Raw genomic sequence first — 288,358 nt, 5'->3', positions numbered from 1 at the left:
CCTCCCCCACTCATCAAAATGGTCACTGTCTTGATCTCATCTTCTCCTCCACCCTCTAGTTTCCTTGCCTCTGATCTTCCCCGCTCTGATCACCATCTTATAACTTTCACACTTAAATCTCCTCCCTCCCAGTCCCGTCCTATCTTATCTAATTTATCTAGGAATCTTCACGATATTGACCCTTCATCTCTATCCTCCCATGTTTCTAACCTCCTCTCTACTGTGGCACCATTCACGTCTGTCAACGAGGCTGTTTCTTCTTACAACAATACTCTATCCTCTGCCTTAGACACTCGTGCACCTTTGATGACCCGCCCTGTAAGGCGTACAAAACCCCAACCTTGGCTGACTTCTAATATCCGCTACCTACGTTCCTGTACCCGCTCCGCTAAACACCTCTGGCGGAAATCTCGGGCCCTTGCTGATTTCTTACACTAAGTTCATGCTGACCTCCTTCCAATCTGCTCTTTTACGCGCCAAACAGGATTATTATATCCAACTGACCAACTCTCTTGGCTCTAACCCTCAACTTCTCTTCACTTTACAACATCCGTAAAATCCGCCCCTTTCTTTCTGAGCACTCTACCAAAACCCTCATCCACACCCTTGTCATCTCTCGTTTAGACTACTGCAATCTGCTTCTTGCTGGCCTCCCACTTAGTCACCTCTCTCCTCTCCAATCGGTTCAAAACTCTGCTGCCCGTCTCGTCTTCCGCCAGGGTCGCTTTACTCATACTACCCCTCTCCTCAAGTCACTTCACTGGCTCCCTATCCATTTTCGCATCCTGTTCAAACTTCTTCTACTAACCTATAAATGTACTCACTCTGCTGCTCCCCAGTATCTCTCCACACTCGTCCTTCCCTACACCCCTTCCCGTGCACTCCGCTCCATGGATAAATCCTTCTTATCTGTTCCCTTCTCCACTACTGCCAACTCCAGACTTCGCGCCTTCTGTCTCGCTGCACCCTACGCCTGGAATAAACTTCCTGAGCCCCTACGTCTTGCCCCATCCTTGGCCACCTTTAAATCTAGACTGAAAGCCCACCTATTTAACATTGCTTTTGACTCGTAACCACTTGTAACCACTCACCTCCACCTACCCTCCTCTCCTCCTTCCTGTACACATTAATTGATTTGATTTGCTTTTTTTTTTGTCTATTAGAATGTAAGCTCTTTGAGCAGGGGCTGTCTTTCTTCTATGTTTGTGCAGCACTGCGTACGCCTTGCAGCGCTATAGAAATGCTAAATAGTAGTAGTAGTAGTAGTAGTACTTTTGGTTGACCTGTGGATATAGTTGGTTGTCTTTTGTTTCTTGTTTTATAAAGACCACATCAATGTCCATAATAGAAGTGAACACTTTTTAAAGGGGGTCTTTTATTAAGCTGCGGTAGCGTTTTTAGCTCAAGGTAGAAATCAGCTGCTGGTAAATGCTGAGATGCCCATCATATTCCCATAGGCGTCTCAGCATTCACTGGCAGCTGATTTCGACCATGAGCTAAAAACGCTACCGTGGCTTAGATAAAGACCCTCTCCCCCTCCTCCAAAGTTTTCTAAACAATACTTCTATACATTTTAATTAAATTAGAAACAGTCCAAATTTGTTTAATTATATTTGTGGGCAAAAAAACAAAAAAAGGCAAAGATCTGCCACAGAAATAACAAACCAAAAGAAAAAAAGCAGATCAAAAAAGAAAAAAAAAATAGAACAAGAGGGTAACAGAAGAAGTGGTTTATTACAAGGTTACCTGATCTGCTTTTTTTCTTTTGGTTTATTATATTTGTGGGGTCATCATATATGAGGCTATGAAACTTTTCATGTGATTCACAAGTTCCATTATCAGCCTTCTATATTTCTAATCATCAGCCCCTTTTGTGATAGACTTTATACTATGTGCATATCCCAACTTCATGGAACAATTCAAATGACAGCAAATTCAGAAACACAATGTTCTGTTTGTTACTTATTTAATCATTGGTCCTGTTAATAACACTCCACAAAAGCAAAACAATAATGCAATCATGTTTTGAGTGGATGACCTGCATTGGGGTGTCACACTGATCTATTTTTTATGTAGCCTTTTCTTCATAACTCACTAATCTTTAACCCAGTGATTTTATGGGTTTATTATTATTATTATAATCACCAGTTTCCATATAGTGACAAGAGAAATCACAAATCAAGGTCACAAGGAAAATTTCAGTCAACCACAAAAAAAAAACAGGTATAAATGTGTGATGTACTCCATGTATAATACATGTATTTTATAAAGTATATACAGGTGGGACTTTAGCCATTTTCAAAATAGAAAAATGTCTCCTTTTTTTTTTTTAATGGCTATTTGCTAGACGTTTTTGTGCTCTTTGCATTTATCTTTTTGGTCCATTTTTGAAAAGTCCAAGTGAAAGATGCACAAAATCAAGTCATTGGGATATAAGAGGAACTAGTATTCTTAGTAGGCTGGCCATGCAGACATCCCAGGAGAGCAATGGGACACCCCTGCAGTGGACTTCAAATAAATGCTCCCAGGTACACATCTCACCATTGCTTCCTTGTTTATTCTGCTGAGTCCTCCAAAATCCACCCAAAACCCACTACTCCTAACTTTATATCACTGCAATAGCCCGTAAGGATGGAGGAGGCACCTATATGTGAGTACAGTGGGTTTCTGTTAAGTTTTGGAGGGCTCACAGTTTTCACCACAAGTGTAACAAGCAGGGGGAGGTATGGGTCTGGGTCCACCTGTCTGCAGTGCACTGCACTCACCACTGGACTTCTCCAGGGACCTGCATGGTGCTCTAATGGATCTGAGTATAACATCTGAGGCAGGCATAGAGGCTGGTAAGCAATGTTTTTAATCACATTTTTGGGGCTGGGAGAGAGTCATTGACTACTTGGAGAGTAAGGGGAGGTCAACCCTGACTCCCTCCATTGGTCATCATAAGTTCCATTATCAGCCTTCTATATTTCTAATCATCAGCCCCTTTTGTGATAGACTTTATACTATGTGCATATCCCAACTTCATGGAGCAATTCAAATGACAGCAAATTCAGAAACACAATGTTCTGTTTGTTACTTATTTAATCGTTGGTCCTGTTAATAACACTCCACAAAAGCAAAACACTAATGCAATCATGTTTTGAGTGGATGACCTGCATTGGGGTGTCACACTGATCTATTTTTTATGTAGCCTTTTCTTCATAGTGTAAATGCTCACTCCTATATCTTGATGCAGAAATGCTGACTTATGCTAGTATTCTAGTAATTACCATTATAGCATTCGTGCATAGCACACGATAGTTTAGACCCTAGAATAAGAATAGCCATACTGGGTCAGACCAATGGTCCATCTAGCCCAGTATCCTACTTCCAGCAATGGACAATCCAGATCACAAGTACCTGGCAAAACCCAATTAGTAGCACCATTCCATGCTTCCAGTCTTAGGGCAAGCAGTGCATTTTATCATTCCAGACTGGGTGTATTGAGTATTGGCATAGGGAGATCATGGGATGTGCATAGTGTTTTTCCATATAGGCCCCCTTTAAGAGGCTTCCTGGGAGCATCAGACCATGCATTAACAGCCCAAAGCTCATGGGGAGGAAAGATAATACCAGTTCAAAAGTGGTGTTTTCTTTCTATGAATAGCAAACCTTGCAAGTTAAATGCAACCTATGTTATGAATTTTGTTTATTAATGATCTGATGTGCATGCATTTGCATTTTGCATCTCACTACTACTTAACATGCATTGTGCTAAAAAAATCATGCATTGAGAGCAAATAATGCAACTTTTAGCTAAAGAATGTATGTTGTTCCCTTACCGTTAGTAACTGGCATTGTATATGCTGAAAAACAGTATGACGTTCTCTGTATTGCAAATGTATATATAGTAAACTGTAAATCCTGGGACCAGTAGCTTGAGCAGAAAATCATATGGAAAGCAATATCGTTCTGCATTATTCAGATCAAGACAAAGAACAGCAAGATTGTTAAGGCTGCTTGAAATTGCCATTACACTAAAAGTAGAATCCCGGTGATCAACTGAAATGCATACCCAGCAGATAGAAGTATTAACATAATCTGATATAGATAAAGAATCTTCTTTCTTATCTGTCTAAAAAAAAAAACCCCAACATATTCAGTTCATGTAGGAACATTATAATATCTGCGAAGCCATAACTAAAACAAAAAGTTAATTACATTGGGACTTTTTGTGAATATTAAGCAGACCAGAAAACAGTTTAATTTGAATAAGTTAAATTTTTTAAATTATTTACATGCGTGAAGAGGTTCCTCTATATAATATTCTGCTACCAAGAAGAATTCATTATTCACTTATTAGTAGAAATTCTAGACCTCACCACACATGGTAGTGTGTTACTCTTCTGTAATAATTTCATATGAACCAAAAAAGCCTTGGAAGGTTATAGTGGAATGTATTCTTCGCATTTGTTGTTGTGTTTAAAAATATAAGAAAAAAAATCAATCTGCTTTGATCAGGGCATCTGTCTGTCACTGAAACAGTCCAAACTATGTTGCTATGCTGGAGTGAAAAATGGTTTGATAAACCATTTACCTTTAGTTTTCTAATTTGAAATATAGCATAAATGATTACTACAGGTTTTAGTCAACTAGGAGCACTATGATAATATATCTCAAAGAGGAATGGACATTTATTTGAAAAATATGGTAAAAAACATGAATCAGGGGAGTTTCTGTTTGTTTCATCTAAATCAACTGAATGGGCAGACCTTTTTCTGTCCTAACTTTATCTGGGCACTTACTGCCCGATCTTCAAATGAAAATGGACGCTAAAATGGCACTTAAGTGGCTCTCCGGCGCTATTCAGTGCTAGATATAACCGGCTATCCGCTAATGTTTAAACTGAGAGTGGCCAAGGAACCTATGGAACTTTGTGCTGTTCTAGGCAAAGTGTGGTCACAAAGCTTCAGTAACAAGTATAAACCATTCTCAAAAACTTTACCAGTAGACTCTACCAGTAGACTCTCAGTTCTTATTCCAAGCGTCCTTTAATGTAGTAATCATAGCAAACAAAAAAAAAATCAACTTACAATTCAGTTGCTTGGAAAGAATTGTTGCCTTCTACAAACAGAGTCCATCTCTAGCTACCTCGGATGCAAAGAGATAGACAGAACCTTAGCCCAGCTGAGAGGGAAAGCTGTAATACACAAAAGAGAATAAATGTGGTAAAGAATCTTGATGGAATCACAATAGATTAAGAGAGGGATCAGCCCCTAGAACAGGTGCTGATCACAAAAGTATGCTAGGAAGACTGGGCTCTCTTCTATAGTCCCCAGGTGACCCGAGAGGGCTGGCCCTGGCCCAGAATTAAGAGTCAATAGGGAGTGCCCACAGTATACAGGAGGAAGGGACAGGAGCTAAGAAGGAATCTTTCACAGGAAACTGCAAACTAAAGGGAAAGTAACCCTAGTACACAGTGCTATCTATACACAGACAATACAATTGAATATAGATAGTACTCATACTAATTATGCATAACAATGTACCCTGTTTCCATGAATATGGGGCAGAACAAACTTTGTAAGTCTATATGCATAAAGTTAGAGTATCAAAGAGGCTATTCTAACGTTTTCTGAGTAGTCATCCATGTTATCAGTTTGAATATCGCGGCTACCAAAATACCAGTAAGTGCCATGACTGCATTATGTTTGGTGCCGCTATCTGGTTGTCTGAATATCTGGGTATTAAAAGCCCACAGCAGATGGCTTTTAAGAGATGCTGACTGACAGGAAAAGGGGAGGGGATATTGATATGATAATCTTATCACATAATTCTTTATTTATTTTATGTATTGGTACTTATATCCCACTATCTGAATTCCAATATTCAATTCTTTGTAGCTTACATTTGAGAAAAAAGTAGAGTCACACAATTTAAAGAGCTGAATATATAACAATGTGAAGCAATAGAGGAGTTTACAGTAATATTACTCAAAGACACCAGTAGAAGAATCATTTTGGTGTAGAAACAATGATTCATTACAGTTAGTGTAGAAACTTCTTGAAAAGGAAAGCCTTTAGGAATGCCTTTCTTGATTTGACTTATTCCTAGCCCTAGTATTTAATAATAATCTTTAAAATTTACAACTGCCAAACAGAAAAAGAAACCAGTTTTTAAGGGGTCATTTTACTAAGGTGTGCTGAAAAATGGCCTGTGGTAGTGTAGACACGTGTTTTGGGCGTGCGCAGAATCATTTGTCAGCGCACCTGAAAAATGCCTTTTTGCCAAAAATGGAAGTGTGGCAAAATGAAAATTGCCACGCATTCATTTTGGGTCTGAGACCTTACCGCCAGCCATTGACCTAACGGTAAAGTCTCACGTGGAGGGGCATAATCGAACGGGGCGCCCAAGTTTTCCTGAGGGCGTCCTCGTAGGATGTCCCCGTGAAGGTGCGGGGAAACCCATATTATCGAAACAAGATGGGTGACCATCTTTCATTTTGATAATACGGTCGGGCTTACCCAAATCTCAACACTTAGGTCGACCTTAGAGATGGTCGACCTAAATGTTGAGATGGTCGACCTTAGAGATGGTCGTCCCCGGTTTCGGCGATAATGGAAACCGAGGACACCCATCTCAAAAACGACCAAATCCAACTCATTTGGTCATGGGAAGAGCCAGCATTCGTAGTGCACTGGTCCCCCTGACATGCCAGGACAGCAACCGGGCACCCTAGGGGGCACTGCAGTGGACTAACTGATGCACAAACTGAATGGAAAGAACCCTTCCCTTACCGATCCACTTAGCGATTTGGAAAGGAACGGGCATGCATGAAGGAAATCGCATGCAAATGAGCTGCTCGCTGTTAGCTCATTTGCACACGATTTCCTTCCTAAGGAGGGGAAGCCAGTGCAGAGCAGCCAAACATTATGCGTAGTTGCTCTGCGCATGCCAAATATGGCTTCATACACGTAGACAAGCTGGGTGTATCATAGCCATCTACAACCTTAAATAAATTGCCTTCTACAACCTTAAAAAAACACAAGTTCAGGTGAAAACGTCCAAGTGCTCATCAAGGACGCCTTTTTTTTTTTATTGGTGAAGGACGTCCAAGTGCTAGGCGCCTTTGCCCCATCCAAAATGTGGATGTTTCTGTGAGAAGGATGTACCATACCTTTGCTATGCTTCTGACACCCCCTTTATTTATTTAGATTTTGGATCACAAGTAGCAGCAGTGGTATTTGAACTGGCCACCTCTGGATTGTAACACCAGTGCTCTAACCACTAGGTCACTCCTCCACTCCGCTCCCTTGAAATTTGGCTGTCCCTGTTGGGGGGGGGGCAGTTTAGGACATCCAAAATGTTTGAAAGAAGGATGTCCATGCCTTCGCTATGCCTCCGCTGACATACACACACCTCCCCCCCCCCCCCCCCCAGGGACCTGCATACTGCTGCAGTGGACCTGAGTATGATATTTGAGGCTGGCGAAAAAGTTTTTAAAGTTATTTTTTCAGGGTGGGAGGGGGTTAGTCACCACTGGGGGAGTCAGGGGAGGTCATCCCCGATTCCCTCGGTGATCATCTGGTCAATTCAGGCACCTTATTGAGGCTTGGTCGTTAGAAAAAAATGGACCAAGTAAAGTCGGCCAAGTGCTCTTCAGGGACACCTTTCTTTTTTCCATTATCGCTCGAGGATGCCCATCTGTTAGGCATGCCCCAGTCCCGCCTTCGCTACACCTCCAATACCCCCCCCCCCCCATGAACTTTGGCCATCCTGCAACGGGAAGCAATTGGGGACACCCAAAATCGGCTTTCAATTATGCCGATTTGGGCGACCCTGAGAGAAGGACGCCCATCTCCCAATTTGTGTCGAAAGATGGGCGCCCTTCTCTTTCAAAAATAAGCCTGATAGTAACCAGGCGGTAATGACATGCATGCACCAAATGCCACTTGGCAAACGTAGCTGACGTGCGCCAGAAAATTAAAAGTATTTTTTGGGCGTGTGTAGCAGATGCGCACCAAAAATTAAATTACCGCAAGGGCCACTTGGTAGCCATGTGGTAACTCCATTTTGGTGCATATTGGGCACAAATAGACGCTTACGCGGCCTAGCAAAAGGGCCTCTAAATTTCTTCATGAGGCATCTGTGAATCTCTGTAATCCACTGCATGTTCTTTAAATTAAGCTTCTACTTCAGTCTATCTTCATATTTCAACAAAATACTTTTAAGTAAAAACATCTTAGCAATTGTTTGTCATACAAGTACAATTTATTTCACTGAAAAGCTGCACTGCACATGTCTGTGACCCCAAGAAGCCCAAAGCAACTGACCTGTAAATGAAGGTGACAGAATCAGAAAGTGTAGGTTGTTGACTTTCCTCCCATGGAGCTATAGTTGCAGGAGATTAATTTAGATGCTTTACAGTTGCAACTTGAACTTATAAACTCTATTTGCTGGTTCAGCTAGAGGATTTTAAATACACAATGATTAATTTCACCATATGTAAATTCCTTTAAATATTAATTACATGGATATTGAAAACAAAAAAGAACTCTAATTGACCATTGTCTACGTTTCCTCTTAAAAGGAACATTAAGGCCTTACTTACATAAATTATTTTGTAATTTTAATATGTCATACTATGCATTCAGTCCATTCCAGCAGTCAGGAAGAATATTGTGCAATTTCTACATAACCTTTCTTTCTCTTATCCAGTAAAGCATGGGTGTTTTCCTTAGGTATAACACATATTTTCTAATGACATAGCTGTCTTCCGTATCACTTAGTCTGTTGAAGATTTGTTTCAATCTCTGGGGACAGCTATTAATGCAATGCAATCTTATTACCATCAGTAGTGGCTGGTGATGGCACGACCTAGAGTATATATTTTTTTAATGGAACAATTTAGCTTTTGCCTTGATAGAGTCCAGCCAATAGTCAGAGGAGATGCTGGTGCTGGCAGCAGGGCAGCATATGGGGATTGCTGCCGCCTCCGACCTTTGAAAAAAAAAAAAAAAAAGAAGAAGAAGAAGGTAGGCTTGAGGAGGAGATTGGGAAAGGAAGGAAGGGAGATGCCAGACTGTGGCTGAAGGGGATGGAGGTTGCAGAGAGTGTATGGAAAGATGTTTGACTCGGGAGGGATGTGACACTGGGGAGGGGGGGACACCTCCTCATCCCTGCCTCAGACAACAGATTGCCTTGGGCCGCCCCTGCCAAGGATGAAGTACTTTTGTGCATGAAAAAGAGAGTGGGACCTGGAGGGTTATCATTTCCTGTTTATTTGGTATACCTCTCAAGGGTGCACCATCCAAGTGGTTTACAATATAAGGCAAACATAACAGAAAATAAGGTATGAAGGCTGAAATATTGTATCTGGTGATGTTAAAGTGGCCAGGTAGAAAAGGCATCAGCAAAAGCCAGAAGGATTCTTGGCTGCATAGGAAGAACAATAGCTAGCAGAAAAAAGGAGGTGATAGTGCCCCTCTATGAATCTCTAGTCCAACCTCGTATTGGAGTACTGCGTACAGTTCTGGAGACTGCACTGTCTAAAAGATACAAACATGATAGAGTCAGTCCAAAGTGTGACTATTAAAATGGTCAGTGGTCTTCATCATAAAGGGTCCATTTTACAAAAGCATGGAGGGGTATTTTCAAGAGGACGTGAGAGACAGAATAGAGACGTCCAGCTCATAACGTCCAAAACAGACGTCCATCTCTTGTATTTTCCAACATAAAATATGTGAGATGGATCTTCATGTGCTGAGGACATCCAGCATGAACAGCCATTTTACAAACTGGAACATCCAACATATGAATAGCAAAAAAGAAGGGACAAGGATGTCTGTTTGGCAGCATTCAGAGAAAACAGGCCTTACAGACATCCTTGCAGAGCAGAGGGGCAACCTAGTGGTTAATGCAGTGGACAAGGGACCCAGGTTCAAATCCCACTTTAACTTCCTTATTTTGTAACTGCCTTCCAGGAACAGGTAAATACTTTCTGTACCTGAATGTCCACCACTTTAGTAGGCTTTAGGCTTGCAGGTGGCTTATATATTTAGGTGCAGTAGGTATTTTTCTGTTTCTGGAGGGCTCACAATAAAAAAGAAAGTTAAAGTAGAATTTGAACCTGGGTCCCATGGTTTAAATTCCACTGCACTAACCACTAAGCTATTCATATATACATAGTACATAAGTATTGTCATACTGGGACAGACCGAAGGTCCATCAAGCCCAGCTTCCTGTTTCCAACAGTGGCCAATCCAGGTCACAAGTACCTGGCAAGATCCCCCAAAAAGTACAGTACATTTTATACTGCTTATCCTAGAAATACTGTCAAACAAAGTGGCTGATCTCTACTTATACTATGAACAATATCAAATTGATCAGAGATAGAGCTTCTGTTTAGAGTAATGCCCGCTGCTGTGATATGTGCTCGAATAGCCACTACTAATGGAGGAGGAGTCTCATAAACTTACATCTGATTTCACTTCACCAAACGGTGAGTCTTAGCTTTCGTGTATATTTATAATCATCGACTCGCCTTCCTCCTCCCTGCTATCTAGTGACTAGAGGAGGAGGAAGGCGAGTCGATGATTATAAATATACACGAAAGCTAAGACTCACCGTTTGGTGAAGTGAAATCAGCTGTGTAAATTTATGAGACTCCTTCTCCATTAGTAGTGGCTATTCGAGCACATATCACAGCAGCGGGCATTACTCTAAACAGAAGTCTACTTCCGATCAATTTGATATCCTAGAAATAAGCAGTGGATTTTCCCCAAGTCTATTTTAATAATGGTCTATGGACGTTTCCTTTAGGAAGCCATCCAACCCTTTTTTAAACTCTGCTAAGCTAAGTGCTTTTACTATATTCTCTTGCAACAAATTCCAGAGTATAATTACATATTGTGTGATGAAAAAACCTCTCTGATTTGTTTAAAATTTACTACTTTGTAGCTTCATTGCGTGCCCCCTAGTCCTAATATTTTTGGAAAGAGTAAACGATTGTTGCTGTGCTATGCTATAAACACCTACAATACCTGAGGCTGTCATAGAAATTAGTATCTCTTTTCAGTTTCATTTTCAGGGGAGAGGGAGGTGGACAGCAACCACTGGGAGATTAAGGAGGTGTAATGCCACCTCCAGTGGCCAGCTGTTCAATCAAAGCACCTTCTGTACCCTGGATGTTGCTGAAACAGGTCTTAAGGTAGGATGTCCTTCTTTTTAGGCTCAGATTTTCTTCTTATTCAGTAATTGCTGTTGGATGGCATGATTTTGGGCCCTCCTTAGTCCTGCCCAAAAGACGCCTACAGCACACCCCCTTGCTATTTGGATGTACTGCAGTATTGGACGTCCCTTTTCTGCCTTTGTAAAGTTTTCAAGCACAATTTTTTTTAAATAGAAATGACTATAGAAGCTTATAAACTAATTTTATAAAATATGTTTTAAATCTCATAAATTTATTTGTATATATAAATTGTGCTCATTCCTGCATCAGACTGGTAGATAAATTCCATCATTGCACAATTCAGTAATTAATGTAATAGAAAAGCTTTTTAAAATGTCACTTAGCTGTATACAATTTCCTCTGTTCTAAGTTGTGTGTCAATATTCCTCAATCACAGTCCGTGTGTAGTTCTATGTACAATTCTGGAGACCATACCTTTAAAAGGATATAAACAGGATGAAGTCAGTCCAGAAGGTAGCTACTAAAATGGTCAGTGGTCTCCATAATAAAGTGTATGGGGACAGACTTATAGACCTCAATATGTATACTTTGGAAGAAGGATGAGAGACAAGAGATAGGATAGTGCCATTTAAATATCTATGTGGCATAACAGCACAGGAGGAGAATCTCTTTAAACTGAAAGGAAACTCTAGAATGAGAGGGCATATGATAAAGTTAAAAGGAGATAGACTCAGAAGTAATCTAAGAAAAAACTTCTTTAGGGTGGTGGATGCATGGAAGAGCCTCTTGGTGATGGTGGTGGAGATGAGGACTGCTGGGATGAAGAATCAGCAAGGCCAAAGCAAAACCCAATAAGGTTATCATGTAGATATCTGCCGCAGGGTCATATCTGTCCTACCAAAGGGAAGCCAAATGACGTATGACTTAGGTATGTAGGCATAAGATGATGGTGGTTATTTTAGAAGCTCTATTCTTGTTTTGGGCATCTGAAAACTGACATTTAGATGTCTATATTGCATGGACGTCCAAATCCCAGTTTTACAAAGGCAAGATACTGCAGTAGAATCATATGGTAAGGGGGCAAAACTAGGAAGGGCCCAAAATATGGATGTCCAACTTTGATCACAGAAGCAGAAGAGATATCCAAGTCTAAAAAGTATTTTGACCTGCTACTTGGTCACATCCAGTTTACAGAAAGGTGCTCTATTTGAGCAGGTGTCCCAGTGGTTCCTGGTGGATATCCAGACTTTGGAACCACTAGATTAAGGCATGACACCCAGTGGTTGCTGTCCCCTTCCCTTTCCCCTGAATGTGAAACTGGGATACCAGGCTCTATATCAGCTTCAGGAATTAATGACATTCTTAGCAAAGTAGCATACAGATCTGACCAGTAGCCTAATGGTTCCTGTAGTAGACTGTGAACCAAAAGACCCAGTTTCAAATGCCACTCCTTTTTTTAAATTTGTGAGCCCTCCAGAGACTGTACCTGAATATACAAGACACTTGCAAGCTTGAAGGCTATTGAAGTGGTGTATATTCATGTACAGTTACATTGTTCTGTTCCTAGAGGGCTCATAATTTAAAAATAATTTCACAAACAACTGAAGTGGGATTTAAATGTGAGTCACCCGAATCTCAGCCCACTGCTCTAACCATTAGACTACTCATTGCTCTACATATTATAAGATGTGTGTTCCTATGGTGCCACACAGGCATCCATGTTCCTTGTTTTCTCTGTTTATAATTCCGACATTTCAGTTTGTAAAATGGATGTTCATGCTGGATGTTTCCAGTACTTGGATATTCATCTCACTTGTATTTTAGAACAGGCTGTTCTCTGTTCTAAAATACATATGAGATGGACGTCTATTTGTGATGCTCTGACATGAATGTCCATATTCTGAGTTTAAGATCCTTTCTAAAATGCCCCTCCACATATTTTAAACTATTTGAATAATATATTCTCCCTGATGATTTTCATTTGTGTGAGCCTTCCTTTTATTGAGTCTCAGCACAAATATAGTAGCATAAAACTTATGTTTTACTAGCAGAAAACCAGTGTCAACCAAAAAGTAACATAAGTCAGCCAATCAAAGGATTTCTCTGTGAAGTCTGATAATAAGAAGGCTTGCTTGAAGGGTAGATGCAGGATATTATACTCAATTCTTTAGCATCCTTTTGTGATAGTCACATCCAGGATAGTTGGGTTAAGGCAGTTTCAGTTTGAAATACAAGTACCAGAAGGCATTGCAGGCAAGGAGCCAGGGGGTGAGATGAAGAACCCGGACTGGACTCCTAGCTGCAATCGGGGAAGACATGGGTGTAAGCTGGCAGGATGTGTAGAGTGGCTGCCACTAGGGGGAAAGAGAGATAGGAAACCCTGTGCAGGAGCTCAAGTCTAATGCTTAACTCAGCTGGTATGGGTGTGGGGGAAGCTAGTGGAAGGAGAATGATTTGTTGTGAGAGCAGAAGCCAGGGATTGATTAGGCAGGTGGGAAGGAGTCCCAGAGAGAGTTCAGTTCAGGAGGAGAGAAGCAGTTGCAGGCTGAAAAATCCTTGGGCAAGAGAGGTCCCTGAAGTATTGTATTTACCAGTGAAGCTGATGCAGGGAAAATCCCTTGGGTATGAGAAGTCACTAAAGTATTGAACCCTCTTGAAGGTAAAGGCTGCTTTGTGATTTAACTGGGATGATGAACTAAATGAACTGTTTGTCTTGGGAATTGAACTACTGTTTACTGTGCACTGGATAAAGAGCCCAGACTGAAGCCGACTCTGAGCCTGTATTGAATCCTGGTAGGTGCTGGAAGCCTACTGCTTAAAGGGGACTATTTGCCACACACTTTCAGGTGGCTTACAGGTGCTTAAGATTAAAGGTGAATGTTGCTGTTGGAACTATGTATCAGGCCTACTAGAAACCTGCATGGAATAAAAGCCTTAAGATTGAAGTTGCTGGTGGACATTTGTTTCTTGATTGTACTGGGAGCGCTCTCCCCCTGGTGACATATTCACAAGGTTCCCAAAGCACTTGGCTGCACTAAACATACTTCAGCAAAGTGCAGAATCACAACTTTAAGGCAGTGTTTACTCCCTGTGAACATGTTGGCTTTTAAGGATAACTAATAAAGAAGAATTTTTATTTCAAAACATTGAGAAAGCAAGAAGCATCATAGAATTTCTCATATATATTCAAGTACCATTATTGATTGCTGTGTTTGGCTGCCATTAATAACATTTTGAGAGAGTACAGATGTCTCCTGAGATTTAAATAATAGAATTACCATATTGTAATAAAATGTTCAGTTTCAATGTTGTGCTTTAATTAAACTGATATTGTTTTCTTAAATTAGATTAAAATCTGGTTTGCTGTCTGCAGTATAGTAGCTGGGTTCCCTAAAATTATATTGAACTGAAACAGAAAACCATTCACCAAACATCCACTGCTCATCAGGGCTAGATTTTGTTTTTATTTTGGTCTTATCTGTTTACACATCTTACCTAGGTCAAGAATTGAATTAGTCACTATCAGTGTTTAAAATGTGATTGTCCCAGAGGGCTTACACTTGCCTTTATAAGCAAATTTGATGTAAAGAAAGGGGAGTGAACAGTATACTTGGTTGTTGCCATTGGGAAGCAAAGTACAAGGAAACAGCACCAAAGAGAAATAAAAAGAAACAAAATGGAATAACATTTAATAAATTAATAGAATTATAAAATCAAAACTAAAGTCACATAGAGGGGCATTTTCGATATGACATCTAAGTCTGACTTTAGACGTTTTGTAAAAAACGTCCAAAATCTGAATAGGAAAGATGTTCATTTTCAAAAAAGAAAAATGTCTTATCTTTTGTTTTCAAAAATACTGTTTCTAACAAGGTTTTGTGCTTTGGATGTTTTGTTTTTTGGTCCATTAAAAAAAAAAAAACATCCAAGTGCAAAACGCACAAAATCAAGTCATTAGGATGTAGGAGAGGAGCCAGCATTTTTAGTAGACTTGTCCCCCTGACATCCCAGAAAAGCAATAGGGCACCCTAGGGGCACTGTAGTGCACTTCATAAAATGCTCCCAGGTTCACATCTCACCATTGGTCCCTTACCTTGTCTGCTAAACCCACCCAAACCTCACTACCCCCAACTGTACACCACTACCATAACCCTTATGGGTAAAGGGGGCACCTATATGTGGGTACAGTGGGTTTCTGGTGAGTTTTGGAGAGCTCACAGTTTCCTCCACAAGTGTAACAGGTAGGTAGACCCAGGCTCCTACCTCCCCCTATCTGTAGTGCACAGCACCACTACTAGACTACTCCAGGGACCTGCAAGCTGTTCTAATGGACCCGAGTATAAAATCTGAGGCTGGCAAATAATGTTTTAAATCACATTTTTTGGGGAGGGGGTTAATGACCACTGGGGGAGTAAGGGGAGGTCATCCCTGATTCTCTCCAATGGTCATCTGGTCATTTAGGACACCTTTTTGTACCTTATTAGTTATGAAAACAGGTCTAGCTCAAAACATCTTATTTTTAGTCCTGGACGATTTTGTTTTGTTGTATTATAGCTGAAAGATGTCCAAGTCATAGGAATGCCCAAGTTCCGCCTTCAATACATCCCTCACACACCCCCTTGAGATTTAGATGTCCTTCTGATGGACTTCAGAGAGAAACATCTAAAAAGAGATTTAGAAAATACTGATTTGGACGTTTCTGTGAGATAAGCGTCCAAATGCTGATTTATGCCACTTTTTGGACATTTTTCTCTTTTGAAAATGAGCTCAATAATCACAAAACTAAACCTGACATGGTCCTGTTTCGCCTAGAGGGCTGCATCTAGGGTTTTAAATGACATACACAGTTGTGGGTGGGAGTTTGTGTGTGTGTTTCTGACAGTTTTGTGCCCTGTATATAATTTCTTTCTAATATTCTGCTAGTTTGAAAACAAAAATTAAATCAAATGTAATAATTTATCTAGGTATTAGATCAGGGCTTCCCAAATGGTAGGCCACAACCCCAAATGCTGCATTTGGGATTGTAACCCATCCTAGAAGTACATAGTGATGCCCCTCAGCGGGATTGGAGAGGACGCTGCAGCTGCGACCACTGACTGAAAAAGGTTGGTAAGCACTACATTAGATTTTACTGGCAAAATATGCTTTAAATGTTTCAACATTGGTCTTGACATCCAGGTTCAAATCCCACTGCTGCTTCTTGTGATCTTGGGCAAGTCATTTAACCCTCCATTGCCTCAGTTACAAACTTAAATTGTGAGCCCTCAAGGGTGCTCCAGTATTCCATAAGTGGTGCAGTGTCTGACTGATACAACTTGTATGTTCGATGATATGAGTTTTTGCTAATTGTTTTCTTATCCCTACATATTGAAGTTGACATGGGCATTGAATGATATAGATGACTTGCAATGTGGTGCATCAGAGGGATACTTTAGAGTATAAGTTCATATTTTGGGCCCTCCCTAGTCCTGCCCAAAACACTCCCAGATCATACCTCCTTGCCATATGGATGTACTGCCATGTTAGATGTCCATATCTTGCATTTGTAAAATTGGGATTTGATCGCCCATGCAATATGGACTTCTAGATGCCAGTTTTCAGACATCCAAGACAAGAATAGAGCTTCTAAAATAACCACCACGGTTTACTCACAGGTTTATGTTAAAATGTTAAATGACCATAGGCTAAAAAAAATATTCAGCATGAGTTTCAGTGCCTAGTCCTCAAGTCTTTCACTATCAGTACACCACAGGCTTTTGTCCTCCTGAGATGACTCATTCTTTCATTGGTGGCTACTTGAATTAAAACATATTTATTTGTGAAGCGGGAACATTTTGTCAGCTCAGATTAAGATTCTATTTTGTCATCTTTAACAGGGTCAAGCAGAAGACACCTATGTACAGGTGAAAATATGAAAAGGGATTGGAATCTATACAATTTTATTATGCTGTAATTCAAAACTGAATTTAATCTGGCTATTCTTCCCTTTCCATAAATGCACTTTGAATACAAAAAGATCTGTACATAATTTATATATATCTTAAATGTGGACTTCCGGTGACGTCATGAGCTAGGGAGCAGCGTGCTGTCGAAGCTCTGAGACCCCTGACTCCACTAAAATTTAAATCTTGCATAAATAAAACCTACAGAACGACTTCACTGTATGGAAAAATACTACAAAGTGCTTCCGAAAGACATGGCTCAAAAATCCGCGAAAAAAGACAAACTTAAAACAGGCAGCGGGGATACCAAGATGGCGGAGGAACCCGCGATTATGGGACCTGCGTTTACTGAAAATCAACTTCTGCAGCTTACCCAGGCGATCACGAAAGCATGGGAGCCGAAATGGGAAGCGCTGAATACCAAAATAGAAGCTTACCAAACTACATTAGACGGGATGGGAATCCGGGTAGGAGATTTGGAGGCCAGAATTTCAGCCATTGAAGATGATACACGTGGATTTAGCCCAGATATTATAAACCTGCGACGCCAGCTCGCAGATCAAAGAAACTTGTTGGATGACTTTGAAAATCGAGCACGTCGAAATAATATACGGATTGTCGGGCTAGACGAGGCGCTCCCAGAAAGAAACCTTGACACGTGGCTGGAAACATGGCTCTCAAAAGAGTTAGCGATTACAGATACGATGGGACTGCTTATTGTGGAAAGAGCACACCGTGTGGGCCGCCGAACAGAGGATCGCCATAATAACCGCCCACGCGTGGTTGTCGCGAAAATACTAAATTATCGCCATAAATTAGAAATCCTTCAAGGATTCAAGCACAAAAGAGATACGCTGAAATACAATAAAAAAAATGTGTTGATTTTTCAAGACTTTTCTACTCTAGTTCAAGAGAAACGGAGGCAATATTATGCGATTTGTTCAACCTTGGTACTTAAGAAAATCCGCTTTGTATTGCAATACCCAGCTCAATTAAAAGTGCTCATACAGGACCAGTGGAAAATATTCCCTACAGTATCAGATGCGAAAAAATATCTCGTCGAAAATAACATCATTGATGCTATTTGAACATAAGTTTATTTCCATTGTGCAGAAGCGTTCTGTGGGAGTTACAATGTATAGAACCTTCAGAATAAGTGTATGTATGCATGTTTGGTTAATCTGTGGAGTTTGGGGTCTCTACTGTTCACTGAAGTCCTTATCTCAACACCTGACTAGTTTAGGTGGATGAGGAAGGGTATATGTGGGGTTGATGGGATAAGGGGATGGGAGGGGGGAAGGGGAAATAGATTGGGGGAAAATCTTTGGCAGATGGTCAGTAAGAAATGTTTATTTAGAAACTTATTAATAGAATATTTATGTGCACAGATTATGAGAAACCTGACAAATTACAATATGTGCTCAATGAACAAGGGGGTGCCTTTATATGGTGGTGATGGTGGGAATACTAATATTACTTTCATGGTATGCCAATTAGAATAATATCTTGGAATGTGGGGGGTATAATGTCCCCTATAAAGCGGAATAAAATCTTAACGGCCTTAAAAAGGTATAAGGCTGATATAGTTTGCCTTCAGGAAATGAGACTTAATGATGTGGAACACGCAAAGTTGCAAAGATCATGGGTGGGGGAATGCCATGCAGTAGCAGCCAAAGGGCGCCGAGGTGGAGTGGTGGTATTAATCCGAAAAGGACTAGCATGTAAAATATCGGTAGTGGAGAAAGGGAAACATGGGCGTACCCTCCTTTTAAAGGTATGGATGCAGGGCACTGAATTTTTGTTAGTGGGGGTATATGGCCCAAATGAATATGACCCAGGGTTTTTCAGATCGCTAGAAAATAGTTGTATCCAACATAAAATAAATAAATTGTTAGTATTGGGTGACTTTAATTTAGTATCTAATCCAAGAGAAGATACCTCAAATCCCACTTCATCACATTATTTAGGACAGAGGGCGAAAGGATTGAAAATGTTCACAAAAGTTCTAAACCTAGTAGATACCTGGAGAGTGATGCATCCTGGGGAAAAAGATTACACACATAGATCCAGGGCACATGGCACCTTAGCAAGGTTAGATTACATATTCATAGAAAGATCTATGTTTTCCCAGGTAAAGGCAGCCCATATAGGACCGGAAGAAATATCAGACCATGCATCAGTGTGGCTAGATCTCGAGATTACGGGCGGGGGTGCTGGAGGAACAGGATGACGATACCCAGCATATTTACATAACGACCCCCTGTTTCAGAAATACTTAGCAAATAAGTGGGGTGATTACGCCATTAATAATAAGGAACATGCACAAACAGACCCATCTTTATTTTGGTCTGCCTCGAAAGCAGTCTTGAGAGGTGACCTCATAGCCTATTGTAATATTAGGAGAAAACGGCGGGTGGCAAACATTCTGCGCCTAGAAAAACAGCTAGCGAAAGCTAAGAGAATATATGCACATAAACACACATTAACTGCTTTAGAGAATATGAAAGCAATCCAAATAACTCTAAACACTTTATTGCATGAAAATGAGACCAGGTCCTCGATCTACTATAAATATAAATTGCAACGTTTTGGTAATAAAACAGGGAGGTTATTAACTAGAGTTATCAAAAATTGGGGTGCACCTCAGGCAGTGACTGCGTTAAAGGATGATACAGGTAAAATTATAGTCACACAAAATGAAATTGGGCAGGCTTTTACTAATCATTTCACCTCACTTTACTCGGCCAGTGCTCCACCAGAACCAAGTTTGGTACACAAATACTTAGATAAGGCGGGGCTCACAAAGTTGACGAGTGAAGAATTGACTGTGCTAAATGCACCACTGACCCTGGGAGAACTGCAACAGGCGATTAAGAAACTTAAATTACGCAAGGCACCAGGACCCGATGGGTATTCCGGGGAATATTACAAAAGCTTGCCCCTGGAAGCACAACTGGCATTACTAGAATATTTTGAGGAGGTGATAGAGAGGAGGGGCTTCCCCCGTTATGCCAACTCAGCTTTAATTACATTAATACCTAAACCGGGAAGACCGCATAATAGAGCAGAAGATTTCCGACCAATATCTCTGTTGAACGTAGACACAAAACTGTTGGCAGGAAAACTGGCGGAAAGACTTGCAAAATATTTGCCCAAATTAATTGGAATGGAGCAAGTAGGCTTTGTTCGAAATAGGCAAGTCACGCATAATGTACGCCGCCTATTATTGGCGATGGCATCCAGCCAAGAGGGGGAGATCCCATCAGTAATAGTGAGTCTAGATGCAGATAAAGCATTTGACAGGGTAGGGTGGGAATACTTATTTCATACTATGGAAGCTATGGGAATTACAGGCTGGTTTCTGTGGGCGACTCAGGCTCTTTACTACAAGCCAGGAGCACAAGTGTTGGTTAATGGATTGCGAGGGAAAGAGTTTGAGATTATGAGGGGTACTAGGCAAGGTTGCCCTCTTTCACCTTCCCTCTTTGTGATATCATTAGAACCACTCATACGTACACTCATGAAACAAAGAAACATTACAGGAATATTGGTGGCAGGACAGCAGGTGAAGGTACTGGCTTTCGCTGATGACTTGCTGTTGACTGTCACTGACCCACCTAGATCAATGCGAGTTCTGTTAACTGAAATAAATAGATATGGACAACTATCAGGTCTTAAGCTAAATATGTCTAAATCGTCAGCATTAGAGGTAGTTAAGGGAGATAACCAAGATTGGAAGAATAATTTTCCCCTTACTTGGGAGAAGAGATTTATTAAGTATTTGGGAATCCGCATTCCAGATCAGTTGTCACAGCTATATGAACTTAATTTACAAAAATTGCTTACAGACACAAAATTAAGTTTACAAACTTGGAGTGCACTCCCGGTATCGTTACTAGGGAGAATAGCATTATTTAATATGATTATAGCCCCCAGATGGATTTATTGTTTTCAAACTATACCACTGTATTTGAGAAGAAAAGATGAACAGATTTTGAATCAACAGCTACAGACATTTCTTTGGAAAGGGAAAAAGGCCCGTTTATCTGTTAATTCTTTAAGTATACCAGTGGAATATGGAGGGTTGGGACTCTTAAACCTCCGCTATCTTAATGTTGCTAGCGGAATGAGGCACATAAATGACTGGTATAGGAATACCAGTGATTACACAAATACAGCCCTAGAATTGAGCCTTACCCCGAAATTACATTTTAGCAATTACCTACACGCTACAGGCACACCCATGCCATATACCTTAAAATACTCTGGGATTATGACAACGGCTAGAGCAATATGGAGATGGGTGTGCCGATTACACCACTTTGATATAAAAGTGACACCATACTTACAAATTTGTGATAACTTTGCTTTTGTACCAGGTCAAATGTACTCTGTATTTCAAAAATGGAAACAAAAAGGAATAGTATATTTGTTACAAGTGGTGACTAGAGAAGGTCATATACGAACGTTTCCAGACTTGCAAAACGAATATACACTATTGGACAGTGATAAATTTTATTATGGACAGCTGAGCCACTATATCTCTACACTACCATGGACATCGATGACAGAAGATGTTCAAGAAGAACTCTCTTCAGCTTTTACCTTGGAGTCACAGCAGAGAGTACCGATGTCGTATCATCACAGACATATACGGGATACAACCCCAGAACTGGAATACCGCAGATTGGCACACTTGTGGACTGGGGATTTGCAAATAACAGTTTTGGAACAACAGCTGAAATCTCATGTTCTGCAGATAAGACGAGTCACAGATTTTGCGACCCACTGGGAATTACAATATAAAATAGCTCTACGCCTGTACATCCCACCAAAACGAGCATTTTACATGGGGTTATCGCCCAGGGGAGATTGTGTAAAATGTGGTGCCCCAGGAGCTACTCTAGGCCATATGTTTTGGACTTGCGTCGGTATACAGAAATTTTGGAAACAAATCATAGCCTGGGTCACCAAGATATGGAGACAAGCATGGCATTATGGCCCACTGTTGCTATTTGGACATCCAGACTTGGGGGTGTCCTCAAAAAAAAAAGGATATGCTGCATTTATACAGAGAGTAATAATTGTTGGTAAGCAAGCGATCCTTGCAGAGTGGCTATCCTATCAATACCCTACATGGCAGCAGTGGCATGCTCGTATGGTGTCCCTATTACGTATGGAGTGCATGTCTATAAGGGACTTGGAGTCAAGGATTGGAGTGAAATTCCAACAGCGTTGGAGTCCGTTTTGGGACTCAATGACATCTGCAGCACGCAGCCACATACTGAACTACTGACTAAACTGCTATGACTTAAAAGGAACGGGGGGGGGGGGGGGGGGGAGGGGGGGGAGAGGGGAGTTAGAATGGGAGGGAGAGGGGAGATAAAAGTTATCAAAAGGATAAAAGATAACCAAATTCAGATGTATAGTGAAAGCTGTCAATACAGATGTTCTTGTTACTAAAAGTTTAAGAGACAAGGCGATAGCATTCGCCCATAATATGTATAATCATATGATGAAAGTTTTGTCAAATACTTGGGTTTAAGTATATATGGAAGAATTGTGTAAAATGTGACGTCGATTATGACTGCCATCCAATAAAAATAGATTTAAACATATATCTTAAATGTAGTCAGTACAGAAGAAAAACTGTTCAAAATGTTCTTGAAACACATAAAAGTAATCTTGAGGGGCATAATCGAATGGCACCGGCCATCTATATGGCCGGCGCCGCAAAGAGCGGTCCCGAACCATATTATCGAAAAAGATGGCCGGCCATATTTCGTTTCGATAATACGGTTGGGGACGGCCAAATGTCAGAGATGGCCGGCATCGGTTTTCACTGATAATGGAAACCGATGCCGGCCATCTCAAACCCGGCCAAATCCAAGGCATTTGGTCATGGGAGGGGCCAGCATTTGTAGTGCACTGGTCCCCCTGACATGCCAGGACACCAACTGGGCACCCTAGGGGGCACTGCAGTGTACTTCAAAAATTGCTCCCAGGTGCATACCTCCCTTACCTTGTGTGCTGAGCCCCCCCCCCCCCAAATCCCCCCCAAACACACTCCCCACAACTGCACCACTACCATAGCCCTTAGGGATGAAGGGGGGCATCTACATGTGGGTACAGTGGGTTTGAGGGGGGGGGGGGTTGGAGGGCTCCCATTTACCACCACAAGTGTAACAGGTAGGGGAGATGGGCCTGTGTCCACCTGCCTGAAGTGCACTGCACCCACTAAAAACTGCTCCAGGGACCTGCATACTGCTGTCATGGACCTGGGTATGACATTTGAGGCTGGCATAGAGGCTGGCAAAAAAATGTTTTGTTTTTTTTTTGGGTGGGAGGGGGTTGGTGACCACTGGGGGAGTAAGGGGAGGTCATCCCTGCTTCCCTCCGGTGGTCATCTGGTCAGTTGGGGCACCTTTTTGAGGCTTGGTCCTAAAAATAAATGGACCAAGTGAAGCCGGCAAGGAAATGGGAGAGTCATGGGATAGGAAGTAGTATTCTGTTGTGGATTAAAAACTGGTTAAAAGTTAGAAAACGAGAGTAGGGTTAAATGGTCAGTATTCTCAATGCAGGAAGGTAGATAGTAGGGTTCCCCAGGGGTCTGTGCTGGAACCACTGCTTTTTAACATATTTATAAATGACCTAGAGATGGGAATAACAAGTGAGGTAATTAAATTTGCTGATAACACAAATGTATTCAAAGTTGTTAAATCGCAAGAGGATTGTGAAACATTACAAGAGGACCTTATGAGACTGGGAGATTGGGTATCCAAATGACAGAAGTTTAATGTGAGCAAGTGTAAAGTAATGCATGTGGGGAAGAGGAACCCAAACTACGGTTACGTGATGCAAGGTTCCACATTAGGAGTCACTGACCAGAAAGTAGGCTAACGTTGTGTTTTGAGAGGCCTGAGATCAGTGAGCATTACCAGCAAATCATCAGCATAAGGAAGTGATTTAATGTGAAAGTACAGTATCTCTAGATCTCTTCTCAGGGCACACAACAGGGCAAAAGGGTAAGCCTGCATTCCATGAATTAGCAAAGAGGCCTGTGGATTGCAATAGAGCATCTCTACGGCTTGATAAAACCAACCGCTAAAACCCATATGTTTGCAGAATCGAGAGCAAATAATTCCAGCCCAACTTATCGAATGCCTTCTCTGTTTCTAAACTCACCGCCAAAGAAGGTACCCAATTACTGTGACAATATGCCATGGCTAGCAATAATTTCCACATGTTGCACACAGTGGAAATTATTGTATGCCTGCAGCATACAAAACCTACCTGCTCTGGGCCCACCAATCTCTGAAGGATTTCACATAGGCAATCTGCCAACACTTTAGCAAGGAACCTCGCTTAACCACCTCAGTACAGTAGTTAGAGAGAGGTCCTAAAAACTGCAGTGGGAGTAGTTTGTAAAACTCGCTTGAAAACCCATCTGGGCCTGGGGATGAATGAAATTTGAGTGATTGATAGCCTTTTGCAATTCTTTAGCAGTGAGGTGCTTATTCAGTAGATGTGTTTCCTCCTCTGTGAGGCATAGTAACTCTATCTCGTCCAAAATGTCCTGCATCTCTAAAGGATCTGACACAGCCCCTTCTGTATACAGATGGGTAAAATAATTTGTTAAGATCTGCATTATCTGAGTGGGTTTATTACAACCATGCCCTGTCCCTTCTCACAGGGATATAGTAACATAGTAGATGACAGCAGAAAAAGACCTATACAGTCCATCCAGTCTGCCCAAGATAAACTCATATGTGTATACCTTACCTTGATTTGTACCTGTCTTTTTCAGGGCACAGACCGTATAAGTCTGCCCAGCAGTATTCCCCGCCTCCCAACCACCAGTCCCATCTCCCATCACCGGCTCTGGCACAGACTGTATAAGTCTGCCCTCCACTATCCACATCTCCCAACCACCAACCCCTCTTCCCCCTACCTGCTCTGCCACCCAATTTTAGCTAAGGTTCTGAGGATCCATATAATCATGCAAGATTCCATCCAGGTTTTAAGCACCTTTGCGAGTGACTTACCAGGTCTGTTGCCATGCCAGTAAAAGTGATATTTATGGAAAAGCAATGACCAAGTAATTCGTACATGGATCAAGGAATTTAAAGTAATCTGTATTGTATTTAATCCATATCTAGTGGCTTTTCATGGAGTGTGGGTATATGCTCGTTTAGCTTTACACAGCTGTGGTTCTAGCTGCAAGATACTGGCCGCTATTCTCTTGTTGTGAGCAGCAACAAAGGCAATAATGTCCCCCCCGGAGCACCACCTTGCCGTGGAACAAAACAAAGAAGGGTTGTCTAAATGTTCTTGATTAGTGTGAGTAAACAAATCCCAATTCTAGATTGGCGTACAGATAAGGGAGCAGCAGTGTCCAGGGGCTTCTAGTTCCATTCAAACCATAGCATGATCAGACACCTCCTCAGGGCCAATGGTCACAGATGCCATTAAAGAAAATAATGAACAAGCTACTAAAATATAATCAAGGCATGAGTAAGTACCATATGCCCTGGAGAGGTGGGTGTAGTCACGGTCACTAGGATGGATGGAGGGAGCACCAGGAATCCACCAGGCCAAGAACTAGCTTAAGATATATCATGACTTTACTGCCCGTTCCACCCATTTTGTATTGGATGTGTTAGAGTGATCCATGATTGGATCCAATACCTGAATAAAGTCTCCTAATATTACTAGGTTTCTAGATTGGTAAGGGAGACAATGTTCTGTTAATTGACAATAAAAGGTTTTAATCTTTGTCAATGGGGCCATATATTGCTAACAAGAACAGTTCCCGGCCCTGCAACCACAATTTAAGTACATAAGTATTGCCACACTGGGACAGACCAAAGGTCCATCAAGCCCAGCATTCTGTTTCCAACAGTGGCCAATCCAGGTCACAAATACCTGGCAAGATCCCAAAAAAGCTCAATACATTTTATGCTGCTTATCCCAGAAATAAGCAGTGGATTTTCCCCCAAGTCAATTTAATAACGGTCTATGGACTTTTCCTTTAAGAAGCCGTCCAGACCCTTTTAAAACTCCGCTAAGCTAATCGCCTTTACCACATTCTCTGGCAACAAATTCCAGAATTTAATTACACGTTGAGTGAAGAAATATTTTCTTTGATTCATATTAAATTTACTACATTGTAGCTTCATCGCATGTCCCCTAGTCCTAGTATTTTTGGAAAGAGTAAACAATTCATATCTACCCATTCCACTCCACTCATTATTTTATAGACCTCTAGCATATCTCCCCTCAGCCGTCTCTTCAGCCTTTCCTCATAGGGAAGTTGTCCCATCCCCTTTATCATTTTTGTTGCCCTTCTCTGTACCTTTTCTAATTCCACTATATCTTTTTTGAGATGTGGCGACCAGAATTGAACACGATATTCAAGGTGCGGTCGCACCATGGACCGATACAAAGGCATTATAATGGCCTCACTTTTGTTTTCCAGTCCTTTCCTAATAATACCTAACATTCTATTTGTTTTCTTATCCACTGCAGCACACTGAGTAGAGGATTGCAACGTACCATCAACAACGACGCCAAGATCCCTTTCTTGGTCCGTGACTCCTAACGTGTTCTTCTGTGTCTCAAGAAAGCAAGTTTGCTTTATAGGAAAGGCCTTTGTGCAATAAAATAGCAACCCCTCCCCCTCTTCTACCACCCAAAGAGGAATAGTGAACCTCCTCAACCCATTGTCTCTATAACTTTTGATGCTCCTGATCATTGAGGCGCGTCTCCTGCAAACACACATTATCTGCCTTATGGCGTTTCAGTGAAGATAATATTTTACTATGCTTTACAGGAGAGGTTATGCCACATACATTCCAAGTGCTAATGCAACTAGTGACTACATTCATGGGACCTGAAAGCGTAGGGGATCAAATATGAAAGAGTGGACCTCTCACATGAGGATGTACATGAGATGATGTTCAGTGCAAAAGTTGAACCCAACATGTTTCCATTATTGTCTCACATTCCAAATATCACAGGTGGCAACCCCACAAACATACCAAACCAGTATCTAAACCCATTTCACCTCCTCCCCTCCCAAGCCCACCCTTATCCAAAACCAAAACCTGAAAAACCCAAAGAAATACAGTATAAACCCACTCATCCTTCCCCATTCAAGGAGGAAAGAAAGAGATTCACTCTAAGGATGCAGGAAGCCTCACTCCACATATTAATGCATATGTTGTGTGAGGGAATAAGTATGTTATATACTATGACAATAACAATATGCAAAAACACTGGCCAGCTATCAATATGACAAAACAAATGCACATAAATCCTGCATTTGAATACAGTGACCAATCAATAAATCAAGCTATCATGTAGAAGGGACTTGCTTGTTCAGCTGTTGCATAAATTCCTGAGCTTTCTCAATCGAGGCATAAGATTTCCAGCAGCCTTGAAACAGCACTTTAAGTATAGCCAGGTAGAGCAGCATAAAACAAATGTCCTTAGCAGCTGATGTAGTATAGAGAGGATCCTGTAGAACCAAGGAGTAATCCTGAAAACGTTTAATCGGGGAGTCATCATAAAGAAGTGAGGTTTTTTTATGATAATTTTTAAATAATTCCGCTTTATGACAATAATTGCAAGTTCTCACCACCACTGCATGAGGCCACTATCTATTCTTAGGTGACTTACCCACACGATGCGTGCATTCCAGGACTAGCAGGCCATGATCCCCAGAGAGCACTAGTTCTTTTGTCAGCCGTTCTTCTAAAAGTGTAGGCAGAGCACTTCGGTAAATGCTCCGTTAGTGTGATAATTCGAATGTTATTCCAGCACGACCAGTTTTCTAGATCATCAAGCCGGTCTTCTTGTGCCAGACTATTTACTCAAGTTGCGTGACCTGTGATCCATTTTCAAGTGCAAACATTCTCTCTTCCAATTCTCCTGCTCGGAAGGAAAGAGATTCTAATAAAAAGTGATAACCCTCAATCTGTATAGAAAGTTGCTCTAATTCTGGTTCCAGTGCTCATTCTATTGTGGAGGTTAATTGAGCCAACTGGTCTGCTGTAAAACAGAAGGCAGGAACTGCTGCGGCATCCACCATCTTGTTCATGCTGCCTTTTCATTTTTTTTGTGAGCAGACTTCGCCCCTGTAGTAGTAATCTCGTGTGTTGCTTTCTCTAAAAATCTATCCATATAGTCTTCGTCGGTTCAGAAGATAGCCGGTGTGCTTGTAAAGGTCAATATCCCTCAAAAAATTTTAATTGTAAAGCAAGGCTCCCAGAACACTGAACAGACATGGCTGTTGTGCTCAGCGCTTCACGTGATCTCTAATGTGACTTATTTTTTTAAAAAAGTGATGGGATGAAATATTCATAGTTTTTTTTCTACAATAGGGACATCATGAACAATGTTTACAGCTAAGGTTAGTGGCAGAATAGAAAGTAAATGAAAAATATTCTTCTTGCCACTTGATGATAAATGATCAGGTTGTCAAAATCAGTGTGTTTAATAGTGAATAAGGTGCATGCCCAAACATAGAGCCAACACTGAGTAAATATTTTATTGTGTCCACAGAGGGAAAATTTGTATTGTCTTTGGCACCTCAGATCATTTTGAAATTTTGGTGCTTACTGTATGTGCCCAAGTTTAGTCAAATCAATTCTGATAGGTAGGTTGAGAGGTAGAATTAATGCTATTACTGGAGTTTCTTGTGATGCTTCCTCCTATGGGACCAATATAAGTTTTTCACATAATTGGGAAATGTATATATTTTTTAATCCTGGATATATTTTTTAGAACAGTCAAAATCTGAATTATTGTCCGGTTAAAAGCAGTTTGGTCAAATTGAGGTTTATATATGATATGAAGGTGTGGGAGGGCTACTGCACGAGTAGCATGAGACAAAATTGCACTACTGCCAGGCACTCCCAAGTGCCTGGCGGTAGTTCTGATTTTGGCATGCGCCATTTGCCACGGTAGAAAATACTTTTCTATTTTCTACCATGGGGGCATTCCTGGTGGTAATCAGCAGCTCAGCCACATTGGTGCACGCTACCAGATTGCCTCTGGGTTAGCGCGTGAGCCTTTACCGCCTAATAAATAGGAGGCCATAAGGGCTCACCTGGTAAAAGGCCAGGCTCTAATTTTGAACTTAGTGACTGGCCATTATTGCATTATTGCTGTAAATAGAAAATCGGCTTTTTTGCAGCCACACTAAGAGGTGACCGGAGCGCAGGGGAAAACCATGCACTACAGCTACCACTTGGCCACCTTTTAGCGTGCCTTCGTGAAAGGTCCCCTTAGATCGTGAGCTCACTAGGGACAAAATACCTGTATGAGATATAAACCACTTTGTACTATAGAAAGATGATCTATCAAATCCATTATCCTTTATCCTTTAAAATCTTGACTGCCCTTATTCTCAGCCCACTACTGTATAATTAAGTTAATCCTCCATTTCTGGACTAGTACTGAAATAGACATTCTTTTTCCTGGGATTTATTCCTCAAATGGATATTGGTAGGTTCTTCTGAATTATTTACTTTACAATTATAAGACATACTTAAATCAAAGTCTTTGAAATTTGTAAGTTCCATTAGGAGGAGCTCTTGCAGTATTTGGCCACTGATTGCATTCTGTTTTAGCTAGCATTTTATAAAGAGTAATAATTTTCCATTGGAAAGAAACAAGATTCTTGTGGATAGCAGGAGGAAGATTTTAAGTAAGGTTTTTTTTTTATACACAACTAACTTTCTACTGTAATGCTATTCACAGTGGCGTTCCTAGGGGGGCTGACGCCCGGGGCGGATTGCCGATGCACCCCGCCCCCCGGGTGCAGCACCCCCCGGCACAGCGTGACCCCCCCGGCGAAAGACACTCCCCCCCAGGCGCACGCCGCTGGGGGGGGTGCCGCGCGCCGGTCAGCTTCGTTCGTTTCCATGCTCCCTCTGCCCTGGAACAGGTTACTTCCTGTTCCGGGGCAGAGGGAGCATGGAAACGAACAAAGCTGGCCGGTGTGCGGCACCCCCCCAGCGGCGTGCACCCAGGGCGGACCGCCCTCACCGCCCCCCCCCCCCCCCTTGGTACGCCACTGGCTATTCAAACTGTCTTGATAACAAAATACATTATTTTAACAAAAGAATTGTGGGCCTGATTTACTAAGTTTTCTTTTCCTCAAAGGCAGACAATGGAAGAAAGGCTTCCGTAAATCAGACTTCCCTATGTTTGGTGTGAGGTTACTGAATTCTGCTAGAAGAAACTGTGTTTCACACAGAAGCTATACATCAATACATTACAGAAAATAAATCTAGAATGGAATAAAGGTTGTGGAAGCTTTTGTAGCAGGTTTAGTTTAGTTTATTTGAACATTTACTATACTACTCTTCACAAGAGGAATGTAACAGAGTGGTTTACAATATCATATGTATTTTGAAGCAGGGAGCACATAAATGGGAGAAGGCAACACAAGGAAGTGTAGCAAGGGTTCTGATACTGAGGTGGGGTACATTATGCTGGAAAATTTGAATAAGGGAAGAGAGGAAAGGTCATACTAGTCCATTCCCCCTCCTCACCCTTCATAAAAAAAGTGAGTCTTTAGGATTGAGCTTAGGATAAAATGATTCAGTAAGTAAATAAATCCACTGGGGGGGGTGTAAATTCCGTAATAGGTGAGCCAAGTAGTAAAATGTAGTATTACAGTTTTCCTTATAGTAACAGAGATTTCCACTAAGTAATCTTGCTGGGCTAGGAGATTTCACAAGGATTAAGTACATAAGTATTGCCATACTGAAGATCCATCAAGCCCAGCATCCTGTTTCCAACAGTGGTCAATCCAGGTTACAAGTACCTGGCAAGATCCTAAAACATAAAATACATTTTATGCTGCTTAAGCAGTGGATTTTCTCCAAGTCCATTTTAATAATGGCTTATGAACTTTTCTTTTAGGAAGCTATTCAAATCTTTTTTAAACCCCGCTAAGCTAACTGTTTTTGCTACATTCTCTGGCAATAAATTCCAGAGTTGAATTACATGTTGAGTGAAGAAATATATTTTCTCTGGTTTGTTTTAAATTTATTTTTTCACACACGATCTCTGCACACTGGGCACATTATATTTAGTTTGTTTAATATTCTTTTGGCTGTGCTTCGCACATGTTTTTCATTCACCTCTTTAGCTCTTTCATGTTAAAACACATGATTTTATATAGACCACACTCCATTTTCTTTTGCTGTACAAATATATTAAGCATAGTGAACAACTGATTAAGGAAACCGATATGTAGAAAAAGAAGAATGTGATCTATAAAAAAATCTTATCATTTGCCCCATTAAGGTGCCCTTTTACCGCAGAAGGTAAAAAAGCCCCCAGCACACATGGCCATGCGGTAAGTTAACTCTTACCGCATGGCCATGCAATGGGGAGCCCTTACCACCACTCATTGAGGTGGCAATATGGGCTTCCTCTCTAACCCTGCGGTACAGCCGGGTTACCGCCGTGCAAGCCATTTCTGGGGGTTTTCTTTTTCCCCTGGAAATGGCACATGTTCGGGGTAGGACTACCACCGGCAGCCACATTGGGCCAGCAGCAGTCCCAAAAAAGTGAGTGGTAAGCCTGCATTGAGCGTACCACCATGCTATAAAAGGGCCCCTAAATTATCTATCTCCAAAAAAAAAAAGAGAGAACAAAAAAAAAACCCTTCAAAAATGGAGAAAAAAAATTGCTAACTAAAAAAAAACCAGAGAAAAATAGCCAAACCCCACACAGTCTGTTTTAGTCATCACAAAACAAAAAATATCCACATCAAAGCCCAAAAGTTCCAACAAACACCACTGGTAGTTCATGACTTATATCAAAATAAAGTCCCAAAAGTAGTTACCTTGACTGAAGAGGTATCCTTTCCCAATTCCAGACCCTCAAATTGCTACTGTTCTACTGCATAAAGGAACTCTCTGCAAGTGCTGCAGTACATGAACAAGTTCCAGCTGTCCAAAACCCCGGCCACTTGTTTCGCGAATCCACTGCTTCAGGAGGTGGAACCCCTTTGGGGATAGACTGACATATTTGGTCAGACCATTGCTCTTTGAGGGCCCCTTTTACCAAGCTGTTTCAAACGGGGGCCTGCGCTGGCATTGGTGTGTGTTTTTCACATGCGTCAAGGCCCAATTTTAGCAAGCTATTAAAAGGTAGTCTTTCTTTTCTGCAGGAAATGGATGTGCGGCAAGTAAAGCAATTGCCATGCGGCCATTTCAGGTGGCAGTAGGGGCTCCTGCACTAACCCAGCGGTAACCAGCGCGCGGGGGTTGGGAAGTACTACCGGGCTGCTGCAGTATCTATTATTATAAAACATTGTTATTTTGTATTGTATTTGGATGTTTGTTACCCTTAAAATCTAATAAAATTTACATCAATCAAATCTCAATTTTATAAAGCCTATATATGAATGTTTAAAACTACAGTATGCCCATATGGCAAGGGGGTGTGGTCTGGGTGTGTTTTGAGCAGAACTAGGTTCAAAAATATGGACATCCATATGTAAACCTGGTACTTGGCATGTCCAGGTTACAGAAAGGTGCTTCAGTTGAGTAGTTCTCCATTGGAAGGAGTAAGAGAAATCACAGTAGGTATTTTTGGTGTCCCTGAAGCGCTCACAAGTAAAAAAAAAAGAAAAAAAAGAAAAACAATTCAAAAGAATTTGTAAAATGGATGTTCATTCCGGATGGAGCCAGCACTTGGATGTCCATTTCTTATGTAATTTAGAACAGGCTGTTTGTCAGTGGATCCTCTCATAAAATACATGAGATATGGATGTCCATATGTGACATACTGAATTGGATGTCCTTATTCTGAGTTGGATACCTTTTCTAAAATCTGCCTCTACGTGTCGTTGTAAAACAGGCTAAAAATGGGCACCTTCCTGTTCTATTAACCTAGGGCCTTGTTTACTAAGGTGCGCTAGCGTTTTTTGTGTGTGCTAAAAATTAGCACGCTCTAACTCTAGAGACACCTATAGGAATATATGGGTGTCTCTAGCATTAGAGCATGCTAATTTTTAGCACGTGCTAAAAATGCTAGTGCACCTACAGCACAGTTTAGTAAATAGGTCCCCCAGTGTTTTGGCATAAATTGTCCCCCTGTAAGATATAATGCATCTCAAAATAGCAAGAAAGACAGCAACCAGCTAATGGATCAACCCAAAGTCTGCTGGAGGATCTCTCTCACTTGGTGGATCTGTGTGATTCATTGACAGATTTCTGCAGATTTCTTCCAAAGCTCTGTGGCAAAGCACGGACCAATCCATTTTTCCTGCAGATCTTATAGAATAATCACAGCTTATTTATTACTTTTCTTAAAATCAAGCCAGGCTGTTTCACAAATACATAGCTATAAATAACAGCATAGTTAGTTGCAAGCAGACATCCTAATGCTTTTTAAAAAAAACTCCAAATAATGTGGGTAGACTTCATAAATAATTCATGCCATCAAACTGATTTTAACATAAGAACATAAGCGTTGGTATACTGGGACAGACCGAAGGTCCGTCAAGACCAGTATCCTGTTTCCAACAGTGGCCAATCCAGGTCACAAGTACCAGGCAAGATCCCAGAATGGTAAAACAGATTTTATGCTGCTTATCCTAGAAATAAGTAGTGGATTTTCCCAAGTCTATCTTAATAATGGCTTATGGATTTTTCTTTTAGAAATTATCCAAACCGTTTTAAACCTTGCTAAGCTAACTGCTTTTACCATATTTTCTGGCAACAAATTCCAGAGTTTAATTGCACATTGAGTGAAGAAATATTTTCTCTGGTTTGTTTTAAATCTACTACTTAGTAGCTTCTCAGCATGCCCCCTTGCCCTAGTATTTTTGGAAAGAGTAAACAAGCAATTCGCCTCTACCCATTCCACTCCACTCAGTATTTTATAGACCTCTATCTTATTTTCCTTCAGCCATATCTACTCCAAGCTAAAGATCCCTAGACGCTTTAGCCTTTCCTCATAGGGAAGTCAGCCCATCCCCTTTATCAATTTTGTCTCTGTACTTTTTCTAATTCATCTATATCTTTTTTGAGACCCGGTGACCAGAATTGCACATAGTATTTGAGGTGCGATCGCACCATAGAGCAATTGAAAGGCATTATAACATTCTCATTTTTTATTTCCATTCCTTTCCTAATAATTCTAACATACTATTTGCTTTCTTCTGCCGCTGAACACTGAGCAGAGGGGTTCATCGTATCATCAACGATAACACCTATATCCTTTTCCTGGGCAGTGATTCTTAATATGGAACCTTGCGTCGTGTAGCTATAGCTAATGTATATATATATATATATATATATATATATATATATATATATATATTATTTATTATTCTAGACTCACTATAGTTTTATAATTAAATCCTTTCAATAATGTGTATTTCGGGTTGATATTATACAGTTTGTCTAAGTTGTAATATCTTCTCTGGATATATTACTGCATGAGCCTGTTGTGAGACCTCATTCAGGGTACTGTATACAATTCTTGAGGCAAACATGAAATATAGTCTTATACCATTAGCTATCCAACTCTGAATATTCAAGTCTTTGGAGGCACCCAGGAGCTATCTGGATATGGCTGGTATTCAATACCTACCCATATAACTAGAGAATGACATGGGGACAACATTTGTCCACATCCCTGTGGACTCTGTCCCCATTTCCACCCCATTCCCACGGGCTCTGTCTTCATCTCCACGACATCCCCGCGGGCTCTGCCCCCATCCTTGCCAGTCCGTTTGGGGTCTGTCCTCATCTGCACAAGTATTGAACAATTTTATATTTATATCTTTTTATTAAAGTATAAAAAGGAATAATATTCCGTGCAACTGTTGTTTATAAATCATAAATAGAAAACAGTAATAACAATCAGCCACTATAATAATCCCTTCCTCCTCACCACCCTCTACTCTTCCAACCCCAGCAATAGCTGACTTCTACTACCCCAAGGAACCCTAATCCACCCTGTTAAAATGTCCAGGGTTACAAAATACAACCCACTCTGTATGCCCTAGTAGGGGAGGAATATGCCATATGAAACATTGTTATGATTTTTTAATCTGTAGATGAATAATAAGTCATCAACAATCTCGAGATTCAGTCTAGCTTTTCTGTCTTCACCAGTCCTACTCGCAATAGAAAATGTCCTGAACCCAAGATGGCCACCTGAGAGAGGGCACAGTGAAGCCTTGCTCTGTATCTCCCCATTACGATGGGAAAGAATCTTAAGGGGAAGCCCAGAGATTTTCCCTCTGAATCCCAGGTGAATTTTCCTTACTGTCAAGTTTCAACTGAGGAGGCTTTTGTTGTTGGTTTGCTGGTCAGCTGAACCATGAGAATCAGCAGCAATAGGAAATGCTGACGTTAGTCTCAGCCCAGATCAGCACTCTGCACCTCATCCTCCCGTTAGACCTGCATCCAAAATTCCAGTAGCGAACATAATCGGTGCAGATTCTATAACAATGTGTGTCATTTAATAAGCTTAACAAGTTAATGAGCTCTGAAAACAGCACTTAACAAGCAACAATGAGCACTAATTGGCACTGATTAAAATTTAGGTGCTTAGCTCCCGAAGCGTATTCTGTAGCGATGTGTGCTAAATGTCTGATGTGCTCAGGCAAAAAGGGGTGTGGCTATGGTCGTGGAAATGGGCATTTCATGGGCATTCCAAAATTTATATGTCTAGTTCTAGAATATGGCCCAGTGTACCTAAATCTACGTGCTGGGATTTATACCACGTTTTTGTTGGTGTAAATAGATGCATGTAGATTTAGGCACTGAAATATCTACTAAGAGTATTCTATGATTGGTGCCTAAATCTAGGCACCAATTATAGAATACACTTAGTTGGCACTGATTCCAGTGCCAATGTTTTAGGTGCCATATATAGAATCTCCCCCATAGTGTGTAATTTCAAAGGACTATGTCTAGGGGCCTTTTCCAGAGCATTCCTATGAGTTATGTGCATCATTATAGAATACGTCCAATCCTTGCCTAATTTAGGCACCGGCATTTACACCTGGTTTCAGCATCTGTAAATGCAGGTACCTTAAGTTAAGTGCAGATTAGGCACTTAGGTGCTATTCTATAAAGTGTGAATGCCCTTTATAGAATAGAACTCTGTACATAATTTTTATGGTGCAATTTACTGAATCTAGTCCAAAAAGTATAAAATTATGTGCCGCCTTGTTACCGCAAGGTTAATAAGGCGCTCAGTATATTTTTTTTCTTACTTAAAAACAGTGGCGTAGCAAGGGCGGGGCAGTGGGGGTGGGGCGGTCCACCCCGGGTGCACGCTGCTGGAGGGTGCAGAGAGCAGCCGCATGCCTGTTGGCTCCGCTGGTTCCCTTCTCCCTCTGCCCTGGAACAGGTTACTTCCTGTTCCGGGGCAGAGGGAGCAGGGAGCCAGTGGAGCCAACAGGCGCGCGGCTGCTCTCTGCACCCTCTAGCAGCCAAGAATGCACCCTGGGGGGGGGCTTGATGCACCGGGGAGAGGGGTGTAATTGCACCAGGAGGGGCGTCATGCTGCACCCTGGGGGGACGGACGCCGCTGCACCCATGGGGGGATGCGCAGTGACGATCCGCCCCGGGTGGCAGCTGACCTAGGAACGCAACTGCTTAAAAAACTGTGAGTTATCCGTAAATATTTTGAACTAGCTGTCTTTCATTTAGTGATATAGTCATTAATACTGCCATTACTGGACTATTGTAATTCCATCTACATTGGTTGCACAACAGCTCTAAAACTGAAACTGCAGAGGGTCCAAAATGCTGCAGTTAGTTACTTTCTTGGCAAATAAATATGATTCTATTTCCCTTCTTATGTTACCAGTGGAGGCCAGGTTATAGTTCAAGATTTTGGTTTTGACTTTTAAAGCTTTCTATGGAGATTCCCCAGGTTACTTAATTGATCATTTTGTTTTTAGAAATTATAGTGGAGTTACTAGAAATCTTTTTATGTTAGGATTCCCTACAGTTCGTAAAGTAAAAGCCATGCGTCCTTTACAGTCCTCACTAACCTATCAAGTAGCTTCTAATTCTCTTCCTTCTTTTCTTGAAAGTAAATACTTTTTTTCTTAATCCATAGATGTTAAATTTTGTTTCTGATGATTGTGACTATTTTGTACAACTATCTGGAGTATGCTCTTTTTCTTGTTGCTATCGACTTAGAACTTATTGGTTGTAGCAAGCAATAAGACCTTAATGTAATGTAATCTTTAAGTATATATAACAGGGTTTAAGCATTCAAAAGTCATTCAGACAATTGTCACCATTATGGGGACTCTGTCCTTTAGGATAGGGCATCTGTGATGCTATAATAGTGCTGCTATTTTAGGATGAAATATTTTCATTATCATCCATTAATATTTTAACCATACTTTGAATTAGCCTAGCTGCCTCCTCAGCAGAAGAGAACTTATCCAAATTAATTTTAAATTATTCATAGAATCAAGATGAAACTTCATTTAAGACATATTCAACTAGTTTATGCATTCAAAATATGTTACCCTCTCTTATCATAAACTTTCTTTTTAATTTTTGGCAAGCAAGTTGTAAGATATAAAAGCTAAACCATATTAAACTTCATGCACAAATTGTTTACACTTTGTATTGCAAAATTGGAAAATATACAGAATCAAATTACGCTAGTAACTCAAAGAAAAAACTAGAAAGACTTAAATATTGCAGTAATATTATAGTCAAAGAGTAAGACCATGAAACCAATATTCAGCAATATATAAGAAATGGAATTGAGAGGGGAACAAAACCGTTTCATGAGTTTAAGTAATGAAATAAAATTGTTCACTTTTATCAGATATGGCATTTAAGAATTCCAATATCTATCTATCTATCTATCTATCTATCTATCTATCTATCTATCTATCTATCTATCTATCTATCTATCTATAAAGAGAGAGAGAGAGAGAGAGAGAGATGACACTAATCAAATGTATTTATATGGGTAAAGGTGGGTTTACCTACATAAAAATGTTGGATTGAAATTCAAAAGTTAAGGTGACCATAAAAGTTCTTCGTCAGATCGGAAATAAGCAAATGTGCTAGCTGACAGTGTATATAAGTGAAAACATTCAAGCATTACTATGACAGTCTGACAGGGTAGGAGGATCTTTCACTTGCTCATCTTCCAATGTGGTATATATCATTCAGTGTAAAAAAATGTAACGAAGGATGCTATATTGGAGAAACAGGCCAGATGCTTAAGACAAGATTCAATTTACATAGACATCACATGAACAATACTGGTGCCAGTAGGGCTCCCACCCCTGTTGGTCAGCATTTTACAGGACCAGGACACTGTACCAGTGACTTCACAGTGAGAATCCTGAAAGGTAACTTTAAAACCATACAAGAACGTAAGACCTTTGAAGTCAGAATGATTGAATATTTTAACACCCAACAGAAAGGAATTAACAAGGATCTGGGGTTCCTAGCCCATTATAAACCATAAAGCTGTATGTCTCTGTTGATCACCCCACCCCTCACCTATCCACACCCATCCTGTTAGAATATCAATGATATGCTTTGATGTCCCCATGCATACCTCCTACCCACCCCCATCCTCCCACCCTGTCAGACTGTCATAGTAATGCTTGAATGTTTTTACTTATACACTGTCAGCTAGCACATTTGCTTATTTCCGATCTGACAAAGAAGGGCAACCTTCGAAAGCTAATCAAGAAATGTATTAAGTTATGTCCAATAAAAAAGGTATCATCTTATTTTCTTTTCCATGTTTTATTTTGTTTGATTTCTATTGATAACCTAATTCATTGTGGAAACCATTTTTTTCAAGATCAGTCTTTCGCACTTTTGCAATTCAATTTATGCAGGTATTAAGCGGAGTCTCTTAAGAAAACTGGAAACTGCACAAAACACGGCTGCCCACCTTATATATAGACCACCACGTTACGTTAAAGCATCTCCTCTTCTTAAGGGTCTACATTGGTTACCTATCAATGAAAGAATTTCATTTAAGCTCTGTGTTCTTGTTCAGATTCTTTATGGTACCTTACCATCTTACATGATAAGATGGTAAGATACCATAAAACTTAACCTACAAAACTATCCATAATGCTAATTTTTCTTACCAAAGTACTAAACTCTGGAACTCATTACCCAAGTATATCAGACACTCAGTCAATTATGTCATTTAGAAGTTTACTTAAAGTATTTTGATCTTTGTTTAGCTAATATGAAAATATTTTTTTTAGTTGTATTCTTGTATTAATATTAATTGTCTTGTAATGCTTCTTCTTAATTTGTTATGTAAGCCATGTTGAACCTGAGCTTTCTTGAGAAAACGTGGATTAGAAATGTCATAATAAATAAGTAAAATAAATAAATAATGCAAGGGCAGCTGTGGCATATGCATCTGTAGATAGCTCAAGGGCACCCATGTGCTCCTTTACCAGTGCATATAACACAGTTGCCCCAAAGCAACCCAGATTGTCAAATTAAGATGAAACCATGGCAATGGTGGGTTGCATCTTCCTACCCCCCCCCCCCCAACGCACAAGCACACTCCCTTTCTGATTCCCCTAACATACCTTATCATCTTGAGTGGACTCCAACCCTCCTATCTCCTAATTCTTTCACAATGTAACTGATTGGGGCCGGCACCTCTATGATCAATGTTGTTCTGTTGGGGTTTTTTTTGCCACTATGTCCAGCTTCCTTGCATCCAGCTTTTTGTCAGTTAGAACGGGAATATTCCAGGTGATCAAAACCTATTTGTTCTCTATAACATTTTGCATATACTTCCTGCAAATAATCTCTAGAATTTTATTTGTTAGCCATATAGTGGTCTTTACTTCTTTTAGAGGTTCTTGCATGGATTTCATCCACTCATTGGCAAGAATTACTGTCTGGTCCTCTGGAAGAAAAAGATGTGGTAGAAAACCTGTGAGAGAGTCAATGGGATTGTTAGATCTTCAAGGAATAAAAGGAGCACTCAGGGAAGAAAAGGCCGTACTGGAGAGAGACAGGGGTCCTTTTACTAAGCTGTGCAAAAAGTGTCTGGTGCTGCTGTCAGTGTGTGGGTTTCCTACACACTGCAGCTTCTTTTAGTGCAGCAGTAAAATGGCCACATTTTTTTTAATGGTCATGCACTACATCCCCATTATCACGTGGTCATTACTGCCAAGAGCCCTTACCACCACCTATTTAGAAGGTGGTATGGGCTCCCATGCTACACCCATGCTAATCGGGCAGCCTGCGGTAATGTGCCTGCACTACCTAAATAGCACAGGCTTGCCTACTTTCTGCCCCCCAGACATGCCTCCTGCTGTAAAAAAATTTTTTTAATATTTTTTTACCACAGGAGTAGCGCACACTGATGACCAAATTACTGCAGGATGTTTTAGTGCATCCCACAGTAGTGCCCTTTTACTGTGTGGTTGGTCCACGTTTGGCCCACCGTGCCTTAGTAAAAGGGCCTCTAAATGAATTATTTGCTACTATCTTTACTGCGGAAGATGTAAGGGAACTACCTGTCATAGAATAAAGAAGATGAAGCAACCCTACAGATGAATGTACAGCACAAAAAATTAGGGATGGTAGTAAAACATAAGAATAGCCATACTGGGTCAGACCAATGGTCCATCTAGCCCAGTATCCTGCTTTCAACAGTGGCTAATTCAAGTACCTGGCAGAAACCCAAATCGTGGCAAAATATGCTTCCCTCTTCCAATGAACACACTTATTGTAATTCCAAATTCATTTTTTACATTAATTGCAAGGCACACTTTTGAAATATGCAAGCAGAGGTATGTTTTCTCAGTCATTTATAGGCAACAAGAATTTGCTTGTACTGCCACAAGGTAGAGCCCTTTCCCATGGTGTTTTGACCTACTTTTTTAATATAGTACATAGCACCGCACATGTGCCAGACTTTCCCATGCTTTTTCACGTTGACAATAGTGACTGCTGATGTACCGCAAGATGATGTGCTTCTAATTTTTCTACTCCAGATTTATTTTGGGCTTTAGGATTTTTACGTTCATGGTGCATGTACATTTTGATCAATTATAGAAGATTTTAAACTACTGTTTTCAGCCATATAGGCTTGTTTACAAAGGAATACCCAACGTTCATATATTATATCTTTTACAAGCCGTTACATTTTATTTTTGCTGGTTCTATGATACTCACGATTGCCGGTTGATCAGCAGTTCCACACAGAGTTTTTTTGAAGACTGTACAACATTCCCACAGTGAGGACCTTGTCATCTTCTCTTATACAATCCTATCGCCAATATTATCATCAATATATTGACCTCTGAGGCAGGCCTTAGTGCCGAAACACGGCGGTGTCGAGTCATTTTTATGTTTATCAGAATTAAAATCTCATTGAATATCCTCCTTGAGTTCTCCTCACTTTTTTCTCCCATGCTCATGTTTGCGTGAGGGACTTTTTCTCCTCTTTTGTTTTGTCTATTTATATGGCGACACCACATTTTTTTCACAGGCATTCTTGATATTATTACAGGATGAGCACTGTTGGTTCTGAGCCGCACACGGTTTCTTTTTACTATTATTTTTGTTAACGTCTGTGATTCCATCTTGGCTTTCTACCTTTTGTTTCGGTATAGGTTTCAAATCTTTATTTTATTCTTTGCCATCAGCTGATAAACAAATAAGGCTAAGGTGCCTTTTAACAATGGGCTTGCTGAGCAACATTGGCTTACTGCGCGCCAATTCAGAACTACCACTGCCTCAGGAGCCCGGTAGTAGTTTTCACCCCCAGTGCATACCATTTCCAGTGCTGCAAAAATATTTTGTATTTTTGTAGCACCAGGGTTTACCCGGCAGTAATTGGGCAGCATCCTCTTACCTCTGGGTTAGTGCATGAGCCCTTACCATCACCTAAATAGGTGGTGGAAAGAGCTTAACCCGGAAATGGCCAAGCACCAATCCCTGTGATTAGCACAGGTCTATCTCCTTAAAAAAACAGCCTTTTACCCGCTGCGGTATAAAGGGGCCTCGGCACACATTAAAAACATGCGCCAATGCTACCACAGGCCCCCTTTTAATGCAGTTTGGTAAAAGGGGCCCTAAATATCCACATAATGTGGGTTTCTCCCTCTGGTTCTTGTGGGCTGCCGTGGTGTGACATATTGGGACCTGTTTACTATGGTGCACTAGCGTTTTCAGTACATGCTAAATGCTAGAGATGCCCATATATTCCTATGGGTGTCTCTAGCGCTAGCATGCACTAAATTTTAGTGCATGTGAAAAATGCTTTCACACCTTTAGTATGGCCTAGTAAACAGGGCCCTTGGTGTTAAATATATATATTTAATTTTTAGAATGACTGTAACACTGCTTTTGGAATGTTTGAAAGTCTGAGGACCTTTTTGACTAAATGATTACTTTTATATCTCTAGATCAGCAAGTATTCTCTGAATCTACTCTAGTTATATCACATCCTCTAAGTGGCATTAAGGCAGTGATCATCATTATTTTTTTTTTTAATTGCCTTAAATCTCTGAAGATAGGCCCGCTGATATTACCCATTACTGAAATTGTAACTATTTTATCCTTGCTTTTTGTAATATACTGTAGTGTTTCAGTAATATTAAAGTGGTAATCAGTGCTTTCCGAAATTCACTCAAGGCACTAAGGATATAGTTGCTGACATTTCTTATTTCTGCAACTGGAGCTATTTTGCTCTTTATTTTATGATACACTGACACAGCAGGATTTCTATAAGGGCAACTTTAATAATTCTTTTCTTCACAAGTGGTTGTTTAAAATATGCAATTATGACCTCTTTTATATGATATCATTCACTGGATTGGTTTTTATTTATTTATTTGAGACACTTATACCCCACATTATCCCAAGAATTCTCGAGTTCAATGTGGCTAACAATTGAGATTAAGTAGACAATAATGAGTAAATAACAATCACATTGCACTGTAATCAGTATTCGAAGTGTAAGCAGATAAGATTAAATACAGAGTACAATATTTGGATAAATTAAGAATATAGGGGTGCTTTTGCTAATCTGCAGGAACAAGGGCTTTGTGGTAATGGTAGAGGCCATTTTTCCCTCATGCTAGAGCCCTTTTTACCACAGCCGGTAAAATGCATCCCTCCCAAAGAAATGGAAATGCGATAAGAAAACTCTTACTGCGTGGCCATGCAGCAGGGAGCACATACAGCCACCCATCGTGATGATAAGGTCTCCCGCGGTAACCTAGTGGTAACCAGGCAGCGCACGGTGATGCCCGATTACCGCCAGGTTAGTGCCACACTAGAGAAAAAAACTCCAGCTGGAACTACTGGCGGTGGCCGCATTGGGCCAGCAGTAGTTCCGTTTTAGCGTGCGGTAAGCCCGCGTTGGGCTTACTGCCGCTTTGTAAAAGTCTCCCATAGTACATAAGAGATATGCAAGGTAACTGACAAGTTAATTAAGTCAGGAATTTGTAAATCTGCCTTTGGTGTAACCTTACATAGTACCGGAGAGGCTTTGAAGTCTCTGGTGAACAAATACAAGGTAATGTTATGATAGGATAGAGTTCATGTAGCACTGTCACATTAGGGAGTCGTACAACAGAAGAGTTGAGTAATGTCCATTATGTACTTGAGTTTTGTTGTGTAGCAGAGTTCAGGCATTTGTTGGGTCGGTAGGGTATGTCTTTTGGAACAGGTTAGTCTTCAGTGATTTCCGGAAGTTTAGGTAGTTGTACATCATTGTCAAGTCTTTTGGTAATGCATTCCATAATTACGTGCTTATGTAGGAGAAACTGGATGCGTAGATTGATTTGTATTTAAGACCTTTGCAGCTTGGGTAGTGAAGATTTAGAAATGTTCGTGTTGATTCGGATATGTTTCTGGTTGGTAAGTCGATCAGGTCTGTCATGTATCCTGGGGCTTCAATGTAGATGATTTTGAGGGGCATAATCGAATGACGCCGGCCATCTTTGGGGCCGGCTCCGCAAAGGGACAGTGCCAACCGTATTATTGAAAAAGATGGCCGGCAATCTTTTCTTTCGATAATATGGTTGGGGCCGGCTAAATCTCAACATTTAGGTCAAATGTTGAGATTGCCGGTTTTACAGATGGCCTGCTTCAAAAAAGTGGAAAAAATCCAAGTGCTCGTCAGGGACGTCCTTTTTTTTTGAGTGAAAGGATGTCCCTGATGTGCACTTTTTTGGACGGCCACCGGTGCTTTAACCACTTGGCCACAGCTCCACTTACTTGGATGTCCCTCCCCTTTGATTATGCCCCTTCAGGTCTCTCTCAGCCACTCACAGACAGCTAAATGCGCTGTGATTGGCTGAGAGAGACCCCTGTCTGTGATTGGCTGAGAGAGACCTGAAGGGGCATAATCAAAAGGGAGGGACACCCAAGTAAGTGGAGCTGTGGCCAAGTAGTTAAAGTACCGGTCTTGTAATCCAGAGGTGGCCAGTTCAAATTCCACTGGTACTACTGAAAAAGCCAAGCAAAAATAGTTTTGATTTAGGACGTCTCTGACGAGCACTTGGATTTTTTTTAAAAATATTTTTGGGTGGGAGAGGATTGGTGACCACTGGGGGAGTAAGGGGAGGTCATTCCTGATTCCCTCGGATGGTCAGTTGGTCAGTTGGGGCTCCTTTTTGAAGTTTGGTCGTGGAAAAAAAAGGGACCAAGTAAAGCCGGCGAAATGCTCGTCAAGACTGGCTTTTTTTCCCCATTATCGGGCGAAGCCGGCCATCTCGTGGACACGCCCCCTTGAAATTTTGCCGGCTCCGCGATGGAAAGCAGTTGAAGCCGGCCAAAATTGGCTTTCGATTATACCGATTTGGCTGGTTTCAGGAGATCGCCAGCCATCTTCCGATTTGTGTCGGAAGATGGCTGGTGATCACTTTCAAAAATGAGCTGGCTAGTGTCTTTGTGAACCAGGATGCAGATTTTGAAAGCAATACGCTCTTTGATTGGGAGCCAGTGTAGCTTTTTGCGGAGGGGTTTTGCGCTTTCAAATCGCGTTTTTCCAAATATAAGCCTAGCTGCCGTGTTTTGTGCGGTCTGAAGTTTCTTTAAGGTTTGTTCTTTGCATCCCGCATAGATTCCATTGCAGTAGTCTGCAAGGCTTAGTACCATTGATTGTATCAGAGTGTGAAATGTTTCCCTCGGGAAGAATTGTTTTAAGCGTTTGAGTTTCCACATTCATTTTCTTTGTTGTGGATGCCACTTGGCTCTCAAGTGTTAGCTTGCGGTCCATTTGTTACGCCGAGTATTTTCAGACTATCTGAGATAGGAAGGGTGTAGTCTGATGTGTCAGTTCTTGTGGGGTTGTCCACACTGTGTTGGGATGAGAGGATGAGGCAATGTGTTTTTTCTTTATTGAGTTTTTTTAGTTGAAATGCATTTGCCCATGAGTCCATGATGTTCAAGCTGAGATTGATCTCGTTTGTGATTTCTGTTAGTTTGGTTTTGTAAGGGATGTATATTATGACATCGTCTGCGTATATGAAAGGGTTGAGGCCTTGGTTGGATAAGTTCTTGGCTAGTGGGGTCATCATTAGGTTGAAGAGGATCGGTGATAGCGTTGATCCTTGTGGTACTCCTCAGTCTGCTTTCCACGGTGATGATATGCTGGAGTTTGATTTTACTTGATATATTCTTGTGGTTAGGAAGCCCTTGGTCCAGCTAAGTATGTTTCCACCAATCCTGAGTTTATCTAACAGTCTTATTAATATATTATGGTTTACCATGTTGAATGCACTAGACATGTCAAATTGGAGGAGAAGGATTTTTTTCCCTGTTGCTATTTCCTCTTTGAATTTGGATAGGAGGGTGAGTAGTACCGTTTCAGTGCTGTGCAGGGGGTGGAAACCTGACTGATTCGTGTAGTATTGAGAATTTGTTTATATAGTCTATAAGTTGTTTGGTTACCATGCTTTCCATCAGTTTAACTACTAGCGGGATCGATGCTACTGGACGATAGTTGGTGATTTCATTTGTTTTTTTCTTGGTATCTTTTGGTATCGGGGTGAGTAGGATACTGCCGGTTTCCTTGGGAAAGAGACCCTGTTGAAGCATGTAATTTAGGTGGGATGTGAGGTCTACTATGAATCGGTCAGGGGCAGATTTCAATAGGTAGCTCAGGCGGGTATCTAGCTATTAGTCATTACTCTGTACTGTTTGATAAACTGGTTCTACTAGGAGATAGAAATTTTTATCTGGAAAATGATGCTGACCAGATGGTCTGTTTCTTCAAAGATTTCCTGTTGTCGCTAAACATGCAGCTTTGTCCTATAAATACAGAATAGAGGTCATATGCTGGATTGTATAGCTTACTCTAGAGACAATGGTTTAGAGACATTGGTAGGAAATATATCTTGGGAACTTCTTATATGGACTGATCATTATCTCTCCACTTTTTATCTAAGAATTCCTGAAAATCTGGTAATTATTGAGAATGACTGGAAGAATAATAAGGAAATTATGTCCCATAGGTTTCCAGATAAAGATATTTTTGGAATGGGATCTTAACACAGTTAGAATCTACTCCTTCGAATGCTCAAGGGATGATTCAAGTATGGAATACTACTGTTTTTGGATTACTAGATAGGATAGCGCCTTTACATAGAAAATTAAAGAATACAAAATCTGATAATCCCTGGTACACTGAAATTTTGCAGGATTTGAAAAGGAAATGTAAAGTGATAAGACTGACAATTGAGAAAAACCAGAGAATATTGTTTGTATCAGGCTTGGAGGAATAGTATTTTGGATTATAAAAAAGGCAATAAAGGAAGCAAAGAGGGGCATTTTCGAATGAGGATGCCCGTCTCTAAGGGCGCCCATCTCTGAGGACATCCTCACTAAGGGGCGGGGCATCCCGTATTATCAAAACAAGATGGGTGTCCATCTTTTGTTTCGATAATACGGGCTAGGGACGCCCAAATCTCAACATCTAGGTCGACCTAAGAGATGGTCAACCTAAATGTTGAGATGGGCAACCTCGGTTTTCGCCGATAATGGAAACCGAGGATGCCCATCTCAAAAATGGTGAAATCCAAGGCATTTGGTCGTGGGAGGAGCCAGCATTCATAGTGCACTGGTCCCCCTCACATGCCAGGACACCAACTGGGCACTCTAGGGGGCACTGCAGTGGACTTAAATTGCTCCCAGGTGCATAGCTCCCTTACCTTGGGTGCAGAGCCCCCCAACCCCCCCCCCCCAAAAAAAAAAAACACTCCCCACAACTGTACACCACTACCATAGCCGGTGAAGGGGGGCACCTACATGTGGGTACAGTGGGTTTCTGGTGGGTCTTGAAGGGCTCACATTTACCACCACAAGTGTAACAGGTATGGGCCTGGGTCCGCCTGCCTGAAATGCACTGCAGTACCCACTAAAACCTTCTCCAGGGACCTGCATACTGCTGTGATGGAGCTGGGTATGACATTTGAGGTTGGCATAGAGGCTGGCAAAAAATGTTAAAAAAATTCTTTTTTGGGTGAGAGGGGGTTGGTGACCACTGGGGGAGTAAGGGGAGGTCACCCCCGATTCCTTCCAGTGGTCATCTGGTCAGTTTGGGCACCTTTTCAAGGCTTGGTCGTGAAAAAAAATGGACCAAGTAAAGTCAGCCAAATGTTCGTCAGGGATGCCCTTCTTTTTTCCATTATCAGTCTAGGACGCCCATCTCCTAAGCACGTCCCAGTCCCGCCTTTGCTACACTGCCGACACGCCCCTATGAACTTTGGTCGACCCCGCGACGGAAAGCAGTTGAGGGTGCCCAAAATCGGCTTTCGATAATGCCGATTTGGCCGACCTTGCGAGAAGGACGCCCATCTCCCGATTTGTGTCGGAAGATGGGCACCCTTCTCTTTCGAAAATGCCCCTGAAAAGATATGATTCTGAAAATGCTTCCAAAACACTGTTCAAAATGTATATTGAATTAACTAGTACTGATAGAACTAGAAATATTTCTGAAATATCTCAGCCTTCTGCAGATCAACTTGCTCATTTTTTTCAATCTAAGATTAACAACATTAGGGGTACTATTACTAAGGTGCGCTGAAAAATAACCTGCACTGGTGTAGACTCGTATATTGGACGCATGCAGGTACATTTTTCAGCGCACCTGCAAAAAAGGCTTTTTTTGCCGAAAATGGATGTGCGGCAAAATAAAAATCAGTGTGCATCCATTTTGGGCCTGAGACCTTACTGCTACCCATTGACTTAGCGATAAGATCTCATACGTTAACTGGGTGGTAATCGTCAGCACACGTACACTGCCGATTACCGCCTGGTTAACGCCATGCGGTAAAAAATAGAAATTATGTTCTGCCATGTGTATTGGATGCACATAGAAATTAGAATTACCACCATGGCACGCGGTAACTGGGCGGTGGTTCTAATTTGCTGTGCATTGTACGCGTCTAGGCACCTACGTGTCTTAGTAAAAGGGCCCCTTAGACAGTTATTTGAATTAAATAATATTAATGCTGATTTAGCACTTTTTGAACGACAGGTTAACCAGATAGTTGGTATACCAGCAGATATGGAATAAAGTTTTTCCTATTTCTTCTACTATGATATGAAAAATTCTGGGAAGGGTGGCCATGAAAGGAAGTCCTTTGGATATTTGTCCATCTTTTTATTTAAAGGAAATTCCTTCTCAAATCTTAGTATGACTTACTGCATTTATAAACAATGTGTTGCTGGAAGGTGTTTATCCTATTGAAATTACTTTGATTGCTCTTACTCTCATTCCTAAAAATTTAGAAGGAGATCTCACTCAAGTCAAAAATTTTAGACAAGTGGCGAATATTCCTTGGATACCAAAACCCCTTCAGTTTGTGGTGAACTATTAATTCTCATTTTTTTTAGAAGAATAATCTATGTATTTACATTCCTCACAGCATGGGTTTTGCCCGATGCATAGCACAGAGACAATGCTTACAGTGCTTATAACAGAAATAAAGTGATACAAAGCCTTGGGTAAGGAAACTGACCTATTGCAATTTGATATTTCCATGGTGTTTGACACTGTGGATCATGATTCACTGCTTTTTAGATTAAGTGAAATAGGTATTGTGGGATTAGTTTTTAAATATTTAATCCACTCTTGTCACCTCCATTTTAGCTATTTTCTCTTTTCCGGAATTGGTGATCACCATTACGGAACAATGTCATTGAGCCTGCAAATAGGTGGGAAAATGTGGGATATAAATGCTACAAATAAATAAATAAATGGTTTTCATTCTTCTTGGGAAATAGACAATATAGCATTTTGAAGAATGGTGTAGCATCTAAGGGTTGGAAGCCAAACTCCGGTGTTCCTCAAGGGCCCACATTGCCTCAACTTTTTAATTTTTACATGAGCCATTTGGAAGGTTATTTACAGTCTTTGAACATTTTTTCATTATTGTATGTGGATGACATTTTTGTTTTTGTGCCCTGTTCATGATTCTTTGGGGAATACTTTTTCATTACTAAGGCGTTATATATAAAAATAGTAGAAGGCTTCAGCTAACTTTTTAAAACTAAATACACAAAGGGGTCCTTTTACAAAGGCGCGTTCAAAAATGGCTTGCGGTACTGTAGACGCGTGTTTTGGGCGCGTGCAGAATCATTTTTCAGCGCACATGTAAATAATGACTTTTTAGTGTAACAAAGAGAGGGAACCAACTACAAAAAGACTAAACAAAAAAGAAGAGCACAAAGGGCCTTTAAAAACAGGAGGGAACACAGTTTTTTCATTAAAATAATCCTTTAATGGTAAATTTTGATTGAAGAGAGACCCGACACAGGCCGTGTGCATCAGGGGTCTGCATTAAACATATTACAATAAACAACAATTTATATAAATAAAAACACGTAAATAGGAACCAAAAATATCAATAAAAATAGATAACAGATCTAGATACATACATAAAATAGAATATTATGTGTTTCAGACTAATACCCATTCATTAACAAAAATATAAACACATATAAAAAAAATATATGTTTAACAAAAATGTTTTTGCCGAAAATGGATGTGTGGCAAAATGAAAATTGCCACACGTCCATTGTGGGTCTGAGACCTTACTGCCAGCCATTGACCTAGTGGTACGGTGTCATTTGGTAACCGGGCGGTAATGATCTACGTGCATAAAATGACAATTACCACCTGATTATCACCCACGCACCAGAAAATAAAAATATTTTCTGGCGCGCCTAGCGGGCACGCATCAAAAATGAAATCACCACAAGGGCCATGCAGTAGCCGGTTGTAACTCAATATTAACATGCGTTGGACGCGCATAGGCACCTACGCGGCTTAGTAAAAGGGCCTCTAAATAGGCAGAAGCAAAGTTAGGGCCCTGTTTACTAAGTTGTGCTAACTTTTTAGTGTATGCTAAAAATTAGCGTGCACTAATGCTAGAGACACCCATATGTAAGAGCACCTACAGCACGGCTTAGTAAACAGGATTAGCGTCAGTACACGTTTTTGACACACCAAGGCCTCCTTTTACTGCAATGGGTAAAAGGGTAGGTCTTTCTTTTTGGCAGGAAATGGTCGTGCGGCAATGGCTATTGTGGGGGAAGCCCTTACCGCCACCCATTGAGGTGACGGTAAGGGCTTCCACGCTAACCCACAGCACTGCCTAATTACCACAAGGTACACACTGACGCTACAAAAATAAATATTTTTGTAATGCCAGATATGATGGCATCAGGGGCATATCTGCGTGGGGCCACAGGGGCCTGGGCCCCCGCAGATTTCGCCCTGGACCCCCCTACCGCCGTTAACCCTCCCCCACCTACCGCCGTCAACCCTTTCCCCGACTACCGCCATCACCTACCCCCAAGGTCCGCTTCCTCCTGCCGGTTTTTAAAAATATTACTTCAGCTGGCGGGGGATCCCAACCCCCGCCAGCCCAGCCGAGGTCTTGCTGCAATGGAAGGGATGTCCAACTGGAAGGGATGCAGCTTTCAGAGCACGAGGATGAAGAACTCAAACAAGACCTCGGCTCGGCTGGAGGGGGTTGGGGTCCACCGCCAGCTGAAGTAATATTTTTAAAAACCGGCAGATGGAAGCGGACCTCTGGGGTAGGTGACGGCGGTAGGCGGGGAAAGGGTTGACGGCGGTAGGTGGGAGGGTTAACGGCGGTTGGGGGGCGGCAGCCGGGGGGGCTATAATGTGCCCCCTCATTCTAGCCCCTGCCCCCCCCTACTGCTGAACCTCAGATATGCCCCTGGATGGCATGCTGGGGGTGGGAAGTACCACCAGGCGGCTGTGGTTACCTGGCGGTACTTCATGTTTAGCGAATGGTAAGACTGCGTTTGGTTTACCACTGCTTTGTAAAAGGAGCCCTTAGTATGGTTTGGTGACCATCAGAAGGTCTCTTCTGAAATAAGAAATCTTTCCTCATGTACTTCTTTAATTTGATAATAAATCAAAAGTATTTGGAATAATTTTAGATTTTAAGATATTTTATGAACTCCAGTTTAATGCTTTAGTAAGAAAATTATTATTATTATTTTTTTGATCTAAAGAAATTGAGAGCAATTAAGCATCCTTAAGCCATGGTGGATGTCGAACAATAGCACAGGCAATTTTGCTTCCATTATTGGATTATTGTAATTCTTTATATTGCAGCATAAATAAACAACTAATCGACTCCAACTTCTACAGAATACAGTTGCTAGATTAATTTTTGGATTAGGCAGAGTTTGTGAAGTTAGCCCCCTGTTGAATAACTTACATTGGCTAAGATTTGAACCTCAAATTCAATTTAAAATACCTGTCTGGTCTATAAATGTGTTTATGGTGCTAATTCAGTTATGGTAGGAAACTTGCTTATATTCCCAAGTCATAAAGGGCATCTAAGGAGTAAACATCTCTCTCTATACCTTTTGTAAAAAAAAACATGTGATTGAAATCTGTTTGGGAACATATTTTTCCCTTCCAAGGCACAAAAATATGGCATAGTCTACCTACAACAGTTCACTTAAGTACTCCTTACAGTTCTTTTCATAAAGTCTTAAAAACATATTTGTTTATTTTCTAATGTTATGTTTTTTAAAAAATGACTTAGATGGATATGTCTTTCTAAGACAATCCATATTGCTTCTTCCTCTCCCTAAGTCCCCTGCATTTCAGCCACTTTAATATTGTTTTTCACATATAAAGCTACCCCCACACTTTTACGACTATTTCTATCTTTCCTAAATGGGGTATAGTCTGGTATGTTTGCATCCCATTCAAGGGAGTCATTGAACCACATCTCTGTCTTAGAAACAATATACCAGTCTGCCTTTAACATCAGGACTTGCAGATCATAAGCTTTGTTGCATAGATTGTGAACATTTGTGCATATAACTTTCCAGTTAAACATATTGCTAGCTTTTTAATATTGGCCCAAATGAGTTTCTAGTGTATGCAAATCTATCTTTAGCATATTCATTGTGAATATATAAAAACCTGACTAGCTGTAGGGTCCCCTAGTCAGGTTTGGAAAGCTATTACATAAGTGATGGTCCTTTTCTGGGTTGTGGGTTTGGAATGTAAGGTGGATCAGGGTAGGGAAGAGAAGGTTCTTAGGACATGCCTAAGAATACATTACTGTTGCTGATTGAATTAAAAAAGTTAAAGATAAGGCTATTGTGGCTCTAACGGCTTAAAATAATAGTTTTTCAAACGTGATTCCTTGGGGAAAATGATACATGCTGCAACAGCTCACCACTGCTAGTAAAATGCTAAAGCATCTTGGTAATGAGTTACTGGCATCTGCGAAACCCTTGATAGCATAATGGCTCCTTAATGTACTATATGTTTCAAGAGCCATTATCTTACTCTGGACATGTGTATATATTTTTTATGAGCTCTTTTATATATCCATTATTGCCATAGATAATGTTCCAAGAATGTTGGACAGGGAGCCAAAAGATAAGGGGGTCCATTAAAAAAAAAAATCAAATGTGCAGGAGTAAAAACTAGTGTGAAGGGACATTTTCGATATGGCGTCTAAATCCGATTTAGGATGTTTGGGGAAAAACATCCAAAAATCCAGTAGGGAACCTGACATTTTCAAAGCAGAAAAACATTAAACTTTTTGTTTCAAAAATGGCCATTTGCTAGATGCTTTTGTGCTCAGTTCATTTATCTTTTAGGTCCATTTCTGAAGAAAAAAAAAAAGTCAAAGGAAAAAAACGCACACAAACAAGCCATTGGGATATATGGGGGGGGGGGGGGGGCAGCATTCTTAGTAGACTGGCCACACAGACACCCTAACAGAGCAGTGGGGAACCCTAGTGGGCACTGCAGTGGACTTCACATGAAAGGTCCAAGGTACACATCTGACTATTAACCCTTATATTGTATGGGGAGCCCTCCAAACTCAGCAAAAACCTAGTGTACACCACTGTAATAGCCCTTATACCTGTAGGTGTCATATCTATGTAGGTATAGTAGGTTTTTGGTTGTGGTATACAAGTTAGAGTGGGTTATGATCCTGGGTCCCCTTCTCTACAGTCCACTGCACCAACCACTAGGCTACTCCAGGGACCTGTTTGCTACTCTAATAGGACTGGCTATAACATCTGAAGCTATCGTTGTGGCTGGTATGTACTGTTTCTTTCATATCTTTGGGAATACACCCGATCTGTGCCTAAGTTAGGTGCAGGTATTTAGACCTGTTTTTAGGTAGGCACATATTCTATAAAGTGCGTCTAACTTTAGGCATAGTTTATAGAATAGTGCTGTACGTGGTTTTTTGGTGCCGCTTTTTCAGGTACCATATATAGAATTTGGCCCATACTATGTACATCTTAAAACACAATGATAAGTTTAAAGCAAGTTTTATATAATTGAATAATACACAGACACAATTTTAGCTGAAAATATTTGAATCAATAATTGATGTAGCATCTAATGTCCTCAGTAACCAAATCCAGCAAAGCCTCAAATCAATAAATATATGTTAAGCATATCCCATGTGTTAAAATCTGGAAAGAGAAGATAAAGAAGGAGGAAAAGGGGAAAGAAGGAAAGGGCAGGTAAAAGGAAGCCACGTGGTAAGAAAAGGGAAAACATAAAATAATGGAAAATGGAAAAAAGAAAATAAATGGGGGATAGGGAGAGAGAGGAAAAAAGAGAGAAAAGGGAAGGGAAAAGGGAAAAAATAATAAACCAGTGAATCAGTAGAACAAAAGTCTGGATCACCAATTCAAGAAACTGATACACAAACCATGGTGGGTGAACAGTGGTTAAATTGTGAAAATGAGAAGTATAGAGAATTGTATGATGTGATACAAACGAACAGATGGAAATAAAGTGTAAAGCCAATGGTAAAAAACTTCACTTTTAAAAGTAAACTGGTGAGACAATCTACAAAGAACCATTAAATAAGACCAGAACCTTGGTGAGTTTGACAGAACTATTTCGTAACAAACTTAGGGCCCCTTTTACTAAGCAGCTGTAAGCCCAACACAGGCTTACTGCTTGGTAAACCTGAAGTATCACTGGGCTACCGCAGCAGCCTGGTGGTACTTCCCACCCCTAGCGCACCGTCATATCCAGTGCAACAAAAATATATGTATTTTTGGAGCGCTGGAGTATACCTGGCAGTAATTGGGCAGTGCCACTCATTGCCTGGTTACTGCTGGGTTAGTACAGGAGCATATACCACTACCTCAATGGGTATTGGTAAGGGCTCCCTCCCCCTCCATAATTGCTACGCGGCAAGTGCTTTACTTGCCGCATGGCCATTTCCTACAGGAAAGAGAGACTTCCCTTTTACCGGCTGTGGTAAAAAGGGGGTCTTGGTGTGCATGAAAAACACATGCCAATGCCAGCACAGGCCCCTTTTTGCCATAGCTTGGTAAAAGGGGCCCCAAGAGCCCCATTTACTAAGGTGCGCTAGTATTTTTAGCATGCGCCGACGCTAGAGACACCCATATATTCCTATGGGTGTCTCTAGCATTAGCACATGCTAATTTTTGGCATGCGTTAAAAATACTAACAGGCCTACAGCATGGCTTAGTAAACAGGGCCCTTTGCTCCAAATGTGTAGTGCTTCTAAGATGAGTCTGACACAGGTAATGTTGAAACACACTGCCCTTAAAACATGCAGTGTTCCCCAGTATGTTATAAAACTAACAACTCCATTTCACTGACAGGGTAAGAAAAGAAACATATAAAGATACTAATTGTGCCTGATAAAATATGAAGATGAACTAAAGTACTTACTCAGTGAAATGCTATACTGTAAGTTGTATTTCAGAAATGCACAACCTCATAGCACTGCAAAATAGCACATAAGATAATAAAAACTGAGAAAACCTGTCAGTGGTGGGGACAACAGAAGGAGAGGGAGGATACGTCTGTGAGTGGACATATGATATGGAATGAGTTTTTGGAAAATGATGCAAATACTATTAATACTCATTTTAAAAGGTTGTCTAAGAAATTTAGCAACTTAGACATTTGTCCTTATTAATCATCTGACATAGTGATTTGGCTGACAATCCCCCCATTTACTAAGCTGTGCTAGCGGCTGCCGCGTGGCAATGCCAACACAGCCCATTCAAAGTGAATGGGCTGTGTCGGCATTAGCACACGGCAGCAGCTAACGTGGCTTAGTAAACAAGAAGGAATGCTTATTAACTCTATTCTGAGTATTGGGAGTTACTCCCTTGATCTGGCATGTATTATGTTGACACCTATTCCTAAATCTAAGCCTGAGAATTATAGAACAGTTGCAACATACCATGGCTTGCTAAACTTATTGAATTTGTTGTGAATACTCAACTATGTGATTTGAGTAGATTTGATATTCTTCATATTTCATAACACGGTTTTAGACTATTACCGAAACTGCTGTAAATGGTAACAGAAATTAGGTTGGCTCTTGGTAAGGGAAAGCAAATGATTCTGGTACAATTTGATATTTCAGCCACTTTTGATGCAATGAATCATGTTCAATGTTGGGTAGGCTTAGTCAGATTGGAGTGAATGGGACTGTATTAAAGTGGTTTTTGCAGAGGAGTATCTACAGTGTAAGAGAGGATTCTACGGTATCCTCACAGTGGAATGCAGATTGCGGAGTTCCCCAGGGGTCACCATTATCACCCTCTTTGTTTCATATCTATTTGAGTATGATGGGAACTTTACTGTCTGCTTCGGGAGTATTGGTCTATTCATGTGGGTAAGAGGAACCCGAATTATAGCTACGTCTTGCAAGGTTCCGCGTTAGGAGTTACGGATCAAGAAAGGGATCTGGGTGTCGTCGTCGATGATACGCTGAAACCTTCTGCTCAGTGTGCTGCTGCGGCTAGGAAAGCGAATAGAATGTTGGGTGTTATTAGGAAGGGTATGGAGTCCAGGTGTGCGGATGTTATAATGCCGTTGTATCGCTCCATGGTGCGACCGCACCTGGAGTATTGTGTTCAGTACTGGTCTCCGTATCTCAAAAAAGATATAGTAGAATTGGAAAAGGTACAGCGAAGGGCGACGAAAATGATAGTGGGGATGGGACGACTTTCCTATGAAGAGAGGCTGAGAAGGCTAGGGCTTTTCAGCTTGGAGAAGAGACGGCTGAGGGGAGATATGATAGAAGTGTATAAAATAATGAGTGGAATGGATCGGGTGGATGTGAAGCGACTGTTCACGCTATCCAAAAATACTAGGACTAGAGGGCATGAGTTGAAGCTACAGTGTGGTAAATTTAAAACGAATCGGAGAAAATTTTTCTTCACCCAACGTGTAATTAGACTCTGGAATTCGTTGCCGGAGAACGTGGTACGGGCGGTTAGCTTGACGGAGTTTAAAAAGGGGTTAGATAGATTCCTAAAGGACAAGTCCATAGACCGCTATTAAATGGACTTGGAAAAATTCCGCATTTTTAGGTATAACTTGTCTGGAATGTTTTTACGTTTGGGGAGCGTGCCAGGTGCCCTTGACCTGGATTGGCCACTGTCGGAGACAGGATGCTGGGCTAGATGGACCTTTGGTCTTTCCCAGTATGGCACTACTTATGTACTTATGTACATATGCTGATGATATTTTTCTTTCATGTGAAGTTCGAGAAAAGTTTGAAGATAATATGATATTTTTGAAGGAGATTGTTATTAAACTGATAATTGGGCAAAGGTTAATTTTCTAAAATTGAATAGACTAAATACTAAGGTTGTCCGATTTTGAGATTATGAGAAGTTGCCAGTGAAGTGGTTGCAATTGGGAACAGGTGAGATATTAGTGATTTAAGATCATTCAAAATTGTTGGGAGTTATAATCAGTTCAGGTTTAATCTTTAAATTACAGGTAAAGACTTTATCTGAAAAAATCTTTTTCCAATTATGGCAGTTAAGAGCAACTTGCTCTAAGCTCTATCCAGAAAATTTTAGAACAGTGGTGCAGGCAGTTTTAATTCCATATTTGGATTATTGCAACTCGCTATTTGGGGGTCTAACTAAAATATTACTACAAAGATTGCAATTCTTGTAGAATATAGCTGCAAGATTGATTTATGGTTTGGGAAAATATGAAAGAGCATCCCCCTTATTAAAGAATTACATTGGCTTCCTGTGTATTCAAGATTACAATTTAAGATAGTTTGTATGATGTACAAATTGCTGTATGCTAATGGTTCTGGTAATTTGATTAATTATTTGGATTTCCATCATCTTTTTCTTTGGCTAGGTCAGAACATAGTTTGAAATTCAATTATCCATCTTCTAAAGATATTCGAAAGAAATCCATGCTAGAACTTTCCTTTTTATATCAGGGAGTGAAGCTTTGGAACAGATTGCCTTTGGAAATTTGGAGAATACCACAATATTATTCTTTTTGAAGAGTGCTAAAGTCATTTTTGTTTGATGAGAAAGATATTTTATAGTGATGATGAGGGTTGTATTTTTGCTTAAAGTTTATAGATGTTTTCTATTGTAATTCTCCTGGATGAAGGAATTCATGTCTGTAATATGCTTAGAATCTTTCTTTAATTTAGCGGAATATAACAATCACATAGTATAGCACAGTATAGCATAGCAAATCTAAAACTGAAAATAATAGCAACCTTGAATATAAAAAATGAGTATGCAAACTTACCACCGGTAGAACCACTGTATCCACACTAGCTGAGAAGTGCTAAATCAAAAAATGCTGCTCAGTGCTATGGCTAATCGCTTCATAAAGAGGCTATCCCAATAAATACATTTCTGACAGTTTGAAGAAAGCAAGACTACAATTTAGGGAATCCCTTTTAAAAAGCAGACCAGGGAAATCTAAACCAGACATTGTATGCACTTTGAAGTTTTCCCATCACGTAAGAGATATTCAATGAATGACCAAAAAACATCGGCATATTCTTGAAGCTCATGCCTGTTTTCAGAATTTTAAAAATGGTAATAGCCTATTCCTGACATAAAAATATTAGGGAACAACTTGTACCATCAGCGTTGCCAGAACACACACAGAAGGATAACACATTTACGGGACATTCAAATTGTGGATCCTGTTCAGTCTGTAAACATTGGTTGATGCTGTCTGAATTTATACATCCCATCACTAAACTGACTATAAAATTGAGACATTCTACGAATTGAAATTCTGAGCTGATGATTTACTGTATGTTATAGTATATCCCTGTGAGTTTCTGTATATGGGAAAAAAGAAAAGGATGGTGAAGAAAGAATTATTGAACACAGGAGTTGTATTGTGAGTAATGTACAAACAGCCCCTTTGCTGCACATTGGTGCTCTGCTAACCATTCAGTAGATGATTTATGTTTTTTTGTTATTAAGTCGATTCAGTTGAGTTGATGAGGAGAAGATTCATTTCTGTTACCTGAAGTTTTTATCTAAATACAGGAACCCCATGTGGATTGAATTCAGAACTTGATTTGAGGCCTTTTTTTTTTAAATAAGAATCTGGTACATTTTGCTGTGTTCATTCTTTGGACAGGCTCACTCCTACTCTCTTCCTTCTTTCTCTTTCATGCTCCTTCCTTTCCTTTGACTTTTTTCTTTTCCGTTTCATTGCCCAAAATACCTACTCAAATCCATCCCTATGGAAGCAGTAAACAGGTTACTCAATGATCTCAATAAGCTGTTAAAAACTAGCTCTCTTCCTCCTGATATGGGCAAAATTGTTCTCACCCCATTGTTGAAGAGATATGGGCTAGATGTAACATTGCCTGCAAACTACCGTCCAGTGGCAAGCACTATTGATAGGTGATTTCAACATGCTAGACATCAATTGTGCACAGTCATCTATAAGCAAAGAGATCATGGATTCTCTACATGAAGAATTGTTTCAGCAGTTGGTAATGGAACCAACGCAGGATGGAGCTATCCTAGACTTGGTGCTCACAAAAGGGGAAAATATTTCTGATGTTATGGTGGAAGATCATTTGGGATCTAGTGACCACTGAATGGTGTGGTTCAATATTAAGACAGAGGAGAGGGCTTATTCAAGATTAAATAGCATTGTGAGACTCAAAGTTGAAGGGGAGGAATATGTAGAAGCTGATAAGGATAAAGCTGAACTGCTTAACAATTATTTTGTTCTGTGTTCACAGATGAAAGGCTGGGGGTAGGACCACAGAAAAAAAATGCTAATGTTATGTATGGTAGACTGGGACTGATTTTCAGAAGACTTTGTTCGGGAGTTGCTGGCTAAACTAAAAGTAGACAAAGTGATGGGGCCTAATGGGATACATCCAAGGGTGCTTAGGAAACTCAGAGATGTTGCAGCACCATGTCTGACCTCTTCAATGCTTCTTTAGAGTCTGGAGTGGTTCCAGAGGACTGGAGAAGGGTGAATGTGGTCCCTCTGCACAAAAGTGGAAGTAAGGAGGAGGTTGGGAATTACAGACCTGTCATCTGACCTTGTTGGTGAGTAAACTAATGGAAACACTTCTAAAGCAAAGGATCGTGAGGTTTCTCGAGTAAAACGGACTGCAGGACCCGAGGCAGCATGGCTTCACTAAAGACAGGTCGTGTCAGACAAATCTGATTGATTTCTTTGACTGGGTGACCAAACCATTGGGCGCTAGATGTGGTGTACTTGGATTTTAGCAAAGCCTTTGACACAGTCCCACACAGGCGACTGATAGATAAACTGAGTGCCCTTGGTATGGGACCTAAAGTGACTGACTGGGTTAAAAACTGGTTAAGTGGAAGGAGACAGAGGGTAGTGGTAAATGGAGCTTGCTCTGAGGAAAGGGCTGTTATCAGTGGTGTACCATAGGGTTCGGTCCTTGGGCCGGCTCTTTTTAACATCTTCGTGATTGATATTGTGGAAGGACTGTCTGGTAAGGTTTGTCTCTTTGTGGATGATACCAAATTCTGTAATAGGGTGTGGATGGTATGGAGAAGGATCTAAGGAAGCGTGAAGAATGGTCCAATAACTGGCAACTAAGATTTAATGATAAGAAATGCAGGATCATGCACTTGGGGTACAAGAATCCAAGGGAATGGTACGTTATAGGAGGTGAAGTACTTCTGTGTATGAAAGAAGAGCAGGACTTGGGGGTGATTGTTCTGATGACCTTAAGGCAGCCAAACAGGTAGAAAATGCAACGGCCAAAGCCAGAAGGATGCTTGGGTGCATGAGCAAAGGGATGACCAGCAGGGAAAAAAAGGTGATAAATAGGATGGAGTCGGTCCAGAGAGCAGCTACAAAATTAGTAAGCAATCTCTGTCATAAAACGTATAGGGACAGGCTTAGGAACCTCAACATGTATGCGCTGTAAGAGGCAAGAAAGAGGGGATATGATAGAGACATTTAAATACCTCAGTGTTGTCAATATACAGGAGGTGAACCTTTTTCAAATGGAAAACTCTGGAATTAGGGGGGCATATGATGAAGTTGAGGAAACAGACTTTCTGAAAGGGTAGTGGATGCATGGAATGGCCTCCTGGTGGAGGTTGTGTAGACGAGGACTGTGTCAGAATTTAAGAAAGCATGCATACTGAGGATGGGTGGACTGAATGGGCCATTTGGCTCTTATCTGCTGTCATGTTTCTATGTCTCTATACCCATTTTTTAAATTCTATATTTATTAATTTTTAACAATCATAATATACACTTATGAGTGATAATGCACAAAACAAAATCATCAAAGTAATAATACATTCAATGCCTCAATAATTCTTTAAACTATCGTCCACATGTTTAGGTAATTGACACAAGAAAGAAAAATAATTTTTTAAATACTTAAACTTTTAAGCAATTTCACAAGATGAATTTAAATCAAACAAGCAGTTTAATTCCTGAGTGGCTTACTCTAATCTGCCATACAGTGTTACATATGTGACTAAACTTGTACATTGACCTCTTCTCTGCTTTTTAAGAAATCCTCCAACTGTTTAGAAATGTAGAGAACAACGACTCCAATTTGGATAAATTATTTGATAATTTGTTTATTGTTAAACTTCACTAATACCTATCCCCCTTTTCTTTTTCTTCAGCCTAATTTAGGTTTTGAGGTCTAAGTAAGCCAGACTGTATTGGATTGTAAGATTGAAATGATTTATGCTTGTTTAATTATTAAGGCTGTGTTTAACTTGACAGTTATTATACCTGTTAAAGTTTTGCAAATAATAATAAAAAATTATTAATAAATCAAACAAGCAGTTTAATTCCTGAGTGGCTTACTCTAATCTGCCATACAGTGTTACATATGTGACTAAACTTGTACATTGACCTCTTCTCTGCTTTTTAAGAAATCCTCCAACTGTTTAGGGTCAAAAAAATTGATATTGTTTAGACTGAAACTTTATTCTACATATACAGGGAAATCTCAGGAGAAAATCAGCACCAATTGCCATCACCCTAGGGTGTAATAATAAGAACATCCTGCGTCTCTTCTGCGTTTCCCTGGACAAGTTAGGAAAAACTAACTTTTGAACCCATAAACAGAGAATCCAGATGGCTCAAGGAAAGTTTGAGGACAGTGTTTCTATCAATTTCCAATGCAAATGTGACCAATAACGTGGTCCTTTGAGTTGTTACCTCAAGAGAAGACTCTAGGAACGCAGTGAGATTCATTGCACCTTGTACAGGTAAATTTTCTGATGTTTTCACATCCAGTTGAATATAATAAGCTTGTGTTATAGGTGGCAATGAATTCTCTGGCATTCCCAGAATCTCTATCAAATATTTTCTAACCATTTGAATTGGCACTACCAAGGGGGACCTAGGAAAATTTATAAACCGCAAAGTCAGTCTTTTAGATTGATTTTCTAAGTACTCCAGGCGTCTCAAAGTAAAGTTCTTGTCTTTAAAGTTTGTCCCACAAGTTCAAAATTTTGAGTTTTTTCTGATAGTCTCTTGACCTCAGAAGCTTGGAGTTCAGAAGTCTGTATCTGGTTCAATGCAGTCTCTAATAGAAGTTTAATTGTCTCCATATTTTTCAAAATTAAAGATTGTAAAACAGATTGGATCGTAGAAGTTAGGGCCCGTGGAGGGCTATAATCGAACGCGAACGCCTATCTCCATGGGCGTCTATGTCCGAAAACGGGTACATGAGAGGCGGGGCAGACCGTATTTTCGAAAAAATGGACGTTTTTCAGCTGGGCGTTTGTTATTTTTAGCGATAATGGAAACTAAAAACGCCCAGCTCAAAAACATCCTAATCCAAGCCATTTGGTTGTGGGAGGGGCCACGATTTGTAGTACACTCGCCCCCCTGACATGCCAGGGCACCCTAGAGGTCAGTGCGGTGGACTTCAGACAACGCTCCCACATGCATAGCTCCCTTACCACGGGTGCTGAGCACCCAACCCCTCTCCCCCAAAACCCACTACCCACAAATGTACAACACTACCATAGCTCTTAGGGGTGAAGGGAGCACCTACATGTGGGTACATTGGGTTTTGCAGGCCTCCCATTTACCAGCACAAGTGTTACAGGTAGGGGGGGATGGGCCTGGGTCCGCCTGGCTGAAGTGCACTGCGGTACCCACTAAAAGTGCTCCAGGGACCTGCATACACACAGGCCTCTAGGACTGGTTGCTGCTATATAACATTGGCACACCAGTTGACACCTGAAGACTAATCTCTCCAAAAACGTCCTTTATTGGAATAAGCACGTTTACTCACAGTTAACTGCAGATCAGAGGTTGTGCCCCACTGGCAACGAGTCTCCCTGGTACTGAGATGAGCAGTAGGTCAGAGCTGGCAGAATGCTGTACAATACCCTCTTTCAGCCACATTCAAGGGAAGAACTAAGTTCTGTAACGTGGGTAACACGTGAAAGGGATCTAAAACTGGCTTACAAAAATGGCTACTACCTCATGGACTACCGGAAACAAAACAGGGCACACTCTGACCCAGTAAGCAGGGGGAAAAGCACCATGGGAGTAGAGCCTACCAACTACCAACATCGTGAGCATTTGCCACAAGCTAGTGGAATCACGGAGCCCAATACCCTACACCCACCACAATGCATTGCTGATGTGACTCTGCAGTGCGCATAACAGAAAACGTGTCACACTCACCCGAGAGCCACATCAGTACCAGGGAAAGGCTGTCACAGGATAGAACACATTCTGCTGTCATAGAGGTGGGTACGGCATTTGAGGCTGGCATAGAGGCTGGAAAAAAGTTTGTAAGTGGTTTGTTTTGGTGGGAGGGTGTTAGTGACCACTGGGGGAGTCCGGGGAGGACATCCCTGATTCCCTCCAGTGGTCATCTGGTCAGTTGGGGCACTTTTTTGGGACCTGTTCGTGAAAAAAAGGGTCCAAAAAAAGTGACCCAAAATCGTGGTAAAAACGCCTTTTTAATGCCCAAAATCAGCTTTCGATTATACCGATTTGGGCGCCCACGGGAGAAAGATGCCCATCTCCCGATTTGGGTCGCAATATAGGCATTTTTCTCTTTCGATTATAAGCTGGACAGTGACTCTAAGGTCACTATGGCATTACCATTCCCACTGAAAAATCCGGAAGAGGGGCCTTGGAGACCTGCTCCAGGGTACTCACCGTTTTGGACAAAACGTGAGCAGCTGACAGTCCCGTTCCTCACTGCTGGTCGGCTCCAGTTGTCCTCTCAGGCTGGCTCCCTCCCCTTTCTCCATGTACTCCTTCGAAGGGCATGGCGTCAGGGCTCGCAGTCAGAGCTGCTGTTCCGGTTTGTGGGGGTGCCTCACATTCGAATGGGCTCAGGGAAGCCCCGTCTACACTGCCGTCTAGCATCAAAGCGCCAGCTCCAGCAGCAGGAGTAGACGCCAACTCAGGACCAAAAGAAACTCCAAACTGCTCCAGCGTCGGCTGGTGAAGCTGGGGCGTTCCACCTGGGACATGGGAAGCCTCCCGGACTCTGCCTCTCCTCTTCCCCATCGATGACGGGTAAGGCGCTCCCACCAAAGTTAGCTGGAACAATTTCAGAGCACGTTTGGTTAAGCTGTCATGTTTCTATGTCTCTATACCCATTTTTTAATTAAGTATTAGAAACAGCTCTCTTTATATCTGGAAACATTTTCTATATTACACTGTTCACAATTTGACTTCAGATCGTCACATAGTACAGAAACATTGCTGCTAGTTCTAACTACATATGTCAAACAACACCTATGCAAATGTGACCAAGTAATTCTTCTCCAGTTTGATATGTCAGCGGCATTCGATGCGGTAGACCACACATTGCTACTTGAACACCTGGACCAGATAAGAATAACAGGGACTGTAATCAAATGTTTCAGTGAATTCCTTCAAATTGAAGCTATTCTGTCAAGAAAAACAACCAACTTTTCAACTACTGGTCTCCTAACTGTGGGGTCCCTCAGGGATCTCACCTATCCTGTTCAATCTCTTTATGTCATCCCTTGCCTTAATATGCCTGGGACTTAATGAACTGCTATTATCCTATCCAGATGACATCCTACTTCTCTTACTAGTGACAGCATCAAACAAAGATACAACTCAGTCTGTAGTGAATGGCAATGCTGCTGTTAGCACAGGGGCTCTGACCAATAAACTGAAATTGAATGAGCAAAAAACCAAGGACATGTGGCTCCGAAATCAGGGAGTTGAAGTCCCATCATCAATGTAAGTACATAAGGATGCTGGGACAGACCGAAGGTCCATCAAGCCCAGTATCCTGTTTCCAACAGTGGCCAATCTAGGTCACAAGTACCTGGCAAGATCCCAAAACAGTACAATAATTTATGCTGCTTAGAAATAAGCAGTGGATTTTCCCCAAGTCCATTTTAATAATGGCTTATGGACTCTTCTTTTAGGAAGCTATCCAAACCTTTTTTAAACCCCACTAAGCTACTGCTTTTACTACATTCTCTGGCAGTAAATTCCAGAGTTTAATTATATATTGAGTGAAGAAATATTTTCTCCGCTTCGTTTTAAATGTACTACTTTGTAGCTTCATTGCGTGCCCCCTAGTCCTAGTATTTTTGGAAAGAGTAAATCACGTCCACCCGTTCCATTCCACTCATTATTTTATAGACCTCTATCATATCTCCCGCAGCCATCTCTCTCTTCTCCAAGCTGAAGAATCCTATCTTTGTCCAATGGTCAAAGCTTTACAGTCAAGTCTGAAACCAGAGTACTAGGGTCTTGCTTGATTCTTCACTTACCTTCTCTTCCCATATTAACCAGCTATGGAAGAAAACACTATTCAAAATGAGACAGTTACATCTAGTCAGATCATTCTTCAACCAAAAAGGCTTTGTACTACTAGTCCAAATGTTAGTCCTACCTCACTTGGATTACTGTAACGTTCTATTTCTTGGAATTAAGTGTCAATATCAGAAAAAAATGCAAATCATACAGAATACAGCTGCTAGGCTAATGTACAGACTGAATAGATATACTAGTGTTTCAACTCGTCTTAAACTGCACTGGCTTCCCATATCAGAAAGACTCGGGTTCAAACCTGCTTGTTTAGTTTTTCAAATCTTACAGGGTTTCACCTCTGAACTGCTGACTAAGACCGCTTTGCTGTTTGGTCCAGTCTAACAGTCTAGCATCACCGTTTCAAAAGACAACTCAAAATCAGAAGATTTTCTGCTTTCTATTCCCTGTATTTGGAGTTAAAATATGGAACTCTACCTATTGCCATCAGAACAGAAAACAGCTACCTTGGCTTCAGGAAGAGGCTAAAAACCTTTCTCCTCCCAAAGACTAGTTCATAGCAATCCATTGACTTCTACCTCCTAGTATCATCCATTATCCTTTCCTATAGTATTTTGGTCTCTTGCATTACACAAATGGTCTCTAATTGTTCTCATACATCACACAAACATTATCGGCTTTTGTCTCACTTAGAATGTAAACCGCACTGAACCCTGGAAAGGGGATATTAGCGGTATACAAAAATTGATTTGATTTTTCTTCTTTCCTTCGTTCCTATTTTCCTTCCTTGCCCCCTTTCCTTTCTGTTTCCCTCTTACACATCTTTTCTTTCTTCTCTATATCCTTTTTTTTCCTTTTTGTCTTCTTCTCCTATCTCCATCCCCCCTTTTTCTCCCTTCTCTCTCCTCCTTCTTCCCGCTCTCTCCTCTTTCCCTCTCCTTCTCCTCCATCTTTCCCCCCTTTTCACTTACCCTGTCCTGCTTTCCCTTCCCCTTCTCTCCCTTCCCTTCTCTTACCCTTTTGCTTGCCCCTCTTCCTTTTTTTCTTCCCTTTCCTTTTTCTTCCTTCCTCCTCTCCCCCTTTCCCCCCAGACCTTCCTTTCAGATATTACATATACCCACTTTTTCTTCACTAAATCTTTTTTTTTGTATTTCATATGGCTATTTAATCACCAGTTTTGTTCATTTGCAAATGATTTCATTTTATTCTTTATGCTTATTTCATTAACTCATATGGCAAGGCCAATAGATTCTCTTTATGTGTTGTTCATTATGGTTCTGTATTGTGGTATACATCATCCATTTCTTCTCCCCATTTTAGTTCCTGTTCCCCATTCTTTTTCTTTATTCTTGACATCATAGTTTCATTATGGTGCTCATTTTCAAAGCATATATACTTACAAAGTTACACAGTAACCTGTGCAATTTTGTAAGTCTATGTGCTTTGAAAATGAGCCTCATAGTAACATAGTAGATGACAGCAGATTAAGACCTGTATAGACCATCCAGTCTGCTCAACAAGGTAAACTCATTACATAAGGTACGTAATACCTGATCTTGATTTATCCTCTGATCTTGAATTATCCTTGCCACTTTCAGGGCATAGACTGTAGAAGTCTGCCCGACATGGTCCTTGTTCTAAATCTTCAGAAGTTGTCATCAAAGCCCATGAAAATCTCAACTCCAACCCTTCCAAATCTATTCATCCCAGCACTGGCTTTGCTTCCTAATTACCGGTGTTGCCACCTAATCCCGTTAAGCTTCTTTGGATCCATTCTTTCTAAACAGGATTCCTTTGTGTTTACCTCATGCATGTTTGAATTACATTACCATTTTCATCTCCATTATTCCTGAGTTGCCCCCCCTTCAACTTCAATTCATGGAAAAGGTTTGCTTGTAAATTAACACCTTTCAAATATTTGAATGGCGGTATCATATCACCCCTGTTTCTCCTTTTCTCCAAGATATACATGTTCAGGTCACCTAGTTTCTCCTCGTACGTCTTGCTACCAACCCCATCTTAGTCACTTTTCTTTGAACTGCTTCAAGTTTTTTTTACATCCTTATCAAGATAAGGCCTCCAAAGCTAAAAACAATACTCCAAGTGGAGACTCACCAATGACTTGTACAAGGGCATCAACACCTCCTTTCTTCTGCTGGTTATACCCCTATGCAGCCTAGCATCCTTCTGGCCATGGATACCACATTAGCTCATTGTTTCCTCACCTTAAGATCCTCAGACACCATCACCCCAAGGTCCCTCTCCTGAGCCAAGCTTACCAATCTCTCCCCTCCATAATTACTTCTTCTTATTTTTTTCTCCCTATTACACACTGTTGTCCTTCATGTCTTCCCGTCCCTTTCCCCCTTTCCCTTCCCCCTTTCTTCCCCTCTCCCTCTTGCCCCCTCTTCTTTCTCTTCTTCCCAGCCTTTCCTTTCAGATGTCACTTATGCACACATATCCTATTTGAAATCACTACTCTTACATTTGTAATATTTTCTTTATTTATTAGTATATTGTTATTTGTTCATCTGTATTTCATTGTTCATTTGCAGTCAATCTTTCATTCAAAAAATTATTTTAATACTAGTAAAAAAGGCCCGGTGCTAGCAAGGTTTTCCTTGGAGTGTATGTTTCAGAAAGAGCGTGTGTGAGAGATGGAGCGTGTGTGTCAGAGAGAGAATGTGCGAGAGAGAGAGTGTGTGAGAGACAGTGTTTGTGTTTCTGTGTGACACTTTGTGAGAGAGAGGGACAAAGACAGTGAGTGTGTGAGTGAGAGTGTATGTGGCAGACAGAGAATGAGTGACTGCGTGTGTGGTGTGAGGAACCCCCTCACCCCCTCCCTCTCCCCTGCCCCCTTGCAACCAGGCATGTGCAGCGACCCTCCTCTCCCCGTGTTCCCCCTGCAGCCACCCATGTCCAGCATCCCCCTGCAGCCACCCATGCCCATCAACCCTCCTCTCCCCCTGCTGCTTCCTTCCTGACTCCCCTGCTCCCCCTGCAGCCACCCATGTGGTCTCAGGCCCCCCCTCAGCATCCCTCCTGTCCCTCTGCAGGCACGCATGTGCAGCGTCCCTCCTCTCTCCCCTGTCCCCCCTGCAGCCAGCCATGTCCAGCTACCCTTCTGTCCCCCTGCCCCCCCTGCAGCTACCCATGTCCAGCAACCCTCCTCTCCTGTGCAGCCACCCATGTCTGAGGACACTCCTCTCCTTTTTCCTGTTCCTCCCCTGTGGCCAGCCATGTCCATCGACCCACCTGTCCTCTCTGATGACCACCAACCCTTCTGTCCCCCTGCCCGCCCTGCAGTGTCCGTCCTGTATCCCCTGTCCCCCTTGCAGGCACCCATGTGGTGTGTGGAGCCCCATCCCTATCTCCCTGTTCCCTGCCCCCCCTGCAGCCACCCATGTGCAGCGACCCTCCCCTTCCCTCCCCCTGCTTCCTTCCAGCCACCCATGTCCAGCGAGACCCCCTTTCCCGCCCCCCAGCCGGCGCAGCACCCAAAGAAAGCCCCTTGTCCCCCCCTTCGCGCATCACCCGACCCCCCCACCGTGGCACATCACCAAGCCCCTCCCCCCCTCATCAACCCTCTCGCTACCCTCAACCGCTAATACAAACTGTGTCTGGCGGCTGCTGCTTCTGCTATTCAGCAGCAGCAGCCCGTACATAAAGAAACCCCCCCAAAAAATCCTCCTAAAATGCACCACCGTTGAGAAGCATCGCACATTGGCTGAAGTCTCAGCATGCGCTCCTCCTCTCCCCTCTGACGTCTGGGCATTTCTCCGGGGTCTTCCGGCAGGGGCACTGACGTTGAGGGGAGAGGAGGAGCGGCTGCAGAGATGTCAGCCAATGTGAGATGGTTCTCCACTGAGGTGCGTTTTAGGAGGTTGTTTCTTTGTTTGCTTGTTTTCTTTATGTACGGGCTGCTGCTGCTGAATAGAAGCAGCAGCAGCCGCCGGACAGAGTTTGTATTAGCAGTCGCGGGTGGCGAGGCAGTCGATGTGGGGGGGGAGGGGCTTGGTGAAGCGGCAGGGAAGGGGTTGGGTGATGCGGCGAGGAGGGAAGGGGGGTAGGGGCTTTCTCATGCCTTGTTGCACAGGTTGTTGTGGCGATGCAGTGGGGGGGCACTTAGAGGTGCACCGTCGAGGCTGTTTGTGTGTGTGTGTGTGTGTGTGTGTGTTTGTGTGCTTGTGTATGTTTTTATGTGTGTGTGTTTATGTGTGTGTGTGTTTGTGTGTGTTTGTGTGTGTGTGTTTGTGTGTGTGTTTGTGTGTGTGTGTTTGTGTGTTTGTTTGTGTTTGTGTGTGTGTGTGTGTGTTTATGTGTGTTTGTGTGTGTGTGTTTGTGTGCGTTTATGTGTGTTTGTGTGTGTGTGTTTGTGTGTGTGTGTTTGTGTGTGTGTTTATGCGTGTGTGTTTGTGTGTTTATGTGTGTTTGTGTGTGTTTATGTATGTGTGTTTGTGTGTGTTTATGTGTGTGTGTGTGTTTGTGTGTTTGTGTGTGTGTGTGTGTTTGTGTGTGTTTCTGTATGTTTATGTGTGTGTGTTTGTGTGTATGTTTATGTGTGTGTGTGTGTGTGTTTATGTGTGTGTGTGTTTGTGTGTGTTTATGTGTGTGTGTGTTTATGTTTGTGTGTGTGTTTTTATGTGTGTGTGTGTTTGTGTGTGTGTTTATGTGTGTGTTTATGTTTGTGTGTGTGTTTATGTGTGTGTGTGCGTTTGTATGTGTGTTTATGTGTGTGTGTTTGTGTGTTTGTGTGTGTTTATGTTTGTTTGTGTGTGTGTGTTTATGTGTGTGTGTTTGTGTCTGTGTTTATGTGTGTGTGTGTTTGTGTGTGTGTGTGTTTGTGTCTGTGTGTGTGTTTGTGTGTGGGTGTGTGTGGGTGTGTTTATGTGTGTGTGTGGGTGTGTGTTGTGTGTGTGTGTGTTATGTGTGTGTGTGTTGTGTGTGTTATGTGTGTGTGTGTTATGTGTGTGTGTGTGTTTATGTGTGTGTGTGTGTGTGTGTGTGTGTTTGTGTGTGCTTATGTGTGTGTGTTTTTGCATGTGTGTGTGTTTGCATGTGTGTGTTTGCGTGTGTGTGTTTGTGTGTGTGCGTGTGTGTGTGCGTGTGTGTGCATTTGTGTGTGCTTATGTTTGTGTGTTTTTGCGTGTGTGTGCATTTGTGTGTGTGCTTATGTGTGTGTGTATTTGCGTGTGTGTGCTTATGTGTGTGTGTGTTTGTGTGTGTGTGTGTGCATTTGTGTGTGTGCTTATGTGTGTGTGTTTGCGTGTGTGTGCATTTGTGTGTGTGCTTATGTGTGTGTGTATTTGCGTGTGTGCTTATGTGTGTGTGTGTTTGCGTGTGTGTGCATGTGTATGTGTTTGCGTGTGTGTGTGTTTTTGTGTGTGTGTGTGTTTGCGTGTGTGTGTGTGTTTGTGTGTGTGTGTGTTTGCGTGTATTTGCATGTGTGTGCATTTGTGTGTGTGCTTATGTGTGTGTGTGTTTGCGTGTGTGTGCATGTGTATGTGTTTGCGTGTGTGTGTGTTTTTGTGTGTGTGTGTTTGTGTCTATTGTGTGTGTGTGTTTATATGTGTGTGTTTGCGTGTGTTTGCGTGTGTGTGTGTGTTTGTGTGTGTTTGCGTGTATGTGTGTGTTTGCATGTGTGTGTGTGTTTGCGTGTGTGTTTGTGTGTGTGTTTGTGTGTGTTTGTGTGTGCGTTTGTGTGTGTGTTTGCATTTGTGTGTGTGTTTATGTGTGTGTTTGCATTTGTGTTTGTGTGTTTGTGTGTTTGCGTTTGTGTTTGTGTGTGTGTTTATGTGTGTGTGTGTTTGCGTGTATGTGTGTGTGTGTTTGCATGTGTGTGTTTTTGTGTGTGTGTGTGTGTTTGTGTTTGTGTGTGTGTGTGTGTTTGCGTGTGTATGTGTTTGCATGTGTGTGTTTGCGTGTGTGTGTTTGTGTGTGTGCGTGTGTGTGTGCGTGTGTGTGCATTTGTGTGTGCTTATGTGTGTGTGTTTTTGCGTGTGTGTGCATTTGTGTGTGTGCTTATGTGTGTGTGTATTTGCGTGTGTGTGCTTATGTGTGTGTGTGTTTGTGTGTGTGTGTGTGCATTTGTGTGTGTGCTTATGTGTGTGTGTTTGCGTGTGTGTGCATTTGTGTGTGTGCTTATGTGTGTGTGTATTTGCGTGTGTGTGCTTATGTGTGTGTGTGTTTGCGTGTGTGTGCATTTGTGTGTGTGCTTATGTGTGTGTGTATTTGCGTGTGTGCTTATGTGTGTGTGTTTGCGTGTGTGTGCATGTGTATGTGTTTGCGTGTGTGTGTGTTTTTGTGTGTGTGTGTGTTTGCGTGTGTGTGTGTTTGCGTGTGTTTGTGTCTATATGTGTGTGTGTGTTTGTGTGTGTTTGCGTGTGTGTGTGTGTTTGTGTGTGTTTGCGTGTATGTGTGTGTTTGCATGCGTGTGTGTGTTTGCGTGTGTGTTTGTGTGTGTGTGTGTGTTTGTGTGGGTGTTTGTGTGTGCATTTGTGTGTGTGTTTGCATTTGTGTGTGTGTTTATGTGTGTGTTTGCATTTGTGTTTGTGTGTTTGCATTTGTGTTTGTGTGTGTGTTTATGTGTGTGTTTGCGTTTGTGTGTGTTTGCGTTTGTGTGTGTGTTTATGTGTGTGTTTGCATTTGTGTTTATGTGTGTGTTTGCGTTTGTGTTTATGTGTGTGTTTGCGTTTGTGTTTGTGTTTGTGTGTGTGTTTATGTGTGTGTTTGTGTTTGCGTTTGTGTTTGCGTTTGTGTGTGTGTTTATGTGTGTGTATGTGTGTGTTTGTGTGTGGGGGGGGTTGCGGGTGGGTTTTGTGGTCGTGTGGTTGGGGAGTTTGCAAGCAGTCTGTAGCGATTTCTAAGCAGGGGGAGTAGTACGGAAACACTCCACCTGCCTGGGTCGTTGTTTGTTGGAGGGGGTTGCCAGTTGGTAGGGGTGCCTTTATGGATCCCTTTACTCTCTGTGTTGCCCTCGAGGGTGGGGCAGAGAGACATGGTGAGTTGGATGGCTTCACCACCATGAACTTACGAACTGTTTAGGGATTTTGCAGATGGCTTCAGCAGGTTGTCTTCAGAATGTTGAGGTAGCGTTTTATGTACAGACTAGTAAAAAAGGCCCGTTTCTGACACAAATGAAACGGGCGCTAGCAAGGTTTTCCTCGGAGTGTGTATGTTTGGGAGAGTGTATGTGAGAGTGTCTGTTTGTGAGTCAGAGTGAAAGTGTGATTGTGTGAGAGAGAGCGTGAGTCTGGGTGTGAGTGTGTTTGTGAGAGAGTGTGTGTGTGAGAATGAGTGTGTGTGCAAGTGTGTATGTGAGACACAGTGTGAGTGAGAGTGTGTGTGTGTGGGCGAGAGAGAGAGTGTGTGTGAGACACAGATTCTCTGTTTGAGTGAGTGTATGAGACCAAGCGAGTGTGTGAGTGACTGTGTGGCACATAGAGAGTGAATGTGATACAGTGTGAGACAGAGTGTGTGAGAGTGAGAGTCAGAAAGACATTGTATATGAGAGAGAGAGTGTGAGCCGTGCCCTCCCAATCCATGGCCATCTGTCCCCTGCCCCCTCCATTCATCCTTTTCCAGCAATTCCCCTCTGTCCCTGAGCCCTGCCCTCCCAATCCATGGCCATCCATGTTTGTCTGTCACCTGCCCCCTCCATTCATCCCTATCCTGCATTTCCCCTCTCTGCCTGAGGCCTGCCCTGCAATCCATATCCATCCATGCCCATCTGTCCCCTCCATTCATCCCTATCCAGCAATTCCCCTCTCCCTGAGTCCTGCCCTTCCAATCCATGCCCATCCATGCTCATCTGTCACCTGGCCCCTCCATTTTTCCCTATCCAGCATTTCCCCTCTCTGCCTGAGGCCTGCTCTGCAATCCATATCCATCCATGCCCATCTGTCCCCTCCATTCATCCCTATCCAGCAATTCCCCTCTCCCTGAGTCCTGCCCTTCCAATCCATGCCCATCCATGCTCCTCTGTCACCTGGTCCCTCCATTTTTCCCTATCCAGCATTTCCCCTCTCTGCCTGAGGCCTGCTCTGCAATCCATATCCATCCATGCCCATCTGTCCCCTCCATTCATCCCTATCCAGCAATTCCCTCTCCCTGAGTCCTGCCCTTCCAATCCATGCCCATCCATGCTCATCTGTCACCTGGCCCCTCCATTTTTCCCTATCCAGCATTTCCCCTCTCTGCCTGAGGCCTGCTCTGCAATCCATATCCATCCATGCCCATCTGTCCCCTCCATTCATCCCTATCCAGCAATTCCCCTCTCCCTGAGTCCTGCCCTTCCAATCCATGCCCATCCATGCTCCTCTGTCACCTGGTCCCTCCATTTTTCCCTATCCAGCAATTTCCCTCTCTCCCTGAGTCCTGCCCTTCCAATCCATGCCCATCCATGCTCCTCTGTCCCCTGCCGCCTCCATTCATCCTTTTCCAGCAAGTCCCCTCTCGCCCTTCCATGTTCCCCCCCCCTTCGCATCCATGCTACGCTCTCTCCCATGTCCCAGCCTGGCCCGCCCTCTTCTCCCCCCCCCCTTCGCATCCATGCCCCCCCCTTCGCATCCATGCCCCCCCCCTTCGCATCCATGCATCCTGTTTTTTTTTTTTATTCTTTTTAACTTTACCTCCGTGGCGGTTCGTGCAGCGAAGCGTCAGGGAAGGAGGCGGCGCTCCCGACGTCTAGCTTTCCCTTCGCTGTGTTCCGCCTTGTTTTGAAGGCGGAACACAGCGAAGGGAAGGCTAGACGTCGGGAGCGCCGCCTCCTTCCCTGACGTTTCGCTTCCGGATTTGTTTGTTTTCTCGCGAGGGCGGGGCAGAGACGGCAGGCTGAACCCTTCAGCCTCAGCCTGGGAGTGACGTCAGATGGCTTCAAGGCTTCAGGCTTCAAGGCTTCAGGCTTCCGGCTTCAAGTTTCCGGCTTCACAGAACTGAGGCTTCGGGCTTCAAGTTTGTGGCTTCACAGAACGTGGCTTCAGAACGTTGAGGGTGCGTTTTATTATATTAGATGGGGCGTGGCTGAGGGCGGGTCTATGAGTGAGGTTGACTGGTCCTAGCCTATGAAGACTACAGGATTTTTGTGCTTCTCTGCCTTGGAGTGAGCTTCAGAACGTTCAAGGTGGGATTTATTAATATAGATAATCACTGCCCAGCATTGCTTTATGAGAATTTATTATTATCTGAAACACGGGTTTGATATTCTTGGTGTTTACTTGTATTAACTCATTAGACACGGCTTTTAATGATTTTTATTGTTATTCATATTCACTTTTTTTCTCCCATGGCTTGACGTCCTTTGTGGCTTCACGACATCATTATGACATTTCCCAACCTCTCAATATGTAACAAACTTTGTGCATGCGCAATGTTTTTGATTTAGTGTTTAACAGGCGGTATGGATACAGAGATTATACCAGTGGTAAATTTGCAGGCTCATTTTATATATTCAAAATCCATTTCCTTTCCCTATTTGCACTGAGGCACCAGGTCACCTTTTGTTCCACAATCCAAAATATTGTTTCTGAACTAAGAAAAAATGTGTTTGCAAATGTTCCTCCCCTAATCACCCACTTTGGCTATTTAATTCTACACCAATAACTACGCTAATTATTTTGTAATCTGTGGAAGGATTATCAAAAAATATTGATAAATCCCAAGACTACTATTTGACTTAACTTTTATTTCATTAGTCCTTCTTACCCCCAGAATTTTTCAAGATATCTTCTTGCAGTAGTTCTCAGGAGATTGTTAATATTTAGAAATATCAGTTTCTATTGTATGTTTACACAATTTCTCTCTTTGCATGACACATTAAATGCATCCCAGAGCTAAAACCCTACCCCTCTACCCACCCACCCCTAGAGTGACATGTCTTATATAACCTTCCTATCAACCCACTCATTACTTTACCTCACCCATTTCTATTCTTCTATCACCTTCTCCCACTACTCCAACCAGAGTTACACCTAATCACACTGACCACCCTTCAACATCTTCAGTCCTTCTATGACTGTTCTCTTGTGCTTGACTGCTTAAATATTTTAAATTTAAATGCTTTACTTGTTGTCTATTAGATTGTAAGCTCTTTGAGCAGGGACTGTCTTTCTTCTGTGTTTGTACAGCGCTGCGTACACTTTGTAGCGCTCTAGAAATGTTAAATAGTAGTAGTAGTATTAAAACGTTCTACAGGGCACAGAATAATATGAGAGGACATGTATGGAAAGCACCATTTGCATCATTGTATGTCTTCTGCAGCAGTTTTTGTAACCATGGTAACAGAAAGAAGGAGAACTGAATGTCTTACAGCAGACAAGAAAACTGGCTTATAGGAAGACCAATCTCTATGATTCAGATCCAGCAGTCAGGCGGAAGCTCACTAGTTAAGAGGAAGTTTTATAATAAGGGGGAAACCTTAAGCACCATCTAGCATCTACTTTGGAAAAATGGGTTAGAGAGGTGAAAGGCCTAGACCTCTCACAATCCTGTAGGAAAACTCATGTGCAGAAGTTTCTGAATCTTTTTTCTGTTTAAACGTTTAGAGGGGAAGCTATTAATGTGAGCAACTATTACATCAGGCTATTTTACCCACAAGTCAGGTTATTTTAACACAAGTTGGGTTATTTTAACACAAGTTGGGTTATTTAAACACAGGGGTGCCTTGCATAAAACAGGACCCTGTGCTGAAATAACCTGACTTAACAGCAGTGGCGAAGCCAGACAGCCAATTTTGGGTGGGCCTGAACCCAAAGTGGGCGGGCACAAAATTTTCTCTCTAACCCCCTCCCCCAGCATTTCCCAACTCAAAAGATAAATACTTTAGCTGATGAAGATCCCCAAGCTCTGTCATCTGAAAACTTCCACCAAAGATGACCAGACTTTACTTTTACCAAGCTTGGTCGGAAGCAACAACTCCTTGAGCCAACGATAGCGGCACCCCGTGCATGCTTAGTTGTCAGTGGCTCAAGGATGCTGCCCCCATCTGCCAAGCTCAGCAGAAGGGATTTCTGGCCACCTTCAGTGGAGGTCCTCAGCTAGCAGGGCTTGGGGATCCCCACCAGCTACAGCAAGGGTCAGGGCTGCTGTTAACCATGCTGGGGCCCAGGGCAGAAAATAAAGAAGCCCTCTCCTCTTTAATCTCCCCATCTGCCCTTACAGTCTCACACTGACAGACCATCACCAAATATAGAACAAGGGATTACAAATTAGAAATAAAAATATGTAGACAAAAATTGAACTGAGAACCTCAACATTTAGTGCAACACTGGAGAAATAAAAACAAAAATGCATTTCCTTTTCTACTGAACACAATAAAACTGAACATATTCCATTTAAAACATTCAAAATAAAATTATTTTTCTACCTTTTGTTGTCTGGACATTTTATTTTTCTATCATGTTGGTTTCAGTTTCTCCTTCCCACTTTCCCGTCGTCTTCTGCTAATTCTTCAAGCAACTGTTGTCCATTTGTCTTTTCTCTCCTCTCGTTCCATTTCCTCACTACAACTGCTTCTGAAATATTGATCTTTCCATTTTAGCTCTTTCCTTTCTGTTTTTTGTTTTTTTCTGCCTCTCTCCACTCAAATTTAACCCTCTTTCTAAACTTTTTCCTCCTTTTTACTTTTCAGATATCTCTCAAATTTTCATCTCCTTTCACCCACTAGCTCACCCATATCCAAACTCATTCCTTCCCAGCCTTCCATTCCCTTCCACCTTCAATCTACGCACCATTACCATATTTCTACCACCTGTAATCACTATCCTCTCATTCATTTCATTACCATCTCCCCTCTCTCTTTATTCTCTCTTCACTCTCATAGCCTGACATCTCCCTTTTACCCTCCCCCTCCCTCCATTGTCCTGCATTTCTCTCTCTTATCCATTGTCCAGCATATCTCCCTTCTGCCCCTGGATCCAATATCTCCCTCTTCCCCCTCTCTTGTGCAGCATCTCTCTTTCCCTTTGCTCCACCTCTACGTCCAACATCTCTCCCATATTGTCCACTATCTCTTTCTTTCTTTCTCTCTCTCTCCCTGCCTTAAGCCCCTGGTCTAACATCTTTTTCTCTCCCCTCCAGCCATGTTCAATATTTCCCTCTCTTATCTCTCACTCCCTTCCCTCCACTGTCATGTCCAACACTTTTTTCCTCTATCGTCCTTTGTCACTTCTCTGCAGCCTTTCCCTTCCTCTCCCCACCATAGCCATATCAAACAATTCTCCCTCTCTTTTCCTCCTGCATCTCTCCCTCCCCCATGTCAAACAATTATTTCTCCACCACACCATTTCACTCACTCACTCACTCGCTCTCTCCACCCCACCCCCTCTCACGGGGCAGGCCCAGGGCAAGGGCACTGATGCCCAACCAGTTTCTCCTCCTGGCCACTGCTGTAGTGTGGCGGCCTTGAGGAATTGCTGTAAGGCAGCTTTCATGCCCTTCCCTGCCTCTCTCTCCACCCCTGCGTCCCACCGCGCCTGCAACGAAAATGGTTGTCCTCCCCGCTGGCGCTACCTCGGCCCCTGCACGCTACCCTGCCACTGTCCCTGCCTGCATTCTTTTCTTCGATTGTCATGTCGCTGGCAGCGCTGCCATTCACTCAGGCAGCTCCGCTCCCCTCTGCCGCGTCCATCCGGCTTTCTGACGCACTTCCTGTTTATGTAGGGCCAGATGGACGTGGCAGAGGGGAGCGGAGCTGCCTGAGTGAATGGCAGCGCTGCCGGCGACGCGATGATCGAAGAAAAGAATGCAGGCAGGGACAGAGGCAGGATAGCGTGCAGGGGCCGAGGCAGTGCCGGCGCGCGGGGAGGACAACCATTTTTGTTGCAGCGTGCGACATGCGAGGGATGTTGGGTGGGCCTGGAGGGAAAGTGGGTGGGCCTGGGCCCGTCCAGGCCCACCCGTGGCTACGCCCCTGCTTAACAGTAGCTCACATTGATAACTTCCCCCCTTTATTTGGATGGAACAGAAACTCACTGGGCCTAATATTGAAAGCGATTTAAGCAGGCAGAAGACTCTCCTGCCTGCTTAAATTGCCTGCTGTTGCCCAACTGTTGACATTCAGTGGCACTAAAGTGGGGAGTGCAGCTGATTATCACCTCTGACCACCCCTCCAAAAAAAAAGTGGGTCGGTCATGGGTGGGTCAGGGGTCAGATCTGAGGAGGAGCAAGGGCGTATGTGGGCACCAGCAATATTCAGCTGAGGCCAGAAAAAGTTAAGCAGGTGAAATTAGGACAGCTAAAAAAGTTGTCCTAAATTCACCCGCTTATCTTATAAGGGCCCTGGCTGAATACTGGGCCAGGACCCACAGAAAACAAATTATTTTCCCCCTTCCCTTCCCCCTCACTGAGGGCTGTAGCCCACTTTCTGGCCCTTCCCAATGTGCAGCAGCAACCCCCAACAAAAGCCTGCCCACAGTCAGCATCCCCTTTTCATCCCAACCCCCCCTCCCAATCAGGATAAGACCCCCTGTGGCCTACCTGACCTTCCTGGTGGTCCAGTGGGGCAGGAGCAAACCCACTTCTGCCCTTAGCAGGAGCTTCCTCAAAATGGCTGCTAATGATCTTTAGTGGTACTTGCAGTACTGCAAGGCTGCTGCAAGAGGTCATAGCAGCCATTTTGAGGAAGCTGCTCCTAGCAGCAGGAGTGAGGGGGGTTCCCTTCTGCTCCCTATGTCTCACTGGACCACCAGTGAGGTCAGGGAAGCCCATGGGAGTTATTATCCTGACTGGGAAGTGGGGATGGAAGGGATGACCGGGGGGGGGGGGGGTCTTACAGACCCTCATTTAGCCCCCAATATTAGTATTGTTATTTTATTATTATTTTATTTATTTGGGTTTTTTTGGAGACAGTTTAGGGCTATTAGAGGGTATTTTGATGAATTGGCATTACAAACATTAATATATGCCCTCTTAACTTCTCGACTGGACATGAACAGAGTTGTGCACTGGAACTCAGGAACAGTTGCACAGTGGAACTCAGAAACAACTGCGGACTGGAACTCAGGAACAGCGCTAGGGCCAAGCAATTCACAGCAGAAGCGCAAGTGTTGTGAAGGCAATGCATGAGTGTCCCATGGTTCCTTATAAGGGCCCTCACTGATGATGTCATGGTCTCTGGTGCTAATTCAAACACTAGGTATTCTTTAAGTTCAGTTTCTCTTGTATCAAATATATGTAAATCAGAAACTATATTGACTCAAAATTAAAACAAACCAAACACCCAAAATAATAAATTAAATTAAATGATATGTGCTCAGTTTTTTTGGTGTGTATACACAGACTCAGGAATTGAGATGTTATAACACCTTTGCAGACATCATAGCACGCCCTGCCTCCTCCTAATAAAATTGTTGCTCAAAACTTTCTTCAGAACAAATTGATTATATAAATAAAGCTGTTACTTAGCTTAAGCAGTAGATATGATGTAATTGCTGTTGCTTCCTGGTCAATGTATTCCTTTTATAGTGCAAAAAAATCTTCAATCAAAACCATTAAACAAAACAAATTCCCAAGTTCCCTACATGGAACATGTTTCGCCAGTATAATGGCGTCTTCAGGGGAACAAAAAGTGCAGCTGCTTTGGAAGGAAACCACTCCAAATTGATCTCAATCCTGTGAAAAAACGCTCACACATGCGCAATATATAAAGCAGAGCCAGCAAAAAACAGCACTTTAAGACAATTTTTAACATAATGTACTGCCCATAAGCACCTTTAGTCACTGGTACACCTTCACATAATACATTTTTCTATATGAGCACCACCACACCTGCTCTCTTATGAGAAGAAGAGGAGAAATAAACCTTTTCCACCAAGCCCATTTATGCTTCTGATGTTCAGCATCTGTAAGCTTAGTTTCTTGGAGACAAGCAATGTCTGCTTTATAGTCACTGCTGGGCTCTACACTTCTCAGTGATCCGCCAGGACTCTGCCTCAAACACAGAGGAGCTCTCTGCCTCCTCTTCACCTTTCCCAAATGTTCATCAACACCAGGTTTCTTATAACCAAAGGCTTTATTAGTTGCCATTCAACATAATCTTCATGGCTTATTTCTTCTTTAACTCAAACATTTCTTCTTCAACTCAAACATAACAAAAGGCATTTACTCAGAGTCTTTTAATTAAACCCTTTCCAGACTTAAAGCAGTTCCTCAAACTTTCACAGTTTAAACAGCCAAATAAAAGCATTTACTTTTCCTTCTCAGAGTGTAGTGCAGCTGTCACCTTTTCAGCAGAGAGCTTCCCCAGTGCTTCCATCTCCCCCTTCCAGCTTTCCACCATTTCCAGCTCACTAACCTATAAATGTACTCACTCTGCTGCTCCCCAGTATCTCTCCACACTCGTCCTTCCCTACACCCCTTCCCATGCACTCCGCTCCATGGATAAATCCTTCTTATCTGTTCCCTTCTCCACTACTGCCAACTCCAGACTTTGCGCCTTCTGTCTCGCTGCACCCTATGCCTGTCTCGCTGCACCCTATGCCTGAGTCCCTACGTCTTGCCCCATCCTTGGCCACCTTTAAATCTAGACTGAAAGCCCACCTCTTTAACATTGCTTTTGACTCGTAACCACTTGTAACCACTCGCCTCCACCTACCCTCCTCTCTTCCTTCCCGTCCACATTAATTGATTTGATTTGCTTACTTTATTTATTTTTTGTCTATTAGATTGTAAGCTCTTTGAGCAGGGACTGTCTTTCTTCTATGTTTGTGCAGCACTGTGTATGCCTTGTAGCGCTATAGAAATGCTAAATAGTAGTAGTAGTAGTAGTAATTGTCTTAATAAAACTGCCTGAAAACCTTTCATACCTGGTTCAATTTCACAATCAACTCCTGGCTTCTCACTCTCCTGCCTAGAGTCCTTCCCCTGACTCTGCTTCCCTTCCTGCTTCAGTGCAATCTGGACTTTGTAGTTTCCTGCCTCCTCACAATGCGCGGCAGCTCCTAGAAAGCATGCTGCCGACTTCCTCACACCAGAGGAGGTTTGGGCCTCAGAGCTCTTTGATTGGCGGGGCTTGGGTATGCCCAGAAGCCATTCATGGTAGTACAGTTGGGGGAGATTGGGCCCAAAGTGCAGGGGCCCAGTCTCCCCATGCCAATGGGCCACGCCCCCCTTGGAGGCCGAGCCTGGGGAAGCTTGCCCCATCTTAGTGGGCCTGACTAGATTAGCAAAATATATAGAAGATAACACCTATCATAATTTGGATTTAAGAGCCAACACAGTACAGAATTATTACTGCTATCCTTGATGACAAAAATCAGAAATGCACTTAGTCAAGGCCGTTAATTGGTAGTTCTTCAGTTTGATATATCAGGAGCATTTGATATGTTTGATTATTCTCTCCTCTACTCTGGATACTCTTGCTCCTCCCATTCCCCATTCTGTAAGGTATACCAAACCCCAGGCTTGACTGACCTCTAGAATCCGCTACCTATATTCCTGTGCCTGATCTGCTGAATGCCTTTGGCTGAAATCCCGTGCCCATGATGACTTCATACATTTCAAATTCTTGCCGACCTCCTTCCTGTCTTCTCTTTCTCTTGCCAAACAGGATTGCTACCTCCACTTGACAAACTCTCTTGGCTCAAACCCTTGACATCTCATTGCCACACTGAACTCACTCCTCAAAGTGCCTTCACCTCCAACCCCTCCTTCACTTTCTCCCCAGACTATGGCTGAGTACTTTTATGATAAGGTTCACAAGATTAGCCTTGAGTTCTCAACCAATGCACCTCCACCTTTCCTTCCCTCAGTCCATTCTGTAAACCCTCCTTCAACCCATGCCTCCTTGTCTTCTTTTTCTGAAATCACTGAAGAGGAAACTGCATATTTTCTTTCCTCCTCCAAACTGACTACCTGTTCTTCTGATCCTATTGCCACCTATCTACTCAGCACAATATCTCCTACTGTTATACCTTATATCTGTCAGTCTTTCACTTTCCACTGCAACTTCTTGATGCCTTCAAACATGTCATAGTTACAAAACTCCTCAAAAAACCTTAATTGGACCCTACCTCCTCTTCCAGCTATCTCTCCATCTCCCTCCTCTCTTTCCTATCCAAGATACTTGAATGTGCTGTTCACCACCATTTCAAGCCATCCTTGATCCTCTTCAATCTGGTTTTTGCCCTCTTCATTCAACTGAAACAACCCTTGTTAAAGTCTCCAATGACATGTTCCTGGCCAGATCCAAAGGTCTCAATTCATAAGTACACAAGTGCCATGCTGGGACAGACCGAAAGTCCATCAAGCCCAGCATCTTGTTTCCAACAGTGGCCAATCTAGGTCACAAGTACCTGGCAAGATCACAAAACAGTACAATACATTTTATGCTGGTTATCCTAGAAATAAACAGTGGATTTTCCCCAAGTCCACAAGAAAAGTCCATAAGTCCATTTTAATAATGGCTTATGGACTTTTCTTGTAGGAAGCCATCCAAACCTTTTTTAAACCCCACTAAGCTAACTGCTTTTACTACATTCTCTGGCAATAAATTTCATAGTTTAATTACAAGTTGAATGAAGAAATATTTCTCCAATTCGTTTTAAATTTACTACTTTGTAGCTTCATTGCGTGCCCCCTAGTCCTAGGATTTTTGGAAAGAGTAAACAAACGATTCACATCTACCTGTTCCACTCTACTTATTATTTTATAGACCTCTATCATATCTCCCCTCAGCTGTCTCCTCTCCAAGCTGAAGAACCCTAGATGCTTCAGCCTTTCCTCATAGGGAAGTCGTCCCATCCCCTTTATGTTTTTTGTTGCCTTTCTCTGTACCTTTTCTAATTCCATTGTATCTTTTTTGAGATGCAGTGACTAGAATTGCACACAATATTTGAGGTGTGGTCGCACCATGGAGAGATACAAAGGCATTATAATGTTCTCATTTTTGTTTTCCATTACTTTCCTAATAATACATAACATTTTATTTGCTTTCTTAGCTTCCTCTGCACACTAAGCAGAGATTTTCAACATACATCAACGATGACGCCTAGATCCCTTTCCTGGTCGGTGAGTCCTATAATTTGGGTTCCTCTTTCCCACATGATTTACTTTGCACTTTCTTAAACTAAACGTCATCTGCCATTTGGATGCCCAGTCTCCCAGTCTCATAAGGTCCCCTTGTAATTTTTCACAATCCTCTTGCAATTTAACAACTTTGAATAACTTAGTGTCATCAGCAAATTTTAATTACCTCACTAATTTCTCTATCTGTAGATAATTTATAAATATGTTAAAAAGCAGCACAGACCCCTGGGGAACCCCATTATCTACCCTTCTCTATTGAAAATATTGACTATTTAACCCTATTCTCTGTTTTCTATCTTTTACCCAGTTTTTAATCCACAATAAAACACTACCTCCTATCCCATGACTCTCCAATTTCCTCTGGAGTCTTTCAGGAGGTACTTTGTCAAACGCCTTCTGAAAATCCAGGTAAACTGGCTCACCTTTATCCACATGTTTGTTCATCCCTTCAAAGAAATGTAGTACACATTAATTGATTTGATTTGCTTACTTTATTTTTGTCTATTAGATTGTAAGCTCTTTGAGCAGGGACTGTCTTTCTTCTATGTTTGTACAGTGCTGCGTACGCCTTGTAGTGCTATAAAAATGCTAAATAGTAGTAGTAGTAGTAGTAGATTGGTGAGGCAATATTCCCTTCAGTAAATCATGTTGGCTTTGTCTCATTAATCTTTGCTTTTGAATATGCTCTGTAATTTTGTTCTTTATAATAGTTTCTACCATTTTGCCCAGCACTGATGTCAGGCTCACCGGTCTATAATTTCCTGGATCACCTCTGGAACCTTTTTTAAACATTGGCATTACATTGGCCACCCTCCACTCTTCGGGTACCATGCTTGGTTTTAAAGATAAATTACATATTACTTACAATAGTTTTGCAAGTTCATTTTTCAATTCTATCAGTACTCTGGTAATACCATCTGGTCCAGGTGATTTACTGCTCTTTATGTCTTCCAGGTTTATAGAGATTTCACTCAGTTTCTCTGACTTGTCAGCTTTGAATAACATTTCTGGCACCGATATCTCTTCCAAATCTTCCTTGGTGAAGACTGAAGCAAATAATTCATTTATTTTGTCTTCTATGGCTTTGTCTTCCCTGAGTGCCCCCTTTACCACTCGATCATCTAGCGGTGCATTTTTTTTCTAGCAAAAAAGGTGCCAGTACTCAAATGGTGGGCCACCCTTCAGGGGTGGGAGTAATCACTGAGGGACCCATCCCACAATAGCCAGGCCCCCTGCAACCAGTCACAGAATCTATGACAAGGCAGAATTGGTGTGTAGAGCCTGAGCTCTTTCATTAAAACTTGGGGACCATGGGTCAATTTTAGCAGACAATGGAAAAGGTGTCGGTACTAATTCCTCTAAGTATCCCCTCAAAAAAGCCCTGGGTTTATATATTATATACAAGTATTTTATCTGTCCCTAGTGGGCTCGTCTAAGTTGTTTGTCTGTTATTTTTTTAATACCTGGGGCAATGGAGAGTTAAGTGTATTGCCCAGGGTTACAAGGAGCCACAATGGGAATCAAACCATTTCTCCTGATCTTGATGAAAGAATTACTTTAGAAATTCCTTTTAAAAACATGATATGCATTGAGAATAAGTTTTATGTATCCTTTAAACCCTGACAATTAAAGATTTTTCTGGGAGGGAAAAGGCTAGTGATACCATCAGTGCTTTTTTTGTGCCGGTACGCAACGGTACGGCGTACCGGCACCTTTTTTTGCCCCCCCCCCCCATCCGCTCCCCTGACCTCCCCCTCCAGCCATCCATGCCCATCCCACGATTCCGTTCGCTCCCCTGCCCCCCCTCCAGCCATGCCGTGATTCCCTTCGCTCCCCTGCCCCCACCAGCCATCCATCCCCACCCCACGATTCCGTTCGCTCCCCGCCCCCCTCCAGCCATGCCGTGATTCCCTTCGCTCCCCTGCCCCCACCAGCCATCCATCCCTACCCTGCGATTCCCTTCGCTCCCCTGCCCGGCATCTATACTCACTCTGCGATTCTCCTTGATCGCCTGCCTCCGTCGCAGCTGCCTGCCGTAGTGAAAGGCCGTCAGCCTTTCCTTCATTTCCTGTCAGTGTCCCGCCTTCTTCTGATGTCATTGCACGAGGGCGGGACACGACAGGAAATGAAGGGAAGGCTGACGGCCTTTCACTACGGCAGGCAGCTGCGACGGAGGCAGGGGATCAAGGAGAATCACAGAGTGGGTATAGATGCCGGGCAGGGGAGCGAAAGGAATCGCAGGGTGAGGATGGATGGCTGGTGGGGGCAGGGGAGCGAAGGGAATCACAGCATGGCTGGAGGGGGGCAGAGGAGTGAAGGGAATTGTGGGGTGGGTATGGATGGCTGGAGGGGGGGCAGGGGAGCCAAGGGAATCGCTGGGTGGGTATAGATGGCTGGAGGGGGGGACAGGGGAGCCAAGGGAATCGCTGGACATGGGTGGATGGAGGGGGGCAGGTGAGAGGAGGGTTGCAGGACATGGATGGAGGAGAGGGAAGAGTGAGAGATGAGGGGAAAGGAAGAGAGGAGAAAATCTGCACATAGATGAAGAAATAGGCAGAAGCTGGATCCACTGGACGGTGAAGTCTGCGGAGGACCCAGCTTTTACTTACGGATGTAGGACAAGAAATGAAGAAGAAAGGCGGAAAGTAAAGAAATAAATGGAAAGGAAGCCCTGGAAACGGAGTTAAGGGAACAGATAGAGAGCAGCAGAATCAGAGACTGGGACCAATATGGAAAGAAAAACAGTCACCAGACAACAAAGGTAGAAAAAATATTTTTATTTTCATTTTAGTATTTGAAATATGTCCAATTTGAGAACTTACATCTGCTCTCTTACTTTGCACTGGGTATACTGGAGCTGTAACAGCTTACAGAAATTATTTCGAATGAAAAAAATCATGTTATTTTTTTCGCCTATACTAGTATAATATTTTCAATGATATATTTTTATATGCGCCACAGCTGGTATAAGGGGTGTGGCTAATGTGGGTTTGGCTATCACAGGGGTGGAGCCATATGTGGTGACCCCGCCCATAATGAGTACCGGCACCTTTTTTTCTACAAAAAAAGCACTGGATACCATCCACTAGCAAGTAGTCAGGTCAGAACTGTAAAGGGTAAGGTTCTGTTTTATTACTTTCTTATGTGTCTTGTCTCCTGTATTGTGAGCTCTTAATCACAAAACTCTACCATGTGCTATATATTTTTCAACATGTTTTTAGAAGGTGATTAATTTCTTTGGTGTTGTTTATATATTTCCTTTTTACTTTCAAAACACAAACCTAAAAAAGTATTCACTTTAATGCTAGTAAAATTTGCATATCATTAACACTTGGCTATTAACACAAGTTAACGATTAATGTAAATGCACTTTAGTACATGTGGAGCGGCATTTGAGAAAGGACATTCAACTCAGAAAATGGACACCCAAGTGTGAATGTCACATATGAATATCCATTTCTCATGTATTAGAGAACAGGATCAGCCAACATACAACAGAGACACCATCCTGCTTATTTTCAAAAGAGAATGGCTCCCATCTTCCAACACAAATCGGGAGATAGGCGCCCTTCTCTCACGTGTGGCCAAATTGGCATAATCAAAAGCCAATTTTGGCCGCCCTCAACTGCAGTCCATCGCAGAAGCGGCCAAAGTTTAAGGGAGTGTGTCGGAGGCATAGCGAAGGCGGGACGGGGGCGTGGTTAACACATGGGCGCCCTCGGCCGATAATGGAAAAATGAAGGCCGGCCCTGACGAGCATTTGGCCGACTTTACTTGGTCCATTTATTTTCAGGACCAAGCCTCAAAAAGATGCCCAAACTGACCAGATGACCACCAGAGAGAATCGGGGATGACCTCCCCGTATTCCCTCAGTGGTCACCAACCCCCTACCAACCTAAAAAAAAATTAAAAACATTTTTTGCCAGGCTCTATGCCAGCCTCAAATGTCATACCTAGCTCCAGTATGCAGGTCCCTGGAGCAGTTTTAGTGGGTGCAGTGCACTTCAAGTAGGTGGACCCCGGCCCATCCCCCCCACCTGTTACACTTGTGGTTGTAAATGGGAGCCCTCCAAAACCCACCCGAAACCCACTGTACCCCCATGTATGTGCTCCCCTTCACCCATAAGTGCTATGGTAGTGGTGTACAGTTGTAGGGAGTGGGTTTGGTGGGGATTTGGGGGCTCAGCACCCAAGGGAAGGGAGCTATGTACCTGGGAGCAATTAATGAAGTCCACTGCAGTGCCCCCTAGGGTGCCTGGTTGGTGTCCTGGCCAGGGGCATATCTGAGGTTCGGCAGTAGGGGGGGCAGGGGCTAGAGTGGGGGGGGCACATTATAGTCCCCCTCGGCCGCCGCCCCCCCTACCGCCGTCAACCCTCTCCCGCCTACACCCATCAACCCTCCCCCTCCTACCGCCGTCACCTACCCCCGCCGAGGTCCGCTTCCTCCTGCCGATGCCTTTAAAAATATTACTTCAGCTGGCGGGGGACCCCAACCCCCGCCAGCCCAGCCAAGGTCCAATTTTAAGTTCTTCCTTGTGCTGTTGAAAGCTGCAGCCTGCATCCCTTCCAGTTTCGGACGGAGTCTGACGTCACAGCACGTTGATGTCCTGCACGTACAACGTGCTGTGACGTCAGACTCCGTCCGAAACTGGAAGGGATGCAGGCTGCAGCTTTCAACAGCACAAGGAAGAAGAACTTAAACAAGACCTTGGCTGGGCTGGCGGGGGTTGGGGTCCCCCGCCAGCTGAAGTAATATTTTTATAGGCACCGGCAGGAGGAAGCGAACCTCAGCAGGGGTAGGTGACGGCGGGGGAGGGTTGACGGCAGTAGGGGGGTCCAGGGCGAAATCTGCAGGGGCCCAGGCCCCTGTGGCCCCATGCAGATATGCCCCTTGTCCTGGTATTTGAGGGGGACCAGGGCACTACAAATCCTGGCTCCTTCCACGGCCAAATGGCTTGGATTTGGCCAGTTTTCCATTATCGGCAAAAACTGAGGCCAGCCATCTCTAAGTCCGGCGATCTCAACATCTAGGTTGACCATCCCTTCCCGGGGCAATCCCCAGAGATGGACGCCCTTAGAGATGGATGCCCCCATTCGATTATGCCCCTCCACGTTACCCAGTTCCAGCCTGGAGGTTTTGGGACAGCCCTGGATTTCTGACCACCCCATCCTAGTGCATTATGAGACCTGTAGCCCTGATTTCAATGGGCAGGATCAGGCACTACAAAATCCCACACTGCTTTGAGATGTAAGTTCAATACCAGGACTGTCTCAAAATCTCCAGCCTAGAACCAGGAAACCTGGCATCTCTGTATACAGTCTGTTCTGAAATACATGAGAAATAGATGTTCAGGTGCTGGTGATGTCCAGCACAATCATCCATTTTACGAATTGAAAATTCCAAATTTTGAATGGGGCAGAACAAAGGAAATGGACATTTTTGTGCAGCATAGGAACGTCATGTTAAAAATAGTCACACAGAAGGGTAGCCTAATAGATTAGTGGGTAGAGAATGGGGGTACATAAGTTCAAATCCAGCTGTTTGTAATTTTTTTTTTTTTATTGTAAGCCCTGGACAGGAAAATACCTACTGTACCTGAATGTACATCACTTCAATAGCTTTCAGGCTTGGAGGTTTCTTATACAATCAGGTACAGTACAGTATGTACTTTTTTTTGTCTGTTCCTGGACGGCTCACAGTTTAACAAATAACCAACAATCACAAAGAGCTAAAAATAGATTTGAGCTTGGGTCGCTTGGCTCTCAGCCCACATCGCAAACTACTAGGCTTTTCCTCAACTCTGCAGGGAAGTTAATTTTAAAAAGATTTTAGTACTACCATGAAGCCCATAGTTCCTGAATCTGTCATAGAGACTCTGAAAGGATGTGTGGAAAATAAAGATGTGTGATTTGTTTAGTTGAACTCAAAAGAAATATACTGCTATCCCCTCTATACCTGTATATAATATGTAAACCGCTTTGAACGAAGCTGCAAAAACCACAGAAAGGTGGTATATCAAGTCCCATTCCCCCTCCCCTCCCCACTCCACATACAAAATTTTTTTTTTTTGATCAGACTCTTTACAACCACCCTTGGTACTGAAGAGGTTAATAACAGGCTAAACCTTGCCAGTGGCAGCACGCATGTGTTAAATCCCTGCTGCAGCAACGTACATCATTTCCACTTTGACCTCTCAGTTAATCTGCATTCAGGCAATTCAGATCTAGAGAACTGTTTCCCTTCCTAACGGATTGTGCATGTATGTTTTTCTTCCTGTGGATGTGCCTTTCTCCTTTGTCAGGAGGGTCTTTTCCAAGGTTTGGTCTGATTGAGCAGCCTTTTCCATTTTGTAAGTGCAGGGAAGGATTTGGTTGCTAGCTTTCTACATATTTATTCCTGCAGGCGGGTATAATGTCTGTTCACACTCATTGTACCTGCTAGGGGGGCTGCTGAAGGAAGTGGGGGGTACCAGCACTCACCCATCTACAACAAAAGGAAGACAAAGGGAAGAAGAGAAATGGAGATAGGTCCCATGAAGCAATCAAACACTGGCAGCAGTGTACTAGCCCATTCTTCATCTTTCCACAGAATGATCGTCAGGACCCTTCTGCTTCTTTTCCTCGTCCATTGGTAAGATTTACAATTCTGCTTAGCGAGGAAACACAGAAAAATATTTCATATTGGATTCTAGAGGAAGCAGCTCTGCTGATGCCTTGGTGATAGGATCATCTGTAGCTATAGGAATCTGTTGTTTGTGTTCCGTTCTACAATTCTTTCATGCAAATTAATGGGTACTATATAGAATGAGGTGTCAAGGCACTGCTGTTAATGAAATCTGCTGTCCAGATTAATAATGCAGTCATGGTTTAAATTATTGCTTGCCAGGTTGCACAACAACCTTGTAAATGGCTAACAGTGTTTGTGTATTGTATGCCTTTATCTTACCCACAGCCAACAGGCAGTGCAGTGGGCTAATATTCTGTTTTATATTTGCTGTATTCAGTGGCTGCATGCCATTGCACATCCCCATCACAGACACCATAAACCAAATAATACACAATGACCAGGAGAGGACTTTGGCTGTGACCCCCCTCCAAAACACACACATACTCCATTATATTTTAGATTTCATATAATTGGACAAATGGAGAAATTTAACCAGTGGAGGAGTCTATATACTGCATGCTGATGTCCATATATGCAGACATTGAATCTTTATGCAAATCTTTTGTTATATGAAATGGAACATTAACCTATCTATCTATCTATCTATCTATCTATCTATCTATCTATCTATCTATCTATCTATCTATCTATGTGTATGTGTGTGTAATTATATTATCTCTGAATGGCAAAAGGAAGAACAATTAAAAAAAACCCTATCTGAATTCCACTGCAGTGATACAGATCATGCTGAATCAAGCATTCCTGTAAAAACTGTGGTGTGTGCATTTAACAATTAAAACAATGATGATATGGGTATTCTGCTAGTCACGGTGTCTAGCTATTCACAGCCTGTACTAATCTTTCATTACCTTCAAACACTGATTGTTTCCACTGATGTATCCATGCTAAGTTGATTCTCTCCTTTATTTAAATGACCTTTAAGAAAAGATGGCTTGATATTTGCATTTACTTTCATATACCAGGTTCAAGTGCTGCCATATTGAAACAGGAAAACAAGATTAAAGCATGGCAAATGTACAACTAGTCTGTGTTGGTGGTGTTTCCTGTCTAGATCAAAGTCACTTATTAGATGCATATTGAAAATATTTCCCTTGTCTAATCCTTGAAGCAGAAATTCATATTTTCAAGTGGACTACAAGAAGTTTTGAGATGTGGGAAATGAAAAGTAGTTAAGCATGAACATGATGAGAAAGTGTTGCCAAATAGTTTTGATTTGCACAAGTTGTAAGCATAGGCCCCTGTTTACTAAGCTGCGCTAGAGGCATATTAGTGTTTTTAGTGTACGCTAAGCATTAGCGTGCGCTAACCGTGTAGATGCCTATAATATTCCTATGGACGTCTACACGGTTAGCATGCATTAATGTTTAGCACACGCTAAAAATGCTAGTGCACCTTAGTAATCAGGGCCCATAATGTATTGTTAATGAAAGCTATGCAAATAGATTTCACAAGTTTGTTACAGTATTTTATAGTTACGTGAACTGTTTGAAGTCAAACCTCAAAGCAGGCAAATATGAGAACTTTTTATATTTTCCAACATTTTCTGAGGAAATTCATAGAATATTTTGCCAGAGGATGGGGAAAAATCTCAAATTTGGAAAATCCAAAGCACGTTTGAAAAATGTACCATGGATTTGAATCAGTTTTTCAAATCTGTTTTAGGTTTTTGACTGAAAGCTGTCGTTTTGCAAATCAATAGACTTCAAAATCTATAATTGTTTAATGACTGTATTTCAACTCATGCATCTCTTAATGTCATGCAACACGCAGGCATTCTTCAAGCAAATATGTAAAAGTCTTCAGTATTAAGCAATGAAATTAACATGCATTCCAGCTTATTTTCGAAAGAGAAAAACGCCCAAATTCCGACCTAAATCGGGAGATGGACGTCTTTCTCTTGTGGGTGCCCAAATCGGTATAATCGAAAGCCGATTTTGGGCGTTTCCAACTGCACTCCGTCGCGGGAACGCATAAAGTTGACAGGGGCGTGTTGGAGGCATGGTGAAGGCGGGACTGAGGCGTGGTTATCGACTGAGGAGAGATGGAAGCGCTCGGCTGATAATCGAAAAAAATAAAGGCGTTTTTAGCCAGAATTTAGGACACTTTTTCTGGACCCTGTTTTTTCATGAACAGGTCCCAAAAAAGTGCCCTAAATGACCAGATGACCAACAGAGGGAATCGGGGATGACCTCCCCTGACTCCCCCAGTGGTCACTAACCCCCTCCCACCAAAAAAACCCAAACTTTAAACACTTTTTTCCAGCCTCTATGCCAGCCTCAAATATCATCCCTAGCTCCATGACAGCAGCATGCAGGTCCCCCGAGCAAATTTAGTTTAGTTGGTGCTGTCCGGACACATGCAGAGAGCAAAAATCGGAAGGAAAAAAAAAAACATGCAAGTGCAGTTGGGGACGTCCAAATTAAAAATTAGTACAAAAGGAGATTTGAACCAGCCACCTTCTGATTCCCAGCCTAGTGCTCTAAGCAGTGCACCACATGAATCAGTTGTTTAAATATCTTTCCCTTTCCATTAAGTCCCTCCAAGTTTATGTCAGCCAATCACAGCTCATTTAGCTGGGAATCAGAAGGTGGCTGGTTTGAATCTCCCTTTTACTATTTTTTAATTTGGAGGTCCTCAACTGCACTTGCATGTTTTTTTTCTTCAGATTTTTGCTCTCTGCATGGGTCTGGGCAGCACCAACTAAACTAAATTTGCTCAGGGGGCCTGCATACTGCTGTCATGGAGCTTGGAATGATATTTGAGGCTGGCATAGAGGCATCTCAGGGGGACCAGTACACTACCAATGCTGGCCCCTCCCATGACCAAATGCCTTGGATTTGTTCGTTTTTTAAGCTGGGGCGCTTTGGTTTCGATTATCGCTGAAAAACGAAAACGCCTAGCTCAAAAAACGCCCAAATCCTATGCATTTGCCCGGCACAAACCCTATTTTCGAAACTAAAGATAAACGTCCATCTTTTTCAAAAATACGATTCGGCCCGCCCCTTCACGGACCCGTTCTCAGAGATGGACGTTTTTACAAATGGGCGTTCGCGTTCGATTATGCCCCTCATTGTGTCCACAAGGTGAAAAAATAAAACCTTCTCTGAAACATGTAATTGGTCAAATTTTTTTTTACAAATCGTTATTCATTAGATATCATGGGGGAAACTTTGTAATACTTTTTTCCAGGTAAAAACATGTTTTAACATGGCAAATGGCTCCTATTAAATGATTTGCAGGTATACATCTGCAAAAAGTAAGTGCAATGCATTGGCATTTGTGAAGGAGTAGTGTGGGTTCAGCTGGGGTGAAGTTTATAAAAATAAAAAGTTAGGGGCCCTTTTACTAAGCTGGGTAGGCTTCCGTGCAACCTACGTGCGTCAGTTTTGAAATACCGCCTGGCTACCATGTGACCCAGTTGGTAATTTCATTTTTTATGCACGTCCACTAAGTGCGCCGGAAAGTTTCTGGTGCATGGCGGTTTCCGGGTTGTAATCGACATTTTACGTTCGTAGACCATTACCGCCCAGTTAACACATGTGACTTCACCGCTAGGTCAATGGGTGGCGGTAAGGTCTCAGGCCCAAAATAGACACGCGCCAATTTTTATTTTGCCGCAGTTCCATTTTCGGCAAAAAAAGGCCTTATTTGCAGCTGCGCTGAAAAATGGACCTGCGCACATCCAGTACATGAGTCTACACCAGCGCAGGCCACTTTTCGGTGCACCTTAGTAAAAGGATCCCTTAATAAAATTTGCAAGCATATGCATAAAGTACATGTACATATTTTTGGAGGAGATGTCAATTTGTTTGAATTTGTACACTACTAGGGATATTTATGAGGTACTATTTTTATAAAGGCACACAGGCTTTTATATTGCTTTTATCAATTACCACAAAAAGGCAAACAGTGATCTAAATCAGGGGTGTAGTAAAAATCTACAACTAATAACTCTATCTGATAGATTATCAACTATATAGAAAGAATTCCTAACATGGAACCTCAGCAGCATGACTCCCGGTACAAAACTCAGCCAGTGAGATTTACACACTTATTTCTTCATCGGTTTATTAAAGTTCAATAAATCATAGTTAAATAATTATAATGTTTTATTCATCTTATAAAAGTGCTTTAAGAATGTCGGCCTTTATGAAATATACATAAAATAGGTACATTTTTGGATATTTCACGTGGAGGGGCATAATCGAACGGGGCACCCAAGTTTTCATGAGAACGTCCTTGCAGGACGGCCCCGCGAAGGGGTGGAGAAACTTGTATTATCGAAACAAGATGGCCGTCCATCTTTCGTTTCGATAATTCGGTCAGGGACGCCCAAATCTCAACACTTAGGTCGACCTTAGAGATGATCGACCTAAATGTTGAGATGGTCGACATTAGAGATAGTCATCCCCGGTTTTCGGCCATAATGGAAACCGAGGACGCCCATCTCAAAAATGACCAAATCCAAGCACTTTGGTCATGGGAGGAGCCAGAATTCATAGCGCACTGGTCCTCCCGACATGCCAGGACACCAACCGGGCACCCTAGGAGGCACTGCAGTGGACTTCAGAAATTGCTCTCAGGTGCATAGCTCCCTTACCTTGGGTGCTGAGCCCCCCAAAACCCACTCCCCACAACTGTACACCACTACCATAGCCCTAAGGGGTGAAGGGGGCACCTACATGTGGGTACAGTGTGTTTGTGGTGGGATTTTGGAGGGCTCACATTTACCACCACAACTGTAACAGGTAGGGGGGATGGGCCTGGGTCCGCCTGCCTGAAGTGCACTGCACCCACTAAAACTGCTCCAGGGACCTGCATACTGCTGTCATGGAGCTGGGTATGACATTTGAGGCTGGCATTTTTTTCTAGGGTGGGAGGGGATTGGTGACCACTGGGGGAGTTTGGGTCAGTTTGGGCACCTTTTCACGGCTTGATCGCAAGAAAAAATAGACCAAGTAAAGTCGGCCAAGTGCTCGTCAGGGACACCCTTCTTTTTTCCATTATCAGCTGAGGACGCCCATCTCTTAATCACACCCCAGTCCTGCCTTCACTACGGTGCCAACACGCCCCTGTGAACTTTGGTTGTCCCCGTGATGGGAAGCAGTTGAGGACGGCCAAAATTGGCTTTCGATTATGCCAATTTGGGTGACCCTGAGAGAAGGACGCCCATCTCCCGATCAGAAGATGGGCGTCCTTCTCTTTTGAAAATAAGCCTGCTTAACTTGATATATATATATATATATATATATATATATATATATATATATATATATATATATATATAAGAAAAGGGTTTAATGTTAGGCTGAGTTTACAGTCAAAAATGTTCTTTTTGTTTACTTTTCCGAGATGTTTATGGGATTTTTCATTTTGTTCGTTATTATTAATAGTCTCCCCCCTTCCATTCTCTCCATTATTCTTTAGGGATTGAATGTTATGTATTTATGGTTATTTCCTTATTGATAAATATGAGTTTATGAATTTTATTTCATATTTTATAAGACTTTTTAGCTTGTTAATCATATTAACTCAAAATTGTGTGGGATAGATGTCATAAATAAATCCTAAAAAGAAAATAATAATATTGTTTCATGGTCTGTCACAGCAAAAACTAGTAAAAAAAGGCCCGTTTCTCACACAAATGAAACGGGCGCTAGCAAGGTTATCATGTAATGGCGATTATGTTTTTAAGGGAACCGTTAGGAGAAATGTTTTGTCATGATAAATAATAATTGGGAAGGGTGTATAATAAGTAATATGCTCCAGGGGTATGAGATATGGATCGTTTTATCTATGTTTTAATCTTTCTTTTTTTGTGATTTTTATTTATAGTATTTTTTAAAAGATAGAGTATTCAGATTCCATCCATGTCCAACATTTCTCATCTCTTCCCTCCCCTCAATCCATGTCCAGCATTTCTCTTCTCTTCCCTCCCCTCCATCCATGTGCATCTCCTTCCTGACTTCCCTCTCCGCCATCCATCCATGTCCAGCAACTCTCCATTCTCCCATGCCCTCTCCTTCATCCACCCATATCCAGTAAATTTCCTCTCTCCCCTGCCCCCTCCATTCATCCATCCAAGTCCAGCAATTCTCCTCTCTCGCCTGCCCTCCCCTCCATCCATTCATGTCCAGCAACTCTCCATTCTCCCCTGCCCTCTCCTTCATCCACCCATATCCAGCAAATGTCCTCTCTCCCCTGCCCTCTCCTCCATCCATCCGTGTCCAGCAAATTTGCTCTCTTCTCTGCCCCCTCCATCCATCAATGTCCAGCATTTCTCCTCTCCTCTCCCCTGCCCTCCATCCATCCATGTCCAGCAATTCTCCTCTCTCCCCTGCCCTCCCCTCCTGTCCTTTCCAGCGATCTCTTCTCTCCTCCTGCCCTCCCCTCCTTTCCTGTCCAGCGATCTCTTCTCTCCCTTCCGTCCTCTCCAATTCCAGCCATCTCTTCTCTCCTCCTGCCCTCCCATCCATGTCCAGCAATTCTCCTCTCTCCGCTGCCCTCCCCTCCATCCATCCATGTCTAACAACTCTCCATTCTCCCCTGCCCTCTCCTCCATCCATCCATCCATGTCCAGCAAATTTGCTCTCTCCCCTGCCTCTCCATCCATCAATGTCCAGCATTTCTCCTCTCCTCTCTTCTCCCCTGCCCTCCCCTCCATCCATCCATTTCCAGGAATTCTCCTCTCTCCCCTGCCCTCCCCTCCTTTCCTTTCCAGCGATCTCTTCTCTCCCTGCCGTCCTCTCCATTTCCAGCCATCTCTTCTCTCCTCCTGCCCTCCCATCCATGTCCAGCAATTCTCCCTGCCCTCCCTCAGCTCCCTGACAGCCCTCCTCTCTGTTCCTTCCCCATCCCGTATGTTTAACCCTTTTACTTTCAGATACAGCAATGGCAGTGAAGCGGACAACAAAGCTTCTCCTTTCCCTCACACAGTTTCCCGCTGTCACGGAAACAGGAAATGCATCATCACAGAAGGCGGGACACTGAGGGAAGGGAGAAGTTGGAGGCGAGCCTGCTGTGTTGTCCTCTTTATTGCCGTCGCTGTGCCTGAAAGTAAAAGGGTTAAACATGCGCAAGAGGGGGAGGAACGGAGAGGAGGGCTGTCGATCGGGGAGCTGAGGGCGGGAAGGAGCGGAGGGACCGTCTGAGAGCTGCCTGGCTACAGTGCTGCTGCACCAAGCAGCCCTGCTTTTGGGGGGGGGGGGCAGCAGCCAGCGGAAGGTCACGTTTGGGCTGGGGAGGCTTAGCCTCCCCAATCCTCTTATATGGTGTGCCTATGACTGTCCTCCCATCCCATCCATATCTATCAGTTCTCCCCTGCCCTTCCCTTCCTCCCTCCCTCCCCTCGATGTCCTGCGATTCTCTCCTCCTGACATCATCTTGCCTCCAACATTCCCTTCCCCCTCTTTGTTCCACCCTCTGACATCATGATGTTTTGACGTGAGGGCGGGGCAATGAGTGGGAATGGATGTTACGAGCCCAGGCATCCAGACATAGAATGTTGGAGGTGCAAATTATTATATAGGATGTGGACACTCAAGAATGTACCCTTTTGCAAAAATAATGTATCCTTTTGCTGAAATACTGTACAGTCCAGTGATATAAAGCGAAGAAAGCCATTTATATTGCAGGACACTTAGGGCCCTGTTTACTAAGCCACACTACAGGTGCGTTAGTGTGTTTAGCAAGCGCTAAGCATAAACGCGTGCTAACCATGTAGATGCCCATAATATTTCTATTGGCATCCACAAGGTTAGCACATTCTGATTTTTAGCATGTGCTAAAAATGTTAGTGCACCTTAGTAAACAGGGCCCTCACAGTACCTAATATATCTTACATCTTGGATTATCTCCACCCTTGCCTGCCTCTGGAGAGATGGCTGGGTCGCTAACACTATGTTAAATGCACCTCCTCTCTCTCTTTCTTGCTGATATTTGTGATGTAATTTCCTTTTGATTTGATTTAATTACTTAATATACTACTTAATACAAATTGAGTGGTGGTGGTGGTGCTGCTGCTGCTGCTGCTGCTGCTGGCGCTGGGCCTTTCTTATCTTTGGGAGCTTGGCCTTAGGCAGCTTGATCATCTGCATGAAGAGATAATACTTGACATGAACATAGGCAGACATTGGTATGTGGCTACATAGCAGGAGCCAGGCCTAAAGAGGGCTGAAAAGGACATATTTCACATGCTTAATAGATATGATTGCACAACTCACTGTCAAGTAAGAGATCTGCTGTGGTTGACATAGCGGTATTCCTCCCCTAAATGTATTTCCCATATGTTATCACAAATATTCTTATTCCACTTTCCAATCTTGCCTCAGTGGTGCATAATTGTCCAAAATATGTTTTATGGCAATTTATCTAGCACCAAACTCCTCATCGGCTTTATTTAATCATTTTAATACATTTTTAGTATCTTAGACACTTATCTCAAAGATATTCGGATTGGGGGCTCGAAGCTGTCCAACATGCATGTTTCGGTTGTTGGGCTGTGTCAAGGACCTCCCCTAGAAAATATTTTTAAAAAAACATCTCAAATCATTGGACATGAGTTATACTTTTACCCCTCATCCCCAATGAGACCTTCCCTTAAGACACATAGTACATAATGGAATAAAAATTAGAAATTGTTCTTTAACCCGGTATCAGCTTTTCCCCTCCCTATCCCTCCATCTCTGTAGCCCAGAATCTGCCCTTCTATTCCTTCCCTACTCCCCCCATCTATCCCAGTAGCCCAGAATCCATCCCATAGCTAGGCATCAGCCCTACCCTACCCCCACCCCTCCCTGTAGCCTAGCATCAGCCCTGTCCTACCCCCATCCGCCCCCCCCCCCCCCCCCATGGTCTGGCATCTCCCCACCCTGAAGGACACAAGCATTAAATATAAGACCTTTTTTATTTTAATATCTTGGGCACTGCAGAGCTCACCTCCACCCAGAAACCCACCTATATTAAATTTAAAACGTAAATTTTTTTTTTAACCAAGGTACTGCACTGCAAAGACCAACCCCATCCAAAAACCCACAAAGGCACCAACCTGGGCACTATTAAAATGTATTGTTGATGGATTTCTGGGTGGGGGTAGGCTCTTCACTGCCTAGGGAAAAAAGGTGTATTTAATGATTAAATATATCTTTTTTTGCCATACGCAGTGAAGAGCTCACCCCCACCCAGAACCCCACCCTCAGCCAGCATTAGACTGTACACATTAAAATTGTAAAAATATATTTTACCTGGGCTGGGTAGCTGTGCTTCGGTGGTGGCAGGCACTGGTGCAGGCACTGGTGCGCTGTTGTGGGGCCGCAGGAAAGTGCTGAGGCTAAGGCTTTGTGGGGGGGGGGGGGGGGGGGGGAGATCAACAAAAAAGGCTGATTCATCCATCGAAGGGTCAGTGAGGAACGTGACACCGATGGTGATGAAAGCCAGCAGATTTTCCCATGCAGCACTGCGATGCCGTCATGTGCACTGTAGTGTGGAGGTGGAGCGCAAAGTAGCAGATTCCAGAGTGAAACCAGACGGGAAGTGAGCGATAGAGTAGCGGTGTTGACGTGCAGTGCTACAATGGCTGCCGCCTACACCTACCCACTTCCGGATCAGGACCCGGCCCGCACTTTAAACAAATGTGGTAGGTAAGAGGAAGAGGACCGGAGAGTTGCTGTGTGGATGGGCCTGAGCTGAGATTAGGCGGGTCTGGGCCCACCCAGGCCCACCCGTAGGTACGCCCCTGATATGAAGATTAAAATCACCTAATAAAATGGTATTACTCAAATTAATACCAAGAGAAACAAGAAGTTCTAATAAAGAAGAAAAGGCCTTATACAGTAAACCAGGAATACAGTAATGGAAAATGTTAAAATTCAGAGAACTAAAAATAAAATTTCCATCCCATCGTTAAATCCCTGTTCACAAAATTAAAAGAATCTTTAAAGTGTTCTCATAGAATAGGCTCAATACCCCTGTTAGTTGGGTTACTACATTGTGGAGCCCAGTCCCCCATTGCCTATATCATCATCACATTTCAGGAGATCTCAACTTGAGAAACTGAGCCATCCCTCCTCCACCACTTCATGAAACACTGATTTCTTTTTTCTTGCTCCCTTTCTTTGGAAGTCAGTGTTTAGTTAAGTACAGTCTGAATCCTCTTACAGTAAATGTAAAAAGGAGTTGAAATCTTTATTTCTGATGAAGGCTTTTGGGGAAGAACTAAGGGCAGTGAATCAGTACTGATTCATTCCGCATTGCCTCCTTTCCCTTGATGTTCTATAAAAACACCTATGGTAGTTATTTGTTCACTATGGGGCCCTTTCACTAAGTCGCATAAATGTCTATGTGTGCCCAACATGTGCCAAAATGAAGTTACCGCCCGGTTACCGCATGGCTCTTGCAGTAATTTCGTTTTTGACACGCGTCCGATACGTGCAACTGAAAAAATAATTTTTATTTTTGGATGCGCGTGTCCGACGTGCACCAAGTGGCTTTTGACGCATGTAGGTCATTACAGTCCGGTTACTGTGTGAGACTTTACCGCTAGGTCAGTGGCTGGCAGTAATCTCGCAGAACCAAAATGGACACGTGGCAATTTTTTACGTGCATAATTTCTTTTTGAAGCTTACTGCAAAACTTTTTTTAAATAAAAAGTACCTATAGTCTTTGTAGACAGAAACAGTATGAAAACTGTCCCCTTTGAATAGATATTGGCATAGGTAAATCACTATCACCTTCCATACCAAGTGATAATTACACAAGAAAAACAACACGTGCAATTTGAATACGAAAGTATTTTGTCTGGGCTTAGTTGAAATGCTTTCAACTGCAAGCATGATTTTGCTAAAATATATCCCTAGGCACCCAAAAGGAACAGTATGTCTCTTTGATTTGCTACATGGCAGAAAAAAGGTCACAGTTCTATAAAGTGGCACCTAAATTAAGTCACCAAATAGGGGTACACTTAGTCCTAAATCCAGTGGGATATTTATTCAAGGTGTATGTGATACATACACACCCCGTCAGACCCGCCCCCCACCTCCCTCCCCGCCAGTCCGGACAGCAGCAGCAGCACTCGTAGGTGCCTGTGGCCTTCACCGGGACTTCCTCTCTGAACCTTCCACTCCGTCTGACACAATTTCCTGTTTCATGAAGGGCAGGGTTGGTTCAAAGAGGAAGTCCCGTGTAGGCCACAGGCAGCCTATGAATGCTGCTGCCGCTGCCCAGGTGAAGACTGGAGTAGAGATGATTTTAAGGTACTGGGTGGGGGAGGGGGCACAGGATATGCACCCCCTGTTAAAAATTTCTTGGTTACGCCACTTCCCAATTCTATAATGGCATTAAAGCATGCCTAAACCATGCTGAAATTTAGCTATGGCAGCTTATCCCTGGTCAATGTCCTATGTGTGCCTTGCAGTATGTACAGCTGATAGTATTCTATAAATTGTGCATATGCTGGGCAGAATGCCCATGACATGCCCATGTTCCATCCATGGGTATGGCCCACTAAACAACATAGGTACCAAGATTATAGAAGATCACCTGCACTTATATGTGTAATTGGCAATTTATGGCGCTATCATGGGCACAGGTGCAGGTATTCTATAAACGTGGCGTGAAAATTGGTATATTTGGTTAGACACACCTTTATAGAATTGCCTTTTGTAAATTTTCTAAACTTTAGTGAGTTTACAAGAAAGTTGTGAGTTCACATTTTATTGTTCCCATTAGCACAGCAGAGGAATTAGAGATTAGACAGGAATAATGCACCCAGAAAATAAAGGAAACAAACAAAAAAAAAAAACTCATGCAAAATAATAGCACAACAGTTAAAATTGATCCTTTTGGAATGACTTTTCAAATCAATGTGAAGAAATGTGAATTGCATTAACTTTTTTGTTATGCACATAGTATACAGACTGATCCTGCATTTGAAATTAAAAGTTTCACCAGGTGGTGAATCATTATGTTTTCCATCCTTTGGGGTCCTTTTGCTAAGGTACACTAATGGATTTAGTGTGTGTTAAATGATAAGAAGCCCATTATATTCCTATGGATGTCTTATCATTTAGTTCATGCTAATCATTATCGCATGCTAAATATGTTAGCATTCCATAGTAAAATTACCCCTTTGATTACTGTAACATATTGTACCTTGAACTTCCAGAAATGTCAGCAATATTCAGTGCCGTCAACTGCATAGCTAACTGGGTGAATTTAGGATAGCTCATAGGCGGTCGGTGGCCCAACTGTTTGGGGAGGCTAAAGGGGGCGGGGTTAGGGGTGGGGCCAGGGGTGGGGCTTAACTACATAATTGTCTGATAACACACAGAAAAAATAAATAAATAAAAATAAAAGTCACAATTAATACCTTTTATTAAATTTAGATATTAGCTATGTATCATATGTCAAAGAATAAAGTGGTTGCTCAAAGCATATACTAACCACAATCACTTAACTGCAAAACACTATGCACAACTTTGTGCAAAAACACACTCAGAACCTTACTGTACCATAAATATTACACTGGGCAGAAGCTAATACACTAATATACCACCCATACAGAAAATGCAGACCGTCAACAATATGAAACAAGGGATCATAATATCACAATTCTCATGTAGAGCCACAAAACACCCTAATTCATGTTTAATGTGGAATAAAATGCCATAAATAAATAAATAAATATAAACTTTTAATGTTGAGCACCTGATTCTCAGTGGACATATTCCAAACACTATAATGAAAATAAAATGATCTGTTCTACCTTTGTTGTCTGGTGACTTTGTTTTTCTGATCATGCTGGCCAAGTATCCGATTCTGCTGCTATCTGTCCTCTTAACTCCGGTTCCAGGGCTTCCTTTCCATTTATTTCTTTACTTTCTGCCTTTCTTCTTCATTTCATGCCTTACATCCGTAAGTAAAAGCTGGGTCCTCTGCAGACTTGACTGTCCAGTGGATCCAGCTTCTGCCTATTTTCTCCATCGATGTGCAGGTTTTCTCCCTTTTCCCTCATCTCATCTCCTTCCTCTGTCTTCCCTCCCTCCATGCATGTCCAGAATTTCTCCCCTTCATTCATGTGCACCTCCTTCCTGTCTTCCCGTCTCGCCATCCATGTCCAGCAATCCTCTTCTCCCCTCTAGCCACCCATGTCCAGCAACCCTCCTCTCTCTTCCCTGCCCTCCCCTCCATCCACCCATGTCCAGCAACCCTCCTCTCCCCTCTAGCCACCCACCCATGTCCAGCAAATCTCCTCTCCCCTGACCTCCCCTCCACCCATGTCCAGCAACCCTCCTTTCTCCCCTGCCATCCCCTCTATCCACCCATTCCAGCAACCCTCCTCTCTCCCCTGCCATCCCCTCTATCCACCCATTCCAGCAACCCTCCTCTCTCCCCTGCCATCCCCTCTATCCACCCATTCCAGCAACCCTCCTCTTCCCTGCCCTCCATGCATATCCAGCAATTGAATTCCCTTCTGTCCCCTGCCCCCCTCCATCCATACCCAGTGCCAGCGTGATTCTCCTCTCCCCTTTCCCTCCCTTTGTTTACTATCTGCCCCGTGCCATCTTTAATTTACCTGCATCCCAGCTTCAGCCCGCCGCGTCATTTCAAAGCCTGCCCTGCTGCCTGTCTCTGTTCTTCCCTTCCTTCGCGATGTGATTCGTTCGGCAGAGTCCCGCTTTCTGACATCATTTCCTCGAGGGCGGGACTCTGCAGAACGAACACATCGTGAAGGGAGGGAAGAACAGAGACAGGCAGGGGCCGACGCTGGGACGCAGGTAAATTAAAGATGGCGTGGGGCAGATAGTAAACAAGGGGAGGGAAAGGGGAGACTCACGGCGCCGCTCGCCCGCCCGACGCCTAACTCCTGCTGCGGCTGGGGAGGCTTAGCATTTGATGTGCATAGGTCATTACCGCCCGGATTCCTTACTACTAGCTCAATGGCTGGTGGTAAGGTCTCAGACCCAAAATGGACGTGCGACAATTTTGATTTTGCCGCACATCCATTTTCGGCAAAAAAAAAATAAAAGGCTTTTTTCACAGACGCACTGAAAAATGGATTGGCAAGCTCTCAAAACCCGCGCCTACACTACTGCAAGCCGTTTTCAGCACACCTTTGTAAAAGGACCCCTTAGGAACCTAACTTAGGAACAAAAACATAGGGATTCACTTTTTCAATATCATGGCTAGAACATTTTAGTCTTGCCATCTTGCCTTTTTGAAAAGTTATTTTATGTGATACTTATATATAGTTGATAATTTTATAAGGTTTTTTATTGCTAATATTTGTTCATGTTTTAGGTTTGCTATTATGTAATGTATGTTATTATTGTTTCTTGCTGAATCGTGAAGATTTGCAAGTTATAAGTCTGATATATTGAAATGCATCCATCAGTATTGTGAACTAGAAAAAGTCAATGCCAACTTATTATGATCCAATATTCTATTTGGTGTTATAGCAATATAGCTCCTGAAGGAAACATTTGAAAGATTCAAGTATTAGTCTGCACTCAAAATGACAAGAATGATCTTCAAGTATAAATGTATTTATTTATTCATGACATTTATACCCCGCATTAGCCCAAAATAGATTCAAGTTCAATATGGCTTATGAACAAACAATAAAGTGCATGAAACATAATAATGTACAGAATATAACACAAATTACAATAACTTCAAGAAGCAAATTTATGTGATAGGGCTCAGAATGTATACACAGAATATGGCTAAGAGGTGGAGAAGTTAATCCTTGTAATAACTTAAGGCCCCTTTTATCAAACTGTGGGAAAAGGGGCCATGTGGTAGCATCAGCACACGGATTTACCACGTGCTGAGGCCTCTTTTATTGCAATGGGTAAAAGACAAAAAAAAAAAGAGAGAGGAATTAGCTGTGCATTAAGTGCACAATTGCCGTGTGGCCTTTTCCGGAGGGAGCACTTACCGTCACCTCTTTAGGAGGCGATAAGGGCTCCTGCACAGTAGTGTACCAAGGGTGGGAGGTTGGGTTGTGTAGAGGTACTTCCAGTAATCACTCTGGACTCGTTTTGCTAAGAATATGACAATTCCTCTTAAGTGGCCCTAAGCTCAGCTGACAGGCTGCACCATTGAAAGGAATAATGCCAAAAATGGAAATATATTATTTATTACAGATATAAAAATAACAATATGGCAGAAGTTACAAAAATATACTTGTGCACCACAAAAATACTGTACCAAAAGATATATATATATATATATATATATATATATATATATATATATATATATATGTGTGTGTGTGTGTGTGTGTGTGTTTTTCTCACCCTGGGTCTGCAGGATTCAGACTTCCGGTGATGAATTGGATTTCTCCATTTAGACTCCTGCAGAGTACATGCAAGTCTATCCCAGTCCAGGAATAAAATCCAAGGTCTTTGTTCTGTACACTGGTTACACAGTCTTTTGTAACCAGAGCTGCAACTGATCTGACCTTAGCTTTTAACACAAGGAATTCTGTTCACTGGTGTCCAGGCCAAAAGTCTCTAACTCATCTGAGAGAGAACCATACCAGGCCAATCTTCTTCTCCTCACTTTTGTTCTCCAAACTTCAGTTTTCTCTCTCATCCCCCATCCTTGACCCTACTCTCGGTCAGGTGACATATGGACCAATCACCATCCATGTCTCTGTCCAGCAGATAACCCACTGTCATGACAAAGAGGACTTGTGAGTGTCCACCTAGAATAACTTATCAGTGAAGAGTGTGATTGTTCACAGTTGTTACCGAAGACACTGTTCCTGAGAAGTTCACTCTGCATGCTCCCAGGAGACAAGGTGGATGGCCAGTGCACGTAGACATATGTCCTTGAGGAAGTCAGCAGCACAGCTATGCCAAGAAGTAATTTTCCTTTGTAGAAAGCTGGTTTTTGATGTATTTAAGCCACAGGTTGTAGAATCCATATTAGTTGGTTCAAGTTTACCAGGCCTCTGATCAGCAGAGGTGAGATAGCAGGAAAATACAGGTGGTCCACCCTGGGTGCAGGCAAAAAGGGGAAGCACAGATCAGTTGCACAGCTGTCGGCTATCTTGGTCCCCTGCTCTTTCTGACGTTACTTCTTGTTCCTGGGCAGGAGACTGGCCAGCCACACGACTGCTCCGCAGTGCACCCCCTTGCTAGGAGGAAAAGTGGTAGATGTGACGTGCCTCGGGGGGGGGGGGGGGGTTGGTGGTAGGTGCAGGGCCGCCGAGAGACTGGGCCGAGCCCGGGGCAAGGCAGCCACTGGAGCTCGGGGCAAGGCAGCCGCCGGGCCCCCATCCCCGCTGCCCCCCACGAGGTCATCGCCACCGCTGCTGCTCCCCCTCCCCCGAGGTTGCCGCCGCTCCCCCCCCCAAGGTTGCTGCCGCCGCTCCTCCCACTGCACTCGCCCCCTCCATTGAAATCACAGCGCCTCTTACCTCTGTGTGAAGGCGCTGCAATCAGCAGGGCAGCAGATTGCTTCCCTTCGGGCCTCCTTCCCTCCCTGTGTCCCGCCCTCGCGGAAGTTACGTCAGACGAGGGCAGGACACAGGGAGGGAAGGAGGCCCGAAGGGAAGTGATCTGCTGTCCTGCTGCCTGCAGCGCCTTCACATGGAGGTGAGAGGTGCTGTGATTTCAATGCCCGGCCCGGTGGCAGAAGGTCGACAACGGAGGGCGGGTAGGACTGCAGCGCCGGGCCCCCCTTGGAGGCCCGGGTCCATGGAATTATGTCCCCCCTGCCACCCTTCTCTGTGGTCCTGGGTAGCTGTGATGTGCCTAAGGGGAGGCGCGCAGAAAGGGTGACCCGCCATGGGTGGCAAGGAAGCTAGGTATGCCACTGCTTCTGCACTAACCCAACAGTAACCAGGCAGCACACAGTGTTGCCCGATTACCATCGGGTAAGCCCCCAGCACCCCCCCCCCCCCCAAAAAAATACTGTCACGCCAGAAATGTCACGCGGTGGAAGCAACACTACCGCCGGCCCACGACGTATGGAAAAGCAGTGGTACGGGTACCACCACTTTGTAAAAGGGGCCCTTAGTGCATGAATGGATAGCATTTCACACATTGCTTACTTTGATAAATTGCTCAGCAAATCGACGGGAGTGAATGCTACTTATAAATAAGTATTTCTCCAAGCAGCTTGATTATAACCAGTTCCTCACTTTATTAAAATACTGCATTTTTACAACTCAGCAATGGTTTTGTTTTAACAGATGAACCAAAAAACCAGGAACAGCTGACACAAGTAAATACACAAATGTCTTTTGTAGAAGTTAGAAAAGAAAATTACTACCTTTCATGATGTATTAGAAAATAGTACTAGCTTGAGGTAAGAACTAAGATACATTTAGTTTTACTGTAGGGGGTCAACATACCTCGTCTTTTTTTTAAATTGCAAAACCAGGGATAAAGTATCAGGGTCAGGGAAAGAAGCTATAAAAAGAATCATTCTGTCTCAAGTAAAAGCATACATAAAAAAAAACAAACAAATAGGGGTTTCTATCTGTTTGTTAAGCAGATAGACATTTAGTAGCACACCTTCCCCCCTTCCCTTCTGTTTTACGCTGGTGACCACAGTTCAGCTAGATAGAGCCACGCGCATCTGAGGGAGAGCATGACTGTAACCAATGTCTGTGTTTCTCACCTTTGTAGCTCAGCCACCATCTTTCGACAGACCTGCAACCTTCATTTTTTGAGCAGTCCATAAAATTCTATGATGTAGAAAAAAAAAAGAGAACGGAGGAAGATTGATGAAGAAATGGGTTTACTTGTTTTAGCCCCCGTGGAGGGGCATAATCAAAAGGGATGCCCAAGTTTTGCTGAGGACGTCCTCGCAAAATGTCCCGAAGGAGGGGCGTGGAAACCCGTATTATCGAAAACAAGAAGGACGTCCATCTTTCATTTCGATAATATGGTCAGGGACATCCAAATCTTGAAATTTTAGGTCATCCTTAGAGATGGTCATCCCTAGACTTGGTCGTTTCTGATTTTTGGCGATAATGGAAACCAAGGACACCCACCTCAGAAATGACCAAATGCAAGCCATTTGGTCGTGGGAGGAGCCAGCATTCGTAGTGCACTGGTCCCCCTGACATGCCGGGACACCCTAGGAGGCACTGCAGTGGACTTCAGAAGTTGCTCCCAGGTACTTAGCTCCCTTACCTTGTGTTCTGAGTCCCCCAACCCCTCCCCCCCCAAACCCCACTACCTACAACTGTACACCACTACCATAGCCCTTATGGGTGAAGGGGGGCACTTAGATGTGGATACAGTGGGTTTGTGGTGGGTTTTTGGAGGGCTCACATTTACCACCACAAGTGTAACAGGTAGGGGGGGATTTGTGTCGAAAGATGGGCATCCTTCTCTTTCGAAAATGAGCCTGATAGTAAACTTGGATAATGATTGGATGTCATAAAAACGTAATTGTATCCAACAAAATTGTTGAATTGGATACAATTCAAATTGTGCTTGTAACATTGGGAAAGATTTCAATTTATTATCAATCAAGATTTGATCAAGGGACCAGATTCCTTTATTAAACCATCCTTTCCAGAGTATCAGCTTATTATTAATTAAAATTGTTGAATTATTCCAGATCATTGAATGAGTGTTGAAATCATATGAAATTTCTATTAGTTTGTCTAACTGTAAAAGACAAGTAAAGGAAGAAGAGATTATGATATTACCCTTCAGAGTATCTAATAAACTAAGAAGTGTATGGAGATAGAGACAAAATGGTTTCCAAAGTTCCTTTTCAATTTGGAGCCATATTGGAATATGTTCTTTGTCTCTCAGTAGCCATCGGGATGCTTGTTATAAAATAAAAGACTTATGCAAAAAAAAGTAAGGAAAAGACTCCTGCTTTATCTTTCAAATTTTTGAGTGTAGTAAGCATTATTTCTGGAATCTTATTTGCCCATAGGAATTGACTGAGAAGTTTGTCCAATTGTTTATAAATGTTTTTGGTGAATAAAACAGGGATCATGTTTAGAATAAAATGTATTTTTAGTGCAATCATCATCTTTATGGTATCTAAGCAACTGGTTCAGAAAGGAAAGTATTAACTATTATTCGAGCTGAGGGAGAGTTATATAGGATCTTAATTTTGTTCACAAAATCATTGTGAATTCCAATCCATTTTAAGACATAGTTGCTCTATTGATAGAGCAACTATGGGGTTTGGATCCTATTTAGCATGAATAGAAACGTGGTGGAAAAGGAGGGCATTATCGGTTATTAATCGTTGAGGCATAAAAACAACTTGATTGGGGTGAATAATTGTAGATATTAGTCTATTTGCCAAAAGTTTTGCATACATTTTATTGTCTGAATTAAGTAGAGATATGGGTCTAAAATTTGAAACAAGCTTAGGATTTTTAGTTGGTTTAGGTAATACAGAGGGGCATAATCGAATGGGGCCGGCCATCTATAAGGGTGGCCCCGTCAAGCGGCGTACCCGACTGTATTATTGAAACAAGATGGTCGGCCATCTTTCGTTTGAAGAATACGGTTGGGGCCAGGCAAATCTCAACATTTGGCCTGCCCTTAGAGATCGCCGGCGTTAGAGGTGGCCGCCATTGGTTTTCGCCGATAATGGAAACTAATGGCGGCCATCTCAAACCCGGCCAAATCCAATGCATTTGGTCGTGGGAGGAGCCAGCATTTGTAGTGTGCTGGTCCCCCTCACATGCCAGGACACCAACCAGGCACCCTAGGTGGCACTGCAATGGACTTCACAAATTGATCCCAGGTACATAGCTCTCTTATCTTGTGTGCTGAGCCCCCAAACCCCCCTAAACCCCACTACCCCCAACTGTACACCACTACCATAACCCTTATGGGTGAAGAGGGGCACCTACATGTGGGTACAGTGGGTTTCTTGTGGGTTTTGGAGGGCTACCATTTACCACCACAAGTTTAACAGGTAGGGGTGGGGGATGGGCCTGGCTCTGCCTGCCTAAAGTGCACTGCAGTACCCACTAAAAACTGCTCCAGGGACCTGCATACTGCTGGCATGGAGCTGGGTATGGCATTTGAGGCTGGCATAGAGGCTGGAAAAATGTTTAAATTTTTTTTTTTGGGTGGGAGGGGGTTGGTGACTACTGGGGGAGTAAGGGGAGGTCATTCCCGATTCCTTTCGGTGGTCATCTGGTCATTTAGGGCACATTTTTGAGGCTTGATCATGAACAAAAAAGGACCAAGTAAAGTCGGCCAAATGCTTGTCAGAGCCGGCCTCTTTTTTCCATTATCGGCTGAGGCCAGCCATCTCTTAAGCATGCCCTCATCCCGCCTTCGGTACACTTCCGACACGCCCCCTTTAACTTTGGCTGGCCCTGCGATGGAAAGCAGTTGAAGTCGGCCAAAATCGGCTTTCGATTATACCAATTTGGCCAGCCTTAGGAGAAGGCCGGCCATCTCCCGATTTGTGTCGGAAGATGGTCGGCCTTCTCCTTCGAAAATAAGCAAGACAGTGATTATGACCTCACTAAATCTGTTACAATTAGTTGGGCAATTTTCCAATGCTTCAAAAAGAAGTGTTAGATGAGGTAAGAGATCTGCAGAAAAGATTTTAAAAAACTCACTTAGAAGTTCATCTGGACCTGGTGCTTTGCCTATATTAAGTTGTTTTATTTGGTCTTGAATTTCAGTTGTTGAAAGGGGTCTTTAGGAATGTTATTATCTGTGTCTGAAAAAGACGGTTTTCTTAATGAATTTAAAAATTATTCTAATCCATCTATATTGAAAGGTGTTTCAGTTGAGTACAGTTTGAAGTAGAAACAATGAAAGGCTTTTATTATATCTTTGGGGTTAGTTAACATAAATTAAAGGTATTTGAGTAAATAATGGACCTGAATGATTTACAGAAGACTGTTTGTGAGGAGTGAGCTAAAATGAAACTAAACAAAGTTATAGAGCCAGATGGGATACATCTGAGTGTACAGAAAGAACTTAGGGAAATGCTGGTGGCTCCATTATCTGACCTTTTCAATGCTTTTCTTGAGAAGGGAGTGGTTCTGGATGACTGAAGAAGAACAGATGTGGTCTCTCTTCACAAAAGTGGAAGGAGGAAGTTGGGAACTATAGGCAAACATCTAAAATTGGATTTAGATGTCATATAGAAAATGCCCCTCAATGTACCTTTATAAAAAATACTAAATGGCCAAAATCATGCCTTGAATGCAGATGCAGACATTTACATCTGCTCTTGAGTAGAGGCCAACCAAATTTTGATTTCAGCTTCAGCATTGAAACCTGCCCAAAATTCATGTTCAACCTTGTTTCGGTTTTGGCCGAAACTTTATACTGGGTTCCCTAGCTCTCCCTCCACCCCATACAGTAGACGCCCCCCTTGTTCCCTCTTCCACCCTCCCCCGGGAGGGAGTGGGGGCTCATTCAGTGCTGAGGCCTGGTTCAGTTCGGCTCTAGCAGCCAGTTTTGGTTTCAGGAGTGGCAAATTTCAGCCACACTTTCTATTTTGGCTGAAACTGGAGAAACCAGTTTTGGTCATCCTCTACTATCAAGTTCACAAGTCCATATGTAGATTAGGGTATTTTATAACCAACACGCATACTTACAAGCTCCATCCAGACTATACCCCTGGCAGTGCCAATGGTAAAAAATATACTTGTTCATGTTCATACCATCGCATGCACTTTTACTTCTGGGTCTATGTTATAATATCTATTTATGTGAATGTACTGCCACATGTGCAAAAATGACTTATACAATTATTTACCTATGTTACTTATTTACCTATGTTAAAGGGAAACTTCACTTATGATAGGAAAAAGATGACCAGTGAAGTGCTTCGGCATTGAATATCCAGTTTATGCAGATATTCAGAAATTAAGTAGCTATGGGTTACCACATTAAGGAGTCCTTTTACTAAGCAGTGGTAGGGCTAACATGCGGGTAGCGCATGCTAAATCGGCACTACCGCTGGGGTAGCACGGGCGCCCGCTGGTAATTCCAAAGTTGGCACGTGCTGGTTCCTATGCTAGAAAATAATTTTTGATTTTCTACCATGGGCAGTGCAGCCACATTGGTGCACACTGCATGAGCACCATGTGTACAGCACAAGAGCCCTTAGTGCTAGTTCAATGGTTGGCGGTAAGGGCTCAGGCAATAAATAGCCATATGCTACATTAATTATAGCACATGGCCATTTACTGCCACCATTAGAAAAAGCCTTTTTTCCCAGCTGAGGTAAAAAAAATGGCCCAGCGCATGCCAAAAACACACGCCCACACTACCGCAGGCCACTTTTTACTGCAGCTTAGTAAAAAGACCCCTGACAGGACTGTGCAGTCTCTTATATGTGGCCTAAAATTGGGTGCAGATCCTGCCACTAAACGCTATTCTATAATCGGTGCCCAACTCTGACCCCCATTTGTAGAATAGCGCATAGTGAGAAATTTTATTGGGGCTGATTTTTCAGCACCATATATGGAATTTTGGCCTAACAGCGTTAGAACATGCTAACACAGTGCTGCATTGTATATGCTAATGCTTACCTGCAAAAAGATCCCATTACATAAAATAGGTCACTTGATAATGCATGTTAGCTTGTTATAATGCAGTAGCATATGTAGTAAATCTAGCCCCTAATGATATAAGAAAACTTAGGATAAAAGGTTTACTTTTGAAGATAATTTGCTTCCCACACTGAATTTTGCTGCATTTTAGGGTCAAGTATAGACCCCATAGTTTTTGATAAAGTTGTTTATCTAATGTGGTGTCATTTTTATTGTTTTTTTTTTTCTAGCAGTTCCAGCCAAAAAGATGATGACTATGAGGATGTGGCATCAAACAGAACATGGGTTTTAAACCGTAAATTCCATGAGAATGATGTAACTCGCATTTTAAATGGATTGTTGGAGGGATATGACAACAAGCTCAGGCCTGATATAGGAGGTATGTACTTTTCTGTTGCACTGTATCCTTTGGGGTAAATGGGGCTGGGTGGCAGCATGTTGGGGGGGGGGGGCAGTGGGGGCAGGTGTTTTTATAGTACTCTATGAAAGCTGGATTCCTTTCTTATTTTTCATTTTTAGTTCAATCTTTTTTATTGTAAGAATTAACAATATCGCTAACATTCATTAACAGTCCATCATATTGCCAACAGAATTTTTGTTTTCCCTTCTTCTCTCCCGCTTCTAAATGTTTAGTGATTTATCTCTTAAAATTGATCAATCTTCTAAGATCCTTGGAGTTATATTAGATGCTTCTCTTTCTTTGGAACCACATCTAACTCAAATCATTTTTTCAAACTTCATCAGTTGCATCATATTCGTCGTTATTTTGATAGAACACACTTTGCTATCCTAGTTTAATCTTGCATTTTGAGTACTTTAGATTATTGCAATGCTCTTTATTCACCCCTCATTGTAAAATTGCGACTTAAACTACAGTTGCTACAGAACATGTTCACTAAACTTATTCTTGGTATTAAAAAGTTTGATAGTTCTACTGTTGCTCTTGTTTCTTTGCACTAGCTTCCCATTCACCTGAGAGTTTTATTTAAGTTGGCCTGCTTAATATTTAAAATGCTTGAAAGCAGAGCACCCGAGTATTTTTTTAGTTTCATTTCTTTTCCTCTCATTCGTGGAATCTCTGGAGTTAGAGATCCATTTCAATTGATTTTGCCTTCTTTCTCAAATGTTAGATACAAACAGGTCTTGGAGATGTCCTTTTGTTAAGAGGCTCCTCATTTTTGGCTTTCACTTCCTATAGATCTTTGACGTTCTATCAGTTAATTTTCATTCTGTAACAATTTTAAAGACTTAGGGCCTCTTTTATTAGGCCGCGCTAGTAGCTCCCTGTGCGGTAATACCAACAAAGCCCATTCACATTGAATGGACTCCGTCGGCATTACTGCTTGGGAACCGCAAGCGTTGCTTATTTGTTTAACAGATTTTTGTCATCATTCTTTAAAGTTTTTGTTTTTTGATTTACTTTGTTACCCGCTTTGAACTACTAACAATCACAATCATTTTGATTAGCTCAACGTTATCATACCTCAGAGCAGATCTGCCCTGCAATGGCAAAAAGAAGCTTGTGCTTATCTTTATTGGAGCACTTGCTTCTTTTTGCCATTGCAGGGCAGAGATTATGAACAAGGACGATAACTTTGTTTTATAGAATTACTATCCCTTGCAATCAAACATACTCCCCAAACCCTTCCACGTAGCTAAATTCAAATCACATTAAGTATTTCACTCCTTCTCTGAGGAGACAGGATCAATACAAATGGGTGACGATTCTGCAAAAATCATTTCCTTGTCTTTACACTTACTAACCTAGCAGTGTCAAACACACAATTCACAATCACACATACTTTTGCATTCTTTATTTTTGGTTTTGAAAATTGTCTTTATTGAATAATGTTATATTAAAAAAAAAGATTAAATCTCTAATAATACATACGAGATTCATCGCTGCAATCTAAACATGCTATAGTCAGTTTGAAAACTGATTTTGAACAACAAAATAAACTGCCTTCTGATTTTGTGACATGTACTGTAAAAAGGTTTGAAACCAGTTTTGAATGTATTGCAAGAAAGCTAAAAAGGACTGCACCATTTTTTTGTTGGTATTACTAACTGAAAGGGAAGATTATCTAAAACATTTGATTATCAAAATCAAGGTACATAGTCTCAAAATGGGCCTGTGCCTTAATATGGAGAAGACAAGTATTCTGACAACTGATAAAACTCACAATTGCATTCTAAACTAATAGAAAGAGTAGACTTCAACCTACTTGAATCAATAATCAATAATAAAACAAGCTGTCGAGAAATCCAATGATGTATTGATCTTGGCAGAATGGCATGAAGCACCTAGATAAGAACCTCAAGTGCAGAGATGCTCTCTGCATACTAAGATCTGACTTGCCCAAGCCATGGTATTTTCAAAAATATCATATAAATGTGAAAGTTGGACAGTGATGAAACAAGACAGGAAGAAAAATGATGCCTTCAAAACATGGTGCTAGAGAAGAATATTGCATATACTTGTTGGCTGCCCAAAGAAAAAAAATAATCTGTATTAGTGGAGATCAAACCTAAGATTTCATTGGAAGCTCAAATATCAAGACTTTGACTTTTATACATTGGACACATCATGCAAAGAGAAAAATCATTAGAAAAAGACATCATGCGTGGCAAGATTGAAGGTCAATGCAAAAGAGGAAGACCAGCAATGTGATGGATCAAATCAATAACAACAGTTATGGATGCCATTCTGCCAATGATTAGCTACTGACTGAAGACAGAACACAGTTCAGGGCAGCTATTCAGTTGACACTGACTTGATGACACCTAAAAACAACATTGCTAACTGAAGTACAATTGATCAAGGAGAGCAGACCTCCCAATATATTTCTACAGAAATGTTACCCAGAGAATCCAATGTATTATATTTATGATTATGATGATGATAATGATGATGATTATTATTATATAGCTTCAGTGGTAGCTCAAGGTGAGTTGCACTCAGGTACAATAGGCATTTCCTGTCCTCAAAGGGCTTACAGTCTAAGGGGATAATATTTAGCCATGACAGTCAGTGTTTGATATGAACACTGGCCACTGTTATTTTATACCCAGATATTCAGCATCAGTATCCAGATACCCTCTGGTGTTGAAAATCCCGTTAAAATTTGACAACCAGTAATATTCAGACTGGTACTCAGATAATTAACCAGATAGTTAAGACAATTTCCTCTTTATTCTATAAACTTGCACACTCAAATTTCCAACTAGAGTACAAATTTGCTTGCAGAAGTTATAGAATAAGGTCAATTGCATGTGTGGCAATTCAATAATTGGGTGTTAATTGGAGTTAACAGCCAATTGTTGGCTATAATTGGACTTCATTGGTGCTAATTGGTACCAATTAGCAGTTACACATGTAACTACTCTTATTCACTATTCTATAAGTTGGGCGCTCAATTTCCAGAGTATATAACTTCAGTTGGGGCGTGGACCTGGAGGGGCATGGGTGGGATGAGGGCGTGTCAGGCAGTTATGCACACATGGGTCAATATTTAACTGGCAGTGGTCAGCATTTTTTAAAACTCTGACGTGGCTGACTAAATTAGCCCCAAGTATTCAGTGCTGGGCCATGTGTTAGCATTGGCACTGGCTGCTAGGTGTGTCCTGACTAATATTCAGCCAGGGCTCACATAAGATAGTTATGTGGTCCCTGGCTGAATATCATCTGGGACCCACATAACCCCTCCCCCTCTAAAGAAAGCTGAAGAGGACCTCTGCTCCTCTCCTCTGCTCCCAATCCCCCTCCTACCTGTCACGGGACTCCAATCCCCCTCCTCCTCCACCCCAACCATACAAGATCCCACCCCTCCTATCCCTCAACATGCAAGCTGGCCTCTCTAGGCCTACCTGCAATCCCTGGTTGTCCAGTCGGGGTGGTGGGGGCAGAAGTGAAGTGTACTCACTCCTGCTCCTAGTGGCTGCCTTTCCAATATTGCTGCCACAACCTCTCACGACAGCCTTACTGTACTACCAAAGTACTGCTAAGCTAATGCTAGAGGTCAAGGCAGCCATTTTGATAGTTTTGAACTGTTCAGATTCACCTGCTTAGCTATGCAGGTGCTGGCACTGAATATTGGTGGCACCCACATAATTACTGGCTCCTTCCCAACGCTGCCTCCTGTACCACCCCTGACCTTCCCTATTTTTGATGACTGGTCAGAGCCAATATCCAGCTGCACTGCCGTGTTAAGGGCTACTGGCCACAGAATATCAATGGTCACATGTCCCTGAGTGAATTAAGCAGCAAATTAAGCCTCTGCCCATTTAAATCACTTATCCCCCCAATAGTTTATAGGATATTATAGTTTACATGCCTAACTGCCTACAGTTAAGCATGAGCATTTATGTCAGCCATTGAGATGGCATAAGTGCATGTGCCTCAAGTTAGGTGCTTAAATGTGGAATTATGCTAGTATTCTGTAACAGCAGTTCCAGGCACATCTGTCTTTATAGAATTCCCCCCCCCCCCCCCCCCCCCCGATATTGAAAACCAATTAAACAGCCAGGAATGGCACCTGGCCAGTTAAATGGAACTTAGCTGGCTAAGTGCTAACATTCACTACGTACGTCTAGTAGCGCTATAGAAATGATAAGTAGTAATAGTAGTAGAGATAGTCAGCTGTCTTGGCTGAATATTAGCATTTAGGGCTAGATTCTATATGTGGCACCTGAAAAATCCACACAGAATAAATTTCCACCTAAGCATATTCTATAAGTGGCACCTAGATTTAAGCACAGTATAAAGAATACACTTAGTTATCCCAGGGTGTAGAACTACGTGCATCCATTTTCACCAAGGGAAACGTGGCATAAATACCGGCGCATAGTTGTAGGTGCAGAGGGGCATATTCTATATCAGTGCATGTAAATTTTAGAATGCCCACAAAATGTCCATTTTTTCATCCACAATCATGCTCCTTTTTGGCTCTGTGCATTAGAATTTAGGTGCTATGTATTACAGAATATGCTTAGCGAGTTATGCATGTAAATTCTAGTTATTGCCAATTAGTGCTCATTATTTCTTGTTAAGAGCTGTTAAAAACACTGATTGGCTTGTTAAGCCAATTACGTTATGCACGTTGTTATAGAATACGCTTGGATTTTGGAGCAGAACGCTAGGCGTGATATATAGAATCCAGTAGTTAGTGGTTAGCCGGGTAACCGGCTATGTCCCATGACATAGCCAGTCAGTGCCAATATTCAGCATCTGGCCAGTTATGTTTGGTACAGTTATGAAACAAAAATGTGACATGAATCCTACAAAAACATTGATAGACCAATTCTAAAGTTTGTGTAAAAAGTTGGACTCGTTTCGCATAGGCTTCTTCAAGAGTTCCCACTATCCCTAAAACAGCCAAAAACATGAAGATTATTTCCTGCTAAATGGCTCATTACACAGAACAAACTGGGTCAAACAATCTGTGTAAATGCCGAACTCCATTACCTAGAGAGCTGTGGTCTTCCAGCATGTAAAACCGGCAGCCAGACTGAAAAAATAGTGCCCAAACCATTTAAGGGCTCCTATCGGGGAACACCCTCTGAAGTCACTAGGTGCTAGCATCAGAGGGCATTCTCCTGCAATCTGGCTGCCGGTTTTACATGCCAGAAAACTACAGCTCTGTAGGTAATGGAATTCGGCGTTTACATAGATTGTTTGACTCAGTTTGGTCTGTGTAATGAGTCATTTAGCAGGAAATAATCTTCATGTTTTTGGCTGTTTTAGGGATAGTGGGGACTCTTGAAGAAGCCTATGCGAAACGGGTCCATCAGGGATAGTGGGGACTCTTGAAGAAGCCTATGTGAAACGAGTCCATCTTTTTACACAAACTTTAGAAGTGGTCTATCAATGTTTTTGTAGGATTCATGTCACATTTTTGTTTCACAACTGTATCAATTAGTGCATCTGACATTTGAATTTACAGTTATGTTTGGTAGCCAAATATGGCCATATCAATAGGTGGAATATCTTAACCAGTGAAGCCGATAATCAGCGCTATTCGGTTAAGTTCAAACTGGCCAAAAATAAACTGGATATTCAATGCTGGTCACCGGAATCAGCTCAGCATTGAATATCCAGGCTCAGTGCTGACTGCAGGAATTAGCCAGGCTAACTCCCGTGGTCTGAATATGAGGCCCTTAATGCTTATTATGCATCATCCTGGCACCTACATTTTGGCAACTGAGAATGTATTCAAATTGATTTAACATGCATTAACTAATATGCATTCAACTGGTCTGTTTGCATTAAAATTTATAATGCACTTTAAAGTTTTTTTAAGGAATATGTGCAACATATTGATAAAACGTTCTTAAAATATGTGAAAAATTTGAAAATTAACAGATCTGTTGTATTCAAACATACAGTTGTTTATTACTGAAGAATGTACAGGTCTTACTTCAGGGTGCATCATTCAGGGTGTGTTTACTAATAGTTAATTGACCTCTGAGACACCATCAGCCATGGAACCTTTAGCAAGCTGGCTGCTTATTTTGTATTTTCATATAACAGCCTGAGAAATTATAGCTCAAAATAAATCATTTGCATTATAGGTTAAAATTTATTCTATGTTTATAAAATAAAAATTGCCAACGTGTTTTGCTTGATGGAAAGCACTAGGTAGTTGTAAACACAGAAGTCTTACCTACAGATATGGTCAGCAAGAATAGATTAGTGCTGGATGCTGGGAGACAATTAGAGATGTGCAGGCAAAATAATATTTTGTTTAGTTTCCTGTGTCATTTGCAGGTCTTTTTTTTTATTTAGCTTTTATACATGTTTGTTTCAGGGCACTTTTGTTAAGAAATGACTGCAACTTCTATTCACACAAAACAAAAACCCTGCTCATGGCAAGTCACCCTAACACCCCCCATCATAACTTGAATCCCTAATAACAACCTGCACCCCTTTAAGAGCATCACCCGACCCACCCCTGACCCCCTCCAATCCTCCCTGACACCAGCAAAAAATCTCCCTTTTCAAACTGGGTAATATGACTGCTCTTGTGACTGCTCTGCTTAAGCTGGTGTGAGCACTCAAATTTAGCTGAGTTCTTCTATCAGTTGTTTTTTGTTGTTTTTGTTTTTAATTTAGGTGACTGAGTAGACCTTTCAGCACCTTCACTTTGGCTGGTTCATTCCGTCATAATAGCAGGGACTCCTGTCTTGAATGCTAGACTGAAACAAGACAATAATTAGGATTGTTCATGGTAAGTCTTAATGTTACTGTACCTGGAAGAAGTGTATCTAACACAAAAAGGCAAATGAGGATTATTGAAAGCAAAGAGTTTGACAAGACATTGGAATCATAGGCCCTTGGAAAACAAGGCAAAAACAGAAACTAAATGCATTACTGGTAAAAAATAAAAATTAAAAAACAACAACAACAACACAGAAACAACAGGAAACAAGCTCAGGGCAGAAATACTCGCCCTGGGTTGATTCCCACTGGACCAATCAGGAAACAGAAACTAAGAGTACCAGAAATACAAGATACAGCTAAGAATGGGATGTCTACAACTAAAGTCTTGACAGGCAGAATAACTTCTCCTGGTAGGCAGCTGCCTTACAATCCAGGGTTCACCAGTTCAAGGCTGGCATGTGTCTGATAGCTATTAACGATGGAAAAAAAATTCTAAAATTTATTAACACTGAAAAGAAACCTTATGGTTTCATGTCAGAAAAAAATATAAAAGTGAAATGTCATTTACATTTCCCTTGTTTCAAATGAATGTACATCCCTAAAAAATTATACTTCTAGTGCTTTTAGATCTCTCTTTGGTGTTTCATCTTGTGGATCATTCTCCAAGACCTTGGCCTCATTAGCAGAGTGCTTTGGCAGTTCAAATCTTATTTGTACAAACACTCATTTATAAGGGCTGCACAAATATCTACTTGCATTGGTTTCCCCCAATGATCCCTTTTAAACTCTACTCACTTTAGTATCTTTCTTTAACCTCTTCGTTCCTTCATTCAATTACTGGGTTGCAATCATTACATCTATGCAGATAATATACAGAGCTTTCTTACCGCTGATCCTCTCTTTCTAGGCCTTACTCTCAAGTCATGCCCTACAACATTAGCAAGTTGGCTTAGGGATCGTACATTAATGCTAAACAACTATTTGCTTTACTAAAGCTGGCCATTCACCAGCAGTAGCCCCTTCTAATTCAGGAAGTCCCTCTTTTGCTTTGTGATTTTGCTACTTCAATAGATTTTCTCTTACATGTGGCCTTTCCCTGAGGCCTCAAATCAATGGCTGTAACTAGGACCGTTTTCAGTCTTATATAGAATTAGATCAGTTAGACCCTTGTATGAGTCCTCATGATTTAAAGACATTGTTTATTACTTATTATAAAAAGGATTACTACAATGTTGGTCTCTCTTAAGTGGGTCCAGCTAATCCAAAGTACGGCTTACGGCTGTTAAGTGATTAATAAGAGCTAAGAGATTCAGTTGTGCTTCCCAATTGCTGGCTTTCCAGCATTGACTCCTAGTCGTTTACAGGATTACATTTAAGATACTGATTTTGACTCACTGGGCTCTGCTTACAGATTAACTCACCTACTTGGAAGATTGTCTCAAATCTATATTCCCTTTTTTGCTTCACTGAATATGGACTTTGCATCATTATTCTTCCGTCTTCTTGTATTTACTTGATATGATTGCACATTTTGACCAGAACAGATAAGCTCAATAATTTGTACATTGAAAACTGTTTATATAACAGGTTTTTTTTAGACTGGTGATGTTTGGGCTATAGATTATTGTTTTTGGAAACACGCTGAGGTGCCCCATCCACGTGTTTTCAAAAACTATGATGTCTAAATCAGACTTTGGATGTCTTGCACTAAACGTCCCAAATCCAAATAGGAAATATAGCCATTTTTGAAACAGCAACATGTCTATCTTTTTTTTCTGAAAATGGCCACGTTAGATGGTTTTATGCTCTGTGCATTTATCTTTATGGTTCATTTTTGAAAAAATGAGTCCAACAGCAAAACATACAAAGTCAAGCCACTGGGATGTAGGAAGAGCCAGCAATCTTAGTAGACTGACCATACAGAGATCCCAGGAAAGCAATGGATAAACACATGATTATTTTTGCTGTTTCACATGATCTATCTGCATACTTTGACTTGGTTGATCATAATATATTAATGTCTCAGTTGTCCTCATTAGGCATTTCCAGAACGGTGCTGTCATGGTTTACTTCTTTTCTTTCTAACCATTTTCCCAGGTTATATTTGCTTTATCAAATGTTTCTCCTCGCCCGCTGTTCTGTGGTGTTCCTCAGGGGTCAGTTTTACACCCTTTACTTTTTAATTTGTTCTTGAGTCCTCTTCCTTCTGTGATCAAAGCTACAGGTATATCTTGTCATCTGTATGCCAATGACATTCTACTTCTTTTTCTTGTAAATCCATATGACATGTTTACCCACTCCAAGATTGTTTACTAAAGATTGCAAATTGGTTAAATGACCGTAAATGAGTTGTAAATAAGGAAAAGACTAGCCTGCTGGTTCAGTGCACGTTTGACCATTCTTGGTTCTCCTCTTAGTCTTTTTGGAATTCCAACATACCCTGTGAATTTGTTCCGTTTCCTTGGGGTTATTTTAGACACCTATCTTTCGTTTCCCCCACAAATAGCTAGTTTATGTAAGTCTGATTTCTTTGTTCTTCACCAATTGCACTCTATTTGTAGGTATTTCAATCCACTTTCCATACTCTTGTTATGTCACTTCTCATTATTCATTACTCGTTCAAACTTGAAAAACTCTACACTCAGTACAGAATACAGCAATTAAACTCATCTGTGATGCTCATAAATCTGATCATGTTTCCTCCCTTTTTCCAAAATTCCACTGGCTTCCCAATATCTTTAATCTTCTTATTCTTACTTTTAAAGCCTTTCAGGTTGGTCTTCCAGATTATCTTGCAACATTGACCATTCCTTATTCTCCTATTCACCTCCTCCATTCTATTAATGACTACCATCTAGTCCTTCCTAACCCAAAGGCAGACCAATTTGAACATACACGTTATTGTGTTCTCTTTTTCACCGCTCCTCACTATTGGAACGCTGTCTCTCATTCTCTTCACGCCGAATTGTCTTTTAAATTGTTCAAGTTTGCATTGAAAATGCATCTCTTTAAGCAAACCTTTCCCCTAGAATAACATGAGGAAGTTTTTCAGGTCAATGTCACCATTTCCCCATCCTGCCTTTTCCTCTTCTCTTAGCCTCCCCTTCCCCTGCTTCATAGCTTTGTTGTGATTACCTTCGTTTGATTGTTCTATTTCCTAAAACAATGATGTAGTTCTTTTCCTTACTATTTTGTTTTAATTTGTAAACCACTCAGTTCTGTGAGTTAGCTTGGGCAGTATATCAAGTGTTAATAAACTATAAACTATAATGGGGCACCCTAGGGGACAGTGCTGTGGATTTCATATAAAAGCTCCCAGGTACCCATCTCACCGTTACCCCCTTATCTTGTCTGATGAGCCCTCCAAAACCCACCGAAAACCTACTGCCCCCAACTGTACATCACTACAATAGCCCTTATGGGTGAAGAGGTCATCTATATTTGGGTACAGTAGGTTTTTCATGAGTTTTGGAGGACTTACTGATTCCACCACAAGTGTAAAAGGTAGAGTGAGATATGGGTCTGGGTCCCCTTCTCTACAGTGCATTGTACCCACCACTGCACTATTCTAGGGATCTGTTTCCTGCTGTAATAGACCTGGCTATAACATCTGAAGTTGTCATAGAGGCTAGTAAGTAATATTTTTAATCACATTTTTGGGGAGTGGGAGGGGGTCAGTGACCACTGGTGGAGTAAAGGGAGATCATCCTTTATTCCTTCCAGTCATCATCTAGGGCACCTTTTCGTGCCTTATTCGTTCTAAGAACAGGTCTAGATCAAAACGTTGTAATTTTAGCCCTAGACATTTCTATTTTGTTCCATTATGGATATAAAACTTCCAAATATTAGGAACACCCTAAGCCACCCTAACCCTACTCATGAAATGCCTCCAACACACACCCTTGTGATTTGGACGCACTGCAGATGAATTGCAGAGATAAGCATCTGCAAAATAGTTTTTGAAAATCCAATTTGGATGTTTTGGGAAGAAATCTGTCCAAATGCTGCTTTATGACACCATTTGAACATTTTTCTCTTTCAAAAATGAGCCCCATAGTCTTCACAGTGAAGTCTTTTTTTCTCTAATTCATTTACATAAGATTTGACTGGGGAATATTGCTAGCATTTGTGTTAGCACTTTCCCTTTCTTTTTTGACATGGTATTTTAAAATTTAAATCTAGCCTGAATATCTGTTTTATTTCAGCAGGAGATAACCTTGAGGTGGGTAACATGGGACTCCAAGACATGAGAATTTCCTGTGTGTGTGTGACTGAATTGTCTAATTTGTATGCCTTTGTGTATTTTTATTGTAATCCACCTTGATGTATTTTGGCTTGAAGAGCGGTAAAGAAAATTATATAAATAATTAATTAACTTAAATTAAAAAAAAAAAACCTTTACTGGAAAGCTTTTCTTTGTCCAATGATATGAACACAGTTGGGTAATTCTATAAAGTGGATGTTAACATTTACACAGAGAATATGCATGCAATTGATTAGACTAATAGCATATATGCACAAAAATGTCCAAAATTGCCTAAGCACTATTGCATTACATTTGGTATTTATATACTGCAAATTCCTTGTAAGCATGGTTCACTGCAGTTTACAGAAGCATGAGATGGATCAGTCATCCAGAATTACATCATTAAAATTACATCATACATGTGTAACACCCCTGACCTGGACGCTCCTGGATTCAGGGTCCGACCCGGTTGGAGCCTCCCTAAGACAGTCTCCATTTGTCCCTTATTTGCTTGGTGCTTGGTGCCTCCACCTGGAGAAAGAAGTGTTAGCAGGTGGGATTACCCTCTTCTCTCTCAGGAAACCCCCCAAGAAATATAAACTCCAAATAAACTGTGGGGAATAAGACTGTTAGCTTGATAGGCTTGGTAGACTCTTCCAATGAACATGTAAACTCATGCAAACTCAACTGTTTATTCTTCAACTCTGCAACAGCAGGAACATCAATCCATTTCAACTCTCCAACGGTAAATGCAAGTCTTTTAAAACCACAATCCTGGTATTCTCCAGGGGAACTCCTGTATTCTCCTCCCTTGGATATATTTACAAATGCTTATCAGCAGGACTATGTATACTTTTTACAGACTCCTATCCATGCCTAGCCCAGAGAATAGTGTCCCAAAGGCTGTGCTCATCTCAGTTTCACAGGTCCAGACCCCCTGTGGCCTGACCTCTCTCCAGGGTGATTTTCATTTGGATCCATCCTGATTTTGGGATGGGCAATCTCTTGCTCTGATCCCTACGCTCCCGGGCTGGGTCTCTCCTCTGTCCACCTGAAGCTCTCCTCATTCACATTTGTCGCTTTGCTGAACAACAACTCCCCTTCACAGCCAGTGGTCTTATTTCTCCTATTTGGGATTCCCCTTTACTCCTCTAGGTTAGTGGCAAGGGAACCTCAGGCAACCAAAGATCCCCCTAAAGGGCAAACACTCCTTTTTATTGCTTTCTAATTTCCTCCCCCATCACTCTTCAGTCTGAGGGCACTATTTTTCTGCATTGTATTTCAAACTATTCCCCTTGGGCTAGGCTTCCTCCCACCCAGGGACCTCTTAGTCTTTCCAATAGTGACTTTCCACAGAGACTTACTCTCCTAGTAATCCCCAACCTAACATGAAATTAAAATCACAAATTTCATTTTAGTTATTTAGGGCTAGATTCTATAAATGGTGTCTACAAAATCAGCTTCAATACCCCTCCCCCCACCTAAGTGCTATACTATAACCACACCTAAAGTTCAGTGTGGTTTATAGAATAGTTCTTAGGCGCATGGGTCACTCGTAAAAATAGGCATGGTCATTTGCACCAACAAAAGCATGGTGCAAATGCCCATGCCTATATTTTTACACATTGGCCTTTATTATATAATTCTGTGCGTAACTGGAATCTACACTTACACTCCATCTCAAAACACCCATGACCCTCCCATTTCCATGCCTCCCTTTAGGCCACACATGAAATTTAGGTGTGGATCTCACGCCTACATGTACATGTGTACATGCCAATTATATCTAATTAGTGCTAATAATTCCTTGACAAAATACCAGTTATTGATGCTAATTAGCTTGTTGCTCAATTAAATTGTGCAACAAGCTAATTAGCATCAATAACTGGTGTGAAGGAGTGGCCTAGTGGTTAGGGTGGTGGACTCTGGTCCTGAAGAACTGAGTTCAATTCCCACTTCAGGCACAGGCAGCTCCTTGTGACTCTGGACAAGTCACTTAACCCTCCATTGCCCCAGGTAGAAATAAGTACCTGTATACAATATGTAAGCCGCATTGAGCCTGCCATGAGTGGGAAAGCGCAGGGTACAAATGTAAAAAAATAAATTATGTGCACAATGTGGGTACATGCCTAAATTTGCTCATGCAATTTTTGTGCCTTTTATAGAATCTGGGGGTTAGCACATATTTCTGGAATAGGTATGTTTTCAAAGATCTCCTAAACAGCCTGTAGTTAGTTACTGATGTAATGTAAGATGGTCAAGGTTTCCAATTTTTTGCAGTTTGATAAGCAAAACTGGCATTAAGCCATCTCCCGTGGTTTTTTTTTTCCTCCAGGTTTGTGAAAATTAAATGGAGATCTGTCTCATAATGCATAAACTTGCTTTGCTGAGCAAAATTGAAACTGAGGATACATATAACAAGGTGCATTTCAAGTTAAAATTGTAAACAATATACAATGAAATGTAAAAATTGCCTCAATTGGAAGCCAGTGTAGTTTAGTCAGAAATGGAGTAAATACACGCGTGTCTTACAGGTGTACAGATAGGTGGAGTCTGGGTGGATCATGGGAAAGAGTCACATGTATGCTCATCCAGAACTTATAGAATACTATATGTTACATGAGTATTTTGGGCATTTAGGGGAGAAATTATGAAGGTGTGGTAAGAGGAAAGCTTTTAGCACACCTTGATTTACCATGGGAGTCAACAACATGCGGTATAATAGTCCTGTAGGTCACTGACTACCATGGCAAATGAATAACCCAACTTACTAGCATTAATATTCCAGGACAATTGGGCTTCAAAGCCACAGCCTAATACTCCCAGGTCAGATCCTGAAGGGGTTGGTGCCTCCGTTGTATGCAAATGTATCTAATGCATATTCGTTACGGTTATGATGAAAACCTGACTGGCTAGGTGTGTCCCAAGGACTGGGTTGAGAACCCCTGCTATAAAGAAACATAGGCGCCTCCATTCCTTTAGAGAATGCAAGCATAACTGCGAATTAATGCACCTACCTAGGTATGAACCCTTATACCAGCCACAGAGCTGTTCTAAGTGTGAGCATAACTCACAGTGTTCTGGGAGCACCTCCTCTGTGTATGCCCCCTCCCTTCTAAAAAAAACATACTATAGGGACAATTCTATAAATTGGCGACAAGATGTAGGTGTCACAATGAGGTGCACTAAGCACTGAAAGTCTGGTCCACTGACTTATGCAATTTCCTATGTCACACCTATATGCACCATGCAACTTGTGCCCACTGATAGTATTCCAAAAGTTGCATGCATTGATTGGTGACATGTCCATGAAATAGCTATGCTTTGTCTACATGTACACCTCCCTGGCTGAGCGATAAGAACATAAGCGTTGCCAAACTGGAACAGACTGAAGGCCCATCAAGCCCAGTATCCTGTTTCCGACAGTGGCCAATCCAGATCACAAGTATCTGGTGAGATCCCAAAATAGTAAAATAGACTTCATGCTGCTTATACTAGAAATAAGCAGTGGATTTTCCCACGTATGTCTTAATAATGGTTTATGGACTTTTCTGTTAGGAAATTGTCCAAACATTTTTTAAACCCTGCTAAGCTAACTGCTTTTACCACATTCTCTGGCAATGAATTTCAGAGTTTAATTATATATTGAGTGAAGAAATATTTTCTCCATTTTGTTTTAAATTTACTACTTAGTAGCTTCATTACATGCCTCCTAGTCCCAGTGTTTATGGAAAGAATAAACAAGCGATTCACATCCACCCATTCCATTCCACTCATTATTTTATAGACCTCTATCATATCACCCTCAGCCATCTCTTTCCACATTGAAGAGCTCTAACCAGTTTAACCTTTCTTCATAGGGAAATCATCCAATCCCTTTTATCATTTTTGTCGCTCTTCTCTGTGATAAGTGACTTACATGTGGTGGTTATAGAATACCTAGCACTTACATACATAACTTTCAATTATTGGTGCCAATGACGTGCGGAAGTGCTAGATTTCTGTAACCACGGTGCATTATTGGTGCCTAATTTAGATGCCAGTTTATAGAATTGCCTTTTGCATACTTGCATAATAGTGCTTAGGCAGAACATATGTAAATATATGCTACCATTCTAAATATCTTTTATGTGTAATTTACTTGCAAATAATATTGCCTAGTTAATAGAATTTCTCCTTTTGTAGCATCATGTATGTATTCTCATGCATATGGCCTGCTTCAGAAAAAATTCAGAAGTTAGTGATGAAAATTAAACTATGAGGGCCCTGTATACAAAGGCGTGCTAGTGTTTTCAGCGTGCACTAAAAATTAACATGCGCTAACTGAATAGATGCCTATAATATTATGGGTATCTACATGGAATCTAGCACGTACTAAAAACGCTAGTGTGCCTTTGTAAATAGGGTCCTAAATTTTAATATTACATTGATCTCTTTAATAATAGGGGCATGTTTACTAAAGTGCGGTAACTTTTTTGCATTTACTTCACCATAACTGCAAAAGTTTAGGTACAGTATATGGAAAGCCTATGTAGTAGATGCAGGAGGCATGCCCTTCACATGCCCTGCATTGGGGAGTCACCTACCAGATAGGCACTGTGTTACATGAATTTCTAGATAGCGTGGGAGTATTCACACTTTTAAGCACTGCCATATTGCAGTGACAGCAATGTGAAACTGACTGCATTGTTCGTCACATTTTATGAGGAATTCAGTGGTTTTGGTTGGTAGGTTTTTAGTGTTGTTGAGGATTCTTTTCCAGAACTCTTTGCCATGGATCCTGCCTCGGGTTTCATATTAAGTTGGTGTGTTCTTGGTTTGAGACAAGGTTTCTTTCCAATTGAGGGTTAGATGCAGTCTGTGATGATTGGACCATGGTATTTCCTCCCAGTTGTATTTTCCTATCTGTAATTCTTGGTTGTTGGTGAATCTGTAGACTTTTTCATAAGTCTTGGTTACTGCTGGGTGTAGGAAGTTCAATAGTTTTAGTATTTCTCTACATTCTTTAGAGTTTTCGTCTTCCAGTTTGTCCAGGTGTAGGTTGATGTCTCCTCCAAGTATGGTATTTGAGCATGCCATGCAGGTGTTGGAAATAAAGTCAATGAAGTCCGGTTGGGTCTCCTTCCAGTTACCTGGTGGTCTGTAAAATAGGATAACACAAACATTGCCCAGTAGTGAATCATCTGTTATTTTGAGAGCGGTTATTTCTAGGTGAGGAGCTATGAGTTCCGAAACTGTTTTGGTCTTGAAAAAGGATATATAGATTATTGCTATTCCTCCTCCTATTTTCTTTTCTCTGATCCAATATGATATTTTATAACCTAGAGGACATATCTCATTTAGGATGGGGTCCTCTTTGGTTTGGATCCACGTCTCCTTGATAAAAATGAGTCCTAATTCTTCTTCCTCAGTCCAGGTTTTGATGATTTCTGCTTTGTTTAGCACCAATCATACATTAATGTAGGCTATAGGGATGGGCAGATAGCTTTCCTCATGCATGGGTCCCAGTGTTATTTTAGCTAATTGTCATTGGTTGTGGTTTCTGTGTATGTTCCGGTATCTCCTGTTTTCCCTGTTTACTTGTTTTTCTGATGTAATGTTTCCCTTAGTTGAGTTAGAAGAATTGTGGCTGGTGTGTTTCATGTCATCTTCTATGTAATATGTTATTTGTCTTCTGGTTTTAGAAATTATAGGGATTGCCTGTGCATCTCCATGAATAAGGGCATGGGTGCTGATTGTTAGGAAGAGGAGTATTAGAATTATTAGAATTACGTGAGAAGTCATGATATATTGGGTGGGTTTGTTGTGATATCTTGTTATTAGATTTTTCTGGTGCTTTTTCTGATGTGTTCAGTTGTGTACTTGTATTCATTAAAATGTTTAGTGGCAAATTGAAGATTATTGCCTCTGGGCTCGCTTTGTGGTGGCAATGGTAACTAGGGTCAGTATATGTGTGGATAATGTTAGATGGTGGGTTAGTGTCTGTGTATGTGTCTGATCTGTACTGCCAGTCTGCTTTTGAGTGCTATTTTGATCCCAGAGCCAGACTGGACAGGAGCAGAGAGGGACCACTCCTGTCCTGGTCCACTAGCTGACCATGGATGGCCCTTGGGTAAGTCCCAGGGGTAATTGGTGGAGTCTAGGGGAAGGATTAGATAAGAAGGGGTCTCCGGCACTATCAGGTTGGGTAGGAATTGGGAGAGGTCTGCTGCAATGTTAGGTTAGGGGGATCAGGAGAGGACTGCTCAAGTTTCAAGTTTATTTAAACTTGCTATCCCACCCTATGGAAACAGGGAATATCTATACTGCTGGCATACCAGAGCTGCAGCCACTAAAGGAGGAATGACTTATTGATAAGCATCTGTAAAGAGATAGGTTCTAAGGTCGGTTTTAAAATGTTGTCACTGAAGATTGTAATCTTAACGAACTGGGAAGGCCATTCCATTATCGAGGACCTTATACTGAAAATATAGCTTCTCTGATGTGTTCATGGACGATAATGTGGTAGCTAGAGACAATAAGTTGGTTTTGTTGAGTGGGCCTGAGAATTCTATTAGAACAGTAGGGAATGAGAAGTTTCAGAAAGATAAGGTGGTTCATGTGATGACAGAGTCTTAAAAACAAGCAGAAGGATTTTGTAGGTAATTTGATGTGTCAGAGGCAGCCAGTGTGCAGCCTTCAAATAAGAAATAACATGGTTGTAGTTCCTAATCTTGGCTATAAATCAGATGGCTGTGTTCTGAATAATTTGTAATTGACTTAGGTCTTTAACTCTAATTCCTCGATAAAGAGAGTTGTAATAATCCAGTTGTGTTATAACTAATGAATGTATTAATATGTTGCATGCAGAAGGTGAGATCAATGATTGTATTGAGCAGATTAAACAGAGTTTATAGAAGCAGTTAAAACTACATTAGAAATTTGTGGGTGGAATGAGAGTTTTGAGTCAAGTAGGACTCTTAGGTTATGTATTGCATCCACCTGTGGAATCTGAGTTCCTGAATGTACTACAGGTGTAGACAAGATGATGTTTGGGATTGCAGAGAAAAAGACAACCTTAGATTTTGAAGGGTTCAAAACTAGTTTGTGTTCGTGAAGCCAGTTTGTAACCATAGTAAGATTTTGATTGAAGATAGAGATTTCGGTGGTGGTAATGTCAGTCAGTAAAGTAGAGTATTTGGATATCATCCACATAGACATACATTGTAAGTTCAAGTGTTTAAGCTAGCATTAAAAGGGGGGCCATGAAAATATAGTAACATAGTAACATAGTAGATGACGGCAGAAAAAGACCTGCATGGTCCATCCAGTCTGCCCAGCAAGATAAACTCATATGTGTATACCTTACCTTGATTTGTACCTGCCTTTTTCAGGGCACAGACCGTACAAGTCTGCTCAGCAGTATTTCCCACCTCCCAACCACCAGTCCCGCCTCCCATCACCGGCTCTGGCACAGACCGTATAAGTCTGCCCTCCACTATCCTTTATGCATATCCCACGCATGTTTGAATTCCGTTACCGTTTTCATCTCCACCATCTCCCGCGGGAGGGCATTCCAAGCATCCATCACCCTCTCCGTGAAAAAATACTTCCTGGCATCTTTTTTGAGTCTGCCCCCCTTCAATCTCATTTCATGTCCTCTCGTTCTACCACCTTCCCATCTCCAGGAAATATTTTTTGCGGATTAATACTTTTCAAGTATTTGAACGTCTGTATCATATCACCCCTGTTCTTCCTTTCCTCCAGGGTATACATGTTCAGGTCAGCAAGTCTTTGCTCATACGTCTTGGAACGCAAATCCCATACCATTCTCGTAGCTTTTCTTTGCACCGCTTCCATTTTTTTAACATCCTTTGCAAGGTACGGCCTCCAAAACTGAACACAATACTCCAGGTGGGGCTTCACCAACGACTTGTACAGGGGCATCAACACTTCCTTTCTTCTGCTGATCACACCTCTCTCTATACAGCCTAGCAAACTTCTCGCTACAGCCACCGCCTTGTCACACTGTTTCGTCGCCTTCAGATCCTCGGATACTATCACCCCAAGATCCCTCTCCCCCTCAGTACCTATCAGACTCTCACCGCCTAACACATAAGTCTCTCGTGGGTTTCTACTCCCTAAATGCATCACTTTGCATTTCTTCGCATTGAATTTTAATTGCCAAACCTTAGACCATTCTTCTAGCTTCCTCAGATCCCTTTTCATGCTTTCCACTCCCTCCCGGGTGTCCACTCTGTTGCAAATCTTACTATCATCCGCAAATAGGCAAACTTTACCTTCTAACCCTTCGGCAATGTCACTCACAAATATATTGAACAGAATCGGCCCCAGCACCGATCCCTGAGGCACTCCACTACTCACCTTTCCCTCTTCCGAGCGAACTCCATTTACCACCACCCTCTGTCGTCTGTCCGTCAACCAGTTCCTAATCCAGTTCACCACTTCGGGACCTATCTTCAGCCCATCTAGTTTATTTAAGAGCCTCCTGTGGGGAACAGTGTCAAAAGCTTTGCTAAAATCTAAGTAGATTACGTCTATAGCACGTCGATGATTCAATTCTCCAGTTACCCAATCAAAGAATTCAATGAGATTCGTTTGGCACGATTTCCCTCTGGTAAAACCATGTTGTCTCGGATCTTGCAACTTATTGGCTTCTAGGAAATTCACTATCCTTTCCTTCAGCATGGCTTCCATTACTTTTCCAATAACTGAAGTGAGGCTTATCGGCCTGTAGTTTCCAGCTTCTTCCCTATCACCACTTTTGTGAAGAGGTACCACCTCCGCCGTTCTCCAGTCCCTCGGAACCTCTCCTGTCTCCAAGGATTTATTAAACAAATCTTTAAGAGGACCCGCCAGAACCTCTCTGAGCTCCCTCAATATTCTGGGGTGGATCCCGTCCGGTCCCATGGCTTTGTCCACCTTTAGCTTTCCAAGTTGTTGATACACACTCTCTTCCGTGAACGGTGCTATATTCATTCCATTCTCAGGTGTACTTTTGCCAGTCCCTCGCGGTCCTTCTCCAGGATTTTCTTCAGTGAAAACAGAACAAAAGTATCTATTTAGCAAATTGGCTTTTTCTTCATCATTATCTACATAGCGGTTCGCTGTATCTTTTAGTCTCACAATTCCCTTTTTAGTTATTTTTCTTTCACTAATATACCAGAAGAAATTTTTGTCGCCCCTCCTTACATTTCTAGCCATTTGTTCTTCCGCTTGCGCCTTCGCCAGACGTACCTCTCTCTTGGCTTCTTTCAGTTTCATCCGGTATTCCTCCCCGTGTTCCTCTTCTTGAGATTTTCTATATTTCTGGAACGCTAACTCTTTAGCCTTTATTTTCTCAGCCACTTGCTTGGAGAACCATATCGGTTTCCTTTTTCTTTTGCTTTTATTTACTCTCCTTACATAAAGGTCTGTGGCCCTATTTATTACTTCTTTCAGCCTGGACCACTGCCCTTCCACTTCATGTTCGTCCTCCCAGCCCATCATCTCCTTCCTCAGGTATTCCCCCATTTTACTAAAGTCAGCACGCTTGAAATCCAGGACTTTGAGTTTAGAGTGGCCGCCCTCCACTTCAGCCATTATAACAAACCAAACCATTTGATGGTCACTGATTCCCAGGTGTGCACCCACTCGGATAGTGTCAGTGATAAGATTGAGCCTTGAGGTCCAATAAGTAGGAAGTGAACCAGTCAAGGACAGAGCCAGAAATACCTATAGATTGATGGCAATGTAATAGAATAGAATGATCAACTAGATCGAAGGCAGCCGATAGATCTAGTGAGAGAAGAAGAATTGATTTGCACAATAGATGAAGGTTGTAATACCAAGTAGAGATGTTTCAGTGCTGTGGTGTTTATGAAATGCTGGTTGATGGGAGTGCACAAGTGAAATTTTGAAATAATGTCTTGAAGTTGTGAATCTACTACTGTTTCAACAATTTTAGATATGAATGGCAAATTTTCAACTGGACGATAGTTATTAGGGTCATTGACAGCATCTTTAGTGTCTTTAGTCTTTGGGAGAATGGTTGCGTGTTTCCAAAAATCAGGAAAAGAGCCTGATGATAGACTTTGAGTGGTCATAGAATGAATAAAAGGAAGTAATGAATCTATAGAAAATTTAAACAGAGTTAGATGGAATAGGATCGGCAGGTGTAGTAGTCATTCTCATAGAGGTAATGATTTGGTGTAATGCGGCAACTGATGGCTGATTGAAGTTATTGAATCTACTGCATGGAACAACAGTGGAAGGCGATAGGGGAGAAGATAGATTTGTAGGCAGGGCAGAAGAGAAAGAGTTTGTGAAGTATGAATTTTAGTCTGGAAATGAAATGCTAGAGTCTGTGCTGTAGGAATATGGAAGTCAGCAGTTGGCCTTGCGATAAGTAGTCAATGACTTCAATGTTTTGTAAAGAATAGAAGAGTTTGGCACTTTTTCAAGGACTATGTAATCTCTGTTGTTTTTTAATGTCACAAGATTTTAAAGGAGCGACTGTATTCAAGGCCGAAACTAGTTTGTTGTTCCAAGTCTGTATTTTTTTCCTTTAAAGGGAGACCCTGGAAACCTTCTATGTTCAGATTGGAATTCAATATTAAAGTACAATGTTAAGTCGCGAAAAATGTTATTTTTTGTCAGTATTGTAGAGGCAGTGGTTTGAACTAAGCAACTGAAAAGAATGAGAAAATGATCCATCCAAGCTAAAGATTTTACTGCACTGTTGAGTTGGGTAGGGATCAGGAGGGGCCTGCTGCACTGTTAGGGATATTGAGAGGAGGCTGCTGCACTGTTGGGTTGGGTACAGATTGGGAGGGTGATTTTGAATGGGGAACAATTATGGTGGGGGGGGGGGGAGGATGGGGCTAGAGGAATGGAAGATTGGTCTTAGGCAGCTGCACTATTGGATTGCTAATAGCTCTGCTGCACCTACTTTCTCCTCTTGAGGTGGCAGTGTTTGTAGCAACACTATGTGCAGATGTGACAGCAAGCTTGCGGTCATGTCCTGTGTGCGCTTGCTATCACCAATGGACCCTCCTCCGCTGCACCTAAATCATGCCTACTCTCCACTCCATTTAAATATTAAGCAACTATCATGGGATTTTTACAGTGCAGGATATTTTAACATGTGTTAGCTGTTAGTATGGGTTCACATTAACATTTAACATGCAGTAAAACCCACAGTAACTGCTTAATGCAGCTTAGTAAACATGCCCCATATTTAGCTGAATAAAAAGCAGATAAAATGACTACCATATATATGATTCTTATTGCAGTCTTTCACTTACAGTTAGCATGTGCTATTGCTGTTAGTATGTGCTATCTGCCACATTGTCCATTTTATTCCTCTTGGCTATATGGTAGATAGTTCATGATACTGCCTGTTAATATGTGCTATACATTAGTAAAAGACCCTCATGTTCTAAGATGTTGGTTTTTAATTACAATAATAAATCTTATTGTTTTGTTTGCAGTCAAACCAACAGTAATTCACACAGACATGTATGTAAATAGCATCGGTCCAGTGAATGCCATTAACATGGTGGGTATAATTCAAATTTGGATATGCATTTGGAGGGTAATTTTATAACACAATCTCCTAGGTGAGAAACCAAAGAAGTGTCTACATTGAGGCTAATTTATGAAAACACAGTGGTGCTCAGGTGTCTTAATAAAATACTCTCAGAAATCATGGTTATAATGAACCCAAGAATATTCATACCAGTTCAGGAGCTGGTGTATGTACACATAATGGACAAATTATTTTATAAATGGCACCTAAAAAATTGGCGCAGAAAAAAGTGGTTAGCGCTGTTCTATAAACGGTGCTTAAAGTTAGATGGAACCACGACTACATTTAGGGGTGACTGTTTACACCAATGAAACCTTGGTGTAAAATCCCATGCCTAAATTAGGGGTGGATTACCGTTATTCTATAACAATGCACATAAAGGGCTAGATTCTATATATAGCACCTGAAAATTCCACACGGAAGAAAAAATATGCCTAGGCGTATTCTGTAAAGTACTCCTACATTTGATAGAATTGGCTTAAATTTCTGCATGGTATATAGAAAGACGCCGATCACCTCTCCATGCAACCAAATATAGTCATGCCATTTATGCCATGTTTTATTTGGTGTAAATCCCCAAACCTAAATTAGGCACAGAGCAAGTGTATTCTATAACAACTGCATCGATTTTAGAAATGCCCATGCCCCACTCATGGCCATGCCTCCTTTTGAACTATGTGACAGAATTTAGGCACACCTCGTTACAGCATATGCTTAGTGAGTTGTGCGCATGTATCTTAATTAATGCCAATTAGTGTTGATAATTGCTTGTTAATGTCCAATTAATAGCGCTTATTAGCTAGTTAACCAATTAAGTTACATGCATTGTTATAGAATATGCTTTGAAATTAAGGCGCCATATATAGAATCCTGGGAAAATTGTGGGAACACCCCCGATCTGCCCATGACCCTCCTAAGGCTGTGTCCCTGTTATGGTAATTTATGCATTATAAATTTTAATTAAGTCTAATTAGCATCAATAATTGCTTATTAAAAGTCCAAGTCTCGATGCTAATTGGCTTATTATTCAATGAAATTGCATGCACAAACTGGGCACATGTCCAATTTTACGCATGCAATGTTTAGTGACTTTTATAGAATTTGGAGGAATAAGTGCAAATATGTGTTTAAAAAAAAGAAAAAGAAAACATGTGCATCAGAATTTCATTCATGCTTTACCAAAATTCATCCCCGAACATGCTTACACCAGAGAAACATAAAAGTCTGTGCATTCTTGTCAATGCACATACTTATACACATGGGGATATCTGCTAATTCATTTTACATGCATATACTGGTATATACATAGAAAAAAAAAGCTTTTAGAGAATCATATCTAAATGGCCTGATAGTGAAAAAAAATCTGGGTTCCAAAATTTATGCTCCTAAGTTAAGAATATAATCAACTTTAGAAAAATCATGTTAGTTGCCCTTCAGTATTCTGTTTCCAACAGTGGCCAATCCAGGTCAGAAATACCTGGTAGAGTTCCAAAAAGTAGCAAGACTCCATGTTATTTAACCTCGGGGATAAGCAGTGACTTTTCTCAGGTCTGCCTTAATGGTTTTATAGACTTTTCTGCCAGGAATTTGGCCAAACGTTTTTCAAACCCTGCTACATAATCTGATTTTACATGTTCTGGCAATGAGTTCCAAAGTGTAACTAAAGGTTGAGTGAAGATATATTTTCTCTTATATGTTTTAAATGTGCTACTATCTAACTTCTTGGAGCATCCCCTAGTCTTTGTGCCCTATTTTCAGTCAAACGTATGAGCGTAAGTTTTTAGTAGAAAATTCTTCTTCATTTAGGAGCTTAAAAGTTATGGGCTAGATTCTAAATATGATGCTTAAAAACTGCACTGAAAACAAAATATGCCTAGGTGTATTTTTTATTTGTTACATTTGTATCCCACATTTTCCCACCTCTTTGCAGGCTCAATGTGGCTTACAAATACATCATGAATAGTGAGAATGCATGAGAAAGTATACATTTAGTAATGACAGAAAGATTTTGGGTAACATGATAATGATAAAACATGGTAGTGTTTTAGCAAGCAATCATAGTAAGAAATATATAAGAATTATATAGAAAATGTACATTTAGTATTCTATAAAGTATGCCTAAATTTAGGCGTACTTTATAGAATAAGCCCAAATTTCCATGCAGATTATATAATACATCGAGTACCTGTCTGCATGACTAAATTTAGTCTCAGGCAGTTACTCCAATTAAAATGGTGTAAATCCCGTTCGGACTGGGTGTATTCTATAACAACGGGCAAAGATGTGAGAAATGCCCACAACCCACCTTTTCCACACCCATGACTACCCCCCTTTTCAACAATGTGACTTAGAATTTAAACACATCACGTTGCAGAATATGCTTAGACAGCTGTGCATGTAAATTCTAATTGGCATTAATACTAATTAATGCCAATTAGTATTAATAATTGCTTGTAAGTGACAATTATCGGTGCTGATTGGTTTTTAACTAATTAAGTTGCACATACAAATCTGAAATATGACTGGATTTGCGTGTGCAACTTAAGTTGTGCTATATAGAATCTGGTGCTATATTTATAAATTTAGGCCTGCCGTTCATTTGTCTAGATTTATGAGTCTAAGTTATGAACCTAGGGCTGAAAATCAGTGCCAAGCTCCTAGCTGTTTCCCAGCCCTAAATCTACCCACCTTTTATGCTCCTAGGAGTTTAGTGAAATTTTGGGTCCTATGTTCAACCTGCATCGATCAGCGTTTTGCTGACCGCCACCAGCATAAAACCCAGAAATTCAATGCCAGGCTATGTCCATGCATTGGCATTGAATTTCTGAGTTTGCAGAGCTGGCTAATGTATAAACGGTTAAGTGTGATATTCAGCACTTAAACCGGATGTGGGTTACTGCATATAGAAAGGCTAGCTTTTATGCGGTCCTATTTGTGTGGTTCATCTGGCCAGTTAAGTGCTGAATATCAACACCTAGGTCCTTGTTCTATAAAGGCTATGCTCCTAAATTTATGCTCCTAATTTATGAGCATAATTTACCCTTCTAAATTTATTCTCCTAAATTACAAGCATAATTTATTTTGGAGACTAGAGTAAGCTCGTAATTTAGGATCATAAATTTAGGAGTGTAAATTATGCTCATAAATTTAGAAGCATAAATTTTAGGAGCGTACATTTGGAAGTGGAATGTTTTATAGAATAAGGCCTTTAACATCCAAGTGACAACTCTGCCTTCGGAGTGCCCCCAAAGTAGCTGGTTTTCAGTTCAGTGTTAACCGATTATTTTCAGTGGCACTAACCAGCCAGGAAACATTTCTAGCTAGTTAAAGCGCTTTGAATATTGACTCCTTTGAATAAAAATTTATGCATTCAGCTCTAGTAAATTTTCAGAGGCCAATTTATGAGCATAACTCTCATAGTTAGGAGCATAAATCCTTTGATTATCAGGCTATTGAGACTGTGGGAAATAGACCGACTAACTCACACGGTCACTGGCAAACCTAAAAATTCAATGTCAGGGATGTATCCAACCACCAAATTTGAATTTCTAGCTTTTTTTTGGGGCCGCCACAGTCATAGTCAGTTAAGCCAATATTCATCAGCTGACCAGATAAGTTATAGGGGCCTACTATTTACACAGGTCTATATGTCTACTAAACTTAACTAGTCAGCCAATGAAAATTGGTGGCAACCAGCTATGTCAAACGACATAGCCGCTGACCAGGATGTTCAGCAGGAGATAGCTGGTTATCTCCAGCTGAATATCAGCAGATAGCCGGCTTGAGGGTATTTAACCATCCAGGAGCCGTTCTGGCTGGCTAAATACTTTTGAATATCAGCCGGATAGTGTTTAATTTATTAATGCATTGATATGTTTTATTTTTATGTCTAATGAAGAATCCTTTTATTTTTTTGATTATTTGCTTTTTAAATGGCTTCTTGTTCATAAAAGTGTTTAATGCATGTGGACTGAAAAAGGTGTACTTTCCATGTTAATCTTGCTGACACTTTAGTATGAAGAAAAAATATCCAAAGTAGTCTTAATATATTGTCTCTGTTGACTAATGTCTTGCCTCATATGTTACCTGCTTTGAACCATCACTGAATAGAAATTCTGAATGTAGACATAGGACAGGGAGGAGTGACTGCTGGACAAACCTCTCATCCATTTGAATCTTAACTTTCTGCTTCAGTAAAAAGATATTTGTATCATTAAAATTCATATATTTAGTTCAATACATTTGCAGTAAGTAACCTGGGATTTAGACGATCTGAAGGACAAACAGATAATTAAGGGTGGATAGGTGAGAGCACAGGACTAGATAGGAAATTAGATTAAGAAAAGGGTGTGGGTAAAATTAAAATAGAGCTCTTTGGGACAGTCTGGCAGTGGTCAGTGGTGGCACTGGAAAACTAACTGGTTAACTAAGGATGGCAAAAAGCCTGCACCATCCTCTCCATAATTTGGATATTTCATTCTTCTGTATCCCACTCTCCCTTTGCAATCAGAAAAACTACCTTAAGTAAGAAAATTTTGTTTAACTGGTATCAAAAGCCACAGCTTTATTAGATCAACATATAAACATATGCCTGAACTGATCCAAACCTTAAGTCAGTTGCTTTACTCAGGGGCCCTTTTTACAAAGGTGCATAAGGGCCTATGTGCATGTAGTGCATGTCAAATTGGCATTACCACCCAGCTAGCGCATGCGCCAGATGGTAATTCTGAGTTTAGCGCGTGCTGAAAACCCGCGGTAGAAAATAATTTTCAATTTTCTATCACAGGTGCATTCCTGGTAGTAATCAGCAGTTGGTGCGCGCTGGACGGTTATCGTACAGATACCGCATGAGCCCTTACTGCTAAGTCAATGGTTGGCATTAAGGGCTCAGGCTGTAAATAGACGTGCACTGGTTTTAATGTTGCCACATGTCCATTTCCTGGCCCAAGAAATTTCCAGGCGCTGTGCAGAAATGGTCCAGTATGCATCCAATACACTCGCCCACACTACCACAGGCCACTTTTTGGCACGATTTTCTAAAAGGGCCCCTCAACATCTACCATGTCCTCCGCAAGTAATCTATTCTTCCCAGACTACTCAACCTGCAGACAGCACCCAACTGGTGCCAAGTAAATCTAGAGTGTGTCCCATACACCATCAAGAAGACTTGCAGTAATGCGGTAGTGCTCTATATCTCACCTATTCCTCTTTGACAGTCATTCTCACCATCCAGCCTGCATAGTTAGCCAACTAGTGCTCCAATACATTGACAAAGGCACACCAAAAACCTGTCTCATGAACCCCGTTCAACTGCAGCCTAAGATTATGGGTCAATATATCTTTCAAAATATACTGAAAGGAATTGTTCATCAAATCCAGATCCAGATTTGATAGATGTACTCTACTGGCCCTAAAAAGGCCCTCATAACCATTCCAAGCCTATGTAGAACATAATGTCCCAACCACCTTGTTAGGTTAAGAAAACAAGAAGGCAATTGGTCTACAAGATCCACCATGAACAGAAGAAAAAAAGCAGACCTTATAGGAGAAAAACAGTCTTTAACGGGTTGTTTCAAAGCTCCCAGGACTTAAAAACCTGTTTCGCCAGAACTATAGGCTGTGTCAGGGACAATAGAAACAGCTGGTGGATCTGTTTACCTACAAACTCCACCAATGCTGATTAATGTGCCTCTTCTCTTTTCTTCTGTTCTGTTCCAACCACCTTGTTGACACAAACAAGGGCTTGTTTACCTAGAGGATCTTAAGATGATATCAAATCAATGCAGAATAGTACGAGGGAAGCAGAGCATCAACCTGGCAATATCCTTTTTTGACCACCAAAGTTGAATTGCATGAAGTAGTTGATCCCAATATATTATGCTCCAGCCAAATCATTCACCAACAAAATCAAGTGTGGGTCATAAATACACTTGCATGCATGCCTGTAAGCTTAGAATATGTAAAAATATCTAACAATTCAATTTCAAACACCATTCATCAATCAACTTGCAATGCACAAAAATGTTAGGTACTTTATTTCCAATATGGTCTAGGTTTCCAATGCCTGATCTAACTAACAACACTCCAATAACCCTGAGCTAAGTAGCACTTCCAATATGGAAGAAATGAATCCTGGAACAAGAAGCATCCAGCTCAAATGAGAACAGAACCTTCCACACATTGTAGAAAAGAGGTAATGATAACCCGAGCACCTGCATCCTGACTGATAAAAGCTGGATGCCCAAAAACCGTAGTGGTAAAAGAGAAACACCAGAATGGCATTAAGCATAGAGGTATCAGTCCCAAGTAATTACTCTGTGAATCAGGTGGAGAAAGAGAGAGAGAGAGAGAAGAAGATACAGAAGTATCATAAAATACAATAGGAGACCAAGAAAATATGGCAGATGGATACAGAAATGTTTCCCATCATTGTAGGTGCCACATGCTTGATCAAAAAGAATTTCCATACATGCATGCCGAAACTACCATGGAACATGTGAGTGCACCCTACAGTAATACATTTTAACCTGCGGTGAGCTCACATTAATGCTTACAGCAGGTTAGTAAAAAGACCCCATAGGTTGAGCTTCCTGAACAGCAACCCTAAATTAAAAGAATAGTGCCAACATAATGACTACAATATACATATATTCAGTTCTACTACCTATATGGATAGCGGTGCCAAATATATATACCAAGGGGTCCTTTTACAAAGCTGTGGTAAGCACTAAATGATAAGATGCCCATTATATTCCTATGGGCGTCTTACATTTAGTACATGCTAATCATTAGTGCATGCTAAGAAAGGGATCTAGGTGGTATCGTTGATGATACGTTGAAACCTTGTGCTCAGTGTGCAGCGGTGGCTAAGAAAGCAAATAGAATGTTAGGTATTATTAGGAAAAGAATGGAAAACAAAAATGAGGACGTTATAATGCCTCTGTATTGCTCCATGGTGCAACCGCACCTCGAATATTGTGTTCAATTCTGGTCGCCGCATCTCAAAAAAGATATAGTGGAATTAGAAAAGGTGCAGAGAAGGGGAATGAAAATGATAAAGGGGATGGGACGACTTCCCTATGAGGAAAGACTAAAGTGACTGGGGCTCTTCAGCTTGGAGAAGAGACGGCTCAGGGGAAATAAGATAGAGGTCTATAAAATAATGAGTGGAGTGGAACGGGTAGTATGCTTTCCAAAAATACTAGGACTAGGGAGCATGCGATGAATCTTCAAAGTAGTAAATTTAAAATGAATTTTAGAAGATGTTTCTTCACTCAACATGTAATTCAACTCTGGAATTCTTTGCTAGAAAATGTTGTAAAGGTGGTTAGCTTAGCAGAGTCTAAAAAAGGTTTGGATGGCTTCCTAAAGGAAAAGACCATAGACCATTATTAAATTGGACTTGGGGAACATTCACTGTTTCTGGGATTAGCAGCATAAAATGTTTTGTACTTTTTGGGGGATCTTTCCAGGTATTTGTGACCTGGATTGGCCACTGTTAGAAACAGGATGCTGGGCTTGATGGACCCTTGGTCTGTCCCAGTATGGCAATACTTATGTACTTAAGTAAATCTGTTAGCACAGCTTAGCAAAAGGACCCCTTAGTAAGGTCAACATTCCAGTTGAATATTGTTCCCTATATGTGTTTTTCCTATCAATTAGTTGCCTCACTGTGCAGATTCTTATTAACAAGAGGAGTATACAAAGAAATAAAGAAAACATCAATGTACTAAATTCCATATCTTTCTGACATATTTTATGTTTTCAATGTTTCTGTGTTTGTTTTAACAGGAATATACCATTGACATTTTTTTTGCTCAAACCTGGTATGACAGACGTTTAAAATTTAACAGCACTATGAAAGTGCTCCGATTGAATAGCAATATGGTTGGTAAGATCTGGATCCCTGATACCTTTTTCCGAAATTCCAAAAAGGCTGATGCCCATTGGATCACCACGCCCAATCGGATGCTGCGAATCTGGAATGATGGCAAAGTATTGTATACATTAAGGTATTTAGGCCTTTTACAGTTACTGTCTTCTGTACGTTTGGGGGGAAGGGGATAGGGATTGCTTCTTAATTGAAAACATGATCATTTGAATTTTAAATTAATGTGAGAATTGAAACAAAATTTTGAAGTTAACCATACTATGGGGTTTAATTTAGAAGTATCTCCATGTGTAAATAATGGCATAGATAGATAGATAGATAGATAGATAGATAGATAGATAGATAGATAGATAGATAGATAGATAGATATAGATTGCATACATGTGCAAACAATGATTATAAAAAGACATTATTTACATGTGAAGATATACATTAGGCAAAGATTTTAAAGTAGTGTGATTTGAGCTGGGCTTAAGTGGGCAAAATCTACAAGTGTATTCTCCATTTCACAAAGGCAATTCATATATACAGTATGAAGATATCCCATTGGGATTTTCACCATTTCAAATCCAAACAGTTTTTACATGAAGGATTGAGAGTCATTTTCCTTAATCCCCCATTACCCCCAATATTCAGCCTGAAGTCATCAGTATATTTAAAGGCACTGACCTCCATGGGCTCAATTCAGGTTGCTGCCTGGATAGCCTTTCTTGCTGTCCTAACGTTATGTGGGCACCTGCAGGCTTATTTTCGAAAGTGATCGCCGGCCATCTTCCGACACAAATCGGGAGATGGCCGGCGATCTCCTGAACCCGGCCAAATCGGTATAATCGAAAGCCGATTTTGGCCGGGTTCAACTGCTTTCCGTTGCGGAGTCGGCAAAACATCAAGGGGGCATGTCGGCAGGGTACTGAAGGCGGGACGGAGGTGGGACAGGGGCGTGCTCACGAGATGGCCGACTTCGCCTGATAATGGAAAAAAAAAGCCAGGCTTGATGAGCATTTCGCCAGCTTTACTTCGTCCCTATTTTTTCACGACCAAGCTTCAAAAAGGTGCCTGAACTGACCAGTTGACCACCAGAGGGAATTGGGGATTACCACCCCTTACTCCCCCAGTGGTCACCAACCCCCTCCCACCCAAAAAAAAAAGAAAAACACTTTTTTGCCAGCCTCTATGCCAGCCTGAAATGTCATACCCAGCTCCCTGACAGCAGTATGTAAGTCCCTGGAGCAGTTTGTAGTGGGTGCAGTGGGTGTAGTGGGACCCAGGCCCATCCCCCCCACCTGTTCCACTTGTGGTGGTAAATGGGAGCCCTCCAAAACCCACCCAATACCCACTGTACCCACATGTAGGTGCCCCCCTTCACCCCTTAGGGCTATGGTAATGGTGTAGAGTTGTGGGGAGTGGGTTTTGGGGGGGGGGGGGTTGGGGGGCTGAACAGACAAGGGAAGAGAGCTATGCACCTGGGAGCTATTTTTATTTTATTTTTTAATTTTTAGAAGTGCCCCCTAGGCATGTCAGGGGGACCAGTGCACTACAAATGCTGGCTCTTCCCACGACGAAATGCCTTGGATTTCGCCGGGTTTGAGATCGCCAGCATTTTTTTCCCTTATGGCTGAAAACCGAGGCCAGCCATCTCAACCCCGATGAACTCTGACATTTGGCCGGGCCAACCATATTATCAAAGAAAAAGATGGCCGGCCATCTTTTTCGAAAATACGGTTGGCTTTGCCTGCTTGTGGCGCCAGCGCCGGAGATGGCCAGCCAGATATTTCGCCGGCGCCTTTCGATTATGCCCCTCCTAGTCTGCAAATGAAAATTGCTTATAACTGGGTAGGTTCCTGCTTTATCCTGGTTCTGACCTCAGAGCACCCCAGCATATGTAAGACAATTCTATAACTGAGTGCATGCAGTTACATGTGCCTTGCATGCCTAAGTGCACAAAAACTGTCTATTGCACATGTAAATGCACTATATATATTCTATAAGGATGTGGTAAGTGCCATGTTGGAGAACTACAAGGTGGACATTCGTATTGGAAGGGCTGAAGCTTAGGGGCAGATCTGACAGAATACTATGTTATACATGTCACAGTATTTATGCCTGTCAATGATCTGGCAGAAATGGACACACCTACATTTAGGCACACCAATGCAGGTTTTCACAAGTATTGTACTACTAATCATTTCTATAGCACTACTAGATGTACGCAGCACTGTACACATTATATGCAGGTACTTTCTCTGTCCCTAGAAGGCTCACAATGTAAGTTTTTGTACCTGGGACCATGGAGGGTTAAGGAGCTGCAGTAGAAATTGAACCCAGGTTGCCAGAATCAAAGTCCGCTGCATTAACCATTAGGCTACTCCTTCACTTCTAGCCAGGCTCCTAGTTGCCATTGCTGAATAGACATTCCCTGCTCAGCATTAGGTCACCAAAAAGAGAGCACCCACTTATTGATTTGCCCTTTGAAGTCCACAACAATGGAAGAGAAACAAGGTACAATTTCATGAAATAATTTTTCATTAAATAAGCTTAGGTAATTGAAGAGACACGTGGAGGGGCATAATTGAACGCGAACGCCCATCTCCATGGGCGTCTATGTCCGAGAACAGGTACGTGAAGGGGTGGGACAGACCGTATTTTTGGGAAAAAAAAGCCCCCATCTTTTTTTTTTCGATAATACGGTTTGTGCCTGGCAAATGCATCGGAGTTGTGCGGATTTGAGCGGGGCGGTTTCGTTTTTCAGCGATAATGGAAACCAAAGGCGCCCAACTCAAAAACAAACAAATTCAAGGCATTTGGTCGTGGGAGGGGCCAGGATTCGTAGTGCACTGGCCCCCCTCACATGCCAGGACACCAACCGGGCACCCAAGGGGGCATTTGTAACAATTAAAAAAAAGTAAAATACCTCCCAAGTCCATAGCTCCCTTCCTTTGGGTGCTGAGCCCCTCAGATCCCCCCAAAACCCACTGTCCACAACTCTACACCATTACCATAGCCCTTATGGCTGAAGGGGGGCACCTACATGTGGGTACAGTGGGTTTGGGGGGCGGTTTGGAGGGCTCCCATTTACCACCACAAGTGTAACAGGTAGGGGGGATGGGTCTGGGTCCACCTGCCTGAAGTCCACTGCACCCACTAACAACTGCTCCAGGGACCTGCATACTGCTGTTATGGAGCTGGGTACGGCATTTGAGGCTGGCATACAGGCTGGAAAACAAAGTTGTTAAAGTTTTTTTTTTTTGTGGGAGGGGGTTAGTGACCACTGGGGGAGTCAGGGGTAAAAAAATGACTTAAATTCCCGCTAAAACGCCTTTCTTTTTTCGATTATCGGCCGAAGGCGCCCATCTCTCCTCGGCCGATAAACACACCCCAGTCCCGCCTTCACCACACCTCCGACACGCCCCCGTCAACTTTGTTCGTTCCCGCGATGGAGTGCAGTTGAAGACGCCCAAAATCAGCTTTCGATTATACCGATTTGGGCGCCATTGCGAGAGGGGCGCCTATCTCCCGATTTGGGTCGAAATCTGGGCGCCCATCACTTTCGAAAATAAGGCTGTAGGGGTTTCCTGCCCTTGCTGCCGTCCCAACGCCGGCATAGTCGGAAGTAACCTGATCCAGGGCAGAGGGAGGGAGCTGCACCGAACGAGACAATTTAGTGTAGCGATTCAAACTCGCAGCCGACAGGCGCGTGCCACGGCACCCCCCATTGGCTTGCACCCGGGGCGGACCGCCCCCACCGCCCCCCCCCCCCCCTTGGTATGCCACTGGCTCAATGTATCCATGTGTTTATTTCTAACATGGCAGCTCCTGCTGTCCATGCTGACAATACACATGCATTCCTGCAGAGACTTTAAACATAGTAAACATAGTAGATGACGGCAGAAAAAGACCTGCACGGTCCATTCAGTCTGCCCAAGAAGATAAGTTCATATGTGCTACTTTTTTATTTGTACTGTCCTCTTCAGTGCACAGACCGTATAAGTCTGGCCAGCCCTATCCCGCCTCCCAACCACCAACTCTGGCACAGACCCTATAAGTCTGCCCAGCACTATCCCCGCCTCCCAACTACCAGTCTCACCTTCCACCACCAGCTCTGGCACAGACCGTATAAGTCTGCCCAGCACTATCCCTGCCTCCCACCACCGGCTCTGGCACAGACCGTATAAGTCTGCCCAGCACTATCCCCACCGCCCAACCACCAGCCCCGGCACAGACCGTATAAGTCTGCCCACCACTAGTCCCGCCTCCCAACCACCAGCCCTAGCACAGACCGTATAAGTCTGCCCAGCACTAGCCCCGCCTCCGAACCACCAGCTCTGCCACCCATTCTAGGCTAAGCTCCTGAGGATCCCTTCCTTCTGCACAGGATTCCTTTATGTTTATCCCACGCATGTTTGAATTCCGTTACCGTTTTCATCTCCACCACCTCCCGCGGGAGGGCATTCCAAGCATCCACCACCCTCTCCGTGAAAAAATACTTCCTGACATTCTTCTTGAGTTTGCCCCCCTTCAATCTCATTTCATGCCCTCTCGTTCTACCGCCTTCCCATCTCTGGAAAAGGTTTGTTTGCGGATTAATACCTTTCAAATATTTGAACGTCTGTATCATATCACCCCTGTTTCTTCTTTCCTCCAGGGTATACATGTTCAGGTCCACAAGTCTCTCCTCATACGTCTTGTAACGCAAATCCCATACCATCCTCGTAGCTTTTCTTTGCACCGCTTCAATTCTTTTTACATCCTTAGCAAGATACGGCCTCCAAAACTGAACACAATACTCCAGGAGGGACCTCACCAACGACTTGTACAGGGGCATCAACACCTCTTTTCTTCTGCTGGTCACACCTCTCTCTATATAGCCTAGTAACCTTCTAGCTACGGCCACCGCCTTGTCACACTGTTTCATCACCTTCAGATCCTCAGATACTATGACCCCAAGATCCCTCTCCCCATCCGTACCTAGCAGACTCTCACCGCCTAACACATACGCCTCTCTTGGATTTCTACTCCCTAAGTGCATCACTTTGCATTTCTTCGCATTGAATTTTAATTGCCAAACCTTTAGAAAAGGATCTGCACTAGCACAGCCTTTTATAAAATGCTGCTGGAATTCAGTATGTCTTGAACAGCAATTCCAAACTTTATATTTTACCTAAAGTGGGCCTTAAGTCATGCAATTTTTTAAATGTTTCTTTTGTATTCTATCAGGTTTATTTTCGAAAGAGAAGGGCGTCCATCTTTCAACACAAATCGGGAGATGGGCATCCTTCTCCCAGAGTTGCCCAAATCGGCATAATCAAAAGCCAATTTTGGGCATCCTCAACTGCTTTCCGTCGCGGGGACAACCAAATTTCATGGGGGCGTGTTGGAAGCATAGCGAAGGCGGGACTGGGGCGTGCCTAACACATGGGCATCCTCGACTGATAATGGAAAAAAGAAGGGCGTCCCTGACGAGCACTTGGGCAACTTTACTTGGTCCATTTTTTCTTACAACCAAGCCTCAAAAAGGTGCCCAAACTGACCAGATGACCACCGGAGGGAATCGGGGATGACCTCCCGTTATTTCCCCAGTGGTCCCCAACCCCCTCCCACCCTAAAAAAAACTTTTTAAATATTTTTTGCCAGCCTCTATGCCAGCCTCAAATGTCATACTCAGCTCCATGACAGCAGTATGCAGGTCCCTGGAGGAGTTTTAGTGCACTTCAGGCAGGCGGACCCAGGCCCATTCCCCCCCCCCCCCCCCCCCCGCCTGTTACACTTGTGGTGGTAAATGTGAGCCCTTCAAAACCCAACAGAAACCCGCTGTACCCACATGTAGGTGCCCCTCTTCACCCCTTAGGGCTATGGTAGTGGTGTACAGTTGTGGGGAGTGGGTTTTGAGGGGATTTTGAGGGGCTCAGCACACAAGGTAAGGGAGCTATGCACCTGGGAGCAATTTCTGAAGTCCACTGCAGTGCCCCCTAGGGTGCCCGGTCGTTACATGTTATAAGAAATGATTTACTTGGGGGAAAGAGCTCTAGAGCACTCGCTACTGTTTATAATTTAAGAGCAGGCGCTGTATTTATAAGTTTTAGGATATTAATTTCTCCACCAATCACCAAAGGTGATAATTGCAATATTGCAATAAATTAAATAAATTAAGTATATATCTCTGAAATGCAGTATTCTGTACTGCAAGATTTGAAAGCATGTACTCATAGCACAAAGAGACTATACTTTTAGCTTCAGGAAAGGTTTATTTTAAAATACAATTTCACACGAGAGGTAGGTTTTTAAAAGGATCTTAGAACAGAGAATTTGTGCATAAAATAGAACAAAGTAACAGGTAGGTTAACTCACAGTCCTTGTTACAAGCATGCTGTGGTCCAGCTGATTGATGAGCACATGGTCAGGACAGGAGCAGGGCTTCTGCAGTGAGTGGATCTGAGTGGATCTAGATGTTACTAGTGGTGTCATTTCCCAAGAAATAATTTTCACCCCTTTACCTTTCACAGCTATTATTGCCTAGAGACAGATTGGGAGTAGTTCAATCTGTGTTGTTCAGTCGGTCAGATTTACATAAGGCATGTATTCTTTTTCCTTTACAATCAGATGGGACCTAGAGGGAGAGATGGTTCAAGCACCATAGTATGGGAGAGGAGGAGTTTCACAGTGCATAGCTGTGATGGAGGGGAGGCTACAGTGGATGGTGAAGGGTGACAGATTGAATGTCAGGATGCTATGGGAGAGGTGCAGCTAGTTAGGCAGGAAAGGACACCATTGGACAAGGATCAGGTTTCACCTTAAGACTCTATAGTTTAAGCGATTATACCACTGTCATCAGAAGCTGATCAAGATGTCATGATGCAGAGGATCTAGCAAATGTCTACAAGAATGAAAGCCACAGTTTGAGATGATATAAACCAATTATGCTTTTCTTTCAAGGATAAAAAAATGAAAATAAAAAAGTGAGTACTTATTTGCATTTGTTGGGTACTGGAAGAAAAGGTTGGAAGAAAGGATCTAGGTCTCTACACTCCTGAATTCATATGTGTTCTGCCACCATTTACATGTGTGTATGTTATATTGTTTACATATACATTTTCTTGTATTGTGAACTACCAGTTCTTGAAATTTGTAGTTCTGCTGTTATTGGCCCCCTTTGGGCACATGACCCCTGCTCTCACTGTCTCATTGGCCTTTGTTATTGGCTGAGACTCAGGCTTCATGCCTCATGGGTAAGTAGTCCCCCTCCCCCCACCCTTCCATCATGCACTAGGAGAAGATCTCCATTTTCTTGCCTTAGCCCTACAATCCTTCTTCTCACATCCCTCTTCAAAGTCCTCTGATGGTGCATTGTATTCCCACCAGTGTTATACATCAATTACCAGCAAGCTTTGTATCTAATATACCAGCCTGTACAGTCTGAGGGCACTGGATTGAAGAACAAACTCCTTTTTCTACATGAGCAGTGACTTTGTTTCAGCATTAAAGAACAATTAGAACTAGTGTTTTAAAGTCTCTTTATGGTAGTGTTGATACTTTTATAGCTCCTTGTAATCATTGTGCTTGACTTCTTTATGAGGACCATACAATGTGGCCTTAATAAAGGCTAATTTTATGCTTAGAAATAAGCTTGAGTCATAGAAGAAGGCTACTATTATAAAATATATTTGGATTATTATCTTTTCTAGAAGTTAATAGGTAACTTCAATTGAAATGCTCAATTTTTTTTCCTCAAATGATTTGTGTGTGTGTCTGTGTGTGTGTGTGTGTGTGTGTAGACCAGGCCACTGGTTGTTAAGACCAATTAAATAATATCCTGCATAAGTATAGAAATGTTTGTAGAAGGGTCTCAGGACATTTTAACAGCTTTGGAGAATATGAACTTTCAGAGGGTTCATATTGATAATTAGGGTAAATATGTTTGTGTTTATTAACAGTCTTTTTATACCACAATTCAATATTTATCAAAGCAGTGTATAGCCATTGTAATAGTGTTAAGACATATGTGCATGAACTTTTTTTTAGCCCTTGAGACCAGTAAGAATTGGATACCTATTCTTTAAACATAAATACATCTCTTTTTATGGGTAACATAGAGGGGAATAATCGAACGGCACCGGCAAAATAGATTGCCAGTGATCTATTTTGGCGGTGCCACAAACAGCTGGCCGGAACCATATTATTGAAAAAAATGGCCGGCCATCTTTTGTTTCGATAATACGGTTTGGACCGGCCAAATGCCAGAGTTTGCCGGGTTTGAAATGGCCGGTTTTGTTTTTCAGCGATAATGGAAACTAAAAGTGGCTATCTCAACCCCTGCTAAATCCAAGGCATTTGCTCTTGGGAGGAGCCAGCATTTGTAGGGCACTGGTCCCCCTGACATGCCAGGACACCAACCGGGCACCCTAGGGGGCACTTCAAAAAATTAAAAAAAAAATACAAATAGCTCTCAGGTGCATAGCTCCCTTACTTTGGGTGCTGAGCCCCCCAAATCCCCCCAAAACCCACTCCCCACAACTCTACACCACTACCATAGCCCTTATGGGTGAAGGGAGGCACCTATATGTGGGTAGAGTGGGTTTTGGGTTGGGGGGTTGGAGGGCTCAACACTTACCACCACAAGTGTAACAGGTAGGGGGGTTGGGCCTGGGTCCGCCTGCCTGAAGTCCACTGCAACCAACAAAAACTGTTCCAGGGAGCTGGGTATGACAGGCTGGCAAAAAAGGTTTTTATTTTTTTTTATTTTTATTTTTTAAGTGTGGGAGGGGGTTGGTGACCACTGGGGGAGTACGGGGAGGTCATCCCCCATTCCCTCCGGTGGTCATCTGGTGAGTTGGGGCACCTTTTTGAGGCTTGGTCGTGAATATAAAAGGACCAACTAAAACCGTCGAAATACTCATTAACGCTGCTTTTGTTTTTTCCATTATGCGCTGAAGCCACGCCCATGCCCCGCCTTTGTTATGCCACCCACACACCCCCTTGAACTTTCGCCGGCTCGGCGACGGGAAAGTGGCGACGGTGTCAAAAAAGGGAGTTTCGATTATACCGATTTGTCCGCTTTTGAGAGATCGCCGGCCATCTTCCGATTTATGTCGGAAGATCGCCAGCGATCCCTTTTGAAAATAAGCCTGATAGTAACATAGTAGATGACAGCAGAAAAAGACCTGCACGGTCCATCCAGTCTGCCCAACAAGATAAACTCATATATGCTACTTTTTGTGTATACCTTACCTTGATTTATATCTGCCATTGTCAGGGCACAGACTGTATTTCAGAAGGTAGTTGAAAAGACATACACATACTTCCTGAATATGTATCAGAAAGTCATCTGAATGGCTGATTGTTTTCTTAAAGTTTCCTTCAAAGTATTTTTTGAAATACAAAGGGGCTTCTATGAGTCTTCCAATTAGAGAAGTTTTAGAGGCAATATTCTCCAGTACCAGCAGTTACATAGCAGCTGTGTGTAGTGCGGGGGCTGATATAATGTTTATTATGGTATCCACTGATATTTTGGACCTTTCTTTATGTGACTTGAATACTAATGTGTCTGACTGGGTTAGGAACTAGTTAAATGGAAGGTGACAGAGGATAGTGGTAAATGGAGCTCATTCTGAGGAAAAAGATATTACCAGTGGTGTGCCGCAAGGTTTGGTTCTTGGGCCGGTTCATTTAAACATTTTTGTAAGCAATATTGCTGAAGGGCAGTGCATTTTTTCTAGCAAAAATGGTGCTGGTATTCAAGTGCTAGGCCACCCCTCAAGGGTGGGGTGATCACCGAGGGACCCACCCCATAATCGCCAGGCCCCCTGCAACCAGTCACAGAACCTATGACAAGGCAGAATTGGTGTGTAAAGCCTGAGCTCTTTCATTAAAACTTGGGGTCCATGGGTCAATTTTATCAGACAGTGGAAAAGGTGCCTATACTCAGTACCCCCAAGTACCCCCTCAAAAAAAGCCCTGCTGAAGGGTTTGCCTCTTTGCGGATGATTGTAAAATCTGCAATAGGGTAGACACCACTGATGGTGTAGATAGCATGAGGAAGGACTTAGCAAAGCTAGAGGAATGGTCTGGAATTTGGCAGCTTACATTTAGTACTAAAAAATGCAGCATCGTGCATTTGGGCTGCAAATCCCGAGGAAATGGTACATTTTAGGGGGGGGGGGGTGAAGAACTTTTTTGCATGAAAGAGTAGCAGAACTTGGATTTGATCGAGTGTGATGATAAGGTGGCCAAACAGGTAGAAGAGGTGACTGCAAAAGATAGAAGGATGCTTGGGTGTATAGGGAGAGGAATGGTCAATAGGAAAAAGGAGGTGAATAATACTCCTGCATAAGACTCTGGTGAGAACTCATTTAGAATACTGTGTTCAATTCTGGAGACCGTACCTTCAAAAAGATATAAACAAGACATAGTTGGTTCAGAGGGTGGCTACTAAAAATGTCAGTGGTTTTCATCATAAAGTGTGTGTGGACAGACTTAAGAGCTCATAAAGTGTGTGTGGACAGACTTAAGAGCTCAATATGTATTCTTTGGAAGAAAGATATTGAATACATTTTGTTTTATTTTATCATATAGGTGTGCTTTTCTTTTCTGCTTCTTTGGAAGAAAGGCAGGAAAGGGGCGATATGGTAAAGACATTTAAATACCCATGCTGCTTAAATGCACAAGAGGCGAGTCTCAATTGAAAGGAAGCTCTGGAATGAGGGGGCATAGGATGAATATGAAAGGGGGTAGACTCAGAAGTAACCTGAGGAAATACTTCTTAATGGAAAGGGTGGTGAATTCAAGGAACTGCCTCCTGGTGGAAGCGGTGGAGATGAAAACAGTATCTGAATTCATGAAAGCTTGAGAGTGATAGGGGGAGTAGATGGCATGGATGAGCAGACTGGATAGGCTGTATTTTCCTTATCTACCTATATTTTTCTTTGTTTCTTTGTTTTTATTTAGATGTAGTTGGGGTTATTTTTCCATATATGCATTATTTTGCACTTGTCCATGGTAAATTTAATCTGCAGTTTAGAGGTTCATTCTGCAATACCTTCTGCAATACCTCAAAATCCTTTCCTGTTTTAACAACTTTGAATAAGTCTGTGTCCTTTGCAAATTTGATCACGTCACTCATTGTTCCCTTTTCCAGATCATTTTTTGAATATGTTAAACAGTACAAGTGCTAGTACAGACCCTTGAGGTATCCTATTATTGATCTTTTTGCGTCTGGAAAACTGACCATTTCATTCTGCTGTCTTCCTGTCTTTTAACACATCTATATATATAAAAGGCAACCCCAACGTTCTGAAGCCTTCACGGAAGTTGAGGCGCCCGAGATATCCGGTGATACCCGAGATATCTGGAGTGTCTGCACCGCCCTCGCGTCAAAACGTCATGACGTCGAGGGCGGAGCTATTGACACTCGAGGGCCGAAACGGCCCACAGCGAACAAGGCAAGTAGCTTCGGTGGACGGAGGGAGGGGGCCCCTTGCTAGCGCCCGTTTCATTCCGCTCAGAAACAGGCATTTTTTCCTAGTTATCAATAAGACCATTTCTCCTGTCCCATGACTTTTTAATTTCCTGTAGAGTTTTCTGAAAATCTAAATATATTCACATCAATTAGCTTACATTTAGCAACATATTTATCTACACCTTCAAAAAAAAGTCTAATAAGTTGTTAAGGCAAGGCTGTTCTTTTCTAAAACCACACAAACTCATTCCCTCTAAGCCGTGCCTGTCTGTATGATCAGTAATTTTGTTTTTTAGAATAGCTGCTACAATTTTGCCTGGACTGACATTACACTGACTGATTTATTGTTACCCATATTACTCCTTGATCCCTCTTTTTAAAATTGGTATTACAATGGCAATCCTCCCATCCTCGATTCCTGTGACTATTTTAAATAATTTACAGATTATGATTAAACCACACTGGCAGGTGTTTGGCCTTCCTTTGAGTTTTTTAATGTGTGGGATATATTTTATCTAGGGGGCCCTTCTACTAGCCACATAAGTGTCTACGCGTGCTCAACATGTGCCAAGATGGAGTTACCTTTTGACTATCACGTGGCTCTTGTGGTAATTTCATTTTTGGCGCGCATCCGATATGCGTGTCTGAAAAATATTTTTTTATTTTTGGACACATGTAATGGATGCGTGCCAAGTTGCATTTGATGCGCGTAGGTCATTACCACCTGGATTCTTTACCACTAGATTAGTGGCTGGCGGTAAGGTCTCAGACCCAAGATGGACGAGTGGCGATTTTGATTTTGCCGCACATCCATTTTTGGCAAAAAAGAGGCCTTTTTCACAGGCGTGGTGAAAAATGGATTGGCACTCGCCCAAAACTCGTGCCTACACTACCGCAAACCATTTTTCAGCGCACCTTTAGTCGGACCCCTAGGTTTCTAAAATGCTGTATATATATATATATATATATATATATATTTTTTTTTTTTTTTTTTTTTTCCTGTGGAAGAGAAAATATGAAATAAAGGGTTAAGGGTAAAGGTGGTAGATCCACTTTGTAACAGTGATCGTGATGCAATTAAAATTGATATAATTATTCAGGCGCTGATAAACCTGAATAATTATATCAATTTTAATTGCATCACGATCACTGTTACAAAGTGGATCTACCACCTTTACCCTTAACCCTTTATTTCATATTTTCTCTTCCACAGAAAATTAGGTATAAAATAGTTTTCTCTTTTGTTGGTTCCATGACCATCTGTTGCATGAGTTAGTCATGTATTGAATCAAGGAATTTTACTTTTCTAGCATGTACCAATGTGACGTTTACATAATGAATATTGGTGTAATTGAAATCGCAGACACTGATTATACAGTAAGGGAAAAAGAGAGAAAAGACTTCAGTACATCAGCAGAAAGCAAATAGAATGTTAGGTATTATTAGGAAAGGAATGGAAAACAATAATGAGGATGTTATAATGCCTTTGTATCGCTCCATGGTGCGACCGCACCTTGAATATTGTGTTCAATTCTGGTCGCTGCATCTCAAAAAAGACATAGTGGAATTAGAAAAGGTGCAGAAAAGGGTGACGAAAATGATAAAGGGGATGGGATGACTTTCCTATGAGGAAAGGCTAAAGCAGCTAAGGCTCTTCAGCTTGGAGAAAAGGCGGCTGAGGGGAGATATGATAGAGGTGTATAAAATAATGAGTGGAGTTGAACGGGTAGATGTGAAGCATCTGTTCACACTTTCCAAAAATACTAGGACTAGGGGGCATGCGATGAAGCTACAATGTAGTAAATTTAAAATGAATCAGAGAAAAAGTTTCTTCACTCAACATGTAATTAAACTCTGGAATTCGTTGCCAGAGAATGTGGTAAAGGCGGTTAGCTTAGCGGAGTTTAAAAAAGGTTTGGCCAGCTTCCTAAAGAAAATGTCCATAGACTGTTATTAAATGAACTTGGGGAAAATCCACTATTTCTGGGATAAGCAGTATAAAATGTTTTGTACATTTTTGGGATCTTACCAGGTATTTGTGACCTGGATTGGCCACTGTTGGAAACAGGATGCTGGGCTTGATGGACCTTTGGTCTTTCCCAGTATGGCAATACTTATGTACTTATGTAAAACAATCTAGGGTAATAAACCACCAGGAAAAAAAAATCACCATCACAGGTCATAAAAAAACTCCACAGCAGTGTTGCACATTGCTTAAATATATTGGGGTATATATTTAGTCGATGGTGGTGAGCGTTTTACTAATCACCAGCAGCTTTATTCCCAGATATTCAATGCTAGGTCATGTTCGGTTTATGCAGAGTTGGCTAACACATATCCTCTGAGAACGGGTCTTCCTTATTTGCATTTGTTTTCTGTGGTCCTAGCCCCGGCCTTTCATCCATGAACACAGAACAAAAATCGTTGTTAGGCAGTTCAGCTTTATCCTTATCAGCTTCCACATATTCCTCCCCCTCAGCTTTGCGCTTTACAATCTATTATGGCACTTCCTCCTGTCACTTACATATCTGAAAAGCGTCAATTTTACCGTATTAGTTATCTTTTCTTCCATTTGCCTCTTCACTTTCCTGACAGCTTTTCCAGTTTCTCTTAGCTTATTCAGGTATTCTTGCATGTCTTCTTCTTTCTGAGACATCTTATAATGTCTGAAAGCTAACCTCCTTTCTCTTACCTTTTTGGCTACTATGTTCAAGAACCAGAACAGTATTCTTTTCCTCTTTCCTTTATGTAATTTATTAACATAAAGGTTAGTTGCCTTTAAAATAGCTCATTTTAGTCTTGTCCACTTCTGTTCTACTTCCTTCAGCTGTTCCCATCCTACTAACTCTTCCTTGAGAAATTCCCCCATCTCAGCAAAGTTAGTTCTTTTGATATCCAGGACCTTCAATCTTGAATAAGCCCTCTTCTCTGTCCTAATATTGAACCATACCATTCGGTGATCACTAGATGCCAAATGGTCTCCCACCGTAACATCAGAAACATTCTCTCCTTTTGTAAGCACCAGGTCTAGAATAGCTCCATCCCACGTTGGTTCCGTTACCCTTTGCTTCTGGATGACCCTGCAGCAGGGACGCCCCAATTGTCATCTGGCATATTAAAATCACCTATCAATAGTATTTCCCCTTTCCTAGCTATCTTGTGGATGTCTTCAATTAAGTCTGTCCATTTCTTCTGACTGTGAAGGTGGCCTATATATTACTCCGATGTAAATACATTTTCCTTTCCCTCTTTCCAGTTTACCCACAGTGCTTCTTCCGTACCCCGGAAGACTGGAGAAGGGCGGATGTGGTCCCTTTGCACAAGAGTGGAAGTAAGGAGGAGGTTGGGAATTACTGACCTGTCAGTCTGACCTCACTGGTGAGTAAACTAATGGAAATGCTTCTAAAGCAGAGGATTTTGAGGTTTCTCAAACTGAATGGAATGCAGGACCTGAGGCAGCATGGTTTCACTAGAACAGGTCATGTCAGACAAATCTGATTTCTTCGACTGGGTGACCAAACAGTTGGATGTGGGAGAGGCGCTAGATGTGGTGTATTTAGATTTCAGCAAAGTCTTTGACACAGTTCCGCACAAGCAACTCATAAATAAACTGAGTACCCTCGGTATGGGACCTAGAGTAACTGACTAGGTTACAAATTGATTGAATGGAAGGAGACAGAGGGTGGGGGTAAATGGAGCTTACTCTGGAGATAGGGATGTTATCAGTCGAGTGCCGCAAGGATTGGTCCTGGGACCGGCTTTTTTAACATCTTTTTGAGTGATATTGTGGAAGGGCTGTCTGGTAAGGTTTGTCTCTTTGTGGATGATACCATACTTTGCAACAGGGTGAACACCATGGAGGGTGTGGATGACATGAGTAAGAACCAAGCGAAGCTTGAGGAATGGTCCAAAATTTGACAACTATGATTTAATGCTAAAAAATGCAGGGTCATACACTTGGGTCACAAGAATCCGAGGGAACGGTACAATACAGGGAGGTGAAGTGCTTCTATGTATAGAGGAAGAGCGAGACTTGGGGGTGATTGTGTCTGATGACCTTAAAGTTTCCAAACAGGTAGAAAAAGTGACAGTCATAGCCAGAAGGATGCTTGGGTGCATAAACGAGAAGGATGACCAGCAGGACCAAAGAGGTGATAGTGCCCTTGTATAAGTCTCTGGTGAGGCCCCATTTAGAGTACTGTGTGCAATTCTGGAGACCACACCTATGGAAAGATATAAACAGGATAGAGTCAGTTCAGATGGCAGCTGCAAAACTGGTAAGCAATCTTGGACATAAAACATAAAGGGACAGGCCTATGAACCTCAACATGTATACACGAAGAGAGGAGGGAGAGAGGAGCCTTTTTCAAATGAAGGAAAACTCTGGAATGAGGGGGCATATGATGGAGTTAAGAGGAAATAAGCTTAGGAGAAATCTAAGAAAGTATTTGTTCATAGAAAGGGCGGTGGAATCTCGGAATGGCCTCCCGGTGGAGGTCGTGGAGTCGAGGACTGTGTTAGAATTTAAGAAAGTGTGGGACAAACACGTGGGATCCCTTAGAAAAAGGAAGAGTTAGTGGTTATGGATGATAGGCAGACTGGGTGGGTCATTTGGCCTTTATCTGCCGTCATGTTTCTATGTTTCTATATTCAGAACTTAAGCGGCTATTGGTTACCACATAAAGATAGGATTGGGAGAATTAGTTCTTACCTGTTAATTTCTTTCCATTAGTCTTGACAGATCAATCCAGAGACTTGCCTATTTACCAGCAGGTGGAGACAGAGAGCTCTGCCATATAGGGTACTGTGCAGCAGCCTCATTTTCAGTATTGTTGATACCAAAGCAGTGTTAATAGGAAGATTAAATATCAAAATCTTCTGGGTCTAACCAAGGACTTAACTCCTCCTCTCTATTTTTTTAAAGCTTGGAACCAAACCACAAGCAACCTACAAAGCAAACCAGTCATGCAGAACATCATGAAGGAGGAAAACAACAGCTATATATACATATACAGAAAATAACCAAACCAGAGTAAGGTGGGCCCCTGGATTGATCTGTCAGGACTAACGGAAATAAAATTAACAGTTTAAGAGCTAATTTTTCATTGCATAGCATCCTGAAGATCAATCCAGAAACTTACGGGATGTAGCAAATCAAGTAGGGGGGACACACACAGAAATTCCAGCAGACAAGGCTCTTAAGACTCGACACGGTTCTATGTTTCTGTGTGTAAAGTGCCTGCTTCAGGAGTCTTATGGTGAAGTGTCCAAATTGAATACTTGAAAAAGAAAGGTCTTTAAAAAGACCGTGCATTTATGATTTTTATGCACAAAAAAGGAAACAGAACTTGTTAATGAACACAAACGGTGGTACCTCATACTGGTTGCAAGCTCTTATATTGAGGATAGTGTGCCTGTATGCTAAAAAACTGCTCTCTCCATGTGGCAGGACATAAAATCTTGGAAAAAGAAACTGAAAAGCCAAATCTCTTGCTAAGCTTGCTTAGAATGGTAGCCATGATCTGCTTGAGGTTCAAGCATTTGTATTGTCACAGTTGAATTATTGCATTTCAGTGTACGTGGGACTCCCTAAGAAACAATTAGCTAGACTGCAGCAACTGTAAAATGCTAGTGCTTAGATGATTTTTGGTTATCATAAATATGATAGAGTTACACCATTGTTGAAGGAACTGCATGGGTTGCTAGTTAAAGCTAGGATTATGTATAAAATATTTTGCCTGATTTTTAAGTCTTTAAATGGTCAGGGTTCTGTTTACCTGTATGACTTATTAAATCATTCTACTTTTCACTTGACATCCAGAATTAGGGATAATAACTTTCTTATGTATCCAGCCATCAGACATGTAACATCTAAATGTAATCATGAACGATCATATTCTTATCAGGCAACTCTTGCCTTTGGAATTCTTTACTTTCAGTTTTAAGACTAGAAAGTTCATATGGTTTATTTTGTAAAAACCTTAAAACATTTCTATTCAATGAATACGTAGTTGTAAATCCTATCTAATTTACTTGTCTACTTTGTAATTTGTACAGTCTGTATTTATGTTTAGTTATTACTTTTGTACATGGCTTCAGACCAGTTGGAGGAATTAGTAGTATATTAAGCACCAGATTAGATTACATTAAGGCCTATGTTCACCCATTCATGAAAGGGAAAGCTTTGATAAAGAAATGGACCTTAAGGACATCTTTGAACTTTGTTTAAATGTAGTTCAGATCACAAATCAAGAGGATTTTCCAAAGAGCTGAGGCTATGACAGGATAGCGTGATGTCCTAGTTAAATTTGAACAGATCTGAAGGTGAGTAGGAATGAATGCTGTTCGTATGAGCAATGCTGTTCGTATGAGCAAAACATATGAGCTGAAGTATATGTAATAAGAGATCTGTAAAGGAATAAAGGAAGTCCCATGGGAAAGATTTGATGACCCAAGGTCAAAGCTTTGAAAGCTAAGTGTTCAGCTATCAGCCAACCTTTTAAATAGAGCACATGAAAGTAGTCTGCATGGACCTTTTATTCCAAAAACTAATACAGTGGGGGAAATAAGTATTTGATCCCTTGCTGATTTTGTAAGTTTGCCCACTGACAAAGACATGAGCAGCCCATAATTGAAGGGTAGGTTATTGGTAACAGTGAGAGATAGCACATCACAAATTAAATCCGGAAAATCACATTGTGGAAAGTATATGAATTTATTTGCATTCTGCAGAGGGAAATAAGTATTTGATCCCCCACCAACCAGTAAGAGATCTGGCCCCTACAGACCAGGTAGATGCTCCAAATCAACTCGTTACCTGCATGACAGACAGCTGTCGGCAATGGTCACCTGTATGAAAGACACCTGTCCACAGACTCAGTGAATCAGTCAGACTCTAACCTCTACAAAATGGCCAAGAGCAAGGAGCTGTCTAAGGATGTCAGGGACAAGATCATACACCTGCACAAGGCTGGAATGGGCTACAAAACCATCAGTAAGATGCTGGGCGAGAAGGAGACAACTGTTGGTGCCATAGTAAGAAAATGGAAGAAGTACAAAATGACTGTCAATCGACAAAGATCTGGGGCTCCACGCAAAATCTCACCTCGTGGGGTATCCTTGATCATGAGGAAGGTTAGAAATCAGCCTACAACTACAAGGGGGGAACTTGTCAATGATCTCAAGGCAGCTGGGACCACTGTCACCACGAAAACCATTGGTAACACATTACGACATAACGGATTGCAATCCTGCAGTGCCCGCAAGGTCCCCCTGCTCTGGAAGGCACATGTGACGGCCCGTCTGAAGTTTGCCAGTGAACACCTGGATGATGCCGAGAGTGATTGGGAGAAGGTGCTGTGGTCAGATGAGACAAAAATTGAGCTCTTTGGCATGAACTCAACTCGCCGTGTTTGGAGGAAGAGAAATGCTGCCTATGACCCAAAGAACACCGTCCCCACTGTCAAGCATGGAGGTGGAAATGTTATGTTTTGGGGGTGTTTCTCTGCTAAGGGCACAGGACTACTTCACCGCATCAATGGGAGAATGGATGGGGCCATGTACCGTACAATTCTGAGTGACAACCTCCTTCCCTCCGCCAGGGCCTTAAAAATGGGTCGTGGCTGGGTCTTCCAGCACGACAATGACCCAAAACATACAGCCAAGCCAACAAAGGAGTGGCTCAGGAAGAAGCACATTAGGGTCATGGAGTGGCCTAGCCAGTCACCAGACCTTAATCCCATTGAAAACTTATGGAGGGAGCTGAAGCTGCGAGTTGCCAAGCGACAGCCCAGAACTCTTAATGATTTAGAGATGATCTGCAAAGAGGAGTGGACCAAAATTCCTCCTGACATGTGTGCAAACCTCATCATCAACTACAGAAGACGTCTGACCGCTGTGCTTGCCAACAAGGGTTTTGCCACCAAGTATTAGGTCTTGTTTGCCAGAGGGATTAAATACTTATTTCCCTCTGCAGAATGCAAATAAATTCATATACTTTCCACAATGTGATTTTCCGGATTTAATTTGTGATGTGCTATCTCTCACTGTTACCAATAACCTACCCTTCAATTATGGGCTGCTCATGTCTTTGTCAGTGGGCAAACTTACAAAATCAGCAAGGGATCAAATACTTATTTCCCCCACTGTACCTGTTTTCAAAGGAAAATATTGACTAGGAAAAATATACACTAGACTTTTCACCTTTGTGTGCCTATCAGGCTTATTTTCGAAAGAGAAGGACACCCATCTTTCGACACATGGACGTCCTTCTCACGGTGTTGCCCAAATAGGCATAATCGAAAGCCGATTTTGGCCATCCTGAACTGTTTTCCATTGCGGGGACGACCAAAGTTCACGGAGGCATGTCGGAGGTGTAGTGAAGGTGGAACTGGGGCATGCCTAACACACGGGCATCCTCGACCCATAATGGAAAAAGGAAGGGCATCCCTGACGAACACTTGGATGACTTTACCTGGTCCTTTTCTTCTTACGACCAAGCCACAAAAATGTGCCCTAAATGACCAAATGACCACCGGAGGGAATCGGGGATGACCTCCCTTTACTCCCCCAGTGGTGACTAACCCCCTCCCACCCTCAAAAATGTAAAAATATTTTTCCAGGCACTATACCAGCCTCAAATATCATACCTAGCTCCATGACAGCAGTATGCAGATCCCTGGAGGAGTTTTAGTGGGTGCAGTGCACTTCAGGCAGGTGGACCCAGGCCTCCCCCTGTTACACTTATGCTGGTAAATGTGAGCCCTTCAAAACCCACCAGAAACCCACTGTACCCACATGTAGGTGCCCCCTTCACCCCTTAGGGCTATGGTATTAGTGTACAGTTGTGAGGAGTGTTTATTTTTTTTTTGGGGGGGGGGGTTGGGGAGCTCAGCACACAAGGTAAGGGAGCTATGCAGCTGGGAGCAATTTATGACGTCTACTGCAGTGCCCCCTAGGGTGCCCGGTTGGTGTCTTGGCATGTAAGGGGGACTAGTGCACTACGAATGCTGGCAACTCCCATGACCAAATGGCTTGGATTTGGTCGTTTCTGAGATGGGCGTCCTCGGTTTCCATTATCGCCGAAAATCAGGGACGACCATCTCTAAGGTCGACCTAAATTTCGCGATTTGGGCGTCCCCGACTGTATTATCGAAATTAAAGATGGACACCCATCTTGTTTTGATAATACAGGTTTCCCCACCCCTTCGCCAGGATGTCCTGCGAGGACGTCCTTAGGAAAACTTGGGTGCCCCTTTCAATTATGCCCCTCTATATTTTCTCTGCTTAACATTACATACATCCTATCCCACCCCAACCCCTCCATCAGAAATGCCACCCTATGCATGCATATATGTATGCATATAGTAGCACACACACTTAAATTTGCCAACATTATTAAGAACATAAGAATAGCCATACTGGTTCAGAACAATGCTCCATCTGGCCCAGTATCTTCTTTCAACAGTGGCCAAGCCAGGTCACAAGTACCTGGCAGAAACCCAATTAGTAGTAACATTCCATGTTACCAATCCCGGGGGCAAGCAGTGGCTTCCCCATGTCCATTTCAGTAACAGACTACAGACTTTTTCTCCAGAAACTTGTTCAAACCTTTTTTAAACTCATAAACGCTAACCTCTGCTACCACATCCTCCGGCAATGAGTTCCAGAGCTTAACTATTCTTTGAGTGAAAAAAATATGTCCTCCTATTTGTTTTTAAAGTATTTTCATGTAATTTCATTGAGTGTCCCGGAGTCTTTGTACTTTTTGAAAGAGTGAAAAATTGATTCACTTTTTCCTGTTCTACATCACTCAGGATTTTATAGACTTTAGTCATATTCCCTTTCAGCCATCTCTTTTCCAAGTTGAAAAGCCCTAACCTCTTTATCCTTTCAGTTCCATTCCTTTTATCATTTTGGTCACTCTTCTTTGAAACTTTTCTAATTTCGCTATATCTTTGTTGAGATACAGTGACCAGAGTTGAATACAATACTCAAGGTGAGGTTGCACCATTGGGTGATACAGAGGCATTATAATATTATTGGTCTTATTTTGCAACCCTTTCCTAATAATTCTTAGCATCCTGTTTGCATTTTTGGATGCCACCACACACTGGGTGGAAGATTTCAATGACATCTAAATCCTTTTCCTGAGTGCTGACTCCTAAGATGGACCGTAGCATCAGGTAACTATGATTCAGATTATTCTTCCTAATGTGCATCACTTTGTATTTGTCAACATTAAATTTAATCTGCCATTTGGATGCCCAATCTTCCAGTTTCCTAAGGTCTTCATGCAATTCTTCACAATTCACATATATTTTGAGAACTTTGAATAGTTTTGTGTCATCTGCAAATTTAAACACCTCACTCGTCTTTCTGATTTCCGATCCCAGTACAGATCCTTGTGACACTCCACTATTCACCCTCCTCTCCTCCGTTGTGGTTCAATAACCAATTCCATATCCACAACAGAACATTGCCTCTTATCCCATGACTTTTTAATTTTCTCAGGAGTCTCTCATGAGGAACTTTGTCAAAAGCTTTCTGAAAATCTAGATATGCTACATTGATTGGCTCACCTTTATCCACATGTTTAATCATGCCTTCAAAGAAATGAAGCAAATTGGTGAGGCAAGACTTGCCTTAGCTGAACCCATGCTGACTCTGTCCCATTAAACCATGTTTGCCTATGTGTTCCATAATTTTATTCTTTATAATAGTTTCCACTATTTTGCCTGGCACTGAAGTCAGGCTTACTGGTCTGTAATTTCCCGGATCATCCCTAGAACCCTTTTAAAATGTCTTGATATATTATAAAAGGTAGGAATTTTTAAAGCACATTTCTGCACATTAAGTTCTGTTTTATGCAAAAAAAAAATGTCTTTAAAATTTGTCCTTCTTATATTATAGTGGTTTTATTTGCATTTCCAGATCATTTCCTCCACCTTCTCCCCAGGAAAAATAACATATTTTAAAATGTTTCTTTGTAGGTTGACAATAGATGCTGAATGTCAGTTACAATTGCACAACTTTCCCATGGATGAACATTCCTGCCCACTGGAGTTTTCGAGCTGTAAGTAATGTTTTCCTTTACCATGAAAGCTTGTTAAAACTGAACCAACATAAGAATTGACTAGCTGGATCAGATCAATTGTTCATCAATCCTAGAATCTTGTTTCCAACAATGGTTAACCAGGGTCACTTGAAAATACCCAGAAAATCCTGTTGCTTATTCCCAGAAATGGTCATCCTGGTTAAGGCTTTTTAATGGTTCAAACATTTTTTTAGCAGTTATAGTACATACTTTTACCACATTCTCCAAGATCTAATTCCCCAATTTAATTATCTGTTGACTGAAAAATATATGTTTTAAATCTGCTACCAACTAGTTATGGAGTATCCCATAGTCCTTGTACTATTTGTTTTTGTAGAGGACTGAGAAAATGTTGTAAATCCCCTAACTAGGTCTTAATTTGGGGATTCTTTGGAGAATATTTCTTTCCCTCTGATATAATTTTTGTGAACCACTTTTGCTGAGAAAAGGTAGTCTAGAAGTACTAATATAAGATTAAATTAGTGTTATTGTGTGTAAAAGTATCTGAACCCTTCATTTAGTAAAAAGTGGCACCTCATTAGACATCAAGAACTTTGACTAAATATATGCTGTAATTGTTGACCAGTCTCTCACATTGCCTTTGAGGGATTGTAGCCCATTCTTTTATAAGGAATTATTTTAAATCTGTGATATTTGAGGGCTTTTTCTAGGGATGTGCACTGTGATGGAGCCTTTCTCAGCAAAAGGCCACAGGGATAGAAAAGAACTCTATACTACAAGAAGTAAGTAGAGACGTTCACACCATAGGACATGCTCCCCTTTCCAGGGTCTATTTTTGATTCCCCTTTAACTCAGGGTGAAATAGTAGTACATATTCAAGGCATCATAACTTGAAAAATAAGTAAGCACTCAGACTTGGTGGCTACATGCATCACTTTGGCAATATCTAGGTTTCTGGGGTTTTTTCTTTGAATAGAACCCCTTATCATTAACATTTCATATTAATGATGTCAGCTCTTTCAGACTTAGGAATAGGTGGTAAATTATATCTCCTAAATCTGTGGGGAAAATTCTTTCTTTAAATAAAGCATTTTACCAAGTAGGCTATCCAATGTACCATTTCTTGTGGAATATTTTTCAATAAAAAAGATGGACATAAATCTAATAAACAAGATTTATTCGCTAATCCTTTTAATTTATTCAAAATTTCTATTTCCTGTACCTCTTGGAAAGTAGACCACACTCTATCAATTGGTATATTATTTCCTAGATTTTCTGTTGTTCTCATAATAACAGAACAACTTTTAAGAGATAATCATATTTTCTCCATTCTATCAAGAAAATAACTAGCCAATTCATCAGCAGAAGGATGTTGTATCTCAGAGACCTCAGTCACTAATGAGGTCCTAGTTAGATTATTGAAAAGCCTAAAAAGCTCTCTTAAATTCCGAGTACTAGCAACCTATTAATGTTTTATAGTACAGCTTTTTGGCATTAGATACTGCCTTTTGATTTTCTTTGATTATTTCACACCATAATATTTTGCTTTGTGAATCCTGAGACTTTCTCTAGGCCTTTATAACTTACGACAAGATCTTTTCAAATCTCAAAGTATATCAGTATACCAAGGAAATTTAAATACTCTTTTATATTTTAATACCTTCCTCTGGGAATTGATTTAAAGCATCCTCTACTATTTTATTCCATTTTGATAACAAGATTAAAGATGAAGTTCCATTAAAATCCAAATTTCCACTAGCATAAGACCAAAACTTCTCTGCTTCTATGTTCCTCCTGGGACCAAGTTATTAATTCTCTGAGTGTTCATTAGCTGACTTTTAAAGAAATACATTGTGAACTTGGTAATGTAATGATCTGGGACCAATCTATATAACTGATGTCTCCTTGCTGAGTTAGTATCTCTATTAAATCACTATTAATTCAAGCCTTTCAGGGATCAGTTTTCTAGTTCCATTTCTTCGCATTCTTCAGATGTTATAGTGACTGAGCTCTCAAACTTCATGGGCTCCTCCCTTACTTCATCTAGAGTATTCCACTTCCATGAACTGGGGAAAATGTTCCTCTTCTTTCCCTTCCCAGTCCCAAGTTCTAGAAGTTTTAAAGCCCTACCCTTTTTTAGAAGATTCCCTCTCAACCAGTTTGGGTAACCAGGATTTTACCTGAACCTTCTTCACCTTTCCTTTTGTGCCTAGCAACCTTTTACTAGAAAAGCCTGGGCACCCTCTGTTGGCTACAAGTCTTTATTCCATAAATGGATAGGAGATCATTGAGCTTGAGGTGGCAGGGCCCTTACAGTCCCTCTTCCTTCTTCCTCACAGCACATCAAAAAAATTTTGGTTCATTTTTGGATTTTCTGAATCTTAGCCAGTTGGGATGTTTTTCAGTTTATTTCACACATTCATTTTTAATTGATGCATTATATGCACCTTAGAACTTTCTAACACAAGTAAATCAATTGTACACACATAAGTTCAAACGTTTCTGGGGCCCTTTTACTAAGTTGCCCTAAGGAATGGGCTTAAAACATCCTTACACAGGCCTTTCCCGCACACTATTTCCTGCATGACCATCAAAAAGGGCTTTTTTTTCATTTGTTTCATTAATAGCTGTTTGCTAATGTTAGCATAAGTGGGCAGCCATTTAAAAAAATTACTTTAGGAGCACTTACCATTTCCTATTTTGGAAGTGCTAAGGACTCCTGTGTTATAAATATGCTAACTACTTGGTGTGGTGATACTGTACACAAGCTAGCTGATTAGTGTATCCATACCCTTCTCTGTCCCCCCCAAGCCCCCCCCCCAAAAAAAAAAATAAAATAAAATAAAAAATAATTACCACATGCTAGCACAGATGCCAAAACTAACATGGAATGCTTTAGTGCATCCCAAGTTAGGCTATTTTTGCTGTCTTAATCAAATGCTAATGCTTAATGCAACTTAGTAAAAGGACTCTTACATCTGTACAATTGACTTTGTGTGCACAAAAGTTTTTATGCTGCCTGAAAAAACCAAAGACACGATAATAAATTCACATCTCTATTTTCTTGCACAAACAGCTCAATTCAGATATTGTCACAAAATTTCACCAACGCGTAGGTTAGAACTTGGATTTGGCCAATCCAAAACATGAAATCTCTTTTTCAACCATACTGTGGTAGGTTATCTTGAATGTTTAGGGTTATCATGTTGTTGCTTGGCCCACTCTCACCTTAGATTCTGTTCACACATGATGGCTGCCATTCCCATCTATAATTTTCTAGAATTCATGGTTGCATTGATGATGGCAAGCAATTTCAGATCCTGATGCACTAATGCAGCCCCACACCATGATATCTCCACCACCATGCTGGAGAGTGAGGAAGAAGTTCTTACTTTGGAAGGCAGTTTTTGGTTCACATCAAACAAAATATTTATTATTCTGACTGCCAAATCAATCTTTGATTTTTCTATAAAGAGAACATCATTTCAGAAGTCTTATGGATCACCCAGATATCTGAGGCAGTCAGCAATGCTCTTTAGAGAGAACAGCAGTTTCCTCCTAGTTAACCTTCCATAAACACTATTCATATTCAGTTTTTTATGATGGTTGATGCATGAAGCCTCATATCAGCTGCAGGAAGAAAATCTGAAATATATTTTGATGTTTAATTTGGTGTTCTTTACAAAATTATGGGTGAATTTATGGCTTCCTCTTAGAGTGATTTTGGCAGAATGACCAATCCTGGGTGAAGCAATTGTATTCCATGGGGCAATTCTATAAATTGGCAACTTAGATTAGGTGCCCCAATGCCATGCATTTAGCACCAACTCTATAACTGCATCTTGGTGCCAAGATTCCATTATTGAATATTACTGTTTGTTGGCATTGGTGCACCCATGTTTAGACATCAATGGCAGGTATTAGCTGGTGTACCTAAGTGTACCAAGTGACACGCACAATTCATAGCATTCTATAAACTGTGACCCCAATACTCAGACCACGGGAGATAGCTGGGCTGTGTCCCACAGTCTGTGCTGAACCCAGATATTCAATTCCAGGCTGTTTCTGGTGAGTGAAATTGAATATCTGGAAATTTTTTGGTTGGTTTGAAGATAACCGGCTATGCCGATATGCAAACAAAGCCGGTTATCTCTAAACTGAACAAAGATATAGCAGAGTTTGACAGGGGCCAAATATGCCCGCCAAGCCTGGTTTAGAAATCGGTGGATAATGGACCTAACGCAATCTTCTCCTCCCCATGATTCCCAAATGTGCTGTAACACATGTATCTTATTCTACCATTATACCACTTTGTATTTGTTCTTTATCGGCTTGGCGTACGCCTACGGTATTATATAAGCCACATTGAGCCTGCAAATAGGTGGGAAAATGTGGGATACAAATGTAACAAATAAATAAAATATTGAGTGATATAAATGGTTATCTGCCAGTTGCTAATTGCAGATATTCAGTGAAGGGTAGCCTATTATCCCCCGCTGAATATCAGTGGATAGCCGGTTAAGCGCTATTTAACTGGTCAGCATCTGTTCTGGTTAAATAGTGCTAAATATTGGGCAGTATATGTGTAACTGGGGGACATGCCCATGGCTTGCTTATGCTTTGCCTATCTGTATACACCTTTACACTTAGGCGCTACCTTATAGAATGGTGCCTAGTACGAGTGGAGGGGCATAATCGAACGGGGTGCCCAAGTTTTCCTGAGGGCGTCCTCGCAGGACGTCCTCGGGAAGGGGCGGGGAAACCCGTATTATCAAAACAAGATGGGCGTCCATCTTTCGTTTTGATAATATGGTTGGGGACGCCCAAATCTTAACATTTAGGTCGACCTTAGAGATGGTCGTCCTTAGAGATGGTTGTCCCCGGTTTTCAGCGATAATGGAAACCGAGGACGCCCATCTCAGAAACGACCAAATCCAAGCCATTTGGTCATGGGAGGAGCCAGCATTCGTAGTGCACTGGTCCCCCTGACATGCCAAGACACCAACCGAGCACCCTAGGGGGCATTTCAGTGGACTTCAGAAATTGATCCCAGGTGCATAGCTCCCTTACCTTATTTATTTTATTTATTTGTTGAATTTGTATCCCACATTTTCCCACCTATTTGCAGGCTCAATGTGGCTTACATAATACCGTGATGGTGATTGCCAATTCTGGTATGAGAAATACAGAGTGGTAATTACATGAGGATCATAAGTGATAGAGTACATTGGGTAGGCAAGGAGGAAGGGTTAAGTTTTGTCCAGATCTTGTATGAGCTTTATTGTGTTGTGGGGTTCCGGTGTTTAGGCTGGGTCGTTATGGTATGCCTTTTTGAACAAATTGGTTTTTAATAATTTTCGAAAAGTTGTTAGGTTGTGCATTGTTTTCATGCCGTTTGGTAGTGCGTTCCATAGTTGAGTGCTTATGTAAGGGAAGCTGGATGCACATATTGATTTATATTTTAGTCCTTTGCAGCTTGGGTAGTGGAGATTTTGGTATGTGCATGATGACCTTTTTGCATTTCTGGTTGGTAAGTCTTTGAGGTCTGCCATGTAGATTGGGGCCTTGCTGTGAATGATTTTGTGAACCAGGGTACAGATTTTGAACACAATTCGTTCTTTGATTGGGAGCCAATGTAGATTTTCACGTAGGGGTTTGGTGCTTTCATATCTCGTTTTTCCAAATATGAATCTAGCTGCGGTGTTTTGGGCAGTTTGGAGTTTCCTAATAATTTGTTCTTTGCATCTGGCATATATTGCATTGCAGTAGTCTAGGTGACTTAGCACCATTGATTGTACCAGGCTTCGAAATATTTCCCTCGGGAAGAACGGTTTTACTTGTTTCAGTTTCCACATTGAGTGGAACATTTTCTTTGTTGTAATTTTCGCTTGGCTTTCTAGCGTAAGGTTTCGGTCAATTGTGACTCCAAGAATTTTCAGGCTGTCTGAGACAGACAGAGTGTATTCTGGGGTGTTTATAGTGGTGAGTTTGTTCATGTTGTATTGTGATGAGACAATGTGTTTTTTCTGCGTTGAGTTTTAGTTGAAATGCCTCCGCCCATGAGTTCATGATTTGCAGGCTGAGTTCAATTTTGTTTGTGATTTTTGTTAGATCCTGTTTGAATGGGATGTATATCGTGACATCTTCTGCATAGATGTAGAGTTTAAGGCCTTGGTTGGATAGGGATTTGGCTAGTGGGGTCATCATTAGGTTGAAGAGAGTCGGTGATAGTGGTGAGCCTTGGGGTACACCGCATTCTGGTTTCCATGGTGGTGAAGTATTCGATTTTAATGTCACTTGGTATGTTCTTGTGGTCAGGAAACCCTTGATCCAACTAAGTAACTTTCCACTGATTCCGAAGTATTCTAGGATGTTTAGTAATATTTTATGGTTTACCATGTGAAACTCACTAGACATGTTGAATTGTAGGAGGAGTACATTTTTGCCTGTTGCAATTTCTTGTTTGAATTTGGTTAGGAGAGTGATTATTACTGTTTCGGTGCTGTGGTTGGAATGAAATCCTGATTGTGACTCGTGTAATATTGAGAATTTGTTTAAGAAGTCAGTAAGTTGTTTGGTTACCATGCTTTCCAGCAGTTTGACTACCAGAGGGATAGGTGCTACCGGGCAGTAGTTGGTGATTTCATTTGCATTTTTCTTTGAATATTTAGGTATTGGGGTGAGTAATATGTTGCCTTTGTCCTTAGGAAAGAGTCCATGTTGCAGCATGTAGTTTAGGTGTGATGTGAGGTCTGCTATGAAGCGTTGAGGGGTTGATTTTATTAGGTAGTTGGGGCATGTATCCAGTTTACAGTGGGATTTGGCAAACCTGTTAATCGCTTGGGCTATGATTTCCTCGGTAAGGTGCTGAGCCCCGTAAAACCCACTACTCACAACTGTACAACACTACCATAGCCCTAAGGGGTGAAGGGGGCACCTACATGTGGGTACAGTGGGTTTCTGGTGGGTTTTGAAGGGCTCACGTTTACCACCACAAGTGTAACAGGTAGGGGGGGATGGGCCTGGGCCCGCCTGCCTGAAGTGCACTGCACCCACTAAAACTGATCCAGGGACCTGCATACTGCTGTCAGGGAGCTGGGTATGACATTTGAGGCTGACATAGAGGCTGGGAAAAAAATATTTTTAATTTTTTTTTAGGGTGGGAGGGGGTTAGTGACCACTGGGGGAGTAAAGGGAGGTCATCCCCAATTCCCTCCAGTGGTCATCTGGTCAGTTCGGGCACCTTTTTAGGCTTGGTCGCAAGAAAAAAATGGACCAAGTAAAGTCGGCAAAGTGCTTGTCAGGGATGCCCTTCTTTTTTCCATTATCGGCCGAGGATGCCCATGTGTTAAGCACGCCCCAGTCCCACCTTCGCTATGCTTCCGACATGCCCCCATGAACTTTGTTCGTCCCCGCGATGGAAAGCAGTTAAGGACGCCCAAAATTGGCTTTCAATTATGCCGATTTGGCCGATCTTGGGAGAAGGACGCCCATGTTGCGATTTGTGTCGAAAGATGGGCGCCCTTCTCTTTCGAAAATAAGCCTGATAGGCACCTACCTGTCAATTGATGGTGTCTTTGATGCACCTGAGTGACATGTACTCTAGGCCAATATTTCTTGACTCAGTCCTCAGAGCACACCCAGGCAGTCAGGTTTTCAGGATTTCACAATGAATATGCAAGAGAGAGAGAGAGAGAGAGGGAGATCATCTACATTCTGAGGAGGCAGTGCATTTAAATCTATCTCATGTATACTCATTGTGGATATGAGGTGTGCCCTGATGACTGGGTTGAGAACATCTGCTCTAGGGAAAAGCTTATAGAATTGCCCTGTATGGCTTTTCCCTCTTACAGACTAGCTGTCACACAGTGAATGAATGGAACCACAAGTATTTCAAAATGGCCTTGTTAATCCTGTCATCTCAGGCATGCATCAACTACTGTTTATTATAAAACCTCTGAGATTTATTTTGATTGTGTTTTTTTTTTGTTACATTTTTACCCCACACTTTCCCACTCATGGCAGGCTCAATGCAGTGGGCAATGGAGGGTTAAGTGACTTGCCCAGAGTCACAAGGAGCTGCCTGGGCCAGGAATCGAACTCAGTTCCTCAGGACCAAAGTCCACCACCCTAACCACTAGGCCACTCCTGTTATGATGAGTTTGCATTAACTTGTATGATGATCACCAAAGTTTAAACGTTTGGACCTTTATACAGACAGGACAGTCAAACTCAGTCATGCAGGATGGTTTACTTGGTACCCAGTTATTTAAACACTTAATTCTAATAAACCAATTAATTGTGCCTTGCAAACTAGAGGTTTTTTTACTATTTCACAAACTGATGCCAAGTTAGTCTTATTGTTCCACCTTTGTACATTACTGTGTCTGGGACCACTTAAGTGTTGGTGGCTATCTCCCAGCCTGCTAGGGCCAAGATATGACCCAAAATGTTATATCTGGGTCTAATTTAACAAGCAGCAATCAGCACTTAAAAAATCACTGACCACTGCTTGACTAAATATTGACTGGTAAGTGAATATATAAGATAGATAATTTCCAACTTTGTTTGATTGCATTGAAGATGGTTATCCAAGGGAGGAGATTATTTATCAATGGAAGCGCACTTCAGTGGATGTCGGAGACACTAGATCTTGGCGGCTTTATCAGTTTTCTTTTGTTGGCTTGAGAAATACGACAGAGTTTGTGAAGACCACCTCAGGTAGGCGTTACTATAATTGAGGTCTTTGTGATAAGAGCATAAGAAGAACCAAGCTAGAATTGCATAATACTGTATATTGTCCTATTTTAATCCAATCCAATACATATGCATGTCAGAGGCCTTATGGTAGTGTTTTAAATGATATTTTTAAAGGTTTTTACCCAGGTAGGATAAAGTCTTTGGAGGGGCCCTAGGCAAACTATCTTAATATAAATACATTTTAAAACTACCACAGATAGGGACCCCTATGGATCTGAGTGCCATAGGTGTACAGTATAAGAGGCTTGGGGAGGCTAACGGGCTCATTTTTGAAAGAGAAGGACATCCATCTTTCGACATAAATCAGAAGGTGGACGTCCTTCTCCCAGAGACGTCCAAATCGGTATAATCAAAACCTGATTTTGGATGTCTCCAACTGCAGTCCGTTGCAAGGGTGTCCAAATTTCAAGGGGGCATGTCGGAGGTGTAGTGAAGGTGGGATTTGGGCGTGCCTAACACTTGGACGTCTTTGACCCGTAATCAAAAAAAACAAGGATGTCCCTAACGAACACTTGGATGTTTTCACCTGGATGTGTTTTTATTACGAATAAGGCACAAAAAGATGCCCGAAATGACCAGATGACCACCGGAGAGAATCAAGGTTGACCTCTCATTACTTCCTCAGTAGTCACTAACCTCCTCCCACCCTCAAAAAAACATCTTTTTGTCGTGCCAGCCTCTATGCCAGCCTCAGATGTCATACTCAGGTCCATGACAGCGCATGCAGGTCCCAGGAGCAGTTTTAGTGGGTAGTGCAGTGCACTTCAGACAGGTGGACCCAGGCCCATACCCCCCCCCCACCTGTTACATTTGTGGAGGAAACAGCGAGCTCTCCCAAACCCACCACAAACCCACTGTACCCATATATAGGTGCTCCCTTCACCCGTAAGGGCTATGGTAGTGGTGTATGGTTGTGGGTAGTGGGTTTTGGGGGGTTTTGGGGGGGCTCAGCACACAAGGTAAGGGAACTATGTTCTTGGGAGCATTTTATGAAGTCCACTGCAGTGCCCCCTAGGGTGCCTGGTTGGTGTCCTGGCATGTCAGGAGGACCAGTGCACTACAAATGCTGGCTCCTTCTATGCCCAAATGACTTGCATTTGGATGTTTTTGACATGGACATCTTTGGTTTCGAAAATCACCGAAAGTCAGAAACGTCCATGTCTAGGGACGTCCAAATTTAAGGATTTGGACGTCTTTGACGGTATTTTCAAAACAAAAGATGGACATCCATCTTTTTTCGAAAATACGTGTTTCCCCACCCCTGGATTTTGCAGTTTTGCAAGGACGTCCAAATCACAACTTGGACGTTTCTTTTAAAAATGCCCCTCCACGTCTCCTCAGCTGTACCTGCAACCCACTGTGTTCCCACTATTGCCCATAACTTTCTCTCTTCCCTCCCATCCTGTTCTCCTTATCCTCCTCTATCCCAACACCACCGTGCAACATGTTTTCACTCCCCACCCTCACATTGCCACTGCCACCAGGCCCATGCTAGTGAACAAACAGTACAGACACGTGGGGCCATGGCCTGTCTGCTTGCTGCTGATGCTTCCTCAGGCCTGGAAGTTTACATCAGAGATGGTAGGACCAGCAGAAGAAGCAGCAGTGGTGTACAGAGAGCCACATTCCCAAGTGCCTGACTGTTTACTAGTGCAAGCACGGTGGCTGTGATAATGGGAGAGAGAGAGCAAAAAGATACTGCATAGTAGCAGCAGGGTAGAGGAGAGAGAAGAACAACAGAAATGGAGAGAAGAGAGAGAGATTAATAGAGTGAAACCTGTGCAATACCAGATTTTGTTTGGGGGGGGGGGGGGGCAGAGAGAAAGAGAGAGAGAGAGAGACAGAAGCAGAGGCTATGCTAAATGGGGGACATGACAGTACTGAATGGGAGAGGGCAGAGAGAGATCGATAATGATGGATGAACTAGAGAGAGTAAGAGACAGCAGACAAAAGAAATACTGCATAGGAATGGGGGAGATAGACTGGATGGGGGAAAGAGAGAGAGAGAGAGAGAGAGAGGCAGGGACAATCCTGAATGGGAGGGCTGGGAGAAAAACAGACAGACAGGGGCAGTGCTACATGCAATAATGAGAAGGACAGACAGGCAGTGCTGGATGGCGGGGTGAGGAGAGATAGAGAGAAGATGCTGGATAGTGGGGGTGAGAGTGGGGGAAGAGAATGACAGAGGTAATAGGCATGGGGGGACGAGAAAGCCAGGGCAATACAACAGCTAGAGGAGGCAATCTTGAATGGTGTGGGTGAGGGAGAGAGAGAGGGATAGTGCTACATGTCATGGGCAGAGACTAAAAGTCAGGCAGAGGCAACACTGAATGTTTGGGGCAGGGGAAAGAGACAAAGAGGAGATATTGCATGGTGGAGGGGAAGAGAGACAAGAAAGGAGTTAGTGGATGGAAGGGGAGAGACAGATACACAGAGAAGATGCTGGATGGTGGGGGGAGGGAGAAATAGAGAATCTGCTGAATGGCAGAAAATAAAGAGATGTAGAATGTCAGGGTTAGAGAGAGAGAATACACTGAATAGGGGAGAGCTCATCCAGGTATTTATTATGCAAAACCTGAGTTGTGAGAGAATAGGTGTGGGATAAAGTATCTAAACCCAGAAACAGTAAATATAATCTGTATAATAATAAATAAAATAAGTAAAATAATAATAATAAGAAATAAATAAATAAGAAATAATAATAAATAAAATATAATCTGCATAATAATAACTTGCCCAGGTCAATTAACCCAATGTCAAAAGAACTCAAAAACTTATTAAATAAAAAAGGAAACAAGCAGGAGCCCTGAGGGAATATGAAGAAAAAGTTGTCACTGCTGTTAACTCTATAGGGCCTATGACTAAGAAACTAGGTACCTCTTATTCCCGTTTCACTTAGAAGCAAGAGATCATGATTCAAAATATCAAGGCTAATACAGCTTGATTCTCTTTAGATATAAAACTGTGCTATCATAAATCAGTCATGCTTACATAAGAACTTCTAAATCTCAGCTGAGTATTACAAAAGATCCGAAGCATCTAAGGGGATAGGTCAGGGTTGTTTTTTTTTTTATGCTGACCTCTGCCACCTCTGAAATTATGCCCAGTTATTCAATGCCAGGCCATATCTGGGCATCAGCATTAAAAATCCACGTGTGTATGGATGGTTGGCATTTAATCGGATAAGTGCCAACATTCAGTCCTTAACTGGATAAATTAAACTGGACAAGGTTAGGACAGCTATGTATGCGGTCCAATGTACCCGATTAACTTAACTGATTAAAGACTGAATATCAGCACTTGTCTGGTTAAGTGCTGTTACATATATGCAAAAATGACCTTGTAAAATTACGCCTACTAAGAGGCTCTTCTATTAAAGTGAAGGTAAGGTTTTCCACTTGCTGCACCTTATCTACAAAATGTAAGTTGTGGTAAGTTCAAAGCCTATACAGTAAATGCATGGGTGTGCCCACATCTGCCCTGCATTTAGCACACAAGACAAGCATTTACTGCATGGGCATATGTAATATGCATCCGCAGATATCCCAAGGCACAAGCTGGTGCTTTCTGCCGGTACATGTATCACAGGCCCCAGTACTGCCTTCAGTTATTAAAAATGTAAATGATGTAGCAGTGGTACAGCCCTCTCCTGTTCTTCACCAGCACTTTGTTCCCCTCTCTCTTCTCTGAGGAAAAACTCTCCCTCTCCCACTGATCCCCCTTGAGAGAAACCCTCCTTCTGATTCTGTCTTTCTAAACAGAACCCCCTGCCAATCCTGACATGAGCAGAACCCCTCCAATCTCCCCTAAAGAGAACCCCTCCAGTCCTCCCTAAGCAGAAATCTCCTCATCAATCTCTCTGCCACTCCCCCTCCCCAGCAAAACCTTCCAGCTAGGAATTCTCCCCCCCTCTCCTTCCCCAGCAAGACCCCCTCCTCAACAGGATACCTGATTCTCCCCCTTCACTCGGGGTTTTTCTGGCAGGGCAGGAGTGTTTCTCCCCCCACTCCAAAAAAATGATGTCTGTTACTTCTAGTGGTAATCTTGTATTAATTTTTCAAGGAGTCATCCAGCCATAAAGGCAATTGTAGAAATGTGTGCTAATGCATAAACACTTTTGTGGATTAATATATACAATTCTCAGTGCAGATAAAAGCAGATAGAAATGGAAGCAGAGCATCTCCTGGTCGATAATTCAAAATGATTTAACAAGCTGGAAATGGCCACTGACCCGTTAAATTGCTTGTTTGAGGCTATCTGCTAATTTTCAGTGGCACGTAATCAATCAGTTATTGTCACTTAAAATTAGTGGTTAACGCCTAAGTGAAAACGGCTATTTTGGGGTGTTCGGGGGCGGAGTCAGAACTTGGCCAGTTAAGTGCCGGTGTTCAGCACTTAACCGGCCAGGGTAACCACATAAAACAAGAGTCTTATGGTTATGCAGCAACCCATGACCGGTTAAGTGCTGAATATCGACTTCACTGGCTTTGCCCTATCTGGCTCCACAAAAACTGGATGTTAAATGTTGATGCCTGAATATCAAATAGAAGCACCAGGAGCCTTCAAAACCGGGACAAAATTTCTTTATTGATACACTTTGAACATCAATTTCTTCCTTAATGACCCGACATGGGTCGTGTTTCAGCGCACATTGCCTGTGTCAGGGGTCAAAGAGGTACTGATTTTAGAGAGCAACTAAGGCTTTCTTCTTCGATGATAACAAAATGGATGATTGTCCCACTTCTTACAAAATTAATGTGCTGAATCATTTGATGAATCTAGAACAGGAGCGGACCCTTCATAAGCAGATTGATAATCTATTTGATATTTGGACTTGTTCTGTACTTTGGACTCTCTCTGTGCTATTCAGTGCTGAAGCCTGGACATGGCCCTGCATTGAGGGGTCCTTTTACTAAGGTACACTGAAAAATGGACTACGCTAGTCTATGTGTTTGAAGATCCATTTTTCAGGCCTTTTTAAATTTTTTGCCGAAAATGGACCTGTGTCAAAAATAAAAAATGGGGCATGTCCATTTTGGGCTGAGGCCTTACCGCCACCCATTGACTTAGCGGTAAGGTCTCATGCAGTAACTGTGCGGTAATCATAGAATGACGATTACCGCCTGGTTTCTGCCATGCACCAGAAAATACAATTTTATTTCTGCTGCATGTAGCGGATGTGCGTAAAAAACAAAATTACTGCCCGGGCCATGTGATAGCCGGGTGGTAACTCCAAATTGATGCATGTTGGGTGCACATAGGCGCCTGCGTGGCTTAGTAAAAGGGCCCCTGAATATCTAGGAATAACGCCGTCGCAGTCAGCAAAACATTCACTTGAATATTTACCTTTCATTTCTAAAGAAACTATTGCAGTATTTGTTTTACTTTAAAATACCTGAACTATCTAAGGAAGCAATGAACTTGAACAGCACCAGATACCTTGTGATAATGTGAATAAAAAAAGTACAGTACATTATTGAAGTACAGTAAAAAAGAAATTGGTCCAGTATTCACAATATTACAATATTATCAAAGTAAAGGTTTTTATGCTTTGAATCTTGTACAAGCTGCACCTTACATCTATTAAAAAAAAATCAAAAGTGGCCCCTGAGGAGACAAACTTGAGATTTAGTGAGTCACAGTACTAGTTGCTCCAGATCAGAAGAGACAAGTAATGCAAACTGATCAGAAAGTAATAGCACACATAACAAGCTTCATTATGCTGAACAACACAGAAAAACAAATGGCCTGACAGATGTTTTGCTGGAAAAAATGATCAAGAATCAGTCATAAAATTCAGCTCATTCTTAAAAGAAAATATCATGTTTTGTGCTGTTGAAAGTGATAGAATGCCTCAGTCACACTCAGTCCCCCTGATATTCAAATTATTTAACTGGCCAAAAACAGCCACTGAGCGGTTAAATAGCTTTTTATTGCCTAACTGTGAATGTTCATATTATATAACCGGTTATCTCAGCTGGATAGTTGCGGTCAGTGCCAAAAAGTTAACTGGATATATCATGCAATAACAGACAATATTCAATGCTGTCTGCCTAAGCTTAGCAGGCAAATCGGACCGCATAAATAAACAGTCCTATCTTTGCCTGCTATTAACTTAACCAGTCATAGCTGATTATCGCTTAGGGGATCTTTTACTAAGGTGCAGTGGCATAGCCAGAAGGCAATTTTTGGGTGGGCCAACAGGTTGGATGGGTGGGCACTAGAGTTGCCAACTTTTTTGAACAGCAACCTGATACACCCATGCTCTGTCCCTACCCCTACCCCAGGCTTCAGTGGCTGCAGGCCAACTGAGAGCTAAGGGAAGTACAATAGACTGCACTCTTCAGCCCCAACACACATATGGCATTGAAGCTAAACACATTCTGCATCCAGAGAACCTCCTGGCCCTCCAACAACAATGGACACAGAGCACAGCAAGGACATTTCCCCATAAAACTCATCATACAAAGAAATTTTGGTTTCTAGTGTAATCTCAATTACAGACATATTATAAATTATTTTTTTTTGGAGTCACGTGATGCGTTGAGAGAGTAGGACATGTGTCTTTGCTCTCCGGGGCCCCCACGCCTGATTTAGCCATATAAACCGCAGAAAACGGCTGACCAGCGAACTAATATATTAGCAGAAGCAGTACAACCAATGGATAAGTTGTAGAAACAGCAACTAAATCAATGCCGCCACGCAGCGCTAAAAAGGAGAAGGATAAGGCAAAGACGGCGGATACCACCGAGGAGAAGGCCTTGCAGCGAAGCGAGCAGAACTTCACTCCCGCGCAGCTGGCGCAACTGACCGCCGCGGTAACGCAAGCATTGGAGCCGCGATTGGAAAAAATCTCGGCACAGCTAGAACAATATGAATCGCATCTGACAGATGTAACACAACGGGCTGGGGAGCTAGAGAGGCGGGTGTCGGAGATTGAGGATGCGCTTTCCCCAGTGCATGGTCGGCTCCAGAACACGCAGTCCACGGTCGAAGCGCTGCAACAGAAAGTGGATGATTTAGAAAACAGGGCCAGAAGGAGCAACTTACGCCTGATCGGCATACCAGAATTGGTGAGTGACTCGGTGCTGGCCACGGTGATAGAAAAGTGGCTGAATGCCAAATTTGCGCTGTCTGACCATGCAGGAGCACTGTGCTTAGAACGAATACACCGAGTGGGCCGCATCCAAGATGGCCGCCAGAGCCCGCGTGCAGTCATACTGAAATTACATAACTACCTGCACAAGATGGAGATTTTGCGAGGCTACCGATTAAAACGGGACGATACAAAGTTTGAGGGGAAGACAATAAGAATCTTTCAGGACTTTTCAGTATCTTTACAGGACCGTCGAAAGAAATTCACCCCCCTGTGCAGACGACTACAGGATTTGCAGATCAAGTTCATGCTGATTTACCCAGCAGTGTTAAAAATCCGACAAGATGGCAAATGGAGGTCCTTTGATTCAGAGGCGGCTGCCAAAGAGTACATAACAGCGTTGGAACAGAGGGAACAACAACAGGCGGCAGAGCAGACTGGAAATAAGGACAATTCTAAGACCCAAAGTGGGTGAGAACTATAAAATGGTTGTTCTGTATTGCACACAGTAAAGAGCTGGTTCACAACACAATGTGGTGGATCGGGTGGGGGGGCCTCGGGCATGGCAGGGGCTCCCACACAATTTGTTGTCTAGGGCATGTTTGGGAGTGTAGAGATTAATAGGGGGGGAGGGGAGTTAGGGAAGGGTGGAGAAGGGAGGGGGGATTAGCAAAAGGCAAAAGAAGTATCCTCAGGTATGGTAAAATGGAGAGGGAACCTACACAAAGAAGTCTAGGGTGGCGGAAGTGGAAGAAAGCAAGCTGGAGGGAGACATACACGTTGATGCAACGGGGAGAGAGATGTCTTCGGGGCTAGGCTGGGAGCCTGGGAGACAAAGGCCTCAGAGGTATTAACAGTGCAAGTTCCAAGACACCAAGGGGAAGGTGGTTAAAACACGTTTGATCTCTTGGAATGTAGGCGGCATCACATCCCCAATTAAGAGAACCAAAATCCTATCAGCTCTAAAACGTCATGGGGTAGGGCATGCCTGCCTGCAGGAAACGAGGCTATCCAAAGAGGAAAGTGATAAGCTAAAAAGAGGATGGGTGGGGGAGGTTATTCTATTCCCCAGCAACAGGCAGGAGAGGTGGGACAGCAATTCTGCTGCACAAATCACTGATGGGCGCGGCAAAAATGCTGTTCAAAGATGGAGAAGGAGATATGTTGGAATTCAGCTCAATCTACAAGGAAAAGAGATGCTACTGGTATCAGCGTACGGCCCTAATACCTCAAGCTACACACTGTTTACGCTCAGCTGCTGACCCTTTGCCACACACATGCATCCCTCCCAATAGTAATTGCTGGAGATATGACTCAAGTGATAGACCCAGTGTTACGACAGGTCAAGGCAAGCGCGCCCTGACACTCTATCGGAGGTGTCCCTCCTAGATTCCTTTTGTCAGAAGGTGGGCCTGCTGACCCCTGGAGGATATTCATGGAGATGAAAGAGATTACACGCACATCTCCAGGGCACATCATTCACAGTCTCGCTTGGACTATATATTGACCTCCCCTGATATATTTCAGAAAATAACGGGAGCGTCATAGGCCCTGAAGAGATATCGGACCACTCCATTATATGGGTGGATTAGAGATTGCAACTATTTCAGCATCCCCTGGGTGGAGGTTCCCTGCATATCTGTACCCCTCAAAAAGCATTCACAGAGCACATGCACAAGAAATGGGAGGAGTACCAAACACATAATCAGGCACACGTGGATGACCCTATTCTGTTCTGGTCTGCTGCTAAAGCAGTACTCAGAGGAGAGATTATAGCATACATAAGCAGACGGAACAGGCAAATAACGCAGGGTATAGTGGAGCTGGAACGGAAGATCCGGGTTATAAGGCGGCAGTATGGCAGACACCCCACGCAGCAAAATTATGAACTCCTTACATCCACTAGAGCGGCGCTGAACAGCCTACTTCAGGAACGTACGACACGATCCCTGCTGTTCAGGAAGTACAGGTTGCATAAATTTGGAGATAAGGCAGGAGGGATGCTAGCGAGGCTGGTGAAAGGTACAAGGAAGTCCCATTATATTGCTGCGATATGCAGACAATCGGGGGGATTACCAACAATCCAGACGAGATAGCGCAGGTATTTCAACAACATTTTGCTAATCTCTGCAAAGGAGAGGAGGGTGAGAGAGACGTCAGGAAGGCTACAGCAGAGTACCTAGCCACAGTTAACATGGGGAAGATACATCCAGAGCAACTAGACCCCCTCAATAAACCGATAGAGGCAAAGAGCTTCAGAAAGCTATAGGCCATTGAAGATGCACTCTGCACCGGGACCTGATGGTCTCTCTGGTGAGTTTTACAAGATGTTGAAAACTGCAGATCTTGGGACCCCTATTACAATACCTTAATGAAGTATAGAGAAAGGCCGATTCCCACTACATGCCAACACGGCTCTTATCAGTTTAATACCAAAAAAGGAAAAGATTTACTGCACCCAGTTCCTACAGACCAATTTCACTGATTAACATGGAGGCAAAACGCTGTCTCGGATCTTAGCGGATAGACTAGCACCACTGCTGCCACAGCTAGTGAAAGGAAGATCAGGCCGGATTTGTTCGAGGGTGTCAATCTGTCCTTAACGTGCGCAATTCATTCTAGCCACATTAGCAGATCCTGACACAAAATCACAAAGGCTGGCGGTGGAGCCTTGACAGCTGAACGGGCATTCGACCGGGTACAATGGCACTTTCTGTTTGAAACATTGCAGTGGATAGGTCTTACTGGATGGCTCTTGAAGGCTATCACCACACTATACACTGACCCCGAGCCATGATATTAGTCAATGGGATAAGAACAGAGGGGTTTGACATTAAGAAAGGGACGCGACAGGGTTGCCCGCTTTTCTCCACTGTTATTCTTGTTGTCCTTAGAGCCGTTGCTGAATGAGATCCGGCACACACGAACAAATACAGGGCATTAGCTCCAACAACCGAGATTAAGGTGTTGGCGTACGCTGATGACCTGTTTTACTGCGAATAATCCTCAGACATCTCTAAAGCATCTCCCGCATACAGTGCATAAATACGGCGACTCTCGGGCTTTAAATTAAATCTGGACAAGTCACTGGCGCTGCCTCTGGATCCGGAGCTGCGGCGGGGTTGGAAGGGTGCATTCCCGCTGCAGTGGGCAGAGGATCAGATTCAGTACTTGGGGGTAGTCATTCCATCGGACATAGGGCGACTGTATGATAAGAATGTGATCCCGGTTCTGAGAGAGACCAGGCGCTTGCTGCATCTTTGGGGTAAATGTCCACTTTCCCTGTCAGGACGCATAGGGCTGGTTAATATGTTGATAGTCCCCAAATGGCTCTACACATTCCAGATTCTTCCCTTATACCTAAGAAAGAAAGAGGAACTGGCACTCAACAAAGCGATTCAGGTATTCCTGTGGAGAGGACAACGGCCTCGGCTTCCTCTGCACATAATACAAAAACCAAGAGGGCACGGGGGGATGGGTCTACTCAACATAGGATACCTGACAGTCGCATGTTCGATGAGGCACATTAGAGACTGGCTCACGGGACAGCAGGAATTCTCAAATACACAAATAGAGCAGACACTCTCTCCCACAGAGCATCTGGGGTGGTGGTTACACGCATCAGGCACAGGAATCACACATAAACTTGGAAACAACCCATTTTACTGTCAACAAGAGCAGCTTGGAAGTGGCTGTGTAAAAGACATTGGTTAAATGGACTGCAACGCCCTTCCTGCCTCTGTTCCACAATCCAGATTTCCCAGAAGGAACATCTTCAGTGATATTTGCTCGATGGCGGAGAAAGGAATACACTACTTGTACCAACTGCTGACAGATGAAGGTAAAGTGCGACCTTTCCAGGATCTGCAAAGAGAATTTAAACTGCCAGGGACAGACCAATTGGTGCACCTGCAGATCCAGCATTATATGACAGAACTGGGATGGATTAACTTGAGTGAAGATGTGCAGGACACGTTGAACACAGCATTGACGCTGGGGGCACAGAATACAGTACCCCTGCGGTTTCACCACAGATACCTTCAAGACTCCACTGAGGACACTGATTATCGAGGCAGGGCGCAGAAATGGCATCAGACTTGGCAGCAGAGGTTTCGGATGAGGTATTCCAGACCTTTTTGGCCCTTGCCTAAGGACCTCTGTATACACTCGACATTGGGAATTACAATATAAGTTTGCACTGCGGCTATATATATCACCAGCCAGAGCATCAAAAGCGGGGTTTGGTGGCACTGGAGCCTGCCCCCGCTGCGACCAGATACATGCAGGGCTGGGGCACATGTTCTGGTCTTGTCCCCGAGTGGTGAGATTTTGGTCTCAAATGCTAGACGAAGTCAAACGGTACTGGGGCTGCAGCACAATACAGAGACAACCACTGTTACTTTTTGGCAAATATGAGTGTACAGGGCTTGCCCCGCCAGGACTTAATTCCTTTCTTCATAGAGCGGTTTTGATTGGAAAGAAGATCATTTTGTTGACCTGGAGAGAGAGCGTGGGCCCCTCTTTTGGGGCCTGGAGGACAAACATGATCGAACTTTTGAAACTGGAGCGGTGTGGAATTACAGATTTCTCCTCTGCCGAGGGGAAAAAGCTGGTAAAAACCTGGGCGAATTTTTGGGACACATTACAACCAGCAGCACGAAGTAGAATTTTAAATTGAGGAACTGTGTAGGATGATGAGAGGACTTAATACCTGTGGTATGATTATAAGGTTCATAGGTTCTTAGGAACGGGGAGGGTAGAGGGAAGGGCTGAGGGGGGGGGGGGAGGGGGGAAGGGGGGAAGGGGGGAAGGGGGAAGGGGGTTGGGAAGAGGGAGGGGGGTAGTGGGATGTGTTTGTAGTACATCCTGGTTAATAGTGTTAAGATGTTAACTTGAAAAGAACGGAGCAAATATGTACACTGTTTATTTACCTGCTCTAATAAAGATAATTGAAACATAAATTAATTTTTAAAAATCTATAAAACAAAAGTCACTCAGAACCTAGAGCAAATCTACCATGCCAACACTAACTTCCAAAAACAAGGATCCTACCTATGAAAAGGAAGTGCCTTACATGTTATAGTGGGGCCCTAAAATACAAATACATTTATCAGAAAAGTTGAACAAGCCAAATTACTACAGAATGCTAGATAGAAACTTCATGCTAACAGAATACTTCAGTCACATACAGAGAACCCAAATGCCAAATACAGAATAACACCAGAGAAACAAGAAAGAAAGGCATTTCCTCCTGTGCAAAATATAAAGATGGCATATGCCAGGGATGGTGATAGGGGTTGCAACTAGGGCAATTTTGCTTGATTCCCTGGCCAGAGAAAGCCCGCCTGCTGGAAGCTGAAGGCGCACCCTGGTAATGGACTTTGGGGTCCTTTCCTAGATTTCTGTCCTGGACCCCAGCCATGTTTAACATCAACTCTGGCAAGATGTACATTCCAAATCCAACATATTATATTCACAACACTGAAAAAAATAATTTTTGTACCTTTTTGTTATCTGGTTATTTTATTTTTCAAATCATATTGGTACCAGTCTCTGGTTTCTGCTTCCCTCTGTCTTCTTTGAACTCACTTGCCAGGGTCTCCTGTCTATTTGACAATTTCTTCTTTCTCCATGTCCATCATCAATCTCCCATCTCTGTTTTCCTATATTTCCTTGTCCAGTATCTCCCCTGTGTTCATATCACCTCATCCATCATCATTCCTCTGTACACCTATGCACCCCATGCTTAGCATATCCCTTCTGTGTTTCTATTCTCCCCCTTGTCTGGTATCTCCCCCCTTCTGTGTCCATATACTCCCCTCTCCAGTGTCCAGAATTGTATCTCTATTCCATACCCCCCCTTTGTCAGGCATTGCCCCTCTGTGCCTATATGTCATTCCCATACAGCATCTCACATTGTGTCCCTGTCCCCAGGCTCCCACCTAATGCCCATCATCTCCCTTCTGTATTTGTACACCTCCCTATGTTCCCTTTCTCCCTCCTCCACACCAATGTGTCCCTCTTCTCTCTGATTCACCCCAACCAGCTTCTCTTCCCTCTCTCTTTCCTTCCTCTTATGCATCTGGCTCTTTCTCCCACTGTGGATTCAGCATTTGACCCCGTCTTCCTTTATCCCCTTGTCCAGCATCTCTCTCCCTTCCCTCTAACCCTCCCATAGGTCCAGCACCTTTCTCCCTTTGCTCCAGTCCTCCTTGCAGGTCCACATCTGTCTCCTTTCCCTTCAGTCATCCCCTGCATATCCAGCACCTCTCCTCCAGCCTCCCCCTACATGTCCAGCACCTCTTTCCCTTTCATCCAGCCCCACTACATGTTCAGCACCTCTCTCCCTTTCATCTAGTCCCCCCATATGTTCATCACCTCTCTCCCTTTCATCCAGCCCCCCTACATGTCCAGCACCTCTCCCTTCACTTCAACCCTTTGCATATCCAGCATATCTACTACTACTAGTACTACTATTCAACATTTCTAAAGCACTACCAGACTTACGCAGCGCTGTACAGTCAAACACTCTCCTTTCCCTCCAACCCCCTGCATATCCAGCACATCTCCCTTTCCCTCCAACTCCCCCTGCAAATCCAGCACCTCTCCCCTTCCCTCAAACCTCCCCCTGCAAGTTCAGTACCTCTGTCTCTTCCCTTCCTTCCAACCCCCTGCCCCTCCCAAGTACAGAACCTTTCATTTTCTCTTCAGGCCCCTCCCCTACCAAGGCCAGCACCTCTGCATCTTCCTTACCCCCCCAACAAGTCCAGCACCTCTCCCTTCCCTTCAGCTCCCTCCCCTTGCAGGGCCAGTACCCCACTGTCTTCTCATCCTCTCCCACCCCCACTGCAGCGCTTGCATTTAATGCTGTCGGCGCTGCTCCTGTACCTCACAGTCTCCCACCCCCGTGGCAGCGCTTATACTTTGGTATGGCGCTGCTTGACAGCAACTTACATACGCAACGCCGACGTCCTGCTCCGGGGCCTTCCCTCTGTCGCGTCCCACCCTGGGTAAACAGGAAGTTGCATCAACATGACAGAGGGAAGGCCCCGGAGCAGGACATCGGCGCCGCGTCTGTAGAGTTGCTGTCAGGCAGGTCCACAGCAAAGTGTAAGTACTGCCGCGGGAGTGGGAGACTGTGTGGTGCAGGAGCAGCGCCGACAGCATTAAATGCAAGCACCAAGGCGGGGTGGGAGAGGGTGAGGATTGGAAGACACAGACTCTGCTTCTGGGTGGGCCTGAGGCTAAACTGGGTGGGCCTAGGCCCATCCAGACCCACCTGTAGCTACGCCCCTGCTAAGGTGTGCTATCATTTTTAGCTCACACTAAAAATCAGCTGGTGCTAAATGCTGAGACGCCCATAAGAATATAGGGGGAGATTCTATATATGGCGCCTAAAAAATCTGTGCTGAAATCAGTGCCTACTAAGCGTATTCTATAATTGGCACCTAGACTTAGGCGCCTATTATAGAATACGCTTAGTTGATATTTCAGCGCCTAAAACTATGCATATCCATTTACACCAATGAAAACGTGGTGTAAATCCTGGCACGTAGATTTACGTGCAGTGGGTATATGATATAACTATGCATGTAAATTTCAGAACGCCCATGAAATGCCCATTTCCCCACCCATAACCATGCCCCTTTTTGCCTATATGTGTTAAAAGTTCAGCACACTTTGTTACAGAATACACTTAGTGAGTTGTGCGCCTAAGTTCGAATCACTGCAAATTAGTGCTCACACACACACACACACACACACACACTGATGCAGGACATGGATACTCACTCTTTCTCTGTGTATCACACACTTAATCACTGACACCCCACCCCCACAGCAATGCTGACCCCCCTCCAAGCACCCCCCCGCCACCCCTTCCCAGTAAAGAAGCATCAACCCTATCACACTCTCTGTGTCACACACACACAGTGATGCAGGATCCCAGTTCCCACCCCCACCCCTTCCTCTGTCAATCTCACACACACACACACACACACACTGATGCAGGATCCCAGTTCCCCCCCACCCCGCCAATCTCACATCTCATTTTACTCCATAATATTACACATAATACAACAATGAAAAGTATTCATTACCATCACAGCATATTTATCCTAACACTTCCATTAAAAACATTAATGGGAGAAGGTCATTACCTTGCTAGTGCCCATTTCATTTGTTTGAGAAACGGGCCTTTTTTACTAGTATATTCATAAAAGCCACTGTTTGGCACTTAATTGGCAGACATTGCCTGAAGAAATTGTTTTTTTTAAGGAAACTGAAATTAAAGTTATGTGTTGAACGTTTAAGAACAATAAAAGAAATGTAAACAACTACATGTGTATGCTAAATTTATTTCAACTTGTTTACATTTGGATCATGTGATTAATTGTGCGATTAAAATTTGTAATCGATTTGCAGCCCTAGTTTACACCTTTTCATTGCTAGCTCAGGGTGAGTTATATTTCAGATGCAATATTAGTTCCCTGCCCAAACAGGGAGGGAGGGGGCCTTGGGAGCCTGGGCCCTCTCACCTTCAATTCGGACCCCGTCTGTGTTCATGGCTGGTGGGGGTGCCAAACCCCGTCATCTGAAAACATCTCCTGCACAGTCCTGCCTGTGCTGAACAAACAGCAAGCACTTCATTCAGCAGGCATGCTTCGGCTGCTAATGTTTGCTTAGTGTTTAAATAATCATGTTTTAATTTTTACTCTTAATACCTACTGAATTCCAAAAACAGAACTTAATATGCTTAGCATGGGAAGACTTGGTTGTAGGGAGGTTGAATTAATTGTAAAAGCACTAATAATTTCTTTCAACATCAATATTCTATAAGACATGGCATCTAACTCCCATGGTGGGTATCTCAAACAGGGGTGCAGCCTTTGACATGTCGAGCTCTTTCTGAGAAGTTGCATACAGAATTACAGAATATTGCCTAACTTTGTCTAACTTGGGCACAGGCATTTACACTAGGTTTCAGCAGGTGTAAGTCCAGTGCCCTAATGTCCTGCACAAAATCCACGCTACATGCTATTCTATATAAGGCACACACCCTTTATGGAATAGCACTTAGTGCTGAATTTTTTCAGTGCCGTTTATTGAATTCCCTCCTATATGTTGAATCTATGAGTTACTTTCCAAGTTAGAATCAATCCATATACCCAAGCTTCGCATTTTGGACTGTTGTCTATATTCAATTTTAGTTAACAAGAATTTGTCCATCTAAATTCTAGAATTGCATTGGTTTAAGAAGCTCCTGAGATTTAAAGGCTGACATGTGGCAAAATATTAGCAAGTTCTTTTAAAGACCCAAATGCCTTGATGCTTCTTCAGAGTATGTGCATAGTGGACAGATTAAGCCCTTCAAATAAATGTCTTACCTCTGGTGGAAACATGTACTGCTATTGAAATATCTATGGCAATTTTATAGTGAATCAAAACTGAGCTGGCCAGCCACTGATATTCTGTGGCACTTAACTGGGTGGTGCTGCTGAATATCTCTTCTTATCGGTCATTCCATAACCAGTGGAGATTAGGTGGAACCACAACTTAGCCGGTTAGTGGCAATATTTGGGCCACTAACCAGCTACACAAACACATAAAATTAAGACAGCAAAAAGTCTGCCCTCACTTTTGGGCCCTTATACTCAACTGCATTAAGGAGTCCTTTTACTAAGTTTCGCTAACGGCAGTGGCTGTTTTTCTGCACGCTAGGCCCCTCTTACCACAGTGGGTAAAAATGGCCAAAAATGAAATGGCCATGCATGCAGTAAGTTTGCACTTGCTGTGCGGCCATTTCAGGGGATGGGGGACCACTTACCACCACCCATTAAAGTGGTGGTAAGGGCTCCCATGGTAACCCGAAACTATTGCCTCCAGCTAACCCTCTGCGGAAATGTATTTCCGTTAGAACTGGTAATGCCACAAACTGGGGGTAGAACTACCACAGCACCCATGCTGGGCCGGCAGTAGTTCCGGATTGCCACATGGCAAGCCTGTGGTGGTTTTACCGCTGCTTAGTAAAAGGGCCCCTAAGTGCTAACGCACATTTAATGCCAGAAAAATGGCCTAACGCAGGTCACATGAAAGTGTTTTGTTTTAGTTTCCCCAGTGCACTATTTATTGTTTGGAGGGAGCTTATCAGGGGCGGAGAATGGGTGTGGAAGCATATTCAGATAACACACTGACATTACTACTACTACTATTTAGCATTTCTATAGCGCTACAAAGCGTATGCAGCACTGCACAAACATAGAAGAAAGACAGTCCCTGCTCAATGAGCTTACAATCTAATAGACAAAAATAAAGCAAGCAAATCAATTAATGTGTAGAGGAAAGAGGAGAGGAGGGTAGGTGGGGCGAGTGGTTACAAGTCAAAAGCAATGTTAAAGAGGTGAGCTTTCAATCTAGATTTAAAGATGGTCAAGGATGGGGCAAGATGTAGGGGCTCAGGAAGTCTATTCCAGGCATAGGGTGCAGCGAGACAGAAGGTGCGAAGTCTGGAGTTGGCAGTAGTGGAGAAGGGAACAGATAAGAAGGATTTATCCATGGAGCGGAGTGCACGGGAAGGGGTGTAGGGAAGGACGAGTGTGGAGAGATAATGGGGAGCAGCAGAGTGAGTACATTTATAGGTTAGTAGAAGAAGTTTGAACAGGATGCGAAAACGGATAGGAAGCCAGTGAAGCGACTTGAGGAGAGGGGTAGTATGAGTAAAGCGACCCAGAGCCCTTAGCACCTCCTCAATAAGAGGTGGTAAGGGTTTCTTGTATTAATTTTCTTCAGTAGTCGCATGCTAACACTCACAGCACAGCCGGAAAAACAAGTAATTGAAAAAGGCTGACTTTATGGCCGTGCTAGATATGGGTTAATGCGCGGGAAAGCCCTGAGTTAGGATGTGCTAAGACCATTTACTAGCGCCTTTATGCACTGGGTTAACTGAGCATCAATCTGAATATCAGCGAGTGCCTGGTTATCTTTTGGGTCAGTGCAAATATCTGGATGTTCAATAAAGGAAGCTACGCATACCCCATCATTGAATATCCAGGTTAGTTCAGCCTGAGGCTTTGAGTGGCTTATCAGCCACTTACCACCATGGTTGACTATTACCCCCTTTGGACTAGATTCTATATATCACATCTAAAAAATTGGTGTTGAAACGAAATACGCCTAGGTGTATTCTATACAGTGCTTTTTTTTGTGGGAAAAAAGGTGTCGGTACTCATACCGTGCGAACCTTAAGGGCGGGATCACAATCTATGGCTCCGCCCCCACAGTAACCACAGCCCCACATTAGCCACATCCATTTTACTAGCCATGGAGCATATAGAAATGTAGCATTGAAAATAGTACACAACTCCCTAGGCCCAAAACAAGAAACCTGATTATAAACTAATAAAAATGTAGAAAAAAAATCAGCTGACCCCCCCCCCCCCCCCCCCCAAAAACCAGACTCTGGCATCCAGGATAACACCAGAAAAAACAAAAAAAAATTCCCCTTGCAATAAAAATAGCAGACATAAATTTAAAATATTCCATTCACTATATTACAAATTAACAACTACAAATCTCTCTATATAAAAGGCAAAACCAACGTTCTATGAAGCCTCCAGCCGGAAGTGTGAAGGGGGGCGAGATATCGGTTTCCCTATGAGTGTCGGCCCCGCCCTCTCTGTAACACAGTCAGTGAAGGAAAACAGCAGAGCACGAAATCAAATCGCTGGCTCTGTAACAGTGAAGGACTCAGAGGGGGGAGGGGAGAGAGGCCAGAGGGTAGGGACACACACACTCCCACATGCACACAGAAGAAAACATTGCTAGCCCCCGTTTCATTTGCATCAGAAACGGGGCTTTTTTACTAGTAAATAAATAAAACAAACAAACAAACAAATAAAAAGCAAGCTAACACTTATCTCAAAATAAAATAAAATTCTTGTTTCTACCTTTGTTGTCTGGCCATGTGCTTCTTTTTCAATCTGTGTTGGTCCCAGTTTGAGGTTTTCTACTTTCCTCATCTTTCTTAACTCTATTGCCAGATTTCCTGTGTGTCATTTTTCTCTCCTCCTTTCCTTTCAGCTTTCTTCGATGTTATTTTCTGCCTTATTCCACATTTAGTTCTTTCTTACTATCCAATTACCCAGCATTTCTCCCCTTGCCCCTCTCTCCCCATTCAGCATTTTCTACCCTTGCTCCCCTCTCTCCCATCCATCATGTCTCCTTGTTGTCCCATACCAGCATTTCTCCCCTTTGTCCCCTCTTTCCTCATCCAGGCATTTCTCCCCTTGCCCTCTCTCATTCCGCATTTCTCTACTTGCCCCTATCTCTCAATCCGGCTATTTCTCTACTTGCCCCTTGCCCCTTTCTCCCTATCCATCATTTCTCCTCTTGTCCCCTCTCTCTTCATCCAGTATTTTCCCCCAGCCCTCTCTCTCTCTCCATCCAGCATATCGCTCCTTGCCCCCCCAATCTAAGTACATAGGTAATGCCACACTGGGAAAAGACCAAGGGTCCATCGAGCCCAGCATCCTGTCCACGACAGCGGCCAATCCAGGCCAAGGGCACCTGGCAAGCTTCCCAAACGTACAAACATTCTATACTTGTTATTCCCGGAATTGTGGATTTTCCCAAGTCCATTTAGTAGCGGTTTATGGACTTGTCCTTTAGGGAACCGTCTAACCCTTTTTAAACTCTGCCAAGCTAACCGCCTTCACCACGTTCTCCAGAAATGAATTCCAGAGTTTAATTATGTGTTGGGTGAAGAAAAACTTTCTCCGATTTGTTTTAAATTTACTACACTGTAGTTTCATCGCATGCCCCCTAGTCCTAGTATTTTTGGAAAGCATGAACAGACGCTTCACATCCACCTGCTCCACTCCACTCATTATTTTATATACCTCTATCATGTCTCCCCTCAGCCATCTCTTCTCCAAGCTGAAAAGCCCTAGCCTCCTTACTCAAGGTGCAGTCGCACCATGGAGCGATATAACGGCATTATAACATCCTCACACCTGTTTTTCATACCTTTCCTAATAATACCCAACATTCTATTCGCTTGTCTGACGCCGCAGCAGCACACTGAGCAGGAAGGTTTCAGTGATTATTGACGACGAAACCCAGGTCCCTTTCTTAGTCCGTAACTCCTAACTTGGAACCTTGCAAGATAGATGAGCTATAATTCGGGTTCTTTTTTCCCACATGCATCACCTTGCACTGCTCACATTAAACGTCATCTGCCCTTTAGCGCCCCCAGTCTCCCAGTCTCGTAAGGTCCTTCTGTAATTTTTCACAATCCTGTCGCGAGTTAACGACTTTGAATAACTTTGTGTCATCAGCAAATTTAATTACCTCGCTAGTTACTCCCATCTCTAAATCATTTATAAATATATTAAAAAGCAGCCTGAGGAACCCCACTAACTACCCTTCTCCATTGTGAATACTGCCCATTTAACCCCACTCTCTGTTTCCTATCCTTCAACCAGTTTTTAATCCACAATAGGACATTTAAAAACTATCCAGCATCTCTCTCCTTGTTCCTTCTCCCTCCATCTCTCCCCATCCAGTATTTCTCCCCCTGCCTCCCCTCACCCCATCCAGCAACTCCAGCAGCGGGAAAATCAAGAAGAGAAAGGCACAAAGCCATACTGCTCAGATGCGCACTGTTGGCTCTGCCTTCTCCTTCCCTTCTCATGTCAACTTCCTGTTCCGGGGCAGGGGATCGGCAGAAACAACAGCATGTGTCCTAGCACTGCAGCCCCGTGCTTGCAATGCTGTGCCTGCAGCACTGCTGCTTCTTGTAGGAATCGGATAAACAGATGTGGCCGCAGGAGATGGGGAGATGAGCAGGGTAGGGAATAAAAAGGTGCCGGTATGCTGTATCGGTGCATACCGGCAGAAAAAAAAGCACTGATTCTATAAAGTATGCCTCAATAAAGACATACTTTATAGAATAAGCATAAATTTCCACGTGGACCAGTGTAAATGTTGATGCCTAAATAACAAGCAGACCGGGTATATTCTATAATAATGCGCTTATATTTTAGAAACATCCACAACCCGCCTTTCCACACCCATGGCCATGCCCCCTTTTCAACCATATGACTTAGATTTTGCATGCATTACTTTATAGAATACACTTAGACAGTTGAGTGAGTAAATTCTAATTAATGCCAATTAGTGTCAATAATTGCTTAAGTGGCAATTATTGGCGCTGATTGGTTTGTTCAGTAATTAAGTTGCATGTACAAATTCAGAATACTACTGGATTTGCGCACACAGCTTAAGTCGCTCTATATAGAATCTGCGGGTTAATGTATAGTTCTAAGGAACTGACTTAATCTGAAGACCAAGTATTATATGTTCTTGGAAATGGAAAGAAATCTTGACCTGTCACTAGACAAAGTACTTTGGAAGGATGGGAACAGTGTTTGAATAACATCTCTCATAGACTGAAATTTCTGTAACAGGGTAGACAGTGGTCTTTCCTTCCCATCTCTGGGGCTTCACCCACAACAAGATACAGATACCCATCAAAATATGTGACAAACCAGCTTGTTAGGACCCTCTGTCACATTTTTATTAGTTGCCTTGTCAAAAGGACAAATCTAGGCACTCAAGCCCAGCCTTGCATTTACCTATTCCTGCACCTGCAAAGGGAAGTTCCATCCAAGAGTGCACAAACTGCTGCCAAGCAACAGTCCAAGACCTGTCTTGAACAGCAGGTGTCTTTCAGTTGCCACATCGGCAAGGATCCAAGGCCTGCCTTAACCGGTAAGGTGTGGTTTGTAGATATCTTCTGGGCCCACATTGGACTGTGTGCTGAATATGTATCAGTCTGCTGGCCCATTAGCTGAAGGACTTGGCATTTCAGGGTGTCAACTGGGCCTAACTCTGGTAGCTTCTTTTCAAGTTTTCTGGCACCTCTTCTTTATTTTTCTGTCTCATGCACCTGCCATGAATAAAAAATCAAGAGAAAAACAGGACAAAATTAACAATGCATTTCAGGTTATATATAACTTCTCATCTACTGTACTGCACCATTTAGGCATATGCAGTCAATAGTAATGGGGGTGGGGGTAGAGACAGAAGCGTAGCCAGGTTTTGATGTCATGGGGAGTAGACCTTTTGTTAAAAAAAGCATCAGTGTGAAGCTGAAGGGCTGATCCACATAGGCACCATTTTATTCAAAATTCATTTGGGGGAGCAGCTGCTCCCCTTGCACCTCACCTAGCTACAACTCTGGGTAGAGAATGAATAGGCAGAGAGAGAGAGAGTAAGAGGACAAAGGGATCTTCTTCCATTTTGGCACAGCAAATGCTGTGGGCAATCATTTGCATGGAAGGGATTGCTGTTGGCTATATATCATACTGAGATGAGCATCACCCCAATATTCCTATGTGTCTACACGGTTTCAGAGCATGTGGGAGGAAGGAAACAGAAAAGGAAGAATATCATTCTTTTCACTGTGAATCAGAGCGACTCTGAGATCAGGGCACAAAAACCTGTTTGACTGCCATGCCCCAGATGCCTGGATGCTTCCAGTTAACAAGGGATCTCTTAACTGAAGGCATCCATGCATGGCTCTGACATTTCCTTGACTTCTCTGTGTAGTTGAACTAGTGATATTATTTAGTTTGAGGGAAATACCCATTTAGCACACATTTTATAAATTTAAATAGTGAAACATGGGGTTAAGATTTCAGTTCTAGATTACAAACATTTTCTACCTACTGTTAAAACTTGTTAATTTCTTTCTGCTTCCAAAACTTTTTGAGATATAAATTAAAAGAGCCAGACATACACCATAACCACAAAATAATATGGAATTAAAGTTGACAATGCTGTTATTGATATCAAAGCGAGCATTCAATTCAGGGCTGACAGATGCATCTTTTTCTATTGGAGAATTATAGATTAAGTGAAATCATTCACTTAAAGAGATAAGAAGATTGATTTATTTTGTCAATTTACTGGTCTACTGAAGCATGGGAAACTTCTATATCAATCAACAGGATCAACACCTACACTCTGCATTATCATGTGTCTAGTAAAAGCATTGTTAAATATAAGTGTACTGATGCACACACAAGAAAATTAATTACTGCAGAATGGATTCTTAGCAACAGTCATACTATTGTTACTTTCCACTTTGATAAGTACTGTCACTTGGGTCGATATTCAGCAAAATGTATGATATTAAAATCAGTTTTTAACTCTATTAATCTAGCTGACCCCCTGACCTTACTCCCTACCCCCTGATCTGGCTATCTGCATAAACTTGCAGCATAAACAGATGTGAAGCCTGATTTTGCATAGGGTATCTAGGTAGGAACTGGAAAGTCCAGGTTAGCTAAAGATGAAGTGAAGACTTTTATATAATATGTTTAAAGACACTGGAAATATACATGGAAGTATTAGCATATCTGCAGGACATTTAAAAACAAAATAACATCACTCGTAATTTATGTATGTATTTATCAAATTTACATCCCGCTCCATCATTAGTTCTTGGTGGATTGCAAAATAAAACATACACATGAATTACAAAACAAAACAAAACATTGCAAACATTAAACATCATAATAAAACTAATACAAATTTTAAGCAAACATTAAACATCATAAAAAAACTAATACAAATTTTAAACAAAAGCTAACAGCAAAGTTAAAATATCATGCTAATAAACATACTGGTTATGTAAGTCTCATTACCTTATGCCTCTTGAAATAAAAATGTCTTAAGCTCCTTCTTGAACTAAACAAAAGAAGTAATCCTACAAAAGTATACAAGAAGTTCGTTCCAGAGCTTAGGACCCATTACTCTAAATATAGATATTTTATTGACCTCCAGTTTGATAAGATAGAAAGAAAGAAAGAACTTCAAGTCCTGTCCTGTCACTCAATGACATTCTGTTTTCTTTTCTTTTTATATATTTGTGAAATTTTGTAAATTGTTTAGATATGGGATTCTCCAGGATTTGGCAATTCTTCAAATCATTAAAAATCATAAACATAAAGCCTGACAAGAATAAAGAGTTCTGATGGGCTGATAAAAGTCGCAAACTTGCAGTGAGAATGGAAGAGATCATTTGATGAAGTGCTTCAAAAGAAAGCAAAGGATCTTAAACTTTTTCTCTGTTCTGTTGGCAACCAGTGAAAAATTTTCAAGACAGGAGTAATATGGGGGTACTTAGGCACATCAGCTAAACTTCTGGTTGCTGCATTGCAAAGTTTTAAGAGAGTTTTTAGGAAGGCCTAATAACAGGCTATTGCAATAGTCAAAGCAAGGAAAAATCAAGGTCTGTACTACCATCCTAAAATTGAAGGGATTTAAAAAATCTCTCAATCTTCTTACAAGCCTTAATTTTGAAAAAAATCAAGCTAATCAATTTAGCTACTTTATGTTTCATAGTTAATTCAGTGTCTAAAATGATTCCTGAGTTGCGCATCTTGTGTACTATTTCAATTTTCATATTTTCGATCAGAAAAAAAGGAATATCTGTTCCAACATAATTAAACAATAATAAAAGCCGAGTTTTTAGCATATTAAACTTCAAATGAATGTCTCTTAACCACTGGTTTATCATATTCAGACATAAATGCAAATTCCCAAATGTCATACTAACAGGATTCTCTAGTCTCAGTAGAAATTGGATATTGTGCGATTCTGAAAGAAACATCTAAGCTTCTCAACAATTTACATAATGGTAATATATATATATATATATATATATATATATATATATATATATATATATATATATATATATTTCACCCAATACTTTCTATCTGTTAAAAATGATGTAGACCATCATGATGTTATAATGCTGTTGTATCGCTTCATGGTGCGACCGCACCTTGAGTATTGTGTTCAATTCTGGTCGCCGCATCTGAAGAAAGATATAGTAAAATGGGAAAAGGTGCAGCGAAGGGCGACTAAAATGATAGCGGGGATGGGGCGACTTCCCTATGAAGAAAGACCAAGGAGGCTAGGGCTTTTCAGCTTGGAGAAGAGACGGCTGAGGGGAGACATGATAGAGGTATATAAAAGAAAGAGTGGAGTGGAACAGGTGAATGTGAAGCGTCTGTTCACGCTTTCCAAAAATACTAGGATTAGGGGGCATGCGATGAAACTACAGTGTAGTAAATTTAAAACAAATCGGAGAAAATGTTTCTTCAACCAATGCATAATTAAACTCTGGAATTCGTTGCCGGAGAACGTGGTGAAGGCGGTTAGCTTAGAAGAGTTTAAAAAGGGGTTAGACGGTTTCCTAAAGAAGAAGTCCATAAACCACTACTAAATGGACTTGGGAAAAATCCACAATTTCAGGAATAACATGTATAGAATGTTTGTACGTTTGGGAAGCTCGCCAGGTGCCCTTGGCCTGGATTGGCCGCTGTCGTGGACAGGATGCTGGACTCGATGGACCCTTGGTCTTTTCCCAGTGTGGCATTACTTATGTACTTAAGGCTGTTCCAGAAATACAAATTAATTGCAATCGACTCAACAGAATTGTGTGACTAATAGTGTCAAACTCAGCTGAGATATCTAAGCTCACCGAACAAAAAAAAAACGATCACCATGATCAAACCCATCTCTAATGCTATCCAAAAATCATAATAATAGACTCGGTGTTGTGAAGTGTACGAAAGCCAAACTGGTTTGCATCCAAAATACCTTCAGTTTCTAAAACGTCTACTAACTGATCATAGCTATTTCTAGGACCTTTGCCTAAAACGGAAATGAAGAAATCTGTGTATAATGTTCAACTTTCGTTACCTCAGATGATTGATTCTTTAAAAGAGGTCTAGCAATGCTTCTTTTTTTTTAAACATGAGGAACAAAACCTTCAATCAAAGATTTATTAACTATAAGGGATCATTGCTATGTGGAGGAGTAGGCAATTTGCTGAAGTAGACTAGGCATCTCCACAGATACCAACAGTGCCTGACATCAGAGTGGGGGCTTTCCCTGACACCTTATCTTGAATCTTCTACCATGGAATGTGTCCACGAACATGTGGCCGTGGGCACATTCCCAACGGGGCAAGCTGTATTCCTTGGGAGCCATGAAGGAGCCAGGAGCAGGAAGTTTTTAATACTTATGGAAAAAAGGAAATGAGCCGCAAAGAAAGCTGAGGTTTTAATTAAAGGTCTGAGGGATCAACATGTTAAGGTATTGTCTAATCCTTTATCTCCTTCTAATTTGTGCTCCATTTCTCCTGTTGACATCTCCTTGTCTTCAGGTGGGAGGACTCCATCCCCTCAGCCAGGATCGCTGTAGATGGGAAAGTAGAAACCTCCATGAGATTGGATACTTTTCTGAGGCTGGAACCTAAGAATTCAACCTCAGTAGCTGCAGATCAATCAGTTGTAGTTTCATTTCCTCAACCACTATTGCTTTTGAATAAAGATCTTAGGGTTTTAATGAAATCCTTTACACAGAGCTCTCAAGTCTCACTGGATATGATTTCTCAAATGGTAGTGCGGACTGAAACTTTTATTCTTCAAGCTTTGCCTCAAATTTCTAAATTTACTCAAGATTCGGTGCAGAAGAAAGAATTTGATTCTAGACTAAACACTGTTGAAAATCTTCAGCAAAAAAAATCTAATTCTTCAATTACTACATTACAGACAACAGCTGCATCTAATTTAAAAGATTCTATGAGGATTCAGTCTCAATGGAGATTTTAGAAAATGTTATGAGAGCTAGGAATTTGTGTTTTCTTAATTTTCCCCTTATTCACTATTTGTCTCCTCTGGTGTTCAGATTGTCTCAGCTCACATTTTTGAGTTTTAAGTTCTGGAGTAAACCAAGGAGCTTTATGTGATCTCCTGGACACATTCGTTTCAAAAGGAGCAACAATCTCAAGAGCGTTATGAAGAGTGGAATTCCACAAATCAATAGCTTGAGATACATTACAAGGTTCCAAAAATTGCAACTGAGAATTTAAAGTTAATTTTTAAATCAGATTTCACAATTCCTTCTGCGAGTAGACACAACTCTACAAGAAGGGATTTTATCAGCCAGACAATTCTTTATGAAAAAATGTACTACATAGTGATCAGACCAAGGTGTCTCTACTATATGACCAATTCTTAGTCGATCAGATAAAGAATATCCATCTACAAAAATCTAATATATGCCCAGTACTTCTTGTTTCCAGCCCATCGATTCCATAAAATACAAGATATCTTCTACCAGTGGATCATCTTGTCTCTGATCAACATGTATATTAAATTCACCTAAAATAACAGTTTTCTTCATTTGAACATTCAAATCTGCTAAAAAAAAATAAAATCAGAATAATCCTTATAAACAATACCTGGAGCACAATAACTTGGTAAAAGGACTCCTCAGATTGTAAGCTTCCCTGAGCAGGGTACTTATTTAGTAAACCTGAACATAACTCACATTGAACTACTACTGAAAAATGTGTGAGCAGAAACCCTTCCTTTCTGGTTAACTTTAAGCAGATATCTCACTGCTGACCATCAGTCCTTTAGTTTTCTGTAGTACATTAAACTATATTTACTGGTTTCAGGAAGTTGCCTGATATTCCACAATACTCATATATACAACAGTAAATCCCATATATAAAGCACAAATGAATAAAGTATTCTGTATTCAATATATTATTAGTTCATAAATCAATCTATGATAATATGCCCATGATGAGATACTTTGAACTGAATAGGTCTTTCCTATTTTATAATGTGTTCCTTTGTATTTTATTTAATTTTCCATTTCGTAAACCACTGTGATTATTTACAGCCAGGTGATGTAGAAAATGTTAGTAAATAATAAACGATATATATTCATGTGATAGACCTTCAGAGAACCAAACACATAAATACAAGCTATGCCTACTTCCACAGCTGAAAAAAACTCTCATCAGTTGGCTCTGCTTATTTTCAGAAAATATGTTGTAAAATAACTATGTATTAGGATTGGGTTACCAGCACTGCTTCGCATAATAAGTAGCAGTTCAATCTCTGCTTCCTTTATTTATTGCAATGCTAGCAAATCTATGTTATAAAATTTATGGGGTCTTACTCTCGAGATCAGCAGTCAATTTTATATCCCATACTGTTTGTTTAGCTTTATAAGATAGTATTAAATGTGTGGTTTTTTTTTAAATAATCAAGGCAGATAAACTTTGGACGTTATTCCAAATTTACTGTCAATGGGTAATTATAGGTAGTAATTAGATGCTGATGGAAAAATCAGCTTCAAATAGAATCCTGTTTGCCATGCTAACCTCATTAAGAATTGATTCTCTAGATATTAGACCCACTTGATGGATGTGATTGCTAATGTTATACAGCAGCTACCCTTGAAGAAGACATTGATATTGCAGATCAGGAATTCTTCCTACACATTACTGCCTATTTATTTGGCTGAGAAGACAACATTATAGAAAACGTTGTGTTCAATTTCTCTTAGAAGACAAAATACCAATACAGATAAATATCTGAGGGTTTGTTGATGTGTGTATGTATATGTTTATTTAAAAGATTTGATATGCCACTAGTTCTGATAGAGATCACAGTGGTTTACAAAACAACTAAAAAAAAAAACAAACAGAAAGAAAAAAGAACTACAATTAAAATAGGAAAGAACATGTGTGTGTTAGTTAATGTGGGAAATATATGTAATGCAATTACAGATACATTTCACAGTGGGATAAAAACTGTTGATAAATGCTTTTGAATAGTGAGAAAATATTCTTTTTAAGAATGTATACTTTTAGCAATTTTCAGTTAAACCAAATTAACACCTATTTACCCAAAGTTACTCAAAAATTAACCCCAAACAGAATAAAATGTTTAATGAGGTTATGTTGAAGTAAATCTGTAGAACCATAAGGGAAGCAACAAAAACTTATTTGCTATATTTTAACACCTAGTTTTATAGGCTTCCATTTGATAGCTACATTGAAATTTTCACTTTATGGGTATGCAAACTATGCACAGTATTTTACTCTGCTGACAATGGCTGACTGTCAAACAAGATTTTCCAAGTTCAAGTTTTATTTATTTATGACATTTGTATCCCACATTTTCCCACCTATTGCAGCTCAATGTGGCTTACATAGTACCGTAGCGGCGTTCACCGGTTCCGGTCCTGAACAAATACATAGTGTGCTCAAGTACAAGGTGTGATTGTGGCAGAATATGGTTCATATACGGTAGATACATTGGGAAACATTAGGTAGGAAGAGGGAGATTGGTGTTGAGTCCATAAGTTCTTGGTGTTGTTGTGTAGCAGGTTCTCTGGTTCTTATGTTGGGATTGGTGGGGTATGCCTTTTGGAACAGGTTCATTTTAGTTTTTTCCAGAACTTTAGGTAGTCGTATGTTGTTTTTACTGTTTTTGGTAGTGCATTCCATAGTTGTGCACTTAAATAGGAGAAGCTGGATGCATATGTTGTTTTTTTATTTGAGTCCTTTGTTGTTTGGGTAGTGGAGAGATTAAGATATGTGTCGAGCTGATCTTGTTGTGTTTCTGGTTGGCAGGTCTATGAGGTCTTTCATGTATCCTGGGGCTTCGCCGTAATTTTATGGACCATGGAGCAGATTTTGAAAGCAATACGTTCTTTGATTGGGAGCCAGTGGAGTTTTTCTCAGAGGGGTTTGGTGCTTTCAAAACGCTATTTTCCAAATATAAGCCTGGCTGCTGTGTTTTGAGCGGTCTGGAGTTTCTTTATGATTTGTTCTTTACAGCCCACATAGATTCCATTGCAGTGGTCTGCATGGCTCAGTACCATTGATTATATCAAGTTGCGAAATATTTCCCTCAGGAAGAATGGTTTCACACGCTTGAGTTTCCACATTGAGTTGAACATTTTCTTTAGGGTGGATTTCGCTTGATAGATAACTGTAATGTAAGAAGAGGTCTAAGAAACCAAGATAACAGCTATCAGGTAGCCATATCACCACAGAGCTCCTGTTCCACTGCTTATTTTCTTAGCAATTCTATACATCCCTGCCACAAAGGGGTGTGCTTAGCACCAGATTTATAACAGCTTAAGGGCATGCCTAAGCAGCTATAGAATATTAGCACAAAGCAGCATTGTTCCAGCAAATGTTAGGCATGCATACTTACAACAAGTCAATGGCTGGCATACATGAGCGAGCCTAAGGTGCTCATTTACGAAGCAAATAGATACCTCAAAATGGCCAAAAAAACGTCCATCTGCCAAAAATGTCCAAATCATTATTTTCGAAAGGCAGAATTTGGTTGACTTACATTGTAGTTTGTCCAAATAACAAAGGCGTGTGTTAGAGGCTTTCATCTTTCTGTAATAATGGAATGGGAAGAAATTTCCAGTTTCAGTCACATCCAGGGTACAAAAAGGTGCCCTGATTGAGCAGCTGACCACTGGACGAATGAAGGCATGACCCTTTCTTAATCTCCCAATGGTTACTGATCCCCTCCTATCCCCTCTAAGAAGTGAAAGTAACAGTGGATACCAGGCTCTATGATGGCTTCAGGTATTATGGCTATTCCTAATTGAGCAGCAAGCAACTGTAAGGAGTAGCCTAGTGGTCAGTGCGGTGGACCGTTGAACAATGGGTATCCAGGTGTAACTCCCACTTAAACTCGTTCATTTCTGTACAAATATATGAGCCCTCCTGGAGCATAGAAATGCTTATTGTACCTATTTTTGTAAAGACACCTGCATGCATTATGGCTGTTGCAGTGGTGTACCATTAGGTACAATATTTTTTATCTGTTCCTGGAGGGCTCACGATAACATATAAGAGAATTAATTTGGGATTTGTACCTTGGTCCTGTGTTTAAAGTCCACCGCACTGATTACTAGGCTGCCCCTCTGCTCTTCAGGGACATCTGTGTGCCATTTTTGTACAAATGATGCCAGACACACATTTTTGGTGCCTGCTTTTTGGTGTTCATATTTTGGATGCTTCATTTTGGAAAATGGCTGTTCATTTTGGACATTTTCAGCTCAATAATATCCTTCTCACATAATTTCAAACAGGAAATTCCAAACTTTTTCCTGTTCAAAAATGGCTGTGAGATGGACTTTTTTTTTGACGTTATGAGCAGGACATCCCAATTCTGACTTGGACGGTCTTTCAAAAATGCCCCTCCACGTGTTCTGTGCAATGTGGGCAATGATTGTATTCTATAAGTTCCATGTATTGCTTGATAATACGTCCAAGGCAACATCATGCTCTGCCCACATGTATGCCTCCCCCCCCCCCCCCCAACAGTTGCAGGCTAAAGATTTAGGAGCACTATTTATAGAATAGTGCCTATCATTTACACACATAACTGCCCATTATTATTCCCAATCATGTGCTTAAGTTCTACTATTCTATATAGTAGATGCACTATTGATACCTAAATTTAGGCATTAACGTATAGAATTGTCTGTAAGGTTTTTATTTCACCTTTCTATGGGAAAGGTCTACAGCTTTCCTTCCAGTTCTTCAGGATTGGGGCCTGGTGCCTGCAGACCTTGATTATAAGCTTCAGTTTGGCGTCTTATCTGCTGTGCTAGTATTCTGCCTCTGGTGTCATGGAAGGAGCCCAATCTTGGCTGGAATCTGAACTATCTCTAAGTCTAGGGAAGTGAGTAGGTCCCACAGTGCCTGCTGAGCTCACTGTTGCACGCCAGCTAGAAATAACTTCAGATGCCGTTCTGGTGTAGCTGAAGAATTTGTGGAAAGACCTAAAGCCATCGATAACATTAGTCTGGAATATTATATAGAGACTGAAATACTTGAGGCACTGCAGGAGGGGGGAAGGAGAGCTTTGGATGATGTTCTGGAACTGCTGAATTCATTAGGAATATCATAGGATGAAGTTAACATTTCAGTTCATCCTCTGGTAGTTTAGTTGCTCCATTAGTGCCTATTGCAGGGTACTGTGACAAAATCCTCTACAGTAACTCTGGATTCTGTATGGGCTGTACTGGTGTTCTTGGAAAAATCAGTTTATTGTTTGCTGGATTAGGGGCCCTTTTACTAAGCCGCGTAGGTGCCTACGGCACCCAATGCGTGCCAATTCGGACTACCACCTGGCTATCAATGGCCCGGCAGTAATTTCATTTTGTACGCGCTTCCAGTAAGCATGCTGGAAGTTCTTCTAGCACGCAGTGATAAACCGGGCACTAATTGGCATTGTACGCACACTGATGATTACCGCCTGGTTAATCGTGAGACCTTACTGCTAAGTCAATGGTGGTTGTAAGGTCTCAGGCTCAAAATGGACACGCGCCAATTTACATTTTGCTGCTTGCCCATTTTTGACCCGCCAAAAAGGCCTTTTTTGCAGATGCGCTGAAAATGGACCTGCGCGCATATACACATGTCTACAACATCGCAGACCATTTTTCGGTGCACCTTAGTAAAGGACCCCTTAGTCTCTGTGGTTGCAGGTACTAGGATGCAGGCCTAACAATAATGTACAAAATAAATACTGTGAATCTTTCATGCTGGACCAGGTGCTAACAGCTCAAGCTAGTTTGATTTAGGATAAGAGCATGGTGTAAAAGGAAAAATTTGACAACTATAGACATTTAAACTTAGGAGTGGCTATATTCCAAATAGCCCAGCCTTGCACAATTTGATCTCTTCAAGAAACATCTGAATGAAGTTCTAAGGATTCCTGTAGAGGCATATCTGCTCTTGGTTACAACTTGCTAGGTAAGTGTAGGTCATTGGGAAAGCAGTAAAGAGAGGAGCGAGGAGAAGAGAATTTATCTGGGGATAGCATTGATTTTACAAGATTTTTGGAGAGATTCAGAGGGTCTTGGAGAGGGAGGATCTACTTTGCTTGTTTCATTTGTATGTTTTTAAAAGATAGAAGCTCTGTTTTGTGTCTCTCTTATTGCAACTGCCATATTTAATTTATGGGATTTACCAAGATTTAAGTAACACAACTGAAGATCATAGGAAAACAATTTCAGCAATGAGGCAGAAATTCTGCTTCATTTTCCTTGTAAATGCATTGTGAAGTTGGGGGAGTGGTGGTGGAAGGGGGAAGGGGATTACTTACAAATTCTTTGACTGTCCTCAGTTTGTTTCTTGATTTTTAAACGCTTGGCATTTCTAGTAATGTAGGTCCTGACAAAGGATCGTTGTATGTATTGATTTCATTCTGTTCTACTTTATTATGAGTGGGACATGGCTAGTATACTTTTCCTTTGCCTTTTATTCTATTTTAATTTTTATTAAATATCTCCTGTGATTCCCTTTTGGTCTGCTCCTCCTACCCCCACCCCCAGCACGCACACACACACACACACACACACACACACACACACACATACACTTTTTGGTAAGCTATAATGAGGCTATAAATTATTATGTTTTGTTAATATTTTTCCTTTCTTGATATCTTTTAAAATTTCCAAACTGCCAAATATGGGTGTGCTGCATCAGAATTAGCAACACCCCCATTTCAATAAGCATCAATTTTATGCTTTACTGTATAATGCAGTATGAAACACAGCTCTTTGTTACATGCTGTATAGTTGGTGTTGATATCAAATGTTTTAACCCTAATGGAACAGTTTTCAAAAATGGTACAGACAGGTGCAAAGCCTCTCAATAGTTTTACTCTTAGATTTGCATTAGTTCTGAAATGGAATTTATGTAGAAACCTTACAATTTGAAAAATGTCCAAAGATAAAGCAGCAGAGAGTAATTTGGATAATCATAAGTGCTCATCAGATCTAACTTTGTCCTTGGAATGCCTTTGTTATGATGGTAAAAGTTAAAAGTATATAGTTTGTGGAACAGTATGCACACTTTTCCCCCTCATACAGGGTAGGTAATTAAAAAAACCCCAAAACAAACAAACAAAAACAGCCTTCTTTACAAGGTTAGATATCAAATTTGTGAACATTGCCCTCCTTATAAACCACTTTCAGTCTGAATACCTCATACTGATAGTGGCATGATCAACTATTAACCATTGAATTTAAACATTAACCCTATTTGAATAAATGGTATAGAAGCGTCACATGAGGAGCTGTGAAGAGCTATATATATATAACTCAAGATGTAGGTTATTTATTTATTTAGAATATTTTAGAGTGATCACATTCATAAAGAAATGTCATGGCAGGGTGCAAAATATAAAAGAACTGCATATTACATAGGTACATGACTGAACTATAGACAATTGACAAAATGAGATGAAAAGAAAGGGGGTTGCATAGCACTAAAATAATATCCTGGTAATACAAAACCGAAGCAGAACACAGGATGGAAAGAGTAAGGAAGCAAAGCCTAATGTTTAAATATTGTTGCAATGTAATATAGTACTTAAAGCACAGACAGTTCTGGATACCGCAGTCTGACTGTCCTGTGCAATTCTATTGAATCTTGACCGATTACTTAACCCTACTGTATTCACCTGCCTATTGCTAGCTCCATGAAGAAGGCACAACTGTGGCCAGATAAATACTGTGTATATACTCAAATATAAACTGAGAACATTTTTCCCCTAAAAAGGGGGTGGGGTAATGTTAACTTGAATATAAAACAAGAGTTTATATTCCGGCATACATTCCGCTCCCTTCCTCCCCTTGGTGTCCAGCATTCCTTCCCTCCCTCCCTCCCACTTGCTGAGGAGTCTAGCATTCCTCCCCCTCTCTGCCTCTCCTGTGGTGTCCCTCCTCCTCCTCCTTCTCTGTCGCCACCACCCTCATGAACAAGAAAAGCTCCCATGCCTTCCGTCCCCTGAGCAGATGAATCCCCTTCCTGGACTCACCAGTAACCCCTCCAGGCCTACCATTCCACCTTGATGGTCTAATGGTGTGTTGGGGGCAAGAGCAATCCCTAATTGCTCCTGCCAACTCTGTCTCTGTAGTGAAAATGGCTGCTGTGAATTCCAGTGGCAGTCTTATGAGATTGCAGCTAAGGCAGACATTTTGGGATTGGAGCCAGCATGGGCTGGACAGCTCTTGATATGACAGTACGTTTTTCTGTGCTATTGGCAGATGTGATACTTTGTAACCAGGTGCCTTTCTTGTGCAGCCAAGGATAGAACAATCCACAGGCTCCCGGTACAGTGAAGAAATAGATATCCACCAGTAACTTCAAACTCAAGGACTTTATTCCATGCAGGTTTCTAGCACACAGTTCAAACAGCAGCATAGCACATACCAGGATTCAATACAGGCTTACAGGCTTCAGTCTGGGCTCTTTATCCAGTGCACAATAAACAGTAATTCAATTCCCCAGACAAACAGTTCTTTCAGTTCATCATCACAGTTCAGTCACCCAGCAGCAGTTTCTACCTTCTATCCTCTTTACCTTCAGGAGAGTTCAATATTTTAGGGACTCCTTCTACCCAAGGGTTTTCCCTTGCCTCAACTTCACAGTAAATTCAATACTTTTGGGACTTCCTCTCACCCAAGGAATTTCACCTGCTTCAGTACTTTAGGGACCTCCCTGCCCAAGGGTTTCCAGCCTGCAAATACTTTAGGGACCTCCCTGCCCAAGGGTTTTCAGCCTGCAACTGCTTCTCTCCTTCTGCTTCTCTCTCCTGAACTGAACTGCCCTCCACCCCTGGGACTCCTTCCCACCTGCCTAATCAATCCCTGGCTTCAGCTACCACACCAATCATTCTCCTTCCATTAGCTTCCTCACACCCAAACCAGCTGAGTTAAGCATTAGACTAATGAGCAGTGCCGTAGCGAGGGCTAATGGCACCCAGGGCGGGTCGCCGCTGCGCACCCCCCCCCCCCCCGGGAGCAGCACGGCGCGACCCCCCCAGAGTGCACCCCCCCGGACCGCATTCTTACCTGTGGGAGGGCAGATGCGCCCCGAGTGCACGTCACTCGGAGCTGCGTCGGCCCCGCTGGTTCCCTGCTCTCTCTGCCCCGGAACAGGAAGTAACCTGTTCCAGGGCAGAGAGAGCAGGGAACCAGCGGGGCCGGCACCCCTGAGCACGTGCACCCGGGGCAGACCGCCCCTCCCGCCCCCCCTTCCTACGCCACTGCTAATGAGACCAATGATGAGCTCCTGCACACAGGGTTTCCTAACTCTCTTTCCGCCTAGTGGCAGCCACTCTACACAACCTGCCATCTTACACCCATGTCTTCCCTTGCCTGCAATGCCTTCTGGGACTTGTATTTCAGACTGAAACTGCCTTAACCCAACTATACTGGATGTGACTTTATCATACTTGCGGCATGGTTAAAGACCCATGTTCTTGCTGTCTCAGTTGGCCACACCTCCAGCCCCCCATGTCTTGCAACCTTCGAAAGCTAATCAAGAAATGTATTAAGTTATGTCCAATAAAAAAGGTATCATCTAATTTTCTTTTCCATGTTTTATTTTGTTTGATTTCTATTGATAACCTTTAAGAGTGGACTAACACGGCTACCACACCTCTCTACCTGTCTATGTGGAAATAGGAAAAAATTTCACATAGAGGCGATACGTGGCCGGCAGAGCAGAGCTTAATGTGATAATGCAATAACCTGGCACACAGCAGCAGGAGACCAATCCAGCCTTCTGCCTGCCACTGGAAGCCTGAAAGAGTGCTTTTCTATTGCCAATGCTGGACCCCCCCCCCCCCCCCCTTGGAGGCCAGGCCCAGGGGAATCTTGCCCTCCTGTCCCCCTCTCATAAAGGGATTGGTGGACCCCAGTTGGAAGGAATAGGACTGCACAAATTTGCTACAGATTTCAGCTCCTTCTGCCACTTGGATCAGACTTGTTACTTGAAGTGCACAGTATATGTGGGCTTCATGCTGTCAACCAAGAAAAGCTAGATGCCACAGGAAATGCATTTGCCTGACAGCAAGTAACAGTGAGAGGGAGGATCAGAATAGCTGTGGGGGAAGTGAGACATTCAGTAAGGTGTGAAGAGGGGGGTGCATGGAAATTGAGCCACTATGTACTAGGGGTAGGCATTCATTTGCAATAACATGGGAAATGCAATAACATGGGAAATCCCATGTCATTGCATGTCATTTTGAAATGAAAACAAGCAGCACAAACAGAAAAATATGTGTTTGCCAATAATGGTGTGTACTCTTTTGAGAGCATGCACCCTCTGATCATAGAGCAGCCTCTTTCAAGAGTGTATACTCAATGACTTTGCTCCCGTGATGAAAACTTGGCCAAATGAAAATGACTAAAAGAAATATTCCAAGGAACAACACAGGAAATGACATAAAATGAAGATTTTTTTTGGCTGCTCATCCTTATTGTGTATCGCACTTTTAAATAACTGAGTTGTCAAACCCTGTCGTTCTTGACAAGCGTTCTGCTAGTTTTATAAATAATATTTGAACTAGAATTGACTGAGTGGTCTGTTCAAAATTTGTCTTTTTTTATTTTTTAAATCCAGGGGATTATGTGGTCATGGCAGTGTACTTTGATCTGAGCAGGAGGATGGGATATTTCACGATTCAGACATACATTCCATGCACGCTCATTGTTGTTTTGTCCTGGGTGTCCTTCTGGATTAATAAAGATGCCGTTCCAGCCAGAACATCTTTGGGTAAGCTATTGATTGTTGAGCACCTACCTAAAGGATATAAGAGCATAAGAAAATCCATGTGAATCAGGTCAAGGTTCATCATGTTGACAAAGTATCTAGACAAGTGTGGACCAAGGACCAGGTACCTACTATGCAATTGTCCTGGACATCACCCATGAATTGAACTTTCCCTTTGAGTTGATGTGTTCCAATCCAACTCAGAGACAGAAAGTCTGAGGCATTATAGCAAAACGTATACATAATGACGCTGAATTTAAGAGGGCTTGTTTACTGAAAAGTAAATCAGTATTATTAGGGTTAAAAGAGACCAATACTGAGAACATTTCTTAAAATGTTTTGTGTGGCGTTGAAGAAAGTATAGGGTTGCATCTTTATCTAGCACACTCAGGGTCCTTTTACAAAGGCACGCTGAAAAATGGCTAGCAGTAGTGTAGGTGCGGGTTTTGGGGCACGCGCCGATCCTTTTTTCAGCGCGTCTGTAAAAACGGCCTTTTTAAAATTTTTCCTGAAAATGGATGTGCAGCAAAATCAAAATTGTGGCGCGTCCATTTTGGGTCTGAGACCTTACTTCCAGCCATCAACCTAGCGGTAAAGACTCATGCGCTAACTGGGCGGTAATGACCCACACGTGTCAAGTGCCACTTGGCACACATCCAATAGGCACTTCTGAAAATAAAAATTATTTTCCGGACATGCGTATCAGACGCACGCCAAAAATGAAATTACCACAACAGCCATGCAGTAGTCATGTAGTAACTCCATTTTGGCATGCGTTGGGCATGCGTAGACGCTTACACGGCTTAGTAAAAGGGCCCCACAGTGCTTCCTTTCCTTTGTGAGAATGAGGTTTAAGAAGAAACATTAGAATGATGTTCTGATCAAGATGAAATTTCATAATGACTTTTGGCAGACGTTTGGGGTCCACTTACTCTGCACACAGAAGTTATGGCAATTAGGAATAGCATTTTCCACGTTAAGTATTTTAGAAGTGCGTGTTCCAGTGGTTCGGAGAGCATTCAACAGCTGTCCCAGCACCATGCTGAGATCCCAGATGGGCTAGGCCTTTTAACTGGTAATTAAAGGACAGATGGGAACAGGTGTTCTGGCTATGTACTCATGCCATGCTGAAATGGCTGACAAACGGACATCTTGTCTTTAATCTATAATTTGAGATGTGTAGTAGGTAAGGTGGTATTTGGGGAGTTTAGCATAACTTCGGAGATCACCTTAGAATCCTCACATGGCAATCTATGTGTAAATAGTTGCATTTATATTTAATTATCAATTTTATAATGTGGCTATTTAAACATAATTGTCATGGGATACACAGATTCACAAGAGATATATCCTGGGTGCACTCTGAGTGGTCAAAAAATACAGAAGTAGATAGATAGATAGATAGATAGATAGATAGATAGATAGATAGATAGATAGATAGATAGATAGAGATATTTACATTTTCCTGTTGGCATTTACCTCTGCTCTAAGGTAAGTGTAAGTGTCAGCTACCTGCTTTTATGGACCTTAAGTCACCACCAGTGACTTCAGGGGCAACTGTGCTTACCTCTGTGGTCTCTATCACCCCTTCATTCACCCCTCTTGTTTGTGTAGTTTTCTGAATAGTAAGTACTATACAATATACAATAGTAAGTACTAGCAAATATATGAAAATGATTCCAGTGCTTACACATGTTGGGAGTAATTTTACACAGAAAATAGTATTTACATATGTAATGTGTGCAGATATGCATGTAAATGTCAATATTCTGGCTCCATACTATGCCTATGGACATGGCACCTATATGCACTGGGGGTGGGCTTTGAAGTAAGCATGGTGGGCACACATAGTTACACAGCCTAATGTAGAATCGTATAATTCTGCACTTTTTTTCAGCACTCTAGATCATCAAGCCAGTGTGGTTTCAAGATATGCATGATGATAATGCATGAGGTAAATTTGCATTCGTTGCCTCCATTGTATGTAAAGATATCTCCTGCATATTCATTGTAGGTGCTTTGAAAAACCTGACTGGCTAGGGTGTGTCGAGGCCTGGGTTGATAACCTCTGCTCTAGATGTAAGATATTTACACCAGCTCTATGGCTGCCATAAGTGTTCATGCCTAAAATATAGTTGCAAATTTGAAACATCACTGACATTTATTTTGTAGGGTCCCTCTTTCACCAACTTTATTTAATATATCTCCATTCTTTGGGTACAAATTTTCAGCAATATGAGGATTCATATTACTCCTATGCTGATGACATACTGTTGTTTTTCCCCACATAAAACATCTGTGGAATTTACTTATAAAGTGATAGATGAGGTATTTCGGCAGGTACTTTATTGGATGAGCGGTGGAGGGTTAAAAATGAACCTAGAAAAAAAACACCCAATATTTTATGAGTGGAGGCAAAAAATCAATTAAGTCCCACAGTTTCCTGTACGCATTAATTGATTTGATTTGCTTACTTTATTTTTGTCTATTAGATTGTAAGCTCTTTGAGCAGGGACTGTCTTTCTTCTATGTTTGTGCAGCGCTGAGTATGCCTTGTAGCGCTATAGAAATGCTAAATAGTAGTAGTAGTAGTAGTTTCTCCAAATATTGCTGATTCTATGATCACTCTGAGTGAGATCAAGCTGCTAGGGGTTATGGTGTATTGACATTTGACTATGAACTCTTATTTGAATTTTATGGTGAAGACTTATTGTAAATTGTGATATGTTAGATTTATTAGACCATATTTGGACCAACAACAATTACTTACAGTAGTTCAAGAGTTTTTTATGTCTACTTTGGACTATTGTAATATTGTTGTTTTGGCACTACCTGAGGTCCGTTTGGCTAGATTTCAGGTTTTATAAAATGTGGCACCTATGATGATTTTGGGAGGTTCAAGATGGGATAGTTCAACACCACTTTTAATTGCATTACTTTGGTTGCCTATTCGGGCAAGAGTAATGTTTAAAATTCTTTTGTTTGTTTTTAAAATCTTGCATGAGCTAGTTCCAGTTTATATGACCCATTGACTGAAATGGTATGTCCCAGTACGTAATTTGTTCTCTTCCACCGGCCAAGGAATTTAATTTAGTTTCTTAGAGAAAAAGATGTATAGTGGGATGTGGTCCTTCATTGTGGAATGCTTTGCCCTTCAATTTACACTCACAGCAGCAATTGGATAGGTTTTGGTGGGATTTGTTAGGAAAAGTTTATCATTTATAACATTATGGGGCTCATTTCAAAGATAGGTGCAAAAAAGTGACACAAGGGGCAGATGGACATGTTTCCTAATATGAAACGTTTTTACAACCATATAATCAAACAAAAAAACCTGTTTGCATAGTAACATAGAAACATAGTAGATGGCGGCAGATAAAGCCCTGTAAGTTCCATCCAGTCTGCCTAACAATATAAACTCATTACATATTGTATTTATTTATTGCATTTGTATTCCACATTATCCCACCTTTTTGCAGGCTCAATGTGGCTTACAATATATCATGAATAATGGAGATATGTAAGAAATAAGCATTTAGTATTATAGAAGGATCTTGGGTAACATGATAGTGTTAAAGCATGATATTAATATAACAAGCAGATAGTAAAAGTGTTTACGGGTATGGTAAGGAGTTCATATTTGTTGGTCTTTGTGATATGTCTTGTTAAGAGATGGGTCTTCAATAGTTTGCAGAAGTTGGTTAGTTCGTGGATCGATTTTAAGTTCCGTGGTAGTGCTTCCAGAAATGTGTGTCAATGTTACATCATATGTATACCTGTTTTCAATTTACTCTTTTTTCGATATTATTTCACACTGATACGTTGGTACTAGGCTACACTCTTCTATATAATTCAAAGAGACCACTTTTATGAGCTCCATTGTCTGTCAGTATCTCTTCTGTGCAACTACTGACTTGACCCCTGATGAAGGTTTTTGCAAAAACCGAAACACGGACCGTGTGTGGGTCCTCAATAAAGTTTTTTTTGGAGCATCTATCTCTTGTCTTGGATTGATCCCTTGAAGTTGTTTTTTCCACTTGTTTCTTTTCTGTGTGGACTTTTGGTGGAATTTTTTGGACCTCTTTTGTTTCTTCAATTTATCCTTGCCATTTTTAGGGCATAGACCATAGAAGTCTGCACGGCATTGGCCTTGTTCTAAAATTTCTGAAGTTGTTGTCCAAAGCACCCAAAAAAGCAACACTCTGTCTCATCCAATCTACTCAGCCTCCATCAGGGCACAGACCGTAGAAATCATCCCAGAACCGGTTTCCTACCTAATCCTCCCTAAGCTTCGTTTGGATCGTGATCCTTCTAAACAGGATTCCTTTGTGTTTGTCCCATGCATTTTTTTTTTTTAATTTTTCTTTATTGGATATTTTTCATTTTCACAAGATAGACTTATAAATGGAAATACAGCAGGAAAATTGTCATAGGTTAATATTACCATGAAAACAATTCAACATAATCTCAAACTAATAAGTATTTCAATATACCTAACAGATATTAACTATGAAACTTAGTCTACTTTCTTAGACCACAACAATCAGAAGGAGGGGGAGGAGATAAAGCAATTAAGGAGATAAAACAAGATACTCAAAAAGTAAATAGCCTGGTTCATATTCCCCCGTCAAATTTCCATTTCCTTAATATCTTCTACACATTTACTTGGATAGCTTTTTAGCATCTATAAACTTTTTAGCTGGTCTGGTTCAAAATATTCTATTATTCCCTAAAAACTTGATACAGCATTTGCAGGAATAAGCCAGCAAAAAGGTAGGCGCCCATAGTTTTAAACCTCTTCTCTGTAAGCTAGAAAACGCTCTCCTACGATCCTGATAGTTTTTGAAGCACGTCTGGAAAAATCCATATTTTTTGACCATGAAAAGTTTAGATAGCATTCTTAAGTAAAGTCTAATAATACAGTTAGATCTTGCTTCGAAAACGAAAGATATCAATAGAGTCCTTCGACAAGTTATCTCTGAATAGATCTTCCAGAAATGCTGATAAGTCTTTCAAGTTTATTTCTGGACCTTGATTCTTATCACATGGATTCGCTTTGGAGATTTTATCTGGCCAAATAGTAAACTCTGTTAATAGGTGGTATTGCTGATTGAGGGTAAGCCAAACCTTCCATTAAGTATTTTTTAAGGAAATCCACTGGAGTAACTCCAATTTGAAAAGGAAAGTTCAGTACCTCAAATTTAGTCTTCTATTATAGTGGTCTCTAAATGTTCCAATTTTAAAGAAGTTTTCATTTTGTCTTTTATCAAAGCATCCGTAACAGATTTTAATGATGTTATTCGGTTTTTTTGAGCAATTTGTTCAGTCTTAACAGTTTCTAAGGTTAATGTTAAAGAATCAAGCTTATTTACCAGCAATGCTGTATCTCGAGAAGTTTTTGTGACCGTAGTTGTTAGTTGTTGAATTGCTGCCCAAATAGAGTGTAGAGTCACCCGCTTGGGGAGCTTGAAGCTCTATGATCGAACCAATCTGTGTCCTGGGGAAGAGTTCTGCCATCTGAGGCCCTTTGGTTACCGACTTCCGGGTCTCATCGAGTCCGCATCGCTCATCCGAGGACTGCAGGGCAAGCGGCGGATTAAGCTCTGGCGGGGATAGTGATGTCTCCGACCTAGTGGAAACGCCGCTCCTTCGGCGGATCCAACAGCGGGTTTCCTCATGCCAGTATCCACGGGGTGCTCGTGGCAAACTGCAGGAGCGTTCGCTGGCCCGGAGGGAGTGATTGGGCCGACGGTAAGACACCCTTCACTGCACCTTTTCGCTTTGTATGCGGCATATTGTAAAAAGGTAATATTGAACAGAGCTCAGTGTTGGCTTCCACAGAGCCTCAAGCCCGAACCGCCATCTTCTGTCCCATGCATTTTGAATTCCATTATCGTTTTCATCTCTCCACACCTCCCGCAAGAGGGCATTCCAGATATTCGTGAATTTGGGCAGAACCATGGACATACATTAGTTTAGTGGCTGAAATGCACTTGTTTATTGGTCACTGGAATCTTCTCTATTCTTTTTCTCTCTCTCCCAATGTGGGTCTAAGGAAGGTAATGTGATTGTTATGGTAATGACAAAACATTACTGTAGAATTTTTTTATATAGTGCTTAACAGGTTATAAGAGGATGTTTTGAAACATTATTATAATTTGTTTCTACCTGTATTTCCAAACAAGGTTTTCTCCTTGAATAATGTATTAAAGCATAAATAAATAATATTAATAATATAATAATAATAAATTGGTCACTAATATTCACACAGCAATGATTATTTCATGAAGTCATTTGATAATAATAATAATAAAATCATACTCACAAAATATTCTAAACTACCAACATGTCATCTGTCAGCCCCGCTGCATTTTGCTTTCTTCGCTCTAAATTGTGGCTATCCCTCTCTAATCAGCTCTCCCACTTTTAGTCAGAGATTAAAAAATGTTTCAGAACCACTCTCAGTGTTTCTAATTCTAACAAGCAATGGGCCTATCCCCAATACACAGACACTGTGTGCATTCTACTACTCATGTGACCTAGCAATTCGGGGTGGGGGGGGGAGGGTCAGATAGCCTTTCACCTTCTTGTGGTTAAGCGGTCCATCTCCAGCCACCAACCTTTGACTCAGACCACTTTATATAGACATCCATACATTAAAACTGTATCCCCCCTAATATTTATAGCTATTTAAATATTGCCAGTTAACATTTAGCGAATATCTGGTTTTATCACACGATATAACTGGCTATTCGTTAATATTCAGCACATCGTCGGCTAAGTATGGTGGCCAGATTAGGCCACCAAAATAGCAGGAATACCTTTGGCCGGTTTTAAACTTAACTGGCAGCGCTAAATTTAAACTGGCCAGGAAACACCCGTATATTCAGTGCGCGTCACTGGAAATGGCCTGGCATTGACTATCCAGGCTGACCCACTGATTGTGGGAGTTAGACGGGCTCCCTCCCACGGTCTGAATATCAGGCCCTATGGGATTTTGCAAATTATGCATGGCAGATCTGATAGCAGGCCCAATCTTGCCTGTGATCCATTGAGAAAGGGACTGCTCTGAAAGACCATTGGCTATCTAAGTCACATGATTCCTCAAATCCTATGTGAACTTAATATTCCAGCCAGTCTTTGTGCCAGTCTCTTAGGGTAGAGCTTATGAGGGCCCTGAACCCTGTGCTGTTATTCTCAGAATTATGGCTTGTGTGTTTTGTACTGAATAAATAGCAGGATGGCAATTTTTCTCCTATGAGTGAATAAATCCTATCTCTTCTTCCTAATGCCTTGCACTGCTTTATTATACCAATTAATTAAATCCACCCGAGCACATTATCCATACACATAGTAGAAAATGGGAATTTATATTTAGGACGTAGATAATAGATGAGATTGGAGAGTGATGCTGATTGGAAGCTCAGTGAAGAGAACCGAAGGGAAGGGAGGAAATTGAAGGCAAAGCATAATACATTAGGAATGATATGGTGGATTATTGGTGCAAGGTGGGGCAACCTTGAATTTCTTTGAAAATATAAAGTGCTGTGTAATGAAATTGAAAGGGTAGAAGCAAGTTAGTAAAAATATTTGAAACAGAGATTCAGTTGAAAGAATAAGATCATTTGTAGATACAGAGAGACTGGATTGCTGAAAGAATAAGTAGGAGCTGTAGGTGTAGTGAGAGGTTTAAAGGGTTAAGTGAAAGGACAGAAACAACATTAAATATTGCCAGTTAACATTTAACGAATATCTGGTTATATCACGCAATATAACTGGCTATTCGTTAATATTCAGCACATCGCCGGCTAAGTATGGTGGCCAGATTAGGCCACCAAAATAGCAGGAATATCTTTGACTTGTTTAAACTTAACTGGCCAGTGGAGTGGAGAAGTGGCCTAGTGGTTGGAGCACCGGTCTTGCAATCCAGAGGTGGCCAGTTCAAATCCCATTGCTGCTCCTTGTGATCTTGGGCAAGTCACTTAACCCTCCATTGCCTCAGGTACAAACTTAGATTGTGAGCCCTCCTGGGACAGAGAAATATCCGGAGTACCTGAATGTAACTCACCTTGAGCTACTACTGAAAAAGGTCTGAGCAAAATCTAAATAAATAATAAATAAATAAACATGAACATCATGGCTTCAGAGGCACAGAATGAAATGGAGACAAATGAAAGGTCTTAAGATGAAAGATTTGAAAAGAGGTTGTACATGCCTGCTATATGGGAAATGCTGATTAAAGAGATTGGAAAAAAAAGGATATTCTAACCATCCTAATTCATGACTCCTTGAGATGTTACTCTATTCCAATTCTTAAAATATTTATCCCTGACATTCCACAGGATCCAAAGGTCAAGCTGCATGAATAAGGGGTAAAGGGTCATAGATTTGATATACCACCTTTATGAGGTACAACCAAGTGGTTTACATTTATTATATGTAGACACTTTGTTTGTCCTTAATTGACTCATAATCTAAGTTTTTGTATCTAGGGTAATGGAGGGCTACATGATTGCCCAGGGTCATGGGAGCTAGAAAAGAGGAGAGAGTTAAGGGTCTGTTTATTAAAGTGTGACAAAGTTTTAAAGTTACTATGTATTATTGGCAAAATATTGCACAGAAACCTCCAGATTCTGTATAGTTTGCCCAGATTTGGGCATGAATCCCAGATCCATGCATAAGCTAATTAGTCAAAGTGCTAACCATCAATTATTGGAGTTAACAAGCATGTAATTGGTAGTAATTAGGGATTGCACATGGATCTTCCCTGCGCCCCTATTATATAACATGCACACAATAGGAGCCAAAGTTTCAAAATTATTGGGGGGGTGCTAAGCCTAATGTAAATAACCCTTCCCTAGACGCATACATAGTAATGTGGAGGGGCATAATCAAACGTCGCCGGCGAAATAGGTCGCCGGCGATCTATTTTGGTGGCGGCGCAACAGCTGGCCAGAACCGTATTTTCGAAAAAGATGGCCGGCCATCTTTTTTTTCAATAATATGGTTTAGCCCGGCCAAATGCCAGAGTTCACCAGGTTTGAGATTGCTGGTTTTGTTTTTCAGCGATAATGGAAAAAACTGCCGGCCATCTCAAACCCAGTGAAATCCAAGGCATTTGGTCATGGGAGGAGCCAGCATTTGTAGTGCACTGGTCCCCCTGACATGCCAGGACACCAACCGGGCACCCTAGGGGGCACTTCTAAAAATGTTTAAAAAATACACAAATAGCTCCCAGGTGCATAGCTCACTTACCTTGGGTGCTGAGCCCCCCAAATCCCCCCCCCAAACCCACTCCCCACAACTCTACACCATTACCATAGCCCTTATGGGTGAAAGAGAGCACCTACATGTGGGTACAGTGGGTTTTGGGGGGGGGGGGAGTTGGAGGGCTCAACACTTAGCGCCACAAGTGTAACAGGTAGGGGGGGATGGACCTGGGTCTGCCTGCCTGAAGTGCACTGCACTCATTAAAGCCTGTTCCAGGGACTTGCATACTGCTGTCAGGGAGCTGGGTATGACATTTGAGGCTGGCATACAGGCTGATAAAAAAAGGTTTTTATTTGTATTGTTTTAGTGCGGGAGGGGGTTGGTGACCACTGGGGGACTACGGGGAGGTCATTCCCCATTCCCTCCGGTGGTCATCTGGTCAGTTGGGGCGCCTTTTTGAGGCTTGGTTGTGAAAATAAAAGGACCAAGTAAACCCGGCGAAATACTGCTTAATGCTGCTTTTTTTTCCATTATCAGCGAAAGCCGGGCATCTGGTAGCCACGCCCATGCCCACCCATGTCCCGCCTTCGCTACGCCACCGACATGCCCCCTTGAACTTTTGCCGGTGCGGCAACGGGAAAGTGGGGATGGTGTCAAAAAAGTCGCTTTCGATTATACTGATTTTGCCGCTTTTGAGAGATCGCCGGCCATCTCCCAATTTATGTCGGAAGATCGCCGGTGATCACTTTCGAAAATAAGCCTGATAGTAACATAGTAGATGATGGCAGAAAAAGACCTGCATGGTCCATCTAGTCTGCCCAACAATTTAAACTCGTATGTGCTACTTTATGTGTATACCTGAGCTTGATTTGTTTCTGCCATTTTCAGGGCACAGACTGTAGAAGTCTGCCCAGAACAAGGCCCACCTCCCAACCACCAGCCCCACCTCCCCCTACTGGCTCTGCCACCCATACAAGGAATTTTATTAATATTGGGGGTGCTCAAGCACCCACAGCACCCACAGAGTCGGCTCCTATGCATGCACACCTAAATTTCATAACGTACAACTCAAAGGGAATGTGGCCATGGGTGGGACATGGGCCGGTCAGGGGCATTCCCAGAAATTAGGCACGATGGTATAGAATACCTTCATTTGTGTGTCTGTCATCAGTTGGGCACATGCATTTACACCAGCTGTTGGCAGGCGTGTTTGTGCCCAAAGTTAGGAGTGAGAAGCATGCTAAACCAGTATTCTGTATAGAGCGTTCTGTGCAGAGTACCCCGGTCAAAATACTATCTTGATGCAGATTATAACGATGCCTTATTTTGGATGCCATTTACTGAAACTAGCTCTAAAGGCATAGCCTATGTTGTAACTGTTGGGGGCATGGCCGACATATGCCCATGCAGTTATCATACAGAGCGGACATTTATTATATGAAAAGTATATTATTGATAGTGCAGTTCTATGTGTGCTATCAACAAAGCACTAAAAGGCCCCAACATCTATAAAGAAGCCCCATAACACCCCTAACATCAATAAAATAAACACCCCCCAACACTAGACAACCTTTCCAGAAATCTCCCACTATACTGGACCTCCAGCTCTTACTGGGAGGGAAGCTGGTGGCTACTGGGGGGCAGGAGCAATCCCCAAATGCTGCTCTCTGTTGGTGATCCAGATTCAAGATGGCAGCTCTAATGACCCCTAATGGTAGTCTTGCAGTACTGCCACTAGGGGTCATGTTGCAAAATAAAGAATGCAGGTTCTTATTTGGCATCTTGACCCTTAGGGCTCAGGGCCTCCATTCTGAACTCAGTCTTCCAATAAGATAGGAATATTTAGGGATTATTGTCACTATTCACCAAGACCCCAGTAAAAGCCAGGTACATCATGGAGAGTGAGGTATTTGTGGTAGGTTGCTGAAGAAGCTGGGGGTATGGGTTCTTTTATAGATATCAACACTTCATGGATTGGGAGAGGTCTGTTTTGGATGGAGGGAAGCTATGTGGGCAGGAAAGGGTTACCTTTCAGGTGTCAGGGAATGAATTCATTTAACACCTCCTCTTGAGGAGGTGGCTAGTGTACCCATGTTATCTACAGTGGTGACAGTGCATGGTAATTTAACATGTGCTAACTGCAAGACACTGTCCATGCACATACATCTGCCCCTTCTCCACCTTCTTTTTGCTCCCTGCCATGGCAAACAATTATCACTTGAATTAGTGTGCAGTGTCATGGGCATGCAGTAATTGTTATCGCATGCATATTTGCATGGTAAGTACTTACTGCATTTTAGTAAACAGGAGCCACAGAGAAACATTTTCGATATGATGTCCAAGTCCAGTTGTAGACGTTTTGCTGGAAACAACAAAAATTCTCATCCTGAACATAGCAATTTTTGAACCAGCAAACTTTATAAGAACATAAGAATAGCCATACTGGGTCACACCAATGGTCCATCTAGCCCAGTATCCTGCTTCCATTAGTGGCCAATTCAGGTCACAAGTACCTGACAGAATCCCAAATAGTAGCAACATTCATGCTACTGATCCAAGAGACAAGCAAGGGCTTTCCCTGTGTCTATCTCAATAGCAGAATATTGTTTTGTTTCAAAAATCACTATTTTCCAGATATTTTGTGTTCAGTATATATTTATTTAGAAACCATGAAAAAAAAAGCTCTAGAGAAAAATGCACAAAAAAACAAGCCATTCCTAGAAAACTGGCCACACAGACATCCCAGCAGAGCAGAGGGGCAGCCTACTGGTCAGTGCAGTGGACTTCATATAAAGGGACCCAGGTATAACTCCCACCTTAACACCCTTATTTTGTATTGTGACTTCTCCAGGAACACATAAAAACCTAACTGTACATAACTGTACACCACTACAAAAGCCCTTAGGTCTGCAGATGTCTCCTATCTGTAGGCACAGTTGGTATTTTGTGGGTTTTGGAAGGCTCACAATTTCCACCACAAGTGTACTAGTTAGAATGGGATATGGACCTGGCTCCCTGTCTCTACAGTCCACTGCACTAACCCACATAGAGGGGCATAATCGAATGCGAATGCCCATCTCCATGGGCGTCTATGTCCGAAAATGGGTATGTGAAGAGGCAGGACAGACCGTATTATTGAAAAAGATGGGTGTCCATCTTTCATTTCGAAAATACGGTTTGGATGGATCAAATGCCATGGATTTGGTCCCTTCTGAGATGGGCGGTTTTTTTTTGTTGTTTTTTTTTTTGCGATAATGGAAACTAAAAATGCCTAGTTCAGAAACGTCTCAATCCAAGCCATTTGGTCATGGGAGGGACAAATGTACAACACTACCATAGCTCTTATGGGTGAAGGGGGCAACTACATGTGGGTACAGTGGGTTTTAGAGGCCTCCCATTTACCACCACAAGTGTTACGGGTGGGGGTGGATGGGCCTGGGTCTGCCTGCCTGAATTGCACTGCAGTACCCACTAAAAGCGCTCCAGGAACAGGACTTGTTGCTGGTGTATAACCTTAGCACAGCAATTCACACCTGAAGACTAATCTCGCTGAAAACGTCCTTTATTTGAATAAGCACCTTTACTCACAGTTAACTGCAGATCAGAGGTTGTGCCCCACTGGCAACGAGTCTCGCTGGTACTGAGATTAGCAGTAGGTCAGAGCTGGCAGAATGGTGTACAAAGCCCTCTTTCAGCAATATTCAAGGTAAGAACTAAGTGCTGTAACGTGGCTAACACATGAACAGGATCTAAAAGTGTCTTACACAAATGGCCACTACCTCATGGACTACCGGAAACAAAACAGGGCACACTCTGACCCAGTAAGCAGAAGGAAAAGCACCATGAGAGTAGAGGCTACCAACTACGTGAGCATTTAACACAAGCTAGTGGAATCACGGAGCCCAATGCCCTACACTGTGAAGATGAGGCTTCTGCTCCTACTCTGCAACAGGCCTCACTGGCCTGTGGCCTCTGAAACAGGACTCCAAACAGTCCTCTTCCCAGCATCCTGAGCAATCCAACCTCAAGCTCCTGGGCCCCTTTCTCACTCAGGGTGAGCTGGTTCTCCAGAGGCAAATTAAACAGGTCTTACCAACAGCATATTCAGGCAATTCTTTATTCCAGCCCCTGGGCACAGTTCTTCTAGCTTAAATACTTTATACATTATATATCTTCACACTGAGCCTCCCCACACAGATTCCTGGGCTCAGCATTAACCTCAATACTTTGGGGACTTCTAACCCCAGGCTTTGCAGCCTGCTTCTCAGTACTGGGACACACAGCCCTACTTCTTCTTTGGACACCCAGTCCTTCCTTCCTTGGACACCCAGTCCTTTCTTTCTTTAGACTCACAGTCCTTTCTTTGAACACACAGTTCCTCTAAGTACTGAGGCTATACAGTCCAATACTAATACTTTAGGGACTTCTTACCCCAGCCTGTTTTTCTTCCTTGAGCACACAGTCCACCACAAGTCCATAGGGTTTAGCCAGTTCTTTCCAAGGGGATTCTCTTTCTTCAGCTACCAGCCCTCTTCCTTTCCTTTCCCATCTCAGGTGGGGTATAAAGTGGTTAATTAGCTACACAGGACCCAGCCCATAACCTCCTACACCTGTGGACCTCCCAGGGCTCTCCATGGTCCTAGTGACCTCCACCTATTCTCCTAGCGCCCTCTAGTGGCCTACCCCGGACATCCTGGACATTTTTAGGGGAACAGCGCCATCTAGTGGCCTGCCCCGGCTAGGACAGCCTCTTATTTATCACAACACCCACCACAATACATTGCTGATGTGACTCTGCAGTGCCCTTAACAGAAAAGGTGCCACACTCACCCGAGACCCACATCAGAACCAGGGAAAGGCTGTCAGAGGATAGAACACATTCTGCTGTCATGGAGGTGGGTACGGCATTGAGGCTGGCATACAGGCTGGGAAAAAAAGTTTGTAAAGTGTTTTTTTTTGTGGGAGGGGGTTAGTGACCACTGAGGGAGTCAGGGGAAGTCATCCCCGATTCCCTCCGGTGGTCATCTGGTCAGTTGGGGCACTTTTTTGGGACTTGGACCTGAAAAAAAGGGTCCAAATAAAGTGGACCAAATTCTCATCAAAAACGCTCTTCTTGTTTCGATTATCAGCTAAATACGCCCATCTCTCCTCGGCTGATAACCATGCCCCAGCCCCGCCTTTGCCACGCCTCCGACTCGCCCCTGTGATCTTTGTTCATCTCCATGACAGACTGCAGTTGAGGATGCCAAAAATTGGGTTTCGATTATACCGATTTGGGCGCCCACGGGAAACGGACGCCCATCTCCCGATTTAGATCGAAATATGGGCGCCTTTCTCTTTTGAAAATAAGCTGGATAGTCACAGAGTAAATGATGGCAAATAAAGACCTAAATGGTCCATCCAGTCTGCCCAGCAGTCACACTCTTTATAAATTCATGATTAAACCAACAATGAATATGATATAAAATACTTGACCATTGTCTTTCTTTTGGCATTTCTGGGACATAGACTGTAGAAGTCTGCCCGGCACTGTCCTTAGGTTACCACTACTAGAGTTGGCTATGGACAGTGCCAGGCAGCTTGTTGCTCTGATAAGAACGGCCATAATATTTGAAGCTGTCACAGAGCCTGGTATGTACTGTTACTGTCACATCTTTGGAGGATGGGAGGAGGTCGGTGACTACTGGGGGATTAAGGGGGATCATGCCTTAATCCCTCCAGTGGTGAGCTGGTCAGTTAGATTACCTTTTTGTTAGTTGTGATTGAAACAGGTCCAGATAAAAATGTCCCAGTTTTTGCCCTATATATTTTATCTTGTTCTATTTTCAATGAAAATCATCAAAATTTGGTCCCGCCCAAATCCTGCCCCCAATACACCCCCTTGCAATTTAGACAAATTGCAAAAGAAAATCGTCTCAAATCTGAGTTTTGAAAATCATAACTTGGTCGTTTGCCTATTAAAAACATCCGTCACTTTGTGCCACTTTTGAGATGTTTTCTCTTTTTGAAATGAGTGCCATTGTATCCCATGACATCATATAGTTTAGTTTGAAATGTGAACACATTTGTTGTAGAGTGAATCTGTGGTATAATATTTATGGACTAAATTGTGTCTCAAACCATTATTCTGACTCTTTCAATCCTCTTTTCTTTCCAGGCATTACAACTGTATTGACAATGACCACACTTAGTACCATTGCCCGTAAATCTCTCCCCAAGGTCTCCTATGTGACTGCAATGGACCTATTTGTCTCTGTTTGTTTTATTTTCGTTTTCGCTGCCTTGATGGAGTATGGAACTCTGCATTATTTTGTAAGCAACAGAAAACCAAGCAAAGAGAAAGAAAAGAAGAAAAAAAATCCAGTAAGTTGTTGTACTGTCAAGGATGTAAAACATCCTTTTTGGTTGGCAATTTCAACCACTTTTTCAAATGAACATGTCATCTAAAGTTTCTGATTGTGTTTAAACAGTGTCTCCTCTACAAAAAGTAAAGGCATTAGCTTATCCATGTACAAAAAAGGATTAAGTGACCCATTAAGGGAAAATTGAAATATAGAATTAAGCGGGTCTTTTACAAAACAGCGGTAAGCCCAATGCTGGCTTACTGCTCGCTAATCTAAAACTACCACCGGGCCATTGCAGCCGCCGGCAGTAGTTCCGGCTAGAGTACGCGCCATTTCTGGTGCTCTGGAAAAAATGTTTTCTGTAGTGCGGCGCAAACCTGGTGGTAATCAGGCATCGCCACACGCTGCACAGTTACCATCGAGTTACCGCAGGAATCCATACTGTCACCTCAATGGGTGGTGGTAAGTGTTCCCTGCCGCATGACCACACGGTAAGGATTATTTTACCGCATGGCCATTTCTTGGGGTGGGGGGGGGGGCATTTTACCCGCTGCGGTAAAAGGGCCCTGGCGTGTGGGAAAAATGGCCTTTGCCACTACCTCAGGGCCTTTTTTCCGGCAGCTTAGTAAAAGGATCCCTAAATTTCATACTTCAGGGCTCATGCAATCTGATAGTCCCAGAAATCATGCCAATCACTAGAAACATAGAAACAAAACACAAGCCATGTTGAGTCAGACCAGGGTCCATTTAGCCCAGCATCCTGTCTTTGATGTCTGCCAACTTGGGTTGCAAGTACCGGGCAAATTCAAAATAAGTCTACATCTTCATTTTTTTTTCATTTACAGGTAATTCTATATTGATGTGAAAGTAATCATTGTAAGACAGTGTGGTTGTGCGTGCCTTAGTGCACATTTGGTTCATTAGCAACACTTTGACGTGCATTTTTGATATGACGTCTAAGTTGGACTTTGGACATTTTCCCCTGGATTCTATATATCGTGCCTAAAGATTGGCGCCAAAATCGGTACGCGTAATTTAAGAAGCTTAACAAGCTGATAAGCACTGATAACAGTGCTTAACAAGCAATAATTGGCACTCACCACTTAAATAGCTTCCTGCTGCTCAACTGGGGATATTCGGCGGCATTTAACCGGACAGTGCCGCTGAATAGCCCCTGAGATTGCCCAAACTAAAAGTGGGCAGGTTAGGGGTGGCACTGGGGAGGAGCCCTAGGTTATGTGGATGCTGGCAGTATTCAGTGCCAGCACCCGCTAGCTAAGTGGCTTCAAGAGCTGTCCTAAATAAGGCCATTTAGCTATGCGGGTGCCAGCTCTGAATATCGGAGCAGCACTCACATAACTTTTTTTTCTTTAAAAAACCACAATAAACCCTGAGCCCCCTCCCGTCCCCCTTGCAATGTCCCCTCTTTCCCTCGTCTAGTCTCTCTCGCGGCAGCCATTTTACAGAGGTGCCACAAGGGACAGGAGCAAGTGGGCTGCGTTCCTGCCCACAACAACCCTATTGGACCAACAAGGATGGTAGGTAAGCCAGGGGGCTTACCTTCACAGTTGGGGGGGGGGGGGAACGAAGGCTGGGGAGAGTCTTAATGCGGGCTTGGGGAAAGGAAGAAGGGAAAAAGGGGACATTGGCATGGCAAGTTTGGGAGGCTTCTTTTAAATATAAAAAGAAAAAAAAAAGATATGCGACCATGGCAGTTTGGGAGACTTCTTTTAAAATATAAAAAGAAAAAAAAAAGATATGCGACCATGGCCCAATATTCAGGTGGGGCTGCATAACTCTTATGCAGTACCGGATGAATATCAGCCAGGCCTACATAAGCTCTGGCAGCCTGCTCGTCCCAAATTATCTCTCAATATTCAGTGCTGGTGCCCAGACATGTACCAGCACTGAATACCTTGGGATAATTTAGCTGGCAATGATCAGAATTTAAAAAAAAACACCAACTGCCGCCAGCTGAATATTGTAGGGGGGAATATATTTCCATTCAGTATCACAAATTTACATTATTTTAGGAGAAAAAAAAACCTCAGTTTCCGCTGGAAAACTTTCTTGGTGGATCAGAGAGTTTATTCTATATCTCTGGCAACATTCAGCTGTTTTCTATAAGTGGCTCTAAAAAAGTCTCCAGATATCTTTTCATTCAAATTTTATCTTTTTTTATTTTTAAATAAGTGCCATAAATTCTATAATTTTCATTAGAAAGATTCCTTTGTGAACATCCTAACCTGTTACTATGCATACTTTTGCAGGAAAAGAAGAAGCACTTTCACCCACGCTTCTTCAGGGGATGTATTGTATTGTATTGTAACATTTATAACCCGCACTTTCCCACCAGTAGCAGGCTCAATGCGGCTTACATAACAAAACAAATTTAAAAGATAGCACAAAATGAATAAAACATGTCCTTCCATGCCTCTCTGTCCAGTCAGCATCACACCTGTTTCAATCCTGCATGTGGCCATTAACGTTGGAGCCCTTACCGACACTTATTTTCTAGGCAGTAAGAGCTCCTGTGCTAGCCACATGCTAATCGGTTAGTGTGCAGTAATGTATCTGTGCTAATTGACTAGTGCTGGGCATGCCTACTCTCCGCCCTCAAAATATATTTTTTAGCTCATGGAAAGCGCACATGATGTCAAAATTACTACAGAACTGATTTTTAACATGCAGTAAACACACATTGGTGCTTACTGCAGCTTAGTAAAAGGGCCCCAAAGTCTGCGGTATCTAGTTATCGTTCTGTAATCAGAACATGCTACCTGAATAATGCTTCCATGCTCATTCCTCACCCATGATATGCCTCTAAAAATATTTCAAAAATGAAAAAATAAAAGAAAGGTTATTTTATTTATTTATTAGGATTTATTTACCGTCTTTTTGAAGGAATTCATGCAAAGCAGTGTACAAGAAGAATAAATCAAACATAAGCAATAGACAATTACAGCAGTAAAAATATTCAATTAACAATGCAAAGTATGGTATAGTATACTATTACAATGTCAACACAATACATAATAGAACATTTTAATAGACTGCATAGGGTATAAGCAAAGAAGGAGCATATAGATAGTTAAGAGAGTAAGAAGAGTTAAAAAGTAGGTGACTGATTTAGAGAAAGTTGCACAAGAGGTCAGAGAGATGGTTAAATTCTCAGCTAGGGTAAGAGTGGATAAACATGTCCTGCTGCAGTATGTGCAGCCCGTGTCACTCCTTGTGTGTGTGAGTGAGACTAACACGTTAGTGACTTCTTCCATTAAAGGCCTAGTTGAAGAGCCAAGCTTTCACCTGCTTCCTGAAATAGAGATAGTCTTGTGTTAAGCGGAGCCTTTCAGGCAGTGCATTCCAGAGTGTGGGGGCTACTCCGGAGAAGGCTCGCTTGCGGGTACCACATCGTGAAATGTCTTTTGGAGAGAGTGTGGTTAGTGATAGTCCTTGAGAAGACCTTAGTGTCCTTGGTGGTGTGTGGAAGATTATCCTATTCTTCAGGTATTCAGGGCCATATCCTTTCAGGGCCTTGAAGACCAGACATAGAGTTTTAAATTTAGCCCTGTATTGTACTGGTAGCCAATGAAGTTAGCACATGGAAAAGAGGAAATCACTGTAAAACACTTTATTCTTTTTTGTGGTATGCGATTTCTTTCATGTTAAGCAAGGATTAGGTCTTAATGCTCCTTACTTAAAGGACCCCTTAAATGCCAATGTAGTAAACTGCAGCCAGAATTACAAATACAATCATGTGTAAGTATTTGCTGCTTTCAACATCCAATTTTTCTTTTGTGAAACCATTTGTAAACATTGCTTAAAGTTGCTAATGAGATGAAGAATCATGCACAAATCAACTCATTAGCTGTTTTTCAGTAGCAAAATTCTTCACAGAAAATTGCATAAAGCATTTATTTTTCATTGTATTTAATTGCTTCCGAGGAAGGTGTAGTTACTTTTTTTATTGTGACAAATTCTACAGTTTCATGCAAACTGCATTGCAAATAAAATTTTCATGAAGCCATGTTAATATCATTGATAAGCTGATATTGCAAGAAAAAAACTTGAGTGGAACTCAAACAATTTGAGATTTAGGCACACTAGGCCATATTCTATAATTAGGCATGTACATTTTGGAATACCCACAAAATGCCCATTTCCCCAGCCATAACCATGCCCATTTTTGCATGCATGCATTAGAAGTTCAGCGCTCTTTGTTACAGAATACGGTTAGTGAGTTGTGCATGTAAATTCTAATCAGTGCCAATTAGTGCTCATTATTGCTTGTCAAGTGCTGTTATTATTAGCGCTCATTAGCTTAAGACAATTAAGTCACACATGCAGGCTTATTTTTGAAACAGAAGGGTGCCCATCTTTTGACACAAATCGCAAGATGAGCGTCCTTCTCACAGGGTCGCCCAAATCGGCATAATCAAAAGCCGATTTTGGGCGTCCTCAATTGCTTTCCGTCACGGGGACAACCAAAGTTCATGGGAGCGTGTCGGAGGCATAGCGAAAGCGGGACTGGGGCGTGCCTAACACATGGGCGTCCTCAACCGAAAATGGAAAAAAGAAGGGTGTCCCTGACGAACAAAAGGACCAACACTTGGATGACTTTACCTGGTCCTTTTTTTTCTTACGACCAAGCCACAAAAATGTGTCCTAAATGACCAGATGACCACCGGAGGGAATCGGGGATGACCTCCCCTTATTCCTCCAGTGGTCATCCCCCTCCCACCCTCAAAATTTTTTTTTTAAATATTTTTCCAGCCTCTATGCCAGCCTCAAATATCATACCCAGCTCCGTGACAGCAGTATGCAGGTCCCTGGAGCAGTTTTAGTGGGTGCAGTGCACTTCAGGCAGGCGGACCCAGGCCCACCCCCCCTACCTGTTACACTTGTGGTGGTAAATGTGAGCCCTTCAAATCCCACCACAAACCCACAGTACCCACAAGTAGGTGCCCCCCTTCACCCATAAGGGCTATAGTAGTGTTGTACAGTTGTGGGGAGTGGGTTTTGGGGGGCTCAGCTCACAAGGTAAGGGAGCTATGCACCTGGTAGCAATTTCTGAAGTCCACTGCAGTGCCCCCTAAGGTGCCCAGTTAGCTTCTCCCACGACCAAAGGGCTTGGATTTGGTCATTTCTGAGATGGGCGTCCTCAGTTTCCATTATCACTGAAAATTGGGGACGACCATCTCTAAGGACGTCCATCTCTAAGGTCGACCTAAATTTCGCGATTTGAGCGTCCCCGACCGTATTATCGAAACGAAAGATGGATGCCCATCTTGTTTCGATAATACAGGTGTCCCCACCCCTTCGCCGGGATGTCCTGCGAGGGTGTCCTCAGGAAAACTTGGGCTCCCCTTTCGATTATATAGTAACATAGTAACATAGTATATGACGGCAGAAAAAGACCTGCACGGTCCATCCAGTCTGCCCAACAAGATAACTCATATTTGCTGCTTTTTGTGTATACCCTACTTTGATTTGTACCTGTGCTCTTCAGGGCACAGACCGTATAAGTCTGCCCCGCATTATCCCCGCCTCCCAACCACCAGCCCCACCTCCCAACCACCGGCTCTGGCACAGGCACAGACCGTATAAGTCTGCCCAGCACTATCCTCACCTCCCCACCAGTAGCCCTGCCTCCCAACCACCGGCTCTGGCACAGACCGTATAAGTCTGCCCAGCCCTATCCCCGCCTCCCAACCACCAGCCCCGCCTCCCGATCTTGACTAAGCTCCTGAGGATCCATTCCTTCGGCACAGGATTCCTTTATGCTTATCCCACGCATGTTTGAATTCCGTTACCGTTTTCATTTCCACCACCTCCCGCAGGAGGGCATTCCAAGCATCCACTACTCTCTCCGTGAAAAAATACTTCCTGACATTTTTCTTGAGTCTGCCCCCCTTCAATCTCATTTCATGTCCTCTCGTTCTACCACCTTCCCATCTCCGGAAAAGGTTCGTTTGCGGATTAATACCTTTCAAATATTTGAACGTCTGTATCATATCACCCCTGTTTCTCCTCTCCTCCAGAGTATACATGTTTAGTTCAGCAAGTCTCTCCTCATACGTCTTGTAACGCAAATCCCATACCATTCTCATAGCTTTTCTTTGCACCGCTTCAATTCTTTTTACATCCTTAACAAGATACGGCCTCCAAAACTGAACACAATACTCCAGGTGGGGCCTCACCAACGACTTATACAGGGGCATCAACACCCCATTTCTTCTGCTGGTCACACCTCTCTCTATACGGCCTAACAACCTTCTAGCTAGGGCCACCGCCTTGTCACACTGTTTCGTCGCCTTCAAATCCTCAGATACTATCACCCCAAGATCCCTCTCTCCGCCCGTACCTATCAGACTCTCCCCACCTAACACATACGTCTCCCGTGGATTTCTACTTCCTAAGTGCATCACTTTGCATTTCTTCGCATTGAATTTTAATTGCCAAACCTTAGACCATTCTTCTAGCTTCCGTAGGTCCTTTTTCATGTTTTCCACTCCCTCCGGGGTGTCCACTCTGTTACAGATCTTAGTATCATCCGCAAATAGGCAAACTTTACCTTCTAACCCTTTGGCAATGTCACTCACAAATATATTGAACAGAATCGGCCCCAGATCCTTGAGGCACTCCACTACTTACCTTTCGCTCCTCCGAGCGAATTCCCTTCACCACCACCCTCTGGCGTCTGTCCGTCAACCAGTTCCTAATCCAGTTCACCACTTCGGGTCCTATCTTCAGCCCATCCAGTTTATTTAAGAGCCTCCTTTGGGGAACCGTGTCAAAAGCTTTGCTGAAATCTAAGTAGATTACGTCCATAGCTCGTCCCTGATTATGCCCCCAATGGTGTTATAGAGTCAGCGCCAATTCTGGTGCCTAAATTTAAGCAACCTATATAGAATCTGGGGGTAATGGGGGAAATAAGAAATGCGGCCATTTTACAGCCGCACTAAAAGTGATCTCAGTGCGTAGTAAACCTACGTGCTGGTCTTAGCGCAGGCCACGTTTTAGCACAGCTTAGTAAAAGGGCCCTTAATGCAACAACAAAGCAGCTGACCAAGGAACACCACTGCCCTCAAGTTTGATTTTTTAAAAATCCAGTAAAAATATTTATGTCAAAAGCAAAACAAATTTCTCTATCAATGGGGAAGACTAATAAAGTAAACCGTATGAGGGCAATTCTAGAAAGTGGTTCCTAAATGTAGGCATGACAAAAAAGCATATTTAGAGCAAATTCTATAATGGGATTAAGGAGTGCCTTACCCATAATAGAATACTAGTGCAAAGCCACTTGTGAGCCAAAATTTAGGCACAACAGAAGTGGGACTTGGATGTAATTGTAGGATGATCTTATGGTGGCAAACAGGTAGAAAAGATGATGGTGAAAGCTAGAAGGATGCTTGGGTGCCTAGGGAGAGGAATGGCTAGCAGGAAAAAGGAGGAGATGATGCCCCTCTGTAAGGGTGGTGAGACCACATTTAGAATATTCTGTAGAATTATGGAGACCCCCATCTTCAAAAAGATATAAACAGAATGGAGTGGGTCTAGAAGGCAGCTACTACAGTGGTCAGTGGTCTTCATTATAAAGCGTATGGGGACAGGCTTAAAGATTTCAATACGTATTCTTTGGAAGAAAGGCAGGAGAGGGAAGATAAGATAGCAACATTTAAATACTTATGTGGCATAAATTCATAGGAGGCAAGTCTCTTTTAATTGAAAGGAAGCTGTGGAACGAGGGGGCATAGGATGAAGGTGAAAAGGGATAGACTCAGAAGTAACCTGAGGAAATACTTCTTCACGGAAAGGCCTCCTGGTGGAAGTGGTCTTGACAAAAACAGTATATGAATTCAAGAGAGTTTGGGACAAGTACATAGGATCTCTAAGGGAGTCATAAGGAGAGTAGATGGCATGAATGAGCAGACTGGATAGGCCATATGCCCCCGTTATCCAAAAGCATTTATCCAGCCAGGATTGGCATCTGACTGGTTAAATAGCACTTAATTGGCTATCTGGCGATATTCAGCAGGGGATAGCCAGCTGTCCCCCGCTGAATATTCCCACTTAGCAGATAGGAGATAACCGGCTATATCACACGATATAGCCAGCTGTTCTCAAATATTCATCGTATAGCCAGCTATTGTAAGTGGCCACATCAGGCCGCGTAACTAAACTTAACCAGCTATCTCTGAATATTAACTTCGCTGGTTAAGTTTAAACCGGCCAAAGATAAACCATATATTCGGTCCCAGTCACCAGAAATGGCCGTCATTGAATATCTGGGCTGACTGTCAGCCCCATGGTCTTTATCTACCTACATTTTTCTCTGTTTCTCTGTCAACGGCAACCATAATCTCATACTATTCTATAAACTGCGTGCATTGCTAGGCCAAGTACCCATGACATGCCCATGCTCTGCCCACCAGTACAACTCATTTGCAGTTACATGCCATTCAACTTGTGTGCTCGCCTAGCACATATATGCATGAATGTCAATTTGTGACATCATTTAGGCATGTAAGTGTGCCTATTCTATAAATTAGTATGCTAAATTGCACCTATATTTAGTTGCCCTTTATATAATTACCCTTCACATATTAGATTATCTCATATGTTTTGAAATGTGAAATATAATTTTTGAAAAGCTGTTTGACCCCTGTTTAAAAATTAGCGTGTGCTAACCATGTAGACACCCGTAGGAATATTATAGGCATCTACACAGTTAGCACGTGCTAATGTTTATTGCGTGCTAAAAACGCTAGCATGCCTTTGTTAACATGGGCCTTTGTTTCCTGTTTTTACTTTTCAGTCTTTCTCTTTTTGCACTCTTTATAGCAGTGCTCACCACTCTTTCTGCATCAAGGATCCCAATACTTGCAGCCACATAAAGATTGTGATCCCTGGACAGTGCAGTCATATTAGACCAAATTCTATAAGTAGTACCAAAAAATTGGCACTCATAATTTGGCAACACAGCCATGGCCAGCACATGCCGCTCCCACATTAATATCCCCTCACAGTTATATGCTGGAACACTTAAGTGCCAATGACAGAATTTAATTCCTCTGTGTCACTTCTCTACACTAAAGTTTGCCTGTTATAGAGAAGTGAAACAGAGGAATTAAATTCATCTACAAAGAGGGTAATAAATAGAAATAAATCAAAACATAGAAAAGAAAATAAGACTAAGTACATTTTTTGATTAGCTTTCGAAGATAACCCTTCTTCTTCAGATCGGAAATAAGCAGATGTTTATTTATTTATTTGTTTGTTACATTTATAGCCCACATTTTCCCACCTATTTGCAGGCTCAGTGTGGCTTACAGAGTACCGTAATGGTGTTTGCCATTTCGGTTGATAACAAATACAAGATTGTGTTGTAGTCAAATGAGGTGGAAGTGAATCAGGTGTGGTTATCCCACACCAGGGTACAATAAGGTTGTATACTGGGGGAGTTACATAGATGACATTTTTGTTATGGAATACTACTGGCTGAGTTACTCCAATCAAGTTTGACTGTAATTTCTATTATGAACATTTCAATTTTCTAGATGTGTTGACAAATGTCAGAATATATAAGCGAAACACAAAAGCATTCCAATGACAGTCTCTCAGGAAGAGGGTGGGGTGGGTTAGGTGAGAAACAGGGAGAGCTGGATGGCTGATAAGAGAGTGACAAAGCAGTAAAAATTTATGGTTTATAGTGGAATAGAAAGCCCAGATCTTTGTTAAGTCTTGTCTGGTGGGTGTCAAAATATTTCATCATTTTGACTTCAAAGGTCTTATGTGGTATATATCATTCAATGCAAAAAGTGTGAAGAAGGGTATTATATTGGAGAAAGAAGCCAGATGCTAAAGACAAGGCTCAATGACAATGCTCAATTTATTTAAACACAATTTTAAACATTCCAATGCCAACCAGGATGCCACCTCTGTGGGACAGCACTTTACAATACCAGAACACTGAATCAATGATCTAATGTTAAGAACACTAAAAGGAAATTTTAAGACAATCAGTAACCTAATACCATTGAAGTCAAAAAGATAAAATATTTTGACACCCATCAGACAGAACTTAACAAAACAAAGATTTGTGCTGTGCTGCAGAGTTATTAGCTACCTCTTTTTTGGGTCCTTTTACTAAGGTGCGCTGAAAAGTGATCTGCGCTGGTGTAGACACGTGTATTGGACGCGTGCAGGTTCATTTTTCAGCGCACCTGCAAAAGAGGCCTTGTTTGTTTTGGGCAAAAATGTGCATGCCGCAAAATGAAAATTGATGCGCGTCCATTTTGGACCTGAGACTTTAGCGGTAAGGTCTCACACGTTAATCGGGCAGTAATTGTCAATGCACATACAATGCCAATTACTGCCCAGTTAGCGCTGTGTGCTGGAAATTTTCCGGCGCACCTACTGGCTGCACACACAAAATGAAATTACTGCCCGGGCCATACGGTAGCCGGGTGGTAGTTCCAAATTGGCGTGCATTGGGTGCATGTAAGCGCCTATGCGGCTTAGTAAAAGGGTCCCTTTGTTTATTGTAATGCTCTGTTGTGTGGTCTTCCCTGCTCAGGTTATGAGCTTTTCAGGTGGCACAGAATGCTGTAGCATGGCTTTGTATGGGTTTGACTTGAGAGGTACACATTCCCCCAGATTCTATATAGCATGCCTAGAGAGCTGTGCCGAAATTGAAGCATATTCTATAACAATGCTTAATTGGCTTAACAAGCTAATCAGCATTGATAACACCTCTTAAACAATAATGAGCACTAATTTGCAATAATTAGAATTTATACGCACAACTCTGTAATGCAGTGCGCCTAAGTTCTAACATGCACAGGAAAAGGGGGTGTGGTTATAGGCGGGGAAATGGGTAGTCCAACATTTATGTGTGTAGTTATAGAATATGTCCCAGTGCACCTAAATCTACATTCCAGAATTTACGCCACATTTTCGTTGGTGTAAATGGAGACATTTAGTTTTAGGCGTTGAGATAACAACTAAGCATATTCTATATACAATGCCTAAATATAGGCGCCGTTTATAGAATACGCTTAGTCAGCATTGATTTCTGTGCAGATTTTTTAGGCGCCATATATAGAATCCCCCCCATTACGCCTCAGTTGCAGCTGTTACATTGGTTACCCATAGTGCAGTGTATTGAGTTTAAGCTCCTATTGTTGGTATTTCAGGCACATCAGGGTGCTACTCCATTGGCTTTGGTGCAGAGTTTTCAGGCATATTGTCCTGCGAGAACTTTGCGGTCTCAAGATTTGAATTTAGTGATTGTTCCTTCATTTCATCAAATGCGTTTGGAGGAAATTTGAAACCAAAGTTTTGTTGTTGCTGGTCCCTGGTTGTGGCATTCTCTTACTTTGTCCATGCACCAGGATTTCTTCTGTGCCTTAGTTTAAAAAGCAGTTGAAAACCTTGTTGTTTTTGTTTACCTGATGGGAGGATTTTCAGGATTTTGTGGGGAATTGGATGTTTATATGTTTTATTGTAATGTTTTATGTGCTATTTTATAAGGGGGTCTTTTACTAAAGGTTAGCTCGAGTTATCTGCAGCAGGTTCCATTTTATTTCTATGGGCCCTGCTGCAGATAATTCGAGCTAATCTTTAGTTAAAGACCCCCTAAGAGTTATATTGTACTCTGCCTAGATGTTTGGATAGGTGGGTTATATATGTCTTATATAAATAAATAGATACATAAATAGAAACAGTCCAAATGCAGCAAAATCAAAAATTCAAACAGAAAAACGCTTATCTGTGCCTGACGGAGGCCTTCCATTTCATTCAAGCAGCTTCCTCAGGGACTGTGTTTTTAATGAAATTGTCAAACTGAATGAGAAATTATATTGTTAAAATCACAGTCCCTGATAAAGCTGCTTCACTGAAATGGAGGGTCACTGTAGGTCACAGATAAGTGTTTTCTATTTGGATTTTTGATTATGCTGCATTTGGACTGTTTTTAAGACACTTTAGATTTGCTATTAATTATACTTAAAAATGTTGAAAAATATTTTTAAAAAAGCATATAAAAGACTGGAGTTTTTTTGACCAGTGAAATATACCAGAATCCTATTAATAGGCACTTGAAAAATACAGGGCTTCTTTTACAAAGCCGCGCTAGTGGTTCCTGCACGGCACATGAGAGGAAGCCCATTCAATTCCTTTGGGCTTCCTCTCATTTGCCTCATGGGAATCGCCAGCATGGCTTTGTAAAAGAGGCCCTCAGTGTCTGTTGGCAGCGGAAGTCTTTTTTCCTCCATTAGAAAAATCAACGTTAACCTAATAATTATTTTGGATGGTAATCTTGCCTCAACGGCGTTGTGTGTTTACAGTTTTATGTGAGGTCAAGAGTAATTTTTCCCTGTGAGTCCTGCCATTGCTCTGCCTAGACTCTAGATGTGTTCACCTTCTTGTAAAATATGAGCTAGGTAAGATATGCATGTATTTATAGAATAGCGCTTAGGCAGGTTTTGTGAATTTACATGCCTTAGGGGTCCTTTTACAAAGGTGTGCTAGTGTTTTTAGCACACACTAAAAATATGCATGTGCTACACGCTAGAGATGCTCATATAGTCCTATGGGTATCTCTAATGTTTAGCACAAGCTAATCATTAACATGCACTAAAAACACTTGTGTGCCTTTGTAAAAGACCCCTTTAGTGCATACATACGTGTGTATATGCCATTATTCTAATCATTTACATGTGTTTTTAGACTATAAATGTCAGTACCTGTTTTAAAGAATTACACCCATATGTGTGCATGTGCTTGTCCATGAATTGTTTATTTATTAGGATTTATTTACCGTCCTTTTGAAAGAATTCACTCAAGGCACTGTGCAAGAAGAATAAATCAAACATAAGCAATAGACAATTACAGCAGTAAAAATATTCAAATAACAATACAAAGTATACTATCTCTATATAATAAAAGGCACCTCCAACGTTCTGAAGCCTCAAGCCGGAAATTGAGGCGCCAGAGATATCCGGTTTGCCCTGAGTGTCTGGCCTGCCCTCGCGTCATAACGTCATGACGTCGAGGGCGGCGCTATGACAATCGGCCAAACGCCATCTCCCTGACCCTCGGTAGATATTTACCACCTCCGGAGGACTAACATTGCCCGCACAACGTCGGAGAGAGACAGGCGGGGACGTAAGCATCGGCGACACGCGATCTCACTCCCCTTGCCCCTCGGCAGCCATTTCCCTACTTCGCAGGACTCCCATCGCCCCGGGCCCGCACAAACTCGGAGACACGGAGGGAGCGACGCAGGCAGGCAGCCTGAACGTTGGACACACGCAGGGAGCCAGCTTGCCTGCCTGAATGTGCCAGGAAGGGAGACAGCTTCAGTCGGAGGGAGCGCCACGACCCTGAAAGGCACTGGAAGGGGGGGGCACTCGAACCTCAACCTGCGAGGAGGGAAGGGGGGGCACTCGAACCTCAACCTGCGAGGAGGGAAGGGGGAAAAACGCCGGCAGACGGAGGGACCACCATCCTGAAAGCCCAAGGGAGGCGGGGCCAACACCCTGAAGCTGGGATTCCCTTTCACACACACACACTCACATTCTCGCACAAACACGCCACACACACTCTCACTCTGTCACACTCACACATTCACTCTCTCTCACACACACTCTCTCAAACACTACGATACAGAAAAACGCCGCCACAGGGCCCACGATCCTGCAGGCCGGGGGGGGGGGGGGCCACGACCCTGAGGCTGGGAGGGGGGAGGGACGACATGGATATGGGAAAAGGAAACACGGGGGGGGGAGCGGGAAGGATGCCAACACATGCAGGGGGGGACCCCTGTGGCACACTCTCTGTCTCGAACACACACTCTCACACAGACAGTCTCACTCTCTCACACACACACACACACACACACACACACAGTCGCAAATTCACTCTGTCTCTCACACACTCACTGTCAAACATACACACTTCCATGAAAACCTTGCTAGCGCCCGTTTCATTCCTCTCAGAAACGGGCCTTTTTTACTAGTAGTATACTATTACAATGTCAACACAATATGTAATAGAACATTTTAATAGACTGTGTAGGATGTAAGCAAAGAAGAAGCATATAGATAGGTAAGAGAGTAAGAGGAGTTAGAAAATATGGAGTAATTGTTAGCAGATGGCTAGACTGTATCTACTTAGTTGGAAATTCATTCAAGAGTACCCCAAGGTTCTGCTCTCTCACCTGTTCTGTTTAACATTTACATGTTATCACTTTGCAAGCTTTTGAAAGGTTTGGGAATATCATACAGCCTATGTGCTGATGATATTCAGAGTTTTTCCACCATTGAAAAACCATTTGAAGAAGGATTTGATTGCTTGCACCTTTTTCTTTTTTCAACTATAAAAAATTGGATGTCAGCAAATAGACATAATATGACTAAGACCCAGATAGTGATTCTGTGCATGATAAATGTTAAACAAGAGATGACATACCTGGGAGTGCTCTTGGATTCTTCATTATCCTTTTCAAGTCATTGGAGGGTTTGGTGAAGCAATTTTTTTAAAATTACAGCTTTTGAATAGCTTGAGGGTTTTCCTTTCTGATGACAATTTTAGGTCAGTGATCTTTTGATTACTGTAATGCTCTGCTTCTGGGAGTTCCGGGATATTTGGTGCATCCTCTTCAGATGTCACAAAATGTCTTGGTAAGTTAGTGACTACAACAAATAAACTTGATCACATCACCCCAGCCTTGATTAAACTTCACTGGCTACCGACTAAATGGTGTGCACAGTTTAAGATCTTGACATTGATCTATAAATGTGTAAATAGTGAGGCACCTACTACCTTAGCAACTTTGCTAAGAATGTATTGTGAAATATATATATATATATGATTGGAAGATTACAGATCAAAAATGTTCTATGTGGAAGGGGCAAGACTGTGGAACCAGTTTCCAGACCAGATTCGTACATTGAAGAACTATGGTCAATTTCGAAAGTATATAAAGGCATTCTTATTTAAGGAGGCCTTTGGTACTGAATTGGAGGCTTGATTTTTATGTATTGATCTGCTGGAAGAGCAATAGTGGAGAAGTATATGTCTTTTTAATATATATGTATTGCTTGTAAACCACCTAGAAAGTTTGATAGTGCAGTATATAAACTGTGAAATAAATAACTAATCACCCTGTTTACTAAGCAGCACTAAGAGCACATTAGCATTTTTAGTGTGCACTAATGATTAGCACATGCTAAATGCTAAGTTGCCCATAGGAACATATGTGTGACTCTAGTGTTTGGCACACACTAAAAACACTAGCACAGCTTAGTAAACAGGGCCCTAAATAAATAAAAAACATCAGTGTGCTGGCATGACATGTGCTATCTGCATTCCCCAACAGGTATCACTCAGGTTTTGTACTTACCGCACTTTAGTAAAAAGGGCACTAAGGTTGAGTATGATGTCCAATTATGCATTTTACACAACTGAAAGCTTAATTTACATTTATTATTATTTATAATCTGCCTTATCTAAGGTGGAGAACAAAAGTACACACATAAACAAATACCAGCTTACAACAATGACATTCAAACTGACAAAAACATCACACAAAACAGCAAGTCCAAGGCCCCAGGTACCTCACGTCAGATGATAAGCAACCTGTTTCTCCATTTCCGGAGATCCAATGGAAATTTATTCCATTCACATGGTCTAGCAACCGAGTAAACTCTTTTCCTTGTCTGATCTAGTTGCACTTGTCGATAAGAAGGCACAATAAGTTCACTTGTATTTGCAGAATGCAAAGCTAGAGCTGGTACATAACGCTGAGTACTATCACACAAATAAGATGAAGAAACATGATGAAATCCCAAATAAACTAGTACCAATAAATTACTTCTTTTCACAATGCTATCCCAACTGACATCCTGTCAGTGCAATACTAGGCACTGATTGGAGTGATGGGGGACTCTGCAAGCATGCAGTGCCCAAACTTTTTTCTATCTTTGGGGCCTTTTTACTTAGCTGCATAAGCGTCTATGCTCACCCAACGTGCACCAAAATGGAGTTACCACCCAGCTACTGCATGGCTCTTGCGGTAATTTAATTTTTGGCGCGCATCCGAAAAATATTTTTATTTTCAGACACACGTATCGGACACATGCCGAGTGGCATTTGACGCATGTAGGTCATTACTGCCCAGTTACTATGTGAGTCTTTACCACTAGGTCAATGGCTGGCAGTAAGGTCTCAGACCCAGAATGGACGCACGGCAATTTTCATTTTGCTGCACGTCCATTTTTGGCAAAAAGTTTAAAAAGGCATTTTTTACAGGTGCACTGAAAAGTGATCCTTTGCCCGCCCAAAACATGCGTCTACACTACCACAGGTTATTTTTCAGCACGCCTTTGTAAAAGGAACCCCAAATCTGTAGCTCCTTTTACATCTTGTAATTGTTTATTGTAAACTGTTTAGATTGTTTATAATATATAATGTTTCAAATATATAATGAATTGGAAACTTAGGGGTAGCTTAGTTATCAAAACCGTGGGAGTTGGGCGTAGGGGACTGAAAGCTGATTGAGGGGACTTCAAAGCTGGAAATCCACCTAGGGCATATCTTTGTTCCTGTGGGCAACTGGCACTGTGTGAGCAACTCTATATGAAGAGGTTGAATTTCTGATACATACCTGATTGCCTGAGTGCTCAAAATAATAACCAGCATTTTAGAAGCCTACACTGTAGTTTTCTTCATTGAAAGCAAGACCAGCACTGTTCATTGCAATAACTGGAAGCAGGATAACCATCCTTTCATTCTGTGTCAGAACTTAAGGTTATTTCACCTATAATTATAATTGTCTTTCTTTTTAATTGCCAATGTTTTCAAGTAAACTTTCTTAAATATTTATAATTTGGTTTTCTTCTTTTCCCCACCTTACATACAAAAAACCCAAACAATCAATGGTTTTCTTTTCTGTCTGCAAAACAAAAGCTTCTTCGGATGTTTACAATGAAGGTATAATGCTTTTGGAATGGTCATTCACTGCATGTGATTGCTGAGTTATTAAAGAAGCTTAAATGATATTTGTAATAGCCCAACATTTAAGCCTTCTAATTAAATGTGATGCTAGAGATTTTTCCATATAAAATGCAACATAGTAATACAGTAGTTAACGTGCTGTCATGCATTATCCTGTTATATTCAAAAGCTATCCATAATTTTGGACCACATGAGCGGAGAAAGTAGATGATAGCTGCTATAAAAATGTCTGCTTTTCTCTTCCTCGCTTCTCTTTTAGTCATCATCTGCACCAAGACCCATCATTACACCTTTTCAGAACTTACACGTGTCCTGAAATTTTATTGGTAAAAACAAAAAAAATGAAATCATTCCTAAAATTCTAACATGCAATCAAAATTATATATTAGCATTGCAATCAGTACTGGTGCTGTAATTTAGAGTTTTGAAAAGGTTTAAATTGCACAAATCTTCCAGTGCTGGGTCTCACATCTGTCGTATAGCATAAGTATTTGAAAAGTAGCACAGTTCATATTTCATTTGCCAGTGGTTTTTTTTTTAAAGATATAAGGCTAGATTTTATGTATGGCACCTAAAAAATCGTCACTGAAAAACCCCCGCTTAAGTGGTATTCTACAAGCGATGCCTTAAAGTTCAGCGCAGTTTATAGAAGAAACGCTTAAGGGGATAGGTCATGCATAAATTTAGGCACCACCATTTGCACCAATGAAAACGTGGTGCAAATATCCGTGCCTAAATTTACGTGCAAACATCATTATTCTATAATTACACATGTAACTCAAAACCACATCCCCGATGGGCCCCAAAATGCCTATGATCCTCATATTTCCACGCCTCCGTTTTCAGGCCATGTGTAAATTTTAGGCGTGGATCCTAAATTTACATGTAGAAGTCCCAATTAAAATCTTGTTGGTGCTAATAATTGCTCGTTAAAAAGCTAATTCTTGGCACTAATTGGCTCGTTATGCTATTAAATTGCATGCACAAATCAGGAACATGCCTAAATTTTTGTGCGTAATGTTTGGTGACTTTTTATAGAATCAGGGGGCTATTGTAAATTCACAGACACAAAGAAGCGTATAGGTGGCAAGTCTATAATATAGGTGGTAACACGCACCCATTATCTGTGCAACTGTTTAGAATAATGGCATTTACATGTATATGTACAGACGTACGCATGAAAATACCTGTTTAGCTTACATAGCATGTATTTGCAAGGAAGCATACCCATGGGTGGAGCTCATACACGCATTAATGATAGAATTAATATTATAATTTACGCATGGATCTGTAGAATTTAGGCAGTAAAACACAATTGCTGGTACCTAAATGTTAAGTACGGATATACCAGTTAGGCTAGTACTCTATAAGGGAAAGTAGACACCTATAGTTAGAAAAGATGTCGACCAGGTGTCCTGTTATGAAATTGGCCTGTTAGTAATTAACATCAAACTAGAAACAAGAAGCCAGTTTTACCTAAGCTGACTTATCTGTGTAATGTGAGAATTAGTGCATGCTTACAGCTTGCACACTACAATAATAGTTAACACAGTGCATTAAGTGTTAGCTCATGCTGATTATTTCATTAAACAGTTCATGCAGAAATCATTTCAGGGTGTTGATTGGGTGGAGAATGGAACACAGAGGTTGTAGTTATGAATTAACTGCTAATGCAGCAGATATCATGATGATGTGGAGGGACATTTTCAATAAATTGTCTTAAGTCTGACTTTGGACATTTTGATAGAAACATCCAACATTTGAGTGGTGAATATAGCCATTTTGGAACCTGAAAAACATCACTTTTTGCCTAGACATTTTGAGCTCAGTGCATTTTCTTGTGGGACCATTTTGGAAAATAAAACATCCAAGAGAAAAGTGCCTCCAAAACTAGCCATTGGGATGTCTGGGAGCCATCATTCTTAGTAGTCTGGCCACACAGACATCACATCAGAATAGTGGGGCAGTGGATTCACATAAAAGGTCCCAGGTAAATCACTACAATAGCTCTCAAGCTTGCTGGTGTCACATATATGTAGGTATAGTAGATAATTAGTGTATTTTGAAGGACTCACACGTTCCACCACAAGTGTACCAGTTAGAGTGGGATATGAGCCTGGGTCTCATTCTCTACAGTCCACTGCACTGACCACTAGGCTACTCCTAGGACCTGCTTGCTGTTCTAATAGGAATGGCCATCATATGTGAAACTGTCATACAGCCTGGTATGTATTGTCAGTGTCACATCTCAGGGATGAGGGGGGATATACCTTAATCCCCCCCCCCCAGTGGTTATGTGGTCACTTAGTCATGATTGAAACAGGTCTAGCCAAAAACATCTCAATTTTGGCCTTAGACATTTTCATTTTGTTCCATTATTGCAGAAAAAACATCTATCATTTGGGGCCACCCATATCTACATGGGTGGAGTCTGGGTAGAGTGTGAATGGGGTACAAACCTACATGCATAACTGCTTGAACACTATAAGCTACACACATATCTCCAGAATCTAGGTGTGAACATTTATCCAATTCTGTGGCTAGTGCAGATGCTTGCCCCTAAATGCATATGTGCATATATACCTGGTTATGCTAGTATTTTTTAGTGGAAAATGGGTATCTACTTTTCTTTATAGAAAAGGTTCTAATTAGGTGCCCTCTAGGATCCCAATTCTAGAGTTCCCTCTTAATGTACATTAACCCCTGAATTCTATAAAAGTCGCTAAAAATTGCACAATTTGTGTGCACAATTTAATTGAATAAAGAGCCAATTAGCACTTTTAATTGAGATATTAACAAACATGTATTGGAGCTAATTGGATTTAATTAGAATTTACATGCATAAATTTAGTTGTGGGATCTGTGCCTAAATTTTACATGCAGATCCAAAAAGTGGGCGTGGTCATGGCGGATCAGGGGCATTCCTTTAATTTATCCGTGCTGTTATAGTTTAAAGAGATTTACACCAAGGTTTCGTTGACGTAAATGGTCATGCCTAAATGTAGTCAGGTTTCCTGGCTGTAACAGCTATTTTATAAATGGTGCCTAACTTTAAGCACTGTTTATAGAATAGTGCTAAGTGTTATTTATTTTGGCACCATTTATTGAATTTAGTCCTTAATGGTTTCTCCTTTTTGAGTCTATAGCTGCAAACAATGTTTCCTCTAAGCAATATGGGGTTCTCTGCCCATGTTTTTGCCAGTAAATGGAAGTGCTTCAATATCACATGTACGATCAACACCCCCCAATCTATCTCATGTATTCTTATAGCCACTTTGGAACAGAGAAAGCCTGAAATAGATATTTAGGTGAGTCTTAATTCTGCAAAATTTGTGATCCACATACAAAGACAGACAACTTGGTGATATTTAGTTTGTTGAATGTTATTGTAAGGTACAAAAATCATATTTCACTTTGTCCTTTTGCACACCTCAGAATTTCATAGTAGAAAGCACCAAATTTTTAAGGGCTTCTTTTACAGAACTGCACTAGTGATTCCCGCATGGCAAATGAGAGGAAGCCCATAGGAACTGAATGGGCTTCCTCTCATTTGCCACACCCAGAATTGGTAGCACAGCTTTGTAAAAGAGGCCCTAAGATATTTGCATCTGTTAGTTAAACTTTAAAAATATTATATACTCACTGAAATGCAGTAATGACTTAGGACTGTGTTCGGGATATCTACAATGAATATTCATGAGAGATATTTGCATGCAGTGGAGACATGCAAATCTCTCTCAAGAATATTTATTGTGGATGTCCTGAAAACCTGACTGGCTGGAATGCCTCTGGGACCAGGTTTGGGAACCGCTGACTTAGCATAATCCTAGCATTTAAACATTATAGAGGACACTACATGCGTAAGAAACATGGGGCTCTTTAAAATGAGTGAGTCCAGAAAGTCCATCAGAACATGATAATTCTTTTTAAATGGTATTAAACATTCCTACGTGCTTATTTCAATAATATTTAGCATTTTAAGCACAGAACAATAGGGATCTTTTGCTATAGCAAAGTAATTATCTAAAAGTAGCTTCCTTAATTATGTTGCAATATTGAACAATAAATATATTCAGAGAAAGCTACCTTAGAGATATGAAAGCCAATCAAAATGAGTATTATATCATTTTAATAATACTGGTATATAGTAGAGGTGTGGTCTTGCTACTCTAACGCAAATATGATTGAATATTCCTTTAGAGCTATGACAGTATTGCACAATTAACTGAAAATGGGCCAGGAATCAGTAGGTCTTCTGAGGAAGGGACACTAAGGTATGATGTACTGTTCCACAAGCAGAAATCACAAAAGGAAATCCACAGAGTAACATGGTATTGCTGCATGAAATACTGTGCTACTTCACAAAATATTAACAGAAGATCTGAATGCAACTCATGTGGCTATATTATGGTCAGCCGCTGATAATTATTTCTAGGTCTAGCTACTGTACCATCAGCCAGAGTATTAGAAATATAGTTATGGTGTCTTCCTTCTCTTCATTCTAGGCCCCTACAATTGATATCCGGCCAAGATCAGCCACAGTTCAAATGAATAATGCTGCACACTTACAAGAACGAGATGAAGAATATGGATATGAGTGCCTTGACGGCAAGGACTGTGCCAGTTTCTTCTGCTGTTTTGAAGATTGCCGCACAGGGGCATGGCGGCATGGAAGAATACACATTCGGGTAGCCAAAATTGACTCCTACTCCAGAATCTTCTTCCCAACCGCCTTCTGTTTGTTTAACCTGGTATACTGGGTGTCCTACCTTTACCTTTAAATGAGCAACATAAGCCTTACTAGTTTCTTGTCATGATGTTTTGCTTTCTACACTTAAAATTATATGGAGGTCAATATTCAAAATGGTTTAATTGGGCAGGAGAGGCTCCTGCCTGGCAAAACCCCATTGAGCGATCCAGAATCCAATATTCAGCAGCACTTAACCAGTTAGTTCCGCTGAATATGTCCACTAACCATCCATCTCCAAACAGAATCAGTAAGGGGCTATCCGAGGGCAGAGTTAGGGCAGAACATCAACTTAGCTGATTAGGTCAATTTTCAGTCCACAGTTAAAGGGCCCTTTTACTAAGGTGCAGGAGGGCTAATGTGCAGGTAGTGCATGCCAAATCGGCACTACCACCAGGTTAGTACATGTGCAATAATCAGCATTTGGTGCGCACTACATGGTTACCACGCAGGTATCACGTCAGCCTTTACCACTAAGTCGATGGGTGGCGGTAAGGGCTCAGGCCGTAAATGGGCGCGATTGTTTTAATTTTAGCGCACATTTTCAGGCCCATTTAAAAAAGCCCTTTTTCCCAGCTGCGGTAAAAAATGGCTTAGCACATGCCCAAAACACACGCCCATACTACCGCAGGCCACATTTTACTACTGCTTAGTAAAAAGACCCCTAAGTAACCACTTAAAGTTAGACTAGCAAAATAGCTGAGGACACAACATGGCAAACGGTCCACCAAATCCAACATGGAGGATAAAAGCAAGAAGCAGACATTATAAGAAGACAGATAGCCTTTATTTAAAATCCTAAGGCTCCCAGAGGTATAAACATCTGTGCCCGACGTGGCCATGTTTCGCCAGGAAGTGGCTGCATCAGGGGTTAAGTTATGTTATAGAGGTTTTACAGTCAGTCTTCCCAGGCTGCCTGCTGAGCCTCTCTCTCATATGTGGTCTCTAGCTACCCCTCCCCCAAGGTTCCTGTTCTTGGTCAAAGGGATTTTGTACTGGAAGCAAATGGCACATTTCTCATCTGAGCTGATCAAAGAATCACAAATCCTAGAAGAGTAAAAATCTCTATAACATAACTTAGCCCCTGACGCAGCCGTTTCCAGGTGAAAAATGTCCATGTCAGGCACAGATGTTTAAATCTCTGGGAACTTTTAGATTTTAAATAAAGACTGCCTGCCTTCTTATAACATCTGCCTCTAGCAAAATAGCTGTCCTAATTTTATACAATGAGTTAACCAGCTTCAGTCAGAATATCTGCCAGTGCCCAGTCAGCGGATATTTACGCTGGGAGCTGTACATGCCCTGGCATTGAATATTTGGGATTAGTTTGGCCCAAAGCTGGAAGAGGCTTACTAGCCACTTACTGCTGAGAGATGAATATCGGGCCCATATATGACACACTTTCAGTGGCCTGGTTTCTCTAGTGCCATCCTCCAGTATTGTCTATAACATATCATGCATCTAAATAAAATGCAATATGGTTTCTGTGATGTAAAAAAGAAATGATAGGAAATACAAAGAAAACAATGCAGTTCTAGTTCCCAGAGCAGCAACGAACACTAGAAAGAAATGTGCATTTGAAAGTCCAATGTCAAGATCCTCTCACTTCTCACATACAGCAAGTGATGGCTACTGGAATGCCTGATTGAAGCTATGTACAGTTTGCAGTAAATTATAAATATGCTTCAACATTGTCCTCTGTAGACCTTTTCTTTGCTTTCAAAAGACCCATTTTTCATGTCCAATAAGTAATATCGAGTTACAGTTAATTTATTTTTATTTTTCAAAACCAGAACTTTGTTACCATTTCAAAGAGCACATGTAAAATGCTGTAAATATTTTATTACCTTGTGGTGCATAACATTAGTGCATGCAATTTGCTTCAGTCGAAATAAAATAAATAAGTACGGACCCATAATGTTGTGATTTTTATGTTGTGTCTTTACCTGTATTCCTCTAACTAAAATGCTATTTAAATCATGAATAATATACATTTTAATGTTCTTTCTTTTCCACTTGAAAAGACTTCAGTACCATGTATGATATTATGGAAGAAAAGGTGAACAGGAGAAGGATATGGTCTTCACGATGATGGTGGGTAGATGAATAAGCAAGGAAGGGACAAATGGAAGATAAGGGGGTCCGTTGCATTCAGTAACAACAATCCGTGAAACAAAGGACTCAACACAGCCATGTTTCAGCACTAGGGCCTGCGTTAGGAGTTAACAATTCTACAACAGATCACCCAATATACAAACAGGCGACTTAATACACTAAAGAGTCCTTTTACAAAGGTGTGCTAGCATTTTTAGTGCATGCTAATGATTAGCGCATGCTAAACGGTAGAGACGCCAATAGAAATATATGGGCATCTCTAACTTTTAGTGCATGCTGAGTTCTTTTTAGAGTGTTAAGCATGCAGATGCGTACAACCCTGTCTCTCAGCATTTTCGAAAGAGAAGGGAGCCCATCTTCCGACACAAATCGGGAGATGGGCGGCCTTCTCTCAGGGCCGGCCAAATCGGCATAATCGAAAGCTGATTTTGGCCAGCCTCAACTGCTTTCTGTTGCAGGGACGGCCAAAGCTCAAGAGGGCGTGTCGGCAGTGTACCGAAGGTGGGACAGGGTCATGGTTAACAGATGGCCGTCCTCGGCCGATAATGGAAAAAGAAGGGCGTCCCTGATGAACATTTGGCCGACTTTATTTGGTCCCTTTCTGTTCACGACCAAGCCTCGAAAATGTGCCGGAACTGACCAGATGACCACCGGAGGGAATTGGGGATGACCTCCCCTTACTCCTTAGTGGTCACCAACCCCCTCCCACCCAAAAAAACTAATTAAAAACCATGTCCAGCCTCTATGCCAGCCTCAAATGTCATACCAGCTCCATCACAGCAGTATGCAGGTCCCTGGAGCAGTTTTTAGTGGGTACTGCAGTGCACTTCAGGCAGGCGGACCCAGGCCGATCCCCCCCTACCTGTTACATTTGTGGTGGTAAATGGGAGCCCTCCAAAACCCACCAGAAACCCACTGTACCCACATGTAGGTGCCCCCCTTCACCCTTTAAGGGCTATGGAAGTGTTGTACAGTTGTGGGTAGTGGGTTTTGAGGGGGGGGGGCTCAGCACCCAAGGTAAGGGAGCTATGCACCTGGGATCAATTTGTGAAGTCCACTGCAGTTCCCCCTAGGGTGCCCGGTTGGTGTCCTGGCATGTGAGAGGGGACCAGTGCACTACTAATGCTGGCTCCTCCCATGACCAAATGGCTTGGATTTGGTCGTTTCTGAGATGGCCGTGCTCGGTTTCCATTATAGGCGAAAACCGAGGCCAGCCATCTCTAAGGTCGACCTAAATGTTGAGATTTGTCCGCCTCCGACCGTATTATCGAAACAAAAGATGGCCGCCCATCTTGTTTTGATAATGCGGGTTGCCCCGCCCTTTCGCGGCACCGTCCTTAGAGATGGGCGCCCCAGTTCGATTATGCCCCTCCAATTCTTTTTAAAAAAATGTTCTTATAACATTCACATGTGTGGAGTTTTAACATCTTGTAAGACTTTTTATTTGGCTATTTCAAACTATCTCTCAGGAGGTGTGATCATTTGATTGTATTCTCCAGTATAGGTGCAGTTTATACATTTTTGGATCCATATATGTGCCTTGTGGAGTGACATGTGCTTAACTAACTGGCGTATGGCAAAATATTTTTAATTCACACTACACAACTTCAAACAATTTAAGCAGTTGTAAATTTTAGTTTAATGGACCATCAAAAGTGATCGTCCACTGGGGGGGGGGGGGGGGCAACCACTATTGTGAATGTAGGTGAAACAACTTAAATCGTCATCAGTCTGACTTCCTTTTCAATGCTTATAATTTTTCGATTCATATAACATTTTTTGTTTTATATATTCATCTATTCACGTTTTATATATTCAAAAACTTCAAATTACTTATCTTGAATGTCACTTGATGGGGGGTAAGTGCCCCATTCGCTGTTTAAAGGCTTCCCCCTAATATGATAAACACAATTTTAGTTTCAAACTTTGTATGTTCCTGCCTATATCCTCCAATGCTCGCATACCTTATTTTGTAGTGCTGTGCATCTGCACCCTGAAAATCATCTATCAAAATGGCCACGGTGTTTTAATGTCTGTTAATAAAACCCGGGACCACGTCACCTGACTTTTAAACTCTCCAACCATATCCCAGAATAAATCAGCATCATCCATTCTAATTCTTTGTTGAGACCCGAAGGTTCAACCTTATTCAGATTGTATATCCATTTTTGTTCTTTGTAATTCAATTATTGTTCAATGTTACTACCCTCCCTCCCGATCTCCACTGAATTGATAATTTGCCATTTCAGTTCGTCAACCTTGTGATTAGTCGCCCACCAGTGTTGCACCAAAGGTGCCTCTTCAGATCGTGTTGTAATTTTAGATTTATGTTTATTCAAGTGCACCCTGACTTGTCGCATGCTCCGTCCCACATATAATTTGTCACAAGAACATTGTTCAACATATATAATGTTTTTAGATTGGCATGTCGTATTTGCCCTAGATTTTATTACTTTCTTGGTTTGGGGATCAGTCCATGTATTTCCTTCAATTGTACTCCTACACAATTAGCAAGAGCCACACTTATTAAGCGGACCATGCAATCCATTATCAACTTAGTCATTTTTAATTTTTAATCACTCTCCAATGTTTGGACCTCTCTGATAAGCAATAATAGGATGATCCTGAAAGCATGAGTCTAACTGTAACACGTGCCAGTGTTTATGAATAGATGGAGTAATTTTGTGAGATATATTAGAGTATGATAAAACACACACCAATTTGCCTTCTTGTTCATGACACTCATAGAACAATGATCTCTGTGCATACTGGGCTCTTAAATATGTTTGTCTTACAATTTTTGGAGGATATCCTCTGTCCATGAATCTGATTTTCAATTGGCCTGTTTGTCTTTCAAATTCTTCATCGTTATGACAAAGGCGATGGAGGTGCAAAAATTGACTAATTGGAAGACTCACCTTGTCTATATGGATGAAAACTATGATATTTTAAATAATTATTGCGATCAACTTGTTTGCGATATACTGTTGTAACAAACCTTCCGTCGGACTTCATAATTAGTATATCTAAAAAGCTGATGGAGTGAGTAGTATAATGAACCTCAAACTGTAAATTTGTATCTAACTGGTTTATCCAAGATATAAATTGTAGCAGTTCCTCTTCATTGGGGATACAAGATGGGGTCAGTCTTTGATTCAATATGTCCTCAATCATGTTTAATGCTGCTCGTTGGGGCATATTGGTGTATAGAGCAAAAAATTATAAGCATTAAAAAGGAAGTTGGACCGATGACGATTTAAGGTGTTTCACCTACTTTCATAATAGGGGTTTGCCCCCCAGTGGAAGATCACTTCTGATCGCCCGTTAAACTAAAGATTACAACTGCTTAAATTGTTTGAAGTTGTGCAGTGATACTATTTTGTGTGGATTTATCAACAACTGCATAATTTAAAGTTTATTAGTGGGGTGCCCCTGTGAATACTTATGGGAGAAAAATATGTTTAATGGCATTCTCTGAATAGTGCTTGTGCCAACTGTTTTTTGTGCTCACTTATTGAATTTTTGTCACCTTTCTTCCTTTTTCTCGCTTTATTCATCACAGAAATATGAGTGGGACTTATTCTTTTTCTCCTGTATTTTATCTCGCACATTCATACAGACAATTGTTGCTCCTTGTTTTTTTCTAGCGTACATACTGATGTTTTAGCCCATTCATCAAGGTGTTTTCAATTCATTACTGTCACAATTTTGCTCTAGGCATTTGTTTCATTTTCTTAGCCTTTCACATTTTAGTCATTGATGCAATATTTAATACTCATGGAAAACTGTATCCATTTTTTTGCCCTTTTAATGTGTTCATATACTCTTTTGTTAGTCTCTGGGGGTCCTTTTACAAATGTGCACTAGTGTTTTTAGCGTGTGCTAAAAATTAGCATGCACTAAATGCTAGAGATACCCATATATTCCTATGCTCCAATTTTCACAGTATCAAAAACGTCTCTCAATGGAGGGAGTTTCAATGTCAATCTAGTATCAATACCCAGCTCCCAAACAATTAACAATTCTTCTTATCAATAGCATTTATGTTAGTAGTACTGGATCTATCGGATGTGCATGTCACCACTACTCCAGCTTAATGTATCAAGCCAAGCTAGGCTTAGAGTGGGCATGTATTCGTCATTGATCCATCTTTAACATATTTTTTGAAGTATTTTAAATATTTTTTAAAGAAAGCTTTTTTTGTACTTTTCAATATCGCAACTATTTTGCAAATTCTGAATGCTAGCTTCAAACTTCCAAATTCTAATACTTAGCTTGAAAGCTTCATCGCAATGCTTGATTCCCCCATATCACATACATGGGGAAGGAGACTTCTCATGTTTTGCACAAAATGCTGTGTCAAGGATTGTCTCCTAAAAGAAATAAACAGCAAAGCTTCATCAAACTCATGCAATATTCAGTCTTTATAAACACTTCTTGTCACACGTACCCAGGGCTTTTTTGAGGGGGTACTTGGGGGTACTGAGTACTGGCACCTTTTCCATTGTCTGCTAAAACAAACCTTAGGTTCTACACACCAATTCTGCCTTGTCATAGATTCTGTGAGTGGTTACAGAGGGCCTGGCTATTGTGGGGAGGGTCCCTCAGTGATCACCCCACCCCCTGAAGGGTGGCCTGGCACCTTTCTCGCTAGATAAAACGCACTGCACGTACCACTATACAGAACGGCAACATCTTCATAGCACGTGGAATTTAAAATGGCTGCAGCATCTCAGTGCTTATATACTAAATGCTCAAATCTCATCAACTGGTCAACAGGAAGGCACCAATTGCATGTTCGAGACTGACTCCTCAACCAATCACTGTATCCCTAGGCATACATTCATAGCAGTGACATCCACTCAATTGCACGATTCAGCCCTCCTGGGCTTACTGCTTTTAGAGAAAAAATCCAATATTGTTCTCTAAAGTTTAACAATTGATCCATATTACCTCCCTCCCACCCTACTGTAATACAATTGATAATCCTTCACTGGAGGTCCGAGATTCGGTGGTCACATTCTAACCAGTGCTACACTAATGATGCTTCAGTCTTTGCTGTCAGAATACGTGACTTATGTTCATTCAGGCGTAGCTTTATTGCACGTTCACTTCTGCCAATATAGATCTTATCACAAGGGCATTGGATTATATATACAACCATAGAGGTTGTACAATCCGTAGGCCAACTGGACTTTATGACTTGTTTTGTCTATGGATCCCATCACTCACCAGAAATTCTGGCAGCACCTCAATAATAGCAACACAAAAACTCTTCAATGCCACATACTTTATGAAATAACAGTAAATCCTGCAAAGATGCTTCTCAGAGCCCATGTAGCAAACTTAACAGCACCAATTCTAAAACACACAAATACTAATAACTGTACCTTTACAAAGGCAGCAGTAAAAATATAGAACAACAATATGCTTCCTATTGGAAAAACCAAATAAGTCAGACTCTTATGGATCCCCACACAAACTATATACCAGCAAATTTCTCACCTTGGTCACATGCAGAACACAGATTAACCCTCACCAATTACAGAATAAAGGACCAAAAATTAGAACAGGAAACACCGAGAAATCACATTCTCTATAAGAAGAACAACACAGGAGAAATAAAAATAAAAAGGCGCAGAACTAGTCTCACGATAAGAGCTGTGAGATTTTGCAGCTTCTATTATGAAACTGGTCCTGCAGTAGCAGGAGATGACATCTTATTAATGGCTCTCCTGCTGCCGATGGAGGGGGAGCTGAAGATTTGTCACTGCTATGCTGGAGATTTCAGGCCAATAAGTGAGTATTTTTTTCAGAGGCCCCAGCAATGTCTTACACCAGTTTTGGCAGATATAAATACCAAAAAACAACATATTCTAATAAATAAATAGAAAATAGAATTATTTGTTCTACCTTTGTTGTCTGTCATTTTCTTTTTCTATTTGTCTTGTCTGAGTCATTGGTTTCTGCTTTTTTAAACTTTAAATCTCTTACCATGGTCTCCTTGTCCATTTTGACATCTTTCTCCATGTTCACCATCCATCTTCCCTCTGCGTTCCTATCTGCCCTGTCCAGTATCTCCCCTGTCTCATTGCCCCATCCTTCCACCATGTTCAGCATCTCCACTCTCTCTGTTCCTATTCTTGTCCTGTCCAGCATTGCTCTTCTGTGTCTCTGTCCTCTTCACATGGCCACCACCCTCCTCTGTGTCTCTATGCCCCCCCCCCCCACATCAAACATGCCCCTTATTCCTCCTCATATTTTGGTGATATTATAGAGAAAGAAATGACAGGTTTTAGCAGTTTGCTGAATATGTGCAGAGAAGGAGAGAGAGGAGTCGAAGATGACTCCAAGATTACGAGCTGATGAGACAGGGAGGATGAGAGTGTTATCCACAGAAAAACCCTGCAGGTTTGCTGTGTGCCGAGGCCTCCTTTTACAATCATCGGTAAAAGGCTTTTTTCCTGAAAGGGAGGGAAATGGCCATGTGATAATCAAAGGCACATGGTTATTTCCTGGGGGAGCCCTTAGGAGGTGGTAACCAGGCAGTGGGCAATGCTGCCCAATTACTGGTGGATGTGCTCCTATTGCTCTGGGAAAAAAAAATATTTTGTCATGCTGGAAATGGTGCACGGTGGGAGAAGGAACCTGTTGGTAGAGCCGAATTTCCATGCGGCAAGCCTGTGGTAGACTTGCCACACTTCTATAAAAGGGACCCTTGGTATTCAGTAAAAGATAAGTAATACTGTTTAAATGTTTCTGCCTCTATTGCTAGTATGTATTGCCTAGTTTTGAAATATTATACAATAGACTGGGTTTCTCAGTCTAAAAGGAATGGATCCACAGAATCTTAGCGGATATTGGGTGGCAATGCTGGTAATTGGGAAGCAAAACTGGTTCTGGGCAGATTTCTATGGTCTATGCCCTGATCATGACTGAATAGATATGGGTGGGCTTAAGTGTAAATTTTAAGGGGCTTCAACATTAGCTTCAGAACTTTTAGTACAAGAAGAGTGCTGGACAGACTTCTACAGTCTGTGCCCTGAGAATGGCAAGGACAAATCAAACTTGGATATACATATAAAGTATCATATACCATGTAAAATGAGTTTATTTTGTTGGGCAGACTGGATGGACCATACAGGGCTTTATCTGCTGTCATTTACCATGTTACTATGTTCTCTTTCTTTGCCTAGTTCTACCATAGTTAGGAGATATTCCATAATACTTCAGTTATCCCTTAATGATTTCCCAAACAGGCATACACTCACTACCACTGACTAGTAGAGTGCAATTAATATCATTAGGAGCATTGTATTTAAAATTGTTTATTCTGAGACATACCATATATTATGATGTGTTAATTGACTCTAGAGAATGAAAGACATTTTTATGGTATTTATTTAGTTTGATCAATTTTCATACATAGAAGAGTAATGTAAACTGGCCAGTCATCAATTGTTCCTTGTCTAATGTATTTGAAAATCATTTCATAAAGGAACTGCACACAACTGTGAAATTTTACAATAAAAATTCTGCAGTATACAGAGTTCTGGTTTCAATATTAAAATATGCACAGATCTTTTCAACAGGCCGGTTTTTCACTAATAAGGGATATGCAAGCATGATTTAAAACAAACAGAACTGGTATGCATATACTTTTCCAGATGTGTAAATAAGCATACACCTGTTGGTTTGCTTGCTACAAATTAAAATAAACATAATTCAGTTCCATTACACCAATCAAACTAAGCTACTATTTGCATCTATTTAAATATAATTTACTCCTAATGAATGATTTTGAATTGATAGCTGAAATTGAAGTCTTTGATTTATCCAACAGGATTCTCTATTGAGAGCCTTTGTGGCCTCAGAAGTGTGTTTTAGTCATGTGGATGTCTCTAAAATATGAATTAGTCTCTAAAGGCCCACTTAAATCCCATGCTATTGAGGAGGTAGTTAATCATGTGTGTTAAGGAATAACACATGATTTTTGCCCCTTAACACATGCATATTAAAGGCACCCTGAGAAATATTAATGAAAGGCAAATCATGCAAATGCCCACGCAGCAACTTAATGTTAAGCAAATCAAATAACACAGCTTGTGTTGAACTCCACAAGCTACATTCAGAACTGCTGAACTCTCACTGTGAGCCTGTATTCCTATCAGAACTGCTGAGCTCCCACTCTCACTGTAAGCCTGCACTTACTTTAGAATTGTTGAGCCCCTACTTTTACAGCAGCCTACACATTTATTAGAACTGCTGAGCTTGAGCTGGAGAACCAACATACCAGCCAAAGAGCCAAACAAACAAAAGCGACCGGTCAGAACAGCTGGCAAGGAAATCAACGGAAGGATCCAAGGGAATTTCGAACCGCAGATCAAATTCATCAACTGACGAGGCAGACAATGAAAGTGGCCCAAAACAACCCTTTTTCAGCTTTTTCACAATTTGCCGATAACTCTTAGGAGAGGAGTATTTAGATGCTCGTTTTTAAAAAAATATATATATCTCATATATATTATTTTTGAAGAGAGGAGACCAGAGAGATTTGTTTCCTGTTATTTCCCTTGGAACAAACATTCTAAACTACATCATTCAAGGTTATAAAGACCCCTGAAGCAGGCCATTGTGCCGAAACACGGCCGTGTCGGGTCGCTGTTTATGCACATGTAATTTTTTAAGTGAATTTTTTAAGTGAATAAATATAAAACAGTTGGTATCCTCATCCATTCTCCTCACTTTTTTGTTTCATCTTCACGGTGTCGTGAGGATTTTTTACCTCCTTTTTTGCCTTCGCCAAAACAACCCAACCAACAGCCATACATCGCCTAACCCAATGAAAACATACTGAGAAATAGTGAAGGCAGACAAGGTCTCAAACAGTCATACACAAACAAAAACCAAGTCATTCACTAACCTCATGCGCACGCACATATATACATTAAAAAAAAAACAACCCAAGCATAAGCAAATCTGACTGGAGACAACCAATCATCTGTAGGCATCTCACTAATGAACCCAGGAAACGCACATCCCCTCCGTAACCCGGAATCACACTGCACTAACGGGCTGTCAACAGTCAAAAGCATTATCCGAGACTGCCAAAGTGCATATATTAGAGGATAAACTTGAGAATAGTAAATGTTTCCATGGAAGCCTAAACCATTGTTCAAGCACTAGCTTCCTCGCTCCCATATTCCAAAGAGCAATCAAGTTAAGTACCTTACCACTGTCTTTCAAACACCATTCATTGACCAAGAGAAATGCTCCCCTCCGGGCCAACTGCCAGCAATCCAGGACAGTCAGTTGCACATTTGATACCTCCCTGCTAACTACCTCAAAAGTGCTCTGAAGTTCCCCCCTCCCTCTACCCCCCTCTATCCCCTACCACAGCCAGAGATAGGAGCCTGCAGTTTACATGGTTAGGGTGGGTGAGAAGCAATTAACTGCTAGGAGACAGTTTACAGGAGGACCCAGACTCAGAACCACCCTCTCCCCTCACCTTCCCTGCTTTTAACTTATCACTGAAACCGAACCCAACATTGAGCTCAACAGCTGACAGGCAAACCAAACCAGCACACAAGACCAGAACATCAGATTCTATACCAAAAAGAAAAGTCCTATCATGCACCCAACCCCCAGAACATGGTCTTATTAGCAGCCACAGGGAATAGAAACCAAAATGAATACCCTCAAACTACTACTTCTAATAATATACTCCTTAACACTAATCCACCTAGTACTAACCACCCCACTTGCTGAAAGCAACATCATACCCATACTACACAATCATCATAGATTGACGAGATACGCCACACCTCACCAAACTGACAACAACTTAAGCAACAGAAGAACACTAACATGCAGACAATCACAACAGAAGGGTAAGAAAGGTCCAAACAAACTCACCTTAACAAAGAAACAGCAACTAACAAAAGTCCACATAACACCTAACACAGCAGACCTAATCCAAGTGGGCTACATCAACGCCAGATCAGCTGTAAATAAAACAGCAACAATAACATAATGGATCATGTCTGAAGACCTTGACCTACTCTTCATTAATGAAACCTGGATCCATGACCAAAAAGACCCTAAAATCCTAGATCTATGCCCCGCAGGATACAAAATCACACACTGGACCAGAAAAGACAAAAGAGGCGGAAGCATAGCACTAATCTACCAATCCCATTTCACCATCAAAACCTTTGCCGAGTCCATAACATCTCTACTTGAAATTGCCTCAATCAGAATTCACAATATAGCCCTATGTGATCATTGGAATTGTATCCTGTTTTACAGACCTCCAGGTAACTGGAACGAAGCCCAGACTAACTTCATGGATTTCATCTCAAACACATGTGTAACCAACTCCAATATACTAGTATTAGGAGACATCAACCTTCACTTGGAAAACCCAAACTCCATCAACACATGAGAATGCAAGGAATTCCTCCGCTTATGGAATCTTAAATGGCCACAAATGCAAGCTACCCACATCAAAGGACACACACTCGATCTCATCTCACACAAACTTTCAACCAACCAGAATTTAATAATAGCAGATATCAAATGGACAGAAACACCCTGGACCGACCACTACAAACTAAATTTGTCCCTACACTGGCAGAAGGGCTTACAACGAATACAAGAACACACATCTTACAGCACAAGAGGTCAAGTAGATATGAAAACATTCTGGCAACTGATATACAATAACAAATGGACAGCACAAACAGACTCCACATGCTACCTCATAGAATGGGACAAAAGATGCAAAGGCATACTAGATGAAATCGCACCCTTACAAACAAGAACCACACGCAGGCACAACTCGATACCATGGTTCAGCGATGAACTGAAAAAACTAAAAATGCGAGGAAGTGACGTCAGCGGACCGAATGGCTGCCTAAACGAAGGGCTCCAGTACACCCGCGAAAGAAAAGCACTTTGTCTCTTTCCCAGCGAGGCTGATATATAGCTTACTAAAGGAAAAAGCAATAACCCAATCGGGGGAAGATATATTAGAGATGCAGGCGAACGGAGGAGCGGTGAATCTTACCCAGTTCGCATTTGAAGCCAATGCGGGGCAGAAAAAAAAGATGGCGGATCGAACCGCGCAGACCTCGTGCACACAAGACACTGCGATGGAATTATTCTCCTCCCAAGAGCAAACGGACAGACTGGGAGAAATCCTGCCTGAGCTACGAGACTGGCTGCAAGAAATAAGATCCGACCTAAAAGTGGTTCGTGAGGAACTTACGACCCTGGGAGCCAGTTTGAGAGGAGAAATTAAGGAATTGGGACAAAGAGTGGAAGAAGTCGAAACGCGTATGGAAGATCAAACGGAGGCTTTGACAGCAGTAGATTTACAGATCTCCGATCTCAGACTGGGCCAACAGCAAATTAACGATAAGATGGAGGATTTGGAAAATCGAGGGAGGCGATGCAATCTACGTTTTCGGGGCCTGCCGGAGACTCCCGCCTACCAAGATGCAGAGTTAATGATACAAAAAATGGTCAGCGCCCTATTATCGACAGATGGAACTGAGATAAATCCGGAGGACATTAAACTGGAAAGGGCACATAGGGCAATGGGCCCGTCAAGACAAAATATATCCAAAGATATAATCGGGTGCTTCAGTGAATATAAGATGAAAGAGAAAATATTACAAGCAGCCCGCAAAACTGCAGATTTCAAATGGGATGCTCATCGTATAGAGATATATCAAGATCTGGCGGCTGCAACTCTGAAACGGAGAGCTGATTTGAAACCGGTTACAGCTAAACTACGAGAGTTGGGCCTGCGCTATAGATGGAGACATCCCTTTGCGCTAATATTTTATAAGGAAGGAAAATTACAACAGATTCGATCGTTGGCGGAGGCACAGCTCATTTTTCCAGAAGGGCTAGCTGAGATGACCGCGAACACAAGAGAGGGCAGAGGATTTCCGGGAGGAAAAGCCACCCAGCCAAAATGGCAGCGAGCTGGTCGTAACAGGCTACAGAGACAACAATCAGCAAACCGTTTGACCTGAAAGCCTCAGGTCTGAATCAAACTGGGCCAGATGATGGAAATTAAAGCCAACTAAGTTTGCTGAAGTGACAGATAAAATGACCGATGGGTATAAGAGGCTGAGTAATATAGAATAATGTGAGAAGTGATTTATAGTGCTAAGTCTCAACCTAGTATGTATATAGATATAAGTCAGGGTTGAAGATTGAAAACAAGGACAATAGGGTGTGGAGAAGTCACTTCCTTCCCGGGTAGCACCTACCTAATTAAAAGGAGAGAGGTGCTTAAAATGTTTAAAAGGGATTGGAGGGGAGGGGGGGAGGAAAATATGCAGGGGAAAAAGATGGGAATGGTAACCAGATATAATACAATAGAAATAAGAGGGCTATTGAGAAGGCAGAGAGAATGGAGGCTATGTGAACAATATAAACATAATCAATATGGCTCTTAATTGTGTAACGCTGAATGTGAGAGGACTTAATTCTCCACAGAAACGCAATCAGATGTTCAGAGAAATGGTGCGTCTGAAAGCGGATGTTATACTTCTCCAGGAGACGCACTTGAAGCGGGGACATGAAAAATTGGTCAAACATAAGAAATACCCTGCAATATATTACGCATCTAATATTGCAGAGACCAAAAATAAAGGTGTCCTAATAGCGTTTTCCAGTGCGTGCCCATGGAATGTGCAAGAAATAACAAGGGATCCGGGAGGGAGATATTTGATTATTGTGGCTACACTGTTTAATGTGCAATATACTTTGATAAATGTCTATGCTCCCAATGAAAATCAAAGAGAATTTATAATGGAATTAGAGGAGATGATTCAGAAAAAAGCCAAAGGCCTTCTATTGATTGGAGGCGACTTCAATATTACTCTAAATCCAAAGGTAGATAATTCAGGGAAGACTGCAGGTTATGCCCAAAGAGATAGGGTAGCGGTGGATGAATGGATGGCCCGAGAGGATCTTATAGACATCTGGAGAGAGATCCATGGGAACGAAAGGGACTATACATACTTCTCGCCCAAATATAAAACATACTCACGAATAGATTACTGGTTAGGCGAGAAAGCCTTCAGAGGTAAAATAAGTAAAGTGGAGATTGAGCCCTGCTCGTGGACAGACCATTGCTCGGTTAGAGTGGAGCTTAGTCTGTTGAAACAGCAGAGAGGCTATAAGAATTGGCGTATGAATGAAGCCATCTTACTAGACCCCCAACATGCACAAGCAATAGGAAAATATATTGAGGAATATATTATGTTAAATGATAATGGAGAAGCACGTTCTGTGAATGTATGGGAAGGTATGAAAGCAGTAGTACGGGGCCATATCATTGCCTTGCAGTCCCATATAGATAAGGAGAAGAAGAAAACAGAGGCCACCCTACGTCAGCAGTTAGATAAGTTGGAAAAAAAGCATAAAGCAGATCCTACGGACAGCAAGCGGGAAGGGGAGATACAACAAATACGTAGGAAACTAAATGAACAACAGCTAGCTGATATAGCAATCCAGTTACAGGCAGCTCAACAAGAGCACTTTGAATTTGGGAATAAGGCAAGCAGACTATTAGCTCGTAAACTACAAAAACGAGCGCAGCGTAATTCCATAGCTGCTATAAAATCTGCAAGAGGGGAGATACAATCCTCCTCAGAGGATATACAAAAAGCCTTCTGGGAATACTATGGCCAACTATATGGAAAAGAACAAACAGCAAGTAGGGAGGGGCAGGAAGAATATATAAAGGATCTAGATATGCAGGAAATCTCAGTGCAGGATCGAGAGGGCATTTCAACGTCAATATCAATAAAAGAAGTGGAGGAAGCGATAGATGGGATGCCTGCACATAAGGCACCAGGCCCAGATGGCTTCCCAATAAGATTTTACAAGATGTTTAGGAAGTGGCTGGCCCCCCTGCTATTAAAAGCGATTAGATCCTTTGACGAGGAATGCTCATTGCCATACTCATGGAGAGTGGCGGAGGTAGTGTTGATCTTGAAGCCAGGGAAGGATCCGCAACAGTGTGAATCATATAGGCCTATATCCTTACTAAACAATGATTATAAAATTTTCACCAAAATTTTGGCCAATAGAATGAGGGGGCTGATGCCTCGCCTAATTCACTGCGACCAAGTAGGGTTCATTGAGGGACGCCAAGGTAGTGACAATATACGAACCCTAATACATGTGATCCAACAAATTGAGAAAGAAGGGAAACCGGCGCTTTGCTGTCAATAGATGCAGAGAAGGCCTTTGACCATGTGGATTGGGCCTTCCTGCAGTCCCTGTTATTGAAGATGAATATGGGAGAGAGATTTGATAACTGGATAAGCCTTATATATGATAAACCCTTAGCTCTACTAAAAATTAATGATGGGTTATCCAATCCGGTGCAACTCTACAGAGGCACGAGACAGGGATGCGCCCTCTCACCTTTATTGTTCGCTTTAACAATAGAGCCTTTGGCCAGAATTATCAGAGAACACACAGGCATTAGAGGAGTGGTTAGGGGTGCACGTGAACATAAGATAATGCTTTTTGCGGATGATATTCTATTGACTATCACTGACCCAGTCCGCTCATTGCAGAAATTGATGCCAGTAATTGCACAATATGGGAGAATGTCAGGATTTAAGATCAATATGGCAAAATCTGAGATATTAAATCTATCAGTAGGCCAGAGAGAAATTCAAGAGATACAGCAAAGATACCCATTTATATGGGCACAAAATTCTATCAAGTATTTGGGTATCCAGATAACAGGGAAAATTGACCAGCTTTATCAAACAAACTATCCCTCTAAGGTTAAAGAACTATTTTTGGAACTAGATAGATGGGAAGCTATGACAATATCATGGTCGGGTAGAATCAATGCAATAAAAATGATCATACTGCCCAAGCTACTGTATATGTTTACGGCCCTCCCGATACCTATACCACACACCTTCTTTCAGCGATTAAATAGGAAAATATTTGCATATATTTGGAAAAGGAAACCTCCGCGGGTACGTAGGAGGGCAATGCACCATCCATCAACGTCAGGGGGGATGGGAGTCCCTGATTTCTACCTATATTATCAGGCAGCCCAGTTGAAAATCTTGGCCGAATGGCAGCCCGGTAACAATAAAAAATGGCTCCACTGGGAAAGAGCATGGATGGGCACGAAGTTTTTAGGTAATATATTGTGGGGACCAAAGCAACAGATACTGGCAGCAAGTCGCAGTCTGCCAGTGGGAATGGCCCACCTACTTACTACATGGCTTCAAATCAGAAATAAAGTGTTTCCTGAACGACAATACTTTCTGCAAACGGCTATAAGTGAAGCTCCTGGCTTCCCTCTGGGGAAGGAAGAAAAAGCTTACCAGCTGTGGGCCAGAAAAGGTCTATATAAGCTGGGGCAATTATGGGAGGAGAATACGGTAAAAGATTTTGAGATAGTAAAAGAAGAATATGATCTGTCTGACAGGGATCTTGTATATTATCACTGTGTAAGGAACTACATTCAGAGGAAAGCTAGAGATGAATTAGAACTAACTGAGACGGGTTTAGAACGGGCGTTAAGAGAGGGGGGAGGGAAGGGATGTATAACTAGACTTTACAAAGCTCTTTTACTCTTGTCCTCCCCGTTAACATTCTATACAGACAGATGGGAGAAAGCTATGAAAAAAAACTTCTCCATAAAATGGTGGGCGGACAGTTTTAGATTCTTATTGCACACGTCAATTACTCAACAGGTGATTGAAAATGGATATAAGATATTATTCTGGTGGTACTATACACCAGTACGCCTACATAAGATATACCCGAAGATGTCTAAGAATTGCTGGCGTAATTGTGGAGGCCAGGGAACTTTCCTACACATCTGGTGGGAGTGCCCCAAGATCTGTACATACTGGGAGCAGATAATTAAAGTAGTTAATGACTTGGGCACAGGGGGATATACGCGACAAATAGAATATTGCCTGCTACATGCCCGCCCCAAAAAAACAAAGGTACAGGAACATAAACTAGCAATTATAATATTTGCTGCGGCTAAGATGCAACTTGCGAGAGCTTGGAGATCACTGGAGGCCCCCCTCCTGCGGAGAGTGGGGTATAAAGTAGAATATATATATCAAATGACAAAATTGACTGCAATGAAAAAGGGCTCACTGGGGATGTTCCAAAAAGTATGGAGCCCATACGAAGAGAAAAGAGAGAGAATCTGGTTACCAAGCTGAGGGGAATTTCAAGGGAGGGAGGGAAGGGAGATGGGAATTAGGGAATAGATGTGATAAGGGTTATCTATAGTATTTGAATGTTAAAATAAATGTTACAATGAGGTTGTTTGTTAACCCTGAGGAGACAATATGTGCAATGATGTTTCCAGTGGAATGTAAAAATAACAAAATTTTCAATAAAATATGTTATAAAAAAAAAAAAAAAAAAAAAACTAAAAATGCATACCAGGAAACTCGAACGAGCTTGGAGGAAAACTAAAGACGAACATACACTCAACACATGGAAACAAATAAACAGAAAATACAAATATGCTATAAGACAGATAAAAAGATTATACTACAAAACTACAATAGGGACAGATTACAATGACACAAAGAAACTATACCAGCTTGTGAACAAACTCCTAAACACCAGCTTGGTCAGTACAACAAATACAGACATCCCATCTGCAGATAAACTTGCTAAGTATTTCAATGAAAAAATCATAAAACTACGCAGCACTCTACCTCAGGACAACACCGACATCGAAACCTTCCTTATCAAGTTGGACCCAACCACTGGAGAATACCCGGCTGATGAGACTTGGTTAAACTTCGCCCTCCTTACCATTGAAACAGTCGCCCAAGCGATTAACAGGTTCTCCAAAACTCACAGCAAACTAGATACCTGCCCTAGCTACCTATTGAAATCCGCCCCTGACCGATTCATATTAGACCTCACATCCCACCTAAATAACATGCTTCAACAGGGTCTCCAGGGCCGTGCCAACACGGTAAGCGGTGTAAGCATGGCAGGGGGGCGCCTCCCTCTGGGGGGCACCGCCGCACCATGCTCACCTCACTCGCCCTCCCGCTCCCATTGTTCAACTGCCCGACCTCTTCTCCCCCCCCAACATCCCTTTTCTTTTTTTCTTTTTAAATTTACCTCCGTGGCGGTCCAGCAGCGCAGCGTCAGTGAAGGAGGCGGCACTCCCGACGTCTCTAGCCTTCCCTTTGCTGTGTTCCACCTTCTTCTGACATCAAGGAAATGGCATCAGAAGAAGGCAGAACACAGCGAAGGGAAGGCTAGAGACGTCGGGAGCGCCCCCTCCTTCACTGACGCTGCGCTGCTGGACCGCCACGGAGGTAAATTTAAAAAGAAAAAAAAGAAAAGGGATGTTGGGGGGAGAGAAGAGGGCGGGCAGTTGAACAATGGTAGCGGGAGGGCAGGGGAGAGAGGAGCATGGATGCGAAGGGGGGGGAGAAGAGGGCGGGCCAGGCCAACTGGGACATGGGAGCAGGAGGGCAGGGGAGAGACGAGCATGGATGCGAAGGGGGAGGGGAGAAGAGGGAGGGCAGGCCAACTGGGACATGATGGGAGCGGGAGGAAGGGGAGAGAGGAGCATGGATGTGAGGGGGGTCATGGAAGGGAGAGAGGGGTATTGCTGGATAGGGATTAATGGAGGGTGACAGAGGAGCATGGATGGGAGGGCAGGGCTCAGGGAGAGAGGGGAATTGCTGGATAGGGATTAATGGAGGGGGACAGAGGAGCATGGCTGGGAGGGCAGGGCTCAGGGAGAGAGGGGAATTGCTGGATAGGGATTAATGGAGGGGGACAGAGGAGCATGGATGGGAGGGCAGGGCTCAGGGAGAGAGGGGAATTGCTGAATAGGGATGAATGGAGGGGACAGAGGAGCATGGATGGGAGGGCAGGGCTCAGGGAGAGAGGGGAATTGCTGGATAGGGATTAATGGAGGGGGACAGAGGAGCATGGATGGGAGGGCAGGGCTCAGGGAGAGAGGGGAATTGCTGAATAGGGATGAATGGAGGGGACAGAGGAGCATGGATGGGAGGGCAGGGCTCAGGGAGAGAGGGGAATTGCTGGATAGGGATTAATGGAGGGGGACAGAGGAGCATGTATGGGAGGGCATGGCTCAGGGAGAGAGGGTATTGCTGGATAGGAATGAATGGAGGAGGCAGGGGACAGAGGAGCATGGATGGGAGGGCAGGGCTCAGGGAGAGAGGGTATTGCTGGATAGGAATGAATGGAGGAGGCAGGGGACAGAGGAGCATGGATGGGAGGGCAGGGCTCAGGGAGAGAGGAGAAATTGCTGGTCATAGAGGGGAGGGAAGAGAGATGAAGGAGATGAAATGAGGGAAAAGGAAGAGAGGAGAAAAACTGCACATGGATGAAGAAAATAGGCAGAAGCTGACTACCAGAAATGAAGAAGAAAGGAGGAAAGGAAAGAAATAAATGGAAAGGAAGCCCTGGAAACGGAGTTAAGAGGACAGATAGCAGCAGAATCAGATACTGGGCCAGCATGATCAGAAAAAGAAAGTCACCAGACAACAAAGGTAGAAAAAAATCATTTTATTTTCATTTTAGTGTTTGGAATATGTCCACTTTGAGAATTTACATCTGCTATCTTATTTTGCAATGTATAGCAATTTGTTTCTAAGAATATTGCTGACAATTCCTGTCAGTGTGGCAAGTGGTGAGCGATCATTTTCACAGGGGGGGGGGGGGGCGCCGCCGCCAACTGATAGTCTGCAGGGGGGGCACCAACTGATAGTCTGCAGGGGAGTGCCAGAGACCCTAGGCACTGCCCTGAGGGTCTCTTCCCCAATGAAACCGGCAATATCCTACTCACCCCAATACCAAAAGATACCAAGAAAAAAACAAATAAAATCACCAACTACCGTCCAGTAGCATCGATCCCGCTAGTAGTTAAACTGATGGAAAGCATGGTAACCAAACAACTTACAGACTATATAAACAAATTCTCCATACTACACGAATCACAGTCAGGTTTTTGCCTCCTCCACAGCACTGAAACAGTACTACTCACCTTCCTATCCAAATTCAAACAGGAAATAGCAACAGGGAAAAAATCCTTCTCCTCCAATTCGACATGTCTAGTGCATTTGACATGGTAAACTACAATATACTAGTAAGACTGCTAGATAAACTCCGGATTGGTGGAAACATACTTAGCTGGACCAAGGGCTTCTTAGCCACAAGAACATATAAAGTAAAATCAAACTCCAGCATATCATCACCATGGAAAGCAGACTGTGGAGTACCACAAGGATCACCGCTATCACAGATCCTCTTCAACCTAATGATGACCCCACTAGCCAAGACCTTACCCAACCAAGGCCTCAACCCTTTCATATACGCAGACGATGTCATAATATACATCCTTTACAAAACCAAACTGACAGAACTCACTAACGAGATCAATCTCAGCTTGAACATCATGGACTCATGGGCAAATGCATTTCAACTAAAACTCAATAAAGAAAAAACACATTGTCTCATCCTCTCATCCCAAAACAGCGTGGACAACCCCACAAGAATTGACACACCAGACTACACCCTTCCTATCTCAGATAGTCTGAAAATCCTCGGCATAACAATGGACTGTAACCTAACACTGGAGAGCCAAGTGGCATCCACAACAAAGAAAATGTTTCACTCAATGTGGAAACTCAAACGCTTAAAACAATTCTTCCCGAGGGAAACATTTTGCACCCTGATACAATCAATGGTACTAAGCCACACAGACTACTGCAATGGAATCTATGCGGGATGTAAAGAACAAACCTTAAAGAAACTTCAGACCGCACAAAACGCGGCAGCTAGGCTTATATTTGGAAAAACGCGATTTGAAAGCGTAAAACCCCTCCGCAAAAAGCTACACTGGCTCCCAATCAAAGAACGCATTGCTTTCAAAATCTGCACCCTGGTTCACAAAATCATCTACAGTGAAGCCCCGGGATACATGACAGACCTGATCGACTTACCAACCAGAAACATATCCGAATCAACACGAACATTTCTAAATCGTCACTACCCAAGCAGCAAAGGTCTTAAATACAAATCAATCTACGCATCCAGTTTCTCCTACATAAGCATGCAATTATGGAATGCATTACCAAAAGCCTTGAAAATGACGTACAACTGCCTAAACTTCCGGAAATCACTAAAGACTAACCTATTCCAAAAGGCATACCCTACCGACCCAACTTAAATGCCTGAACCCTGCTACACAACAAAACTCAAGTACGTAATGGACATTACTCAGCTCTTCCATTGTACGACTCCCTAAAGTGACAGTGCTACATGAACTCTATCCTATCACAACATTACCTTGTATTTGTTCACCGGAGACTTCAAAGCCTCTCCGGTACTATGTAAGCCACATTGAGCCTTCAAATAGGTGGGAAAATGTGGGATACAAATGTAACAAATAAATAAATACATTATTCTTGGAAGAAATAATTCCAGTTCAAAGCTGGCATTATTTTTCCAACTTGGAAACACCGAGCTATTAATACTTGGTCTGATCCTCCTAGGCACCATATTTAAGGGGACCAGCCTTTCATAAGGTGTGAGGTCCAGAAGTTTCCCCCTCTCCCTCATCCCACGTTGCCTAGCATAGACCCAACCAAAATACCCCCAACTCCCCAGATTCCTTATTCCCAAATACAAAAAGAGCTAAGCGTAATCCCTATTCCTACCCCCATTGGCTCCCCTAGATCGTCCGATTCCCCCAAAATCCACTCCTCCCACCCGTCAGCCACTTGCACTACTTTTTGTATTCATTGATTGTCCAAATGTCCATGGAGCAGGAGAAATCCCTAGTTGCTCCTGACGTTGCTGACTCCAGGTTTCAAAGTAGCATGACCTCTATGGTTCAGGCTGCTATATAAGAGCAAAATGCTACCACTGGGTGTGGTGGGCTAAGTATCATGAGTACCATTTTGAAACTGAAAGTCAACAGAGACAAGAGAGATTGGGGATCACTCCTCTATCCTTGAGCCCTTGAAACACCAATGACTAATGAAAGATAGGCCAATGGAGGGGCTATAGGTATGGGTTTTAGGCAGAACTGAGGATCCAATGGAGTAGGTGGAGCTTAAGCTGTTGTCTCGTCTCTATCTTTGGGAGAAGAGGGATCTGGTAGCTTGGGCATATATTGAGGGGTGAATGGGTCCCCAGACCTCACACCTTATTGAAAGCACCACTTTCTTTAATAGATGGTCCCAGGGAGCTAAATAATGCAGCTTACAAGGTTGATCACAAGTTGCATTGTTCATTTGGTACCTTTGGTACTGTTATCACAGGATAGTGACTACCACAGTAAACTGAACTGTGGTAAAGTAGCATATTTTACCACAACTTAATAACTACTTGCCACCACCTTGAACTAATTCAGTGGGAGGTTTGTCACAGTAGACATACTAAATAATTTTCCCATAGATTTCAAATGAAAAACAAAAACAAAATTAGTGCATCAACAATCATGATCTGAGCAGGGTTTAAACTAACTTCCTAGAGAGGAAGGATGCTATATTCCAGTGTAAGATCACTCATGTCACCCAAATGAATCTTTGTGTAACTGAACAATAGAGTACGTTTAAATCATCTTGCTTCATAACAGTTAACATATTTTGCATCTTTGCCTCCTCTTATATAGCTCCTCAGTCTCCTCTCTTATCTCAGAATAAATAACTCACTCTCCAAGGTAGTGGCAAAACGGGATGTAGTTTAATTCACAACATTTATAAAATTAATACAATTTCAGAACTTTATCCCTCCTTCCAGTTGGCTTTGACTCAGGACTAGCACTATTTTCAGATCTGCCTAAACTTTGGGGCACAAAGTGGCCACATATTTTTTAAAATCCCATACTTTAAATACATAGAGGGTATTTTACTAAGGCGTGCTCACTTTTTTGGCACGTGCTAAAATTGAGGGCACGCTAAACGTTAGAGATGCCAATGCATTCTTATGGGTGTCTCTAACGTTTAGTGCACCTACAATTTTAGCGTGAGCTAAAAGCGTGAGTGCACCTTAGTAAACGACTCCCATAATTCCTGCAGCTACACAGAGGTTTCACCCATGTTCACCTTACTCATGCATACCTGACAACCTGAAAGCCACAAAGGGATACAATTCATTTTTAATGATTTGGACTTAGGGTGGAAGAGACTCTCAAACAATTTCACAGTTCTTTTAATACATACTATCCTACAGTCAAATTCAAAAGTGAGTACTCCCCAGAAAAAGTCAATTTTTTGGACACCACATTTTCCATTAGCAATGGCTACATACAAACATCTAAATATAGGAAATCTACACACAGATGCAGTTACCGCCACAACTCCAGCATCCACCCTTCACATTCAAAAATAGTCCATTATACACAGCCAAGCCATAAGATACCACTGTATCTGCTCTACCCAAGAGACAGAGATAAATACCTCAAAATCCTGACTGAATCCGTCAAACAAAAAGGCCACAACCCCAAAAGAATCTCCAAGAATATTGCCTCTTCCCTTAAAATAGCCAGAGAAAACCTATTGCAGTAAAAGGAAAAGAAAGCCACAGAGAGAATCCCCAGAGCTAGAAAAATTGAGATCTACAGCCACTACTCCAGGAGGATAAACTACTGAAAGAGATATTCCCAGCCCCACCAGTGCTGGTCTTCTGACAGCCATCCAACTTAAAACACAAGCTAATTAGAAGTAAGCTCCCAACACAGACTCAAAAAGAAGAGAATGGCAAACATCCTTGCAATATATCCAGCTGCAAACTATGCCAAAACATTTCACAGCACCCCACGGTCATTCACAAAGGAAAAATATTCAACATTAAGGAATCCTTCACATGCTCATTTTCAAATGTGGTATATATCATTCAATATAAAAAGTGTGAAGAAGGTTGATATATTGAAGAAATAAGACAGATGCTAAAGATGAGCTTTATTTTATTTATTTATTTATTCATGACTTTTATACCCACATTAGCCTGAAATAGACTTAACTTCAATGTGACTTACAAACAAACAATAAAGTGAATAATATATAACCATTTGGTCTACATAGACATGATATGGAACATGACGATGCCAACCAGGATGTCACCTCTGGGGAACAGCACTTTACAAAACCAGAACACTACATCAATGATCTTACGGTGAGAATACTAAAAGGAAACTTTAAAACAATCCAGGAACGACTTTTGAAGTCAAATTGATGAAATGTTTTGACACTCAATAGTCAGGAGTTGACTAAGATCTAGGTTTTCTAGCCCATTATAAACCATAAAATTCTACTGCTTTCTCACTCTCTTATCAACCATCCATTTCTCCCTGTCTCTCATCCACCCAGCTCTCCCTGTTTCTCACCTAACCCACCTCACCCTCTTCCTGTAAGACTGTCATTGGAATGCTTTTGTGTTTCACTTATATATTCTGATATTTGTCAACATTTGCTTATTTCTGATCTGAAGAATAAGGATTACCTTTGAAAGCTAATTTTAAAAAAATGTATTAAGTTAGTCCAATAAAAACAACACCAGAGACACCTATGCACTCCAGGACATTGGCCTGGGTACTATAAGCACCAACTAATTAGCATCACAGTACTTCAGAAGCCAGATACCTTGCTAGCGGAAGTTTCAAGTCTGGATCATCCCACACTAGTGCTTCAGGTACAGACAATTTTCTTTCTGGTTGCAATGGTTCTTATGCTGGTAGGCACAGTATGAGATCGTTGCTCCTCTAGCATTTTCCCGTATAGGGCTGGAGCTTACCGCAGTTTATAATAGGCTTTGACAAAGAAGGTTTGGCAAAGGACAGGAGAAGCCAAAACATTTGATCCTATTTGCATTTAGTGCCTGACTTAATCAGGGCATTTTCCGCAATCCAGCTTTTATGGCTCTCTGCTCTTGCACATGGCCGCTGTTTTTTTTATTTTTATGCCACTCATTTTCATACAGCCTATGGATTGCAGCCAATTCCATCAGGACAGTATTTTTATTCTGACAAAATTGATTTCCATTCTATATAGTTTTCTCGCACATTCATTGACTAGGGCTTTGCATGCGTTGGGCTGGGAGGCAGAGGAGCTACAATTCCTGTTGCTTCAGGTCTTGAAGGAGTGAAGGATAGGTCAACTCTGTATCTTGTTTTTCCATGTTTTCCTATTATAACCCCAGTTGTATAAGGTTGGGAAGAAGTGAAGGGTAACTGGTTTGCAGTTTCTGGGACCTCAACCTAGTACCTGGTGTTGTTATTGAACCTTTTGCCTAGCATGCCTGCAGTGAACTGACACAGACCTACAGACCCCTTGCTTTCCTCTCTTCTCTTTGCCAACTGGAATCATCCAGATTTATTACACTATTTATCCCCATATCCTGGGCAATGTTAAGCTTTGTTTACACAATGTCTCCTAAAGAACCTGGGTGGAATCCATTCTGGTAGCGAACCCAATTCTAAGTCTATTATATACCTCCTACTTACACCCTTAAGCTCCGTCCGGTGACCTATTGGCGAGACCCTTCTTTCACCCAAGTGGTTGGTTCTTGCATGTGGCTGCTGCATGTTTGTTTCTGGAAGCTTTTTCATATTTTCCTGTTCTGGGGTACACACACTTTTGTCCTTTAGCATACATCCTGTACTGTATGCACTTGCTGTTTTGATAGCCATTTATCTAGAATTCTGGAAGTTGGTCTATATGGAAACAAGACGTATTATAGTAGGTATGGCCTCATCACTCCCATGGTGTACCTATTCTCCCATTGTCGCTTCACAGAAAGAGTCTATAGTATACTAAACTCTCTCTTGTCCCATGCCATTCAGGTCCCGCTATGATATGCGGCTCAGTCCGAGGTTGTGGCGCAGGTGGCGGTTTGAGGTTCTTCTAGACAGGGTGCCAATCACACTGTACATATAATAACTACATCATCTTTTACCTGTTAATGTAGTAAGCGTTCTCCTGGAGGGCATTGAGGCAAGCACTGTTTATACCTTATATACAGCGTGTAGGACAACCAGCATAGCCGAGGTGCTGTTAGGAGTACTTGCCAGGCTATTTTGAACAATCCCGTTGGGGTATTCCATTGAGGTAAGAAAGGTTCAGGTAGCCACCCAAGTGTACAGGTTCTTTGTCAGGCAGTCAGTTGAGGGTGTCTCGCAAGAGTTAAGGGCTGAAGCTTCGACTTTTAGGGAATCAGGCGGCAAACTATATCATGACCCTAATAGCCTGCAAGTTTGCTTTGGTTTACATACACATAATTTGATTTCAAGTGGCTCCCTATATTAAGGTAATAGCATTACTTTTGCAAGATAGGCCGTGTACCCGACTAAACATCCACGGAGTGCACAACCTCCACAACCCCTTGCTATTTATTTTGATGCAGCAAGAGTGCAGTTCTGGCATCTCTCAATTCCTCCTTCCTGTAGATCCCTACCACTCTCAGCATCTCTTCCCAGTGCCTCTCACAGTTCCTCCCACTCTATAGCAACCACTTATGCAGGAGCTTGGGCTGCCAGGCCTGAACAAGGTAAGTGACTTCAGCAACACAGGGTCTGTCAGATCAATCTATCCTTGAACTTACCCACCAATCAATTTTGAGGCAATGCACACCATGTGTGGAGTGTTGGGTGCGGTGGACACTAGAGTTTGGAGTGATGACTCTCATGAGTTTGATGCACTGACCCTTAAAGGTTAGATGGATGCGTGTAGGATATGACGATGCTCTACCAGACATTTTGCAGACTTTCTTAGGATGGGAGGATAAGAAATAAAATGTAAACTGTGAGGCTGGTACACAAAGGGTCAGGCTACTCCCTACCACACAAGGATGTCCACAAAGACAGGAGCAGTGGGCAGTCACACATGCTTAATCCACCCTTTAGGGGCTATGTCCACGTATGTAAATGGATACATAGGAGAGCTGCCTATCAAAGGATATGAATATCTGGGGGTTTTGTGTTGCAGTGTAGAAACAGAAGTGGCTGTAGCTAGGACTAACTTTGGTGGAGAGACCGAGACAAGCGAGGTGTCACTGTCTGGATCCATGGCGGTGAGTCCTAGCCTGGTAGAGTACACAGCAGTATATCTCAGACCAAAGCAAGGCCAAATGTCAAGTTGTTGTTGTCCCATGCTAGTAGTGGCATGGATGACGTCTAAGGCTAAGGGCAGTTTCCCCTCTTGTACAGAGGTAGGCCAGTGCCCTCATGCTTGAACAAAATGGGAAGGCTGAAGGCTTTAAGAAAGAGAGTCAATGGTTGCAAAGGGAAAGATGCTTCTACATCAATCCTCTGAGCAAAGCTGGGATATTATTGCCTAGGCATGTTGGCAGTACAGCCCCAGGCAGAGCAGAAAATATACATCACATCTTCGGCAAAATAGAGGGATCTAAGTGACTTAAAAGGCTAGGCCACTTTGCCCCAAAATGTTCTAGATAGATAATCGAGTTATATATCTGATTGCTTAGTACTGTAAGATGTTTATAGGAATGAAATGTTTGATACTGTGAACGTATTTGCATATATAAATTGTAGAATGCTGCAGCCATAATAAATTCCACTCTTTCTTGGAAATCTTATTACGTGCTGATATATGTTGTGTATGGTTTGGGCATGATTGGAGACTGCTAGGTGCCACCTGCTTAGTTTGTGGGCTATGATGGCATTAATGCACCGCCAGCCACTAGCATGGCTTAGTAAACGGGGGGGGGGGGGGGGGGGGGGAGTGTTTCCTGAAGCAAATTCAATGCATATGCCAGCATTTCTGTCAATCCATGATGGTTTGAACAGATGTCTTGAAAACTTTATCAATCTGAAGCTCCCTGATGGAATTTTAGGTGTGTATACTGTTCTATTCAGGCAGAGTAACTTACAATGCTTGACATACAGTTAAATCCAGTATTTAACATCACTAGTAAAGATTCAAACCTTAATCCCATTATTCTTTAATGCAGTTAAACAAAGGCAAAGGAAAAACAAACACACACTTTATTTGGCACCTGAAACAGGCAGGTGGGCAGTGAAAATTAGTGGCATAGCCGATTAGTGGCATGCTGAATGTGAAGAAACTCATTCTATACCCATGGACTTCTTCATATTCAGTGTGCCACTAATCAGAAGCACAGCTTTGTAAAAGGAGCCTTTCATCACTTCATTCATCATTCCCATTTCCAGTTCATTTATAAATATGTTAAATAGTACTTGTCCCAGCACAGATCCCTGGAGGACTCCACTAGTAACCTTCCTCCATTGAGAAAAATGGCCATTTAACCTACCTTCGTTTTTTATTGAATGTTTCTCAACAATAAAACAAAACATATGCATATTACATACTGTGACTCTTTGATGCATTGCTTTGACACTAATATGGGTTAATTAACCTTCCATTGTTTCCCCCTTCCCATCAGCCACCCCTCCACTCCAGACCTCACCCTCCCCACCCTTTGTCTACAGACGTACCTGCAAGCTCTTTCTATTTTTAAGGAGTGCCTACATAGGTTCATGCACAAAGATCTTTTCAAGGTTCAATGCAGCCTTACTCATCCAAGATCATGGTGCATGCCTCCCAAAAGGGAAAGGGTGACATGTCACAGAGAGAAGCTGACTGCTTGATCACTGAACTCTGTAGCATTCTACTCAATTCCTTGCAAAAATAGACTTTTTTAATAGCTTCCACAAAATACCCAAGCAGAATTTCTGCATGTGAAGATATGTCTGAATATCATCAAAATCACCCATTTCTTCTAAAAGAAGCCTCAAGACCTTTATCCTATTCCAGCCTGTCAGCCTACAGAAAGGCAGCTGCAAATTAATTCCTCTCAAATTATGTCAGAGAAGCATGATTAAATAGACAGCCAGGGCAGGCTTTTTGGAGATGAAGAAGGAAATGAATTCTGTGATTAAACTTGAATTTAAATCAGCCCTCACAGATATCAGGATTAAGATGACTACCTAGGAGAATGCCTTGCAAAAGTCAAACACAACATTAAGTAGACTCTTCTTGACATGTATGCACTGCTGAAAACAAAATTAAAGAACTTAGGAAAGAAGACAAAGAGGCTTGGTTTCAAATATTGGCAATTGCATCCAGTGCCAAATTTTGATAAGCACCAGAGTGTTGCTTTTTTTTTGTTGTTACATTTGTATCCTGCACTTTCCCACTCATGGCAGGCTCAATGTGGCAGGCAATGGAGGGTTAAGTGACTTGCCCAGAGTCACAAGGAGCTGCCTGTGCTGGGAATTGAACTCAGTTCCTCAGCTCCCCAGGACCAAAGTCCACCACCCTAACCACTAGGCCACTCCCCCACTGCTTCCACATTGCATCCATTTGAACCTGCTATGTGTGCTCTGATTTGCTGCATTAACCCTGCAGCAGCAACCATAAGAATACAGGTGTTGTTATACTGGGACAGAGTGAAGGTCTATCAAGACCAGCATCCTGTTTCCAACAGTGGCCAATCCAGGTTACAAGTACCTGGCAAGATCCCAAAACAGTACAAAACATTTTATACTGCTTATCCTAGAATTAAGCAGTGGATTTCCCCCCATCCATCTTAATAATGGCTTATGAACTTTAAGAAAGTTATCAATCCTTTTCTAAAACCCCGCTAAGCAAACTGCTTTTATCACATTCTCTGGCAACAAATTCCAGAGGTTAATTCCACATTGAATGAAGAAATATTTTTTTACTGATTTCTTTTAAATTTACTGCTTTGTAGTTTCATTGCGTGCCCTTAGTCCTAAAATTTTTAGAAAGAATAAACAAGCGATTCACATCTAAATGTTTCATTCCACTCATTATTTTATAGACCTCTATCATTTCTCCCCTCAGCTGTCTTTTCTCCAAGCTGAAGAGCCCTAGCCGCTTTAGCCTTTCCTCATAGGGAAGTCATCCCATACCCTTTATCATTTTTGTTGCCCTTCTCTGTACCTTTTCTAATTCCACTATCAGGGACATTTTCGAAAAGAGAAGGGCGCCTATCTTCCTACACAAATCGGGAGATGGGCATCCTTCTCTCAGGGTCGCCCAAATTGGCATAATCGAAAGCCAATTTTGGGCGTCCTCAACTGCTTTCCATTGCGGGGATGACCAAAGTTCCCGGGGGCGTGTCAGCATTGTACCGAAGGCGGGACGGGGGCGTGCTTAACACATGGGCATCCTCGGCCGATAACGGAAAAAAGAAGGGTGTCCCTGACGAGCATTTGGCCGACTTTACTTGGTCCCTTTTTTTTCAGGACCAAATCTCAAAAAGGTGCCCGAACTGACCAGATGATAACCGGAGGGAATCGGGGATGACCTCCCCTTACTCCCCCAGTGGTCACCAACCCCCTCCGACCCAAAAAAAATGTAACATTTTTTTCCAGCCTCTCTGCCAGCCTCAAATGTCATACCCAGCTCCATCACAGCAGTATGCAGGTCCCTGGAGCACTTTTTAGTGGGTGCAGTGCACTTCAGGCAGGTGGACCTAGGGCCATCCCCCCCCCCCACCTGTTACACTTGTGGTGGTAAATGTGAGCCCTCCAAAACCCACTGTACCCACAGGTAGGTGCACCCTCGTCATCCCTAAGAGCTATGGTAGTGGTGTACAGTTATGGGGAGTGGGTTTTTTTGGGGGGGGGGCTTAGCACCCAAGGTAAGGGAGCTATGCACCTGGGATCAATTTGTGAGGTCCACTACAGTGCCCCCTAGGGTGCCCAGTTGGTGTCCTGGCATGTCAGGGGGACCAGTGCACTAGGAATGCTGACTCCTCCCATGACCAAATGCCTTGGATTTGGTCGTTTTTGAGGTGGGCGTCCTCGGTTTCCATTATCGGCGAAAACCGAGGTCGCCCATCTCTAAGGTTGACCATCTCAACATTTAGGTCAACCATCTCTTAGGTTGACCTGAATGTTGAGATTTGGGCGTCCCCAACCGTATTATCGAAACGAAAGATGGACGCCCATCTTGTTTCGATAATACGGGATGCCCCGCCCCTTCGCAGGGACATCCTCGAAGATGGGCGCTCTTAGAGATGGTCATCCCCGTTCGATTATGCCCCTCCACATCTTTTTTGACATACGGTGACCAGAATTGCACACAGTAAAGTTGCGGTCGCACCATGGAGCAATACAAAGGCATTATAATGTCCTCATTTATGTTTTCCATTCCTTTCCTAATAATACCTAACATTCTATTTGCTTTCTTACCCCTCGCCGCCCACTAAGTAGAGAGTTTCACCATATCATCAATGATGACATCTAGATCTCTTTCCTGGTCGGTGACTCCTAATGTGGAACCATGCATCACGTAACTATAGTTCAGGTTCCTCTTTCCCACAAACATCACTTTGCACTTGCTCACATTAAAGTAAAGTCCTCTTACAATTTTTCACAATCTTCTTGTGATTTAACAACTTTGAATAACTATGTGTCATCAGCAAATTTAATTACCCCACTAGTTACTCCCATCTCTAGATCATTTATAAATATGTTAAAAAGCAGCGGTCCCAGCACAGACCCCTGAGGAACCCTTCTCCATTGAGAATACTGATCGTTTAACCCTTCTCTCTGTTTTCTATCTTTTAACCAGTTTTTAATCCACAATAGAACACTACCTTTTATCTCAGGGACAAAAAAAAATCAGCATAAGGCTTACCAGCTGCTGTGGGATGATGGGTCCTGTGCATGCCCTGCCTCTTGCACAGCTTTCCATGATAATGGAAAATTAGTACAGGAGGAGGACATGGAGTGGTGTAGGACCCTTTAGTATGAGAGGACTGATAGGCCCTGCACTGTCTTTGTTTTTACAAGTTGCTACTACTAGGGTGGTGCAAAAACTCAAAGGTGATATCCAACAAATAAAACTTAAATATAATCCTCTCACTCTTGTTCAAAGCAACTATGGAGACACATTCATAGATCTTAACCCAGTGGGACCTACTGTGCAGCTTGGTTTTCAGAACTGCCACAATGAATGCACATTAGATAGATTTGCATGCACTGGCTCCATTGGGGCCCATATTCAGACCATGGGAGTTAGACTGGAAATCTGCTGCCTTTGTATCGCTCCATGGTGTGACCGCACCTCGAATATTGTGTTCAATTCTGGTCGCCGCATCTCAAAAAAGATATAGTGGAATTAGAAAAGGTACAGAGAAGGGCGACAAAAATGATAAAGGGTATGGGATGACTTCCCTATGAGGAAAGGCTAAAGCGGCTAGGGATCTTCAGCTTGGAGAAGAGATGACTGAAGGGAGATATGATAGAGGTATATAAAATACTGAGTGGAGTGGAACAGGTAGATATGAATTGCTTGTTTACTCTTTCCAAAAATACAAGGACTAGGGGCACGCAAAGAAGTTACTACATAGTACATTTTTTAACAAATCGGAGGAAATATTTTTTTCACTTAATGAGTAGTTAAAATCTGGAATTCTTTGCCAGAGAATGTGATAAAAGCAGTTAGCTTAGCAGGATTTTAAAAAGGATTTTAAAATTTGCCAAAAGAAAAGTCCATAAGCCATTTTTAAGATGAACCTGAGAAAATCCACTGCATATTCTAGGATAAGCAGCATAAAATCAGTTTTACTGTTCTGAGATCTTGCCAGGTACTTGTGACTTGGATTTTACACTGCTGGAAACAGAAAACTGGGCTTGATTAACCTTCAGTTTGTCCCAGTACAGTAATGCTTATGTTCTTATTTGGTTTAACATGCAGTGACAGGCAAACTACTGTAAAATCTGTTAATGCAGTCAAGAAGTAGCCTGTTTCTTGGCATTAACATATATGATGCCTAGAGTTATGTACATTAAATTGGATGCACACCCAATTTAACACACATGACTGGAGTGAAGGAGTAGCCTAGTGGTTAGAGCACCAGTCTTGACATCCAAAGCTGGCCCGTTTAAATCCCGCTGCTGCTCCTTGAGATGTTGGGCAAGTCACTTAGGGGTCCTTTTACTAAGCTGTGTAAGCAACTATGCACGCTCAACGATGCACCAAAATGGAGTTACCACCCAGCTACCATGTGACTCTTGTGGTAATTTCATTTTTGGTGTGCATCTGATACGCACATCTGAAAAATAATTTTCTTTTTGGACGCGCGTATTGAGTGCATGATAAGTGGCATTTCACACACGTAGGTCATTACCGACCGGTTACCACATGAGACTTTACCACTAGATCAATGACTGGTGGTAAGGTCTCAGACCCAAAATGGACACGTGGCAGTTTTCATTTTGTGCACGTCCATTTTTGGAAAACATTTTAAAAAGTCATTTTTTACAGGAGCGCTGAAAAATGATTGTGCATGCGCCCAAAACATGCATTACACTACTGCAGGCTATTTTTCAGTGTGCCTTAGTAAAAGGGTCCCTTAACCCCATTGTTTCAGGTACAAAATTAGATTGAGAGCCCTCCAAGGACAGAGAAATACCCAGGGTACTTGAATGTAACTCACAGTGGAGGAGTGGCCTAGTGGTTAGGGTGGTGGACTTTGGTCCTGGGGAACTGAGGAACTGAGCGTGATTCCCACTTCAGGCACAGGCAGCTCCTTGTGACTCTGGGCAAGTCACTTAACCCTCCATTGCCCCATGTAAGCCGCATTGAGCCTGCCATGAGTGGGAAAGCGCGGGATACAAATGTAACAACAACAACAACCTTGAGCTGCTACTGAAAAAGATGTGAGCAAAATCCAAAACAAAAAATAAAGTTGAATAATGAGCCCTAATTAGGATTTACACACAAATCATGTTCTACAACTAACTGGTGATAACCAATTATCAGCCTTAATTAGGATTTACGTGCATATGGTGTTCCTAACTGCACGTTAATCTTAAAATTTGTAACAATTTGGAGTCATGGCTAGGGGCGTTCCTAAATTTTATGTGTGTGTATATATATCTATATATATAAAACTCACCCTCAACGTTCTGAAGACAGTGACGTCAGTGAAGCCAAGCCCTGACTTCCTTCAAAAAGGTTCGAAGGTTCGTGGTGGTGAAGCCACCAAAATCGCTCCAGGCCCCGTCCTCGAGGGCGGAGCAATGGCAGAACAACGAAGGGGTTGGCAGGGAAGGAGGCAGGGAGGCAGGGGTGGGTGGGAAATCTCTCCAGGCCCCGCCCTTGCGTCAAATGTCATGATGTTGAGGGCGGAGCAATGCCAGAACAACGAAGGGGTTGGCAGGCAGGGAGGGAGGGAGGCAGGGAGGGGGGGTGTTGCCAACGAAAACTTTGATGGCAGAACAACGAAGGGGTTCACAGGGAGGGAGGCGGGGGGGGGGGGGGGGTTGCGAAATCGCTCCTGGCCCTGCCCTCGCATCAAACGTCATGATGTTTAGGGCGGAGCAATGGCAGAACAACAAAGGGGTTGGGCAGGGAGGGAGGGGGGTGTTGGCGACGAAAACCTTGCTAGCGCCCATTTCATTTGCTCAGAAATGGGCCTCTTTTACTAGTATATATATAATTGTGGTTAATTGTAGGCACCTACAGTTAGGACACACATCATCTTATAGAATCACACTAAACCTGCTAAATTTTCAGTGCAGATTTTTAGGCACTACTTATAGAATTTTCCCATAAGTGCTTAACACACTTTAGCAAAAGAGCCCCCAAATTAAAAAAAAAAAAAACTTTAATATCAGTTTAATATTATTTAATACTGAAAATTTAAGAAATTCCAGTGTAACCTGTTCTAAGCTCTTCTCAACTAAAGTTAAATGAGCTCTACTTTTACTTATTAATCAGAAGCTGAATTACATCCTTCCCTTACATATTTGATTTATTAAAATCTTTGTTCAAAATCACGAAAGCCTGTCCTTGTGCTAAGATGCAGAAAAGACTTGTTTATTCATTCTAATTACCAAGGAACCTTTCTTTCTCTGATTGATAGTTGCTGCAATTGCCAGAACAGTATTCTAACATAAAAAAGCATAGATCATGCATGTTCAATTATTATAGAAGATATGTTAAATCTTATTTATCCTCAGTGATATTAAGTTAATTTTCCAAGAAAATTAGGATTGGATTTTGTTCCTCTTCAACAAAATCAATTTATCATAGACACTACTCAAAGTAGAGAGATTAAAGCTAAGAACAATAAATAAAACTGGAATCTCTCTCTCTCTATGAATGTGCATGTGATAGGTAGCTGTCTGATAATAAAGGCAGTTGGTAGAAAATCCTGTAAGAGGTTTAGGAATAAACCCCACTTGGCAAAGCAATTACTCTTCCCTGCCAGGAAGCAAGCATCTGAAGCATGGAAAGGTGGGGAGAGGAGAGGACAATGACTTGATGGTAGAAAGTAGAATTCTCGCTGAATTAAAGGAAATAGGAGGGGATGTATAACTCTGTTATATCCTGGGAAACAGGAGATTAGGATCAAAGGAAAGCAGAGGGTAGTACTACCACAATTCTTCTAGAAGCGGATACTGGCTCTGACCTGGTGAAGTTAGGATTAACTATAAAGCTCCAGGAGTTAAGGAAAATATTAAAGACCTCTTGCACTTTATAAGCTGGAGAAGGGGAGAGTATCAGCAGGACCTGTACTACTACTACTACTATTTAGCATTTCTATAGCGCTACAAGGTGTACGCAGCGCTGCACAAACATAGAAGAAAGACAGTCCCTGCTCAAAGAGCTTACAATCTAATAGAGATGCTTGAGTAGAGAGATGTGGTAGCCATGTTAGTTCAATTTTAAAGGTAATCAATAGAAATAGTATAAAATAAAATAGAGAAAAGAAATTAAGATGATACCTTTTTTATTGGACTAACAATACATTTTTTTATTAGATTTTGAAGGTAGCCCTTCTTCGTTAGATCAAAAATAAGCAAATGTTGATAGATGACAGTATATATAAGTGAAACATCAAAACATTTCAGTGAAAATTTAACAGGATGAGAGTCCATTAGGTAAGAGACAAGGAGGGCCTGGTGGATGAGGGAGATATGCATGGTGATAAGAGGGTGACAAAGCAATAGAATTTTATGGTTTATAATGGGCTAGAAAACCCAGATCTTTGTTAAGTCCTGTCTGATGGGTGTCAAAATATTTAATCATTATGACTAATCAAAACATATATTAAGTTAGTCCAATAAAAAAGGTATCATCTTAATTTCTTTTCTATGTTTTATTTTATTCTGTTTCTATTGATTACCTTTAAGAAGTTTTGAAATCATTGATACACCCAGGGGTTTGATAATGTACCCATAAAGGGGGAAGACATATTAGCTAAGAGGTCCTATTATTTTCTGACCAAGGGATAAGGAGAAATGAGTGGATGCGATCCTCTCCACCAGGGCAACTTCTGTAGGAGTGCACTTCTAAGGACAACACAGAGATATAGATGCTGACAACCTCAGGTATTGTTAGTGCCCAAGCAAATGGGAGCAGCCATAAGGCACTGGAACCATCATGAAACTCTCAGGAAGGAATGAAAGCCAGGTGTCTCCTAATCTCAGTTCTATTTAAGTTTTAAATATACCAGTTCCATAGAATAGTACCACAACGGGACAATAAAGAAGTACTTAGATTTTCGGTACACGCTGTTTCAATGCTTGCACCACAGAAATATTGCATCTTGAATTTTAACAAAAAGTTGTCCTGTATCTTCAAGGCTGAAATTCAATATCCTGACAAAGAGCCCCCTTGTTTCGCAATAGCTGCTTCAGAGGGAGGAACAAACTTCCAGCAAGACTGTGTGTGTTTGTATGCACAAGAGAAGTAAGCACAAATAGATAGGGATGAAAGTGAAGCAAATTCTAAATGACCAACGCAAACAAGGTGTAAGAGCATCCAAAATGTTTATTCTCAAGGAGAAAACTGACCCAAAAGGCCCTACACGGCCCATGTTTCGGCAACAAGCTTTCCTCAGGGGTCTAAAAACATAAAAAGCAAAATTAAAAACAAAATTAAGACCAAAATGGTTGTTAAAAACACACACAGTAATAATAATATAGTCAAACAATAATACAAATAAAAACTGTGATTATAAGTGCAGGTGCATCAATAAATAAATAAAAATAGTGCTGGAATTATAATGCAGGAACCATCATAGTGATATACAAACATAAGGAGATATATGATTTACAAGAGCGTGTGATTAAGTGGATGAGTATATTTGGTGTAAAGTTGCAATGAGAAATGAGGCGAGTGGCAATTGGAACTGAGAAAAAATGGTAGTGAAAAAACAGACTATAAGAGTATCAATACATACCAATATGGTTCATCTAAATCAGCATCACAGGGAGTATGAAACCCATTAAAATACGCT

The 288,358-nt window shown here is 42.0% G+C and overlaps 1 protein-coding gene across 1 annotated transcript; it reads left to right on the top strand.

The window, feature by feature from the left end:
* The first annotated feature begins 99,806 nt into the window (after positions 1 to 99,806).
* GABRG2 (gamma-aminobutyric acid type A receptor gamma2 subunit) lies at positions 99,807 to 249,983 on the top strand. Its single transcript, XM_030213399.1, has 10 exons — positions 99,807 to 99,919; positions 113,141 to 113,289; positions 135,787 to 135,854; positions 143,676 to 143,896; positions 166,216 to 166,298; positions 174,864 to 175,001; positions 212,477 to 212,629; positions 227,994 to 228,199; positions 245,155 to 245,178; positions 249,708 to 249,983. Exons 1-10 carry the CDS (start codon positions 99,807 to 99,809, stop codon positions 249,981 to 249,983), a joined length of 1,431 nt encoding a protein of 476 aa, XP_030069259.1.
* Positions 249,984 to 288,358: the final 38,375 nt, after the last annotated feature.

This window comes from Microcaecilia unicolor, chromosome 8 (assembly GCF_901765095.1).
Source record: "Microcaecilia unicolor chromosome 8, aMicUni1.1, whole genome shotgun sequence".
In the NCBI taxonomy this organism is placed as follows: domain Eukaryota; kingdom Metazoa; phylum Chordata; class Amphibia; order Gymnophiona; family Siphonopidae; genus Microcaecilia; species Microcaecilia unicolor.
This window is presented reverse-complemented; position numbering and strand designations above follow the sequence as displayed.

Excerpts from the sequence above, each read along its gene's own strand:
- GABRG2 (XM_030213399.1), top strand. The coding sequence starts at position 99,807 with ATGGTGATGAAAGCCAGCAGATTTTCCCATGCAGCACTGCGATGCCGT. Across the intron at positions 143,897-166,215 it reads AAAGTATTGTATACATTAAG|GTTGACAATAGATGCTGAAT; the intron begins GTATTTAGGCCT and ends GTTTCTTTGTAG. Across the intron at positions 245,179-249,707 it reads TTCGGATGTTTACAATGAAG|GCCCCTACAATTGATATCCG; the intron begins GTATAATGCTTT and ends TCTTCATTCTAG.